At 48.4% G+C, this 216,580-nt stretch overlaps 7 protein-coding genes across 19 annotated transcripts; 3 read left to right on the plus strand and 4 right to left on the minus strand.

Annotated features, from left to right (window-relative positions):
• Window positions 1-5,987: 5,987 nt before the first annotated feature.
• ABCB9 (ATP binding cassette subfamily B member 9) lies at window positions 5,988-20,946 on the minus strand. Its single transcript, XM_050318728.1, has 12 exons — window positions 20,872-20,946; window positions 18,675-19,364; window positions 18,217-18,331; window positions 17,192-17,322; window positions 15,779-15,984; window positions 14,669-14,866; window positions 13,005-13,133; window positions 11,296-11,484; window positions 10,581-10,754; window positions 9,082-9,241; window positions 8,851-8,987; window positions 5,988-7,727 (listed from the first exon to the last, which is right to left on the minus strand). The coding sequence occupies exons 2-12, from the start codon at window positions 19,285-19,287 to the stop codon at window positions 7,404-7,406; spliced, it is 2,376 nt and encodes a 791-aa protein (XP_050174685.1). The 5' UTR covers window positions 19,288-19,364; window positions 20,872-20,946; the 3' UTR covers window positions 5,988-7,403.
• Window positions 20,947-28,308: 7,362 nt separating this feature from the next.
• On the plus strand, window positions 28,309-35,087 carry OGFOD2 (2-oxoglutarate and iron dependent oxygenase domain containing 2). Of its 2 annotated transcripts, XM_050318804.1 has the most exons (7): window positions 28,309-28,460; window positions 28,566-28,622; window positions 30,932-31,042; window positions 31,927-32,026; window positions 33,053-33,177; window positions 33,598-33,855; window positions 34,439-35,087. In XM_050318804.1, the coding sequence occupies exons 1-7, from the start codon at window positions 28,338-28,340 to the stop codon at window positions 34,712-34,714; spliced, it is 1,050 nt and encodes a 349-aa protein (XP_050174761.1). In that variant the 5' UTR covers window positions 28,309-28,337; the 3' UTR covers window positions 34,715-35,087. The 2 variants fall into 2 exon arrangements, with proteins under 2 accessions (XP_050174761.1, XP_050174762.1); XM_050318805.1 differs by lacking the exons at window positions 28,309-28,460; window positions 28,566-28,622; window positions 31,927-32,026 and having other exon boundaries at window positions 30,924-31,042.
• Window positions 35,088-35,765: 678 nt separating this feature from the next.
• ARL6IP4 (ADP ribosylation factor like GTPase 6 interacting protein 4) lies at window positions 35,766-41,174 on the plus strand. 3 transcript variants are annotated; one of them, XM_050318806.1, is made up of 6 exons: window positions 35,766-35,773; window positions 37,608-37,804; window positions 37,918-38,265; window positions 38,707-38,824; window positions 39,968-40,037; window positions 40,179-41,174. In XM_050318806.1, the coding sequence occupies exons 2-6, from the start codon at window positions 37,615-37,617 to the stop codon at window positions 40,233-40,235; spliced, it is 783 nt and encodes a 260-aa protein (XP_050174763.1). In that variant the 5' UTR covers window positions 35,766-35,773; window positions 37,608-37,614; the 3' UTR covers window positions 40,236-41,174. The 3 variants fall into 3 exon arrangements, with proteins under 3 accessions (XP_050174763.1, XP_050174765.1, XP_050174764.1); XM_050318808.1 differs by lacking the exon at window positions 35,766-35,773 and adding an exon at window positions 35,929-36,009; XM_050318807.1 differs by lacking the exon at window positions 35,766-35,773 and adding an exon at window positions 35,982-36,004.
• A 62-nt stretch (window positions 41,175-41,236) lies between these two features.
• Window positions 41,237-153,548, minus strand: PITPNM2 (phosphatidylinositol transfer protein membrane associated 2). Its single transcript, XM_050318802.1, is given in 27 exon segments — window positions 41,237-45,462; window positions 45,698-45,826; window positions 47,010-47,193; window positions 47,281-47,430; window positions 48,063-48,211; window positions 48,579-48,695; window positions 49,386-49,502; window positions 52,151-52,299; window positions 56,083-56,247; window positions 60,604-60,753; window positions 63,284-63,454; window positions 63,772-63,947; window positions 68,352-68,563; window positions 68,910-69,029; window positions 70,071-70,260; window positions 70,803-71,047; window positions 73,552-73,622; window positions 74,465-74,569; window positions 77,721-77,816; window positions 80,671-80,777; window positions 80,779-80,995; window positions 87,289-87,522; window positions 89,156-89,277; window positions 90,463-90,677; window positions 104,880-105,053; window positions 153,213-153,312; window positions 153,530-153,548. Coding segments are annotated over 25 exon segments (4,002 nt in total). The 5' UTR covers window positions 104,958-105,053; window positions 153,213-153,312; window positions 153,530-153,548; the 3' UTR covers window positions 41,237-45,129.
• A 16,699-nt stretch (window positions 153,549-170,247) lies between these two features.
• On the minus strand, window positions 170,248-194,040 carry MPHOSPH9 (M-phase phosphoprotein 9). Of its 7 annotated transcripts, none has more exons than XM_050318181.1 (24): window positions 193,902-194,040; window positions 191,478-191,604; window positions 190,544-190,694; window positions 189,355-189,444; window positions 186,072-186,562; window positions 185,697-185,820; window positions 184,943-185,033; window positions 183,719-183,825; window positions 183,160-183,285; window positions 182,014-182,438; window positions 180,982-181,140; window positions 180,267-180,357; window positions 179,241-179,456; window positions 178,639-178,686; window positions 178,224-178,288; window positions 177,670-177,771; window positions 175,979-176,116; window positions 175,567-175,742; window positions 174,641-174,799; window positions 174,221-174,341; window positions 173,353-173,456; window positions 172,327-172,538; window positions 171,891-171,959; window positions 170,248-171,236 (listed from the first exon to the last, which is right to left on the minus strand). In XM_050318181.1, exons 2-24 carry the CDS (start codon window positions 191,582-191,584, stop codon window positions 171,135-171,137), a joined length of 3,474 nt encoding a protein of 1,157 aa, XP_050174138.1. In that variant the 5' UTR covers window positions 191,585-191,604; window positions 193,902-194,040; the 3' UTR covers window positions 170,248-171,134. The 7 variants fall into 7 exon arrangements, 6 of the variants coding, with proteins under 6 accessions (XP_050174138.1, XP_050174139.1, XP_050174140.1 ...); XM_050318182.1 differs by lacking the exon at window positions 193,902-194,040 and adding an exon at window positions 192,786-193,555; XM_050318183.1 differs by lacking the exon at window positions 193,902-194,040 and adding an exon at window positions 192,782-193,555 and having other exon boundaries at window positions 180,267-180,354.
• Window positions 194,041-194,282: 242 nt separating this feature from the next.
• MTRFR (mitochondrial translation release factor in rescue) lies at window positions 194,283-197,408 on the plus strand. Of its 2 annotated transcripts, none has more exons than XM_050318190.1 (3): window positions 194,283-194,318; window positions 195,046-195,331; window positions 195,965-197,408. In XM_050318190.1, the coding sequence occupies exons 2-3, from the start codon at window positions 195,068-195,070 to the stop codon at window positions 196,175-196,177; spliced, it is 477 nt and encodes a 158-aa protein (XP_050174147.1). In that variant the 5' UTR covers window positions 194,283-194,318; window positions 195,046-195,067; the 3' UTR covers window positions 196,178-197,408. The 2 variants fall into 2 exon arrangements, with proteins under 2 accessions (XP_050174147.1, XP_050174146.1); XM_050318189.1 differs by lacking the exon at window positions 194,283-194,318 and having other exon boundaries at window positions 195,965-196,207; window positions 197,074-197,408.
• Window positions 197,337-211,895, minus strand: CDK2AP1 (cyclin dependent kinase 2 associated protein 1). Of its 3 annotated transcripts, none has more exons than XM_050318186.1 (4): window positions 211,557-211,895; window positions 201,464-201,570; window positions 200,882-201,008; window positions 197,337-198,229 (listed from the first exon to the last, which is right to left on the minus strand). In XM_050318186.1, exons 1-4 carry the CDS (start codon window positions 211,762-211,764, stop codon window positions 198,162-198,164), a joined length of 510 nt encoding a protein of 169 aa, XP_050174143.1. In that variant the 5' UTR covers window positions 211,765-211,895; the 3' UTR covers window positions 197,337-198,161. The 3 variants fall into 3 exon arrangements, with proteins under 3 accessions (XP_050174143.1, XP_050174145.1, XP_050174144.1); XM_050318188.1 differs by lacking the exon at window positions 211,557-211,895 and adding an exon at window positions 209,961-211,013; XM_050318187.1 differs by lacking the exon at window positions 211,557-211,895 and adding an exon at window positions 209,112-209,823.
• Between the last annotated feature and the right edge of the window lie 4,685 nt (window positions 211,896-216,580).

The following is a 216,580-nucleotide window of genomic DNA, read 5'->3' on the forward strand; positions in this document are numbered from 1 at the left end:
GGGTGAAGCCCCTGATGGGGGGCGCTGTGGGGTGCAGCCCTTGTGAGGGGTTCCTGGGGTGCAGCCCTTGTGAGGGGTTTCTGAAGCCGGGGGGCAAAGCCGGGCAGAGCCTCGCACAGAGCGAGCTTTGTGCGCCGCCTCATGTGATGATGGTGCCCTCGAGGTGCTTGGAGTCCCGAGGGATCGCAGGGTCACTGAACCCAGCCGGTTGGGATAGACCTCTAAGATCATCGAGTCCAACCTGTGAGCGATGCCCAATCTTGTCAACCAGACCATGGCACTAAGTGCCTTGTCCAGTCTTTCCACAAACACTTCCAGGGACAGTGACTCCACCACCTCCCCGGGCAGCCCATTCCATTACCTAATCACCCTTTCCATGAAGAAATTCCTCCTGATGTCCAACCTGAACTTTCCCTGGCACAGTTTGAGCCCGTTTCCTCTCATCCTGTTCCCTGGGAGCAGAGCCCAAACCCCCCATGTCCTCCCTCCTGTTGCAGAGTTGCAGAGCCAGAAGGTCCCCCCTGAGCCTCCTTTTCTCCAGGCTGAGCCTCCCCAGCTCCCTCAGCCATTCCTGGTGCTCCAGACCCTTCCCCAGCTCCATTCCCTTCTCTGGGCTTCCTCCAGCACCTCAATGTCCTTCCTGAAGTGAGTGGTCCAGAACAGGACACAGCACTCAAGGATGGCGGGTGCTGGGACAGCTGGGGGGTTGGACATCGCCATCCCCACCATTCCCAGTGCTCCTGCCTGGAAGTGTTGTAGGCACTCTCGTCCTCCTTTTGTTCAAAACTCCACAGCTGTAAATTCGGAAGGAAAATCAGTAGAATTATTTAACTCGCATTTCCTAACCCATTTGGGGCTTGGCTAGAGTAAATCTCAAAAGGGTGATTGCATTATTGTTCTCAAGCCTAGGCTGAATTGCTATTTAGGTTAAAAATAGCTAAAAGTCTTATATTGCCAAGCTTTGGTGCTAGGTCGTTTTGTCTGCATTAAGCACGTGCTTCTTCAAGAGTGAAGGTCAATAAATAATCTGTCAAAGATGTATTTCATGGTGAATTTGAATGCTTTTGAAATGTAATGTAGGAAAAACTGCATCAGTTAAAACACCATACATTTTGTTCTTCTGATTTATATCAGTCAAGTCACCAGCTCTGTAGTAGGCACTGTGTGATAACCCTGAGGAGCAGCAGCTCCCCAATTACCACTGCTGTTAGCAGAGCTGATAAAGACAATTATGCCTGGAAACAATTAATTGTGTTAACAGAGCCTAAGTTACATGCATCAGTGACAGGCACCACCTTCCTGGACTGCTTTTGTACCTGCGTGGGTGTGGGTGTGCTCGTTTCCGTGTGTGTAACACCACAGAGAGCCAGAACGGGAATATGAGCCAAGGGAACAGGGTAGGGAATGGATATTTGGAGTGGATATTTTGATCATACTAGAAAAAAAAAATCCATATAGTGTCTGAATCCATCACTGATGCAATGATGTTGCAGTCACATTCAGGAAGGGGCCCAGCAGTTCCTGGCAGGACAGAGCGATGATGTGGCAGCTTTATGGCTGTTCTTTTGTCCTATAACTAAACTGGGCTCCCCACACCTCTCCCCCCCCACCAGAAGCCCTCTTTGCCATTATTATCCACAGGTAACAACAGCCAACAAGGTGACCCTGCTAGAGGGAAGCCTTCCAGGCCTTCTGGCTGCTCACTCTACGGCCCTGATGCAAACTGAGTGTACTCAGACGGATATAAGAGCGCGGTGTTTGCGCAGCAGGAAGCTGAGCTGAGCTCGCTGCGGGTGGGGAGAAGGTGATTAGAGATACGGGCATGTGTCCACTCATCCACCTGGACACACCTGCCTGTTGCAGGTATGTGCTGTGCTCCAGGTGAGTCAGCAGCTGTGCCCCCTGGCAGTGGCACGGCTTTGCACAGTCACTACAGCCCGACCTGGTTATTTAAAACCGGTAGATAGTCACCCTGCCAACAGGACAGCGCATACCCTGTATTTGCACATGCCCAACGAGCAGAGAGAGTCACAGTCTTGTGTTAAACCTGTTGTAAATCTCTACATGCAAACACACGTTTAGATACATGCACAAACAGGGGAATTAGTCGAGGGATTAAAAGAAGCCCTTTCTTCCCAGGAACGCTGGTGATTTGAACTTCATACCATAGCTAAATAAACGGTTTGGGGGGAGTGTGGTTTAGAAGAGTCTGACTCAGCTCCATGTTGTTAATCTAGTTTTACCACTGCCTTGCTGTGTGATCCTGAGTGGAGCTCTCAGCTTCTCTCAACCCTGGTGCCTTTTGCTTAAAAAGAGGAATAATAACTGCTCAGTTTGAGGTGAGAGTGGAGAGGAAAAGTTCACACTGGATAACGCCCATAGAGGTGTTGTGAGTGAGACTCTCTGGTGGAGAGCACTACAACATGATAATAATTGTATTGTCAATATGCTGTTGGGAAAGGTGGTTTAGAGTCACCTAAGGAGCTTTTCTGTAGCTACCTAATTTTTGCTTATGTTGCATGGGGTTGGTGAAAGTTTACTGCTCTGGACATCGAGGACTGGATTATTTGAATTAGCCAGTGCTAATCTCTATTAAAATTAGAAGCTCCATAATGCAGAACAATGAAGTTCTCCCAAAATGCACTGGAAGAACAACTCATTTGTGCTCAAGTACAACATACATTGAAAATCCCACTTCTTCCTGTGTAGATAATTTGGGTTCTGGGGATTTTGGAGAGGAGTCTACATTAAAAACCTGGTCTGCTTTCAAGCACTTTGATCAGCACTCGCATGTGATTGAGTTCTCCAGTTGTTTAGAAAAGGAGCTGAGGTTGAGCCAAGATAGGGTTCAGCTGCTTTTGTATAATTATATTTTCTATTTGGACAGATAGGAGACTGCCTTCCCATTCCCCAGTCTTCATGAAACATAAAGGTTTTGTGACAGCACATCACTTGGACAGAATATGAAGGATTGCAGATTTAAAGCAGGATTTTGGACTGTAGGGATTATCAAATATTGCAGTGCTGCAGGCTGAGATTTATCATCTCCCCAGTCCTAGTTCCTATTTGCCTTTGCTGAAATTCTTTTGAAGGGTGACAGCATTCAAGAACATTAAAATTGTAAGCAGACCAAGTACAGAAGTCAAGATTTCTTATTACAGGAGAAATTGAACAAAAATATTGGGAAGATTACAGTGGAAACCATGTCATGGTGAATGAGGGCTCAGGCTTCAGTCTTGGGGAGAACTAGCATCCAGGCTAATTTAAATAGGATGTTAGATTTTTTTTTTCCTATTTAAACTTGCTCTTGGATTTCCTTCTGTTACCTCATATCCTTTTACGGTCAGTAGCACTGTACTCATGCATATTTATTAGATTCAGACATATTTTGCAAGTCACCTTCACAACTTATTTTCTTTTCCTGGAAAAACTGGTTGGTTACATACACACTCAATTTGCAAATCTAATCTTTGGGTGCATATTAACCCCTATTAGTCTGGTTGCTTAATGTGCAGATAAGTTTCCAGGCTTATTTGCAATTTAACTTCCTTCTATATAATAATGACAGCCCATAATTCTGTTTAGATTTCACAATCCAGGTTCCTTCCCGCATGGAAATGACCTGCATATTCAGCATTCCGGGGGAGAAACAGCCCTCCTGTTTTTGAGATCTGCTGTCTGAGAGAGAGCAGGAATTAAGTGTTTGTGCTGTACTCCTTCCTTTCAGGGAGCCACAGGTGGGAGGAGCAGGTTGATGTACCTGTACATATTTGCTTTGCCTTAAGCTCACAGTGAAGCTAGAGTAGAAGAGGCAGATCCTATTTTTCCACCCCAGACTAAGACACATCTCTGACCCTGAGCTAGAAACACTCTGTCTGTTTGCTTGTGGTATTTCCAGACCTGCTGAGGGCCTAGAAAGCTCAGCCACTGACACACACACACAGTTGCTTATTGAGGCAGAGGTTGGTGTGCCAGGGGACAAGTTGTTGGAATAAACACAGCTGTGTTTTTTCCATCACCGTGTTCTCATTTACAGTGTCAGTCAGCCACAGACCCTGTCTGTGCAAAGGTAAATACATATCCCAGGGGAATCCCTGGAACTGCAGGATCTGCTCTTGAATTTCATCTTGGACAGGGTTCTCCGATGTTTAAATCAAATAAAGCTGTGGTTGTACCTATTACAGGGAATGGTTAGAGCTTATTAATACTGGGGAAAACAACCTGCCATGGGATGTACAGTCAACCTTTTTGCCATCAATTGTTCTTTCAAATTGCTTGCAGTTCTGCCTTGACAGTCTTCTAATCTGTGACCCTAAACAGAGTTTCAGATGAACCTCCCCAAGTTCCCTGTGAAGACTTTTCCCTTCGAGGAGAAGAAACTTTTTATCTCCACCACTCTGAGAAGCTCTTGAACTGATTTTGTTCATGTTCCGCTGTAAATGTCAACTCTGGGCAAAGCCACAGCCCCAGAATACTACAGTTTAGGGTTTCAGAGGGAACAGTGGCTGTGTTTCCAGGAGAAGAGCCTCAAACACAGACTGCCCACAGGCAGCCAGGCCCAAGGGACTGGGCAGCTCCAGGAAGCAGCTCCCTGTTCCAGCACTGGAACAATTCCCACTGCTGCACTGGAGGAAGCACATCTTTACTGCCAGGCTTAGTCTCGCTAATGGGCATCTCTGACCCCGATTTTCACTTCAAAGAGAAGTCATAGTTGGAATGATTTAGAAAAGCAGGATTTTCTCTACAGTGGCAGGGTTTGTACGGGGCCAGCAGAAATATCTGCATTAGATTAGTGCTGCTGGATCCCCAGTGGCGTGTGGAGCTCCCGCCCATCTTCCAAAGCCATAGGAAAACCCTCATGGCTTTAGCACACAGGCAGATCCACTTGTCACACGCCAACAGCACAATGAAAAGGACCTGTTCGTGCCACCAGATGAGAGGCTCAATGGAAAAGCAGCCTTGAGCTATCTGGATGCAGAAGAAAGAATTCATCACCTGTGGCAATGAACAAAGTCAGGCCCTGTTATCAGCTTGGACTGGTGCCACCAGCAGAGACAATCTGCTGTTTCCAATGTGTCATTTCAGTTGTTGCTGGTTGGACCTGACCTGGGAATACAAAGCTGGGATCATCCTCACAACAGGCTTGGGAAGCAGGGTTCCCTTTCTGAAATTCACTGTAGTCTTCGCAATAAAACCAATCTGATTGTATGCTCCAGTTCCCTTTTTGCAGCACTGCCTGGGAGGGACACACAGGATACAATCAAATTCTCTTTCCTGGCATCTCCTCTACTAAGGAGCATTGTCCTGCCAGCACTTCCCAGGGTGACTTGGCTTCCCTAGTTCCCAGGTAATCAAATTTGTTTTTTCCTCCCAGTTTTTCAATTAAGCAGAAATTAATTCCACAATCCAGTGGCCACATTCTGCTCCCAGGTACTGATAAAAATGCAGAATTAATTACTTGCCTGCCAGCACTGGGTGGAACCCCCAACCTCCTCATACCCACAGTGCAAATTTTCATCAAGCAGGAACACATGGCCATTTACTGAAGGAGTGAATTGAGGAGTTCAGAGCAGCACAGAGATTTCCTAAGCGGAGGGAGAGAAGACAAAAAGACATCTTGTTCTTCCTCTGAGGACAGATTTTTATCATCTCACAAAAGCAAGCACATGAAAAGATTCTAGTCATGAAGCGCTGTGCTTTGAGAATGGGTTGGACTGCCTGTCCTTCCATGTGAGGCTGACTCCGAAGGGGATCTGGGATGAAAACGAGTTATTCAAGGGGTTATACCAACTGCTGGGCTCGCAGCCATTATCAGAGGCTGAAGTCTTTTACATACCTTGTTCTCTGCAGGTTCTTCTTGTCGTTCCCTGCAAGGGAGCCAGAACACGTGTGGGGTGCACCTGCATTCAGCCGTGGTCTCAGATGAATATCGTCACCTTGAGAATCCAGAATGCAAAAAACCACCCCCACACTACAGGAGCTCGACGTTGAGTGGCAGAGGTAGTATTTTATTTTTTGAGCATCCCTCCTCAAGGACACTAAATTTAGAGTTTGTAAAACATCACTAAATGAAAACAAAACATCGCCAACAACAAAAAATGCAAACCCGCTGAAAAGGAAAATGCAGCAGCATTCAAGTATCAGAAAACATGAGAGCTAAAGTGCTTGAGAGAACTTCTTAACTATGTATGCAGAGTCTGAAGTCAGTGTTCCCCTAGAAATGCTATTTTTTTTCAACAGTATCTGCCTGGCTGCATAGGATTTTTCACCAGTCTATAGCAGGGCAACACTACAAAGCCAGAGCCATTACCCCCAAAGGACTAGGAGTAACACATTTCTTTCTATCCCTCACACTAAAATAAACTATAGTCAAAGAAACACGTTATAAAGTTCAGGCAGCTGAAGTTGGACTTCAAGGAAAGTGACTGTACGGATTTCCCATGCAGTGAAGTCGCTAGCACGGCCTGAAGCTGAACAAAGCTTTGGTGGGATTTATAAAGTGCTGTTTTTTAGTGTTTTATGCCTGTCTTCAGTAATGTTTTTCTCAAACCAGCACCGGGGTTGTGAGTTAAAAAAATTCTGAGATAACAGACCAATTTTCAGTGGATGCTGGAGCCAGACAGACATTGCACAGTGCACACAAATTACATTAAAAAACAACAAACAAACCAAACCAAAAAAACCCCAAACCCCAAAACCTAACCCAGTTATGGTAAAACGTTTCATCCTTAAAAACAAACACCCACCAAGCACCAAGAGCAAATCTGAAAGTAACATCTGCCTCCGGTCCCCTGGCTTGTCCCAGCAAGGATGGATAATACATGATACAAGCTCAGCAGCAATGGTTGGGAGCCTGAGCCTGCAGGCACTCAGTGCAAAACTCTCCCGGCATTCAGCTCCATGGGAGTGATCCAGTTTTTTGCCAGAGCCAAAGGGAACTCCCTGCAGACTCCAGCCAACTTTGGATTAGCCCCATAGATTGATGGCGGGAGCAGGACCTTGTTTTACAGTCACCGTTTCTTCTATCCAGCCACAAAAGCCACCCCCTGAAATTCCTGAAGGGGTTTCCAACCTTCCCCTCCACGCATGCATTTAACATCCAGTACAGTTAATAGCAGTTACACATGCATATCAATGGGAGAAAAGTCCCAGTCAAGAGGAAATACTGGTAGTAAGAAAAGAAACCCAGTAGAAACGCTGAGAATTGCTAAAGACCCAACTCCCTCGCTTTTTCCCCGTTTTCCCAGCCGGCACAGACTGCGCTGCAGGAAGCTCTATGGTGTGTGGCTGGGTCTGTGGTGTGTGTTTGGGTGTGTGACACGTGGGGTGAGGGCACGGTGTGTTCTGCAGGGCACCAACCGCCTCCGTCTCAGCGTCCAGGGAGCGTCCGAGCCACCGGCCCCTCACTTGTGGGCCGTGCTGTTATAATCGTCCTGTGCCACGGCCGGCAGGGAATGGTCTATCCTGAACTCTTCCTCCTTGGAAGAATCCCCCCGGGCTGCAGGCGGGCGACCGTCCGTGCCGCCCCCCTCCAGCCCCAGGATCTGTCTCTGGACCAGCTTGGAATAAAGGCCTCCTTCTTCCATCAGCTCCTTGTGCGAGCCCTGCTGCACCACGCGGCCCTTGTCCAGCACAATGATGTTGTGTGCCCTCTCCACAGTGCTCAGCCTGTGAGCGATGACAAGCACCGTGTGGTTCTGCAAGTCGCCGTAAATGGCCTGCTGAATCTGCGGGGAGAAAAGGCGTTGTTAGTGCCTGAGCAGCACTGGCTCCGCTGCGGGAGAACAGCAGCTTTGTGGTCTGTGCTCAGAAACCTCCGGACAGGAGGTTTGCTCTGTGGCTACGCAGAGGACACAGAGCTCCCTGCAGCACTGCCAGCACCAGCACGTCCATCCCAGCTCCCCGTGCCAGTCCCGCCAGGTGTGGCGTCCACACAGGTCTGATCCTGCCAGCTGGGCCCTTGTTAGAACTGGGCCCCAAATTTGGAGGCCGTGTGGTGCTGGCATGGACTGCAGGAAGCTGATCCCTGGTAAATGCAGCTGTTCAGAGAAGTAAGGCTGTTTCCTCAGCGTATCAAGGCGAAGCAAGAGAGTTCTTTTCCAGCTTACACACAGTGGCACTGAAGTCTAAAGGCAGGCAGGTGGTCACTGGGCACATGTCACATTGACACCCCTGGGTAGCCAAAGAGCAGCCCTGGGCTGGCATCAGATACCATAGTCATGTCTGAGGACCTGAGAGCTGCTCCAGGTCAGATGCTCACGCTGCTCCACGCCGTGGGTCAGCAGCACGTGTCCTCCAGGACCGGGAGACACATCCTCAAACCCCAGCCTTGAACAGGCCATCCCTCGTGTCATTACATCAGTAACTGCTGCTGGTAGAGCTCTTTGGTTGTCACATCCCAGCCAGATAAACCAGCCCAATTCACAGTAAGCTCGGGGTCTTTCCCGCACATGTGGCTTCCTTGGTGCCTCGGCTGGGATTTGAGCTCAGGGAGTCCTACTCTCCTTGCTGCAACATCATTTTTTAGGGTCTTCCTCTGTATCCTGTTCTAAAAGGCTGCACAATCTCTGTATGCCAATTAACACTTTCCACATTTAAAAAATGAGCAGAAAATCCTGTATCTCATCAGGTTTGTCAGGCATTGGCTGCTGTGAGTATGGGATCATTCCCTTCTTGGTGGCTACAACAACATTGGAAGCAAATTCCTGCTAAGGAATTAGCACCTTATTCAACCCTCTGACTGCACCACGCCAAGACTAAGCTCGTCCACAGGCTGCAGATTGAAGCCAACAGTCTTTCCTCCAAACCCAGACTGTCTCTTTGGCCCAAACATCCCAGTCACCCACTCACCGCGTGTTCGCTCTCTGCATCCAGCGCGCTCGTGGCTTCATCCAGGATTAGGATGGGAGGGGCTCGGATCAAGGCCCTGGCAATTGCCACTCTCTGCTTCTGGCCCCCTGACAGCTGAGCCCCTTTCTCACCTGCCTCTGTTGGGTCAAGGGAGAGAGGAAGGGGTCAAAACAAAAACCCAGCTCAGCTGCCAGGCAGAGCGTGGGGATGGAGCTGTGGCGATGTCAGTACCTGTGTGGTAGCCGTCCTGGAGCTCCGTGATGAAGGTGTGTGCGTTGGCCTTCTGGGCAGCCTGAACCACTGACTCAAAGGAGGCTGAAGTTAAGCCATAGGAAATATTGTCTGCAATGGAGCGGGCGAACAGCACGGGCTCCTGGCTCACCAGGGAGATCTGCAGAAAGGGAGGGAAGAGCAGGGCGTCAGGAGCACGAGACGCACCGCGCGGCATCGGCGTTTCTGCCTGTTGAGTAAGGACCAAGATAAAGATATAGAAGTGCCATGAACCAAGATACAGAAGGGCCTCAATGTGAGGGTGCTAATGATGGAGTGCCCAGTTTGGGCTGGGAAGCCATTTTGCAGGGAAGGAACTTTGTGCAACGGTGGCACGTTGGCATCTGGGATGGGCTTCCCCCTCCAAGACCCTGCTGTGTTTTTGCTCCAGACCCGTCCTTTCTGTCACTGTTTGCTCTTTCCAAAACAGAAAACCAGTTGCTGAGACAAATCAGGCCGGAGAGATCCTCTCCCAGGCTCTTGCAGGCCAGTAATCCCTCTTGGGCCACGTGAATGAGCCCTCTTGCATTTTTTAATCCCAAATTAGCAAACTGGGGACATAACTGCTGCAATTCCTTAATTGCTTAGCAACAGCCTCCTTGTCCTACCTTACAGCTATTGCAGCTCACTCTCACATTCAGTCTGCTTTAGCAAACCCTTGATATTGGAACAAATCAAACCCTCCAAACTATTGCTCAGAACTGGGCAGGAAAAGAGCCAGGGGGACACGGTCATATTTTAATTGACTTCTCCCCGTGCCCCTAACACCACACCAGGCCTTCCAAACTGAAAGATTAGCTTGTCTTTTGATTTTCCCTCTGTACGGGCAGGGAATGTAAATTAGTCACACTGACTTTGGCTTTCCAGCCTGTCTCTGATCAATTGTTTTCAGGTTTTCCTGCTGACTGGTGAGGCCATTTGCTCTGGGGGCAAACAAAGGAGGCAGTTACTTGCAGAGATGAAGGCTGATCTGTGCTGACACACAGACCAGAGCTGAGGGGCCCAGACCCCTCTCCATGACAAACCACCCAGTCCCTCTGGTGCTCCAGCTGCTGCCAGGATCCCAAGAGGTTTAACTCCCCGTGAGCTGAGAATTGCTTTAAGATCTTAAAGGTAGAAAGAGCTGGAGGAATGCAAAAACTCTTTTCCCAAACCCAATTTAGATGATAATTAATCCAACAACCAAAACCACATTTCTACTGTCTCAGCCAAAAAATACAAAACAAACCATGTTTTTTGTTCCGTTTTTGGAAGGCTTCCCCCTCCCCATGAAACCATTCTCCATCCCTTTTGCTTCCACCCCCACAAATTATCTGAATTCACTTCCTGGACCACCTCTAGCCTCCAGCTTTCTGGACACCTCAGGAGTTGCCAGATCAAATCCAAAGCAACATGCAGCACTGCCATCCATCCCCTCTGAGCACGGAGGAAGCTAAAATACACGTATCAGTCGCTCGTACCACGGAGTGCAGGTACTTGTGATCGTACATGTTAATGGGATGCCCGTCCAGCAGCACCTGCCCGTCTTGCAGAGGGTAGAAGTTCTCCAGGATGTTGACACAGGAGCTCTTCCCGCTCCCCGAAGGACCCACCAGTGCCGTCACTTTGCCGGGGTGGAGGGTGAAGGACACGTTCTGCAACATGGATGGGAGAGCGCGCTCAGGTCTGGGCTCTTCCCAGGCTCCTGGGGCAGCAGTTTGGGCACCACACTAGAAAAGTAGCCAAAATCTGGCCACGGTGACCTTCTACCTTGGTGATGTGCCACATCAGCCATTTCTCCTGGCTCCGAGGAAGCAAAAAGCCTCCAAATTGCATCAAACTCGCCTGCTGATGCGGCAGGTCCTCTAAAATCTGCAAAGCAAACTAACCTCTTTGCTGCCTCCCCCTTCTCACGATCCCAGCTCCTCTCCCACGGAAACAGTCCGAGGCAGCTTGGCACCCAGCCCCGTACCACGCTGACATGTTTAATGCCTGAGCGGGGAACAAGGGCTTTATTGATACATCTCATTCCTTGTAAGGAAGGCCGGCCCTAAACACCCGCTGTTCCTTTTAAGCTGTTTTCCAGCATGTGTTGAGCCTGCCTGGACGTATCTCCATCGGGCAGCTGACGCTCCCCAAGGGGGCTGGGGATCAGCTCTGGCCGTGGTGGAGCAGCAGCGCGTGGCGGGAGCTCACCTGCAGGACCTGCGTCGCGGAGCGGGTGCGGTAGGAAAACGTCACGTTCCTGAACTCCACCTTCCCGTCCACGTGATCCGGGGCCAGGGACCCGTCGTGCACCATCGTGGGCTTGCGGTCGATGAACTCAAACACCTTCTCGGCAGCTCCCACCCCCTGCATCAGCCCGCTGTACACGGAGCCGATGGACTGCAAGGGAAGAGGCAACGGTGAGACCCACGGGATGGAGAAGTCAGTCGGTGCTACTGGCAAGGGGAAAGGCTGAAGCATTCCCAAGTCGGCTCACACCTCACATTGGCTGCAGTCATCAGACACAGGAAAGCAAAACTCTTCCCCCTCTGCAGGGTATGGAGAGGATATACGGGCAATCCAGGGAAAAGGGCACCTAAGGGGGTTTTGTGCATGGGCACACTGGGAGGGTAACAGAAGAAGGAAGCACATGGGTTGGGAAGAGAAGACGTGTGCTGGGAGATACGTGACCCAAACTTCCAACAAAATCCTCCCCTCATCTCTCTTTGCTCAAGACCAGCAGTTCCCCAGTGCAATGGCTGAACAGAGTTCACAAACCAGCCCCCAGAGGGACCTGCTCCTTCCCCAGCACACGTGTCCCAAGTGCAGAGCAGCTCCAGCCTGGGCCCTTCTAGACAAGTGCCTGGCAGCTGATAAGGCTGGAATATGGTCCTAGGGGATTTACCATCATTCTCTCCCAACTACAACTTCTGCATGCTGACACTGGCTTCCCTGGAATAAACCCCACACTGGAAATTTCAGCATTAAACCCAGAGCTGCAGAACAGTTTGTACTGCAACTGCCCCTCCCATCAGGAGGAGGGAAAAAAACCAGACCAAATGAAATCCACACCAAAACCACAGCCTGGAAGCACCTCCAGAGCCTGCAGGCATCCAAACAGATGGTGAGAGCTGGGTGAGCTGCCTCCAGCTCTGCTCTGCCCCTGCACAGAGGCTGAAGCACCACCAAAACCATGCTTGGCTCTGAGGAAACCTCGACTGGATCATTTCTGCCTGGATTAGCCAAGCTGACGCCTCTGCAAGGGGAAGGCAGCCCTGGGTGGGCTCTACCATCCCACCCACAGTCCCATCTTGCTAAAGCTCTGCCAACGCAGCAGCTTGCAGCCTATTCCAGGGACGGGGGAAAAAAAAGCAATATAATTAAGTTTTTTAATGAAGCCTGAAATGTAACAGGCAGCTTTGTAATCCCTGCATCCTTCATGCCAGGAAATGTGCTTGGGAGGCAGCCAGGACTCTGCCCTTCAGCAGGGCCAGCCTGACCCCCCTGCTCCCAGCTGCCTTTCTGGGGGACGAGCTGCTTCAGGAACATTAAGGTTGTGAGGCCACAGCAGGAGAGGAATGGGGAGCAGAGGTGAGAATGCCCACCCTGGTGATGCCAGAGCACCAAGGAAATGTGTCACACGTCTGGATCTAGATCTGCAACTGCCCTGAGACCTTCTGAGACAAACATCAGCTTGACGTGGAGTAGCCCAGAGGGTGGTGAGGCCCTGGCACAGGTTGCCCAGAGAAGCTGTGGCTGCCCCATCCCTGGAAGTGTCCAGGGCCAGGTTGGACAGGGTTTGGAGCAATGTGGTCTAGTAGAAGGTGTCCCTGCCCATGACAGGGGCACTGTAATTGGATGAGCTTTAAGATCTCTTCCAACCCAAACCATTCCATGATTCTGTGATAAAACAGACTCACCTCCATGCAATCTCCCAAGACAAACTCGTAAATGATGAAGGAAATCAGGTTTCCACTTGTCATTTGCCCCGAGATCACGAGGTGCCCGCCGTAGTAAAGGATGCTGACCTGGACCACCAGGAGGGTCAGCTGAAAGCAAGAAAACACCCCCAAATCAGCAGGGACAACTGATATTTTGGTGTGTTTGTAATTACTCACACAACAGCCCACAATTCACGTGCTGACATTTATTCTTTGAGCCCCGAGCTGAGGATCCCTGACAGCACAGCTGACAGCCCTGAGCAGTGAGCACGGATATGAGAAGGGAGAAACAACTCAAGTACATGGGCTGATTTAGGGAGCTGGGCTGGCATCTTTCAACAAAACAGAAGTCGAGAGGGACAACAGCCAAGGAGAGAGAATTTATCTGAAATAACAGAGCATCCCCATGAACTTCTCTCTTGGACTAAGCTCCTCAAGGATAATAATCTACGCTCAAATTATCCAAGGAATGCACTCACCTCACTGCTAAAATAAACCTTCTCTTATATGAGTGTGACACACTTTAATTTAGAACACAAAATCAAGCCAAGAGTTAATGCAGAGTATCCTCCTTGTGTGTACAAGTCCCTGAAGGATAACCTCAGCTTTTGTCTGAAATCAGTGGGGGGGTTCCACCTACTGCAGAAGGAAGACAGATGAGCTCTCATATGACAAATACCAGCCCCTGCTTTTATTCAGCTGGTTTTGTTCCATCTGCTTGGGTGCTCTGAAAAGCAGCGATGTCCTGGTGCCCTGTGTGACACTTGCAGCACAGGCCGTAAATTCACACAGATAAAAATACTGGGGGAAAAAAATTCCTTTCTCCATGAGGTGACCTTAGAATCCTGTGTTCCCTCCAAGAAAGATTTACCAGGGCTGTGCTAAATCCATCAGCTTCTTTCTGTGTGAGCCCTGCAGCAGCAGTTTTTGAGGGTTTTTGCCTTCTTAGCCTTGCCAGGATCTGTGCTGACCCAGTTCATGCTCTGGCTTCACCTGGAGCCCAGAAACAACGCTAATAACGCTCCAGTTTTGCTTCCAGACTTGGGAAGCCATAAAGCCTCCCACAGCTGCACGAGAGCACCATAACTCACAAACCCATCATCAGGGACTACTTCCATCCCTGAACGTGCAGAGATGAGGGCAGCCTCACACGGGGATTTTGCTCAGCCTTAGTTAACAGCCAACGCAGGAGAACTCCCAAACCATCTGCTCGTGAATGGTGAAAAAGCATTTTGCAGGGGAAAAAAAAAAAAAAAGCCCAAAGCCAAAGCCCAGCAGCCTCCCCCTGCCACCACCCACACGCAGAGAAGCTCCGTTCCCGAGCAGAAGCTCAACCAACGCTGTTCCCAGCCGGAGCCCCGGGGATGAGCTGGCACAGGAACGCAATGCAGCACCACCGAGCCACGGGCTCTTCCACGACCTTGAGCACTTATCAATTATGTTCCCACTTCCAGGAGGAAACAGGCAGGTCGGTGGAACGACGCAACGCTGCCCCGAGGCGGAAGGGGATACCATTTTTTGATGTGTGAAAATAATTGCTGCAAGTGGGTCCCTGACAGCGGAGGAGAACCACGTGCCACATGCATTTTGGGATCTGAAGCGACTCCCCTGCCCATCCCAAGCCCCGTGTAGGGAGCACCTACCCCGCTGGACCAGACGTAGTAGGTGTAAGCCAAGGCCTCCCTCTTGTTGAGCTTGTAAACCTGCTGCAGCTTCTGCCAGTACACGTTCGCCTCCGTCTCCTCGTTGGCAAAACTGCGGACGGTCTTCATGGCCGAGATGGTCTCCTCGGCCGTGTTGTTGGCCTTGGCCAGGGCGTTCTGAACATCCTTGGAGAGCTTCTGCAGGGAGCAGGGGGAGGCAGAGGGGGCTCAGCAGGTGCCAGGATGTCCGTGGCAAATCTCCCTGCTCGCCCCAGGCTCTGCTGGGCTCGGGAAAAGAAGGCACGGTGACATTTTTTCAAGGCCACGGGCAAGAAGGCTGAGCACTGGGATATATCCCACACTTCAGGACAACCTGGAATGTGTCAGGAAGAGAGCAGATTCGCTGTGCTCTCCCCAGGGCATCTGTGCTGCGGGAGGTGAAGTGCCATGTCCAGGGCCATTTAGGAAACCTGGCAGAGCTGCTGCTCCCAGTGCCTGAAGGACCCTGGCTAGGGAACTCTTCCAAGGAGTTTCCAAGTCAGGGATAGGTCTGGAGACCTCATCTCCACTCCTCCCTTGAGTGCCTGACCCACGGGAAGGGCCATGGCTGGGTAAGGCAGTACCTGAGGACTCTGTTTTGGCAGTACCTGTGCATAGTGGAAAGCACTGAGCCAACACAGGGAGCAGCAGTGCAGGACTCACATAGTCCATGGGATGTGGCACTGGGGGACAGTCCTTGGCCCACACCAGTCCCAGGCAGAGGGAGGGAGCTCAGCACTGCGTTTTAACTCCCACCAAGTCACTCCAAAGAGAAAGGAGAGGTTGCACAAGGACAGGCAGGTGCACACAGGACATCCCACAGCCAAGCCACCTCTCCTGTTGGACCTGAGATGCTTCCACTCCTGAGCACGAAGCAAGGTAAGAGCCCAGGCTATGCCTGTCTGCCCACACAGGTTTAATGCTGCCTTCCTGCTCCCACTGCCGGCAGCAAAGCACTCCAGCATCACTCCCACCAGCTCCAAATCCACCCACAGCCTCCGTGACAGCCTCAGAGCGCGGAACAGCCCAGCGTCGTGACACACCATGGCAATGCCAGCTGCTCCTGCCTACCTGGTAGTACTTGCCATAGACATCAGACACCAGCATGATGATGGGGAAGCCCATGAAGGTGACGAGCGAGAGCTTCCAGGAGAGGCTGAACATGAAGAAAATCACCCCCGTGGCCTTCACCACGTTGCGCAGGAAGATGTTGATGTTCTGGGACACCAGGTCGCTCACGATGGTCGTGTCCGACGTCAGGCGGGAGATGACGTCCCCTGCAGCAGCGAGGGGTTGGGGAAAGGGGAGAGAGGGGACATGTCATCACAGCAGGTCACTGCCTCACCGTGTCCCACGTCCCCTGCCAGGGGCCAGGTGGAGCTCCCCATTCAACCAGCTCCTCACTGTGGGTCTGAAGGGTGGGGTGGAAGGGGAACAACCCTCCACCACTGTGGATGTGAAGCAGAACAGAGGAGCTGCATGCATAAGGGACAGGAAATGCACCTGCAGGCACATTCCTGGGTCACCAAGGGTGGCTGCAGGACAGCAAAGGGGACTTTGGCAGCACCCTGTGCTGGAGGGCACCCTGTGGGCAGGCAGACAGCAGCAGGTCATCATCCTGGCCTCTTGGCAGGACCAGCCAGGGCCAGGCTCAGGGAGCCCTGTGGAGCATAATGGGGCTTTGGAGATGGCTGTTTGGGTTTAGCCATGTGCCCCACAGCCTGGAGCTGACGCAAGGGACCTGAGGACATGGTTCCAGCTACTAAGGAGTGAAGCTCTGGTGATGCCCTTTGGTGGAGCTGATGTGTTACAGCCAGCCTGAGTTCCTAAATACCTGGCCTGTGCTTGAGTCCAGCTGAATTCCCGTGCTTTTGTGTAAGTCCAGGGTTACTATATCCCACTTACAATAACATCTCTGCTGTCCTCAGCTACCAAGGCACTGTTCAGCCACTGCTAAATATGGCAACAGCCTCAAAACTAAAAATACCGCCAAAACAAAATTAAATGTGTGAAAGTTACAGCGGGCTGGGACCACACCAGAGTGGCATGGCCTGGGACAGCACTGAACTTGGAGCAGGGAAAGCAATAAGCACACCCAGCAAGCTTCACACATCCAAGGTTTTCGGTGCCTGGAGCAGGGGTGGAGAGTGGCTGACCAGGAGACACTGACTGAGGTACAGGAGGAGGAAAGAAGGTGTTTTGGGGATGACTGGAGATGAGCACGTCAGCCCCAGGACTGCTGGATGTCAGGCTGATCGTGGCAGTGGGACATCTCCAGGGTGCTGGGCAATCCTGTCCCAGCCTCACAGTGGGAAGCAACCAAAAGGGAAGAGCTTCCTGCCTCTATTTCTAAATGCCAGCACTCGGGTGCTGCCTCCGGCTGCCCAAAATCTGCCTGAGCGCGGGCTGGGCAAGCCAAGGGGAAAAATTCCAGGATGGGCTAGAGGGGTTAGAGCAAATCCAGGGGGGGAGAGAGGAACCAACCTGTGCGATTCTCATCAAAGAAACTCATCTCCTGAGACACCAGCGACCTGAAGAGGCAGTTGCGAAGGCGGATGTTCAGCCTTGCAAATATGAGCGTGAAAACGCCGCCCCGGATACCTGCGGCAAATGAGCTAATTGCAGATAAGAAACGTTATAGACCAGTGGACACGAGACCGCTCTCAGCAACACACACACCCCCACGCCGGGCCAAGGCCTTGGGCAGTGCTGTGCTGGCACCGCTTGGCACCCGGGGAAGCCACAGCTAAACCATCCCACACCCCTCCTGGGTACCACCAGCACAGCGATGGCTGGTCCTAACCCTGGGAGTGACGAGCTTTGGGAGGGGACACAGCGCTGCTGGGACAGCATTCCCCAGCGTGAAGTCAGATAGCACACAGGCACCCCTGAAACGCCAGGCAGTGGAAGGACTGTAGGAAAATTTATTTCCCAAGTGGAGAACACCGGACTTACAGAATGGTAATCATAATGGTGTTTCAAACACTGGGCCCTGGGGAAAGACATGATCCCTCTTCTTCTCAGGGCTTTTACCATCCCTGGCCCCCTCTCTGTGAGGCCTTCACACATGTCTGCAAAGACTTATCTTTTTCTCATACCAGAGAGAGTTTCTCTGGAATGCAGGAGGAGAAAACAGCTAAAACTGTCTCAGGGGAAAGATGCCTCTTCCAGGCAGAAAAGCTTTCTTAAGTGAAAAACCTTAATCTTCTCATAGTAAAATCTTCCAAAAGGGTCTTCTACCCTTAACACCCATGGAACCCATTCGCTGTTCTCTCTCTCTGTTCCTGCTCCCCCACCACCAGCAGATGGACAAGAAAGGCCACACAAAGGCCTTTGTGACTGTCACCATGGCCCCTCTGAGCCGTGACAGTGCAGAGACATCAAAGTGCACCCCTGGGGTCTGGCAGCAGCCTGGTGGAGTGGCTGCCTGTGCCCATCAGCACCACAAGCTCCTGTGGGAAAACCCCAGACTCCTCCTCCTCATGGCCAGCCCCAGCCCCTGCGATTACCTTCCTATGGCGAGCAGCGACATGACCAGCACTGCCGTGGAGAACCGGTCCATGCTCTTCTGCACCACGATGCCATCGATGGCCAGCCCCGTGTAGTAGGGCAGGAAGGTCTCTCCTGCCAGACAAGCACAGGACATGGAGGTTCAGCTCCAACGCAGCACAGGACCTGTATTCCCAAGTGTGAGAACCCCATCCCCACCATAGAGATATCACTCATCACATGTCTCAGGAGGTCCAGCCCTTAATGGCACGTGGGGATGTTGCACTCCCAGTGTATTTTATCCCCTACTGCACATTTTTTTTCCCACTGCATATTTTATCCAGCCCGTGCAGGACATGCCACCCAGCAGCCCCCAAAAATCAATCCTGGGGTGCTTCCCAGCCACACCACCATGGTTTCTTCCCTCCTGGTGAGCATGGGGAACACATCGTGGCCCCCCCTGGCTCCCTTCACTCACCCAGTGCGGCCACCAGGAGGAAGAAGGAGGCGACTCCCAGGAAGAAGGCATCCGGCTTGGTGTAGGACAGCAGTTTATGGATGGTGGGACCGGCTGCCTCCTCCCGCTTGTCCCTCGGGACGCCCCCATCACAGCTCTCCTCCACCTCGGCGCGGGACTCGGAGCCGGGCCCCAGCGCCTCGCGGGACGAGGTGACACAGGCCAGCAGCTGCCACAGCCCGAAGGTGGCCGCCAGCGCCACGTAGGTCCAGGCAAAGAGCCCCCAGAACCAGGGGTCCCGGATGGTCTTCCGCACCTCCGAGTAGAGCAGCAGCTTCACCATCATGTAGATGCCCATGAGGAGGCAGACAACGGCGATGAAGGTCCGCGATGCCTTGAGGCGCCGGGGGCCATAGGCCGTGTTGGTGGCCACGCCGATGGCGGCCCCCAGGAGCACGCAGCTGCGGTACAGGCAGCCCCCCCAGATGTCCAGCAGCGAGTTGAAGATGTTGAAGTGTCGCAGGTCCTGCAGGACGTTCCGGCCGCCCGGGCCGTGGGTGTAGAGCAGGGTGGTGACCGCCACGTCGGCCCCGCTGAGCGCCAGCGTGCTGGCCACCGCCTTCCAGGCACGCATCCTCGGCACCGGGATGGGGGACACCCGGGTGGGGGGGCAGCCCTAGCACAGGAAGGACGTGGGCATGTCGGCCTCCGCTGAGGGAGAGAATAGAGGGATGGGGTTGTTATTCACTCCAGGGAGGTGGTGAGGAGAGGGCAGCAGGATGGGGGACCGCCATGCCAGCTCCCCACCCGCCCATCCTGACCCCAGACACCTCTGTCTGTTCCTTCCTCCCCTCCCCTGCTGCAGGCACTCCAAGGTATTTCATAAAGTGAGCAGTACAGACCAAGACAAATTTCCCTCCCAGATGACTTCACCCATCCTGAATCCCAAAGCAGAAATCTGCGCTCCTCAGTGGGAATCTTTGTCCCTGTTTGCTGTGGTGGCTGCAGGGCCAGCCGGGTGGTCCCCAGCAGTCGGGTGCTGCCATGAGATCTGTGCAACCCACGTGTCCTGCGTTACGGAGCCGTGTAGGTGTTAAACTCGGATATTCACGATCCCAGAGTCCCTCCCCACCTTTCCCGGGACAAAGCTGAAAGTGAGCAATCAAAACCGCAGCAAAGCAGAAGGAAGAGCAGCTCAGCTTTGTAATGGATTCCCCAATCAAAACCAGAATAAACCACAGGTACAGCCGCTTGTCACACCTTCCAGTCCCCAGCCCTCTTGGATATTAACTCAGGGTAGCCCATGACACCCGCTGCGCAGCCCAGGTGCAGTTCAGTGACACAACAAAAATCCCAGGAGGAAATTAAAAAGGGGTTGGAATTCCACAGCTGCATCCTATGTGAGATAAAAGCTCTGGGGCGGGATGCTGCCTCTGCTGCCGCCCGGGGGGGTCTGCCCAGCAGCACCGATGGTGGGGCAGGGCCTGAACAGACACGGCAAAGGGCGAAAAGCTCGACTTGCTCTAAGCCGAGCGAGCTGCTCACCTGCTCCGGTGCCATGCCCAGAGGTGCCACGCGTTGGCACGAGGGAGGTACCTGATCCTCAGATTTGTGCTGGGTAAGCAGCTCATGACGGTGCACAGTGCGGAAGGCGCGGTACAGGCGGTGCCATGTGCCGGCCACGCTCTGCCCTGTGTGACCGCAGACCCCCCAAAAACCCAAACCTCGGGGAGAAGGGCAGCCCTTGGCGCTGGACGAGCGGCGCCCTTGGCCGAGAGCGGCTCGGGGGACGGGCAAGGGGGATGAAAAGCTAAAGAGTGGAGGAAAACGGGGCAGAGGCTGCAATCTGGGGGAAGCACGGGGGTTTGTGGGGTGGGTAGGGAAGGAGGGATGGAGGCGAAGCAGAGCAGCGATGCCAGGGAGGAGCAGGACACGCTTCCCAGGGTGCTCGCTGCTGCCATCCGCTGCAAAGCTGCGCGGATCCGGCCCGCTGGAGCAGGAGAAGGAGGAGAAGGAGGAGGCGGCCACTGCAGCTCCCCACCACCCGCAGCCGCGTCCCAAGATCCCGAGCTGGAGCCGCCCAAGGTCCCCGGCCGCACCCCGGCTTCCCCCCGCAGGAGATGCTCCCACGGGAGAGGGGGGACACGCCCGGGAAGGGCCATCCCACGGACACACACACACACACAGCTCGGCCCCGGCGCGGCCGGACGGCTCTTACCGGCGGCGGGATCAGTGGGATCAGCGGGATCAGCCCGGTCGGAGCCGGCGGCGCCGCGTCCCGGGAACAAGGTCGGTGGGGGGCGTGGCCTTGGCGGTGACCACGCCCATGAGGCCCCGCCCCCTCCTGCGGCGCAGCCCCGGCCCCGCCCACGGATCCACCGGGAAGGGAGAGCCCCAAAATTTGGGGATCGGGTCCTCCCACCACCGCCCTGCCCGGGTAAACCTTGCCCCGACGCAGCAAGGGCAACCCCAGAATTACCCCCACCCCCAGAGAAGGGTTTCTCTCCTCCCCCAAAAATATATACATTTTAAAATTTTTATATGATTTTATTGGTTTTATCTCGTTTCTGCAGCAGAGAGGGGAAAATAGAACACACGACCTGGCTTTAAAAGCAACCAGGACAAGGGATCAAGATCATGTTTTAAATTAATTCTTAAATAGGGGCTCAACTGGGGTTTAATTAACCCTTAAATAGATGCTCATCAGGGGTTTAATTAACCCCTAAATAGGGGTTTGACATGGGTTTAATTAACCCCTAACACAGAGGGATCCAGTTTCAAGAAACCCAGCTTATAAATTATTTCACAATTAAAATCAAGACATTCAGCTTGTAAATTATTTTTCCCCTTCACCTCCCACTGTAGCTCTGGAGGGATGGAAGTGCTGTTCCCTGGGCAGCAGCTGTGCGTCCAGGTGGGCTATACAGGTGACAGAGGGGCAGGGTGGTGTCATTATCCCAAACTCTCCCTGTGTTTTTAGAGTGCTGGGCTTAAAAATACCCCAATAACCTTCATTAGCACAGCAACAGACTTCAGGATTCCTGGAGTTCACTCCATTTCTGGAGAGAATGGAGTAACGAGGTGTCATGGGTTCAGGAAGCTAATAAGTGCTTAAAACCAAAAAAAAAAAAAGGCAGCTCACTTCACGCCCTTCCCACATCCCCTGGGAACACAGTCAGACCTGGAGTGACTCTTCCAGGCTGACAATGGGGACGACACTTTAAAGCTCTAGGAAACATTGTCCGTGGCTAAGCTGGGTCTGGTTTCTGATTCTCCTCCCACGTGCACCCAGATCATTCCCAGGCTTTGGTGCAATTACTCCCAAAGGGCAACTTCCAAGCCACAGTCAAGGTGGAGCTTTTTGGCAGGACCGAGTCTCTCCCTGCCAAACCTAAACGAGGACGGTGCCGCCTCCCTCCGTCGGAGGGATGGCTCAAGGGCAAACCTCGGGAAGGGACTGAACAGACACCCTTGTCTGAACCTTCCCCTTCCTCTCTCCCAGGACAGAGCAGGCACGTCTGCACCCTGCACTCCCAGGCAGCCACACACCTGGGGACAGTCCGTGCTGTCCCCGGCGCCGCAGGACCCCCGAAGAGTCCCTGGGACTAACTGGTTTTCTTCCCGCTGGACAAGCTCTGCTCGGGGGGCAGGACCGTCTCGATCTGGAACGACACAAACTGGCCCTTCTTCAGCTTCTTCAGGGAGCTGGCAGTGCTGCCCCCAAACACGTTGTCCTCCACTTTGAAGGCAAGAGAGGGCAGGCCCCGACTTTTCCTCTTTATGCTCTTCCGCTCCCGGTTGTAGGCCGTGGTCATGTTGGCGATCACCTGGAAAGAGGATTGCGCGGGTTGGGCTTTCAGGTGTCACCCAAAATCAGCTCAGCTCTGTCTCACACAGCTTGGTGAATAAAAGAATCACAGAGTTGGAAGGGACCTCTGGAGTTCATCCAGTCCAAGCCTCCCTGCCAAGGCAGGGTCACCTGCAGCAGGTGGCCCAGGAATGTGTCCAGGTTGGTTTGGGATGTCTCCAGAGGGGAGACTCCACAACCTCCCGGGTTAGTTCCAGTGCTCTGCCGCCCTCCATGGAAAGAAGTTCTTCCTCAGGTTGAGGTGGAACTTATGTTTTAGCTTATGGCCACTGCTCATTGTCCTGTCACTGGCACCACTGAAAAAATCTGGCACCATCCTCTGACACCCCTTGGAGATATTTGCATGGATTGATGAGATCCCCTCTCAGTCCTCTCTTCTCTACACTAAACAGGCCCAGCTCCCAGAGTCTCTCCTCATCAGAGATGCTCAGAGTGAGTGAGAGCCGGTGCAGAGCTGGGCTGGGCGAGCTGAGGCTGTGCCACAGCTGGATACACCCAGGGCCAAGGCAGGGACTAAGCAAGGGCTTTCCAGCCTCGTTCTTACCAACCCCAAACCAGCAGGAGCCCTCACGTTAAACAGCTGCAATTCCAGGGCAGTGCTCAGGTGAGCTGCTAGTTCTCCATCAGTAGAGGGCAGAAGGGGATCTAGGCTGGAGTGCCACAGAGCCACGGGGAACTTCATCACCTTCCCTTAGTTACAGCCCCAATCCCAGCCTGGCTGCAGGTGAGAATCACTGACCCCAACTGTCCCCTCATGGACAGGACAGAGCTCTCACTGCCCTGTGCCACAATGAGCATCTCCATTTCACAAGGGAGCCAAGCTAGTGAGCCTGAGCTGCCAAAGGGATCAGCTGGGAATGGATCCCACATACTCAGCTCCCAGGCCTCCTCCCTCCTGCTCCATATTAATCCTGTTATTCCCTGGCAAGAAGAATCACAGTCCAGGTGATTCACAGAGAGGACAACATAACCCTGCCTGAGTGTAAGAAATGACTGAGCAAACAAAGCACTTGAGCCCTGCCTGTGATTTTTTGGCACACAGCTCACCAAGCCCTTTACAGGGGACACTGAGGTCATTTCTTAAGTTATCAAACCAAGAAACAGAGACTAAACAAGCTGCCCAAGGTCACCCAGCACGTCAGAGACAGTCAGGAAGTGAATGGTGACCTTGTTTCCTCATTTCTCCCTGCCCACTGGCCCACTAGTCCTCATGGCAGCCCCAACCTCCTCCCATTTTGAGGCAGGGTTTCTTTTAACCTTTGTAATTACACAGCACGTCCCTGAAGGCTCCTTGTCCCTGCCTGAGGAGGGACTCCCTCAGCTGATTTGAGATGCAGATTACAAGGCAGAGAGCTGGGCAGGCTGGGACACAGCTCTCACCAGCCTGATGGGGAAAGCCAGTCCCTCGTCTTTCATCACCCACCTCTGAGCAGCAACACCACCCTGTGCTGCCACCTCAGAGGGTCCAGCTCTGCTCCTGCTGCCCTTGGACCACATCGAGGTGCCACCTGCCACCTCTCCTCTCAGGCCTGGCCTGCACTTGGCTGCAAAATGATTTCAAGGCACCACAAGACTTACAATTTCTTTCACCACGTTCTGCTGCTCCTGCACCGTGGCTGTGAAGGGCGGGAGGCCGTCGGCTTTACCAGTCCCTTGCTCTTTGGAGTCCTTGACAAAATCCACCTGCAAGGTACGGATGTGGGTGTTATTCTGTGACCACAGCAGTGACAAACCTCCCGCCAGACCCTCCTGGGCCGAGCAGTTACCTCTGAGGACAGGCACACGTATCTGTTGAACATGAGGAAGAAGGGGCTGTACTTGGTGGCCGAGTTGACCGAGGTGCGGAAATGGAAGAGCACGGGGTCCAGGTGGGCGTCCCACTCGCTGGGCTTCTCGTTCACCACGCTGCAGATGGAGGACCTGAGCACCTCAGCACTGGGATCATCCAGGCTGTCGGTGGGGTCTGCAGGGGTGAGGACCTGGGAGATGTTCCAGCGCTCGCACAGCTGCCGGCTGACCTGCAAAGGCGGGGCCACGTCAGCACCACGGCAGCCTCCACAGGTCCCACGGCGTGGGCCTGGCACCGCGCCCCCTCCCCACGCCAGGGCATGCTGCGCAGCACAAACGGCTCTCCAGAAAAGTCAGAGCCCGAGAAAAGGTTTTGCAACAACTGTTTCTACGCCTGAAGCTTTCCACAGCAGGGATTTCATGCACACGGTCTCACAGGACCTTTCCTTCTCAGCAGAGAGGCTGCAGGACTTGCACCACTGAACCACCGCCTTAAATCCCTGCCAGGGTGAAAATCACCTGGCAAATCACCTCCCACTCCCAGCAGGGCTGGGGCAGGGATAAGGCACCACCAGCTCCTCGCCCCCACTACACAGCACGGTGCAACTCTGCCCTCAGGACCTGCTGCAGGTCACGTGGCTCCTCCCCGAACCACCCAGCCCCTGACCCACCTCCTCACAGAACTCCCAGCTCTGACTGGTGTAAATGTTCTTGGACGCTCCAAACCTGAACAAGAAGAGGACACACAACTGGTTTTATTCCATCAGCTGAGGCAGAGCCAGAGGATTCTGCTGTTCATGGATGCAAATGGGATAGGAAAGGGACAGAGACCCTCCAGTGGGGCTGGTGCTAATGAGGCTGGTGGGACCTCACCTCCCCACAAGCAGAGAGGGGTCTGCTGGCTCCATCTGTTCCAAACCAGCCAAGCCTCTTTGCCTTTGAATGACAGGGCAGCAGGAGAAGCAAGAGAAGTTTCTTGCTCTGAATGCAAATCTCCGCTGGCCCCACGAGTTTTCCACAAGGACAATGTCACGTGGTGGCATGTGCCCTGTGAATGCAAAATGAACACTTTCCAGGAGGGATGAGGGAATGGCTTTAAAGCTCCTGCAGAGAACTGGGGCACAGCTCTCTGGGCCTCAGGGCTACTCAGAGAGCCACTTCTGCCTCTTTCTCCCCTCCCTGTAACAAGAGGGCTCTTCTATAAAGAGCAACTGAGAGGCACTGCATGGTCTCTCCTGTAGAAGGGAGAGTTCCTGCTGTCGTGGGGAAACATCTCAAGGACACTGAGTATTTTTTCAACACAGATCCCAGCACTCCCCTTCTCACTGCAGAGGTGCAATGTACCCAACAACAGAGGAGCCCACCTGTAAAAAATGGCAGCCAGGGCTTTAGCCACGGACACGGGATCTTTCTTCTGCAGTGGAGCAGCCTCCACCCACTTGGTGAAGTAGTCAGTCACAAGGAGGACGTGTGTGTTGCTCTGGCTCGTCTCGGGAAAAGGCCCTGTGCAAACAACCACCCAAAAAATCAATGTGATGCCGTAATAGCACCCAAATGGGCAAAGTAAAAACTCCAACCCAGCAAAACCGCTGCTGCAAAACCCACCACGACTCCCTCCTGCAATGTCATCTGGACAGAACATTTGGTGACCTTTGTCAGCAAAAAATACACCCATCAGAGCTTCAGCTCTGGGAAGTAACACACGCCCACAGCTCCCATTGTGTGTGGGGAGGGAGCCGAGCCAAGCGCAGGGATCAGGTTGCACCCTGGCCTCCTTGGCACTTCCCCACAGGCAGCTCTCGCTCCCTGCGTGTGGCAGCAGGTCTGCCACACTCCTGGAGCCCTGCAGAGCCAGTCAGCCACACACACTCACCGTGAATGTCTAATCCCAGCACTTCCCAGGGAGATTCCACCCTGACGGGCCGCGCTTTCCGCGACACGTTCTTGTTGTGCTCGGCGTTCTGGCAGGTCTCGCACATTTTGATCTGGAAAGGGAAAAGGCAGATCAAAAGGCTTGGGAATATGCTGATGGGTTCTGTCAGACTCAGACTGAAGGGGTGAGACAGACAGCAGGGCTGAGCAGCTTCCCTCTACCCAATGAAAACGGTGAGGCACAGGAAAAGGAGGACAAAACACAACAGGCTGACACATCTCACCTCTCCCAAAACTCACCTGACAGCTTCCTCTGACACAATAACCAATTTTCTCAACGTGGCCTACAGCTAAGCTATTTCTCACCCTGTTTCCAGGCAGATATTTATTGCATTTTAACCTCCTACTGCTGGTTAGAAAAATCATCAGCCCAAGGATGCCAGAGGAGCTCAGACCACATAATGCAACCACGCTTCTCCAAACCACACTGCTGCAGAGCCCTGCTGCAGGAGACTGTCAGCCACAGAACAGGTGAGGCCAAGCAGCTGAGCAGAGCCACTGGAAACACTGAGATCCTCCCCTTGCCATAGCTTAGGGAATTGAGCAGCTCTGGGAGCAACCAAAAGCTGGGCTCAGCAACTTGTCTGAAAAAAATCCCACGTTCCCATGCTGGCCAAAACTGCCCCTGCACCAGGAGATCCAAACTATCCAGCTGCCTCGGGGCATTCCAAGATTCACCTGCAGAGTCACTCAGTTTGTGGTTTTGAAGCAGCAGGTACTGGAGATGACATCACCCCTGCGCTCCTGGAGCTGCTTACTTAGGACTGCTGCCAGCACAGGGTGCCACCGACACGGTCAGCGCTCCCAACTCACCCAGTCCACCACATCCTTCACGATCCCCAGCCAGTAGTAGCGGCTCTGGATCCGGTGCACGGTCTTTTTCTGCCCCAGGTGGTTCCCGATTTCGGTGAAGTGGCTCTCCAGGAAGACCTGCCGTCTCCGCTCGGGATCCACGATCACCTCCCGCTTCTCCTCCTTCTTGGGCCCCACGTAGTAGAGGCAGCCACCTGTGAGCACCAGAGGTTTGTGTCCAACACCCCCCCTCTCACAGCCACTCCAGCTGCTCAGCCCCAGAGAAAGGCCCATTTTCCACAGTGGGAAACACGGGAGAGAAACACAACCCCGGTTTTTTTGCCTCGGGAGCACCTGCAGCGCCCCCGGAGAAGCTGCTGACCTGGAAACACCCCTAAACGAGCCCAGAGAGAGAGCTTTTCTGCAGCCAGGGCTGCGCCAAATCCTCTGCTACAACAAAACCACTGCGGTCCCCACGGGGCACCGCTGCCACCCGCGGTGACACCACCCCACCCTGCGCCACCAGAATGATGCCAAGGCACAGCAGGGGGGCGGCAGCGATGGTGGCAGCGATGGTGACAGCGATGGCGCATCCCACGGCTGCCAAGGAGCCACATCCCCTCCCCAGCCGCGGGTCCGGCGCATCCCTCCCACGGCATCCCCCCAGCCCGATCCCTAGGGGGGGGATGCCACGGCCGGGGCGCTCCCCCCATCCCCCCAGGGTCCCCACCGTCCACGACGAACTTCTGGGCGTAGCGCTTGAGGTTCTTCCTCTTGATGGAGCAGAAGCTGGGCGGGAAGCAGCCCTCGGCCAGCAGCCGGTAGATGTCCTCGAACTTGCTGCCGTGGCCGCAGGGCTCGGCCGCCACCACCACCTCCCGCTCGGCCTCGGGCAGCGCCGCGTCCATGGCCGGGCCGGGACCGGGATCAGGATCGGGATCGGGATCGGGATCGGGATCGGGGCCGCGCTGACCCCTCCGGGCGCGCCCCCGTGCGCGCCCCCGCCGGCCGGGGCGGGCGCTCCCAGGGACCGTCTGCAAACACCCCTTGGCGGCCCCGAGAGGGCCCGGCCCGGCTGCGGCGCCGCTGCGGGACCCGCCCGCGGTGACGTCACGGAAAGCGCAAATTAAAAACAAGAAAAAAAAAACAGGCACAAACCGGGAAAAAAAACCCAAACCCTGTGCGCGTTCCGCCTCTCCCCGTTTTCGGCCCCGGTTGGGAATTTGCCGACGCGCCCTCGCGCGGGGGAGGAAGCGGAGCCGCTCGGAGGGACGGGCCCCGCGCGCGCAGCGCCGGCGGGAAACATGTCCGGGGCGCGGCCGTTCCGGGCGTGCGGCTGCTTCCTCACCGACAACATCTTCGTGCCCCGCTACCGCCTCCACGTGCGCTACCGGGACCGGCGGCAGCTCCGCCGCGAACACGGCCGGGTACGGCCGGGGCAGGGCCGGGGGCGGGCGGGGCTGCCCCGGGAGCGCGGCCGGAGGGTGTCCCCGGTGCCGCTCCGGGTGACCGCGGTGTCCCGTGTGTTGCAGGCGCTGCAGGAGCGCGGCTGCCGGAGCGAGGAGCAGTTCCAGGCTGTGCTGAGGGAGGTGAGCGCGGGGATCCCCCAGTCACGCCTGCCGGGAGGGGGATTCGGGGCAAGGAAGGGTTTGGGTTGGAAGGGGCCTTAAAGGCCCTCGAGGTCCACCCCCTGCCATAGGTAGGGACACCTCCCACTATCCCAGGTTGCTCCAAGCCCCGTCCAGCCTGGCCTTGGACACTTCCAGGGACGGGGCAGCCACAGCTTCTCTGGACAACCTGTGCCAGGGCCTCACCACCCTCACAGGGAGGAATTTCTTTCCAATATCCCATCTAACCTAACTCTCTGTGAGTGTGAAGCCATTCCCCTTTGTCCTCAACTCCAGAGCCTTGTAAACAGTCTCTCTTCCTTTCTTGAAGCTCCTTCAGGTACAGAAAAGCCACAGTTAGGTCACCCCAGAGCTTCTCTGGGCTGAACAAGCCCAATTCTCTCAGCCTTTCCTCCCAGCAGAGCTGCTCCAGCCCTGTAATCGCCTTGGTGCCTCCTCTGGACTCTCTCCAACAGCTCCACGTCCTGCCAGTGCTGGGACCCCAGGGGCATTTCCACACCCCCGGGGGTCCCGGGGCCGGGGTCAACCCCAAAGGGAGTTTGGGACTTGCTGAAGCCACAAGCCCTGACAGAATCGGGGCACAGCTCCCCAGCACCTCATCCCGGTTGACCCCGGGGCTGGGACAGAGGCCAGAGGGAAGAATTCCCCCCAGGCACTGTTGGGGAGGTGTTTACACAGCCAACACCCTGGAATTAAACACTGTCACCCAACACTTTGTCCCAGTGGCCTCTGTGCTGCTCCCTCCTTGGATTTAGTCAGCTGGCTCCCAGCCCACTTCTGGTTTGTCTTTCCTCGTCCCTTCTTTTGCCAATTATTTTTAAAGGGTGCCCAGAGATGGGATCACCCAGGGGTCCTACAGGTTCACACTCCACCCCAGGACACCCTTTATTAAGGAATCTGTGCCCCTTCCCAGGCCAGGGACAGAGATCTGTCACACAACCAGCTCTGATTTCACCTGGAGGGCAGACAGGTTCCTTCAGGGATTCTTGGCAGGGTGATGATAGCAATAAATCAGACTTATAATTAAAGCTTTATGAACAGGATATTATGATTCATATAGCACAGAACTCAGGAGTAGGACAGCACATACAGCACAACAAGCAGAATTTAAAATACAACTTCTCTCAGGGTTCCTAGATCCTAACTTTAGTTGTAATTTATAATCACTTAGATCCTAATAACTCCCTAATCACCTGGACTCTCTGCAGAGATGCTGAGATCTTAACACAAAGGTTTGCTGTATCAATGTAAACATAATGTAGACTAAAAAAATAACATAAAAGAATAGGATTTACTCACTCAGCCCTCAGAGGAAGATGTCCCCTGCCATCAGAGGTGGCCCTGGCTGTGGGAGGTCACGGCTCTCACTGTCCAGCAGCTGTTCCAGTCCAAGTTTCCCACTTAGGACTTGTAAGTGCCTGATTTTATAGGCAGTGCTGAGGGCTGTTACAGTTCCCTGTTCCCTGTCAAGGTCACCAACAGCACTGGGGACCAGGGGACTGGGCCCTTCAAGGCCAGCAATGAAGGGAGTGATCAGCCTTGAGGCTGGGAGGGAGGAGGAGGAGAAGGAATCTGTTTTGTCTGCTTGCTTCACAAGACCTCCAGGGCCTGATAATGAGGGAAAGGGAATGAATAGATGACCAGAGAATGGCTGCTCACCTCATCAAATGCATTAGTGATGCTGACCAGGGGTCAGGAGGGGAACTGGTCACACCCTCCTTCCTTCTTCAGTGAGGAACGTTATAAATTAATCTCATGAGGGGGAATTAAAGAGGAAGAGCTGCCTGAATCAGCTGCTAAAACAGCTGTTTGCTCTGAAAGGACAGATTAGCCTGTCTCCTCCACACTTAGCAGTAATCCCTTCATGACAAGACTTGTCTCCCTCCCAGGAAGTGTCTTTATTTTGGACAATGCTTATATTGTCAGAACACAAGCCAAGGCTCTTAAAGCCTCCCCTGGCGATTCAGGAGGTGTCAGGATGCCTGAAAGGGCTGAAACCTCACAGCTCCACTTGGCACTTCCATGGAAAGACTTCAGTTATTTTTTTTTAAGCCATCTGTAAAGAGAAAGGGTCTCCAAACCCTCTCAGGCATTTGGCTTTTCAGATATTTATTCGACTTGCCTTGACTACAGAAAAACAAAGCACAGACTCCGCTTCCCAGGGGTGCCTGAAACAAAAATAAATGGTTTAAAACAATGAGCAAGTTCCTGGAATTGTGTTAGTTGTCCCTTTTGATTTTCTCACAATATGCCCTGTTGTTTATTTGCAGATTGAGGCAGAAGTGCAGAGGAGAAAACAGTTATTCCATCAGTCAGTGGAACGCAGAGCCATCATCTCCAAGTGCTACAAACCAAAACACCCAGAGGTGTACACTCTGCAGGTACACAGCGTGTTTGGAGTCTCTTTTGCCTCCAAGGAGATTACCTGAGAGTTTATTTTTTGCAGTCTGTTTTTCCCTCTTCTCCTCGGGATCATGCAGTGCTTAAGCTGGATGGAATTTAAACCCGTGTGTAGCGTATTAAAACTCTGAATTTAAAACTTTGACAGCACAGCATGTTCTCCAGGCAAGATTCCACCTGGTTTACATCCAGGAAGGGGTCATTCCATATGGAAGCTGCTCCAGCACCTGGTACTGGACTTGAAACACCATTAGTAATTTAAATATAAAGCATCACTGCAGCAAACAGGCTCGGTCAGGTCTAACGAGGCCACAGAAAACAGCCTTTATGGGGCTACTCTGCTTTGAATTTCCTCGTGCTTGCCAGACCCAAGACTTCCCAGCTGGGTAATTCCCACAGGTCAGCAGTAACACACAACCAAAGTTCACACAGATTTGCTGTGATCCTCCAGCAATAAGTTCTGCTGTTGTTTGCTGTCATCACTGTGGGGAAGTGCTCAAAGCAGAGCCCAGTCACTCCGTTGTGCTCGTTCCGTAACAAGAGGCTAAAATCCACTAGGAAAGATTTTGCACCTACCTGTTAAGAATCCATATTGTGAGCCAGGCTCTTTCCTGTCGTGCCTGTAATAAATCTGGCCAGTTTTATGCAGAAACCCTCAAACTCACCTAAACCCCCAAGTGAAGCACAGGAACGTTCTGCAGTTCCTGCCACAGAAGTAACCCCAGTGTGACTATCAGCCCTGTCCCTTCAGACTGCACATTTCCCTGTGGCTCCCTGGAAATCCATTTCTCTCTGGGGCTGTAAAAGGCTGTACTGGCTAACTGTGTTCCTGTGTGTTTTTTTCCCACCCTTCCCTCGACACCAGGATTCCTTCCTGGCCCCCAATTTCCTGGAGATCGTGCGGTACTGCACCTCGCCCGGAGCTCATCTCCAGGGCCTCCTGGGCTACCTCGAGTCCTTCTCAGGTAAAGGAAACAACACCTCAGTCACACAGATAACCCTGAGTGACGCTGCAGCTCCCCTGGTGACAGCTGTTCCCAAGCCTTGTCTTTGGTAGCTCGGATTTGACTCAGGCTGAGACAAACAGGATGTTATTCTCTGCCTGACAGGGGTCTCTGGAGGGGCAGTGCTGTGCAGCAGTTCTGCTCTGGAGCAGACACTCTTTTCTGCCTTCCCATCCCAGTCTGCTGATGTCTCACCAGAGGCTCCAGCTGCAGCAGGATTTGAGGTTTTGGTTGTGCCACCATGTCACCAGGGAGCCTGAAGGAACACTGTTAGCCTGGGGAGCTTGTTTTTCCCTCCCCAAGTGCTTTGCCATTTCAGACAATCCCTGTGGGTTAGTCTGGGCTGAAATAATTTCAGTCTTTTAAAAAAGAACTCTGGATTTTAAGCTTCCCTGGAGGCAGCCTTGAAGCTCTCTACATACCAGAAATGCTGACAAAATGTAGAGGGGAGGAGGCAAAGTCTCCTCCTTTTCTCAAGAGAGACCCAGATGAGCCTGTGCAGAGCCCCTGGATTTGTCCAAGGCACCATTTCCAGCCTTCTCCTGCTCTCTTCATCTCCCCTTCTGTATCTTCAGTCCTGAGCTCCCCTCACACAGACCTTAAGGGCTCTACCCCACAAGGCTGGCACCAGATGAGTGAGTCCCACAGCCCCTAAATGACCTTGAGTGTCCTTCCAGCCTGCCTGTGAGGAGTCGCTGATTCACCACCCTCCCTCCAGACTCAGAACGCTTCCTTGGCACAACATCTGGCATTTAAACCAGTGCCAGATCTCCTGACTGGATGGGTGAGCCTGGAAACGAGGGGCCAACATGAAAAATAACAAAGACATCCTGGGCAATGGTTCCAGCCCTTCGAGCAGCCTGAGCACAGAGTGAAGCACGTGGGTCCTGTGCTCTCACTGCCACCAGCACGGTGGAGCTGGACAGGCAGGCAGGAACACTCACCTGAGACCTTCCCCAGCTAATGGTGTCCCCCTTCTCCTGACAGATAAGAGGATCTATCGGCTCCCAGTGTTCACAGAGGAGTTCTGCCGGACCTTTGTGGATGAGCTGGAGAACTTTGAGCGGTCGGACATGCCCAAAGGCAGGCCCAACACCATGAACAACTACGGGGTAGGATTTGCCTCATGTGCTTCTTCAGGGGGAATATTCACTCTGTTCACCTCCAAAGTGTCATTTTACACAGAGCAGTTGGAGTTCCAGTACCCCTTGGAGGGAAAGGGTTGAGGGAATGTTACACAGACAAAAGGATATGGGAACACAAGGAAAGGGGGTGGGAGTTTTAGGCAGAGCAAAGAGCACCTGGTATTTTAAAGCAATACCCATTTAAATCAAGGAGTCAGTTTTCAAAGAGCACTCACCTTTTAATCTTGCTCTGTCTTTCTCCCATCCCTTGATCCTCTTCCTTTCTCCTGTAGCTGGAGCCTTTGCTCTGAAGTTCTTGCTCTGAGCCAGCAGCAGGGCTGGAGGAGGAGGAGGAGGACAGCTCTGATGATGTTGCTCAGCTGTCCCCACCTCCTCTCTTGGACCCAGGTTTTGCTGAGCGAGCTCGGGATGGACGAAGGGTTCCTGACCCCCCTGAGGGAGCAGTTCCTGCGGCCCATCACGGCCCTGCTGTACCCTGAGCTGGGGGGATCCTGCCTGGACAGCCACAGGGCCTTTGTGGTCAAGTACTCCCTGCACGAGGACCTGGATCTGAGCTCCCACTATGACAATGCAGAAGTCACCTTGAATGTCTCGCTGGGGAAGGACTTCACAGAAGGCAACTTGTACTTTGGGGATTTCTACCAGGTACTGAGCACATTCCTACTCTGGAACCCTGTTCCGTTCCCCTCTACCTCCTTTCAGCCCCCCCAGTTTCAAGGCATAAACTGTGTTCTAAAAACAATTACTTCTGACAGTCAAACCTGCTCTGTCCCTTCCCTCTTTTACATTGTTTTGGTTACACAGAAGCCTTTTCTGTTCCCATATTCAGGTTTCAAAGAGAGCACAGAGGCAGCTTGTGGGAGAAGGTTGGAGTAAACAAACCAGCCCATCTTTCCACAGCTGAAACAGTGAGCAGGGAGGTCCTGAGAGGGAAATTTATTTCCAATGAGACTTAAAGCTAAATCTGTAGCACCTGTTTCTAGGGCAAGAGAGGGTGAAAGCTCCCATGCACAGGTGAAACAGGTTGTTTGGCTGAAACTGGGAATGTCTTACTGGAAAACAGTTGTACCCATCTGCTGCCAAGCCACCACTGAAGGGGCTGCATTTCAGAGGTGCAGTTTGTCCTTTCCCTGTTGCTCCCTGGGGGAAGAGCTGATAAGTGCCAACTATTTGAGTGTTGTTCTGCCAAGGACTTTCTGGTGTAATTATGAATCCACCTCTGTTCCAGGATCCCAGTCCTGTGCCCAAGTACCTGGAGGTGGAACACGTGGGAGCCCAGGGGCTGCTCCACCGGGGAGGGCAGATCCATGGGGCGCTTCCCATCGGCTCCGGGGAGCGCTGGAACCTCATCCTGTGGATGAGATCATCCCTCATCCGAAACCAGCTCTGCCCCATGTGCAACAGCAAACCCCAGCTGGTGGAAGCAGAGGGGTTTGGGGATGGATTCACAGGAACCCTGGAAGAGGACGTGCCCGAGACTGTGGATGTCTGTGCCCTGTGGTAGGGGACGGGAAAACACGACTTCTCCAGACCACGTGGCCCAAAGCTCCTCTCTGACCTCTCAGACCGCACTAACAGGCTCTGATGGATGCAGGAGCCCTGTAAGAAGTAGCTCTCACCTTGGAAAGGGGATACAAAGCCAGCCCTGCCAGGGTTAGGGGGCTTGGAGAGCTGGAACTCAGCTCGCCAGGGCTCACACTGGGGACTGTTTGTAAGACAGAGGAAGCCCCAACACTTTGATGCACCAGAGAGACTCTGTAAATATTTCCAGGTGTACAGAGGAAACACACAAAGCTCCTTGGCCTCTGTGCCAACAGCAGCATCCCAGGTCCTGCTGGAAATGGGAAGGAATGGTGAATAAAACCCTGCACTTACCACTCTCTGCTGTTCTCAGTGGCCTCCTGTCCTCTCCCAGGGGAAGGGGAAGAGTGACAGAAATGAGATCCAGGTGATTTCACAGTAGGCTGCTGGGAATGGCAGGGAATTACTATCACTGGAGGCTTGCCTAACCCAGGCTCAGAAAAATCCATCAGGAGCAATATATAGGGAAAGCTGATCCCACAGCGTGGCTGAGAGGATTTCCACAGACTCCCAAAAGCTCTTCTGAGCACAAATTTTCCAGTGGGCAGAAAGAGAGACGAAGCTCTGTGAGCCACCTGCAGCGCAGCAAAACTTTACATTTAACCCCCTTTGCTTTAGTAATGTGAGCAAGTGAAAACACAAAATAACTCTCCCAGGCTGGGTGCATCAGGCAGACCTGGGGCTTCTTAATGTGGCACCAACATCCCCCAGCAGACGATGGATTAGGAGGGTCGAGTGCTTTCCCTGTCTTACTTCCAGCTGGCTGAAAACTTTGGGACTCCCGCTTGCAAAACAAATTAAAGAAGCCGAGTATGTTTTGATTTGGTGGCTGCGTTTGCCTCTGTAGCCAAATAATTGTATATATTTGGCACACACAGAGGCTGCTGCGTTTGTAAGGGGCTGTTTCACTCACCGGTTCCCTGCGGTATTTGCAGCACGAGGACAATCACATCGAGAACTGGGAAAGGCTGGACGTGAGCGGGTAGGGGGTGTTGTTTTAAGCCTTCGCAAGGGACCCGCCGGAATTTTGGCTGTTTGCGGCAGCGACCGCGAGCGCTCCCCCCGCCCTCCCGAATTCCCCAAAAAATTGAGCCGCAGCGGCCCCCGGAACCAAAGAGCGCGGCGCGGCTGCCGCCCGGCCCCGCAAACGGCGGACGGGAGCGGGGGGCGGCCGGCGCGGCCCTGGCGGCGGGAGCGGGACCGGCCCGGCCCGGCCTGGTGAGTCCCTCCCGCTCTCCCTCCTTCCTTCCTTCCCTCCTTCCCTCCCTGCCGCTCCTCGCACCTGTGCGGGGCTGCAGGTACCGGGCTGGGTGGGTGGGGTGGGCACAGCCCCGCGCGATGCGGCGGCACCCGGGGCCGGGGGGGGCCGATAAAGAGCCGCGCTCTTAAAGGGGCCGCACCGAGAGCGTTTAAATCCTTAAAGGGCCAGAGCGCCTCTTGCTGGGCTCGTAAAGAGCCAGCGCACCTTGCGCGGGGGCTTAAAGGGTCACCGCGGCTTGTGCGGAGCTCTTAAAGGGCCAGCGCACCTTGTGGAGAGCTCTTAAAGGGACAGCGCACCTCATGCTGAGCTCTTAAAGGGCCAGCGTTTCCCAGGCTCCCCGTGCCGGGGCGGGAGGGCAGGGGCAGAGCAGCAGCCGGGCCGGGCAGGAGGAGCCGCCCCAAAGTGCCCCCAGTCAGATGAGGGCACAGCTGGGCTGGGGTGCTGTGGGGTGGGTTTGGGATTCGTCCCCTCCCCGCAGCATCGCCCCGCACGTCCTGGGATGCTCCTGTCCATGGATCCGGGTGCTGGGGTTGGATAACGTGGGTCCTGCTGCCTCGAGCCCCAAACCCCGTCCTGCACAAGGCCCTGGTTGAGGGAATGGCTGCTGGGTCTGTGTCCATGAGGGATTCTCACCCTCTGGACCTTCCATACCTGCCCTTAATTGTTTTGGTTTGGTTTTTTTTTTTTTTTAGTTTTTTTTTTTTCCTGACTGAAATTTCCCTTTGGAAATCAATCAAAATCCTGATTCCCTTGGGAGCGAGTTGCTGCCTGGGAACATCAGGACAGTAAACAATCAATTAATTAGATGTGGTAGTTGGAAGGTGGCTGTGAGGAAGCATTTCCCAGCTCCTGCTCTGCCCACGGTGCCAGTTGTTTTTTTAAATTAATGGGAGCAGGGATCACTCTGGCTCTGGCCTGTGGCTGCCAGGAACCCTCGGGCTGACGGACAGGGGTGCCAGCTCGGTGCATAATCTGTTTTCTAAAAGCAAATTGGGATATTAAAAATTCATTGTTCCCCTTGGCTTGTGCCCGCTCTCAGCATTTTAAATAACGGAGTGACTGACTCCGTGTTCAGCCCGGGAGGATGTTTAGTCCTGCTGGCTGTAGCTGCAGCTTCCATCACCCCTTCCCAGAGCCTGGCTGTGCTGCAGCATCTTCCCAAGGGCTCCCTGGGCTGGGGGGTGACTGTGGGGCACAGCAGGGCCTGCAAACACCAACCCCGGGCCCCTCAGTGCCTGCCCACAGGATCAGGCAGGGATAAGCCTGATTCTCTAGGGATAAACAGGAAAAGTGGGGGGGAAAACCCAACGGAGGGTTTTCCTAGTGGAAAACCTGCTTGGGGACAGTTGTCTGAGGTGGAAAGGGCTGCCTGGGGACAGCAGTGCTGGCTCTACCCCGAGGGCTCCGTGCTGTGGATTGGTGGAATTCCACTTGGCTGTGGCTGCGTGAGGGGAGACCCTGACCCATCTCTCCACGTGGATACCCAAGGGAGGGAGTTTGACAGGAGCAGGGCTGGTTGGCTCAGAGGTGGCTCTGATGTCCCTGTCCCCTCCAGGCTGACCATGGCCCACAGCCAGTCCCGGAAGCGGTCGCGGAGCAGGAGCAAAAGCAGCTCTCGGAGCAGGCAGGAGAGGAAGGAGAAGAAAAGGAGGAAAAGCAGCAAGGACTCGCAGCAGGGCAGCAGCTCTCCTCCAAGGAAGAGGAACTCCGGGTCTCACGGACACAAGTCGAGCTCGGCAGCAGCCAGGGAAGGTGAGGAAGGCCCGTGACTCCGCGTTTTTCCTGGGGTGGGTGCACAGAGGGGCCCAGATGGGAGAAGAGAGTCCCTGCTTTTAGCTCAGTTGATGTCTGCTTATGTATTGCAGAGAAGAAGAAGAAGAAGGAAGGAAAGGACAAAAAGAAGAGGAAGGCCAGCACCTCCTCCTCTGGGACAGCATCTTCATCCACCAGCTCTTCCTCATCCTCTTCCTCCAGCCCCTCCTCTGATGACTCCAGTGACAGTGACTCCAAAGCAAAGAAGAGTCAACACGGCAAGAAAAAGAGAGTGAAACAGAAAGACAAGAAGAAAAAGAAGAAGAAGAAGAAGAAATTAAAAAAGAAATTAAAAAAGAAGGCAAAGGAAAAGGCTAAGGAGGAGAAAGCCAAGGGAGAAGAGGTGCCTGGCCCCTCGCTGGAGCAGTGGCAGAAGGAATCAGGGGAGGACCCTGGGCCAGGTAATGATGGTGTTTTCCTGCTGGAAGCCTGTGCACACAGGAGCTGTGCTGATCCCTTCCTGGGGCCCCGTGAGGTGTCTGAGGGAAGCAGGGCTGTGTGCAGGCAGGAGCCTCAGGCTCTCCTCCCTCCTACACACTGCGGCCACCTTTGAGCCACACCACGTAAATGTAAGAGCCACATCAGGTGTTCTTTTGTGAAGTGTTTAGATGCAGTTCATAGGTGTGGTGAGGAACAAAGACAGAAGGACAGATTGAGCAGTAACATCCTGGTAGAGCTGCTCCTGCCTTTGGGATGGGAAGTGACCCTTCTTTTGTGTGGTTCACCACTGAACCCTAAGTACCACCAGGAATCTGGCATGGGATGTGTCTGTTGGCTGCAGCCGCAGGGCTGTGCCTGCACTTGGCCCTGGGAGCTGGCTCTGACTGACCAGTGCACTCCAGTTTTGACAGATGAACAGAAATCCCGGATCCAGGCTATGAAGCCAATGACAAAGGAAGAATGGGATGCGAGGCAGAGCGTCATAAGGAGGGTCGTGGATCCCGAAACAGGGAGAACCAGGTACGATCCCCGGGGAGAAAGGAGGGGGCTTGTCCTTCCCTATCCACGCTGTGTGGGTGGGAGTCCTGGAGGATACCTGTCCATGGCACTGCAGTACCATGTGTGGGCCCAGGTCCCCTTGAGCAGCAAAGGCCTGAGCCGACCCCTCACAGGCCAGACCTGTCAGACCTGGTGTAACTTACCCAGAAAGTGACACCAAATTATCAAATTGTGCTGGGGCTTCACACAAGGGACACTGGGCTGTGTCCCAGCATCCCACTGCTGCATCCGCTCACCTTTCAGCTCCGGGTGCAAGTGAGGAGGGAGTGTATGCCCTGTGGGGTTACAGACAACAATCAAACCCAAGTTCATTTGGCTGCCAAATAGAAATGACCCAGTTTTTAATAAACTGCGTCCTCTCAGCCAGCAAAAAACATCACGCTGAAGAGAATTGGGTATGACAAGTCCAGTCTTAAAATAGAAGGCAGCCTGCAGGGCTCAGGGAGGTGTGGAACAAAGGTCGGTTCCCTGTAAGGCATGTAATGAAGACAATTAAATTTCTGTTCATGTTTGGAGGTGTGAGCTGCCTCCAACACTGCTTGGAGTTTGCTCAGCAAGATGCTCCCCAGTCTAGCTGATTTCAGGCCCAAACTGGCTCCTGTTTCTGAATGGCTCTGCAGTTTCCTGGGGCAGGCAGGACCACACCTGAACTGTCTGAAAAAAGGAAGAGGCTTTGCAGGGGTTGGGGGCACTGCTGTTGACAGGGAAGCCTGCAGATTTTGGGGTGGCAGGAGATGCTTTTATTATGTGTTTTCTCGGCAGTGTGACTGCACACAGCAGGCAGTGCCCACAGCCTGGGGCAGGGCTGGCTGGCCCATGCTGATTTCTTAGGGGACTGCACCTGTCCTTACTGCAGCGTGCTGACATTAATCCCATGGGAGCAGTGGAAAAGCCTGCTGTGCTATTTAAGCTTGATACAGCCAAAAAAAGTCACGTAATGCAATGTCAGGGGTAAGTCATCACTGGCCTTGCCTAGAGTGCATCAGCCCAGCACCTGGTCCTGGGCTCTGAGGGAGCTGGGGGCTCAGGGTAGGGTGGGGATCAGCACCTTCTGCAGCTGCAGGAACTCGCCAGGAGCTCTCAAGGCTTGTGCTTGTCTTCCAGGCTCATTAAGGGAGACGGAGAAGTCCTGGAAGAAATTGTCAGCAAGGAGAGACACAAGGAGATTAACAAGGTAGTGGGAACTGGCCACCAGCATGAGCTGCTGGGCACAGCTAAAGAGCTGCTGCACCCAGAGGTGGTGTGTGTTCACCCCGGGTGGTGCTGGTGGTCCTGCATCCTCAGACAATCTGTGATCACCTGTGTCCCTTTGCAGCAAGCCACGAGGGGGGACGGGCTGGCCTTCCAGGTGAGGACAGGGATGCTGCAGTGAGTGTGCAGACACCAGCCAGGCCAGGAGCCCATGCTGTTGCCAGTGCCAGCCCAGGTGGGAGCCTCTGTCTCTGGACCACGCAGACAGCACCGTGTCAACGTTCCCCAGGGGCACTTTGCAGCCTCTCTGTAAGTTACTGACTGGGAAGGAGAGTGACTTCAGTGGTTCATCTCCCACCAAACAGCATCTCCCCTCCCTCTCCCAGCTGAGGCCAGTGTGGCTGTAATGCACCTGAGCCCCCTGTGCCCTGATGCACCTTTGGATGCTGGAGGAGCTCAGCAGCACCCAGGGGACAGGCTTGAGGGTGTTGAGGACCTCAGAGTGCTGCTGCCCCTCAGCTCTGGGCTTTGGTTGGCAGGAACCAACACTGTGGCCAAAAATCCACAGCTGGCTGCCACTTCTTCCCTTCAGGGGCTGCTCGTGGCCCCTTCCTTGCTGGAGGTGGCTCATGGGGCCCTTCACACTCATCAACTGTCCTGCTCAGAGAGGAGCAGCCATGGCTCTGCTCAGGCTGCAGCTCTCCCTGCACCCTTCGGTGCCACCCTCCACCGTGCCCCGGGGCTTTCCTCAACTCTCCTGCAGCTTCATCTCCCGGGGTGGCACTGGGGAGCACTGAGCTGGCACGCTGCACCGGGATGTGTGCAGGTGTGCCTTGTGGAGGGGTGGCTTTACCTTTTGCTGTCTGCTCCTGCATGCAACTCCTGTCCCTGCCCCACAGCACAGGCCCTGGGCAGCCTTGGGGGTCCGGACCTCTCAGCCCATGGCTGCTCTGAAGCAAACAGAGAAGCCTTTCCCCCACAGCAAAGTCCATAAATCTACAAACTGTAAAAAAGAAATGGAGAAATGAGTTAAAGGACTAACAGGACTGATGTGCACGGAGGGTTTCCACGTTCTGTTCACCGCTGTAACCCCATTAAACTGGCGCCTGCTCACGTCTCGGGTTTTGCGACTTATCTCTCTTTAGTCTCCCCCCCCTCCCCCACAAAAAAGCAGACAGAGAAGAGCCTTCCCGTTTCTTTAATCTGTGTAACTCACAATGATACTGTACACAAAGCACACCAGGCATTGGAACGATGCACTAACAGCAAGGAGGAGAAGGAAGTTGTACAGAAGGTTTGCCACACACAAGCGGGTCGTCGGCACGGTGACTGTACACACAGGGTCGGGCATCCCCTCCGGTGGCTCCCCACGCAGGGCTGGTACCCCTAAAGCCATTTTTTATAAATAAAATATAACTAACATCGTCAGAATATAAAATTGACAGTCGAGGGTATCAACAGGCAGAGGGGAGGGGACCGTAAGGCTTCTAGAACTAATAGGAAATGCAGCAAACAGTGGCGATACCTGAAGAAGGGGCTGCTACAGCAAGCACGGCGGCTGCTGGGCGGGTGGGAGGGTGTTGGTGACCCTTTGGCTCGTTACTGCTCACGATCCAACACTGTAAACGGTTTTTGGTGTGAGAATTTCGCCTCATCTGACTTGAGTGATCTGAGCAAACCCAGGGAAACAGCTCGGAGGGAACGCACGGGCTCCTCTGACGGGCGTGAAAAGACTTTAAAGGGACAGCGTCAGGTAGAAAGTCTGGCCCGAGAGCGCAGGAATAGAAAAAGCTGCTTTTTTTATAAAAAATCTGAGCTCTGCAGCAGAGTTTGATTCCCATGGAAACGAAAAACCAACCCCAAAGCCCGAGGCAGCCTGTGTGGTGCAGGTTGTGTTGTGCTGTGTGCAGAACAGGACGTGGGCTGTGCCGGGGGCTGCCCGGACCACGGCCGAGGGAGGAGCACGAGGAACTTCATATTCTTCCATTTCAAAGCAAACAAGTTATTGGTAACAAAGATAAATTAGGTCTTTAACCTGACAGTGCCCCTTTAGTAAGGATGGAACATACATTCATCTTTTCCCCTCACCGCATCCCAACGGATCCTCTTCCATACATGTGGAAAGGCATCGGGTCACATGCATTGCTCCCCAAAACAGCTCGGAACAAACAGGTTATAAACACAGAGTTAAACTATTGCTATTGTTCTGAGTGAGTAGCACGTTGATCTTTGCTTCAGAAGGACGAGTGCCAGATGGGGGCGGCTGAGGACAGAGCGATGGAGACAGGGATGGACTGAAAAGGTGAAGAAAAACTTATTGGCATTTTTCCTGGTAACTACACCCACCTCCTCTGGTATTATTGCAGCAATAAAGGTCCTGCTCTACAATTGCTTCTCCGTGTTGGATCCGTACAATGGCAGCGGATGGGGGGGCCAGGGAAAGGACCCGGGCAAGGTTCAAGAAGCTCAACAAAGGATGAGGACGGAGGTGTTATATGATTGTCAGGCTAACTGGGTAGTAGCTGCTTAAAACATGAAGTGATGGAGAGGTGAGTATCATATTGCACTTCTGCATTCATTGACAGTTACATTAAACTTGGTCCATAAAATAATTGCTTTGTACATAATGCCTGAAACAAAAAGCTACATTTTTAAATATTAATAAACCCTGAAGGTTCCAGTCCCTCCAGACATTTTTTTTTTTCCCCATCTACATAAATAAATAACTTTCAGTTTTATATATCCACTTTTTATGTTGAACATTTACATTCGCCTCTGTTTTACACTATCTACACATAAGAAAATGTGAACATCTCATCAACACTGGAAAATGTACAGATCATGCCTTGGTTGTGGACTTGGAGGAAAAGGTGATGTTTGCAAAGGCCATATCCAAATTTGCAGAAATGATTAAGTGATGTGGTTTGGTGACTTCACAGGATGGATTGTGGCTTGGCTTCCTACTCGGATGGCATCTGTTTGATAGAACATTCGGCTAGCAAAAAGCTGGGACACTTCACATTGTTTTCGAGCCCAGTAAGCTCTGGATGTGCATTCGGAGAGAGCCAAGCTGAGCCGGCAGAAAAGGGAAGTCAGTTTTCGGTAACAAAAGTCATCAGGTACATTCTGTAACTGGATAATTATCAAAGAGAAGCGGTTACACATTTTGCAGTCGGGCTGCAAGACGTGGGGGACGCACTGGGCGGGCGGCAGTCGGGTTGGATCAGCACTGCCCTTCCTCTGCCTCCCTCGGACCCTCCAGCGCCACGAACACACGAGATCGACCTTGGGTGTCGGATGAGTTGGGATTTGCCTACCGTGGCCCAGAGCCAGTGAGCAGAGCAGTGTTCACAGTGCTGTGTATCTCAGTGCGGCCGTCCTGCACTTCTTATTGAAACAGGTAATAAAATGAAGCAGCCAGTCTAAAAAATTCTCTGTTATAAATAAGATCTTCATAAGTAGAAAGTGATATAAAGACAGGGAAGTGTGGTGGGGAAAAGCAGGGGTTACACATAGTCAGGTAGGACTATAAAATCTCCACGTGAAGAGGCTAACTGGAGTCTGTGGGGACCCCCTGGTGTGGGTGCCCCTCTGCCCCGGGAGCTGTGTGCGAGGAGGGAACCTTCACTGGCCCCAGGGGGGACAGGACTAAGGGGCTTTTTGGCAAGCCCTGGCTCTAGGCACTGTTCTCTGTCCCTGTCTCGGTGGCACCGGGTGCCAGCTGCCCTCAGCCACGCACCCCACCCGCCCGCTCCAGCAGCACAAAACCATCGCCTCAGGCACGTCCACTGAGAAACACACCGGGAAAATTAAGATATGGCCTTTTCTTAAGGTTGCCTGACATTGCTGGCACACTTCCTTATAGTCTCCTTACTGCTGGAAAAACTTCTGCACAGATTGTTTTTTTTAAATATATACATATATATATATATGTGTGTGTGTGCATATAGATATACACGCACACCCTGGCTTAGCAATATTTCATTGTCATGCACTACAAACACCGGTGTAGCTACATGAGATGGTAACAGGTTTCCATTCTAAAAATCATCAGTGCAAAAAACAATGAGGTTTGACAGTTCAGTAACTATAGGTAAAAGAAGCGAGTCTAGTTCCCATGAAAGCTGCTACTGAACTTGGAGAGAACCTGGGAAGAAGAAAACGTCTCAGAGGTGGGTGTTGAGAGAGTCAGACCCTGCATTTGGATGAGAAGAACTGCAATGCAATCTAGCTGAGTGCCTTCAGCTGCTTCCAAATATATGGTGGTTACTGTTGGAAACAATATACAGCGAGACTACTTGGAGACTTTTAACAGCAAATTAAGTGTCTGAGGTTTGTAACAGCTCAAACAAAGTAGCTTGTATTCCTCTTTTAATAGGTCACCACATTAAATTCCATCAGCTTCTCAAAGGTCTCTTTAAAAAATAACAGTAATAACAGTAACGACCCCGCTGTCTTGGGCACGAATCTGCCGACATTCTGCCTCTGCCAACAGCATCGACAGAGCTTTAGCTTTGCACTGCACCAACTCCTTGAGAAAGCGGCTGCCCTCGGAGCTCTTTGTACCGATAAAGCTCCCGGTCACCCTGCCTGGCACAGCCCACCATCGATCCTGTGTTATCGACCCCCAGCCTGCCCCGTGCTGGCAGAGCCCCTCAGTCTGACTCCTGGCACAGCCAAGGACAAGGTTGCCCAGCCCCACGCCCTGCTGTGTGGCTCTGAGGACAGCACTCGGTCGCGCGGATCGGAGCGATGGCTAACAAGGCGAGGAGGCACGTATTTACAGTCACTAAACCTGGATAAGAGAAGGAGGCAGGAGAGAGCGCCCTCTTGATCTGGAGACATCACCTCCCCGATTTCCAGCTGTTCCTTGGGCTCCTGCTGCACAAACCCGACGCTCTCGCTGCAAGGCCTGCACGTTCTGCGCGGGAAACATCCCGTCTCTTCCCAGAACACCACGATGTTATTGGAGTAGCACCATATTTACCCTTCCAGCCCGAAACGGCGACCTCGTCCCTCTTTCCTTTTGTTTTCTCCTCCGGTGGCTGCAGCTGTCAATCCTGGCTCTGGCCTGGCTACTTCTGCCCCAAGAGGCCAGACTCCAGCCGGGACGCGGCGCTCCGGCCCCAGCACCCCGTGGCGATGCTCATGCTCCGCTGGCTGCGCTCCCTGTCCCTGTCCTTGTCGCTGTCGGACTGGCTCTGGGTGCGCTCGGGGCGGTGGCCGCCGGCCGAAGGCTGGGAGGAGATGGTGCGGAGCAGGTGGTTCCTCTTGCGCAGGAACTCGGCCTGGCTGGGCAGCCCGAAGCTGCCCTTGCGCAGGGCCATGCGCGTGGTGTTCTTGGCGGGGCGCGCGCGGTGGTTGTACTCCAGCTGCGCCAGGTGGGCCGCGTAACCCTCCGTGATGAACTGCGGGGCGAGAGGGGCGAGGGCAGGGGTTAGAGGGATGGGACACGCTGCCCCGAGAGACACTGGCCACCAAGCATTGTTTGCTGTGCCAGGGTCTCTCAGTCCGAGGTGGTCCTGCTACGCGGGACAGCTCCCGTTCTCTCGGCCAACACAGCTCAGCCACCGGTCTTGAGATGACCAAATTCCCATCTCCCTCCCAGGGGAGGCCCTGGGGCTCAGACAAGCCCCCTCCTACCTGACACTGGCTCTGCAGCTTCTTGGTGGGCCTGCCAACGATGTAGATGTGCGTGGGCGGGAGGCCGATGGAGCTGTACACGGAGATGTCCTTCGTGGATCCGTACGCCGCGTGGATCCTCATGTGGAGCTGTGGGGAGGGAAAGCAACACGCAGTCAGAACACACAGGCACCCCGTGCTGCTCAGCAGGCAGGGCTCTGGGTTTCCGAGAGCATCTGTGGGAATCTCAGGTCACTGGAACTTATGTAAGTTCCCAGCTGGATAACGACCACTGAGCAAGCACTAATTAACGAGCTGGGGATGTTTACAGGCCAGAACAAGAGGAGTAACAGTGATACAAGATCTCCACTTGCTGATCCACAGCCTTGCCTTGAGGTCCGTGGGGGGCAAGGATGCCACACATTTTGCTGCCTGTTGTCACTGGGGTAAAGGAGCTGCAACCCTCCTGTACAGGAATCATTAGTGAGGAATGTTCCCCCAGAGAGCCACTGCTGGGATCTGCTGGGCAGGGATCTCTCTGCCTCCACTCTGAGCAGAGAGCAGCTCCTGGCCAACCCTTTCCTTGCTGGGCTTGGAACAGGGGCTGGCAGGGGAGTTGTGGACACTGGTGCTGCCACAGACTGGCCGGCTTTGTGCCTGAAGCTGAAGGTCACAGACTTGGAAAGGAAATTTCTGACCCTGGTCCCAAACTGATTCTTCTGGAGGACAAGGGAGCAAGTGAGCAAGGAGCTGCTCCCACCACCGCGACTCTGGCCAAAACAAGAGCCCAGGAGAGTTAAGGACAGGCTTTCCTTGCTAACCAAGGCAGGGCAAGTGCCTGGGACACTGGCAGCTCCTTCACTTGCCAGCCACAGAAAACTTTGTTCTATCTGAAGCTTCTCTGAGCCTCTGGGCTGAGTGACTTTTAGACCTCCCAGGGCTCAAAAGCTTGGAAGATTCTCTGTGGAGTCTCCCATGAAGGCTGTGTGATGCAAGGCCATTTCTGCAGCAGCTCCATCCCCTCTCAGACCTGCTGGCTGCACCACAGGCTGCCAGAAAGCCACCAAACACGAAAAAAAGTGCATGTGTGGGGAAGGGAGGATCTGATCAGCACCAAAGGCCTAATGGAAGAGGCAGCAGTCTCAGAGCAGAGGCGACAATTCAACAGCACAGACATTTTTGTAGAGCAATAAAAGGATGAAAATAAAATGAACAGATTAATCTTCCGCTGCAGGTCACATTGCTGCCAAGAGACTGGTGCTGACAGGGACAGTTGGACGAGGAGCAATCTAAAACCCGTGCCACGATCCTATTGCAGCACTGCCAGGCTTACGTCGGTGATGAGGGATTTCAGGAAGTTGGCCTTGTGCCGCAGCGGGTCGTGGACGAGCCCATCGCAGAAGGAGACGATCCCGTGGGGGAAGTTGTGCTGTGCTAACCATGCTACCACCCTCTGCTTCTGCATGTCAGGGCGGCCTGTGACATAGATAATGAGGTAGCCGAGGTCTTGCCAGTGCCTGGAAGGAAAGCCAAGAGTCAGTGGGTTGCAGACCCTGAGCAACACCAGTGTCAAAGAGAGCGGCTGCCACAGCCCCTGCCCTGACCTTACAACATCCACTGCTCCAGCCCGGACTTTGGGGTCGCTGCCCATGATGGACACGCTGGCTGCGAAGGAGCCGTCGATGCTGAACACCACGAACTCCGTCCCCTTGGGCAGGACCGTGATGTAGCTGTCTGCAAACGTGTGGTCACCCCTGGCGAGAGGGACGCAGGTATTTAGAGACAGTGAGATACTCAGAAGGCATCACCGAGTCCTGCAGAGCACCACGAGCCCAAAACAGCACCCAAATCTGGCCCAGAGGCTCCAACAGTGAAGACACCCTCGGTTACAGGCACTGTGTGAGGGTCTCTGGGTTAAAGTGGGGATGGAATAGTAATCTGGAGCCTTGGCATCAGTGACTCAAAGAAGTAACCTCAGAAAACCATTTCTGGGTTCACCACTGAGAAGATGCTCCTCTCCTCCCCTTTCCAGAGCCCAGCACCAGCAACTGGAGCTGAGCTGGAGCCCAGGGCTGTGAATCATCATGAGTACTAAGTTCTGTCCCTCAAGGACAAGTTTATGGTCTTTAAAATCTGCTCAGCTGTGCAGTTTTACAGATGACTGTGAGGTGCACCCTGTGGTGCAGAAGACCTGCCCCTGCAGTGGGAGCTCTGTTCCTGAGCCGGTGGTGATGCATGAGCCAGAATAAAACATGGATCTTCCTCTTACAAGCGGGCCCTACTGCTGGCAAACCAGGCTCTGATCCCACCCAACAGAGCTGCCCCACAAGGAGGGACCACATTCTACAGTCATCAAATTCCTCTTGCAAAGCCCAGGGTACCTCACCTAACCACCATCTTGACGGGGTACACGCCGATGCCCAGGCGCCGGTTCTCGGGGATGACGTAGGAAATCCTGCCACTGCTGTTGCTGATCTCTGTGTCAAAGTAAACCCACTCTCCCGAGGGCGGCTGGGTCATGATGTGAATGTCCACCTGGGGGGACAGAGGAGACACCACAGCATTAAAGACACAGACAAGTAGAACAGGCCAAGCACCAGGACATCCCACCCAAGCCCCTCTGCATGGCAGCAGGGTTGGGTCTTGCTCCCACCCTCTGCACCTCATGGATCTGAGCTGAGAGGCACCCAAACATCCGGGTGCCGGCGTGAAACCCGACCCCAGTGGTGAAGAATCCCGTAACAAATGCTGTTCCTGGTGGGAAGCACCCACAAGTCTGAGCAGGGCAACCTGGCCAAGACACAAGGGCAGCAAGCACTGTCAGTGACCAAGAGAGCACCAACCAGCACCACCTCTGTCCTTCTCACCACACGATGCACAACCCCCCGAGCACACAGGGTACCTTCTCTCCCGTGAGCGTGACCATGTCCAACGGGCCGTACATGAACCTCCCCGTCAGGGTCTGGGGCCCATCTTCGTTAGCGATGGTGTCGTTTATCCTGTGGTTGGCTGTGACGTTCTGCACGAGGCAGGAGGGAAAGATTTAAAAAAAAAAAGATATAAAGGAAAAAAGTCCGCAGCAATGGACAGCCTCGCAGGGAAATGCCAAATATAACCGGACAAACTGGAGCGTGGGTTTCTCTGTGTCGTTCCTCCACTCCACTCTGGGAAAGAATTTGACCTGTGGCAGAGGTGAGGCCCTGTGCCCTGCACTGATGGGTGGGTTGGAGTACACATGGCTGGAGAGCCAGTTTCCATGGCAGGCTGTTCGTGCAATCCTGATACTGTCTATTAACTCTTACACTTTGGAATTAAGAGGAAATACAAAGAGCTGCCAGAGAAATCTGCTGACACTGTTTCGGTTCTAGCACAGAATTGCCTTCTCAGGAACTGGAGACTTTAATGGGAGAGAAGAGCATTTATGGAGCAGAGAACTGGTATTATTGCACTTTGAGAGATGTTCCATTCTGGCTCCTTCTCTGACCCATAGCCAGCAGACTCAGGTTTTTGCAAGTGTCTTACAGACTCAAGGCCAAGAGGAGATTTTGCTGATGCAGATCTTTTGGGTTGCTCATAATTTCTGGGTAGGACATAATCACTAATACAGACCAACAATGCAATGTGACCCTCTACCCACGCTGTGCCCACGCCATCCACCCTGCAGCCCAAACTGAGCCCCCTCCACGTGACAGCCCCAAAACCCCCTCACCCGGAGCTTCACGTGTGTCCTCTTGCGGAGCCACTTCTCCCGGGGCTTGGAGGGGGTGAACACAGACACCTCCTTCCCATCCAGCTCCAGAACGCTCGAGTTCTCGTGTCTCATCACCTGTGGGAGGACAGATCCCACCAAGGCATCACCCCCTGTGTGGTGACCTCCCTCCTCCTGCCTACGCTGTTCCACATCTCCCGAGCCAGCGCTGAGGAAGGGCAATGCCTGGACAGAGGTCCCTGAGTTTGCTGCTGGGCAAGCCTGCAGGTTTTTCAGGGTAAGTGGCCTCTCCTGAACTAGCAAAGCCTGTGGCTGACCCTGACTTAATCCCAGCTGGGATGGAGGTTTTTTAGACCGTCTGGACTCAAACACAGCAGGACGAGCTCTGCACTTAAGATGCCTGCCCTTCCTCCAGGGATTCATTACTCCCTTCCCACAGTCTGCAAGGGACTGGTCTCCTCTGAACACCAGCCTTCTCCCATTCCACGACAGATCCAGCACCAGCCACATGCTGTTCCTTCACCTCATTTCTTATTCCTCCTGAAACACATCCCAGATTGCTCTTGTCCCATGGTTCTTGCTTCTCTCACTGATTTGACCCTGCTGGAGGGCTCTGGCTTGGCCGGGGGGCCTGTCCATCCTGGCCTCATCTCTAAGGCTGACAGAGCTCCAGCACTTTGTGGGATGTCACTGGCCAGCAAGAGGATCAGAGAGGGGGCAAGGTGATGCCCACCAGCCAGCTTTTGGGGCAATTTCTGTCTGTCAGCAGGGCACAAGGCAAGGATGGGAAGCAGGAACCTGGAGGAAGGAGGGTTAAATCCTACTTAGGTTGCCCTTAAGCTCTAGAAGGGAAAAGGAAGAATAACATCCAAAGGTGAGGAGACACCTCAAAGCCTGATGTAGGACTGGGAGGTGACCCTGCACACACAAAGAACTCCAAAACTGGCAGTGGTCCTTGGTGACCAAAAATTAACAAGTCTATTAAATGTGGGCTCTTTTACAAGGTCTTGAACATATTTTGTGAGGTCAGCAGCTCTCCAGCTGAGCTCGGCTGACACGGGCCAGCTCCATCTGCAGAGCTGAAGCTGATTTTCATCCAGGGAAATGGAAAAAGGACCCCAGGGAGGATGAGCCTGCTGGGGAGGGAGTTCATGGAAATCCAATGTAAACAAAATAACGAGTTTCACTGAAAATTATTTAAATCATGAATCTATTTTGAGTCCTATTTGGGCTTGTTTTAACAAGATTTAATCTTTGGAGGCTAAAACTATTCAACAGCTTCTTTTTACATTTTGCCCAGAGGTGACTGTCCAAGGCCATTAGAAACAAGTCCTTATTAGGGGAAGCAGTGGTGTCGTGCTCAGGAAAGACAGAGAGAAGAGAGGGATGAGAAAAACCCTGGTTTCAAGGCAGAGATGAGTGAGCAGAGACAGGCAGTGGGGGTGCCAGACCACCCAGGCTTAGAATGGATAGACAGGTACCGCCAGGTACTCAAGCCACAGGATTTGAAGCACCACACTGTGCTACAAACTCAAGATTCCAACTGAATCCTGAGTAATTGGCTGCTTCCTGAGTGGAACATTTTGTGTCCAAGGCTGTCATGACTGTTCTCCCTCATGCACAATTACAGCTCTCTCTTCTTTTCAGCCCTGTTAGGTTGAGTTTGATGTGGGACCATCCAGCGAGGGCTGTGCAAGCACACAGATGTCCCACTGGGCTGGACACAGCCCGGGAAGAAAGGGTCTCCCTGGATTATCACTGCTGCTCAGCTGCCACCAGCACTGACATCTCTGCTGTTTATGGTTCTCACACTATTTGGAAGATAACACCGAAAGAAAGTTTGCCAACAGAGTCATAAATAATTGAAAGCTGCAGCAGAGGAGGCTGGAAGGGAGTGGGGAGGGTTTAACAGCTGAGCTGACACAAAGCAAACCCAGCGCTGGAGTGGGCAACACAATCCACAAGAGTTGCTTTGAGTTTTGTTTTCTTCCAATTCCATGCTCTAAGTATCGTTCCCTGGGGAGTTCATACTTTGTAAGGCAAATAACTCCCCCTCATCCCCAAGGAATTGAAGGGAAAATATTTCTTTTAGGAAAAAATACATTTTAAACAGTAAATTTACATCTCAGGCCAAATATATGTTGATAAAATCTGAGGTGTCAGACTCCAGACACCAGCAATCTCCATTTTCCTGGCTCCAGAACTGCTTTCTGCTGCAGGAATGAGGACTAAATCCCAATGAGTTTCCAGAGGAAACCACAGTAACTTAGCAAGGCAAAATGGAGAACTGAAATTTGCCTATCAAATTTGTGTTAAATTAATATTAAACTTCTCCTTTGGTTTTATTGTACTTGATGCCATTTTTATTTGTACTTTGAGAAGTTTTCCCTTTCAGTCTTGAGATCCAACTTTGCACACACAGAGCACAGATCACTTCAAGAAACAAGTGCCACTGACCTTTGCCCCAGGCTCTCTCCGTGGATCTCTGGTGAGCCCAATCTGCAACCTGCTCTGATGTTAAAACCCAGACCCAAACCAACCAGGTGTGACAGCACATCCATGAAGTTTGCATGTGTGCAGCTCCACCACCACCACAGGTGAGGAACAAAAAGAAGGGGAAGAAAATGGATCGGGGGGGAGGGGAAAAGGGTATTTTTTCACCTCCACGCATCAACAACTGTTACGGAAGGTGCAGCAAAAAAATAACAAAGAGCCCAAAATATATTTCAGCCCAAGGGAGATCAAGGGAGGGAGGACAACCCTACCTGTCTGAGCAGGAAGGAGACGACGTCTGTGGACTCCCAGTAGCTTGCATGGAAGAGGTGAGGCAAGGCCACTGTTGGGAAAGCCGTCAGGGCGTCGGGGCAGTACAGGGCGTAGTCGATCCGTTTGGTTCCCCACCACTTGGCAGCAACTGGAAGTAAAAGACTTGTTCAGACACAGGAGGGTCACACGAACACACGGTCTCCATCCCAAACGGGATCTCAGGGTTCTGGCTCCTCACTCCAGGTACACCTGAGGCTGCTCCCTGGCTGGTCACACTGCTGAGAGGGAACAGCCAACCCAGGGCTCGGTGTTTGCTCAGACCAAGGGAGGAACACACACAGGCACCAGCACGTGAGGTCTCCTTTATTTCAGCAAATAGGAAGGCACTGGAGGGCAGGTATTAAGGGGTCCAAGGCTCATGTACAATAAGCCTGGGAAACGTGTCTCCCTGGAGCTGTGGGAGGAAGGATGTGTGTGCTTTGCTCACTACAGTACATGCCCAGGCCACCTCCACCCCTGCTTCCAACTCCTTTAGCCTTCACCAAGGAATAGCATCCGGGTTTTGGCCATGCTAAAGAGGATCTGAGTACTGGGAATCCATGTGAGATGCTAAAAGGCACCATAAGGTATATGGCACGTGCTGATGGGTAGTCCCCAACAAATTCTTGTTGCCCTCTTGGGCTACCATGTTGTAGGTGAGCGAGATGTCCAGCCCAGCCTTCCTGGGAGCACAGCCTCTGGAGTGGACAACCAGACAGGTACCTGGGAGCAGCGGGACTTCATTGCATGGGGGACTGAAAAATACACTGGGATCTGGAAGGGCAGGGTTACAAACACCACAGATGAGTTTCTCCCTCAGGGAGACACCAACTCACACCCAAGTGTCCAAACAGCTGCCGTTCACCCCTGGGACCCCCCCACACCTCAACGGCGCCCCAGACTCTGCCCATACACACATCCTGTCTGAATCCCTGGAAATGAGCAGGTCTCAGCCCAAAGCCTCAGACCCCAAAGCCATGGGCTGCTCTCTCAGCACTGAGGAGTCCTCAACGCCCGCGCACTCCGGCCTGGAAAAGCAGCCAAGGGAAGAGAAGATGGATCAGATCAAGAGAGCAGCAGGAAGAGCTGTGTTTGCATGCAGGATGCAAGCTGGGGCTTTGACAAGGGCTTCCTCAAGCTTTGTTTTCCTCTGTGACAATGTTCCCTTTCTAAGGACTTCCAGGAAAGCTGCCAGGTTTAAGGTATGATCCAACACACGCCTCTGTTATGGGAAATCTGGCTGGTGATGAGCAAAGATGCTGAACTGAAGAGATGGATCCACCAGCTCCTCATAGAGACCTGCACAAAGCTCCCACCCCAGCGACATGCAGAGGGATATGACATCAGCACATCCCTGTGACCCAGCCCTGGTTGTGCCAAGTGCCCAGGCCACCCTCACCCTGACGGTCCCTGCTTTTCTGAAGAGCCATGGGAAGGAGGAGGAGGGGTTGACAGATCAACATGGCTTTTCCAGAGCACACAGGCATCTCCTCGTGGCCTTTTCTGACTCCCTGTCTTCCAAACTGACAGCTCCTGCTCACGTCCCAATCTTTCTTTTCTCATGCAAGTCCCCAGCTTGGGTAATTTCAGATTCTTTGTAGGAAGCGGACAGGATTGACTCTTCCATGCTCAAAAGACAGCGGTGAGGCAGAAGCGTTGTCCCCACAGCTCTGCCCAGAAGAATTCCTGCTCCTGCCAAGTTGTTAGCCGTGTTATGACCGGTCTTCCGGAGCAAAGTGACAGAAATACTTGTTAAAATGCAATTAGACATTGCAAGTGCCTCAGTGAAAGTGCAGAGATTTGTTGAGAAGTTCTGTGGCTGTGGAATCAGAGAGGAAGTCGACTGGAGTGGATCTCCCCAGAATACCTGTCTTGATGTCCAGGTCGGGTATCCGAAGAGCACAGCCTGCAGCCCCACTCCGCGGCCCCTGGAGCTTTCTTCCCTTCGCAGGGATTTCATGTTTATGCTGCCTACGTCTCCTGAAGGAGGTTTGGGTGGGGGATTTGTGAGGGAGGGCAAGTTGGGACAGAAGGCTAAACCCTCTACAATGATTAAAGTGGTGTTTGGTTTCTAAAAGGAAAAATAAAATATAGGGAGAAAAAAAAAAGCAGAAATCGCACATTATTACGGCACACACCCATTTCGTCCTTCAGAAATTCACAGCGCAAGAGAAGCTGCACCCTAGGGAGGCTCCCTGGAGGGAGCCGTGGTTTTGTGGTGCCCCTGTGGACTTTCTCCGGCTCTCCCTGGGGATAAACACGGATTGCATCCAACCCTCAGTGCCACAGCTTCACGTTATCACCACACTAATGAGGTGGAGAGCACGAGCTGCAAAGGCCGAGCCGGGGCTCAGGGGACACGCCGGCACTCGGGGGCTGAGGGAAGGGGCCGTGACAGCCGTGAGGAGCCGGCACACCGGGACAGGGAGCACCTGCAGCCCCTGCTGCGGCCACGCTCGTCCTCCTTGAGCTCAGAAACAGGTTTTGACAGCTGTGAAATGCGTGGAGGAATAAATTACACAAAGCAGAAGCTACACGAGGAGGGGGGGAGCACGGGGAAAGCAGAGAGGCGAGCGCTGTGTGGGCCCGGCCCTGCCGCAGCTCTGGCAGGATCCCTCCATCGCGACACGGCGGCCTTGGGGCATCACCCCGGCAAGAACACCCCACCACAAACCAGCACAAAACAAGCACCTTCTCCCCCAGGAGCTTCTTCCCAAGCAGATTGATATTTAGCAAGCACCTGGCCAGATGTCTTACCAGGACAAGGACACGCTCTGGGAGTGCAGCATCGGCTCTCGGATGCGCTTTGGGAAGGAAAACCTTGTTCATCAGAGCCCAGGTACTTATTTTTTCCTGCTGCTGAGCGTTGCCTCAAACAGGGCAAGAGGTTACAGCAGCCCCTGAGTAGCACCCACAGACCTTCAGCAACTCACACCTGCCTCAGGGAGCCTTATTAACCTCAGCAATTAATTATGGACTGAGTAATTCACAGCCTGTGCCAGGAACATCTCTAAATTTTAGCCACCTTCTGGAAATAAAGTTTGGGTTGAAGATTTTTTCATATGGATTTGTTTGTTGTGTTTGTTTTTTTTTTTAATTTAAGTTTTCAGCCTTTTTGGGTCTGAATTATCAGAGGTCCCTGAGGGCACAGAGTGTTCATCTCACAGTTCAGCTGAAACAAAGAAGAACTGTTAACGAAGTCTGTTCTTCTCCACTGTATTAGCTGGGAAATCATACAGTCTTGGGGAAAAAATAACGAATAAAATCCCTTTCATTCCTCATTCGGCTCTGGGATATGGGTCATAACTGGCTGACTGTGAGCTGCCCTGCAGGCTACAAGAGATCTGAATTTCTAATGCAAAGTAATAAATGTTCTGTTCTGAACAAACCTATCCTTGCTCTCTTACAGAGGGGCTTACTCATCCCTGTTTTCCTGGGCCACAGTTGAGGGATCTGCATCAAGCTACATCCTGCATTACCAATCTGGAAGTGCTGATCCTGACCAGTTCTTCACAACTTATCACAGCAGCACAGAAACATCCCTTTGGATTAGCCCTCACCACACACAGCAGCCAAATGGTGCTCAGAATTAGCAATTATTCTATTTTTTTTTAACAATTTATCACCAGCACAGTCCAACATGCAAAACACAGCGGTGGTCCCTGCGTGACCATCAAATATATCACCTGTCCTTCCAGGGGGGATGTGATAACACACAGCACTGCCTGTGGCAAAACCGGGCGAAGGCAGACCAATTCCAACTTGTGGTGATTAATGGGAAGCACGGCCCCGGACAGACAGACAGACAGACAGAAGCTGTGTGGCTCGGCCCGGAGCGTGGTCGGAGAGCGGAGCGGCAGCGAGCGGGGTCTCGGAGGGGTGGAACACTTACTGTTGGCTATGTTGGAAGCAGTGTAACTGTCTGCCATTCCTGAGACCTGGCTGGCAATGCTGATCTCACTGGCTCTCCGGAAGCCCCTGAACTGAGGGGCTGAAATGGGGGTGGACAGGGACGCGTTTTCCACGAAGACGGCACCATGAGACTGAACAACATCTGCTACAAAGTTGAAACAGGGAAATCAAAATATTAGACCAACAGACAGAGGCTGGGCAAGGTGAACTCAGGGAAGAGGCAGGAGGCAAACAAAGCTGGGAGGTGCAAACACCTTTCAGAACGGATTGGAATGAAAAAAACAAAAACCACCATGTATCATCGGAGCTCTGGTTTGAAAAGAAAGCAAAGAGCGCAGCAGGCACAGACATGTGGCTGGAGGAGCAGTCTTTGATTGAGAGAAGCAAAATAAGTAGCTCAAAAATCAGATCCAAAGAAAAACCCAGGCAGGCTTATTCAAGCAGCAGTAACAAGCATGTGTCATACAAACAGATGTGAATATACACAATTTTATATATTCACATCAAGACAAAATAACCCAGGTAAGGAGAACAACAAAAAAAACAACCTTTGAAAGGGGATCTTTGTTTTCTTGAAATATTTAGATTTAAATTAACTTCATCAAGATAAAAACAGTAATGAAAAAAAAAATCAAGAAAACATCTTCATGCCTGGCAGGGACTAATTTGAACGTGTATTTTATTGCTAATGGATACAGCCAACACTCGTTAAACTGAAGTAAGATCTAGTGAAAGAGCCTGGTGCTCAGCACCTGCTTCTCCCATCAGAGCTGGCAGATCTGGGAATGCTCAGTCTCTGTGAAAACAGAGCTTTTCTGGTACAACGAGCATGTCTGAATGTTTAGATCCAAACCTGAGGTTTACCAAGTGTGGCCTAACCCCTTAGTACATAAATACAGAAAAGGAAGATTTAAAATCATGCTCACACGGACTTTATGTAAGGATTGGAGAGAAAAGGACCTCAAATGGCAAACTTGAGAGATGCTGAAAGTCATCACAAAATCTCTGCATTTCGGTTTTCTCTCTGTAACAGTGGAAGAACATTCACCCCTCTCTGTGGATGTTACGAGGCCCAGTTAAATGGGATTAATTAAATGCTCCTGCACTGCAGAGGTTTGTAATGCCAATACCAGGTGCTTCATAGCAGGCAGCACCAGCATGGCAGGAACATGCAAAAGCAAAGCCATTTACTTAATTTTTTAAGGTTTTAAGGTTGCCCATCTCTGCTGCACCTGAGGAGCAGCACCTGAACTTTACCCCCAGGTACCTGACCCACAGGTCTGTGCTCTCAGCCAGGCAGGAGGTGCCAGGGGAAACGTGAGTACCTCACTCCCACACACCAACACCCTTCACCTATTTCAGCCACTTCAGATATCCCTGGACTAATCCCAGTGTGCAGCTGACACAGGGCGTTGTTTTGGCAACTGGTTCATTTTAATATCGATCTTTTTTTTTTTGCTTGGGGCTACTGATTTTCTCCCTCCCATCTCTCAGTTCGCAGCAGCAGTGCCTGTGCCCACACAAATCTTGCTGCAGCCAAGAGAGAGGGAATGTATGAAGCTGAAAATGTGTGGCTACGTGTTGGTAAAAGAGTTCTGTTCTCTGCAGGGAAAATCAGGCCACAAGCTGCTCTGTGTAAAAGCTTTGTGGACTGCGAGATCTGAGCCTTGGCGGGAGCCTGACCCGATGATGAGCTGCACACACTGCCCACGTTGTGCCTGAAAGGCCATTAGCAGCATCACTTTCTCAGCATTTTCCCCCTCTCTTTTCACCTTGCCTCGAGCTGCTGCCTGTCAAGGCTGTGACCAGCATCCACAGCCCAGTGCTGTTTTCTGACTGTGCAAAGCACCAGCTCGAGCAAGAGGAGACAATTCAAGCAGAGAACAGGAGCTGCACTGAACCCCAGAAAGATCTGAAGTGTAAAGGGTCTCATTCCCATTGCTGCAGGACCTGGGACAACCCTCTCATCTCTTCCCTGCTTACCCCTCCCTCTCCTTTCTTAGCCAATCTCGCTTTCCTGGGCCTGATCAGGGATTTTGGAAGGCGATGAGTTTGCAAGAAAAACACCCAACCTGAACAGCCCTTCCAACCCCATCCTAGAGCCACCAGAGGAATAATTCTCACTCCTATAAAAACCTGAAGTGTTTTAGCATTACTGAACTGTTCAGTTCAGTGTCACCCACACTGCTGGCTGCTCTGCAGGGCACGAGGTGCCACCCAACAGCAGTGCTCCTGTGCTCCAGCCCACTCAGGTTGCTCTTGTGTTTCTCACTTTTCCCAAGCTACACACCCTCTGTCCCTGAAAAAAAAGGCAGTTTCTAAGAAAAACAAGGGCCAAGAACAGGCAGGGCAGGAAATGTGGAGAAAAACCTGTTTTATGCATTATTGCTCCCTGAGGCAAGCTTCCTCCACCCCAAAACTGTGACTTCCAAAGAAAATCCTGGGACCTGACTTGCAGAAAAAAACTCACCAAACATAACAATGTGTTTCCTAACTCTGTGTATTCTTTGCACCAAATCCCTTATGTAGCAATCCTGAAACTAAGGGGGCTTTCTTGGGGGCTGTAGTGACCAGGGTGGGATGTCACAGATGCTGCCATGCCCGCAGAGACTCCTAAAGGGAGCCATCTGAAGTCCCCTGCACTGCAGAAGTGCATCCCCAGCCACAACTCATCTCCTGACAACCACAGGGAGGTTTTCCAGCAAAGGCCAGGGTGAAGTCAGAAGGTCCAGCAGCAGCAAGACTTTGATCAAGATTAGCTGTTCCTTCATCACTAGATAAGGACAGAGGTGCCCTGGTTTACTGCACTGGCTGAAGTGCACTTTGTACTGTGGCTCAGGGCAGGCTTTATCAGAGGGAACACAAGGAGACCTGGCTGGAGCAGTGTCCTGAACACCCTCCCTGCCAGCAAAGCACCTGCTGGTGCTCAAACCACATGGCACAACCAGTGCCATAACCCGAGATTAAACTGCACTTCCATTACAGGGAACACAGGCAGCCAAATCACCTTTTTTTTTGGCCTACAATGCATCTTTAACACTTATTTCTGTGCTGTGCCCCATCATTTATGGACTCATTTGTCAGTGTTCTCACTGTTCCCCACAGAGTGAACAGCTCTGGGCCATCCTCTCAGGGAAGTCCTTGGGGTACCTGAGTGACAGATTTTGATACGTGCTATCTGCAGGGTGAGCTGTTGCAGCAAAGCAACAAAGAAATACTGAAAGCAATCAAAAAATATGTACAGTTCAATAAAAATAAAAAATTAAACCCAGAAAAGCCAGCCAGCTGCTCAGCACAGGCCAGACCCTGCCTGCACTGGAGTCACTGCTCAGTGCTGGGCACTCTGCAGTTGCTGCCCTGAGATCAAGAACTACAGATTTCTGTTGCCCATTTTTTTGTCATGATTCTGGAAATTTCCTGCAGTCTGGTGGCTGAACTGGGATTCAGCACTTGCCACAGTCAAGCCAAGCACTGCATTGGCCACACTGTGCTCTTGGCACACAAGTTAAACAGCAGAGAATCATCAAATCCTAGAATGGTTTGGGTTGGAAGGGACTTCAAAGATCATCTAATTCCAACCCCCCACCACAGGCAAGGGATGCTTCTAAAAGCTCTGTCCTGACCACAGGCAATATCAGCTGACAGCTAAATGGCATTTCATTAATGACCTCCAAAGTGATTAATTAATAGCACCAGATCCTTTCCCTCTGCTTTGTAACAGAACCTCACAGCACAGGCAACGTGACAAGTGCACTCCCAAAAATCATCTGCACCTTCCAGAGACAAAGGGAGAGACGATGCGGGATGGCCGGAAGTGTCACCATCCTGTATGACCACATAACATCCCACAGGATCAGCTTGTTAAAGACAACAGGGCAGCAAACCCAGCTCTCGATGCAAAACACCAAGAAAGGCATGAGAAGGGGCAAGTGAGACACACAGGGGAGAAGAAACCAAACCAAAGTCAAGTCTCATCAAAACTGAAGATGCAGCACCAGCCACAACCAGAATAAACGAGGCCATGCAGCGTTTGCAATGGAAGATAAGGCAAAACAAATGCATCAAACTTTGCTTTTAAGACAGAAGACGAGAAATTAATTTAAAAAAAGCCAACACACAGAGCCACCCTGGGATCCGAAAGCCTCGGTCGCTGTGTTGGGCAGAGCCACGAGGAGTGTCCAAACGTGAGAGACTCAAAGGGACAAAACCTGGTGTGACACAAGCATTCATTGGAGGTGACTGCTGACAACCCTTTCCCAAGGGATCTGCCCACGTGAATACCACACAGGCAGGGCCACCAGAACAGGACAGTCCGCAAACCCAACCTGCTGCTGCCATGGTGGGTCTCCCAGCCCCGAGCGTGATCCCAACTGGTGATTTCATGTGGTACGGCCCGAGACACAGCACGAGGATTTCAACCCCAGGAGGCAAGAGTATGATCTCCAAAAAAGCACCCCAAGAACCCAACACCACAGACAATACAAAAGTGTAGATTACACACACTCAGCAAAACCAGCACTTTTATTGGGAACATCTTGCCAATTCAGTACGGGAACGGGGATACTTGTTTCCATGAAGCTGTCCTGGTGCTGGAGAGCACCCAGAGGGCTACTTTCCATGAGGAGGATGGGATTGTTCTGGATTGTCTCAACTGGAAGCAGATGGGGAAGAAAAAAAAAAAAAACAAAACATAACAGAAGGACAAAGAACAACAGACGTGCGGCCACAAAGTGTTAAACGTACAAACAGTTACACCCCAGCACTTAACTATGAGCCTTCAATGAACAGACAACCTTCAAAGAGAGTAAAAGAAACAAAACAGGGGTGACTTTCCAAACAGACTCACATCAGAGATTAACTGGGAGCAGAGGAGAACACAACAATGGCATTTCAACAACAAAAGGGAGTCCTCTTAACCCGCTTCTCCAATGAGCCAAATCCATAAATACCCAGCAGATCCAGAGAAATCTTTTTACTAGGAGGGGAAAAAAACATGTAATGGGAGAATCAGACTCACAGCCTACATAGTGCAAAGCACAGGAGCAACCAGGGATGTGAGTTTGATTTTACTCTGCAAATTCATTGAAATGAAACGAATGAAGATGCGGGAAAAAAACCAGTCTAAGAAGATTTCTGAATTATGGACTTTAAAAAAAAAAGCTGCCTGCATGAGTAGATGTGCATGAGCAGTGTTACAGAAGGTTTGGTACAGAACTAATTACACCTGAATTTTATGTGATCAACAAAACATACAGCTTAATTACAGCAGCAATTAACTTTCCTGGAGCGCCCTACAGTGAACACAACTTCAGCAGTGGCTTGGTGAATCATGGTCAGTCCTTCTGGGTAATGTGCACATCACGCTGAAATTTGGACTCTGATGGGAAGGAATAGCCTGTTCCTTTATGATAAGCAAATGAAGAGGCCTTGTCTTACAGGAAATGAATTTAAAGTTGGTTTTTGTCACTTTTATTCATTAAGGTACAGCAGTGGCTCTTAAAATAACAAGGCTCAAACCTGGAGAAGGTTTTGCAATCACTCTGCCCCTCTCCTAAGTTGAGCCAATTGCTGTTTAACTCTTTTCCACCACATAACAAGCGTCTCTCCAAGCACTCTACTAAAATCCCTGCTGCTGCACAGAATGATAACCAGAACACAGGCTGTTTAGTGTCAGTGGGGCCTCTGTCTCTGGGTTCAGTGAGAACAGGGGCTTTGGAAGGTATTATTTAAGAAGAACAAAGTAAGATGTTCAGGCATAATTTTTTTAAGCAGCCCCCTGCAGCAGAATTCACCCAAAAAAGCAAATTGCTTTTCAAGTTGCTATAGATTCCCAGAGTGGTTGCAACTGGCCTGGGTACAAATGTAGTTGTGGGTGGATCCATTTTTGAGAAGTGTCGCAGCAAGATCTTTGCTAAATCTGACAAGTGAGTGGGGCCTGCAGAATGTGTTTTATTCGCTTTATTAAACGTGGGGTTTAGTTTGTGCCCATTTAACAAACCAGACCTCAGGATTCAGCAATTACAGCCTTTAAGGACACTGATACACAGAAGACCACTGCTTTTCATTTTCAATTTGAAAATGATGCATAGGATGACCAGAATTATTCAGCTCTAGACATAAGAGTCTTCTTCATTTAATCCTGCATGATTGAAGTATTAATCAAATGGAATGCTCCCCCCCAGAGCTTGGGGAAAAACAACCACCAAACCCCAATCTTTCCAGCTGGTGGCTTTGTTTTTCTCCTCTGGTTTGCTGGCAGGATTTCTTGTGTGTTTGAAGTCTAGTTTTATAGTAGGGACTCTTAGTTGCAATTTAATTTAATCAGTCACAGACTAAGAATCCCTAGCCAGGGGAAAAATTACGGTGAATTGTTCTTGCAATTGCCCCAAAGCCCTGGCCCTTGCAGGGAACTAAAGCTTTAGGTGAAGCAAAAAGGTCAAATTTAGTTCTGCACAATGTTGAGCTTCCTGAGAGCTCCTTGCAATGAGAGCCTGCACTTGAAATAGCAAGAGCCCATGAGAGTCCAGGCACAGGAGTGAGGTGGGGATGGCAGGAAATAGGATTTATTTTACTGGACCAACTGCAAGAGCACTGATGAAATGGGAGCTGAGGCAGGGCATGGTCAAGAAGGGCATGAACACAAGAGTTTTGGACTCTCTTACAGCTGTAATTGGGGCAGAGCAAGTGAGGAGGTCACAGACAGCAGAGGAGTTCTAGGTTTCCTAGGAAGACAAAGTGTCTCACTGGCAAGGTGGGAAGGGCAAGGCACTGTCCCCAGCTCACTGACCTGCAGGAGCCTGCCCTCTGAAAAAGCACAGGATGGAACCAAGGAAATCATCTCCTCATCTCACTGTTTTCTTGGTGCCTTCCAGTCTTCACTGGCCCTCCAAGCACTGAAAGCCTAAACTCTTCCAAGTTAATCCTGTTTCGTTCAGTCCCAGTCACAAGCACCAGTTTGGATGTAAAACAGGGACTTTCACAGGCAGGTCTCAGCAGCTGAAGGCCCTTGTGTGACAAACAAAGGGCAAGAGGGACACAAGGCACTGATATTGCTGGAAGAAAACTCCTTTTCTGGTAAACCAGGAACAAGGCTAATGCTACAGGAACAACTGCTTTGATAACTTCATGTAAAATGTGGAAACAGCCCTTTAAACAGCTGACGTGGCCCCAGAGTGACTTACCCAAAACAGCAGAATTGCCATCGCCCAGTGGGAACCTCTGGTACCGGGGAATATTAAAGGGGGGCAAAAGGTAGAACTTCTTCTCCAGAAGAGGCTCGAGGCGTGAAGCAGATGGGTCTGCAGGGTGGAACAGGTTATAGACCTGCTGACAAGCTGGTCTGAGCTGAAAGACTAAAAAGATGAAGAAGAGAAAAAAAAAAAAAAGCCAACTCAAGTATCAAAAGATTATTAGTTAGAATATTGTAAATATCTGTCTGTAAAAAGGACAACTGTTGGGTTAAAGAAAGTGCTAATCAGTGCTTATCATCTCCCTCATCTCACAGTTTGGTCAACTGAAACAATTTATTCAGTACTTATAGACTCAAGAATTGTCCAGTATTTTTAATGGTTGGAAATATTACAAATACTACAGAGAAATGTTTGGATTTAAGCAAATTCCTGCATTTGAGCCCCACCAAGGGAGCTCAGCAGTTTGCACCAGAACTTACTGTCAAGAGCAGGAATTACAGTTTTTCGCAGGGCAAGAACCAGGCCCAAGGGAGAACCAAAGAGGAAGAAGTCTGTGATCTCAAATTCGAACTTCCCAATATTTCCTCCATCCAACATTGTGGAACTACTCGATCGCCTGGAGCTGGGGTCGTTTCTCAGGACACTGGAATGTAAACTGGGACAAGAAAATAAAGTCAAAATTTTGTTCATGCTGTGTTTTCAAAAGTAAAGCCTGGATCAGTGATTGACAGGGAATATAATTTCTCTCTCTTCAGTGAGGGAACTGTGCTAATCAACCCACAGCGATCCCGTTCCACCGGCATCACTGTACAAATCCAAGCTTCAAGTGGGTTCTTTTACACACACTGTCCTCAAAATGTTTCTCTCCTCTGAGGAGTCCAAATCTTGGTTGCTGCTAGTAGGACACTTATTTGCAAGAGAAAATAACCAACAAGCTAAAATTACTAGTGTAGCAGGGAAAAAAGCGGGTTTGCAGCGATTCACTCCATGCCACATGTTACTGCTGTGCTTTCTGACTCTTCCTTCACCTCATTCTCAAATGTTATGGAAAGCTGTGCTCACCCCTTTCTTCCTCATGGAAGTAGTTGGACAAATGCTATTGGACTGAAAATAACAACAAAAAAATAAAAAAAAAGAAAGAAGGGGAAAGAGAAGAAGAAACATCAAATCTGCAGGAGGATTTCTGATACCTTCGTGCATCGAAGTTGCACCACAGATTCCATGTGTGTGGATGGCACTCACTGGGAATGGGAATTTGGGGTAATTCACTCAGTGGCCATGTGGTAAATCATATTTATCCTGCAACCAGGATTCTCCCACTTCTCTTCTGCCCACGAGGCCACATCTGCCAAGTTATAACCAAACTACCTCTCAAACTCAGCCCAACAACTCCAAGTAACTGAATTTAGAAACAATAACTACATAAAACATGTCCAGTTTCCCTTCCCCTCTCTCAGGTTTCAAATCTGTTGCAAAACTCCAACAGTATGTGATCCAGGCTGGGCAATAAGAGATTTAAATTCACATTTCCCTTAGACACTCAGAATAAGCACCAGGAGCTCTTAGATGGATGTGGGAATCCACCCCCACGTTAGGGAGAGTTGCTCCTTTGCAGTCTAGATGTGGAATTGGGAAATGCCAGATGTGTAACACCAATAACCTCGTTCACAAAGCAGTTTCTCAGACTCCTCTGTCACCACCCAAAAGCACTGAGCTGCGATTTCCTTCGCCCTCCAGGTTGTGCAGATTCTGACAGCAGCCAGGCTGGGTTAGCTCATTGTAATTAGAAGCAGAGAGTTGAAGACAAAGCAGCAGCAGTGCCTTAACGGGGAGTTTGCAAACACTTTAAAAAACCATCAGAACAGGTTCTGTAAAATATGTAGGGTAAATGGATATCACAACAGTTGTGCTGGATAAGAGGTTTACTGGCCTGGAATCAGGAACGACACAAATCCAACAGCCTCCTGCCAGCTCTGTGGCCCCAAGTCAAAGCCCCAGGTGGTGACCAGCACTTGCCACGTCCTCACATGCAACAGCCCTTGCTCATCAAGGCCATTGCTGAGGGCAGGGACACCCCAGCTCTGCTGGGCTCACCAGAACTGGGCTCTTCCCTCACCCTGGCACCGGAGCAGTTGCTCACACTCATCCTCTGGGACAGCCAGTCAGGCAATGAGCAGCTGGAAAAAGCTCACACTTTCGGGAAGAAGCGCAGGTTTCACCCAGACTTTGTTTTCCTGCTGTGGCAAATAACGCATCATCCCAGAGACAGCTCCTCTGCCGAACGCCGCTCCCAAGGGATGCCGAAGCGCCGTCTGCTCCTGCTGCGCTGTCACTGTATCCTCTGGAGCTGCACACAGGCACATGCTCGGCTCTCCCACTTCCCAACCACAGGGAGACCGATCAGCTCACTTATGCCAGACGCACGGATCACGGGAAGTCAAAACAGTGATGTCAAAAGCGAGAGGAACAGGGGGGGTTGCAGCAGCGACAGTGAAAATGAGCATGTTCCCGTTTCTGGGATGCAAATGAGCTTCCCTGAGACCGCTGTGCCGACATGCACAACGCTCAAACACGGCTGAAACAAACCACCTTCAGTGGAGCTTAAATTACTTTCGCTAACAAGACTGCAACGCAGCAAGTTTGCTGTGTGTGAGGAATGCAAAGTCACTCAGAACACGGTCAGGTTTGCAGAAGACAAGGCAACAGCACCAGGATTCCAACAGAGGCACAAAGGGAAGACTATTCCGATGGCAGGATGGGTACAAGGTGTCTTTGGTGTGTCCCACCTGGCTTCCCACAGCATGTCTTCGTGAGGAAGGGAAGAACGAGAGCACTTACAGCACTAAGCAATTTGGAGAGTTCTCTCCCTTTGCTGTGAACTTGATAGTCTTTTCAGCAATCAAAAGAAATGAGAGCCAAGGGGAACTCAGAATCTATCAAGCTCCAAACAACCTACAGTGCCCTGTTCTCCCTTTAAAAAGCAGCAGATGTACTGTGTGCATTAATTAAACAAGAGCTTATGGATTTCAGAAGCAAATCAACTCATTTACAATAATACAAGTACAGCACAGCCAGAAATAATGTAGTTGTGCAGAAGGACTGAATTTAAAAATAAATGTGTGATTGTAATCTCCAGATGCTGCTCTGGCTTGCTGGGCATTATCCCAGAGAAGTGGGTAGGTCTGATACATGAATAAAAATGAGTGTCTTTGGCACAGGCTGGAATCTGCAGTGGGTACGGACAGGAAGGTCCCTGTGTGCCAGGCTGCCCGTCTGCTGAGCCCATTAGGGAAGCTTGGCTCTGTTCTGCCAATCTCCTGCCCGAAGCCACGTCACATCAGGGCTTGGGTTTTGTACGGGAAAAATCATTCCCTGGTGACAGAGGCTGACAGGACACTCTGCTGAGGAAGGTGCTGCTCTGTACGGATGGCTGTGAGCACAAGGTCCAGGACTGGTGTGGGACACGCAGGAGGGGCTGAGGTGAATCTCTGCTCTCCCTTCGCTGCACCAGGGAGAGAGCTCACACAGCAGAGCTTCAACCTGCCCTTTTCCCTGAGGGAATCCTGCTCTTGAGCTCTGGGAAGAGACTAGTTTTTAACCCAAGGTCTAAAAGGAGATTTAAAAAGATTTAAATCTCTAAAGAAGGAAAAAGACACCAATCCATCAGCCCACCGAATACCGACAGCTCTTGCCAGGGACCCACAAGTACTTCATGTTGGGAGCAGGCACAACCCTTCAGAGGTGGAACACGAAGGATCAGCACAAAGCAATTTGGAAAATAAAACTGTGCAATCCATTATCCATGTCAGGCCCAGCACTTGTTCTAAAATAGGTGTAAAACTGCATCAAGACGCCAGCTCGCTTCCATTAACTGAGTCCGTGCCCCTGAGGTCAATAACAAGGAGGAGAATGAGCACATTTTTGCACGACTCATATTTTCTCCTGTAACACAGGAGGCTGTTTTGAGAAGGTAAGACCAAGAGCCTGATTGCCTCTCATTAACCTGCTGGAAATAGCCAGGAAGCTTATTGTGGGTTTTGTAAATGCAGCTGTCTCTCCGAATATCGTATCTCTGTGCACCAACAACATTCGCTTTGATACCTTCTCTCTCCTATAAATCATTTACAAAAGGCCCCTGACATGGCAGGACAACACAAATCCCTGTGCTGAAACAGTGGTTCCAAGTAGTGAAGGAGGGGAAAATGCAGGAGAAGCCTCCAGCTCAGCACAAGGAAAAAGGAGCAACCTTGAACAGCTGCAATGCAGGCAGTGTGTTTGCTGTGGGGGGACACTGCTTCCCAATTCCTGGGATGTGGGAGAGGAGGGATTAAGAGGATATTTACTGCAGTTCCTACAGGCCTGCTGGAGGAAAAAGTCTGGGCTGTCCAGTCCCACAGGTCGAAGGAGATGACTCAGTCAGAAAAATCCTCTGGGTTTACAGAAGTAATCCCTGAACAAGCGGTGGCCATGGAAAGGCTGCTATTAAAATTCCATCGGTTATGTTAAGGAATACATTTCTGAGGGTCCATTTGAGGAAGCTTAGGAATGTGATATCAGGGGCGTCAACAGCTGAGTAACAAATCTGAAACCCGTCCTTGGTGCAATGGAGCAGCCCTGGCAGGGGACAGAATAACTCAAAATCAGGCTTCAGAGACGCTTCAAAATCAATCCAGCGCTGGATTCCCAGTTCTGCTTCACCGACTCCGCTCGCACGATTTCTACATTTGCTTTATGACCTCCATCCCACACTCGCAGCATAGCAGAGAAGCAGCTCCCTGACAGCCTTGGCTGCCACACAACAGCATGAAGGGCTTCTTGCCATTGCACTATGGATGCAGTAAAGAGGCTGGATTCTCTCAGTGCCACTCAGCAAGAAAGCTGTTAATTTTTTTTTTTGCATATACAACCCACCAGAATCAATGCCCCTCTAATCTAAATTAAATGTTTTCCTCCACCTTGCTTATCTCAGGGTGACAGAGCAACACTCAGGCTTCACACATGCAGCAGCCTCAGCTCCAGAACACTGCTGGTTCTGTTCCTTCTGAGTCTTAAATCTTACCTTGAGAGAAAGGCTTGATGCTGCTTTATCGTGTCCAGTTCGTAGGTTGATGAATCACTCCTTTTCCGTGGCAGCTGCTTCTTTGGATCTTCTCCGTTGCTACGAGGAATGTCAATGTTGCTCCTGCTGAGGTGTCTGCTGGCTTCCAGATTAGAGCCACCGGAACAATAGCTGTTGTTCACCGTTATTCCAGGAGACAGAAGGTCCGTATCCTGGGATTTGAAATATACGGATCTGGCACTCTGAACAGCTGAATCAGGAATAGACTCACACTACAACCTTCTCCTTCCACCCTCCTTTCCCCATCTACCCCAAGATCCAGCTGAGGACAACACAGTACCTCAGGCTAAACCACCTTCTGTGGGTGTGGGTGCTGCTTCCCACCAGAGGGTGAAACATCCCCGTTCAGAGCCAGCGCACCCAAACTGTGACACGTTTGCCATTGGTAAGGAATCGAGTCTTTGTTTTTTTTGGGGGAAGATCCCTACTGAAAACAGGAGCCCTGGAGGTGCTGTGGCCAGCAGACCTGTCCCAGTAGCCACTGGGTGCCAGCATTACCTGGACACTCACAACGCTTCCTCGCCGGCTGCTGTTCTGGCTCTCGGACACGGTCTGATTGCTGTAGCATAAGGCATCAAATCCCAGGATTCCTCCAACACAGTCCCCTACCAAGCAGACCTGAGAAAGGCGACAAAAGCAGGAGAGGAGAGGGGGGAGAAATAAAAAGGAAATAAAAGAAAAGCACCCCTTGACTTCAGCTCCAAGCTGACAGGTACATGGATGCTGGATTACACCTACACAAGCTGGAGCAACAGAAAAGCCCAGTGCTTTCATTAGGAAAACTACTCATTCAATGAACATCCATCAGAGCCTGCAGACTCCCACTATCTCACACAGCTGATGTGTCCTGGCTGTCCCCACCAGCCAACTGGAACGAAGGGAGAGCAACACAGAGCCCTGATCCCAGGGCTTACTCCAGTCTCAGGAAACCAAAGCTGGATTCCTCCCTTCCCAGATGCCTGTGCTACTTCAGGGAAGCTTCCCTGTGCTTTTGCCCATTAGTATCCTGAGGGGTAACACTGTCCTGCTTCCAAGGGTACTGAGCAGACAGGCACAGTAAAGCACCACTGGGTAGCAGAGGGCTGGTTGGGAAGAAGCTCGGGGTGGATAAATCACACCACAGCAGAGCAATGTGACAGCCAGTTCAATGTCCCTGCCCTCGTGGGGCTGGAGAGTCCCTTTGCTCAGAGGTGGGAAGCTCAGTCATGGTCTTTTATGGGGTGCAGCAGCTACACAGCCTCAAAAAATACCCCCGCTGCTGTGACAGCTCCAGCACGAGCTGCTGAAGGTCCACTCAGGACAGGAATGCTTAAACAGCCTCGGTTTGCAAAGGAGAAGAGACCATGTGTTTGGTAACAAAAGCAGCATTCCTGCTTCAGAAAGGTGTGTCACGCTGAAAATTGATTAACTTCACAGCTTTGTAGCTCCATTTCTGAACACGAACTCAGACTTTGCTTTGAATCCCAAAGGTTTGAGACAGAACATAAGCAATAATCTCTCTCAGAGAGAAAGCAATGGAAAGCACGACACTTTCTTATTGCAGCTCAGCACTGTCATGTTTCCATCCCTCCTGAGAGATTAATGGCAAAGAAAGTTTCAGAAGGAAATTGCTTCTCCTGCTGCTCCCCTCACTGTGCTCACCAACAGCCCCTGGCTCACCTGGCCATTGAATGATGTGCCCTCCTGGGATCTGATGAACTCACTGTAGGCCTGGTTGGCTCTGACAATGACTGTGGCCACTGCTTCTTGGTACTGAGGGGAGGATGTTGCCAACAGAGGGAGTGCAGCGAGGGGAATGTGATCCTGGCTGTTGGACAGGCAGCCTTCATCATAACTGTACGGGCTGAGGCTGCAAAGGCCAAGAGACATTGGAAATACTCAGCCCATCATAAAAGGTGGGGAAAACAATTTGCAGACAGTACAGTCAGTGTTGTGGTTCATTAACAAAAAAAAAAAAAAGCCTCAAGACAGAAAGGCCATTTATTCCTCTGTCAGTGGGTGAGAGCTTAATAAATCTTTCCCTCCCATCAAACGTAAATCTTCAAGGACAACATACTTACACTGGCAGAACAACCCTCAGACAAGGAATTAAATCCTTAGTATTTATTGGATTAATTAGAATAAATCAATCTCAGAACTCGTGCCGCATGATTCCTGTATTCACTGCAGCACAGTATGAAATTGAGACTGAATGCCTCGCTGGTACATTAACAAGTGCATCCTCAAAGCATGGTCACAGCTTTCCATAACACATGCAGAAGACTTCAGGGAAATGAATAAAACAAAACAAACCTCCCCCCTCAAAACAAAAAACCACAAGAAAAAAAAAACCAAAAGCAAGAGTGAAATTGCAGATGTGTCACTCCATGCAACAAAGTAGCATCAGTTTACCTGGACACCAGGGAAAATGCTTCGGAGCAGATGGCCGGGCAGGGGACAAGCTTGATGGCAATGTGGCCAAGAGCAGCTGGGTAATGCACCCTCATCACTGTGTCAAACACTGTCGTGATGGTGTTGACATCCCCTTGCTTGGAGCTCTGGTCACCACTTCCTGAGTCCAGGATGTTCCCTCCGTGCAGCACCAAGAGGAGGACGTGGATTTTACTGGGTTGCATTAATGGCTGCACCGATTCATCCTGGGTGGCGATGGAAGAGACCACAGGGAAAGGCTCATTTCGCAAAGAGGTTTGACTTGTGCCTTATTTCTGGCAAAGGCCATTAAATACACCTGAATACAACCCCTGAGGACCTGACTACTCCTTCCAGGTCTCTTATCCTACCCATGCCCACCCACAAATCCACACACAGCCTCAGGGCAACTGATTGTCTCAAGCAGAAGGAATGCTGGAAGCTTAAAAAAAAAAAAGGCATAAAATTGTATCCAGGTAAAACACGGCAGGAGTGAAGAAATTACTTGTGTGCATCAGGGTGGAAAAATACAGAACTAAGAGATGGGTGTTGCTTTCTGTGGGGTGCTGAGCTCAGCTGCAGCCCTTGGCAGTGGCACACAAAATTAACAAATGAGATCGAACAGGTCAGCAAGTGGCAAGTTACTGAGAAAAGTTGTAGGAAGACCAGTCATGGCATGTTTGCCTGCAACAGAAGTTATAAATAAGACTTCATAGTTGCTTAAACTGGTGCAAAAGAGGAACTGGACAGGCTGCAGCTTGGGGGAAGGAGGGAACTGTATCCAAATTGGGTTCTCATTAAATGATCTGCCAGACCAGCTGTGAGCCCAATCCTGAAGCCCCAGGAGCAGGTATAAGAGCATCCATTTGACATATTACAGCACAGCAGAGCAGTAACTCTTTTTAATATCTATTTGCTGCCAGAGCTTTCAGTGTTTAGAGCTCCCATACAGACTCAAATCCTCCATCCCACACTGAGATATGTGCAAACACTCCTGTGCCTGAGCCCTGTGCTCAGAGACAACACCTGAGAACATCCTGAGCAACTCCCTGCTAAGGCAGAGAAACAGCCACTGGGAGGGGGTGTGGAAGGGGTGAAGGGCAGCTGTATTTCCATTTGGCAAATTCTTCTAATTTTAGCATTCTTAGTCCCTGGCTGTCCTTTGAGCAGTGATTGAGTCCCTCACAATCCCTGCTGGTGGGAGGAAAGCATGCCCAGGCACACATTAGCAACCTAACAACGAGCTTACATTTTTACCAGATAATGTTAAAGCATGTCTTAACACACAGCCCACCAGAAGGACTAAAATTCACATCCAAATCCGTAATAAAGATTTTCCAGACCTCCTGCATAAGAATGGTCATTAATTTCTCAGTGCCATTCCACTGTATTAATGCCTGCTCTTAAAACCTCCTCTGACTCCAGTTTCCAGTGCCTGCACAGTGAACTTTGTACCTGGCTGGAGGCACGGGTGGAGCTCTCCCAGCATCTCAGGCACCTCTTCTGCTTCCAGACAAACTGTTTTAAGTGCTCATTCTGAAAACAACATGAGTCACCAGGCTCAGGGCGTGCAGAACTTTATCAGCACCTTTCCCTTTCAGTTCATTAACCCCTGCCCTTGAAGGGAACAGGGGAACTGCTGATTACTTTACGGGTGGAGGTGACTATTTAGAACTTCCTTGTAAGATCTGGAGCCTCTTAAGATACCCTGAACCACCTTATGGTGAGGAAGCTCTCAACCTGAAAAATCACTGCAATGGTGGCATAGGAATTTCATACCATTTTAGCAGACAGCTTGTGAACAACTACAAATAACTGTCTTTTTCATCTCAGTTTGAAGCCTGTTCTTTTCCTAAAATGAAGGCAGAAACAGGAGGGGGTTGAGTTTGTGCAGCCCTCTGAGGAAGACAAGTTCTCCACACTACCTTGAGCTCCAAGAGAAATTTTAGGGCTGTGACTTGCTTATCTCGAGGCAGCCAGAGCCGCTGCCATCCCAGCCACCCACTCTCCCCGTGGCCCTTGAGCTCTCAGTCTATTATGGAAAAGTCAAATCACCATGAACTTCAAGTCTGGCACAGACAGTAATTTCAAAACCATGCTCATGGTCTTTGAGGGACCACTTAGACACAACGTAGGCACTCTGCAAAGCAGCAACACCACCTCTGCAGCACTGACAGGCAGATGCTTCACGGGCAGGACGACTACAGCTGCTCCTGGATGTCTCACCGATTCTGAATTACAGAAACCTAAATATGCAAGTCTAGAAAGCTGGGGTGGGAGTGTTGTTATTTATTATTTTACCCAAGCACTGACACAGGCTGTGCTGTAACTGGCTTCCAAACAAGACCCTGAGCAGCTCCACATCATCGTGGGCTGCAGCCGAGCGGTGTCCCCTGCCCCTTGGTGCTGCAGGAACATGTTCTCCCACTCCCATCACCAACCAGCATGACCTCTACCCAGCAGTGCCTCAGGCCACACTTATCCTCACAGGATTAGTAGTTTTTTCCAGCTGAAGCTGCCTGCAAACTACAGAGAATTTTCTACATGATGTTCAAAAGGTGGGTGAAATAGTCCCTTAAATCCGAAGCACGCGGGTGCCGGTGCAGCTCAGCAGCACACGGAGACAAAATGTCACTCACAGAAACGAGTCTTAAATGTTTACCCCCGTTTATCCCATACAGACATAACTCCAGCAACAAAGGATCTCACTCCAAGAAACCAAAGCACTTACTTCGATGATGCTGAGCCTCTCCACGCTGGAGCCAACGTGGTACTCTGCTGATGTCTCCTGGTACAAGTCACCTGCAAGCAGAGGTGTAAAATGTCAGCGCTGACACTCTTCCATAAAGACACTCTTTGTTCCAATGCCTCTCAGCCTCTTCTGCCTCACATCTCCTTCATTATTTCACCAAACTGCCCTCTCCCTCCCTCTTGCCTCCTTCCACCTGAGAAGCCTGGGCAACGCCGGGTCATTTATTTCCCAGCAATTTCTCCTAACCTCGGTAAGAGCTGAAGACATTAGCGAGCTCTTCTCTCATTACAGCGATCCGGTATCGCTGCTTTATTAAGGATGGCAACAATGGGAAATCCCTGCACAATTGTCAGAAATGACTGGCTTTTTGGAAAAGAAAAGGAATTGTTTGAGCTGTGCTGGGGAGCAGAGATTTGATGTGTTCCTACGTCTGTGCCTACACAGACTGACTTTGTACCAGTGTCATCTTCCACCGTGCTGCCACATGAATCGCTCTGGCTGAGGAGCTGCAGCTTCCTTTCACCATTTCATAATGATGAGCAGAAAATAAAACCCAGGCAGATGTGGTCAAGAACAAAGGATGGAGCAAAAGGAAAGAAGAGTCAGGAGAAATTCAAGTCATTTGAGACAGAGCTGGAATATTTCATCATTACAGGAGAGAATCCTGACTGTCACACAAAGGAGCCAACGAGGAAAATAAAAGAGAATCAAGAGCTATCCCAGCTCCCACTGAGCAATTCTTTTTCAGCAGCACTGGGCAGTCGTTTTTATGCTCTGTCTCCGCTTTTGTGATATGAGGATAACAAGTTTTACCTTGCTCAGGATGTGGCTGTAACAATCGCCGGGAAATACTGTAAAATAGCACATGCAGTTTGTACTTTAAAAAAATTACCCTGGACATCATCGCATTCGGGGGTTTCAATTTTATCCATCAGATCATTGGAACTCCATTTGGTTATTTCTTTCGGGAACATTTCCTCATTGTCAGACAAGTCCTCTTTAAAAAACAGATTTTTTGAGAGTCACACACACAAAAATATGTACACAGACAAAAATACAGAACAGAGTTTTAAATAAAACTAAGGCCCTATAGCTCTATGTTATCTATAAACATTTGGATGGCTTAAGTCATAATAAACCACAACACTTTACCAGCTTTTGTTACATAGAAACCAAGTAAACAAAATGTTTTAGTTGCATGTTTCTAACAAACAAAACTCCTAAAGCATGGACAAAATAACATGGGTTTTTAGTGCTACCACCTCGGGCACCAAGTTTGACCTTTCTTGTCATTCTTTCTGAGGGTGCTAAAGCAGCCACAATGCTCCTGTACAGGACAAAGCAAGGTTTGCCACTGGGATCCTCCCAGAGCTGTTTGAGAGCTCTGGGATGTCTTTGGGGGCAGCAGGGACAAAGATCACTGTTGTTAACAGGATCAAACACCTAAAAAGGCAGGAGCGATGAAGGAAATGTGAACTCCCCAGGCTGATTTGCTCAGGAGATGAGACTTGTTTGGTCACACTGAGTACACATATCTGCCATTTCCCTCCTACTTCAGGATCTTCTCAATCCCCTGGCTCAGTTCAACTGCAGCTGATAAAAAATAAGGGTCCTAAAAATATTATGTTCCCAGAAGTGTAATTAAAATGACCATGTAATACAAAGGAGACACTCTCTCTTTTCCTTTTATTCCACTGAGGATGTATCTCTTACTGTTACAAAGGTTAAGTGCTTTCTAATTTATTTATTGTTCTGTGCTTAGTATTTCTTTCCTGAAAATTCTGAGCTTGTAAATTTAATAAAGAGTTATAAATGTAATAACAGCAGTAATTACAGATGTCTTGCAGATCTAAAAGCTGTAATCTTCAGAGGCCCAGACTAGGATTTCCCCTTTCTTACTGCTCTACACTTAGTAAAATAATTAGTTGGAAAAATCCTACAATGGGGAACCAAAAGATTATGAAATATACTCATCTTTTCAGCAAATCTGAGTAATAGCTTAAAAACCAAATTATATGAAGGGGACTTAATGCAGATCCAAGCAAAGGCCGATTATTTTTAGGAGTTTCTATTTCAACTTTGACCATAAAAAGAGAGCAACCTGGAAATTTTGCATCAGCATGCCATTTCCTTTTTCAGCTATGGAAAAAAATCTGAGTAAATTCCAATTCCCCTGCACAAGGGAGCGTGGAGCTACCTGTCCAGAGCAACTGGAAAGCGAGTGCTTTCTCACGTGCTGGCAGAGAATGAAAAGGACAATTGTACTCAAAGCAACTTCATCTAAATATTAAACTTAATTCCTTGAGAGGTTTAATTACAGCCCTTACTGCTGCTCAAGTGATCCCTGAATGGGATATTACTCCCGTTATTAGCATTTATTACAGGATAGATATTCGATATTACTGCACTTGTCACTATCTTTACCAGAGCGCGCCAGTGAATGAGGATGAGTGGGAAGCTGGAGACAAGGAATCTTCTGGGGCTCGGGTTACGCCCACTGCACTGTGAGGAAATGTGTGTATGGGAAGCACTTCAGAGGAACCCTGCTCGGTGTTGACTCACATCCTGATCCGTGCCAGTTCCCATGGCACCGACCCCGCAGGATGAGCTGCAAGCGGAGCTTCATCCCTGTTCTCAGACCCGGAGCTGGGACGTGTCGTCTGCAGGCCAAAGGGGCACCAAGAGATCCCCCCCAGGGACAGGGCTGTGTTCAACTGCACACACATCAATAGCCTTTGACTCCTAAACCAAAATCCCACCAGATTTGGGCACAGTTTTCAACCCAACTGTGGGGACTGCAGAGGACAAACTGTACGTACCCCGAGACTCGCTGTTGCAGGAGAGGAGCTGCTTCTACTCTTACCAAGCTCCTAGAAGTATTGCAACAGAGGTGCAAGAGGCTCATTTTTGTTAATCCCCCCTCCCAGGCCTGTTAGGAGCATGCCAGGGATTCCCTGGGGCTCTGGATCCCAGGCCGAGCCATCTCCATCTCAGTTCTATTACTGAGTAATTAAAGAGGCAAAAAGCAGTGGATAGCAAGGATGCCGTTTCCATGACTCACTCCTCTTCTCCTGCACGTATATGGCTACCATAAACCCCTTACATACTTTGTGTGAATGCTACATAAGTTAATAAATAGAGACAGGTAAACTAAGTTGGCCCTTCTCCTTCCAGGCAAGAGACACACGTTCACCCCCTGACTTACACGTGTCCCAACCATTTCAGCTGCTGCTGTACAAGTCACTACACTAACATGCCACTTCCCACCCCAGAATTTGAGACCTGTGCCTCAATACTGATGGGAGAGCTCTTCTGGAACACAACGCTATCGATTTTTGGAGACTGAACTTTAGCTGAACACCAGCGAAATTGAGCTTTACAGAACTGGGGCGTCATCTTCTAACAACTGCACTTCACAGAAAGGTCACCAACTTCATCAGCGCATATTGCACATCTCACTTCCATCAGACAAGCTGGGAGAAGAGTCCATCTGTTGCCAGTAGAGATGGAGCCCTTCATGCTTAAATTTGCATTAAGTACAATACACGAGAAGAGTGCAGCAGAACAAAGCTCCTCCACACACACGTTACAGATTAAAAACAAATAACACAGCTTTCTCTTAATACAGATAATCAAAATCACTTTGAGGGTTCTGGTATCAACACTGATTAATTTTGGCACCTGAAGTACCTCGCTGCATTCACTATTGTATTTCTTGGAACGTGAGAATAAGGAGTTAATAAAGGCAAATTTGGGTTTCTTCAGGTCCAGACAGGCCGATTAATCATACCTCTTACTGATTAAAAAACAAATTAGAAAAATAATCAGTCTCAGTGAATCATTAGGACACACCCACAGCGCAGTTACTTTTTACCCACACTCATTTGCACAACATAAAATACAGCTCCAAAGGCTATGACTGTTCAAGATCCCTTCAAACACATCAGAATCTGAAATGTTGCTGTGTTAAATGTAAGAGTCTGCTGGGTGATGCTGGAAGAAGCTGCACCGTGTCGTGGTGAGAAAGGAAAAGACTTCAAAGCAGAAAAGTCTCGCTTCCTTCCCTGCTCACCCCCCACCCTCGTGCCTTCCGCTCCCTTACCCCACCATTTCAGGGGAGAAGCGACGGTGACTGAGGCTCCACGTACCATGTGCATCAAAGAATTCATCATCTGAGCTGTCATCTGAATCCCTGGCAATGCTCTGCATCCTCCACTCGGAGATACTATGGCGCGAGGGGCTTGCTGGAAAAAACAGGAAAGCCTGATGCGAAACGCTACAGCGGCAACGCGGAGAGTTCCCAACATGATCTTTGCTGGAGGGAGAATCGTGTGTTCTCTGTGAAAATTCCCTGCTGCAATATTAAAAACCCCAAACCCTGATGATGCTGGTGTGATGTCAGTGTGCCGCTTTACAGATCCTGTCTGTTTACTGTTGTTAGAACCTGCCAGCAAGATGCTACATTAAAGCAAGCTGCTGCTTGGATCACTCTTCTGCTATTTTGAATGGCAGCTATTTATAATTGTTAGTAGGACGTGCAAAATCAGCTGGGTTTTAAAGTTTGCAATTAGGGAAGGAAGCAGGCTGATTGGAGGCTTTCTCTGTGCCTCTCATCAGCACACAGACCGTGCCTCTGCTTCGCTAACTTTCGGGTGGGTAACTGAGCAGAGCAGCCTGGAGAGAAATAATCTGTTTTCTGGAAGGAAATTGCTTCCACACAAATTGGATTAGAGATCTATTTAAACTTTAAACTTGAATGATTTAAACAACATGCCATCCAACTACTTCATCGGGAGCTGTCGGAGCAGGGTCCTGACAGAGCAAGGAGAAACCCAACAGTCCATTGGGTGCTGTTTGCCCTCCTGTTCTCACACCTACCTGCTCCCTTTCACTCTCCCCTCCAGAGTTCCCTGTGCTAAATATAATCATGTTATTGCTTTTTTATTTTATTTTTTTTTCAGATATAATTTAGCAACAATCCAGCCTGAGCTCTTCTGGGCTGAACTTGTCATAGATCGGCCGCCTGCTGAAGGGAGCACCGTCCAGAGAACGATGGGAGAGAGGGTTTCTCCCCTCGTGCCTGTCAAACAGCGCACACAAAGCCCTTGCAGCAGCCACCTAACCCAGCAAAAACCTGAGGAGACTGACAAATTCTCATTTAGCATATTCAAGACGTGGAAAGGCTCCGGTGACTGTGACAGCTGCACGAGCCCTTTCACGCTATTGTTCCAACAGCGTTAAATATACAACCAAAATTCTTCTGATTTTTTTTTTGTCTGGTTGTCAGATGGAAAGAGGAGGGAGACCCTGTGCAGAGTCATCTAATTGCAGCTCAGCAGCCCCCAGCACCCAACCGCCCACCCCTCGGGGAGCAGCGAGGAGGAGGCTGGCAGAGCAGAGCTAATTCACGCCGGAGTGACGTCAAGGCACTCGCATAATGGTTGCTAAAAATAGAGCATATAATAACATATGGAATGGTGACAAGGGTCCTGCTATCAGAGGTCTCACTCGGGTGGTAGGGAAAGGACTGAGATCTTCGGGAGAAAAGGCATTTTTTTTTCAGCTGGAGGTGGCGGCACGTCGCGACAGCCCTCCTTGCTTCCATATGGTAATATAGTGCCAGCATGGAGGAGGATTAAAATATCTCCGTGACGTACTTCCCAGCACATCACAATTAATTTCTTTCATTACTTTTTCTTGTAAAAGCTGAGACATTCTGCAATTGAAAAAGAAATTCATGCTTTGCTCCCACTGAAAACCTACGAGTGAAATCTTGAGAGGTCTGAAAACTCCAGCTCCCAGTGAACATGGCAGCAGTGGAAAAGGGGGTTTGTACAAAGAGCATAATGGGAGATGGGTGCATCAATATCAAATCCTGGTGGAGGCAAAGTAGCCAGCATTTTTATCTTTATGCAGTGATTTATGAAGCATCTGGTAGGTTCTTCCCTGGGGCTCACTCGAGTGAGTCATCGCAAGGTAAAACTACTGCTCCTCTCTCATTCACCCCGTGATGAAATCAGTGATGGAGTGGGAAATAAAAATGGAGACTCAACTCACAATATTTAGTGCATATGAGAGATGGAGAAGCTTCACTCACCCAAATGTTCCCTTCCACCGTCACTGGAAGAAATTCTGCCCCTTGGGGCTTTCAGAAAAATCAAGACTTTTGTTTTTCCCTCTTGCAGGGAGAGCTGCTGTAACTCTGCTAACCAGTTGTGCTTGACTAAAAGGAGAGGGAATTGCTGAGGGTTCAAACCTTCTGGCTGTAACTCCCTGGGGATTCACCCCTTTGTACAGAACAGCCTGAGCAAGGGAAGAGTTCAGTACAGCAAAACAAGGTGACTGCCAAGGGAGAGGGGAGGGACAAAATCCAGGGCTCAAAGCTGAGTCCTTACAGGGCATCCACAGGGGAGCCTTAACATCAAAATCCTGAAATCTCCCTGAATGGTGTTTCAAAGGGAATATAACTGTGATCCATGGTCCCACCTAATCCCAGAGTGAGGTATCATCTCCAAACAGCTACTGCACATCATCACCAGAGGAAAGCAGCAGCCCCCACCCACCTTTTGGGGTTCCTGTCTCCATCTCCCCAGTAGCTGAAGAGGTGCTTTGCTGTGGGAGCTACACTGCAGCACCCACGGAGCCCAACATCCTTCTGAAGGGAACCAATAACCCCGGCCAAGGAGCACAGGTGCCTGCAGACAAGCAGATATCCAGGAGGGAGCACCACTGAAGGGCCTTGTGGCTCACAGGTAGCAAGAACTTTCTCCCTCTGTGCTGCTGGCTTGTCTTCTGACACTCCACGCTGCCAGCCAGCTCCTGCCTGCTCCTCTGTGGTGCTTTCATAGTTTCTCTGCTTTTGACATTGGCAAGAACTCTGCCACGTGACACTGAGTCACAGTTATGGGATGCCATTCTCAGACCCAAAACAAGCCACCTGAGAAGACTGAGCCTGTGACACCAGCAGAGAAGGTCCCTGAGTTATCAGCACCCACAGGAGAAATACCCATTGTCCCAAAGGTACCTGACACAGGGAGACACCGTCTGACTTCCCCAAAGCCCAACCTCCACGCAGTTCAGAAGAGCAAGTCACCTTACCTCCCCTCTTTGAAGACCGTGAGGACTTGGAAGAGGTTGACCACTGCTTGGTGAGCGACCTCCCAGAGGCTGGCTCGCTGTTGGCAGCAGAATCCTCAGTGTCAGCAGGATGAAACTGTGTTGGCTTCCACCTCCTTCTCCCCAGGGGTGTCCTTGACACCGTGCTGCTCGGGGTCACTTTCGCTGCAGAACTGGGCCATCTTCTGGGCCAGCATCAGCTGGGCCTCCTTCTCCAGCCGCCGGATGTCCTCGATGGTGAGCCCGTACCACTCGTCCTGCCAGCACCACGCCTGCCGGTGGGCTCGCACCATCACCTTCCGCAGGCCTGCAAAGCCAAACACCCCCGTCACCAGGGCTGCCAACTGCAGGGTTCAAGGTGTGCCCTTCCCAAAACCTCAGGATATTACAGTGACATCAAACCCACAGCGCTGCAGTGAAGGACCTTCCCACAGTCAGAGTGGCAAACCCGTCACTTTGTGTGCTTTTATCTCCTGAATTCTTGCTGACCAACCATGCACTGAGAAATCAGCCAAGTCTTCTGTGACTGTTTTTAACTAGGGAAGGGATTTCCTAATTCTGGATGGAGGACTTTGTCCTCCTGTGAGTGTCTGCTTCATCAAGCAGGAGCCACACACAGACCGTAATTGCAGCCCCCTGAATTTCTGGCAAGTTGTAACATTTAGATCCAACCTTTAAAGGCAAGTATGTTCCCAGGAAAAAAAAAAAAAAAAAAAAAAATGCCAACATCAACAACAAAAACCCACTGATTGTGTTGGTTTTTTTTAATCCAGAAGAGTTTCGAGTCATTCCTTGATGAACACTACCCAGCCCACTCCAATTGTTACATGACTGAAGCACATCCCACACCAGTAGTGCTAAGCCTAAAACCTTCTCTTTCCTTGGAAACCTGGTTTCTGCACCTGATTTCTACATATCAGTGAAACAGCATTACAAATATGAGCTTCTGAGATAATGGGATAGAAAGCAAAGTAAGGGAGAGAATAAAGATGCTTTATTTTGCAGATACCATCTGTCTTCTGAGAGAAACGGAGCGGCCAAAGCCAATTTAAAATATTTCAATGTATCGCATATCTGAAAGGAAGAAATGCCTCAGTATCAACACACAATGCACCAGGCAACAGATACTTTCCTCAAGACTCAGACTCACTGGTAAACATCATAATACCACTGAGACTTTTAAAACATTATAGTCACTTAGGATTTTCACCAATATTAGTCCCTAAAAGCTCACGACAGGTCAAAGCTCCAGACTGTTATTTACTGTAGCACACAGCAGTGATGGTGCTTTAAAAGCTTCTGTAAATACTGACCAATACTGACCATATTGATCTTCAGGAGCCCTTCTGAAAATAAATACTCAATTGGTATCGTTTCCCACTTTAATTACTGGGAAACTGAGGCAGAGATGGGCTGAAGGACATGCCAAAAGGAGCAGTGGGATTTGCTGTCAGTGGGATTATGGTACTACGATCACTTTGGGCTACCTTGAAACCATTTAGGTTTTGGGAGCTGCAGATCAAGCTCCCTAAGCACCACCATGAGGAAACACTTCCCTCTTAAGCCACCCTCCACCTCCAGGAGCATGGCCAAAGTGGGATGGTCCCACTTTGTGCAGGGTTTCTGAGGTGTTTCCAGCAACATCTGCTCCACTATTGTACAAAAAAACCTTAGATCTCATTACTGTCACAGTTTCTATGATGTTCAGCCTAAATACCCCTTTTGAGGTTTGTTTGTTTGTGTTCTTGTTTGGGTTTTTTGTTTGATTGATTTTTTAAACAAACAAGGAGTGTATTTTTGTATGTTTATCTCCTTCCAGATCTGAGCACTTCATCGTCTGCTCTGCTCTTTGGTCAGTTCTTAATGCCACCAGCCCTCCCAAGCCAAGCTATCAGGAGGAAATGGCTTCTGAGATCAGCACTAATGTCATGGACCAGCGAAACCCGAACTTCATTTGCACAGTAAGATTAAATTTATCAATATTTGATGCATTTCTCTGCCTGACTTTCAGAAGGGAGCTCCCTGTGGGAGAGGGAAGTACGAGCCGGCAGACTGCGACCTTCTAGGGGCAGAACAAGCAACTTAATTGTGTTCAGACTTAGTCGAGATTCAGAGTTATTTCCCATATCAGATTACTTTCTGCAGAACTACAGGAGGATGTTTCGGCCTCTTCACCTCCCGTTATGATTGGCAACCAGCAGAGCTTAACGACGAAGATTAAACTCCCATCACACCCACACCGAGAGCCAAGGAAACGTTTCTCTCCCTCTAATTCAGTCCCCAACACCACAACCATCCTTTGGATTTCCACATCCAAAATGTCCACTTCAGCCTTGCTTGGAACAGCTTGAAAACAGACTGTGATCAGACACAGAAGTGAACGACGTCCCCCTTGCTCTCATCCCAAGGTTTCCTCTGTTCAAGGGCTCAGCAGGATCCGCTCACGCTCCCGGATTCAGCCTTGATCTACCAGTGCACCAACTCCTCAGAAATTCTCTGTGTAGAGGCACAGATGCCACCGACCACATACCTGTGTTTTAATGGACTAACATCACAGGGAACATGAAAACCACTTGGGGGTAAAGAAAAAGTCTCTTGAAGTTCCCTCTCTGCCTCCTCAGATCTCAAAAAATTGCCTGGACTGCTTCCTGCCAACCCCCAGACCTCCCTGTGTGCCCTGCTCACACTGCTTTGATTAGACATCCCAAATCATCCCTCCTTAAAACCTCGTTCCTTTGAAAACAGGATGGCACTACAGGGTTTCACAGCGGTTGTGTCTCTACCCCTCCAGGTTAGTTATGAAGTCAAAAAGACAAGATTACTTTCCCAGCCTGTGGCCTTCAGTGGGATGGGCCATTTCTCTTCCCCAAACGCGGGGAGAAAACCTGGAGGAGAATGAGGTCGTGCAGGTAACAAAAGAAATGGAAAAATAAAAAGTCGTGGCTTGGAGAGAAAGTCTTCAGTGCTAGGGGAGAGAAGTTGAGCAGCTCCTCCGTGCACAGCAGTGAGAATATCACTGATTTCCCCGCTCAGCCTCAGCTTCCAGCAGGCAGGAGGGACACAGGAGGGACACTGAGGGCCCCACACAGCTATAGGAGTTCAGGAACCAGCTATTAATGACTGACCTAACTCGTCCAGACACTGCTTCCCTCCCTGTGCAATGGAAGAAATCAAGTCCTAGAGAATTTTTGCATTTTTGTAGCTTTTGTTTAAAAAAAAAAGAAAACCACCCAAACAAACAAGAAAAGCACACATGCACAAACATTCATATGCAGATTGATTTCAGAGTACCCGTCACTGTACATTGATTTAATTATAACATTTCCCACCGCTCTGTGGAGGAAGATCATCTGTGAAGAGTTGAGGAGGGTGCAAACATGTAAATCACTTGGCTTTCAGCTCACCACCTCAGAAGCTGGTTGCAAACATGAGGTGTTGACTCCTGTAAATGATTTGTGGCGTTGAACTTCATCATACGAAAGGAAGCTGCAAATGACCATGAGACAAGCCAGGATAGAGAGGAGTCTTCATCTGAATTTAAAAAGCTTTAGTCTGTAGTTCTGGGTTTGCTTTTCAACATGAAGTAAAAATAGTAAATGTAACAAAAACTCCATGCAAAAAAACCCTCAAATAAATCAGAAAACCCACTAACAAATCCTGCTCCAAACCACCTCGATATCCACATAAAGCAACTGTTCAGATATCCACTGATTCTGTACCCAGTGGCAACATCCCAAAGCGTTTTATAACACACTTTCGCAGTTTCCTGGCAGCAAATAAAGGATGCCTGATTCTCCCTGTGCGACATCATTTCCCTGACAGTCACAACAGATCCCATAACCTTGTCAGTAGGTTCTGGTTGTCCGAATGCACCCCATCAAAGGCCACCTGCAGTCACCTCTTTGCTTCCCTGCCCTCTCTTGCTCAGGCCCATCACAAAGAACAGCCTGTGGTCACATCCACATTATTCCAACTGCAACCTGCCTCCCCTTGGCAAGATAAAACTCTACCTTTGGGCTCCAACAGGCAGCGGGTGAACTTAGTCATTCGAGTGCTTCGGTGAAGCAAAAGTTCTGCAAAAGTGCTTTCTAAAACCACTTCACCACCGTGCAGCAATTTGGGCATATTTAGCCTAAGACACAGTGGCTTAGACAAAGCTCCAGTTACTGGGATGGAACACACTTTGCCACAGTATATAATTAATAACCCATACACAGTCAACACACTTGTTTAACAACAAAAGACTCAGAGCCCACGTGCACCATTAGGAAGCAAGTGGGAGCAGAACATTATGCAGTGTCAGTCCAATTAAACTTAAAATCTATGGGAAAGGAGTAAAAAAGCATACAAATATTACAGCCAAGTAGACTAATAGCCCACAATCACAATTTTAGTCTGTGTCTCAGGCTGTCAAAGCACTGAGTAACTGTCCAATTAGTCATGGGAAAGAATGGCTGTTGCACTCTGCGACTGAGAACGTTTCAACACCATCCCCCAGAGTTACTCCCTCTGTGCTCAGCAGCCTTTCCACATTGTACAATCCATCCATCACTTACCTCAGGCCCGTTCTTTTTTCAACCCATTCTCTAATTTTAGTTTGCACCACTCAGTACTGCTCCCCTCCTCGGGCAGAGTTTGGATCCTGCTGTTTGTTTCTGCCTCTGTTCTCTTGCCGGCTTGGTGGCCCCACACAGAGCTGGCTGATTCTCCAAGAAATAAATCTGCAGGGCTTGGGAACAGAGGAACCAGCAGGAAAATGCCAAGGAAGGAGGGGTTGACCCACCAGAACGTCTCTGGCTTCTGGGAGCTTGGTCCACCATCAGCTGTACAAGGCACAAATGTCTCCATCTGCTTTTGGTCACCAGCTGAAAGCCCCAAAAGGGATCAGCACCTAAGCCTGGTCAGTCCTGTTGTAGCCACATCCTTCCAACTCAAACATCCTCATACCTTGCTGGCTGTGCTACAAATGCTGTGGCACTTTGCCCACTCACTAATGGCTTCCCCACGGCTCTCCCAGGGCAGAGGAGGCCACGCAGCTCCCGTAGATACCCAAAGCTTTTGCTTTCACTTTTCACTCACTCTACTTTTGTCTTGCCTTAAAGGCTTTTCTGATTTTATGCATCTTAACCACTTTGAAAAACAGTATTTGCCATCATTATAACAGAGTGGAAAAGCTTTTGAAAGGCAGACAATGAGCTGGTTCGGCTCTCTGCAAAACCTCAATCAAGAGGGAAATGGCAGGCAATCTTTCACAGAATACAAAAGAAATGTTTCTAAGGGACCACAGTTTAATCTATGCCAAACACCTCTGAACAACTGGAAGAGTCACGTGCTGCTTCTCCATTTAACAGATACAATGGAGTTGTTATTCTGCCCCCGTGTTTTCCAGCATACACTAAATTAACCCGTGCCACCGAAACGCCCAGGGAGCTCATTGCAGAGAGGCACTTGTAATGCAGCCTTACAGCAGGTAAAACTCCCATCTGTGGGTAAAGGAAAAGCAAAGGAGCTTCAAGGAAACAACCTGTGAGCATTCAGAGAGAGGTGCTCACTATTCTGCACTGCTCTATCAATGTTTTCCACATTAGCTCTCAGGAGCACGGTACGACTGTAAAGAGCTGTAAAATTAACTTATGCTACGCTCAGGCACTTCATGGAAGATTTGCTTATCAGAAGGAGAGTTGTAGAGGTCAGGATTTACTGTGCACAGAAAGCAGGAGGATTTACTGTGCACAAAAAGCAGGTACCATCCTCTACACAGCCCTTCCTCGGCTTTCTCTTTGCCAGAGCACAGCCACAGCTCTGCCCTCTTTTTTTTTAATTTTTTTTTTTTCCCCCGAGATGGAAATGCTTCTTTAACACACTCTTTAGAAGGTTTTTCACCTGGCCAGGCTCAGAAACTGTATCAGCTGTGTTACAGATTTTCTGCAAAGAACAAATTACTGCCAGCACTGCCACCATTCAGTCACTACACAACCAATTCCTCCCTAAAAGCCCTGACCTAAGAATGATGGATCCTTCAAAGCAACACATTTACTCACATCTCAGAGCTCTCAGTGACCCAGCACAGGTAACAGCACAGTGATGTGCAGGGCCCTGAACATCCCAGAGATGTCTGGCCACATAGAGACCCCAGAGCCCTGTCACAAGGCAGGTAGAAATGAGGGATGCTCCAGGGAGAGGTTTTCTGGAACCACTCAGGTCTCAGGAGTGAAGCTTATTTCTTTAGGCAGCCCTTCAGGATGGATTTTGGTCACAACAAAGAAAACTGGCAGATTTTGAAAATGATCTGGCAAGTTTAACAGACAAATCCTTATCTAAAAAAAAAAAAAAAAAAAAAAGAAAGAATGCAAGATCTTGCCTACACAAAACTTGAAGCTCTTTCAGTGGGTACACGTGCTTTGGGTTTGTACATACCACGATTGAAAGGGATAGAATAACAGGGTTTTTTTCTGAGCTGACACACAGAGTCATCAGATCTGAGACTCTCACAGACATGTCTCAGGATATGATGCATTGCACACACCTCACCTCTGTGTTCTGATTCAGAAACAACATCAAGGAGCTGACAGTGAACCCTGAGGGACTACAAATGCTCACCAACATCGTGGATAAACCGCTCGATCTTTGACTGCATCCCCCAGTATCTGAACTCCACTTTACACAGTTTGTATGCACACATGATGGGGTATTTCCCAGGGTTGTTCTTGTACTCCTGAATCCAATCTTCTGAGAGGGGCCCTCTTTTAGTCTTCACTGATTTATACAGCTTTGGATCCTCCTCAGCTTTGTATTCATGTGGAGGGATGGGATCCTTAACAATATCAATAGGATCTGTAGAAAGAGAATGGAAACAGTAAGATGTTTTCTATTCCTCAAGAAAAGAAGAAAACATCATTTCTCATGAGTTATCTCTGTTTTACCAAGTCCCAGAAGCATTACAGCAATTTAGATTCTTTTTCCTTACACTTAAACAAGTGATATTTTAATTGTTTATACACTGCTGCTGGGCAGAGATCAGCTCTGCCAGAGGAACGAGCACACACAGTTCCTGCAAACAGAGGCTTTGCTCCAAATCGATGTTTCTGCCCACAGTGGCTGCAGATCCACTCTGGCAGCTCTGCACGCTCCGTCTTTCCAGCTCCATAAAGATCTGCTGCACATTCCATCTTTCAGCTTTTCTAGTATCACTCCCAGTGCTCCAGCTGCCTCATCCAAGGCAGTTAAATACACCTGCCCTGCTATGGAATAGGCACTACCCACGGAATATCCATCAAATGAGGGTGCTGGAAACTCCTCACCCGCTATTCTTAGACCAGATGTACCGAGGAAGGCAGAAAGTTTAAGTCCCAATTATCAACCTAACAATGGAAAAGTAGAAACTGGGAGTGCAGTGAATGAACACAGTTTAACGATCTGCAACCCCCACCCCAGAGCTCAGCAGAAGCATCTGAAGTTTGGATTGAAGGGCAGGATCGCACTTCCCAAGGAATGACAGCTCTGCTGACACCTCTCAGGGAGGCAGCATGACTCGAGCCTGTTTGTTCAGCACTGCAAGCCTGATCAGACAGGCTCTGGAATGGGGCCAGTCTACAAAACAAGGGGTTTAAATCATGTAACACTCCAATGAAACTGCTCAGGGTTATGGCCCTGTCCCACCACGGCTCCAGCAGCTCCACAGCCTCAGGATGTCCCTTCCCAGGGCTGCCAGGACTCAGCTCCAGCTTAACACTTCTCCAGCCTCAGCAGATCCAGAGCAAGGGATGTTTCAATCCCAGGGACACTCCAGTCCTGCGTGGCTGTCACTGCCAGCACTCTGTGTCACACAGCCCAGTCTCCAGGGGCATTGGACCAGGATGGAATGGCAGGACAGAGGAATTGCTACAACACTTGTCATTCTCTGCCTTTTTATGATGTTCATTTTTCCCTTTTCTCATAAAATCCTTACATTAACTCAATCTTCTAAAGCCAGCTCAGAAGCTGAGTAATAACCTGCATGAGGACAAGACTAAAAGGAGAGGGAGCAAAAATGAAATGCACCTTCCTGCTTCAAAAGTGCAGACAGGAATCATTTCCATATCCACAAGGGAGCCTCACAAGTATACAGCAATATTTTTACAATTATACAGCAATATTTTCCTCTTCTTTGGTTATTTCTACTTATTATCCCCAAATTTATTAGATGCCTTACTCTCTGGAGCTGCATAAATAAGATGAAAAATGCATCAGCTCCAATTTACAGACAGGGGATTCAAATTATTTCCATGGGATTTACATCAAGCCTAGAAGAGAACCCAGGTGTCCTCACTTTACTTGATGTAACCCTCCCCACAGTGACACCACAGGGGTGCAGGTTTGTGCTCAGCAGGATGGCAAGGCAGACAGGACACACCAAGCCAAAAACCAACCAAACAAACAAACAAAAAAGGCAGAATGAAAGAAAAAGTAAAGCAAAAAGGCTGTTCACCTAAAATAGTTTGCCTTTTTTCTGCAGGAGAAAGGTTGAACACGTTGCCGTGGTCTCCTGGATCGGTTTTGTAGTACGTCTCAATATCGATAGAGAACTTCTCCACGAAAGGACACGTGTACCTGAAAGCCAGAACAACAGCTCAGAGCAAATCAGCCTCAAATCCCAGCCAGCCTTCACTCATCTTTTACCTCAGATAGGCTTAAAATACCGACTGGACAGATTAAAGAGATTGTTCTTTAATAACTCCTTAAGACCGGAGCTCGCCGGTTTTCAGCGAGGAGATAAATTTTGGGCCCACTGTACTAAAAAGTGATGTTATGAAATACATACTAATACAAGGACACCCTGGAAATGCTCCTGTGCAAGGAGAAAAGCAGAGCTCCTGTCTGAAATCTATAGCAGAGTAAAATATGGGCTGGTTCTGTGCAGCACAGGTTTCCTGGTCAACTGATTGACTCATGAGCATTTCAAGGGAAGAGATAAAAACTGACTGGACGTGGACTTTAATCACTTGAAAGTCAGGCAGCTCCACTACATTCAGTCGCTGGCAATGGCCCAATGGCAAACACTGACTCCCCACCTTTCCCAGGACCGATGTCACTTGGAGAGACCAGCTAGAACAGAACTAGGAAACTTTTCCAGGTTTTTTGATCAAAAAATCCCTTAAAGCCCTTTTATTATAAAAAATGACAGCAATATCAGACTTGTAAATCTAGCAAAGTGCAAATGCTCTAAACCAGAGCAACTGGCATAAAGGCTGTTTAGTCCAGGGTATCTGAAGTCCTCCCAGACAAAATCAGCCCAGAGGGCTCCACAGAGGCTCTGGCTCTTTTCCCTCCTCAGGGTGAAAGCTGTAGGATGTAGGTTTCTTAGTTTCTAGTTAAATGACAGAAAGACAGTTCCCACAAAAGAAGCACCGGATTTATTTATATATTTATTAATGTTTTTTTTCTTTCCCTGTAGCACAAACGAATCCTGTCTTCCTTGACAGCGTTCAGCGTGACATCTGTCCCAGCACCGGCTACATTTATAACTTCCCCGAGCCAGCAGACATCTGCAATGTTGAGCAGAACACGCAGTGCAGGATGCAAGACTAAATAAAAACCATTCAAGGTTTCCCACGCTTTGATGGACAAAACAGCTCAACATTTCAGAGCAACGAGCCACAAATTCTCCGGCAACGTCCGCAGCCAGCCCAGGCGATGCTGGCGCTCCCGAGACGAAGCACCGCTGAAGAATTTCAGGACTCCACCCCAGTTTTTCTAAAGGATATTACTGAGGAGGGAGGAGTGGCACAGTTTTACCTGGTCCTTGTGTAAGGATAAGCATTCCACGACTCCTCTTCGACTCGCAGAGCCGCCTTGGGCAGGATGGAGCGGAACCAGCTGGGGATGTGCATGCCGATGTGATACACCTTGTGAGTGTACTGCCCGTTGCCTCCTGGCCCGTCCACGTAGGGCCTGTTCTCCAGGATCTCCACCCCGCTGCCTTCCCCACATGTCTCCTCTCTGCTCTTTTTCTGGAAGGGAAAAGTCTCACACGGTTAATCTTTCCAGGTTGTTGTAACTGCCCGACTCTCAACGCGCACGGACCCTGGGGATGGTTTCTAGGAGTCCTCTGAAACAGAGAGCTGTAGCAGCACCCTGGCACTAAGGTTACCAAACCTAGAGATTATAAAGGAAAAATTTAGAGACTCGTCTGGCCAACAAAAAACCAGAGAACTGATTTATTAGAAATCCAGTGAAAAAATTCTGATTTGGATACTAAGTTTGAATGGAGATCTACTGACACCTCAGTTCCTGCTCCTGTAACAGGTTTACACATCACACCCCAAAACCTGGCTCCAGCTGTGAATCACCCAGCAGCACAAAAATCTTTTACATCAGCAGATGGCACAGCAAAAGGGAGTTTGTTCAGCCTGGCACGTTGCTGTGGTGGTGTACCAGCACGAAGAATCACACACACACCTGGCACAGCATCATCTCAGGCCGGACACGAGGAGGAACTTCTTTACTCAAAGGGTGGTCAGACATTGGGAGGGGCTGCCCAGGGAGGTGGTGGAGTCCCCATCCCTGCAGGTGTTCAAGAAAGGGCTGGATGTGGCACTTCAGTGCTCTGGATCTGGTTGACAAGGGGGTGATCGGTCACAGGTTGGACTCGATGACCTTGGAGGTCTTTCCCAACCTAAAGGACTGGATGATCACAGAGCTAAAGACCACTCTATGACCTAATCCTACAGGATTTGGGGGCTTTTTGCATGAAATCTGGCCTGGCAGCAGCTCTCCAAGAAGAGACTATGCTCTGCTAATTAAGATATTTAGAAGAAACAACCCAAGTTTGCCAGAATGCACACTGCATCCCTTGGCAGCCCCCGGATTTTGGCTTATTTGTGGGATTGTCCTTCACTGAGAAACCTGGCAAAAATTCCTTCAATTAAAAAAAACCCAACCAATTTCAGTGCTTCTAAGAAGAGCTAGAGGCAAACCAAATATTTATTGATGCCTAACACACTTCAGCAGACTGGATGATGTATAACCTGCATCATTTCCAAACAACAGATTCATCCTGTTAGCATTTTTGAGTTCATTGTTTGTATTCGAGAGCACAGCACTTTGAAAATTAAGGGGGGAAAAAAGGAATTTTACACCAAGAATCAACCGTGAAACGTAACACAATAACAGCTTCTCATTTCTGGCACACAAACAATTCAAAGGATAACACAATTTAACAGAAAATTATTAATCAGATGCAAGAGATCAGCTTCTCATCTTTTGAGAACAAGATGATAAGCCAACAGAGCTATTTAGAAGTAAATAGCTCTGTTTTTAAAGAGCTTTCAAGTGATATAAAATTTAAATAGCCATAACCAAGAAACCTAAACAACCGACAATCTAAAGATTAAGTTTTTTCTCAGTCTCCAAACTGCAATAGAAAAAAATAGAAAAACAGAAAAGTACTTTTTTTACAGTTTGTTTCTAACACTCAGCTGGCAGTTCATTAAAGCACACATCCTCTTCAAACAAATTACTGACTTTCAGTTCTTATATAAGCACTGACCAAGTCCTGTACAAATATTTATGACAATAACATTAAATAATCTTGATGACCCCAAAATCTAGTTAATTCAAAGGTCTTGGAAAAGGCAGTAGCCCAGCCAGCACAGTGAATGTGTCAGAATAACAGTGCAGCATCTGCTCTGAACAGTTCATACAAATTATGGAGATCTAGAGTTTTATTATGTGGCAGAGGCTCACGGAAATCGTAAGCAAAGGGAAGATGGGTTTTCTTCGTGCCAACTTATCACAGTAGAATTGGACATCAGATGGATTTAAAACTCCATTCTAGAGCCCAGTCTATTCTGCAAGTCCTCATTTGGGACCAAAACATCCACACTCAGAGCCAGCACTGACATTCTCCACCTGGCTCTTCGCTACTCAGCCGGTTTTAACAAAAATCGCTCTGCATGAGGATGAGCTGCCTGGTTCTCATCCTACAGCTGGAACGCTGCTGACCTGCCATACCAGCCAGTTTGTTTGGTTTTTTTTTATGTGAACACTTCCATAAGGAGCTTTTCCACACTGAGGTTCTCAGCCAGAGCTGCCTGATGATGGGAGATGGGAGGGTGGCACCGTGTTGAGACAGAGAAGGCAAAAACGCAAGTCCACTGAAACTCTTTGTGAAAGTCAATGCACATCTCACTTCTGATTCCTGATTTTATTTACTTCTATGCACCTGCAACAGACTGCAAACCCTATTCTGAGAGCAGGGCGTGCTTCCTCCTTCAGCTTTTCCAGGTGACCACCTCCAGCCCACAGCCTCTGTCACCCAGTTCCAAACCTTAAGCAAATTTTGGCCCTACACATTCCTCCTACTTGTCACTTTATCCACATAAGATATGACAAGGGCAGCAAGAACATTTTCTTAGATGAATGTGAAATAAGAGCTGCAGCTCTGCTGACAAAAAAATACAAAAAAAAAATCAAAGATTATAACCCAAACTATCTTTAGAGCCAGGACTTTTGAGTCAGGCCAAATTTATACTCAAAACACAACACATTGCTGGGAAGGATAGTACGATCACAGAGAAACTCCACACAATAAACCCACACAAAAAGCTGCTTCCCAGCCCTTCACACCCTCATATTTACCAGCTGGCTCGTTGAGGAGGCAACAAGTGAGGTAAGGAAGAGCCAAAAGGGTCAGGGTCAGTACAGTCACTGACCAGTCACTAAAAGATCTCTTTCCCATATGATAAAAATAAAGACATCAGCCACATGCACTTGAGAGACCAGGATGATACTCTGGGTGTAAGTGGTGCTGTGAAAGTGAAGCACTTCTGGGAGTGAAGAGCAATTTGCTCTTCAGCCATAAAGCCTTTTCATGCCTATTGTGACTGAGCCACAGCCTGGAGGGGGCTTGTTACAAGAAGTGGTCTGTAAACAACAATTAAAAAATAACCATTGATTAGGAAAACACTGGGTGTGAGGAGTGTCTGGCAAAGCCTCCCCAGAGAATATCTTCTGAGGGGGGCAGATGTGCAGGCATTTTAGGGTCAGTCTCCCAGGTTTCAGCCTCATAGACCCATGTCCCTGTGAGAAGTAGAGACTTTATTTAGCAGCTTACCTGTGTCATTTCTACTCACCATTAACTGACACAGCATCTTCCCCCTATCAGTATCTGAGGAATGCTCCCCAACGAAATCAAAGAGTAGCTGACAGCCTAAATATGCAGGTTATCTAAGCCATAATCACAGTAAACCATCTTATATTGTATTACAACAGGAAATCCAGTCATCCCTTTAGAAGTCCCTCTCTTGTGCTGATGACACTCCATGTTCTGCACGGCCCCATCAGTAGCTTTTCAGGACAGATGGTGACACAGATCCCTTCTAGCTAAAGTAATAGCATTAAATTACTCATAACAGGGAACCCAGGGAAGCAGATGCACCATGATTAGCAAGAATGCCAGTTACTTAAAGGTTTCTATTAAAATAAATCTCTTGGCACAGCAGCATAGCATGGGACACAGCACATGACCTCAGCACAGCAATCACAGATGAATAATTCCCATGAATGTCACTTAACCACTGGGCAAACCTAACCCCATTTATCATCTGCCCTTCACAACAGGAGAAAAGCAGCTGGGAACAAAGCCTTCCACGAGCAAAGGCAGGTTGGACAGTTCTCAGATCTTCCACCTCCTTTCCCAGTCAGAAATGTGCCTCCCCACCAGTTCCCATCCTGCAAAGCTGAGTGGCACCAGGTGACTCGATGCAACTTGGATATTGTTCTAGTGGGACACAGCTCCCTAAAGGAATGATGATGGATGGCAAGAGAAACCCACACAACCTCAGGAATCTCACCACAGCTGGAGGAACAGCACTGACACCAGAATGCCCAATGCTGGATGAAACAGTCAGGACGTGGCTTACTGGATCAGCTGGAGAAATAGAGAAGTTAGCCTGGGTAAGCTAAGCTTGGCTTGCAGTGTTTTGATTTTGGGGAATTAGAAGAAAGAGCAGCCCCACAAACCAACTCAGAAGAACACCAAGAAGAACATTATCCTAAACTAGAATCCTTCTCCTTGTGTTCCAGCCCAGGCTGCAGATGGGCTCAGGTGCATAAGCAGGGAACCTCTGCAAAGCCAACAGCAGCACTGCAAACAGCTCAGGGGTTTAGTTTCTCCTCCAGTTGTCTTTTTTTATTGGAACTTACTCCTTCGAGCACTGCAGTGATACTGCAGAGAACAGTAAAGGTTTCCCAGTGGTAATGAGTGATCCAGGCATTGTTCTAGCTTTCAAAAACAGATTATAGCAATAATCCTACCTTGTTTACCACTGATTATTGTTTACAGTACAACCTCTCAATCTGAATAAGTGAGACAGTGGTTACAAAAGGCTGAGATGCTTTAGTTTCCCCCCGAAGTTCTTCCATCCCCACAGCAATGCAGTCACACAGCGGCCGACTCTGAGGGCCCACCAGAGTTTTGATTTGAGATTACTCCAATTATGGAGACTGACAGCACTTGACAGACCTATCATCCGCAGATAATGAAGACACAAATCACTGTCTGGAAACAATACCCAGAAGATTTTTTTCTGAGGTGTTTTATCCTCCAGCTCCCGGTTGGAAACAGGGTATTTTGACAGTCCAGACAAATTCTTTTGGGAGAATGCATTAAAATAACACTGAACTCTTGGGATTTTTTTAGCCCACTTAGACACAGATATGGACACAAGAAGTTCCCAGCCAGCTGATGGTTTCACTTAACAATGACAGCAATGACATCTATGTAACCACAGAACAAGAACATGACAGCAAATATCCCCAGAGGATCCCTAACATACTTGCTCATACTGTGGCAAGGGAGGCTGAGAAAACATTCCCTCTAACCAATTACTATTTTTTTTTGTCATTGTTTTGGATGCTAAGGCTACCACAAATCCCGATTAAGTGTCCAGAAACAGATCTGTCCTTTGGGAAGCAAAGCCTGAAGCCTCACAAAATGCACTGGACAACAGGGATGTCTGAAGCTGCTTCTTAGGAAGGAGGACTCCTGCCATCCCTGGACAGCTTGGAAGGCCTGGTTTCACTAATCACACCTGTTCTGTTCAGTTTTTGAAATAAAATATAAAGTCACTTAAGGTATAAAGGATTGAGTAACAAAATTTGGGCTGGGAGAGGAACAAGCTCCTTGTTTTCAGTCGCTTCCCTATGCCAAGGGGAAAATACTTCCAGCTATCTCCAGCTGGACATTATTTAGGCTGAGGGATAATTCACTCTGATTTTCCAAAGTGTTGCCTTCTTCCCATCACCCACAGCCTTCCTCGATGTGCACCTAAAACCAGAAAGCCAATGACAGAGACACTGGGAAACACCAAAAGGTCCTGGAATTAATATAATATAATATAATATATACCTGATATATTCTTACCCCTCTTTCCCAGCACAGCATTTCTGCACATGGGTAACGTGTCCAGTGAGGATGTCCATGCTCATGGGTGCATCTGCCCTGCCCTCAGCTGCCTCTTGCTGTGTTATGACTCAGCTCTGGGTTCTGTTAACCACTCCTTTCTGAGCATTTGAGCCGACATCTAATTCATTACGAGCAATCTGCTTTCACCACCACCAACCTTCTGCCTGCTGATGTGGATATCTGATAGAGCAGGCCCCACTCATGGGCAGGACTTACTGCAGGTCATCAAAAACCAGGTCTTTGACTATGAAAACAAAGATGTTGGTTTACACTAAAAGTACAGTAGGGTCATAATTCCCAAGTTGGTTTTTGTTGTTTGTTTGTTTCTTTGTTTTCCTTTTCAAAACTTGTGTCAAAGACCTGAAACACTCAATAAAAACCAGATCACCAAAGCCAGAGTGATACCTACACAAAACCTGCTGATCAGAGTGAACAAAGGGAACAAGAAGATGGTACTGTTCCACTCTTACAGAAGCCAAGATGCAGAACTTCCCATCACATCAAAACCAACAGAGTTTTACCAGTGCACAGCACATTCTAAGAGCAAACAGGAAGTGACATGAACTCAATTAAAAATAAAAATCACCCTTACTGTTATTAATGCAGGAGAGTGCTGTAGTGGAACAGCACACACAACTTCTTGCTGTCAAAGGTTTTTGTGCCCCAGTCAGAACAGCTGAGTCCTCTCACATTAAAGTTGATGGAATCAACATGAGAGCACCATTTTGAAGGAGGAGAGAATAACCTTAAGACACAAAGCTGCTGGCAGGGCTACAATCTAGCAACCAGATCTTTCAAACCCCATTTCAGCATCCTAACCATGATGCAAGTCTTTTTCACTGGACTTGAGTAGGGACCTTTACCAAAATCCAGGAGGACAGTCCTCAAACAGGGAAGCTTCTCTGCTCCTGTTTTGCAGTAGTCAAGCACAGCCTTAATGGTTATACTGGAAAGACAATCTTAAGGGTAGGCAGGAGCTTACCTTTAATAATGGGAACACTGCTGCCCCAGGAATGGGTTTAATTAGTACTTTTGAGCCTGCAAATCAGAAACAATCAGAAACAATCCACACCAAGTCAGACTGACAGTCCTTCCACAACAGGAGAAAAGCAAGGGACTTGAGTTTTGCTCTTCTTACTCAAAGCCAGGCTTGCTCTACCTCACTGTGCACAGTTAAGCTCATGGGAAACCAACTCCAAGCCCTCCCACCAGCAAGGCTACTCCTGCCCTTTCAGCAGTTGTGGCCACCACAGGACCACGTGTCTGTTCCCACCACGTTATGCGTGCAGGCAACATCTGTTTCCATGGCAATGGGGCTGCATCAGCCACCCCCAGGTTTAGTTCAGGCCATCCTCACCCAGGCTCCAGCTCTGCACACCAGTGATGTCACCAGTATCCATGGTGCCCACAGCTGAGCCGTCCCTGTGCCCTTTGCGCTCTCACATCCTTCATGGGTGACAACTACTTCAACCCAATTACTGCTGTTAAAAAAAAATAAAATAAAATACATGAGGGGCCAGTGTCAATACTTATTTAGGGAAGGAAGGTTAGTTTGAGTCAACAAGATAATGATCAGAACACGAGGTTTTACAGTAGCACTTTGACTCCGGGGCTCATCGCATCGAACACATAGGAATGACCCGACACTCCGGGGAAAGAGGAAAGAAATCTGTTCCTCTTCAATGGCTTCATTAATAAAGGGGAAAGAGCAGCTGTTTGAAACATCTCCCTTCTAGGTTTGATCAGTGGCTGGGCAATGTGCAGTGCTTCATTCCACGCAGGCACTCTCCTGTCCCCCGAACGCTGATGCTTCAGCAGCTGAACACCCTTCTGACAGTAACCATAAAGGAATTATCCTCTGTCTTCACACAGCACTCAGCAGCTGCAATTTCCAGGAAATTTCCCCTTTGGTTCCTTCCCAGCCCCTTAGGGAGCTGCCATCTGATCACTCCAGCCTGCAGCAGGGATATATCATGGAGGGGGATCTTCCCTCAAGTTTACCAAGCAAGAATTGGGATTATCACCCAGGAACTGCCAGCCTGTTGTCCCGTGCTTCAGCAAATACAAAACACTGCCTCCAAGGAGAAATGAGGAACACGAGGAGAAGAGAATGTCACCAGGAGGCTCTTCTTGCCAGAGAGAGGCACATGCAGAGCTGCAGAAGCAAAGCTGGGTGTGCAGAAGACCCTGCAGAAGGAACCACTCTCACCCCAGAAAGTGCACGTGACCTGTGCTGCATCTGCAGCTCCATCACTCTTGGCTGCTTTGCCTGCAATGTGAAATGTATTTCATTTTAAAAAGCCCAAAAAGTTAAAGGCAGGACAGGCTGCCTGCAGCAGAGCCCCACAAGATGGAGCAGAAACACACACAGCATCCATTTGTAGCAGTGTTGTAGGAACTGCATTATTTAGAATCGGGGCCAGATATTAATGAAGCTGCTCATACAAAAACAGGATATTTTGGGGACAATCAATTGTGCAGGACCATAAATAATTTACAGCATTAAGAGAACCGTTCTCATCGCCACTCATTAATCACTTCACCTTCCAAAGATGCCCAGTCACACTCCTTCAGAGTCAGGGCTGGATGTGCCAGAGGCACATGAATTAGGAATCACTTGATTATGGAGATACCTCAAACTTGTTTATGCCATATGCTCAATCTTTCAAAATGTCTTCCACACTTCCAGCTCAGTATTTCATCTACTTTAAGTATTTCCTCCTGTGTCTTTAAACTGATTTTTCACTGTATTAACTGTTCCACAGACACTGTGAATTACTGGGCCTGCTTTAGAGGGAGGCAAAGCGAGCTGCCCATTAGCGTATTGTGAGTCAGAGACAGAATTTCAACTCGGGGTGTTTTGGATCAATTCTAATCCCCTGACTACATCCCTTAGATTTTAGGAACACAGTGCAATTGTTCATTAACAATAGGTTGTATCCTAAAGCACCAGAGGACTGGCTTAAAGAAATCCCCATAGTTTTCTTAACACTTAATTCATTACTTGCCTTTGGGTATTTCAAAAAGTGAGAACCTCATCTCAGTCAACAGTCAAAATTTCGTCCACACATCAGAAGCCTTCTTTCATAAGAGTAAAAAAAAAAATAAAGAAGGAAAAAGGATTTTTGACAGCCAACAAGCTCAGTAGGATTAGCAGGGCTGCATCCTGTATTAAAACCAGTGCAAATCTGAAGTTTAAAATAAGGTTTGTGTTATAAACCTTATCTCAGCTTCACTCCATTTTGTTAAGAGAAAGAGAGCACATGGGAACTGTCAAGGTAACAGAAAGTTCACTGCCTTAAAATCATCTTTTTTGAATGTAGAAAAGGTGTTCTTTATTTTCTGTATGTTTTCCCCTTAATAAAAACTTCTGTGGGTGTCACTGCCACCTGTGCAAATGAGACCCCACATCTGGTACCACTGAATGTACCTGTACCTACCACCTTTGTTCTCAAAGCTGAACATCTGCAAGTGTGTTATTCTCCTCTTCCAGAAGGATGCAAGTCTCATGACCACAAGGAAAAGCTTATGAAAACCAGAAGAAGAAGAAAAAAACCCACAGAAGCCGCAAGTTTTTTAATGCTGCAGCACAGAAATTGGGAGGAAAGCTTCAAACCAGGCTTTGCTTTTAGACTTGTGAGTCTCCCAGGTTCTCTGGGGCTGTCAGCAGTGTCACCTGCTTTAAAATTAAAGCATCTACGTGTCTGTCCAGATGGCCAAGGCATCTGCATGTGAAAGAAAAATAATCAGCCACCCACTTCCTCAGTGTCCAGAGACGAAGGGTTAGTTTGCTCTCCCCCACTCAATCAATCCTTCACCATCTGCTGAGTCTGCCCGTGGCTGCCAAGCGGAGCTGAGGGTTTAAGGGACACGACTGCTGCACCTGGGTGTCAGGACAGGGCCTCTGGGGTTACCACCACCAAGCAGGTTTTTAAAGTCTGTTCTCAAAGGTGCTTCCAGAGAGCTGCAAGGAAATGAAGGAGAAAACAGGACAGTGCAGGGGTGTGAGAGCGAGATGATGGACAAACCATGATCTTTTGGAAAGGAGGAAAGCGATGGAAATCAGGATTCTCCATCAGCAGTGAGGACAGGTGAGTACAGTACACTGCAGATGCTTGGAATGCACTCGGATTTTTCAGGGAAGGCAATAAATGCAAAGCCCTGGAGGACTGTACAAGAAAACTCATGTTAACAGATGAGAGGAGCCCTCAACTCCCAGGATCCTGCCTGAGTCCAGCAGGCAGGAACAGATGGGTTATCTTCCATGGATTGCCTCAAACAGGGGCCAGAGGCTTTCCCCACTCACAGACCCTCAAACTGATGAACAACAAAGCATTAACTTCATTAACTGAGAAGAGTGACACCACATCCTAAAATAAATCCCATCCTCAAAAGGTAATCACTGAGTCCAGAAGAATATTTTTAAAGCACACTTTGGAAGAAGGTCACAAATACTCAGAGAAATGGACAAAATGAGGAGCAGAGTTATTTACAGCAGACAAGTAAGCTATGCACACTGATATAAAAATAAGTTTTAATAACAAGAGCAATTCTCTTGTCTTATGAAAGGGTCAGAAGGCAATGGTCTCTCGGAATCTCACGGCATATGGAACCACAGTAACGAACGTTATTAAGGTGATAAATGGCCTGACCTTTGGCTAATAAGAGCTTGATCTTTCTGACAAATGCATTCAGATCTCCTATTCCAGGCTTTTATGAAACAGAGACTTAACGTGTGCATTGTTTCTGGAGCGAGGGGGAGGTGCACAGAAAGGCAGGTCCCCTGAACACACAAGAAAAGGATGCCAGCGTTCCAGGACAGGATAGCTGCTGACACCAAAATATGCAGGCCTCTCAGAAGAGGAAGAATGAAGAGATCCTTTAATAAGATCTCCCTGGTGTGTAACACAGATGATCCTGCCCCTTTGTGCCCAACAGGCTTCACCTCCCAGAGACTGAAACAGCCCATGCACCTTTGAGGTGATGAGTCTGAGAAAACACCCAGGACAGGGTCCCTGGCTCAAAACTTCTGCAGGAAGCAAGAAATCCCTACAGGTGGTTACAGCTGTCCCCTCCATAAATGGTTTGTGCTTCATGAAACTCATTCCAGTGCTCAACTCCAGTTCCTCTCTGCTGAAGGACAGGAGGCTGCAGCTTCACCACACCAAACCACAGCTCTCCCAGTCCCAAGAACAACTCACCAGGTCAGGTTTATCAAGAATTATCTCACCCTTGGAAGCAGGACAGGCTTTTAAATGTGCATAGGAAAAAGATACATCAAAAGAGGTACAAAGAGTGATTTCACTGTTTTGAAATATTTTGCCTGTTTTTTGCACAAGAATAAAAAGCCAGGTCACAGTAGGAAGGAAGATCACTGGTTCTGAGCTCAGGTATAAAAATTATTATGTTTTAATTTGGACACCAAAAGAGACAAAAATGCAGGGATGATGCAAGGAGGCCCTTGTGCCTGTGGAAAAGCTAAAACCCAACTGCTCTGCAGCCAACACAGCAAGGGCTCCCAACCTGGAGACGCTGCCAACGGTGTGCGAGAGGGGGATATTGAGAGTCTAAAATTTAATAGAGGAAAACAATTCAGTTCAGATCTGCTAGGCTTCAAGCAAGTCAAGGGTACATTAAGCCCTTGCTGTAATGTAAAATTAACTTATTTAGGGAAGAATTTAAGTGCTGCTTAAAGTACTGAAACCACCGGCTCTGTAGATAATATTTCAGAAGCCAGCAGAAAGCAACTTATGAGACTTTTTGCTCTCTGAACTCAATCAACAACAACAAAAAAAGAAATTAAAAAGTAAAACAGCAGGGCACTCACCTCAGTTTTCACAGCTTTATACACCAGCCTGGAGAATTTGAGGAATAAGAGGAATTACAGAGCAACACAGGCACACACACAGTGATTTATTGCACGTCTCCCCTGCCCGGTGGTGCAGAGAACCCAGAGAGATGCTGGGTTATCCACTGCACAATTTTAATTCTCCCATCCAGTAAACACAGCAAATATGAGTACAGCCTGTTCCCATTTAATGGAAGAATCCTTTGCTGCTCAGGAGTGATGCTGCTCAACATCAAATCTGGTAGAAATTTTTGTTAAGACTTTAAGAAGGAGGAGGGATTATTCTCTCATGAAAGGAGATGACAGACCCTTCCACTGCAAAGCAAACCCCTTCATGAACATGCCTTTGAAAAGTGAGCACAGCTTGAGTGTGAACATCCTTGCCCACGTGGCTTTGAGGCACCACTTCCACCAGAAGGGCTCAGGTGAGAAGGGCCTTTTGGAAAACTTCTATTTGGACGATGCTGAAATCCAGGAAAATTTACACCTGGACCAAAAAAAAACTAGGGAGCTTTATACCAAGAGGTTTGGAGTTTAATGGGAATCTTCACTCGTGAGCTCAGGGTTAAACAAGTGATCAACCTCAAATATGTGCTTGAGGCTCCCCAAAACCCTTGAGGAGTAACTGGGACATCTTTTCCACTGCTGGAGAAGTGCTCCTTCCAGGAGCAGGCTGCCTGGTGTCTCCAGCAATAACACCCCCAATCCTGTACACAACAAATGTCTTTGAAATGAACCTTTTGCTTTTAAGAACTGCTCCTCTCCCCAGGAACTACCTTAAATCATTCTGTTCTACATTTCAGCCAAAGGTTTTTAAGAAATGCCTCTTCGCTGCTGCTTTATACAGATATTTCAGCTTGTTCCCCTAAGGGGGTTCAACAAACAGAACTTCCTTCTCCTGTGGCCTCTTCAGGCATTTCAGAGGAAAAATAAAGAGACAGACACAAAGCATTTTCTCATCCTCTGAAAGGGATGGAAGCCCCACTCCCCACTGCTCCCTCCCCAGTGCCTGTCTCAGAGACAAACCCTCCACTTTCAAATCACACTGAAGGAAAAGGACATTTGACATCCTGGTCTAGGAAAAGCTCCCTTTGAGACCAGCAGGAATCTTTCCACCCATTTCAGGAACAACTGAAGCAAATTGCTACCGAACTCCAAACTCTGCCCTAAGAGGGCTTTCTGGTTTTGTTACTGCTTTTTGTTTCTTCCAAATTCGAGCTGAAATCAGTGTTCTCCAGGAAAAGCACAGCTGACTCTTCCTCTTGTACCACTTATATGAGTAACACAGTAAAGTCACTTGCTTGTCATGCACTTCTCCAGCTCCACTGGACCTTTGGCTCCAGACAGTTTTTCCAGCTCAGCTCCCTCCTCCAGGTAAGTGGGAGGAGATCAGAGGTCTGCCTTGCACCAGAAGTTGCACCTGATCTAAGAGCAAACCTTATTTTGCTGCTTATCATTGCAGCAGAAAATCAGAGCAGGGCTGGATGGCAATTTGGAGCTGTAGTTTCTCAAGTGTTTTCCTGGGCTGGTGAACTTTCCCTTGCATGAATGGCTTATTATCACGTCCTTCAGACATTCAGATATGGCCAAAATCACTGTCAAGTAACAGAGCAGAACCCAGTGTTCTGCTTTAATGAAATAAAACCAAGCAATTTAACTCCTGAAATCAAAAAAGCAAATTCATCACCCCAGAGACACTCCCCAGTTAAGGATTCATCCTCTGTTAAATCAGATGGGCGGCTCCTCCCTAATCAAATCACTTTCCCCTCGCTCCACTGCTCCTGACAAGTTCTGCACAGCCAACACTGCTGCCATCCACCAGCTCTTCATTCAAAGCAGCTGAGCCAGGTTAGGAAGACAAAGTTGTTAACAAATTAATTACACTGATATTCAAAGCAGCTACAGCGTCAGAAAAATGAAGCCACCTAAGAGAAGTGTTTACCTGCTTATGCCAACGTTTAACATTTGGGTTAAACACACCAAGACGAGCAATTTGTGTCAGAAAAAGGAATTTGACCATTATGACCAGAAAACACACAACATGCATTGTTGTAACAGTCAAGTCCAAGTGCATGAATCCTTAGGGAACACAGTTGGACGGCTGAGAGAGAAATAGGGGACTTGTGCTTTTGCTTTGGGGTTTGCTTTTTTCCTTAACTCATTTCAGGTTTTAAGCCAAAGCAGTTTGGTTTTTTTTAGCATCGCTTCAAAAAGCAGAGTTCTCCTGCAAACTCAATATTTAGATGTGTTCTCTGCTGGATGAGCAAAATTAAATTTTATTTAAAGCGTGGGACAATGAAATAACATTTCAGATTCATTTCCTTTTAAAACTGCTCCTGGTTGGATTTCAAACACTGGGAGAATATGGGCACAGAGGATTTCAGTTACAACCCCCCCAACATTTTAATTAACTGCTTTATTGAGGAGAGGGAATTCAACAAAAATTCCCCTCAGTATTCAGAAGCCTGTTAAAAATAATCTACATTTTGTGCCTAAACTGATTAGTATCTGTTTCACGGGGGTATGTAAGCACAGAAATACCACATCTAGATTTTTCCCACTCTACATTCAAACCCATGCCTTTGGTTTTACTCTCTCAAATCTATATCAGACTGTTCCCTCCCAAGAAAAGAACACAATCCTTCGGTTTGCAGCTGGAATTGGCACGACCAGTAACCAGAGCCCGCCTGGGAAGCTGTGGCTGCTTCCACAGGGTCAAACAAAGGTTCTCTGATTTCAGAGGAAGCAACTCATGAACTGAAGTTTAGGGCTTTCCCCACTTCTCCTTCATGAGCACACGGCAAACCTCAAATTTCAAACGAGGAATTCTGCAGCGAGGCTTCCCCGTTCCACACGTGGGGCCCCACGTCAGCCTCTGCTCCCCAAAATGCCACTGACCTGGATCATGTAGAGCTGGGCGATCCGATATTCCTCCACGCTCATCGGGAGAGGGATCCGATATTCCTTTATGAGCATTTTGGACACCGAAACCTTCCGTCCCCTCAGAAACACAATCCAGAAGATTTTAGTGAAGGCTCCCTAAATAATGGCAGGGAAATGCATCGAGGATCCCTGAAACAGAGAGAGAGAGAAGGGGATAAAAGAAGAGAGAAGTGGTTATTTTCCATTTTTAGTGCAGAATATCCTCTTAGGAAAAACCACAAAAAACACACTAGAGACAAACATTAATTTTAGTAATAGCTGTGAGCCTATCAGCAGAGAGAAGAATCCCTGGAGTGCTACCAGACCCTTGGTATCAAATTGAACAGAATCTTTGAGAAGAATTTTGATTTGCTTCAGGGGATACCATCAAAGCTATTACCCTCCTGACCTTTGCCACTGCATCAATCAGACTTTCATATGCAGCAGCACCTCCCTGGAAGAGAGGTGACAAAGGCTCCAAATGAATAGCCAGACCTTCTGCTGCCAGACAATAAAGTCTCTCTCCAGTGTCAGCAACACACCTGAGATGCATCCACTCAAAGGCATCAGGTTTTATCCTCTGGATTCTTTTAGCAGCAAGAAAAGGCAATAATTAGACTTGCTCAGGCCTCAGTAGCACCACGACGAAGGAAGTCATTTGGGTTCTAACAATAGAGACACCAGAAATGTACTTTTCTTCCCTGCTTTACTCTGAATTACTGTCTTGGAAGACAGTAATTCTTCTCCTGCATCTCCAAACCCAGGCAAGATCCTCCTGCCACTGGTGTCAACGCCAGGCTGGTTTTTACACTCCCCACTGCAGGAGAATACAGTCAAACTGCAACACAGAATAATCCCATCACACCCCACCTCAAGGCAATTGAACAGAATTATTGCTGAACAATTCAGGGAATACAGCATTTACTACACCACGGAGCAAAGCAGGATCTTCTCAAATATTCTCAGGACTCTCTATGGGCTGTGGATAAAGACAATAACATCATGGAAGGAAGAGGTGGGGGAGGTAAAGGATGACTGGTGAGGAAAAGTGGACACCAGAAGCAAAGTGTCTGTTATCAGGCCCAGTCAACCCCAGCAGGATCTGGTGACTCACAGCACACAAAGCATTTGCTTGGTTCCTTCTCATCACCAAAATCCACCTTTCTGCTGTGCCTGCTTAGTGGAAGTCTTCAGACAGAGCTCCTGGAGCAAAACCAGCCCCAAACTCTACAGCTGGTGAAAAAACCCAACAGAATAAACTCAACCAATTGATCCAGTGGATTAAACCGTGACATGGGAACCAGGAAACCACGGCACCATCAACAGCCCTTAGTGCCAGTCTGTGTTTGCACAACACTTCACCAGCCATTTACGAGGTTTGGAGAGGTTGAGATGCATGCCCACGGTCACAGGGCAAGTGGGGACAAACCCCAGTGTTTGTAACCCAGGTTTCCTGGGTGTCCCTGGTGGGGACACGTGGGGACACTGCCCACAGCATCCCAGGCAAGGCTCCCTGACCCAGGCCTTGCCACGGTGCTCCCAGCTCGCTCCCCTTTGATTGCCACAGTTCTCATTTGGCACTAAAACAAATCCACCCCGCCCTGACTCTTCTGGTGCTGCGTCATCGAAACAATTTACTCTCAAATTCAATTCTCTGTTGCATTTCAGTGCTGTCTGAGCAATCTGTGCATGTGGAGGGGGGGCACAAAATACTCTTTGCTGTGGCAAACCCTGAAGAGAATAATTCTGGGGAGACTGTGCTTCCCAACGTTGCTGTGCCTATGTGCATCCACAGGCACGTGCAGGATTTCCTCCATCGAACTAATCCTCTAGAACAGGTGGAGATAATCTCATTAAGTGGGTTTTAATTAGTGTCATGGCAAAGAACAACAGTTACCACCAGAGGAGGGATCTAAAGCGCCAGCTCTGCAATGGGACAACAGAAAAATCCCAACTTTTTTGAGCTAATGGCACTGGGAGACTCAGCTACATGTCTGGAGCAGTTTGTTATGCTTTAGAGATCTTTGAAAATTAGATTTAAAAGCTTCTCCCCCTGTTCCCCAAATGCTCTGAGAGTGATTCTGCTCCACCATCAGGACATCAGTCACGTCTGCCTCTGCTGCTTGCTAAAAACAGGATATTTCTATCGATTGGAAGAGATGAATAAAACAAAAAAATAGAACCTAAAAAGCAATAAAATGGCAGGAAACCAGTACCAAGATGGAAAAAATGTGTTTATAATGAAGTGCCAGTCAGGTAATAATTCAGATGGCTGAGACACAGGAAGGTTTATTTTATTACAGACTAAATTCCCAACGTTTTGGCCCCAAGCAGGCACAGCAGCAGCCTCACAGTGCCCAGCGTGTCTGGTCACAGCAGTGGCTCCTGCTCAGCTTTTCCAGGAGCTGAGGATTTGCTGAGATCTTCCCCTGCAGGTTTATTCCCTCTGATTGATGATTAAAAGTAGAATCTGGGCTCAGCCCCCAGGGCTCTGAGCAGCAGCAGGTCCTGCTGATGTGCCCATTAGAAAGGTCATGCTCCCAAAAACCTCCTCCAGCAGCTGCCCACTCCAGGGGCTGCAACCAATCCCCTGAAGCTGGGTGGAAAACAACCCTGGAAACACTGAGCAAGGACAAAATCCCAGCCTCAAACCAAGAGGGCCAGCAGGGAAAGGCTGGGAGCAGCAGCCTGACCCTAAAGGAAGCACAGAGAACAAACCTGACTTGTCTGGTTTTTGGTTAGACTGGTAAAAAAAAAAAAATCAGAGTAAGTTCACAGTTTGGGCTGCCTTTGAGCTGAAAATAATCTGTCCTAACCCTTCCAAGAGCAGTGGAGTCCTGCTGGCAAACCACAAAGACAAACACAGGTTTTCACCAGGTTCAGCCTGGGGGAACACAACTCCAAGTGGGACAGAAGTGACAAAATCACCCTGAGGACAAAAACCTCCTTCCAAAGTCTTGGGACTTCATCGACAATCAGAGTTGACCAAGACCAAACGAAACACAGACTGCAGACAGGACAGAGAAAAGAGAAAGCCAGGGAGCCACCACAGCCTGGGAAGACGGGTGTCAAAGCCCCAGCTGTGTCCCTGGCACTTCCCCACAGCCAGGACATTGCCACGAGCAGCCAGAGGTGTTGGAGATGCTCCACGCGCTGGGATGAGCAAGCAGCCAGTGTTTCACCCCTGCATTTTGGCTGCCCAGATGCAGGACTTTCCATGGGTTTGCCAAACAACTGGGACCAGTGGCATCCCGAGGCTGTTTGCAAACCTCAGGCAGCTTCCCAGCAAAGAGGAAAAGCAGCAGTGACGCAGGACATTTCCAGACCGGCTGCTGTTCCTGCTATAGCCAAGTGGCACATTTGTACAGCCCGTTATTCAATTTATACCCAGAGCTGTAGTAACTGTGAGAACCAGGCACATCATTTTATACCTCAATTATTTGAAAATCAGGTTCTCAAAGCATCATAATTACGCTGCAGAGTCAATATCCTGCTGCGATGAGTCAGGTCCACCTCGGAGCCGCCGCTCCAGGCTGTCGGAAGGCTCAGCACAGCCTGCTGCACTCACTGCCAATTTTAACATTTACCTCAAAACAGCAAACTGCCCAAAAAAGGGCCCTTGCTTTAAAAGCAGAGGAGAACTATCAGGATCTGCAGAAGCTGAACAGACCAAGAGAATCTCTCCATTTAGCCCATGAACTTGGTGTTCACTCTGGGAGCATTAGGGTAGCCTCCCTGGTACTAAAGGAGGGAGCAGAGGACTGATGACAACTGACAGCTTGTAATTAAGGAGTAAGAATCAGTGTGTGAGGGGTGGTTAAACTGTGCTCCTGGAGTGCCGGAGGCCAAACCCCAGCCAGGCTTCCCAGGCTGGCCCTGAGGGGATGGATACCGAGTATGACAGCAGAAATCCCAGCTCCAGGGCAGGAGAACCACTCACAGTGTGGGTTCAGGCTACAAAAGGGCTGTCACAGCTCTCCCAGCTGTCACCTCAATGACTGATTTTTGAGCAGCTCACGTTTTCTGTGCCCAGGTTGCTGAGCACAGGCTTTTCAGGGCTGCAGTGAGGAGCAGGACCCACCCCGCACCATGACTGTCATAGCCCATTTCCAACAGAGAAAAAAAAGCCTGAGATGCAGAGAGCAACTATAATGAGCTTTTTCCAGCCTCATGCAGGAGGTTCATTTTACACTGTTATAAAGTTAAAATGAAAGCCCATCATGGAGGGTCACACAGCAGCCAGGAGCAGAGGCAGGTACCAGCCTCAGGTCTCAGGTTCTGATCACACACTGCCTGCAGAAGTGGAGAAATACCTGCCAGATGAAAGAACAAACTCCTGAGCTAAGGATCAATACCCCTGACTCAGCTACTGAACAATTTTTCTGGCAATACTGTCCCATAACTGAGAAATGAAAGATAATTAATAACCAACCATAAGAAAACCAAGCCGAACACTTTGTGGCAAAAGGATGAGCAAAGGCATTACCTGGAGACCTCACCTGCCTCCCTAAAGACCTTCCTTAAGTTCTCAACATCCCTCTGTCCCCCAAGAAGATGCCTCCTTGAAGAAAGGGATATCAAAGAGATGTTAGCTATTGGTCCCAAGGTCCACTTGGACTTTGGGAAGCAACACCGGGCTTAGAAACCCAGCCACCTTCCCTCTCCTGCAGAGTTCCCTGGAGGAGGATGCAGTGCCCTCCCACGACTGCCAGTGCTGCATCCATCCTGCACTTGCATTTATTCATGCCTGTAGAGGCAGCAGCATAAATGTGAAACAGATTCCTGGGGCCCCAGTCAGCAGTTTTGAACAGCAGCCTCACCTCTCACACCGTGATTAATGCGGCAGTTTCGCTCCTGGCCCACAGCACTCTGGCTCAGCTTCATCTACCCACAGCAGCTCTGCTGCAAAGACCATTTCCTTTACTTGTCACTCTGATCCTGTTTGTCCACAGCATCCCTGCCTCTCAGGAGTTTTCCATCAGTATCTACAGAACATGGTTGTCAAACCCTGCTCAGCCCTTGCTCCAGCACGTGCAGCCTGGGATCCCTCACTTGGACCCATAACCATCCTGCCCATGTCCCGCTGCCATCTCACTGGGAAGGACCACAGGACAGGGAGGAACTCCTTGGTTTGTGAATGCCTGACCATTAGCACGAGATCACAAACAGACCACAACTGTCTCCATGAGTCCCTCATGAATGACCACCAAAGAGAAAACACAATTCACGAGGGTTTTCCAAGACGAAATACGAGCACTCGCTATTCCTCATCCCCTTCTCTCCATTCTTCTCCCAGCCCTGCTGAAGGGATCTTTCCAGTGGGACTGTTTTAAGCCATGTTTACATTGAAAGGTTAAAAAGCCCCAACATTTCTACTTAGCAGCTCTGTGGCCACCATTATTTGCCATAACACACTCATCACTACACTCAAAACTGTCTCACACACACACGCACGTGCGATAAACTGATGAGACAGAAGAGCTTCTTAGAATTAGCAGTTCTCAGTTTTCATAGTGTGGGTCGTACTTACTAACTGACAGCTAAGCAGATTTAAAAACCCATCAGGCCTTGGGGGGGAAAAAAAAATAGATCAAAAGTTAAATCTCCTTAAAAGTGCACAGTTCACACGCTCAGGGCTCCAAGGCCACTGTGTCAGTAAGAGATGTTCTGGTGCAGTGGTAGATCCTAATCACACATCTCATCTGTCACAGCTCCTTCAGAGAGACATTTCCATGCAGATGCTTACACAGCTGAGTTTCACGACTGAGCTCAGATCCCATCTGACAGCGAATCAGCAGCTCGCGAACGTGTGACCCATCGCAGAACCCCAACAATCCTCCCAGCGCCGCAGCAGCTGGAGCTGGGCAGCTCCCATTCCTGCTGCCACGGGCTGGCCACTGCCACACAGCCAGGGAAAAAGGAAAACACAAGTGGAAATCAGCCTTCTTCGGGTGTAAAGCTCAGGGCAAGCTCCAAAGCTCTCGAAGGGAGCTGAGGGGCTGAGGATAAACACCGCGTGGTGAGACAGGGCCAACAAGTCGCATTTACAGTTACTTGGCCTTTTCTCCATTATTAGATACAATTTGACGTCACTTACAGAATTTCAGAGCTCATTGTAAAGCAGACGTTTATTCCAAGTGAAGGATGGAAGCAGTCCAAATGCAATACAGCGACACTGGAGCTATTAAATCTTGTTAGAGTTCACTGGGCAGCCAAACACTGGCTCGAAGCAACGGGAGGGAGAGGGGAGGGGGGGAAGTAACACCACAGCAAAGCGTGCACACACCCACCACCTTTTCTCCTTAAATATTCTAGGGCAGTGTAACTGTTTCTTTGTACTTTCCATTCCTATTACTCCTTTAAGGTCTGGGAGTGGAAAGCTTGGCTGCCTCCCTTCTGTTTTGTAAGTGATGCTGTGCACAGCCAGCCAAGCCCTTTCCACGCACACACCAAGGGGATCAGGTGAAGTCCATCAGCTGAACTTTGGTTGGAAAATTAACATTTCAAGTCCTGCCATGCCTGGAGGTTACACAGTAATGAACTAATAAAGAAGCCATTAAAAGAACTAATAAGCACACTCAAGTCACAGATGAGTTCGGAGGGAAAGACAAACCAGCCTCTAATCCTTTTGCTGACACTGGGGATAAAGATGAATATTAAAAAGCATCTGACATGAAAGGTTAAACGTTTCCAAGTCCTCTGCATGAAGAGAGCAGCCATAAAGCCCAAAGTCCCACAGCCTCACTGCAGAGCCAGAAAACCTAAAGCAACTGTGCTTTTAATGGGGTTGCTCTTAGTCCGAGTCTCTCAGCATCACAGCCTGAAGACAAGCAACAATTACACACACACATATAAAAATAGATGTGTAATGTATATACATAGACAAATATATATAAGCATACATATATATATATACACACACACAGGGAAACAAAAATAAAAGCAGCACTGAACGTGGCGAGTGCAGCTTGGTGGTCGAAAACAGACTGAAAATTGCCGGCAGCTCTTTAAATTACTGTAAAGAAAAATCTATGCAATGCCACAGGCAAAGAGCACGGACAGGATTTTCCTTTCGCTGGTGGCACATCCTTTAGCTCAGGGGCCACTGTCACGCAGGAGCAGCACACTGTGGGCAGCAGTGGCAGGGAGGTGGGAGGCTGGCCAAGTTGAAAAAACAAAATAAACAGATCTAATTTCCAAGGTAGCCTCCCTGGGAGGTTATTGCATTTACACTTCCCAGCTCCGGGTGCTACAATCCCTCTCCCTGACGGAACTCGGGAGAGGGAGCAGAAGGGAGCTTGGTGCAGTTCCCACAGGTTGGGCAATGCTTCACTTCTATTAAGCAGTAAAAAGCCAGCAACAAATCCAAGCAGGCTCTTAATGTCCATGCCCAGACCTCCCCTGCTCCTTCTTTCTCTCTGTCAGTTGCTGCACTGGAAATTACACTTTTTTATTACAATGACAAGAGCAGAAAGTCACGAAAACTCCCATCCTTTCATCTTGCCAGTCACTGAGCATGAAAATAAGAAAGTGAGAGCAGCGAGGCTGAAGTCCAAAAGGACTCTCCTACAAAGGGCTGGTGACCAGCTCACCCAGAGGGTCCCCAGGTACCCAGCAGAGCACAAACCCTGCCCAGACCCAGAAGACAAATGGCCTTACAGCTAAAAATCATCAGGAAACAGGACTATTTATTTTTTAAAAAAGAAAACACTATGAATGAAGAAAAACACTTCAAGCTGCAGAAACAAGGAATGTCTCCAGATTGTTTACAGTCATAAAAGGCTTCTGCTGTCTAACTTCAGTTATCCTCACTACAGTTCAAGCCCCTCCCCTGTCCTGACCTCAGGAGAGCCAGCAAATGGTCCATTAACTGTGTTCTTCCTCAGTTCCTCATTTTCATGTTCAAAGACACGTGTGATCCCTCTTTTCCTTGTCTGTCTACAACCCTTCTCCCCTCAATCCACACGTGGAAGACTGCTGTGAGCCACAGCATTCCTAAGGAACGAGCAGGATAACTCCAAGTCTTCCCTCTGACTCTTGTTCACACCCCTCTGCACGGTGTTTGCCAACAGCAGAAGGCAGTTGAGGCCACTCACTCAGCCCTAAACCCACTGCAGCCACAATCTCCCCTCCCACAGAACAGCAACCACACAACTCATTCCCCATTTTATACAGCTTAATCATGGCCCTTCACACTCATCTTTTCCAACTTACAGCCTGTTTCAGACTATTTCTCAAGGGTTAATTTGAATTTTTATCTCCAAATACTCGCAGATGCACTGAACTTGCTTTTGAGCCACAAAAACGCAATTTTAGGATTTGAGTCGAGATGGGACAGACCCCGGATTGCTTCCTCAGTAACTCCCTCCTCAAACCGAAAAGGACATCAACAGCTACTCCACTTTTTCAGTAGTTACAGTCCTGGCAGAAATAACATCATTTCTCGCTTCTGCAAATATCACGTGGAAAAGGAAATGAGCATCCAAAGCTGCTTCAGGAAGACAATTTCGCCGAGGAAAACACTGTGTGATTGCCAAGGCAGTGTGAGAGCACCGTAATACTTCACACTGCTCTCATTAGGCTGAGATTTGCCTTGCCCGAGGGCAAAGTAGGGACGGAGGAAATAAGTCCCACTCCATCAGAAGAAACTTGGAATGACACCTAAAATTCTTACATGGAAAGAGAGAGACAGACACGGCAGCGAGGGCCATGAAAAATGGTGCAATTGAGAGGCCATTTTGCACAGGAGCAGTAAATGTTTAATGTCTCTGTTGCGTCTTTCATCCATAACACCAACAGATTAACAAGGTTTCTGCGGCTGGGTAATTTCTTTGGAGTTTTGATCTCGGAAATAATTACACTAAATATTTCATAAGCGCCTCCGAAAGTTTGGTTTTCTTTTTTAATAAAGGAGAAAGGCTCGGGCTGCAGCAGGGTAATGGAAGTGCACAGCTAATCAATAACCACTCTCTGTTCATTATTCAGCACATTTTGGGCTGGGGTTGTTTCTTCCCCTCTATCATTTCACATCCCACATACGGAGCGGTGGCACGTTTTTAAACCATCAGATATTACTGTTTTTGCAAGTTATCCTTTATGTTTAACCACAACATGGAGCATCCAGCCTCTGAATTACCACCTCCACCATTCACAGGGTTCCAGGGTGTTTTCAGCTGAGCCAGCCAAGGCAGAGGAGGTCAAAGTGAATAACGTGCCAGACCAGTTCAGTTTCTCCTTTAGTCTGGTGACAAATTGCTTGCAATTTCTGTCCCTCGTGCCTTTTGAAGAAGTCTAAAGAAGGGTGAAGTTGTTGTTTCAAGTCACTTGGACAGTCCCAGCTCCAGGCTCCTCCCTGGGGAGCTGGTGCTGCTGCTGGGCCCAGACCCTTCGCTTTGCCCCAGCTCCACATCCTCAACACCCAGCACCTTTGCAGATGCTGCCAAACCAGGATGCAATGGCCACTTCAGGCAGTGAGAACTGCCAGTGTTATAAATTCTCACCCCTCTGGGAAACCCATTCACTCCCCACTACTACCCCCCTCTCCAAAAAAAACTCCACCCAAAGGACACACTGTGATCACTTAAAGTACAAACTGAATCAAAGACTCAGGAAGGAGAAAGGCACGTGGATGAATCCATCAGACCACTCTCACTTTCCATGAGCATAAGCAGAGGAGAAGCAGCCACCACGAGAGACAGTTCTGCCTTGAAGGAAATCAAACCCTTAAGATGAGAGTGGAGTTAAAGTGGAAATCTGCCCGAGACATCAAAGTGCCCACTGTAACCCCCAAATCCCATAAGGCCTTGATTTATTAGTTTAGCTGGAGACTTGGAAAAAACCTCCCTATTTATTGGTGCCTTTGTTTTTTTCTAAATAACCAAGTTTTCATGGCCAAGAAACAGGGGTGGACAGTCTGTTACACACACACAGTGCAGGAGGCAAAGTGAACGTGCACTCTGCAGCTGGACACAGGCTGGAGTGACAAAAGGCAAGATATAGGATACCCTGCCATATGGTACTGGAAGGAAAAAGAAAAGTCAAATTATATCTATACCTTCAATGAAAAACCCCTGGAAATGGAAGTTTTCAAAGCATCCACAACAGATACCTGCAAAGCATTTAAAGCCCTTTCAAAAAAACCAAGCACACACATTTGGTTTCAGCTGCTTGCTATTTTTTTTTTTCCTTTTATAATCACCTCTTCCATTCCTTCTCAGAACATACCAACCACCTTCTGTACCACCCCAGCCATCGATCTTCAGAATTCCCACAACCCAGAGAAGAAACCTCGGGCGCCTCAAGGCAGAGGGACACCTGGAGTGAAGTCAATCCTAATAAAACCCCTGGGGAGCGAGACAGACTCAGGCTGGAGGAGGCTGATTACAGAGCCCAGAGTGCCACTGTCACCCCCAGAGGGAACCTCCTGCACCTCTGGATGTTCAACTTCTGTTCAAGCCTCCCCGAACACAAAGCCCGGCGTGTTTCTGCATAATATTTCTAACCCCTTCCCTAGATTAAACTCGGGGCCAGCTGTGCACTCTGGCGTTTGTTTGGTTTTCTTGACGTGCATTTTAATTATTTCCAACATTTTGCAGGCTCAGTGATATAACAGGGACAGGAGATGGCACCTTGAAAGGAACACAAACTCCCCCAGCCAGCCTGGACACCCCCAGCTGAACATCCACAAATCCCATCAGGGCAGGCTCAAAAAAAAAAAAAAAAAAAAAGGTAATAAATGATGAATTCGCCACAAGCCAAGGACAGGAGCAGTGCCTAAGAGAGAAATGCGGGTACTGGTGGCAAGAAAAGATGAAACAGCACTGTCTGACTGAGTCAGCCAGCCTGAGCAAGCACACAAACCCAGGAGCAGGAGGGCCTGGCTGGGCTCTCCTTGCAGCAGCTCCCAGTGCTGGAGAGATGCATTAAAGCTCTGCCCCGGCCTCGGGGACAACCATCATTATCCCTCATTTGGGGGAAATTAAGATCCAGAGAAAAAATTACCTGGTCCAACATCCAAGAGAGAATCAGTGACAGAGCAGATTCAAGGGGTTCTAAGTCCAATTTCTGCCACAAAGTATTTTTTTTTACAAATAGAGGAAGGAGTGGAGTAGCTCAAGTAAATTCAGTTGCCCTGGTAATCAGCCCCATTCTGCAAGAAAAAGAGGTGAAATTTCTTTTTTCATCTACCTCTCAGGCTATCAGTAATTTCTGCAGAAAATAAAATAATTCATGAAAATACCGAATTTCCCTGAGAGCCCAGAGGTTCTCTGCACAAATCCCACCCCACCTCCTGTCCCTCACAGACACACCCTTTTTCTTCTGGAAAGCACTTGGCAGCTTCAAGAACTTTTCTGGTTTTTTTGAAGTCTGGGTAGATCCAGGTTTGATTGATGCAGCAAACTGAATAAAGACTGGCAGAGATGTCACCATGTGTGGCTTCGTGATGCTCCATGGCTTCAATCAAACATTCACCCCTCCCTCTTCTAGAAGAGCTACAGATCTTCTGTTTCCACAGCTGACAAGGAAAGGAACTACTCAAGATCAAAAGATGCTCAAACCCTCACAACAGCATCCTCCAAACCTCAGGCAAACAATCCTTGCTGGGGATAACATAAAATTACAAATTAAGTTGTGCTCTGAACCCAATATTTGCATTAATATCTTGGGAATCGTGAACCAAACTCACTTTTCAGCTGTAAAATCCACAAGACAAAAGTGAAACAAAACCTTTGGCCTTTTATTCTGATCCATTTTGCTCCAGAATCCCTCCCGTGGCCTCTCCCACTGCCACTGGTTTCGGAAAGCCACGATCCGGCTCCACTGAGACTCCTCTCCAGGAAACAATTCTCTTTCCTACAGAAGATTTCTGCATGTAACAAAGCATTTAACAGCCATAGAGTACATATTGTGGTTTCAGCCCAACAAGGCAAGCAGAGAGCTTTCCCAAGGGCAGATTTCTCATCTTCCTTGAGGACTCGTGGTTTTATTCCTCAAATTAAATGGGATTCCAGCTGCCTTCTCCAACTACAAATTCAACTTTACAAGTCAATAAGGGTGTCCTGAAACAAGGACCATGTCATTCTGCATATATGGGTCAAAAGAAAGCAATTTAATGTAAATCAAAACAAAAGAAACAAAATCTGCTTCCTGAGGCCTGTTCAAATAAACTTTTTTCCTCCATTCCCCAACAAACACCTGAATAGTTTTGGGGGTGTTCTTTTTTGAAGCGTCCCTTACAAGGAAGTGTTACAAAAGCAAGTTCACGAGGGGTTATGGCACAACATTTTTATTTCTTTGGATGCACTATAGGATGGAAACCTTGTTCCAGCCTGGCAGCAGCTGAGGGAGCAAAGCCCAGAGCGGAGAGTGTCAAACTCCACCTGTTTGGATTTCAGGGACTGAGTGGAGCAGTTCCCTGGCTTGGCTTTCCAGTCCTCATTATGGGCCTGACCAGTTGTTTCCCACCTTGGGAATTCCTCCATCCCCACTGCTCCAGCTCTGCCTGTCAGCTGTTGGATGGCAGGAGCTCTGCAGAGCCCCACATGCCCTTCACTAAAGGGCATTAGAGCTGTATTTATATCTGCCACAAATCTGCTTTGTAAACACTGACCTGATTCGGGACCGGGACTGGCTTAGACGGCCACAGAGCGCACGTGTCCGATGGCCCTGCCCCAACAGCACCAGCCCTGCCTGACCACCAGAGCAGATGCTGCTCTCAAAGCCTCTGGAGCTGGCAGGTGGAAAAGTCAAAGCCACCAAAAGCTGGAGGTTTTGGCACATCCACAAAGCCCAACAGTGCCTTGCAGCCAAAGGGCTCCGAGACTTCAACTTGATCACGACACGGCACGAAGAAAAGGAGAATTAGTCTGGGCAATAAAAGTTACCTGCAGTCTACAAGCAAAGCAAGTGCCTGAGGGACAGTAAAGTCTGGAGAGCTCAGTCCAAAATTCGCTGCAAATTCTGGCTCAAAGTCAAAACAATCAGTAGCTGAACAGAAAATAATATCCCAGTTCTCACTCTGCAGGCACCAGAGCCTGTTTTCTCATCTCGTTTCTATTCTTCTATTTGCTGCCAATTCAAAGCATGAGGACAAAAAAAAAAGTAAAAAAATCAGCCAATTAGACTTGTTCTTAGAAGTATTAAGCTCTTCTATATGAAGTTAGTGCTATCCACTGAGCCCATAAATTGCTGCTAAAATACATAGGAAGCAGTCATGACATAACCCCAATTAATTCTGAACCAGGTCACTACCAGTCAAAGAAGTGTTTTTCAAAATGTTAATTAATTTTTAAAAGAATGGATTAGAGGGGGTTCTCAATTAAAAGAAGACTTTGAGGAGACAAGCTAGAGGAGGATTGTCCATTTTATTAAAACAGCAATTTAACAGCTATTCAACATGTAATAACTTCTCATTAAAAATCAACCCTCCCCCTTTTCCAGCAGATTAGCCACCCATTTGTCAGACACAATACAGCTTCATTAGCCTAAAACTTCCAATTTCTGCTCTTCAACAGATTCGCTTTTATTTTGCTTCTGTCAGTAAACGAAAATCCTGACTGACAGCAAAGTCCAGAAATCAATAACACAAATAGTGCCTCGGTCTTTCACGAGTTCCAGGCGGTATTTTGATGCAGCATTCCCAGCAATTCCAGCTGTGACAGCACAGTGAGCCAACTGCTGCCAAGAGCCAGGTAGGAAACCCTGGGATCTACCTGAACAACACTGCCCAAAGCCACGGCAAAGGCTCAGCCACAAGCTGAGCCTTGCCTGGAGCATCCCCCAAACTGTGCCTTTTGCCACCCCAGGACTATCCAGCAGCACCTGGATAGCACTCCAAGGATTAGATGGCCCACATGGAAGTGCAGAGCGTTGTTGAAAAGATGATATACAGCAATTTCCACTTCTACCAGGAGGTTCCCAGTGCAACCTTGAGTTTTCAGTTTAAGCTTTGTCACCATGAGTAGACACCTTGTTCTGGGTGGAGATGTTCAACCTGCACTGAGGCTCCACAGACCTGACCAGGAGCAGGTGGGGGCTCGGGCAGGACAGAAGGGACAGGTCCTGGGGCTGGGCACCAGCAATGTGCAACCCTCAACACCTCTGAGTAAACGCACACCCCATCTGATGGACACAGACAGCAGAGATGCTGAAGCTCCTGAAAGGGCAACCCTAAAATAAGTAGATAAACAAAATAAGGAGAGCCCTACGACTCCAGCAGGGAAGTTTGAGCACTGCTGAGTGGGGAAGGCACCACAGGAGAGCAGAAAGACAGCTCCGTGTTTGCCTCAGTGCTGCAACCTCAGAGCTCATCCCACATTGGCTCTGCATGGATTTCACTGCAGGATCAGAGCTCTAGGAAGTCCTTACTGAAAGCTAACAGAAGCTGAAAGAGGTTACAGCTAAGGCTAACACCACCCAAAATCTACAGCAAACAAAAACATTGGTCTGCAAGGACCGTTCAAGCTCCTCCCAAGCCACATGCACAGGCTGCAAGAAAAAGGGACACCTTTCCTCCAGCTCCTGCAATCTTGGGGAATGACTCCAGGCATCAGCAGAAGGGGAAGTTCAGGATACACAGCACTGGTTTCCAAGAGGATATCTATCATGTCACGTGAGACCAATGTTTTTAGCCCAATTGGGAGAAAATAGACAAGCTGCAAAGCTGCCCTAAAAATACCAGTCATGATAATTACAAGGGAGAAATGCAGAGCATAAGCAATGGCAGCATTAACAATCCGTGCTTTTAGTGACAACCTGCTTTTTTTTTTTTTTTTTTAATTACACAGACCACTTCTAGAAGGTCATCTCAGTTGTTCAGGTGTGCAATTTATGTGTTTTTTTAAAAAAAGGCACCAGTTATGTAAATCCAGGGGTTTATCCTCTCTGTTCTCCCAGTAAAACACAAGCTTTTGCCAGGACCAGCTGTCCCTCCTTCCTCAGGACAGCACTACACAGCTTCAGCATTGTTAATAAAACTGATAAAGATCAAAGCCACGTGCTGGTGACAGCGGCTCTTCCCAAGGCACGAGCCAGAACATCGACCAGCTCCAGCTCGATGAGTAACTGCAGGGCTTGCAGGAGTCAACAGTTGTAACAGAAAACTTATTTTTGTCACCAAAATCAGCGAGGGTGACTCACAACAGGCTCGGGGAGCCTCGTTGATGAGTTTCATTGTTATTCAGTCACTTTTCACCCTTAATTTTCAAAAATACCCAGAGTGACAATGATGGCAACAGAGTATAATGGCCATAATTAGCTAAAGGGAGAGAAAACTTCCAAGTTCCAAACTAAGCAGAGTTGCTGCTTCTGAAACTGCAGCAGACAATGAGGGATGCAGTCGATCCCTGTTGCTGACTGAAATTAGAAGAGTCTATGGAAATTGGCCATTCTCTTCTGCAGATTCAGCAACAACATCCAGACAGCCCCATCAGGAGAAAGAACATGAGCAAGGGCTGTTCAGAGCCTTGGCTTGGAGGATGATTTACTGCTAAATACATCAGAAGCATCTCCCACTGACAAAACAAATAAGCCTGACTCTATCAAAACCAAGCAAATTGTTGCCTTCTCAAACACAGGTTAACGCATTTTTTCCCCAGCGATGATAAAGAGGACAAAAGGACGATGGCAAGCTTTGAAAATGAGCTGCCAACTAAGTGGTCGCTCAATAATTACATTTTGGAAAGTCTTCCTTGCATTTTACACCACTGAAGCCACTCCCAAAGCCCCAGCAACGCCGAGAAGTCAACCTGAAACTCGCTGTGTTGACCTGGTCGATGCAAGGAGCGATGCAGAGGAGTGAACCTGTTAAGCCAGAGGTCAAATTTAGGACAGCCACGACTGCTCTTCAAAACACCAAAGTTGGCTGAAGTCTTTATTTAGGACTAATGTCCAGCAGCTTTCCTCTGAACAGGGGATCACATGGAAGCTATTTTCTTTGTGGAGTTTATTTTGAGCTGGAAATATTTTCCACTTCCACAGACAGGCAGGATTGTAACTACACCACGTTAGAGAATAATGAGTGAATTTTTGAAGCCTGTCACAGGGGAAAGGAGAGAAGGCTGCAGTTTCCTCCTTGGAGTGTTTATTCCTGCAGAAGTTTACTCTCTCAAATTAAGGTCATGTGCTCCTTTAGCACAAAAGGACCCAACTAAGCAGAGCACAGGTCCTGTCCCATCCATCAGCCCAGGCAAGGGGAGATAATCAGATTAGCCAAGCAGTTACAAACTGGTCATATCTGAAGGAGAAGGAAGTAATTTTCTCATATTCCTCTCCCTGGCAATCATCCCCAAGATTTTCAGAAGAGCAGTGTCAGCCTCCCAAACACTTCCCAGTACTGAGTTCCTCTGGGATTCAGAGACAAACTTCTCTGGAAGCCCTGGGTTAGCTTGTCACATTTATTGGAGAAAATGGTTTGCTGAGAGGATGTGGTAAAAGCTTGCATTAATACCTGCAGCTTTATCCACACCTCCAGCCATGTTCTCCAAGAGCATTCGTGGGATTGGGTACAAAAACTCTCCTGGGAGAAGCTCTTCCACTCTCTTCACCCAAAGAGACCTGGGACCAAAGCCTAAGTTATCACTTAAATTCTAAAAGTGGAAGAGGATTAGTTAACTAAATTCCTTTATACCTTCAGAGTTCAGTTGTTACACCCAAAGACACTCTCACCATCTGCACTGGACAGTTTTTGGAAGAAGCTCCCTGAGCCAGTAGAGCAGATGAACACAAAGTTATGGTGACAGCAAGCACAACCCTCTTACAGCTCCTCAGTTGTGAAGGTGATTGACAGTATTTCCAGATCAAAAGCCTTGTTCAACACAGAACCACCAGCCAGGCAACACTTTTGCCATGAATGGTAAATTGCTGTTTGCAGAAACACAAGGTGCCTCTTTCTCCTGCCTAAGACACCACTAATCCTGAATGCAGGGCTAAAATATCTCTGCTGCCCAGCCTGGCACCGCCAGTGTTGAGAAATACTGGAAACCAGAGTGCTCTGATTCACACTAAGGACAGCTGAAAGAAGTGTCAGCAGTTTTTATTTTTAAATGCATGGAGCTCTGTGACCAGGGCCAGGAACATTCCCAATTCCCTTTGATGCTTTAGCACTTTAGTAGGATTATTCTGAGAAAAGTGGGAGAGACAAACTTTCACTCAATAGTGCCCTTCTTGGGGTCAGTCACAGAAGCCCCTCTACTCCTTCAGTCCCCAAACCAACTTTCCCATCCCTGGGATCGCTCCCATCTTGCATCACATCCCAGGGGACTGGTGATGGTAAGGTCATCCTGAAGCCTGCCTGGAAACACCGCTTTCTGCAGCTTTTTGGTTCAGTCTTCTCACCTTCAGAGGATGGAGAAGTCACCCCTGGTTGCCATTCCTGTAAGTGGCACCTCAGCTGATGTCAAACACCCTCTGCCCTGTCCTGAGGCACAAAATTAGCACAAGTTAAGCAATACAGGGAGTGACTGTCAGGAGGGTCACACACACCAACCAACCCCATGACATTCCCACAGAAACCACAGCGGGAAAGACAAAAGCCTCAAAGAGCTGACAAGGTAAAATACAAATGGTGAACCAAGTAATTCTGCTGAAAAATAAACTTCCATGGGCAAGTTCCTCCCCAGCTCTGCAGCAGCTCAGGGGTAACACAAGTAACACCAAACTGACCCCAATAAAGCTTTTTTTTTTTCCCAGATCCCTCAGGCTGCCTGATGGGAATAACCACACTTTCCCAGTGGTGATATTTCAGAAAACAAAGCTGTAGGACACTACAAGTAACTCTCTTCTCTGCTTCCTTACAGAGGTGTTCTGATGGTTTCTGCCACTAAACACTAAGCAACTTTTCCTTTGAGTGGGTAAAGCCTTTAGAACGTACATTTTCCTCCTTAGAAGGATCAATTAAGCAAATAAATACTGGAATGTGCAAGAAAAGCAATTTATTCTTTCAGTTTAACAAACCTTCCTGTGTTTTTCCCTTTGGAAAACCACCACCATCACCTTTCGTGAGGAGCACGTGACTTTCTGCTTAGGGGGGAAAAAAAAACACCCACGTGATTGTTTTTCAGGTCTTGAAAAATACTTTAGTCTGATGGATGTTTTCTTCTGGAATTAGTTTCTAAATTTAAACTCCACCTACCACGCCATCAAAAGCAGAGCTAATGACACTAGCAAGTCAATACATTAAATGGTTTATCTTGTTAGTGGTTTTACAGCTACTTAATAATGAGTTCTGGTAACTGTATATGTTTATTATTGTAAAGAGTCTTTAAAAAAATACAATCTGTAACAGCACAACCTTTCCCTTCAGCTGCATAAAAACCTCTGTGCTCCAATCAACAGCAGCAGGAGCAAGAAACTAAAAAAAGATCAGCAGAAGCCACAAAACACAGTAAATCACATTCTGAAAACAGCTCTACTGCCACCATATTTTATAGAAATCCTATTTAAAATTCACAGGTGGAAAAAAAATATTAGATATACACCAAAAAAAAAAAAGCAAATCTGGACGGGACGTAGAGCAAATGAGTTGTGTTCTCTGAGACAAGCGGGATAAGAAAAGCAGAGTGGTAGACTAGAATCTGACCTTTAAGGGTCAGTCACATTTTCCATGTGCTGCTAAATATCTCTTGCAAAAGGGGGGGGTGGGGAGGAGGGGGCAGAGAGAGAATCAGTTCATTAAAAAAAACCACCGTCAGCGTTTACATGAAATAACCAGCGAGAAATTCTTAATTTTACAGAACAGAGCAAATCTCCCACTGCTCATCTGGACAAAGAGGAAAGTTTAGCCTCCCTCTCCCAATATTTTGGTGTTTGGAGGTTTTACACATCTCAAGAGCCTGAAAACAGACAGGCACTTCCATCCCACCAAATAACAAGCATTCCTCCCTCTCCCAGTCCAGAGGCACTGAAGGGCATCCCAGCTCGCAGAGCACCAGAGGAGCGCAAGCATCTCTTGAGCCAATAAAAACAAAATGCAGAACAAAGCTACAAATATAAACTCAACCTGCCCCGGGAGCCCAGTGCTCAGGGAACGAGTTATTTGCTCTTAAGCGTCACTGATCTTCCTGAACAAAGAGTCATTAGCAGATGCTGACACATGGAATCAAAGTTGCTGCCACCTTAATACCTGGATGCAGGAGCCACAGGTTTATTCCACAGAGCCCCCTCCCCCTCCTGCATCTCCACCCAGTAAGGAACTCAAAATTTATTAAGAATATGTGGTCATTAGGATTCTACATTAAACCAATTGAAAAAAAAAAATTAGATAAATTTACTACAGCTTAGAAAAAAAAATTAAAAAAAGGAACAAACCCCTCTGCTTTTCCTGCTGCACCTTTCACAAAAGCTTGGAACCTCTGCAGGAACTGCCTCACCAACATCCCAGGGCTTACTTACTGTTTATTCCCAGGCAAATTTCAAGCCACCACCCTTTTCCAGAGCTGCCTGAGAAGGTGACCCTGTGCCTGCCCACCTTCAGCTGCGTTCCCAAGCAATCCCAAGTGTTCCCAGGCTCCAGGTCCTGTGAAAGGTGCCAGTCACCAGCCCTCCTCCTCCACAAATGCTGCTTATCTCACCTACAGCAAAGATTTCCTTCTTTTCTGATCTAAGCCTACTTCCAATCAGAGGCAGGAAGATGAAAGGAAAGCAGATCCAGCAGCATGGTTGGAAGGAGAAGTAATTAGGATGTTGGAAACCAAATCAAAACAGAAGGTCCAGCTTTTAAGGAGTCCCCCTCTATTAATCTCAGCCTGAGAGGGTGATAAAAATGTTTCTATTCCAACCATGATCTTTGAAGAAAAAGAACTCAGTATTTGGTATAGGGAAAAAAAATGACTCTCAAACTGAACAACTAAGCAGCACTCCCATTTATTCCCGTTTCCTCAGCTATGCCAGGTGAGATTACCTCCACTGCATGTTTCCCTGCACAGCTCAAGAATCAGAAATATCCCTCATCTAAATCTGAAAGAGGGATCTGAGACACCGCAGCCAAGTGGTGCTCCCCGTGAAGAGCAAATACAGCAACACTGTCATTCCCTTTGAAAAGTTGTCAGTTTAGAGCTGGTTTTTTTTCCAGGGCTTTTTATTTGATTTTTTATTTATTTTTTTTCTTTTTACCTTTCTGCCAGCTTCCCTGGAAGAAAACAAAACAAGCCTCTATGACTAATCCTTAGCTTTGCCAGCTGACAAGAACCGCTGCACTACCACAGCACGTTTCAAATCAAAAGAAAACTGCAATTTCTCTTGGAGGGAGGGGAAGACGCGAAGCCCTCGCTGGTCCTGCCCCTCATCCCTGAGGCATCGCCCCGCTCCCACCTCCCCAACGATCCACGGCTGGGGCTGCTCCCTTCGCTTCAGGGAGGCCTCTACGGTTTGGTGAGGCGCTGATGGGGCAGAAAAAACGCATCAGGACAGAGGGAGAAGCGTCTCTGCCACACAGAACCGGCGGGAGAAGTTGCCATGGAGAAAAGGGAGCTTGAGGTACCCGGTGCCGAGAGACGCCACGGCAAAGCCAGAGGGAACACGGAAAGCAAACGGATTTAAGTGCTCCCACAAACCTGAAGCTTCCAGACAAGAAATTACCAGTAATTACTAATAATATAATTTTCATGCAGCATGAACCAGGTCTGTCCTCACAACAAAGAGGAACAACAAAAGCCACAAACAGTTACTGAATTAGCTTATTAAGATCTCTGGGATTTTTTTTTTTTTTTTTTTTTGAACCTTCATAACCATCAAAATTGGTCTGAATGTACAAACATGATTACAACAAAAAGGTCCAGATGTTTTCTGGACACAGTAGTATCACAGTGCAGAGAGCACGCTCCGAGGAAGCTCTTCCAAGGGAATGAAGGCAGCTCCCTTGGAGTCACTGCCTGTCCTGCAACGCTGCCCCTTTGCAGGAAGGACCACTGTGCAGGAGGAATTTTGGAAGCTGTCAAACATGCTTCTCTTTAAAAGAGCACCCACTTACCAAACAGCAGGGGTGGTTCAGCAGACTGTCCAGATCACAGCTCAGAAAAAAAAAAAACCAACAAAAACTCAAAAAATTAACACAGTTAAGAGGTGCCAACTGAGAGCCCAAAGGCTGCAGCTAATTTTCCTCCTGTGCCTGCCTCTATTCCCATCAAATTACAGCCCTGTAAGGCAGAAATCCCAACCACCACAACCAGATGTTCTCCTTGTTAAGAGCCAGGCAGAGGCAACACCACCTATGGACCAAAGCAGACCAAAAATTTAACCTCCAGGATGGAAGACCAGAAGGTCTCCACTGATGGGGAAGGTGGTCCTGAAGAGAAGAGAGGTGCAGCAAGACAGAGGAGACTTCATCCAGCTCTGCAGAGCCCTTCCCACTGCATCTTGCCAGGAGTTGGGGCACCAGGCCAGGCCAGGAGCCCTTTGGAGGCCGCTGTCCCAGCCGGCGGGAGCAGAGCCAGACCAGGACCTGGCTCATTCCACAGACATTTCCAGCAGGGAGAAGGGAAGAGCACGGTGGCCACCCCGTATCACTGCACCCACTCAGCTCCCAGGACTTCCAGCTCCATAATGACACAGTTCCTGGAAGAGCACTCCTAACTCCATTAGAGGACATCTCGGGAGCACGCCCTTGGCAGCACGAGGCCCGTGATGTGCAAAGACTCCTGACTGCACCATCCAGGCCCTCCCTAATTCATTTACATGCCCTTTTCAGCAGAGGTGAGAGGTAGGTGTTTTAAAAGCACCCTGCTCTTCAATTTGTTCTGTGTTTGAGGAGGTTTTTTTATTTTGTTTTTCTTTGTTCCTCCCTCATTTCCTTTAAATAAGACAACAAATGGCTGTTCTTTCTCTTGGACCAATATTGGTTGTGCTGCTGAGAAAGCTCTCGTAGCAGAGCAATACCCAACTCAATTAAAGATGAAGCATGGACTTGGTTTTCTTTTGAGCATGAAGGACAGAGACTCTCAAGAAGCTTCACCTTCCACTAACCAGGTTTGGCATTGCCCAGACACGCCTGCTTAAGGAATTTTTATGCAGCAGAAGAAGAGATTTTCTACAGCGACAAATACTTTATACAGTTGTCCAAACTAAAATACCCATTCGACAGGAGATTCGGCCCATCCTTGGAATCATTCATGCTCTGAACCGTGCCCTTAAAAGGAGAGTCAGTTATCCTTTTGCATTAAAAAAAAAAAAGCTGTGTTAAAATGTTTGTTTCTGATGGAACAGGGAGACAGACACCAGGAGGAAACAAGCTGTGTCTGAAGAGCAGAATTCCTGGCAGATGGGTCAAGAGCAGCAGCTGTGCTCAGAGAAAACACACACGTCTTTACATACTTGGGGCTGCCATGTGGAAAACATCACAGGAGACACTTCACAGCAAAGGGAAAAGGGACCGTTTTTGACAGGCAGGTGCCAGGATACAGCTCTCCCGAACCTCTGCAGAGGATGCTGCGGATGGATGTCTCATCGGGCAGGGAAAAGGTCAACGTTAATAATGAAGCTGTGCCAGTTCGTGACAGTCCCAGAAATCTCATGTAGAGATGCTTATCTTTACTGCAGCATGATCAGCACATGTGTGAGAACAGCCCTCACCTGCCTGAGACCACGCTGAGCCCCCACTGCTCCCAGCTCCCGTGGCTGCCCCGTGTCCCTGTGCACATTCCTCCCATCACCTACACGAGGGATGAGAACCAAACAGCAACGTGTTCTGGCTTTTATCTTTGATACAAAGCAGGTGCCCGGCACAGGGATGACCAAGGAAGACTAAACCTGAGCAGCCAGAGCCCAACAAGACTGAAATCAGAGTTCACGCTTCGTGTACAAACGACGTGGTTTTGCAGCACTCATCACACGCCACTTTGTGCAGCAAAGTCAAAAAAGCAGCTCCACAGCTCTTCTCTGCAAGTCAGCCAGGAAAAGGGCTGCTGGATTTACTAAACTGTGTCACGGAAAGAGCCACAGATGCCTTATCAATCGCTGAAATGTTACAGAGATAAGGGCTGCGTGTCGGCCGCCTCCTGGAAACGCAGCTAAGGGCACTTTTATGCTTATTGTGCACTGAAAGCAGTGTATTAAATCTTTTATGCTAACAGAAGTTCCAGACACCAAGTAGAAAATGGGCATCAACATTACCACCACACACTTTGAACTGCCCTGGCCTCAGCAGCCTCTCCTTTCAAGATGTTGTAAGCGGATTATTTTCCCCACATTGGGTCGGGGAGACACTGAAATTGTTACAAGCAGAACAAGTAATGAGTTCACCAAATCCCTTATGCCAGTTTCACTTAAAATGCAGCCCCAAACACGCCAGGTAGTAACAGTAATTAAATAAGCAACAACATTTGCTGCCAGCATTTTCCCATTGAAGGGCTGGAAAGCACTTGAAGCCTTTGCGAGGCAACCGTGTAGGTGCAGCTTTGCTCTCTCCTCCTGGTGAGGATGGGATGAGATAGGCAGTTCTCCATTTCCACAGGAGCACTCCACAGGTTAACAAGCCCTCTGGTTTCCTCCCTTATAGCTCAGGGATACAGGGGAACATGAAGTGTGATGGGAACATCTGGTGAACACACACAGGAGGGCTGCAACAAGAGGAGGAAGAGCATCAGAGATAATTGTGTCAAAGGCAGAGCCAGTCCTACCAGCGTTCTGCAAATGAGTGCACCAAGCATTACCCTGAAAAATCAGCCTGTTGTAGAGAAGAAAGTACAGCAGCAGTAGCAGAATAACTCAGTCAGCAGCACTGAATAGGTTGTCCAGAGAAATTGTGGATGCCCCATCCCTGGAGGTGTTCCAGGCCAGGCTGTATGGGGTTTGGAGCAACCTGGTCTAGTGGAAGGTGTCAAGGGGGCTGGAACTGGATGATCTCTAAGGTCCCTTGTAACCCAGGCCATTCTATGATTCTGGGATTGTAAAGGAAAATAAATCATTGTTTCTATTGCAGATGACCTCAGCACCATTTCAAAAAACTACCCTACTGAAAGCACCTCTTCAGCCTGGTAAGAGTCAGCAGAATTTGGGAGGAGATCATCTCTGGGTGCCCAGCTGAACTTGACTGCAATAAAAATACACCCTTACCCCTCAGTGGGGCCAGCAATCAAAGGGCTGACAAGCAGGAAAGCTGTTCCCTTCATGACATATTCAACAGGGTCATCTCTTCCTGATTGTTATTCCAAGGACTCGGTCCCTCAACCCTCTGCTATTTATGCACATTGTTAATCTGAGCACTCCTTGTACTTGTGAGCATTCCCGAGCCTGCAGATAGGACTATTCAGAAATAGCAGAGCTCCAACAGGGAAAGATCCCAGTGTCAGCCAGAGCTATTGAGAGAAGGGAAATCAGACAGCAGGTACAGGGAGAAAACCTGAGTGTGTGTGTGTTACATATTTAAATGACACCCACGTTTCCTCAAAGCCTCATTGGGTTTTGCATAGTCTGGGGGGCTCCTTGGGGTTTTTTTCATTTGAAGGTTGCAGTTGCAAAGGTAAAATTCTTACAAAAAAACATCAAGCAGCTGTTTCTGTCACAGTGGGAGTGAAAGAGGGTAGGGAGAGGATGAATACCAGATGATTAATATCCAAACTTACTGTGGAACAACAAGAAAGTCTAGGGCTAAAAGGAGAAGGAAAGTCAAACTAGGGGGAAAAAACCCACAGAACCACACACACACAATCCACAGAGTTTAGATACTTTACATATTGTCACAGAGGACACATTGCCCAGAAGAAAGTCCCCAGAGCTGAGGAGGAACCTGTGCAGGGTGTGATGTGCTCACACCGAGGAGTGATGCCCCAAGAGAAACGTGAGGGGGTTCATGCTTCCCCCACACCTGCTCCTGGCTGGAGGCTGGAAAACACATGGCTCCTGCTAATAAATCCCCTAATTTATTAAGATAACTTCTCAGCATAGGGAAAAAACCAAAAAGCCATACCCACTGGAAACCACACTCAGTGAACTCAGCAACTAATAAATACAAAGACAACTCAAGGCATTTATGTTAATTTCTTCCCTCATTAACTGAACTATAAACCAGCATGTTTTTCCTCTTCCCCTCCCCATAACTGACATACTGCATTACAGCTTCACTGCTGTTATTTCTCCCCCACCTCAGACCAAGAATTAACTCATCCCTTTAAGCCCCAACATGTGAAACCACGCAGAGACAGAGCTTTCCTGAACTTGAGGTCACAAATTCTAGGTAGGCAGCACAATCCTGTTTTGTGCTGCTTCAGGAGAAAAAACAAGAGTGAAAACCAAACACCAAAACTTTAGAGAAACCTTTTTTTTTTTTTTGTTTCATCAACCACTTGGACTAAAATCAGCTTTGCACAGCCAGGCTTTGGCAATCCCCCCTCTCTTGGTGAAAGCCAACTGATCCACCTGCACTGCACCACTTTTCTTCCAAAGGCACCCACTCCCCACTTTTATTCTCTGCTGTACAGGGCCATGACAACCTCTCTTCAGGCTAAAAAAAAAATGCATAAAATAGTTACAGGTTGAAGAACGTGCAGTAACAGCAAAATAAAACTAGCATTTCTGACATTATTGTGCTGGTGAGTCATCAATTAATTCTTGTTTGTCAGCTCCTATAAGGGCCAAGATCCTCAAAGGCAGCCGAGGCCAGCTGAGATGGCAGCCAGGTTTGGGCCCAGATGCCCAGAGCCAAAATGCCTTTTCCCCCTTTAACTTCTGGCTGCCAACAAAAGCACGAAGGGATCAGAGAGGAACTTTAAGTGACAACCTCCTCCCCCCCCAGCCTCTCTCCCAGCTGCAAACGCCAGCAACATTTTAGCCAAGCCCAACTGTGCCCAGCAGTTCTGTCCCTCCAGGGAAGTGGCTCTTCCATCATGAAAACCCAAGGTTTAGTTTCTGCCCCTGGTGCAGTTTTACTCCAGGCTCCAGCCAGGAGCCCTCTCTGCAGGTGGCAGGTCTGACAGATGCCCAGACCTCAGCAGTGGATCAAAAAGCATCATCCCACCGACACAGCACACACCAGGGATACAGAACGTGCCTTGCTTCAAGCTGAGGCAGAAAACGTTCAGGGAATTTGTTTGCATGGTTTGTCCTTCATTAAGATCCTGTTGGCTGGGATGCAGAGGGGGAAATCAGGGATGTATTTGTACTAATAATGGCAGGGACCTCATAACAATTTGCAGCCTCTAAGCCCGAGGCTCACAGGTATCAAAAACTTGCTTTATTTCCTTTATTCTTGTCAGTTTTTCTTTCTTATGGCAACCCACCGTGCCTTTCATACACTTTCACCTTCTCCCCTAGCACGAGCTCTGTTTGAACAAGGTTTTGCAGAACAGAAAAGATCTGTCCCCTGCTGGAACCAGCCAGACCTGACTTTTTGCCTAAGGAAACAACCCTCAGATATAACAGTGACCCTCCACAGCTCAGAGCTGGTGATCGATAACACCAAAAAAATTACCCCAAGTCAGCAGGGACCAAGAGTCAAGTTTCTAATCCCTAAAAACAGCTTCCACAAACCCCTGTTGCTCTGCAAATTTAGATCAGCTAAAAAAGAAGCACTGCAAGGGGAACAGAGTTTGTTCAGGGGCCAAGCCAGCTTTCTCCAAGTGGGAACAGAGGTGAAGGGTACAGAGGTCCCAGTAAGGAAGTAGCAGCCCTCTGATGTTTAAAGTGCCTTAATGCTTTCAGAAAAGCTTGAGCGCATTGGTGATCCAATATTCTACACAAAAATTGGGTTTCTGGTGCTTCAAATCCTGTGATTCGAGGAAAATTCAAGCCACGGGATAGACTTGGAGCAGTAAAACCTCACGCTGAGCAGCTTGAGTTTTCCTCTGCTAATTATCAAAAGCCACTGTTGGCAAGGGATATTACATGCTTATCCAATGGATCCCATAAAAAACTGCTCACTTGTGCACATTTTGAAAGGGCAACCCCTTCTGCCTCGCCTCTCTTTCGCTGTTATATTTAAATACATTAATATTTTAATCTCCTGAAAGAACAAGCAATTTATCTCTTCTTTAAAAATAAATAAGGTGGGGAATGTGATCATATTTAGAAAGCAGTACCTAGAGAAACATTTTAATGGAGATAGAAACATATTTCAATCCCCCTAAAGCATACAGAAGGTCAATCCAAAGTCACAAGGGAACAGCAATTTTGGATGCCCAAAGCGACACCCTCTTTTGAAAGGAACAGTTTTAAGAGATAAGCCTCCAACCACTGACTAATCTAAAGAGAGAGGAGCAAACAGACTTCCATCACTTCAGAGAAATATTTCCTTCCATGTTTGACAATAAAAAAGATAAATAACAATAATGATAATTAAAAAAAAAAAAAAAGAGGCAGAAGGAGACAGACAGACATCTGGGTTATGTTCTAAATGTAATTAGAAGCCTGACAACAGGACAGAATAATGTCAAACAAATTACCAGCAATGTGTTTTCATTCACAGGGTGACAAGTCAACAGGCACTCAGTTAATTTCAAGACTGATTATGTACCAACTCCTCAAATAAAACAAACGCGCTCACCTCCACGGAAAGCAACGGGGAGCCCAAACACAGCATCGATTTCCCTCTGGGCAGGGCTGAACAGCTCAGTTGTGTCTGAGAAATGAAGAGCCTGAGTTTTGGGGTTTTTTTAGGAGGGTTGGTTTGTTTGACAAGCTGCTGCCACTGCTCTGTGGGTGCCCAAGCCATCGTGCCCTGGATCCCAGTCATGGAGCTGTGGAGCATCCTCAGCAGTCACTGGCACAGACACGGATAAATGCACATCTACAGTGACACCACAGAGCACAACTCCCACTCGTGGTCCTTGCCTGAGGGGATCACCTTTGGAAGGAAAAGCTGTGTGGTCCTAACAAACGTTTTTGAGGTCAGCACCTTCACACCACGCCAGATGAGTTCTCTCCCGGGTTCTCCAGCACTCCAGGACACCACAGCGTGCAGGCAGGGAAGGGTTCAGGTCTAACTTCCAGGGGCTGACTGGCCTTCCCACTCAGGGTCTCTCAGGTATCTTGTTTGGGGTTTTTGGACAAACTGTGGTGTGTTCTCACAGGAAAGCAGTGCTTTCCTCCTCACCTTGCCCAGGCAGCTCCTGCCTGACAGCAGCTTTCCCATTGCACCCCTGCTCCAAGGGACCAACTGTGCCTCCCACATCAGCCCCTGCAGGGCCCAATTCACACAAAGCTTCAACTTTCCCCTTCCGGGGCACTCGAGAAACAAACCAAACCACGCCAAAAATCTCCATCTACCGAGCAGCAGAGGGGAGAAGATGTGCAGTCGCAGAGGGCAGCTCTTCATTTCCCTGCAGCAATAAGAACTACCTATTTGTTTGAATGATGGTGGCTTCAGGAGAACACCAGAGCAGAGCCAACCGACGACAGCTCTGACGTAAATAGAGGGGAAAAAGCAAACAGAGCCAGTGCAAAGCTCTAAGGCAGCGATGGGCCACGGTGGTGGAGACGCCAGGCTGGGAGGAGAACACGCAGCAAGGCAGGATGACAGATGAAAAAAAAAAAATAAAAAAAGGTTACAAAAGCAGAACAGACTAGAAAGGCATTTATAGGATAATAATCCTTGCCTGTGCTTCTAATTATATCTGTAATAGTTAAAAGCTGAAAGGATTTTAGAAGGCAAATATACTTTTTTTGTCCTCTGTGCCATTTTCTGGCGGCGTTTGCCCCAAATGCCTGAAGAGGAATGGGTGGTTTCAGTACCTATGGATGTGGGGGAGCGTAGCTGGGGTCAAACACTTCCCAGAAACTCTGCAAAGGCCAGAGCTGAACTGGTTAAAACCCCCTCCCTGGGCAGGGACAAGCTGAGCAGACACAGACCTGCCCTCAACCCTGCCAGTGGAAACGCGGATCCAGCAACACCAGGCACCTTCTGGGGAACATTTTAACAAACCAAAACCAGTGAAACAGCACCAGGCTGCAAGGTAGACATCGACAGCAAATCCTCTGAACAAAGAAATACACACACAGCTTTGGAAGGGCTGTGCTGAAGGCTGTGAGAGCAGCTGGAACGATGACAACCTGACAGAACCGTGCCTGGGCAGACACGGAGAGCGGGGGAGTCATCCCGTTAAATTTCTCTGGACTCACCAAGCGGTTCTTTAGAGCTCCACTTTATGCCATTAACACATCTACAAGCTCACAGCTGTGAACAACTTCACTGCAATCAGACCTCTGGAGCATGAACTGGCCCAAACTACTCAAATTTGAAACAAAGAGGAAATAATAGCTATTAGACTAAGCAAGTAAAGATATATCAATTTTAATTGTAGAGTTATTCAGTGTAGAGCACTCTGGAGAGGAAAAAATACTCAGCCTATCTCCTTGGGAGTAGTAGTGCTTAGGTTTAATCTCAAGTGTTGTCACTCCACAGAGCACTCCAAGAATTTTTCCGCCGTATGTCAGACTTCAAGAAGTCAACCCAAATTTCAGAGCAGCAGAGCCTCTAACAACAGTCAATCAGGGCAAACATCATCACTGGAAGCATTTTGAGCTTGGAAATACACAAACATGATGACAAGTGCAGCAGCACTACCAGTGCACTCTGAGAATTAATGCTGCCATCTGAAGGGACGGGGGACGTCTCAGCGCTCGCTCTCCACTGCCTGGAACATCTGCTGGCACCTGAATCGCCCTAATTAGTGTCTTCTACCCCAGAAATAAAGGGAAGGGAAAGAGTTTTGGAGAAGAAGAACTACGCCAGAGATGTTGTTATAACAGTTCTGACTATTTCCAGTAATGCTTCAGATGCTGCAGTGAGAGATCTTACCCAACAGCTTTGGGAAACAAGGCAGGAATATTTATCATCATCACCTTCCCCAGCTCAGCATGCTGAAAGCACAGGGAGAAAAAAAATCAACAGCCTTGGAATAGTTAAGTGTTGGGGATGGAGGCAGTTGGGAGGGTTTGTGGGGTTTTGGCTGGGTTTGTTTTTTTTTTTTAAATTACTCAAAACTGAATCAAACCAGAAAAACAGTCCAAGAGCACAGCCCTCCCTGACCAGGCTGGACAGCAAAGATAAACACACGTTTGCAAAGGGAAAAAGCTGCTCTAACATTCTGAGCAGACATTCTTGACATCTCCAGTTATCTTTTTGAGTGGCAACTGAAGAGGCTGAATCCCAGACTGGGCGTGAACAACACGGCTCAGACACCCCGAAACGCCGGACGTGGAGGCCATAATTTGATGCACTGAGGATATACATCCCTGTTCTTGAGAAAGGCTCTTTCAAACGGTGTTTTCTTTGCCAAAAGCTCACAAACAACAAGCCACGCTGCCCTCTAGAATCACTGAATGCTTTGGGTTGGAAGGGACCTTAAAGCTCATCCAGTTCCAACCCCTGCCACTGACACCTTCCACCAGCCCAGGTTGCTCCAAGCCCCGTCCGACCTGGCCTTGGACACTTCCAGGGATGGGGCAGCCACAGTTTCTCTGGGTAACCTTTGCCAAGGGACAGCCAAGAGTCAGAGCCCAAAGTGAGGCCAATGAGAGGCACTTTGGAGCCCTCTGAAGTGGCCAGAGGCAGCCACAGCTGCTGGAAAAGGATCGGTGCTACCGTGTTGCACCTGTGATTATTTTAAGCAATCAGCTCTGGAAAAACACTAAATAATGTTCATTCCTCCTTTCTCACAACAGTACAACTTGTACTTAACCTTCCTGTCACTAAAGAAATATTCCATTTAAGAAAGTAGCACAGAATCAGTTTAACAACTGAGCAAACAATGCCTTTGTGTAACTATGCCTGTTAACCTTTGATTTACAACTCCGTTTGTCACTTTTGGTTTTGAAATTAGGATGCTTATACGCTGAAGGGGAACAAAGTTCAGGCTTTTAAATTAACATCTGCTATAAATAATGTGCTACCCGAGTCAAAGAACATCTACAAAGCACTAAAAACAGGTACGTGAGCACTGAACAGCCTTTCTCTGAATAACTTAGAACATAAAAAGATAACAAACACCTGAAAACAAAACTCTTTGCACACATTTTTGGTAGAAGAATAGTCAGCTCTAAATAATTTGCTTTTTGTGGCTGTCAGGAGAGACCTGAGTGAGACAGCTCAGGCTCTTGCTGTGCTGAGGAGCAGCTGATGTGGAAAGCAAAGGCTTCCAGGGACAGACAATTTGCTGACCCCATCTGTAGGTTATTATAACACTGACTGATCTCCCAAAGCAATTTTCATTAATAAAAAGTTTCCAAGACCAGCTTTTCTCCTTCCCTAGCCCCAGAGGAAGATTTGCACAAGATTCTTGGAGACCAATCCCGCCCCCTCTCCCCGTTTTTTAATTTTTTTTTCCTCTTACAATGGGAGAATCAAGTTGAGTAATTTCTCCTGCCACCTGGGCATGGCTAGCAGGAGAAAACCATCAGCAGGTCGTATGGCATCACTTCCCTGTATGAATTCCCAGTGTATGCTCCATGTAAAGGTTGTGGGGGGTTTTATTTCCACGAATCCACGGAGCTCACTGCTATCACAGTCACTGCTGCACCATTTTGAAAAGGCAAAGGAAATAAAAGGCATAAATTACCTCCTAAAACAAGCACTTTTTCGGTGCCGAAGTCTTCAGCGAAGAAATATAAAACACAATTGCAACAAGAGCTCAAATTGCTGCTTTAGACTCTAATGGCTTCATAACAGTAATTAAGGCTTCTTCCTGACTTCATAACTATGCCATAATGCATTTATCAAAAGCACATTACCACAATGGACACATTCACTCTTTCTGCAATGTTTCGACAGCTCCCTTTGGACACTATCAGTAAATAAAATCTTATGTGGGCCAATTAAAGAAAGCATAAATCCAAATTCTCTGTGGCTATCTCGCCTTGAACGCGCTGCTCTTTCAATTTCTTTTTAATGGAAAACGGGTAAGTGCTTTGAATCCAGCAAAAAACTTCCTCCCCGGAGCAACTCCGGGATGCAGAGTCCTTCTTAAGAGCCACAGGAAGGAAGGAGAGGAATAATTCTTGGAGCTTTGTTTTTATCAGAGGAGGAGGAGAGGTTTTGACAGCAGAGGGACTGTTGTCAATCACATTTGGACTCACATCAAGTCTCTGCCTGGACAAATTGGACTGGGAGCCCTTTCCCAGCGAAGGTGCCCAACAGGCACTGCAGAGCCATTTCTCCACTTCACTGAAGAGCAGAAGGGAATGACAGAGCCCTCTCCCCCTTCCTCCCATCCAACTGCCTGCAACAAGCCCGGCACAGCACCCTCCTCCTCCTCCTCCCAGCCCCTTCCCCACGCGAAGCCCGCTATTTTCCTGTGGGAATACAAATTCCGTGCCAGCGGAGCCGCGGGAGGAGCGGCACATGTGAGGAGCTCACACTGTGTAATGAGCGCTACCCAAAGTGCAAATGCAAGTGGGTGAGCATTGGCATGAACCCTGCAGAGTGCAGCTAAAATTAGGGCTTGCAAGATGGAAATCTGTAATATCCTCTGCACCTGCGTAGCTCAGTGCACTCCAGCCCAAATGTGCTTTAACCGGAGGGAGGGGAACAGGGGGAAGATGGAAAATACACATGACCTTCCCCTCACCATTTTGATCACTTTTGCATCAGACATTCTGCAGCAACAGCTAAAAAGATTTTTACAGGGGAGACAATTAGGAACACATTCCCCTTTCTTTTGATCCCATGGAAGATGAGTTTAAACCGAACAGGTACTCTGCTCCCGCAACCAGCCGCAATCTTTGCCACACGCTTCTCCCTCCCATCTCTCAACTGCTGCCACGGGGAAAATCTGGCAGGTTGTTTAAATAAAGGATTAGTATGAGGTCAGCATTCAAGCCAGAAGTAACAAATCCCACTCCACATAAAGGATGCAGAGTGCTCAGCATCCCTCACCAGTTAATCCGGGTTGTTTACTCCCTGGGTGGGGAAGGTTTCACACTGATGAGTTCTGACTGCTCCTTAGTACAGGCAGAGCTGGGGGCAGTAACCTGAGCAGGACTCTCTAGAGCACAGTTCTTCCCCTCCCACCCCCTCCAATTTTAGTATCCTTTACAAAAGTCCCAGAATTTCTCTAACAGCATCCCAGAGTGAGGCAAAGCAGCCAGGAGCTCCTGGGTTTTTCTCTCTGGGTGGCAGGGGGTGAGGGGGAAGATTTGTCAAGAAACCTTCTAGAAACCCTGGAGAGAGGGGGGGGAAAGGAGAGGATGGGAATTGGCTATGGGAAATGAAAAGCATAATTCAAATGCTGACATGTTCTTCACAAAGCTGTTCCTTCAACTACATGGGAAGGAACTGCACCAACCTCAATTTAAAGCAGAAAAAAAGGAGAAAAGCAAAAAAAAAAGCTTAGGTACAGTATTATGCAGGAGCTGTTCCCAAGGCTTCCATCCAGAAACAGACTCCCAAGCTTTCATTCAATAAGGTACTGCTACAACAAAATTACCTCCTGGGCACTAATGGTCTCTTAGTTATAAACAACCTCTTTAAATAAGGGGGGAAAAAATGCATTATAAAGGAATTTGCCACACATTTCTTTCAATAAATCTTTCCTCCATTCAGTGCTTCCCAACAGGAGCTGGTCTACCAACTATCATCACCAGTAATTCTCTCCCACCAGGGGGAAAGTAAAATAAAAAATTCAGGCTATAAAAATATCTTTTTTATCATAGGAGAAAGTTATTATGAGCCTTCATTGCTGCCTGTGCCTACAGATGGTTCCCTCTTTCTCCATTAATTGCTTGCAGAGGGAGAAAGGAACAAATGCTGACCGTGTGAGGTGCATCCAGAGACTCAAGGTAATCATTCTCACTCAGTTTTATTTATAGTAACAGGTATTTTATTTATTTGATTTTATTTACACCAAGAAGAACAGGTTCAAAGGTTCCTGGCAAAAGCATCCTCACAGGGCAGCTGGGTATGCTGCCATCATCCTGTGCCAGGTATTCCCCTTCTGAACCACCCACTCCTGGCATATGCCTGAAAAATGAAAAAAAAAAAAAAAAAAGACCATTTCCCCTCTAATTTCCCAGAGCTCCTGACAGTTCCTACCTGCTTGGTTTGTCCTCTGCCAGCTCCACGTCACTGACAGCTCCAGATTGCTTGGCCAGGGCCCTGCTCTGGAGAAAGTCTCCCTTTGGAGCAGCCAATTCCCTTCCCAGCCGAGTCCGAGCAGAAGCAGCTGCCGAGACCCGGGAGGAACCACGGGGGACACCCTGCAAGGAGTGCTGTGACCCAGAGCTCCAAACTGCTGCAAACACCCTCGATTCCCAGACTTTCCCAGCACAGCACACACGCCAGAGATAAGAGAGGATGTGCCAGCTCCCTCCAGGATTGCCCACACGTTCCAAGCCCAGGTAGGGACAGAGCAGGGACGCCCATCTCAGAGCTCAGCACTGCACGCAAAGCAAAGCCTGCCAGCTGTGACCCCACTGCCAGCAGAGCCCCCAGGCACAGGGATGAGCCCAAGGGAACAAGCTCTGCCCACCCACTGTCCCTTTTGCAGGGCTCTTGCACCACACTCCCAAAGAGGGAACGGCAGGAGAACAAACGGATCTGGAGAGAAGAGGCTTGGACTAAGCTGGACTGGTCAAATCAGCCTCCACAAGGAATGGGGCAACAGCCCTGGAGCTGGGGTGGCAAAAAGGCACATTTTCCTTAAGCAAAGCCCAGCAATGAGCAATTTTATCCTCCAAAGACATAAACTCATTGCTCACAAAAAGTTTACCTTGAGCGGAGGAACCGACACTAATAAAGTTTTATCGCTCCCTGTACCCAGTTCCCAGCAGAGCTTCGTGGGCAGCCACAAGAGCCTGGGATAGTGTTGCACCCCATCTGAAGGGGAAAAGCAAATCCTGCTGGCAATCAAAAGCATCAAGCAGATATTCAGGATATATTCAGCCCCAAACCAGAAAAGAAAAAGAAAAAAAAAAAGTTCACCCACGCTCGTAAGCTGGTCACACCTTTAAGCTCTCCAGAGAAGTTTTACAGCTTGTAAAACCCTCATGATTCATTTGGAAAGAAACCACAGTCTGTGCTGCAGCCACAGCAGGGTAAGGTTTCACTGGGAGGAAGGGATGCTTCAACCAACTGGACTTGAGGGGATACCTAAGGAGCACTAGGACACGTCAGGGCCCAGCTACAAATGCAAAAGAGGGGGAAACAGAAGAGTTTGTGTCCCATATCCACAAGGTATTTATGCCAAGAAAAGCAGGTTATTTATACAGGAGCTTTCTTTTCAGCATGCACCACTCAGCTATCCATTATCAGCCCCAAAACAACAAGGCACAGGAGACTAATGAACAGCAGGAGAAGGAAATGCAGAGATGTGAAGCAAGATTTAAAGCACAAACGGTTCAGGCACTCTTGTATTTTACAGAAGGTCATTCCCTGGGCCTTTATACTTCATTTATCAAATTAGATCTGAATTGGTGCAGTCATCCCGATTCAAGAAACCATCACGCATCTTTTCCCTTCAAAAGGGGAAATAAAAGACTTTATCTGCAAAGCAGTTTGCATCAGAGGATCTCCGAGTCCTTCCCTGGCACTTTGCCTCCCAAAGCCAGCCAGGCAGACAACTGCCCACCCTACACGTGGCCTTCAGAGGTGCAAAGAACTCCAATGTTTTGCCTGGAAGGGCTCGGGCCAGATCTCAGCTCCACCCTCACCTCCTCCTCCCCCCAAAGCTGCACCTGACCGAGCCAATTCCCCGCCCTGCTGCCCTTAACGAGTGGGATTTTACAGCCTCTATTTTTCCAGCGCTTTCCCCTGTCATCATAAACATCCCCGTGTTTGCTCACAAATTGTTCCATTAAGAACAAATATGCTGCCACTCCACGGCTGTGGAATTTGCTGCAGAAAATCATCAAGAGAACAGCGCTGCCTTGCCAGCCACCTGCACCACCTCCCCCTTCCACTCCAACCCAGAGGCATGTTGCAATTGCATTATTCCGACTAAATAAAATTATTTTCCCCTGTTCCAAGACATAAAACAACCACATTATTATGGTCATTGCCACTGTGATTTAATAATTTAAACAAAAGACACACGCACACACACACACAATGATAGGAACACAGTAAGTAGCACAGCACTTCATTACAGCTGGAACCACTATTTATGACCCCCGAAAGCAAAGATGGTCTTGAGAATTATACGCCCAAACGCGTCACTTCAAAATTACAACTTAATCATATAAGGCTCAGCACACAGCTTTCAAACACACTGATCATCTTTTGTGGGCTTTTTTTTTTTTTTCCAGGGTGAGGAAAAGCTCTGAGAGATAATAAATCATTTAACGGATCGGTGGGAGAGGGTTACTCACGGAACGGGATTTGCAATGCAAAAAGTGAATCATGAGGCATCACCTTCACACCCTTCACCCTTCCCCAGGCACTGCTAGTGAACACTCTCTCCAACTCACCCACTGCCTCCTCTGGAGCAGGTCAGGGACAGGGAAAATCACCCACTTCTGCAGGAGAAGGTTCATGTGCTCTTGGAGCCGCGCGAGGAACGAGCTGAGATGCAAAGCAGCGACCCGAGAGCTGCCAGTGCTCTGAAAGCTCCAGACCACGAAGTTAATCTGGTAAAAATGCTTTGGACGTGTAGCCACAGCCCAAATGCAGTTCTTTGCCAAGACTGAGGACAATATGTTATTAACTAAAGTTTAATTATATCCACAAAGACACATTCCTAGCTGAGGCTTACAACCACGTCTCTGTAGGTTTGTTTGTTCTTCTAGTGGGCCCATTAAGAAATGAGTTTTGTGATCACTTTCGTAGCCCAGAACGCACATTTATCTGGTTTTATCCTGTTCTGTTTCCACAGGAATTTTACTGGTCCCATGTTAATTAATTAATGTCAGAAACAGACAACACTTCACAAAGGACCCTCTAATCAGTGGCTAATAAGGGTGGGCTGCACTATGGTGTTTATGTAACACTGGTAAGAGTATTTTCAAAAGACAAAGCCCAGTTTCTAAGAACAAGCTATTGTCTCCTCACCAAATGAGTATGGAAATTAAATAGAACTTAATTATTACATTTGCTGTGCTTTGGATTAGGCAAGATCGATTTCCAGCAAGTATCACTCCCTGCAGAAAGAAGAATCTGGCTACTTGTAGCATAATATAGACAGGGTTTAGGGTTTTGAAGAGAAATTTTGCAGGAAGAATGAGTCAGCAGCACACAAACAGCCAGGTTTCTACAGCCAACCACAGCGTGGGCTTCAGTGGGGAAACCCTCCCACTCCCAAAGACCCAAGGACAGGCAGTTCCATGGAACGGCTGCCCAGTCTCCCCAGGAACCCGACTGGCACAGAAGCCACACAAGTAGCTCTGAATATTCTCTCTCTTCACATGCTCTTCCCAGTGCATCAAGCAACAAGCACATGCTCCATCCTAATGGAGAAGCCAAAACTCAGTTAATGACACCAATCTCTGAGAGCCAGCAGAGGCTGCACAGTCGGGAAATTTTTCCTTCCGAGAGCTTCCATGAACTGCAATAATGCAACTATTGCAGGTGCTTATTTATTAATACAGAGATTTATTTATGAGAGGTCTGCAATCAGCTTAACCCCTGGAAGTGCAGCTTGATGGAGCTTAGCCCCTGCCCGGAGCTTCTTATCCGCTTTCACATCAGGAAGCAGCACCTGAGAGCTCAGGGGTGAGTTGGGAACAGCCCAGGTGACACCTCACAAACCCCGCTGGCAGCAGTGCCCCAAGCTCCACTTCCATGCCAGGCTTGGCTGAGGGAGAGAGGCAGATTCCAGTGGCAAGGAAAGCTGGTGAGTGGAACAGTCAGGGTGTGTACGGTGATGAGCGAAAGGAGATGGAGAATTGACACTTCCTCTTAAATTACCATGGCAGGGAGAATGATGAAAGGTTGTTAATAGGTAGTGTGAGTTACCAAATCCTGCATTTCTGCAACGTGGCACGGAAGATGCAACATCAGCACATCACCATGTCTCTGCTGGGCAGAACACCACCTTTAGCTATCAGACCTGGCAACACTGGAGCCACTTGATTAAAAGTAACTCTATTATTAAGTTAACATATTTATTAGTAATGCAGACCAGCTTATATTTAAAAGAAAGGGAATGGCACAGGGAGCTATTTCAATAAGAAGCAGCTATTAAATCAGCGCTAAAATGTGGGGAGAGGAAGCTTTCCCAGTGGTTTTGCTACATTCTTACATCATGATTTCACAAAGCCCAAGGAGTCAATAAAAGCACATTTTAGGTCTTCAAGGGAGACTGTAACTGCCTTGACTCTCTGCTACAAGAGACAAACCCAAATCTAAGTTTACCCAGCTCCCAAGTATGAGTATCCTGCTCCTCTTCAGTTTGTCCTTCATCAGTAGTGAACATTCAAGGTGATAACAACAGAAGTACAGCTCTCTAGAGAAACAGCAGGTACTGCCCTGAACACCCCATGAAATTAAACACAAACTTCACCAATGCAGAGGCAGAGCAGATTTAAAAGCAAGGGCTGCTCTTCCACCAGCAGTAGCTCGGGATCATGAAACTGCTTCCTGCCGTCCCACCTCCCGAACTTCCTGCCATCCTGTCCAGGGAATACGCCTTTGTCCCTGACCGTGACCTGCAGAAAACAGCCATCTGCCCAGCCATGAGCATTAAGAAATCCCCTCAGCCAAGTCCCAGTGCTGGGACAGTCCCTTCCCTGCAGGTCATCGGAAGTTCAGCAGTGCTGGACTCACCATGACCTTGAGAAGGGACACCCCCCCTGCCCCGCTGCTTCTGCCTCCTCAGCACACAAATCACTGGGACCAGGCCAAAACTGAGCCTCTCAGAACACAGGCAGGGAGAGAACTGCTCATCTCTGACACAGCACAGGTGATGTTTTGCATATGAAGCACACGTGGAAACACAAATTTGAGCTGTTAACATTTGTTAACGAGCCCCAGGGAACACAGCGGGGTCCTCAAAGCAGTGGCAACCACAGACCAAAAGGGTGATGAGAAATGAGACAAAGAGCTCAAGGAGTTTGTTTCATATGCAGAGGAAATCCCCAGAAGGGAAAGGAAATAGTATTTTAAAGCCTAAGAGACAGTCAGGTGCCAGCTGTTGGTATCACAAGACTTGTACTGGTTCTGCTCAGGTGCTGCACGTTCTTATCCACGAGTCTCCCACTCTGGGCGGGTGCTCTTGGGCACCCACCTCCACCATCCATGCAACTGACCCTCCACTAAACACGTCCTCAGTTCCACAAACCACAGGGACACCACCCTTGTCTGCTGCTGACACAGCTACAAAAGGGACAAGAGTGCTCCAGAGGTGAATACCTGTGGGTATTCACCCTCCTGGGGTGCTGGGGAGCCCCTAAATCACTCAGACAGGAGCATCTCTGCCCATATCCTCTGTTTCCATTTCATGTGATAGTTCCTCGCTGGCACAGCTGCTGATTAAAGCCTGCACTGACATCTGAAGACTCAAAGGCAAATTAAAATAACCCTACATTTCTTAATCCGATTCATACTTTTTGAATGACTGGAGTTCCTGTGATGTGGAAAGCATCTCTTGCAGGATCCTGCTTTGACCACTGCTGTTCATAAACGTAAAAAGACCTGCTAATGCTCTCTAAACTTCCCACAGAAGTATTTATATCGGCACCCCTCTATTTTTTTTTTTTTTGCCCAACAATAATCTAATTCATGTGACTCTTATCTTAGCTATGAAACAGCACAGTTAAATCCAGGATCACAGCTCGTTTAGATAAATGGAATTGGGCACATCCAGCGAGTCATTCCTGCTGTGACATTTCCACTATTGACAGAGTTATTTCCAGGCCCAGCGTGGGCAGGGAGCTGGGAGGACTCACACCCTGGGGCACGGTCACTGCCCCTCACTGAGGGTGCCCAGCACAGCCACAGTTTCTAAAGGGACTCTACCTGGCTCTAGTCACGTGTTAATAAAACATTCTGGCAGCATTTCCCAGAAATAACCTTCAGCAGTTACCTAGAAACATAATCCATCAAAATAAACCTCAAAATAGTAAGAAACTAAAGGAACTTTCATTGGTTGCTTGCGTTCTAGCTACGTACAGAAGAGGTAGTGGCCAAACCAGAGCCATTGATCAAGCTCAAATTAATTTCAAGGTTATTCCCTTAATTCTTTTATAAACACAAGTAGTGCTGTTAGAAAGTTCCCATTTCCTCCTTCCTTGCTACTCTGTGAGCTCTGAAGAAGCAGCTCAACCTTAGAGACCTCTACAGGACTCGAGAGCACCCCGTGGAACCCAAGCACTCAGCAGGTGATGAGCTGGAGTGAGTCTGCTGCTCTAGAGCTTAACAGTTAAATCATCCAGCAGAGATTAAAATTTCCCATCAAATAAATTGAAAGTTCTCCTTCAGCACTGAACAGTTCCCCTGTTCTCTAGGGCTCCATCCCCACATTACTTTTTAATCTTAATAAATACAGATGGTATTTGCATCCCTCTCTTTTTTTTTCCTCCCTTTTTTTTTTTCCTTTTTAATGAACTGCTGACACGGTGCAGAAACACACAGTGGAAGGATTTTCTGTAGATACTCAGAGCACTCCTGATCTGCATATTGATTTCAACTCCTAACTCTTCATAAACAAAATGGATCCACGAGGGTCTGTCAATCCATCTGCTGGTGAATCCCCCTCTCTGCTCACAGCCAGAGCCCGTGCACAGGGATTGACACACACCTGTGCTGCAGAACACGCTGCCTCCAGGAGAACTGGGAGCTGTTGGAGTTCCCACACCAGGCTGGAAAGCTGGGATGCATCAGAAACACCCTCTGAGTGCTGGGGCTGAGCTTGGGTTATCTCCCTGATAACCCCCCCACCCTGGGGACTGTTCAGTGTGACACCCACGTGCTGCTGTTCCAGAGGACACAACCCAAAGCTTGGCTCTAGCACAGCATTTCCCAGCCCTGCCCGAGTGCTGCTTGCTCAGCCTGTGGAAAGGAAGCTGGATTTGATTTCCAGGGATGTATGTGCTCTGTGCAAGTGCATCCATAACCCTGCGCTGCTGCCTATTTACAACTTTCCACCCTGCTGAAAAATTGTATTTTCAACCAGAAGACACACTTCTGATTATTAAGAAAGATCTCTCTATACCCCAGAAATTAATCATTCCTGGAGTCTGCTAAGACCCATGACAATGTAGCCTTGGCTCTGGAAAATTAACTGCTACAGGTCAGTCAGAGACATGCAATTGTAAATTTTCTTACATTCTCTTAGGTAGAATCTTCTCTTCAACCCTTCCCTCCAACCATCAAGCTTTTATTGGATCTGGCATAAATATTCAACCCATGCTGCTCATCAGCCTGGTGGGGACTCATCTGCAGTTCTAGGGCTGGTTCTCTTCACCCCTATAAAGTTTTGCTTTTGGCCTCAGTGGAAGCAGGACTAGACCCTAAATAGGTCCACCACATGGACACAGGGGGGCTTGAAAGGGATGAAGGAAGACAATACCAGGAAAGAGAACCTCAAAATAAGACAGTTTCATCAGAGAAGGGCGTGTTCTGTGCAATAAAAGAAGATAATCACCCTTATCTGCATTACATCAAATACCTTTGGCTTCCAAAAGCCCTTAAGGCTGCAGTTCTTGGTTACCTTTTCCCTCCCCATTTCCTCCAGGATTGATACTCTTCCTTAGAAGTCTGCTGCCAGCTGCTGCATGGTCTCCCTGGATATCAGGAATTCTTGGGTTTTCTGACTTTTTCCACCGTTAGAAGGACATTTATCAGGTTAAGCCCAGATTTCTCTCCCTGTCTCACCAGCAGAGTTTTGGATGACTAATCAAACGACTGAATATATTCTAAAGATTTAATTCTCCCTTCACTATTTATACTAGGCAATGTCACTTTGACACTATTCTGGCTTTCCACACTGCAAAAAACTTTCCAACTTAAATTCCCTTCAAGTGAACACGCTCTGAGCAGCAGACAGGGCTGGTATTGGCTCCATCCTGCCCTCCCCCAAGTCAGCTTCAGCTGTCACCAAAAACACAGTAAGCATTTTCCTCCTTGGGAACTCTGTGTTCCTGCAGTTATATTCAGTGGACCAGAAGAGTCTGGCATCAGAAGAAGAACTATCTGATTTCCTGGACTCGCTGCAAGAGAACCTGTCTTGGCCAGATACAGTCATCACCACCAAGAACTCGGTTAAATTAAAGCTGCCCTGGGCAAGGAATATTGGCTGTACAAACAGGGATCAAGCATTGACACCCCTCAGATGCAGCTTTGGGGCTCTGACTGCTCTGTAAAGGGTGTTTCTTCCTGCTCTTATCAATAACAGCGAGCAAAACACTCGCTTTGTACGTTGAAGATTTTCAGAGCTGCCGTCCATGAATCGCTACTACTATTTTAGTAAATGGAAAGGAGTCAACAGCTCTTGAGAACCTCTCACGTTTGTCTCTCTTTTCAGCATGTTCAGATCTGAAAGTGCGTTTTTCAGCTTAATTCAGACCGAGCATTTAAGTCAAGGTCAAATCTGCTATTTTCACCCAGGATCTGCATTGCCCTCTTCCCCCTCCATTACCTGGAATTTCCATTCCTATGCACAGTCTTAAGGAGGGAAACATGCCCTGTGAAAGCAGCTGCACCTCAGATCTACTCAGGATACTGAACCTGGAAGTGCCCCTTTTTGGCAGGGAAGGGAGAGCTGCCCTGTTCAGGTGGCAGATCCTTGTGTGGCAACACTTGGGTGTCACAGAAAACCTCTGGGCAGCAGTGAGAGAAGAGCACAAAAATACAAACCAGACCCAAACCATCTGCCAGAAAACCTACTCAAAGCAAGTTTTTCCATGGATCCTTTCTACCACGGTTCCCATCTTTTGGCTCCCCAGTGCAAGCCCAGAGACACCTCTGACAACTTCCAAGCAACTGAAGTCTCCACCCGGATCTGCCTCTGCTTTAAGGTGCCCTCCTCTCACCTCAGTAACCACCCCTTTCCACCCCACTATTAAGCAGGTCTGCAGCACATCTGCAGCTTTCTGTCCCCTCCAGGAAGGGTCCCACCTCCATTTCCCTGGATTGGCACCAGTGGGAATGTTAGTGAATGTCACAGTGAGTCACATCACATCTGCTCTATGCTGTGCTCAGGACAACCTTCTCCACGGAGCTTTTCCACGAGGGGTTGTTCATCGGGTCTTATTTTTAAAGAATCTGGGCCAAGTCATCCCTGCTGTAGCTTTAATGACGTCAATGAGCTACAGCAGGGGTGAAATTGGGCCGTTATTTTTTATGTCCATATGTCCTGTGCCCATTAAAGAAAAAAAAAAAAAGCAAAAGAAGATCAAGGAAGAAAAGAAAAGTTATTGAATCAAAAGACTGGCCTGTGCAGAGATTAGTATCTAGATGTGGAATGTTTCTCTTTTGCTCCTGCTGTACATTTATATTTATAACAGTTTATGGAAAAAGAAATACTTCTGTCAAGGTACAACACGACTTCTGCGGTGACAAATTATATTTCCTTTTTGTATCCTGTTCTGATAAAAAACTAACAAAAAAAAAACACTTTACCAGGAAAAAGTCTCTTCAGAACTCAACAAAAGGGAGGGACACAGTTGCCAGTTCGTGTTAGTTCCTCCCCTCCACACTCAGCACTTCACCACCCAGCAGCAAAGCTCAGTGGACCTCGTCCTGAGCTCCTTTCTCAGCAAATCCAAAACACGATGGTACAAATATCAAAAGGCAAAATATCGTGTATGAGGCTAAGCCTGAGCAGCATTTTCCGTGAGCATTCAAAGCCCCAAACACCAACATGAAAAGGGACGCAGCTGAGGAGACCAAGCCTGCAGATGTAGGACACCAGCTGTGAACAGCAGCAGCAGCAGCAACAGCCACGATCCTGTGGTGATTTTCAGAAGGCTGAACTGCACATTTACTCAAGAGAAACAGCACAAACACCTTTTCCAACCCCCGTGCCCAGACCAAGGGGCGCTGCGAGCGGTGACTCTGGGTCACCCAACCACAAAACGCGCCCCAGCCAGCGACACCTAAACCACAACTCCTCAGCTCCACCTTTAAAAGCCCCCTTAACTGACATTTCAGCCCCTGAGTAACCACATTCATAGGAACCCAGGTGAAATTACTCACCAAGAGGCCTCCAGAGTGACGCCAAAACACCTTTAAAGCCACGCGGCAACTGCCCGGCGACAGCAGCAGAGCACAGGAGCTCACGTTCAGGGCCTGACTTTGTAGGTCATTTTTATTTCAAAGCTTTATGGAAGAGTCCTTTGAAATCTTTGACCCTAATTATCCCAGTCTCAGCTGCAGTCAAAGACCGAGTCCTTCTTTCCAACTGCTTTCCCTTTGCATTAACGAGCTCTTTTTCCCACAACAAGCCACGACAGTCGGAGGTTTTGTTTTTGTTTTTATTTTTATTCCTCTCCTCCCCTCCCATTCCAGCGCTGGAATCAAAATAACTTGAGATGGAAAACGTGTGACCTCCCAAGCCTTTATTTACAGTATCACAAACCACAAGGGAAGGATCTGTCCAAGTTTTCCAGCTGGAATGGGAACAGCGGGGGAAAAAAAGTGCCCTCATTTTTGCAGCTGTGATATTTAACACATCACAGGGGAGAAGACTGGGAAGGAGGCAGGAGAGTTCGAAGCCAGTAATGATGCCATGAAAATACTGGATGAAGAGCTTGAGCCACACAAGTAGGTTCACATGATTACATCCTTTCTCCCCAGAAATAAACTGTGCATGCAAATGTAACTGCAAAACCAGTCTGACACACATTTAATGGGGTTACTTCTTGACTTCTACATCAAACCAGACTGTAAAACACAGGAAAACCTTCTGGACTTCACCTGATTTTGTATTAGTGCTGTAATGATAATAATCACCACAATCTCCCCAGATTACTACAACAAAGACTTCCATCAAAAAATAGAAGCCTCAAAGCAGTGGAATCTTCCTCAGATATTTAAACAGCACAGAAAAACAAACACAAACGAAGCAGGTTTAGATCTAGAGAAAGTTTCTTGCAGCAGGAAACTGTCAGTTAAGTCTGTGGTTACAACCACACCAGCGTCACAGCTCTTTCCTCCCAGTTAAATATGTGTATCCAAACAGTTCCTCATGTCTGGTGCTCCTATTGTAAAAGGAGGAAAACCACCAAAAGACAAACTCAGCCATGTTTCCACCAGAAATTTCACAGTGCCAGACTATACAGGAGACTACAAAGACCCCTTCTTTTGAAAAGGGGTCCTTCTGTACCTTTCCAAATATTTATGTCCTAGTCTATCAGGTCTAACTCAGTTTACCTGGAACTATCTCCCACCTTTAAAAGATCCCATTCCCCCTCCTTTCCCTATCAGCAGTTCCCTCTTATCCCAGCCTGGCACAGTAAGAAATGCCACACCAACCCACCACCTCTACACACTCAGACAGGGAATGTCACAACTGTGCTGCCAAACAGGGCTCCTCTCCCTGCCATCACCCAGCTCTCTGGAGTGTTATCACCTCCATCTAACTCCTTCCAGTGGGTTTAGTGATGTAGTTGAAGAAGGATCCAACACGAGGACAGATTTCTCTGCATTCAGTTGGTTTCCACGAGCTCACCCTTTACAAGGGGTTCAATTCTCAGGTCATGGATCCCACAGGAACTCCCCTGCTAAGCACAGGATGCAAAAAAAGTAAGATTCAGCCCCAATTTGTGTCCATATAAAAGGACATGAGGCTCTGGAAGGAGAAAAGCTGGTCACATCACACAGCCAGGGGTGGAAAATCACAGCCCAGCAGGGCACAGGCAGAGACAGGTGCTGCAGGCAAGGCAGGGGGGCCTGGAAGGGCATTAGAAGGACCCAACTGCAAAGCAAACCTGGGCTGTTTTTTGACAGGACACCACACACTCCTCGTGTGTTTGTACAAACTGCTTGGAGGGGACATCACTTCTCCAATTGCACCTGCCCCCACCTGCCTCACATCTTCTCAGGCTAAGGCACCCTGTGATTCCACCTCATTTACTTTCCCCTCTCCTATGTGTTATCCTCCTGCCCAACATCAGCCCCTGCTTCTTACAGAAAGAAATTCCTCATCCCGTCCAGGATCCTGCAGCTGGAAACACACTGGATTCTCCAGTGGAAACACAAAAAGGCAGCACAGTGCCCCTGGACAGCTGGAAGAGAGGATGCAGAGCTGCAGGTACCTCCTCACTCTGCACCAGCATCCTCCATCTCCCCATCCCACTGCTTCCCCCACCAGCTCCTTGCCCAGGTCCCACAACTTCCAGAACCACCAGCACTTAGGGCTTGCATAGGCACACACATCCCAGGGATTGAGGACACTTCCCTAGAGACTCTGGAGTTATTCCATGTAAAATACTCCCAGGTATAACTTGCAGAGAAGCCTCCTCCCAACATTTCAGCTCTGTCCAGCAGTTTGGATTCAAAGCCTCCAGGTTTGGAAAAACAAAGGGCTGCTGGCAGGACAGAGGGGAAAATTACCCAGTGCCTACAGCATTTTCCTGGACACTGCTATTTGGCTTCTTGTCTCCACGAACACTGCACTCCCTGACGAGGCTTAAAACCCATTTTTCTCCCTACATTCCCTACCTGCCAATCCACAGCCGTTCCTGGCTCCCTGCTGACGCACACAGCCTGGATTCATTTCGCTGTGAACACCATTCCAAAGGCAGTTTCCCCTCACCTGCCTGGGAAATTAATGACCACTTGGGCACCTCATCAGCCCTGTTAAAATCCTCCAGGCAAGTGAAACGAGCAGAGCCTCAACCTCGGGGCAAAGCAAAGCCCGAGCACTGCTAAGGATTGCATTTCTTCTTTGCTGTTACCGCTAATTCCCAGAAAAACACTCCCCTCTACAACAGCCCGAGGGGGATTTCGTGACCTAACTAGAGGAGGGAAAGCTCTTGGGATACAGATGTTCCTCCTCAGCGCAGGAGCACAAATTCACATGGCAATTAATGCCTGCAAGAGCATAAACTCCTCTGTTAAAGCTGCTGACGGCAGCTCATGCTCCCAGAGAAACCCATCCACAGTTCCTTCAGCGAGGGCAGGAGGAGCTGCCAGGCTCTCTCCCAAGGAAATCAGGTATTCCTGAGGGATGAGACAAAGCACTGGGAACAGCCTGGCTCTGCTAATCCCAAAGAGAGGCTCCAGGAAGGGAATCGACACGGAGAATGGCAGTGAATTCACCGGGAGCCAATTCCCCGACAGGAGATAATTAAGGTATTCAAATCACCCTCAGTTTTCACCAAAGGTATTTCATGTTAACACAGGGCTGCTCTCACTGTGGTCTCAGTGGAACTGCTGAGACCCTGAGGGATAAACCCACAGAAAATGAAATCACTTTTCAGTCTGGGAAGTGAACAGTCTCGGATCCAAACTCATTTATTCTTTCTCTTCTTCCCAGCAATTCGCTGCTCTGGAAGCAAAACCCACCAATTTTGGGGGTTTAGCAACCAGCAGCAAAAATGCAAAGTTGCTGTACCACAGTATCACCCCAAAGAGACATTTGGGGGAGTTGAAAAAACACCCTTTCTGATAAGGGAAAAGAAAAAAAAAAAGCTTAGTGCTGAGGAATGTACTGGAGGAAAATAAGAAGATGCAAAACTATGCAGTCAGTCTAAAGAATGACACTCCATCTATCGAGAACCTCCTCTTCAGCCACTAATTTTGTAGGGAGAACTTCACACTATGATCTACATTCCCAGAACTCACACAAAAGAGCTTTGGTGGGAGCCAGAAACACACAGTGAACCCCCCCAAAAAAAACATTCATTAAAAAACACAACCTCTTCACATTTACTTGTTAAAAACCACCCCAGGGTTGCTGCTTCCCCTCCTACACTCTTTATTGGGAAGTGCTGCATCTCAATCCTCTTGGCAACGTAAAACAAATTTAAAGTTCAGAGGGCAAAAAAAAAAAAGGTAGGAACAACAATTTGATGGCAGTACCAGAGGCTGCACAACTGTTTATTTCAACACTAATAAAATCAACACGGAGGGGAGGGAAACTCAGACAAGATTTAAACATCCATTAAAAATGATGTTAATTGCACATCCTGTGCAGCCATTCTCCCCTTGAATGAATTTATTTCTAAGATTTTAAAGGAACAAATCTGCTGACTAAGAGAAAGGCAGGGAGCTTTCTTTAGAAGAGGTTTATCACCAGTGCACACATCTATGCAATTTAAGCCAACCATGTCCTGGGAGTGCCAAGCCCTTCCCAAAGAGCTCGTGCAGCCATTCTTCCAGACTCCATTTAAGCACATTTTCCCCCAGCATCTATTCAGGTGGAACCCAAGCTCAGGTTAATCCCCTCTCACCAGCAGCGAGGTAGTAACCCTCAGATTAATTACCATTCTCCCTAGTAACATCTAAACGGGGTTTTTTTTTTTCCTAATCCAGAAGCAAAAGAACAGCCACCCAGCTGAAATGTCAGCACCTACCTTCTGCAAAATATCTCTCTAGATGCTTCTGAATGCAGGAGGGAGTAAAGACAGCATTGCTGGAAAAGGATGTCACTGTTGGTCCACATGTGTCAACATCCTAGAGGAAGACAAAACACAGTTGCTTAACTGCCATGCCCATGGGAAATCAGGAGCAGGAATAAAGCTGCATCCTTTTCCCAGTCACTCCATGCTAACGGCTCCTATGCAAACAACACAAAGCTACAACATTTTCTAATTGCACATCAGAGTTTCTGTGCAGACATCCCTCCGGTATGGCAGAAATTCAATACGTGATAGTAGGCGGCAATGAGCACCTCGGGGATTTAAAGTGCCTTCCAAGCCATGAGTCATCGTCATCTCGAACTCATGGAAATTAAGAAGGAAAAAGAGAGAGAGAGAGGAGAAAACACACAGGCGCATTGCACTGACCACCCTCACGTGCTCCCTCTGTGAAACACTTCCCTTTAAAGCATCTCCCTTCTAATTTGGGTGCTGAACGACTTCCACGGAGACAAATCATCATCCTGGCACAGCACAGCGTTCCTCCCAACAGCCCCCCAGGGGCTGGGCAGGATCCCACGTTCAGGGGTGGAAGCAGAGCTGGAGCTGCCTGGGTAACCCCCCCGAATCCTTCCACCCCTGGAAGAAGGAGGAGAAGAAGGAGGAGAAGGAGAAGGCAGCTCCCCTGGCTGCTGCAGGGATGGAGCAGCCAGGCCCAAACCAACAGCACCCAGGAGGGCAGATCCAGCTCCCTTCCCACACAACCCCAGGCAGCCCATTCCCACTCCTATCCCAGCCACCTGCTCTCCCCCAAGGCTGATTTTTGCCAGGAGAGCCGAGAGCCAGAAGGAACCTGTAACCACTCCCTGCTGAGCAGGTTACGTGGTTTGCTTCCTTATTCCAAGCAGCCCCTCGTCTTTCTAAGGGATTCCTTCAGGCAGAGTCTCATCTTTACCTCCAAACCCTGCTTTTCATTATGCTTTCAGAGCAGCTGGGTTGCACTTCAGGGCACGCACATGTGCTGCCCACTACCAGCCATCATCCCCCCAAAGGATATTCAAGTTTCTTTAGGTCTTATCCTGGTTTCTCTGCCCTGCTGTTCTCCAATCATCAACCAGAGCATCAACCAGCCAGGGTTCTCCACAGCACACGGTCTGCCAGGGGGATGGAGCAGGGAAGGTTGTCCTTCCCTGTGCTTTGCATCAGAACATGCAAATCTGGGGCCACAACCCCCCAAATAAAAGCTCATCTCCTTGATTAGAACCTGCCTCCAAGCCTTAGGACCGGCACCCAAAAAACGAAGGGTTACACACAAAAATAACTAAAACACCAACATACTCTGCTCCCTGCACTAAAGAACCTGAAATGCTTGGAGAAAACACTGCTGCCTTTAGCTGCAAAGGCTGCTTCAGTTAACAGGCAGATTGATGTCTCACCAAGAGTTTAAAAAAACACTAACTGCTCTCTCCTCTTGTACCTTCTTGCACAGCAATTTAAAAAATGTAACAGTGCTTGCACGGGTCAGATCGGTCCTGGAGGAAGAGCAAACGTGAGGAACATCGAAGGCCCATTAATCTCCGAAATCTCAGCGAGAGCAGCAGCCAGACAGCTTAAAAATATATTTAGTCCACAAATGCTTATTAATGTCATTTGCTGATTCACAGCTGAGCCAGGCACACAGAGCCCAAATGCCACTTCTGCTTTCCCAGGCTGGGTTTAAAATAATATTAATGAAAAAAATAGTATAAAGTGCCAGGCATCAAGTTGCTTCACCTATCTCAAACCCTTCTGTGGTGCCACTAATAAATGTGGCTTTATCTGTGGTGGAAACTTCAGTCCAGTCTGTGGTGCTGTGGTTTAGGATCTGATCTGAGTTTATCTGAAACTGAATCTGAGTTTTCTTCTCTTTTACCGACTATTGATCTCGTTGCCAACGTTAACACAGTCAAGACCAGCTCGTAAATAAAATTGATCCTTCAGGCTCACAACACAATTAAACACTGAAAATCATCACCACTTTTAAAATTACATCTGTACAGCCGAAGAGAAAATATTTGATGAGTTGACAGACACAAACCTGTGTCAAGAATTTCTCTGTGTACTTTGGGGCAGAATTAAGCCACCAAAATCTTAAAGAATCCTTTAAGAAAAAATTCTTCTCGTGAAAGCAAATTTCAAATGTTTCTTCCCCACTGTTACACACAATGCAACGATTCAAAGCCCAAAGGATTTTCTCTCTAAAGCAACTATTCAAATGTGCACGATGGAAACGTATTTAAATACAACATTTTAATCTTGCTTTGCCTTTGAATTTTTAAACACTTCTTCAGAAAAGCGAGTATCTCATTAGTCCTTTCAGCCATTCTACCACTCTGATTTGCAAGTAAACAAGAATCCTCACATTACCTTTCTTTTTCGTGAGGGTTTATTATGGATACATAGTTTTTAACTCAATACACATCTGGTCTGTCTGAGTCTTACCACGTTTTACACGTGATACAACAATTCCCTCCTCAGGCACGTTGGGATTTGTCCACATCCTTCCTTTCTACATTTTCCACGAGCCAGGCACTTTTCTCTAGACCTGGATACGCCAGACAACACCCTCCCCAAAGAACCATCCACCACAACCTACATTTTAGTAAAGAAATTGTAAAAATCCCACTCAACCCAGGCCCTGCTCTGTCTCCCTGGTCCTGTGGAGCAAAGTTCTCCAAATCAGCAGGACCTGGACCCAGGGGTTCAGAGTTTCAGTCTTGGGGTGAGGGCAATTCCAAAAGCCCCCCCCAGGTAAGCTACAAACCTTGAAGGGCCTCCTCAATCTAAGGAAATCAATCTTCCCACCTGCTTTATTCTTTCTTATTTTAGGACTGGGTTTTGGTGGGGTTTTTTTCCCCCTGGGTTGTAGACTGGGGAAGGATGACAGAAGTTCTCATTTTCGGTGACCTTAAAGTCTGTAACAATTGCTGCAAACAGAAAGCCAGCTCTCTGCGCCCCTGCTAATGGCACCGAAATCGAAAGTGATTAAAAGCAAAACCATCTGAGCGCAACAGAAACTGAAAGTATTGCCTCTGGGAAAGCAGAAACACCGTCAGCAAACCTCCAAAAGTAATAGATAATTAATGGAGCCTAGGAAATCATGACATCTTTCTAAAACTTGTTTTCTGGAATAATCATAAACAATTCACCTTGACTGTATTCCCAAGTCATCACTTTTTAAAGTCACTGCAGTTTGCAGAGGCCTTGCTGCTGCTGTTCTTAATTTACTTATTTTTAGGTGCGAGAACAGATTACCGAGGCAAAATTGAAACTTAAAATTGGTCAGGTTTTAAGCCTCTTGTAGATTTACAGTCATTAGCTCTGGCTGCATTTCAGAAGCACTTTGTGCTGTGTGGAACTCAGATCCACAGTGAAAACTGCTCCTGCCTCAAAATTCAACTGCTCAAGCGGGGGAGGCTCCAGCGCTGTTAAACAAGGGGCAGGTTGTCCAAAGCACCGGGAAAAAGCCACCCAAGAAAACCAGAGAAAGGTGAGTCGATGCAAGGGCTCCCAAAAGGCAATAAAAACAGTTTTCTGATGGGTGATTTGCAAAGGGGAACGTTTCAAACTCCCTCCCTTCCTCGAAAGGCTTCCAGGGAAGCATCTCCCCGAGGAAGTCTCTGGGCATCAGAGGGGACTCAGAGCCAAATCAAAGCCCAGTTTGTTCTGGAGCAGCAGCACAACAGCCCATCCCACAGGTGCAGGAAAGCAGACCCCAGCTATTGACAGGCACATTCACAGGGAGTTCTGCAAGGAGGCAGAGGTGCCACACGGCTCGTTTTTATCCCAAATGCTGCACACACCACACTGCACTAACAGAGCTGACATTTACCTTGCCATGTTGGATGATTAATTAATTAGAAGATGCCTTCTGCTGGCTTCTGAAGGCTTCTCTGCCGAACTGCTGGTGCTGCACTTCACCTTCCAGCCCTTCCCCGAGAGAGGCACCACTAAAACCCCTTGATGTCGGTGGGATGGGCAGAGCTCCCACAGCCACACCTGGTGACCACCACAAGTGGCCTCACACCCAAAACCAGCGTCCTGCCAAGCACTGGCAATAAAAAAGCAAGACTCACACGGTGTTTCTGCACAGCCAGAGCCCCTGGGAGCACCGTCTAACAGGGAGAAATGAAGCAGCAAAACTCTCCCTCCCCAACACCGCAGCTGGTTCAGCTCACCTCAATCTGCATTAATAAATACTAAGCCCTACCAAGTGTCAGCTGTGGTCAAACCCCACATGGCCACGGTTTGGAAGCATCAGTTTGAGAGCACGGAGAGCCTCCAGAGCCCTTTCTCCTCAGAGGAGGTGGTTTCTGCTCTCCTCTAAGTCACCCTAAAAAAAATAAGGGGATATGAGCGAGCGACTGAAAATCAACAAACCAGAGCGGGGAAAAAAAAAATTCCAAATCTTGAAGAACTCTGATTGTAGGGACAGGCTGCAGGACGTGCCAGGAAATCAATCAACACGCAGGATAAATGCAGCAGTTAACTGGAAAACACGAACAGCTTGGAAAGGCACCCAGGCCGTTTTCCCCTCTCTGATGTTTGTAGCATCTGGACCCTCCAAAATGCCCTGGAGTTTTGTTCCCAAGGGAGCACGAGGTCCTGGCCTCGCTGCAAGCAGCCAGACCCCAGGGGAAGGGAGAGAAAACAAACAGCAAAATGTTTCCAGAAGCTGGACCCTGCTGTAGCTGTAATGACCTTTTCATTCCTAAAGCCCTCTCCCTCCTTTCTTAAAAGTCATTATTCCTTCCTTAAAAGTCATTATTCCTTCCTTAAAAGTCATTATTCCCTCATATTAAATGGGAGAATTGGAGGGGAAAGTATTACAACACGTTGCTCTGATCAGACTGCAAGAATAAAAGATATTAAAAAATACCCCTGCACTCGAGATTTTTAGGAACAGCACATCAGCCTGTGTAAAATAGGAAGGGTCACATTTAATAGCAAATATCCATCCCAAACAGAGGGGACCTCCTGCTTCCATGGTGGGATCCCAGGAGCCACCACCAGCAGCACCTGCTCTCCCCTGCCACGGAACTGCTTTGAGGTGGGCAGAGCTTAAAAAGCAGCTTTTAAAAGCATCTATTTAGAGCCAAGCTTCAAACTCCCCTCCGAGAGCAGTAAAACCTACAGGATTTGTTTCTTCCAAGAGCACAAAAAGTGGTGGAGGAGGAAAAATTAAAAATAAATAATTAAAAAAAAAGAAAAAAAGACAAAGCCTCAGGGTGGGTTCAGCACCTGTGTATGCCAAAGGCACTCCATGTTTTATGGATGACAATGCCATCACCCCTGTGAAGATTTCTAAGTGAATCAGCCACACAGGGTCTCTCCAGCTTGTTTTCAGGAAGATTTTTTTCCCCCAAAAAAATGATTTTAATTCAACTCTTTGATTTATATTATTCTCCAGTCATTTCTAGCCAGGAATATTTCAAACAGAGAGCTCGACATCAGCTTCCACCTTGCCCCTTTCCCATACAAATGTGGCAATTAGCACAGAAAAATTAGTCAGCTCTGCAGTATTTCACCTTAAATAAAGCAGCTCAAGAAATAAAACACCCTTTAGTTGGGAGCTGACAGCCAGGGAAGAAACAGTGGCTCAGTAACATCCTTAAAGAGGGTCTGAAATCCATTCCCAGCCCCTGATGGAAGCCTGTCCTGGTCAACAAAACCCACGATCCATAATAGTGCTCGGTATTGTGCTTTTATCCTCTGTTTTATCAGAGCTCATCTGCTGATCAATGAGGAGTCCCCGGGAATAACACTCTGAATTTCAATGTCAACACAGCAGTACTGTGGTAATGATCGAAAATATTTACATATTGCCTCATTGATCGTGGGGTGTTCTCTTCCAACCATCTGGCTACTGGGCACTCACTTTTTTTTTTTTATTCTTTTATTTTATTTTTTTAAGGGCTTCACAACTGTTCCAAGCAGGTTATTTGGCCACCTCTACAGCCAACATCCAACATTCCACCTGAAAATCAGGTTTTCCTGTTATTTTTAACCCAGACCATTAGGGAAAGCATTCATCAACTTCATCCCATCGCAGGGAAGGGCGAAATAATTTTCTTTACAAGGACAAAACCCAAAGGAAAAAACAAACAAACAAACAAACAACCAGCAAACACCTGCTCTGTGATGTGCCAGTTCAGCTCCAAGGGCTCCTTTTTACCGGGACTCAAGGGTGTCACCACTTTGAGGAGGGATGAGTCAAATGGAAATGTGTCACTCACTCTGCTCCCCGTGCCAGCCTCGAGTAAAGAAAGGCTGCAAGGGCTGCTTCTCCCACCTCCAGATGGAATTCCTTCTGATCCCTGCAAGGTGGAGCCCTGGGGGGGGGTGCCTGTGTTGATGCTGCCTGGAGTTCTCGAGGTGGTTCAGGCCACAGAGGCTGCAGGAAGGAAGCTTGAAAAGCACCTCTGGGTCTCCCTTCCCTCCTCCCAACCTCAACCTGGGCATTCCCAGACCCCTCAGCCCAACCCCAAGTGCCACCCACGGTGCTGCTGGGCTGGATTTGCCTCAACTGGCTGCACCCTGCAGGTCCAGAGACACCCAGCTGGGCTACACAGCCAGAAACTCTGGGGAGAAATTGAGATTTAACCTCCAAAAAAAAAACCCCAAACAAAAGCAAAAAGAACAGCCCGTTTAACTCTCGTCTTGCTGACTCCAGGTTTCCATGTAAAACTGAATTTTTTAAAAAGCTTTGAGAAGCTTATCTCTGTGCATTCCTCCAGGAAGCTTAAGAGCAGCTTCAATAAAATATGCAGCAAAGACTGACATCTACAAGATCTACAAGTTTGCAGCGAGAGACCTCGGCAGGGAACTCGATGGGAATATTAAAAAGATGGTTCTCAAACAGTTGTCAAACTGATTTCAAGGAGTTTTTTAGTGGCTCCAAACCTGTTTCTAATCAGAAGCTGACACTCCCAGCTGCTGGTACCATAAACTTGATTTAGGAAGAACGGGAGGTCTAAAAGCCAAATTACATTCAGCCTTTAAACCAGGAATTAAAATACACTCTCAACAGGGCTTAGCTGATGGTTTTGGTAACAATGTTCAAGATAAGACATCACCTCTTCGCTTTTCGGTTCTACTTTGACAACAAGGAAGAAAACACAAGTTCTGTCAGCAAAAATGACACACAGAGAACAAAACACAGAGCAGGGGAGGGGAAAGTGCTCTGACGTATCTGCCTTTGATAATTCAGATGCTCCACTAGACAATGAAATCTCCCCTTTCTGGCAAGCTCCTTTTTCTGCTGGGACAGCTGCAGGAAGAAATGGGCAGGAGGAGGACAAAAGGTCTTTCCTCGCTATCCTCTCTGCCCAGGTGTTTTGCATTCATGATGCAGAAGATCTGACCTGGTGGTACCAAAGTGCCCACCCTCAGCAACCACCTCTTCTAAACAAAGGCATAAATGGAATCTGGGAAGCCAGAGCAACACACAGAAGCTGGACTAAAACTGTTAATCCTTCCAGCAGGCTTGCCCAAATACGCTCTTCCCTCTCACACAGGCAGCACGTTAAAGGTGCCCTGTGGAAAAATTTATTTACAGGCATTAAATGTAAGCAAAAGACAGCACTGGAATTACTCCACAGTCCCAAAAGAAACAAAGGACACACTGGGCCCGTGCTAAACACATTTCTGAGGATATTTGATGGAAGATGTTTACTGTTTGTTGAAGTTAAAGCCTAGCACAATGTTTTACAATCCAGATACAGGTTAGACAAACAATGGGTCCTGAGAGTCTGGATAAATTATGTTTAAAAACAAGGGAGAGAGGGAAAACAAAACAGGCTACGTGCTCTTCTTCTCCACCAGTTGGCTTTGGTGCACCAGAAGCCAAAAAGCCCCATGTTAAGGCTGCTCAGAATTACAACAGCCCGCCTGGAAACGAGGAAAACAAAGCAAAACCGGAGACAGAAATGTGGGATTTCACTGTCTCCTCTGCTGAACTCTGCCCTCCAACACTCCATGGGTGTGCTTCTGTTTTACCCTCGTTTAGAACAGAAGTGATCCTCCACCTCTGCCTGTTCCTGAGGAGATGGGGCTGGCAGGGAAACAGCAAGCAGAGGCCTCCCTCCCCCTCTGCTCTTCCCCACCCAAGATCTGCGAGTTATTTACATCCCAGATCCTGAACTCCCCCTCCACTTTCACAGCTTGCAGCTAACTCTGCATCCTGCTGGAGATAACACATGTTTAGCTTTCAGCATGTTTAGGCTGGAACCCCCTCTGAACGTGAGGCAGGGTCAGCAAACCCACAGAGGGGAGGATTTCCAGCTGCAGAGACTGCCTGGGAAATAACACACCAAAACAGGAGGCTCCATCTCTCTCCACCACCCTGGAGAAATCAACCTACTCAGTGAAGGAGACAACTAAACAGCTTGGCAACGCCTACAGCTGGTGCTCAACCTCAGATCCAGTGAAAAGATGTAAATATTTAGATTTCAATTTCATCTGATATGATAAATATAAAATCTCTATTTCCTGCTTAGGAAAAAAAAAAAAGAAAAAGAAAGCAGCATTAAAATAGGTAAGCCACCCACACAGAGAACAGGATTCTGCTGTATTTCCACCTTCAGGAGGAGCCTATTTAACTTATGGTATTGATCTTGAAACAAATTATAACCACAAGTGAAATTATTCCCATTGAATAGTCTTCTGACGTATATAAAACATAATTACCCCACATTTATATACAAATACATACATGAAAGTGTTCTGCTGTTCATTCCAAACACGCAGTGGCTGATGGCAGCCCGTTCTTTTTTTCACCTCTTACAAAATGCACACGCAGAGGTAACTCTGACCCCAACCCAAACATCTGAAAAGAGCCCCATGTCCCAAAGCAGACCCCGAATGAGTCTGAGCTGAACTGCTGTTTACCAGGGCTGTCCTACAAAAACCTGCAGTCCTTCCATAACCTTTCAAAGCACATAATGGAATTAAGGCCCCACCACAAGTCCAGAGTCAGGTCACGCACATTCCAAACTTCTTTGGAGCCGGAGATAACGCGGCCTCGCCCCTGAAGATCCAACACAGCCCTCAAGGTGCTGATGTGATTACACCCCCCCCCCACCCTCCAAACTGGTTATGGTGCTGGTGCAGAGAAATGCCTCCTCGGGTCACTGCTCTGGGGGTTAAGTCAGCTAATGTGCCTGAATTAGTGTCCCCAAGCTCCACGGTCCTTATGTAAGTGCCGGCAATCCAAACAAATCAGAGTGAACTTCCCTGCCCATTCCAGGAATCCCCGTTGCCTACGAAACTCTCAGCAGTTCTTTCACTGTTTTCCTCCTCACGGTTCACTTCCATGCCCAGATGTGCCTTCCCAGCTCACATCAAACCAACTCTTGCTCCTTAACTGGGTTGTCCAGACCTCTGTCCCCTCCCCCTGCCATGACAAGGCTATGGAAACTGGTGGAAAACCCAGGGAGAAAGAAATCCCAGGATCTGGTCTCTGACAGGAGACCGAACTGTTTAAAAAGGTCCAGAAAAGGATGAGTGGCAAATCACTTTTCCTCATCCCATCAAAGGAGTCTCCCCAATTTACCCAATCCCAACAGTTTTCCCACCAAGGAGAGTTCTAAAATTCCTGCTCCCAGCGTCACAGCACTCACCAACCTCAGCTGACCAAAGACATCGAGTCAGGACTGTCAAACCTGTGCTGAGTCCTCGCTGTCCAAGACACTCACTGCTCAGGCTTGGGGATCTTTTAGTGGGAAAACTCAATCTCCACAAGGACACAGACTTCTGGATGTTGTAGATCTTCAAATCTGTCTGATTTGGAGTTCTCAAGCACCACCCTCGGACAGGAGAAGCCAAGGATCAGCCTTTGCCACGGGAGGCTTTGGGAAGCTCCAGGCACTGCTGTGGGTGCCACCCTCCTGCCTGGAAAGCCTCGTCCTGCCCAGCACTCCTGACTCACCCAAGGTGTTTGCTTTCTGTCCCTGCCCTCCTGTGTGCTGGCATGTGCATCCTGCCAGGCTCCAGCCCTGGCAACACCGGAGCAATGACCCCGGAACCGTCACTCCTGCACTCCAGAGCCATGCCAGGCTCACGGCTGGGCCTTTCCACACCCTTTCCACACCTTTTCCACACCCCTGACCTTGGCTGCCTCAACCACCAAACCCCAGATCCCCGTTATCCTCGTTCCCATGCCCTGCACGTGGAAGCCCACATGCAGCAGATGCTGTTTTCCCTCTTTTCTCCCCCTGGATGGTCTCTCTGGCATCGACTCCGATGTGCCCCAGCTCTCCAGGGCAGGTTTTAGCTCTGTGCTGACTGCATTTCTCCCCTGCACCCACATTTGCTCCATAACAATTTACCTACCTCCACTTGCCTGAGCAACCTCTCATTTCTTCTCACCTCTGAAGCCCAGCCCTGTGTCAGACTCACTCAGGAAGGGCTGCAGGAGTGGGAAGCAGCTCCATCTCCAGATCCTGCTGTCTCTCAGAAGGTCCCCTGAACCCCCCCTCAACCCTTCAAAATTAAAGACGCTTTTTTCCCAACCGGTTTTTAAGTTGCCAGTGGGATTTACTGAAACATTTTGCTGTGAGCTTCTAAGAATTTTCTTTTTTAATTAAAAAAAAAATAAAAATCACCATCAAAGACAGTCACACCAGCAAAGCCCCTTCCCTATGGAAAATGAACCAGCCTGACTTCAGGAGCTCTGTGTGCTCACTCGGCACTGTGCTGATTAAAACTCCCCGTAGTGTCAGGATCTGGGTCAGCCCCAGGCTAAATTGCTTTCTTCCTCTTACATTAAGAACATCCAAATATCATTCATTGCTTTGTTCATTTCAAATTTCGTAGGACTCTTGGCATGGGCGCCATGACCAGAGAAGCCACGTTCCCTCTCAGTCCGTGGGTGAGCTCAGACAGACTCTGCCCCGGCGCAATCTTGTGGCATTTGGATTTCCTCCAACACCCAGGAAACAAAGTTATAAATAAAAGGGGTTTATTTATTCCCTCCCCCCCACATTAATTACTCCGTTTCCATTCACACTCAGTACTACAGAACGCTGTGATTTCTGAGATGTTTTCAGGCTCAAAGTTGAATTTAGACATATTTTACTGATTGGGGGGGGGATAATCAGAAATATTAATTGCATCACACCCCACGTCAGCTGGCTTTGAAATTAAATGAGGAGGCATCTTCACCATTTAGAGAAACTGCTTTTTCCTCCTAAGAAAATAAAGAGATGAGAAATATTGAAGTCTGGTTTTTCTCCCCTCTCTCAAATAAGAGGAGGTCTAAAGGAAAAACACTTTAAAAAAAAAGAAGCCAAAAGTGTTTCTAGAGGGATCCTACTGGTCCTGGAACAGGACATTACGGTGAATATGCATGAGAGGCATGAGTCAAACTGCACTGGAGAGAGAGCATCAGCTTTCACTTGCCATTTTCCAAAGCCTTCCACTCAGGCTGCCAAGACAGCAACTGAATGACAAGATTTTTCATTTCAACATCGAGGGGAGATTAAAGCTCTTTAGGACTAATTGGAGGAACCTTCTGTAAGTCAGCTCACTTGAAGGATGTTCTCTACGCGGCCGACTCGCAGAAACAGGAACAAATTGTGAATAAAACCAGACTAATTATTTCAATTCAAATGCCTTTTAGCCCCACTGTCAGTTCTAAGTTTTTGAGAATTTCTATTAAAACTAAAAAAAAAAAATCAGGGCAAGGTCTTTCCAAACTGGTTGCTGTCAAGCAAAATGAGAAGTTAGATCAAACTCCCCCGTGCCAGCTGGTAAATCACAATAAATGCCCGGGCTGTCAGATGCACAACAAGCGACAAACGCGCTGCCACACACCAGCAAACCCAAAATAGACGGGGTATTTTAATAAGGAGTTATCATTTGGGGGAAGGATCCTCAGTAAGCTCATCAGAATCAAAAGTCACACACCGAGGAATACTTATTTTCCTCTCATCAGCTGAGGAACAATCACCAACGAGCTGAGTTCCGTGAGGCTCAGGGTGACTGTCAGCCTTGCAGTTCACTATTTAGACACCACTTAAAACCCTTTCTGCCAAGTTCCTTTAAAAAAAAAATACCGTTAAAGGATACCAGGGAATTGTTTACTCAAAGCAGCATTGTTTCCTGAACACAGATGCAAGAAAAAGTTTTATTAAGAAGATAAACAGCTGCTACTGTACACGGATTAGATGGTAACAAAAGCATCTAAGGGCCATAAAGGGAATAGGAAGGGAATTAAAAAGCATTTTTATGCAGGAAGATGGCTAACATCTGTACGTTCATTAAAGTGGTATCAACTAGGCTTTTAATTAAAAGTTAGTGACAGGAACTTAAACGTGATTAATGGACCCAGCAGCCCACCAGAACTCTGCTCCATCAAAGGCAAGCGGCACAAGCGGCGTTCCAGCCCTCGCTGCTCATCTCTCTTTCCCTCCCAGAGACGCTGCCACAACCAGAACACGCTGCAAGGACCACGAAGCAGAATTCCTGAGAAAAACAGCAAGCCAGGACAAGTCTGCAGTGGTGCTTTCACGCCTGGCCCTTCTTTATTTTGTACATCCCGAGCAGGCGTTTCAATCAGCAAGTTACCTGTCAGAACAGCCAGGCTCTCCATCCATCCACCACCTCGAGCCACGGGGGCTGCCGAGGGAAAAAAGAAAGAGGGAAAAAGGCTGCCCTACAAACAGCAAGTCTCCTATTGACCAGTGGAAAACAAGCCTCCCAGGAGCCAGCGCTGAACTCTGTAACACAGTCAGGCGTCTTGTGTTACTCGGGAGCGCGGCGCAGTCACAGCCCCGACAAAAATAAACCGCGGGATAAAAATACGGCGCCAGCAGAAAGGTGTGGGCAGGGAGCAGGATCGGGGAGCCATCGGAGGATAAGGAGCCCCCAGAGCCACAGGTATTCGTTCAAGTCCTGATGTCCACAAGGACTGATCCGCTGCCGCTGTCCCGCTGGACCGCTGGCATGTGCAGGGCTGAGCACACACAGGTTGTGTCCTCACGGGCTGAAGGCGCTCCCTGACATCGCAGTGCCCACCAAGCAGCTTCCAGACGCACAGGGCACCCAGGAGATGGAAGTTCTCCCTTTAGAGCAGGTACTAACACAGGAAGGAACTTTTTTTTTCCTTAAATAATTCAAATAAACTTTGCCTCTGTCACGGCATTTTAACACAAAAGGGCATAGTGCTGACTTGTGTGGCTGACCGAGCAGGGCACTGCTCTGAGGAGCTCCCTAAGGATGCTCCAGCCCCAGGCTGAGCACCTCTGTGCACTCTGTGCTTCAGCTCCTTCAGTGGAGTGAGAGAGCCTGGGGAAGAGGAGAAGGAAGGGATTTAACCCTCCCACAGCTGGACAAAACGCTGGAGTTGTCCACGCTGTAGCCACGAGGCATCAGCGCTCTCCAGGATGGAGCCCAGGGTTGTTTGGGAGCATCAGGCAGGACCCCTTCTGTCAAGGGATGGGGAGGCCGGGAGAAGGGACTGCCGGGCCCAGCAAAGAGAATCCCCTCTCATAGCCCATCATCCAGCTACGGAACGGGCATCCTGCTCTTTCCAAAGGGAAAAAACCTCTTCCTCCCACCCTCCCAGGGGGAGGCACCGCCTCAGGAGCACGGCCGGTTTCCAGTGAGGAACCAGAACCACCCAGCAGTTCCCTGAGCTCAGGGGCATCTCGAGCCCCAAAGCCCACGAGGTTCTCCCTCAGTCGTAATGAGTCAAAGCTGTTTCTCTGCGATGCTGCTGTGGGTCTCACCCTTTTCTCCCACCACAGGGACGGGGAGGTCACCTCGGGCAGCACCTTCACCGCTCCCCACGGCCCGAACTCGCCCGGGGGGCTCTCGGGGCGACCGCACGACAAACCCATCCCCAGAGCCTCTGCCAGAGCCCAGCTCGGGGACATCAACCCCGGCAGATGCGGTACCGAGGCAGGAGGAGGCCGGGCCGGCGGCTCTGCCGGGGACGGGCTGGTCTGGCCTCGACCGACCCCAAATGCTCCCAGCGCCGTCACCCGGTGCGGAGGGTCCCCATCTGTCCGTCCGTCCGTCCGTCTGTCCGTCCCCGCGGGCACAGCGCGGTGTCCGCTGCCACAGCCCGCCGGCGCAGCGAGCACCGAGCGCGGGGGTGTCCCCGCCGGACCCGCACAGCGCGGGGCTGCGGGTGCCGCCGTGCGGGACCGGGGCGCTGCCACGGCCGCGGGGCCCTCCCGCCCACCGGCCGCTCCACCGGGAAACTTTTACCGCCGCATCGCATCCCGGGAGGGGACGGACCGCCCGGCCGCGCTCAGGCCGCGGCAGCCCCGAGGCAGCGGCGGGGGACCCTCCGCGGCCCGCGGGGGCCGTTCCGCCGCCGCCTTCCCGGGGAGGGGCCCCCGCGCCGCACCGGCCCTCGGCGGAGCCGCCGCCCCGCAGGCCCGGCCGCCCCCACAAACCCCCGCGCTGCCCTCGGGCCCGCCGCGGTTCCCGCCCCCGCCGAGGCACCGCCAGGTGCCGGGGCTCGCCCCGCCGCCCCCCGCCACGCACCGGCTGCTCCCGGCGCGGCTCCCGCTGCTGCTCCCGCTGCTGCTCCGCTGCCGGTGCCGCCGCGGCTCGGCGCCTGCCGTTGCCTACGGGTCGCTGCCTCTGCCCGCCGACATCGCCCGCGCGCCGCTCGCATAATCCCGGCGCGGGCGGGCCGGGCGCGGGCAGCAGCAGCTCTCGCCCGCCGGCGCTGCGGGGACGGCGGAGGCGGAGGATGGGGGGGAGGGAGGAGAGGCGAGGCGGGCGGGCCGCCGCAGCTGCGGGGGAGGGGGGAGCGGGCACGGCGAGGAGCGCTGCCCCGGCACGGCGGCCCCGCGGCTTTCTCCGCCCGCCGCGCCGAGCCGAGCCCCGCGCCCCGGGAGCGCCGGGAGCCGCCACTTCCTTCCCCGCGCCCCCGGCGCTCCCGCAGCCGCGCGGGCGGGGCGGCGGCGCCGCCTGGCGGGCGCGGCGGGGAGTGCGGGGGCCGTGCGGGGCTGCCCCGGGCCCGGCCCGCCCTGCCCCGCTCGCCGCAGTTCGGGGTCGGCGGGTCCCGACCCCCAGCACGGTCCCTGCGCTCACCTGCACCCCTCATTCCCCTCCGCCAGCTTCACTCCCCGCAAAGACTGGAGGAGAAAAAAAAAATATCTCAAAGTTTAGCGATCGCTTTCTTCAGAAACCACAGGAGAAATTTGCCGTGGTCTTTGGAACCTTCGTTTGTTTCTTGCAGTTGGTTCCTGGTTTGTTTGTTTCTGTTTCTTTTTTCCAGGGTTTATCCTTCCAGCGCTTCCGTCCCCCTCCGCAAATGCAAAACACTCCCAGTTTGTTTTGTAAACGTTCCCTGCATTGCTACAGCAAATTCTAGTTCACATCACAGTTCTTTTTAGGGACAAAGTTCCCCGGTGCAAGGTAGATTACACCCAAACCTACCCCTGCTACGAGACACCTTTTTTTTTTTTTTTTTTTTAATTTGCTTTCTAGAAATGTGAACAAATGGAAATTTTATTTTCCAAAGGTTAAATCTCAGAGCTGAAGGTGTTGTAATGTTTATTATCACAGAGAAAACTATGCATGGGAGTGTCTTGCAAGGGCAGTGTGAGGCAGAGGAGAGCCTGGGGCTCCGGGCAGGACCAAGGAGATCTGGCAAGGCATTAAATGCCAGCATAGCTGGGAGGTGTCAGGTGAGAACACAAGAGGAAGATGATTAAAGTCCTTCACAGAGGAGGCATCAGCTCTTCTCCTTCTCTGGAAGTCCTTCTTTATCCCCAAATAGGGAACAAGCCAATTTTCTCATGTTAAGGGGAAGTTTAAAAGGGGATTTAAAAAAAAAAAAAAAAAGGACAGTGTCTAGCAAAGGGCACGGCCAGCCCAGTCCCGGTTCCCACAGTAAACACTCTCCCCGTGTCCCAGTTTTTGGTGCTTCGGGTGTGATTTTCAGGAGCACTGAGCATTCAGGCCTCCCACTGCTTCCATGTGGAACTGCAGAGCCTCTGCCAAAGGCACCGCACCGAGCAGGTCACGCCGTGTCACGCAGGTACTTCAGAAGGTTGTCCTACAAGTTTACCAAAAGCAACACTTTTTTTTTTTTCCCTCTCCCCCTTCAGTGTTATAATAGAACAGAAATAGCCCTAAAAGAGCTCCAACAGATGGAGGAGGACTTTTGATTAAAAAATAAATTCTGACTCACGATTCAGGTTTCTGGATGTAATAAAAAAAGAGTCCATGAATATGAATAGTGCTGGAAAGAATGGAGTGGAGATGAAGGGAGGCGAGAGGGAAAGGCACTGAAAGAGCTGAGCTGATTTACCTGCCTGCCTCTAATGTCTGTCAGGAAAATTCTTCGGGTTTGCTGTAGCACTGATGAAAGAAAACAAGGCCAGCAGTGGACTCAGGAAATTTTCCTGTGATGGATTCCTTGGAAAAATCCTGCTGGCTGAGTGGTACTTCTGAAGAATGCTTTCAAATTGTGCCTGTTAGTAACAAAATGCTGGGAAACCTTTGGCTAAATAGAGCTGAGCAGGGAAGTCAAGGGTTCTTTTTCCTCTCTCCCCCCCACTTTTAAGTAAAAATTACCAGGAAGAACATGGAATGACATAAAAACGGTGCACCTCTTTGTGGAGACTGGAAATACATTTAAGGAAGTCATGTCCATTCACTCAGACCCAATTTCTCCATTTTAGAAAAAAGGGGAAATGAGTAACTAAAACATCCCTGACACCTCCCCAGCTCTGGTTTTGTACTGACAGGACCCACGGGGCACAAAGGGGTTGCAAAAACCACCAGATTTTCAAGACTCTGCATGGGTAGGGACAGTTCTTCGTGAAAAATGTGAAACCACAGCACTCTAATTTTAGAATCAGACCTTCTCGAGCTTCCTTTGTGACAGCTCTGCTGGCCCTGTAATCACATCACTGGTGGCCAAACATCTTGAACAAGGACAGATTTCGAGCCCCACAATGTGATTAAAACCTACATTATGGCTGACGTAACATCCCAGAACCTATTACCGTACTCGAGGCGGGAGGAAAGAATCTAATTAAACATTTATTTAATATTAAAATACAAACCAAAGTCAACTGGCAAATCTGGATTTTTCAACAAGGAAAAATGCATTTCTGTTCACAGACACACGAAATGGCCACGGGAATGGGAACACTGGCACAGGGATCCAGGAACTTCAGGGAAAGGAGCTCCAAGTCCTGGAGAGTCAGCTGGAGCTGAGCTGTTCGCTGGGAGACAGGGAGGCTGCTGGCAGGTGGGTCCTGGTGCTCACAGGATCAAACCCTGCTCACTGCTGGAGATCAGGGAGTTCAGAGCAGAGTTTTCCCTGCCACAGCCACACTGCAAGTGTTGCTCCCAGTTCTGCCACGAGGAAAAACGTCCATGTTGAAGGGTTCAGTTGGAAGGATTTCCCCTAGAACAGCAGTTCTCTTGAACACGGGTAGCTCACGTTGCTTTTTTCTGTATTAAAGTTCAAAATCTCCTCTTGGCTAATATTTACATCACAGCCTTCGATATTTATAAAATGGTGGAGGAAAACCAAGTGCAAAAGGGCAACACTATCATTTTCTGAAAACAAGCTGCCTTTTAGGTTCTTATTCTTATTATAAATTCAGTATCACTATTTAAAAATAATTAATATTTCTAAAAATATTACAATACAGGATAAACGTCGATTTCTCAGGTGTAAGAAAAATATGTTTAAAATAGAGGTGGCTGTCCCAAGTACAAAATATTGCTGTTTGTAAAGGGTAACATGGTTGTAAAACTACTTTGGAGGGCTTATAAAAATACAAAACAATTTGCATTTACCGAGTGCATAATTATATATTAGTGCAAAAAAAAAAAAAACAACACCAAAAAAAACAACCAAAAAAAGAAAAGAGCATATTTGCAGTCAGGAGAGAATTGTCAGAGATTGGCAGAGGTCCGTAAAACATGGAATCTTTTCAGAGTCATTCTTATCAAGCCCAAATCCCTGTTAATTCTTTCCAAGCGATCTTCCAAGGCTTCCTAAAAGGAAGAGTTAAAGATAAGAAAGAAAAAAAAAATTAGTAATATAAAAAATGTCAATGATCCTTCTAAAAATTAAGAAACTCCTGTTGAGTGGCAGTATTGATGTTCTAATTTCAAACTGATTAACTGCTAACAAAGATTAGAATTTAAGAAATGCTGAAGTTGGGAGGCTTCACAGAGACCTTTAAGACACAACTTTGAGACACTTGTTTCTATTAAAAGAGTCTGCAGAGCTTCCCAAAGGAGGCACCTTCCTGTATTCCTCCTACACTATTTATTTTTACCTTCTTATTTATACTTACAAGGAGACAAAAAACAACCAAACAAAACCTAAACTTTGCAATTTCTCCTACAGCACAACGTCCTGTCCACAGTTTCAGGGATCTATTCCATAGGAACTGCAAGCTGTTAATTTATGGCCTTTATCTCTCAGTGTTATCACAAGAGCAGACTATTCTTGCAGCAATTTGGCAAAATGCATCCTATGTACAAAAAATATATATAAACAATATAAAACAATAACATACAACCCAAAACCTACATAAAAACTGCCACAGAAATCACACCACCCAGCAGAACTTTCCTCTGTGTACTCCCAAATTTTGTGGAAGAGCAATTTAACAGGACAGTCAGATGCAGGAGCTTTTTCACCTGATTCAGTCTTGCTTGCAAGGTCATTCTTCCCCCAGAACAAGGAACTCGACTCAGTGCAGCCTCAATCTAATAACAGAAAACACTTCAGCTGTAAATGAGAGTCTCAAGAGCCAATCTGAGCCTTCCCAACTCCTCTTACAGGAGGAGAGCTGAGGTGCAGGGATTACTGATACAGGCACAGTTTTGTCCTTTAACACTCACTTCTGTGACCATAATAAAGTGCCAATCCCCACTCACACTGTGTTTGCATTCCAGTGAGTGTCCTTTAATGAAATGAGGGACAGAGAAGGTCTGGAAGTGGAGCAGGGAGGGATAACGGCCCATTCCCAGCGTGACCCTCAAACTGGGCACTGCGTGGACATCCAGCTCCCTCCCTCCCCTCTCGTCCAACAACCGTGTTTTCTCACAACTGGAAAACAAAAACAATCTTTGCCTGTTGCTTTTCTTGAGTCAGCTCATCAAAAAGCCTCTCAGTTTCGGCCAGAGTCGTGATCCTCGCCGTGTATTTGAAATCCTCCTCGCCGGGCGACGCCGCCCGCTCGTGGTTGGGAGCTGAGCTCCCCTCGTCCCGAAGCGCCGCCTTCCTCGCCCCGCTGCTGACGGGCTCAGCACAGGAGCTGTGCCTGCCACCTGAGTGCTGCCTTCCTGCCAACAAAGCAGGGGGGTTTTCACATCGTTACCTGTCCGGGAAATGATTACACGGGGCAGAGAAAGGAAGCAGTAACAGCACAAGCGGCGTGATGGTGGTGGTGCGTGAAGCAAGGACAGCGAAGCAAAGCCTCAGTCCCTCGCCTTAAACAACTTCCCAGAAGAATGCAAAACATTTGCAGGGGTCATCTTTCAAGTGATCTTCGTAGCACAGCATATTTTTTTGGCTAGCAAACAGATTCCTCTGTTGTGCTAATTAGGAATTACTTCCACTGGTGCATTTCTAAATATCAGCGAGCAGAGCAGCTGTCAGGCAAACACCAGGCTAAATAAATGCACCAATAAATAAAAACAAGAGCATAACGTTGTGACAAGGATTAGGAAAGCCAGAAAAGATTTGGTTCAATCAATCATTTAAAAAATCTGACAGAGCTGGTTTTATTACTCGTTGCTATCTGTGATGTTTAGGAACAGGATTTTATCAGTGTGACTCAGGTACAGCTCGATTCAGACCCCCCTTAGATATGCACTGGATAACTGAGTTTAGCCCAGGGATATGTGTTGTCCTTCTTCTTCAATTTAATTATTATTCTTGTTCTGCTGTGTTTGTGCACACACACACACACATATCAAAATAAAATACTGTATGGATGGTGAATCTCTGGCTCCAGGGACAAGACAAGAGTTTTAAAAGGGGATTTTTAAAAGTTGGACTTGGTCGAGTCAATGGGTCAGCTTTGCAGTTAAGCAGCTGTGGAAGGAACTGTGGTACAAAGACACAGAAGAGTTTCCCCCCACTTTGACAGATTACCTTCTGCATCATCCAGTGAGAGAAACTGGAGCCTCTTCCTTGGATTATTGTGCTGTAAAGTAGAGGTAGCACCAGCTTCCAGGTCATCGAGGAGTATATCAAATCTACAGAGCAGCAACCACACAGCAATGACTTGTTAGAAACCAGGGGTCAGGCAACACAGCATTTTCTACTTTTTCACCTTCTGGTTAAATAATCAATTTGTTTTATAAAACTATTTATATCCCACAGGCACTGCAAGTCCTCTGATTCCTGTTCATAGCACCATATCCCAATGTTCTCCTATTTGCACACACCAAAACACCTCATTGGTGTGGCTTTCTCTCAGAGCCAGACCAAGCTGTTGCTCCTGAACACCCTGAGCTCCTCTTTCATCATCCACAGGAACTCTCAGAGTGGTGTTGGACATTTCTTATCCCTCACACACACACTTTCATCTCACAGCAAAGTGTGTTCCTAAAGTCTGTAAGCTTTGCCAAGCAAAGATTTTTACAGAAAACACAGTATTTAGGAAGTCAGCAGAAAGGTGAGTTTATGTATATTTTAACCTGCTTGTAAGTACCAGGACAAGCAGATAGGTCCTACTTTCAACTTTTATTTACATCTGATCTGCATCTACTCCACAGAACAATTCAGTGATCAGTGCTGTGTCTCTAACAAACCCCACATCCCTTCTTGCTGCAAGCCAAGGACAGGAAACCACTCCACATTTTCCTTGCCAGATTTTAAAAAGTAAAACTTCGCTTCGTGTTCAGAAATCTTCACATGCCTCATTTTCCAGACCAGAACCAGCAGCATTAAGCCTCTATAAAACAATAATAACAATCTAATAACCATCAGAACCCAGCTGTATTCCCCACACTCGCACCTTGTCACTGTGTTTTCATTCCTGCCGAGCAAGTGGCTGAACCCAGGGGAGAGGTTTTCTTTGGGAGATCGTTTTGGGCTGTACGTCACAGCCACTGGTGCCAGCATTATCTCTCTTCTTGCTGCAAAAGACAAATCATGTTCATCTCCCTTCAACCTCCCTGTGCAGAACCTCCCCCCTCGTGTGCTTACAGCTTAAAGGAACGCTTTCCAAAGCTGTCTCCATGTTTATTTAAATTTGATGGCAAGTGCATCACAACACAGACAAATGGAAAATAAACTCAGAGCTGCTGGGATTCCAGGCAGTCCCTTTCTCAGGTTGTCAGTGATGCAGCAATCCTGCCCCTAATTTTGCTCCCTCCTGTCATTGTCTGCTTCTACTTTTCCAGCAACACAAAGCAAAGTTGAGGAAGGCACTGACTTGGAGTGTTGGCTTTCCTGGTGGAAGGAGGAAGGGACGATGATCTCTGGCCTGAAGGGGAGCTGAACCTTTTGGGTCTGTGCTGCTCCTTCCCTTTCTCTGGGGTGGCAGCTAAAGAAGCTTCAACAAACCCAACGGTTTGACGTCGGTGTGATGTTTCTGGTTAAAAACAAACAAACAAACAAGAGGTGTTGTATTAACCCCTCTTTTTCAATACGAGAGCTCACAAATATTCTCCTGAACAACAAATGACAAAGGCTGCACTTCAGCCTCCCTCACATCAACATCTTTGTGCTGTCTGTTCAAGCCTCTCTTCTGCTCACAGAATAGACAGTTTAACTTCTGGAAAAGGATCTTTGCAGTGTGAGGGCCTCTCTTTCCTTTTTTTTTTTATTTTAAAGGAAACAGTGGAAATCAGACAAAAGCATCTTTTGAGAAAGGAGGTTGGAGTACCTGCCTGAGCCAAGAGTACAAGCACTGAAGACAGACTGGATGTTTCCTCAGGACAAGGCTCCTAAATCCCTGTTGCTACAAGAGCTCAGTGCATCCCACACATCCCAGCTTCCTTAAGGACATTCCAATCCCCCACCACAAGAACACAACTCCAGTGGATGAACAGCCAGAGCTTTCTCAGGGCTCCAGTAACTGCTTGGAAATACTGAGATATTCTTAGGAAAGAGGACATGAATGAGTCCCCACCTCGAGACCCAACAGCAACCTTTGCCTTCCCTCTGCTCTAAACAAGCCACTGAACTCTCTAATTTTGAATTTCCTTAGGAAAGCTCCAGGAGTTTGCATGTGAACACTGTTTTTAGCCCTTCACTGAAGCCTGATGGACCTGAATGCTGAGAATACCAAACCCAAAAAGACATGTAAACAAAGAAAAGCCAATAAAACACACTCAGAAATACAAAAATAAGAGTTACTGGCTGGTGGATCTTCTTTCTCTGTCTGTGTCCCCCAGTCTTTAAATACTTTTCCTTCTTCGAGTTCTTTAAAGGCTTTTATAATTGGTGCTTCTGACATCTCATTTTCTTTCTTCTCTGTTGTGTTTGTGGAAGAGTCTTCTTGGGAAGAATCTTTTTCAGGAGGAGAGTGATACCTTAGAGGATGTGAGGCAGTGGAGGGGAAAAAATGGTCAAATTTTCAGTGGGGTGGGGTTTTTTTAAGGAATTGTACAGCACTTACAACACTGAGATTTTTTTTTTTCTCCATTTAACAAGTACAAAATCTAGAAATATAAATCCAGTCAATAAAAGTTTTTATAAGTGTTCTACTTTATTCATTTCAGAAGTGTTTCACCTTTCCTCCTGCTAGGTGCTGAAGGAAACAACTCACCTGGCAGGAATATAAACTTCCTCTAATCTGTTATCTTTGGGGCTTTGCTGGCCTTCCAAAGGCTGCCCAGTGAAGATGGAATATTCAGCTCCTGGTATCAGCCACTTCCTCCTGCTGACATCAGGAGTTCCCAACTTGCTGTGGGAATGAAAAGCTTCAAAATTACTGAAGGCTTTGGAGTTGTTTCTTTTTTTTTTTTTTTTCCTTAAAGAAAAAGCTGCTGTTTATTCCAGTAAACAGAAAGAAATACACAGTAAAGTTGTAAATACCGTGGGGAAAAAACAACTGCTTTTTAAAACACGTTTGTAAAGTAAAAGTAAAATTTTTTTTTTTTTAAAAAGTCCCATGTTGAGGTTTCAGCCTAAATTCCACAATATGCTCAGGATGCAAAGCTCCCCAACGATCCTCCTGTCATTTAATGCTGCTTACTCAGCCCAAGGTTTGGGTAACTGCAGTTCCCAACCACTGACACGACAACATTTGGTGGAGATTATTGCAGCAGTCCAGAGCATCTGATCCCAGCTGGCCTTTGCACACCAAACATTAGAAAAAGAATAAAACAAAACCCAAGAAAAAGCCACCACTGATGAAGTGAGAGTGATAAATATTGACTAATAAGCATCTGTGGGTAAATTCTTATCTTGATTCCGCAAAACAATGTGAGTTTTTACACACAGTAAAATAGATAATTAGAAAAAAAAATAAAGGGTCTTGTTTCCCCAAGCTCTGAACCATAAGCACTATTGTGTAAATTTATCCTGCTGGGCATTCAATTGGAATGAGGCTTTCCTTGAGCCTCTGAGATCAGTTAGGGACAGATTAACTTCTAAATCTGTATTGGCTCTTCCTCTGCCCTGCCCAGGGCTTCCTTTTTTCTGGTCAGTGGGGAGGGATCTGGTTCAGAAATATTAAAAGAGCTCTAAACAGAAATGTTGTCGCTCTAATATATTAATGCATCAATTACTTGTGTCTTTATAATCATCAAAAAATCAGAGCTCCCAAAATTAATACACGTGGACATCCATAAATCCCAATTATTATCCTTTTGAGCTTCCCAGCATCAGTGCTGAGTGGGACAGGCACTGAAGAAACCACAACTGAGTAATAAAAAACAAAGGAGGATAAAGTTTTTTAGATCTTTAAAACATTAAAAAAAAACCCTCAAACAAAAAAACCTAACAAAGAAACAAATGAACAAAAGAAGAACCCAGATAAATTTTAATTCTCTTAAAATAAATTCCCAGTTCAAACTAGAGTGTGGATTGTCACTGAACTCCCACCCTGCTCTCAGGACACCTGCACAAACTGCATTCAGAGCCATAAAAAGTTGTAATCAGCCTTTCAAACCAACGACACACGTGGGAAACCTCCAATGTGCCAGCAGATTTAGATTTATTTGTATTATTTATTCAGTTTTATTCCCCAAATCCTCTGTTGAGCTTGGGAACCCCTATTCAGCTGAGCAACTGAGCCCCATCTACCACTGCTCTGGGAAGATCAGAGACACTGCCGAGTGTTGATTTGCCTTCCAGAATTTCCTGGGAATTGAAGTCTCCAGATTTATGTTCCACGTGTTTAATCCACTTTAGCCCATGGACTGACCTCATCTGGACCCACTTTTAGCCAAAACACGTTAAAAAGCACCCCAAACCCCTGCCCTGTTTTTTCCCAGTGCTGGGACGTTCCCTCACCTGGCACAGGAGGTCCTCACCCGGTTCTCGGTGATGTGGCGAAGCTTCAAGGTGTTTTCGTGTTCCACCTGCTTGAGCTGAGCCTCCAGTTTTCCAATTGTCCTAAGGGGGAAGCAGAAAAGATGCATCATGAGGTGGTTTCAATGACACAGAAGATACATTTATTTTTTTTATTTATTTTTTTAATTTACTCATTTTTATTCGGATGCCCCGGACGAAGCAGGAGGACAAGAGCAAGTGCTACAATTCTGTGTATCTCTATCTAAATGTAAGTAAAAATATGGATTGGAATTCCAAGTTAAATAAATCAAGTAACCTGGCTAGAAAGACAAGACCAGGAGATTGATGCTGTGGCAGCAGCAGAAGTAGAAAAAAAACCACACATCCTAAAATAACAAGATTTTTAGTGTGTAGAAGTAACATAAACCAACAAGAAATGCTTCATAAAATGTAATTAAACTGGCAAGATCTACAGCCTCGATGATCTGGGAGCAGATGTTCAGGCCACAGCCTGTATTTCACATTGGTAAAACAGCAATGAGTTTCACAGTTACCTTTTTAAATCAGCAATCTGCGTGTTCGCATCGAGCAATCTGTTTTCAGTTGTATTTAATGTATCCTACAAGGACACAGAGAAAAGGGTGAAAAGCCCAGGAGTGCAGGAAAAGAAAAACAAGGAACTCCACATTAATGGAGATACACCTGGACCCATTTCAAAGGGTCCATTCAATCCCTCTGGCTTTGATTTTGCAGGATTTTTGCTGCCCGTGACTGGAAAATAAAAACATCCCAAATTCCCCCTTTTCCCTCCAGGGCTCTGCAGGTGGAGCAGGAAGCTCTCAGTAAAAAGAAACAGGGATCTTTCCACGGGAGTTTTTTTGCAAAATGCTTCAGTTAATTCAGCCACTTCCACGGCCCATTATCCCCCAGTTTGCCTGTTTGGTTTTTAATGAACTGCAGGGCACCCACCTTGACTCTTTCATGTTCTTTTCCAAGGGACTCGTATTCTCCTAAAAGCTACAAAACAAAACAAAAGGGCACGAAAACTCACTCTGAGACCATCCACAATTAACAGACTGCCAGGAAATCATCCCAACTGCTTGTCTGCCACATGCAGAAGCACTACAGGGGACCCAAAATGTCCTTTAATGGTATTTGTTCAGTTCTCCTTATCATCTTCTAAGTGGAAGAGAAAGTTACAGATGGGCCAAGAGGAGACAGAGCTACTTGCAGAATGTATTTCTAATTTTCAAATCATTTCTCTCTAAAGAAACTGAATGAATGACCCAGGAAAACTCCTCTAAAACTGACTTTGTATTTTGAAATCTCAATTGTAAATAAGAAATGAAAGCATGAAGTAGCTTTTCCAAGCTAATACCCATTTGGCCAATCCATTTAAACACTCCATAAAGCTGCTCCTGAAGAACCAGAGGAACAATTCCTTTGATTCAGCCTAAAATCACACACAATGAACAGCTTTATCAAAGCTGTGATGAGGTATCAGAAATTAAGTTCATTGGAGATGGACTAAAGAGAGGAAAAAAATAACTGCCCAAAATAACCTCACTTACATTCTGAAACATTTTGTTTTCTTCCTTCAGCCTGCTGTTTTTGTTGTCAGATAACTTGTAGGCCTTCTCAAAAGCTTCCTCCAGCTCCCTGAGCCTGGACTGCAGGCGGCTGATGGTGTTGTCCTTCTCCTTGTGGCTCGTCCTCATCTCCTCCAGCCGCTCCTGCAGAGCCTTGGAAGTGCTGCTGAGGGCCTGGAAACGCTCCCTCCACTCTGCCTGGAGGAGAGAAAACATCCTTTAAACATCCTTCCCTGGGAGATGATTTCTTTCAGGGCAAAAATAAATTATTATTTATTGTAATCATCCAAACGGAAACCGAGGGTGAATTCAACGGGATTTTTTTTTGCTCATTTCTGTGATGCTTCAAGAATGGAAGTGAAGACTGGAAACCCCAAAGAGGCATTTATTTTATAGGGGTTATGATATCTAGAGGTGAGGGCTCTGATCTCTGAGGATTGATTTGATTCCCAGCACGGAAAAATGTGGGAATTGGTCTCTGCAGGTGTCCAGCTGACAGGACAAAGTGTCCTGTGATTTGACATTTATTTATGTCAAATTTATTATTTATGCACAACTAAAGAGGTCTGGCCTGGCCAAAAACATCATGTAAATATAACTTATATAAGTATCTATACTGTATAATTTATACTTATTTCTGCCCCAGCACAGGTGAGATTTGCTTTTGTCACAGCTCGAATAAGAAAGTAATTTAAAAAAAAAAAATTCAATAAATTAGGAAAATTTAGAGAGAAACATGATAGATACATCACAAGGTTTCACTCATGAACTCTTTGCTGATCTGGAAAAAAGTTCATGAGTGAAAGTGCTGAGGATTCAGGTAGAGAGTCCTAAGAAACTCAGCTGGGAAAATCAGTGGTGTAACATGCTGGCTGATGTCACATTTTAAGAGAAAAGGTTGAAAATAAAAAGACAAAAGCACAGGAACACAGGTCAGCTCAATAGTGAACAAGCTTTTCTCGTGCTCTTTTACTAAAAATGCAACTTGATTGAAGAACACACACTTACCACTTGCTTTTCCAGCAGATTATTCTTATTTTCCAGGGCTTTTATGCGAGCACTGGCTTCGTTCAGAGCTGCATCCAGCTGCTCACACCTACTGAGAACACACAGATGACACAAATCTTCAGATAATAAACCTGCATTTCACAGCCTTCTTTCCTTCCTCGAGCCTCCCCAGGAATTCAAGCTCCAGTGGAATACACAGGTGGGGCACACAAAGCCACCGGTGACCTCAGCACCAGTCCTGCATCATCTGCAGTTCTGGCATGAAGGGTGAAGGAGGACAACACAGATCATTCCCATCAGATTGCTTTGGATCCCCCTGCCTGCCAGCCATTCCCAAGGAAAGCTCGTACTTGGTGCTCCAAACTGATCTTCACAGAATCCTGGGATGGTTTGGGTGGGAAGGGACCTTGAAGATCACCTCGTTCCAAACCCCTGCCCTGGGCAGGGACACCTTCCACTAGTACAGGTTGCTCCAAGCCCCGTCCAACCTGGCCTTGGACACTTCCAGGGCTGGGGCAGCCCCAGCTTAAACAGCTGCATTAAATAATGCACAATTTACATTTAATGGGGCAATATCAATAACCCAGATCCACGAAACCTCCAGAACTGAAGAGCGACACAAACTTTTCCAAACATTCCAACACCAAGATACCCAGATTTTAAAGTGTAAACACACCAAGAAAAGAGGGAGCCAGCGAGGAAGGACAAACAGCACCTGTCAGCAAGGCTTTGGTTGATTTTCCTCAGGTCCTGAGCAGAAGGAATTCTCTGCTTTGCCTCCAGCTGCTGCTTCAAGCTCTGGATCTCGGAGTCGTAGTAAGCTCGCAGGTCAGCGACGTGGCGAGCGTGCTTCTCCCTCAGGTTCTGCCTAATCCTGGTTGGAAAATTCAGGATAAAAAGATTAAAAAAAAAAATAAAAAAATCCAGCTATCCACACGTAATCATTTGGGTTTCTCACTCAGAATGAACTCTGCATACAAATCTCTCTTACAGAACTTTTTTTCCGTTCAGATTAAAGCAAAGGATGTTTTGTCATTTATTAATGCAAAGGTTTCTCTGCCTTAGAAATAGAAATTATGGTTATTATACACAAATAGCACATAAAACCACAATGCAAAGCTTTGTTTTCCACAAGCTCTCCCACATGGAATGTGTGCCCTGTCTGCCTGTCCATGTGCAAAGCATGAGAGCTTCAACAGTGAGGATTTATTTTTCCCAAATCCAGGAATTCTGTGCTTCTCCCACCCTTTGATTTTAAAAAGGAAAACAGACACCCCAACCCCGAAATTTGAAATTCTCTGCCTAAATGAACCCCCTCCCGCAGCCCGTGAAGGAAGGATGTGTTTTTATTTTTATGTATAAAGAGAAATAACCAAATAAAACCTAGAAAATTGTTTTGCCTTCCAGTTAAGGCTTTGACGTCCAAGGAGGACAAAACACAAATACTGTACCTTGGAATAAATAGCACGGTCTAAAGAAGACTAAATATTGTAGGATAAAGAAAATTAATAGGATGGCTAAAGAAAGACAACTGTAAGAAGTGGAAAATGATTGTTCTATTTGTACCCCAGCTGTATTTTAAGGGGGGAAAAGAGAATTAAAAATGAGAGAAGAAAGCTGGAATGTCCAGCTCTGTTCTAAGCAAAAAGAATTTACATGTTTCTTTTGGTTCGCTGCTATTTTTGTTTCGTTTTTTCCATGAAAGTAACAACTCTGAATTTTAAAAAACCAAGGAAAAATTACTTACTGTGACATTACCACGGGGTCTTCAACAGGTGCTACTGCAAGGCTATAATCTGGCCAAGTGCTGTCAGCACCCTGAGCCCCAGAGGATGGAGTTAAAGTTGGGGTTTGCTCCTCCTCGGTGCTGATTGAGCCGTCAGGATCAGCCTTTGGGAAGGGGGAGCTGCTCCTGCTTTCCCCTTGGGAAGGGGGATTTCTCCAGAGGGGCAGGGACACAGCTCTGCTGCTGCCAGGGTGGGGGGGACAATCACCTAACTGAGAAGAACGACTGGTCTGTGAGAAAGAGTCTGTGTCACAATGGCTGGGAAATCCTGGCTCTGCCATGGAGTCTGGAGAAAAGGGGGTGATCTCCTCGGGAATGTGGAAAAAACAGCGTGCCCGGCTCTGCTGGGCTGGCTTCATGTGCAGGGTTGGGTCCAACGTCAGGATCTAGGAGAGAAGTCACAACGCTAAAAAAATATTGTGATTTCACTTCTGTGCCTGGAAATGGAGCTGATCTGAAGACACCAGTAAATAATATAACCCTGCAGGCATTACACTGAATATTGCTGCAAATCATTTGGCAGTGACAAGTAAGAAGGTGCCTGTAACACTTAAATGACAATACACATTCCCAAATTTCTAAGCTTCCATTAATAAAGGACATATCCAGACAGCCTTTGAAACTTCCCTTATGCAAACAGAAGGTCTATGATCTGTCTGTGTGTTGAAACAATAACTGTGTAGGTTAGAAAAGCACTTCATGAATTATCTAAACAACACAGTCCCACATCACCCATCGTGACTGGATCATGCACAGGACTGAGAGCTGGGTAAAAAAAAGAGAGATGGTAAAGAATCATTTGCACAACCTGTGCTGTTTCATGGGAAGCACTAAGGAAACCCTGCCTGTGCCCCTGCAGTTCCAGGGCATTCCAGGAGCATTCCCAGCACCTGCCCCATCCTCAGGGCTGTGCTGCAAAGGTTCCTCTTCCCTCGGGCTGTTCCCAGAGGTTCCTCTCTCAGCTGGATCCTTTCCCGGGCTGGTTCATCCCTCAAAGTGCTGTTCCAGCCGAGCACTGGAGGTGGCAGCAGGGGCCGGTTGATGGGAAACCAGCCCTGGATTCAACAGATCCTCAACTGAGCCGGGAAGTAAAGAAATTGGTGTTACCTCTGGTGGGTGACTCGACTGGGAAGAAGGCAAAACATTCTGGTCTGGCATCTGCTTGTTTTCCCTTTGTCTTTTATGATAAATATCCTTCAGGGATGACAACTTCCTTTCCTCAGCAGGAGACAACTTCAACAGGCAAAATTGCTGCGTTACTTTTTGGGAACACAATCCTCCATCCCCCAAATAAATAATAATAATAAAAACAAAAGCAGCTTTGGGGTGGGTTTAGCTAATAAAGCAGTTCAGGATAGAAGGCAGCTTCATTTAATGCACCCAGGTTAAAAAAGGGTCTTTAAGGAGGCACCTTTAACACACAAATGAGTCACTTTTCATGTCCTACACAGTTTCTTCAGAATAACAAAAGAAGGACAGTAAATTCCAAGTGAGGTTAGTGGGGGTACAGGAATAATGAAGGAGCAGAGGAGGAGAGACTGAGCTAACAAAAGAGTTCTCACAGAGAAGTTAAATTCTGGAGGGCTGCTTCTTTGCAGCACAGGAAAAAAAAAAGCAAAGATGACAAGGAATTACACGACAACTTTTAACCCCATCCCAAGTTTACCTGATCTGCTGATACTTTCGTGGAGAAAACATCAGCAAACTCACTTCTGAAATTCTCTGGTAGAGTGTGATACAGCTCCTTTTCATCTGACTTCCAGTATGAAAGTCCTGACAAAGAAGAAACATCAAAAGGGAAAAAAAAAAAAAAAAAAAGATAAATTTCAAGCTCAGGGCTACAGAACAGGAGTCCCAAAATCCATCAGTGGAATGTTATTTTGTCTTCCACGAGAATGCTGTGTTAGTTCTTTGCATCTACTGCTTAAGGATCTTATTAGAGCATTGGGTACCAGGAGGGACAAAAATCTCAGTGCAAGGCACAGGCAAGAGAAGCAGCATGACATCACATCACATCACACAGCAGCACAGGCACTGATTTTGAGGGGGTAAATCCTCAATTAGCACAGCTTTTTGTATTTCTAATGATTCCAGTGTAGCCCTTAAAGCTGGTGTCACCCAGGGGATGATCCCAGGCAGCCACTGGATACTCCAGACTCCTCGTTTTGGTGTTGGGCAGCACTGTGGGACGTGCAGGACACACTGCCAGGGCTCAGGGGGGCACAAGAGGAACACACACAGACACCCAACCCCACTCCAATGCCTTAAATGTGGCCCTCTCTCAGTGGCTTGTGAAGCAGCAATAATTTACACAGTTTGCAGGGCTGCATCCCTGTGCCCCTGTTTGGTACTGACAGGAATCCACCCTGTTATGATCAAAATATGGGAATTAGTTGTTTGGATTTCATCCTCCACAACCCCCAAACTGTGCAAAACCCACCAGCAACCACCCCTCCCATCCAGCCCCCAGAGCAACAAAGCCAAACCACGACCACAAAAAAGCAATTTAAGAATCCCCAACGTTAGCAGGTCAATGATGCTTGTATTTGAAGCGTCATTTGATAGCAGGCCGTGATTTTAATGGTGATTATGTTATGAAACAGTTTTAAACACAAAGCTCAGCTTTGAATCTTGGGAAATTTGGGGAAAAAAAAAAACCAACAAAAAAACCAACTGCTGCATGTCCTACATCTGCCAGCAGCGATACAAAGGAGCTGCAGCAGTTTGAAAACAGGAGCAGGAAAAGCAGAATTATGCTAAATCAAAGCCTGGCAGTGCTCAAATCCTCCTCACCTCCCTGCACATATTGGAGATGCATTCCAGTCAGAGCACTGAAAAAAATGAGAATTCCAAAGAAAAGGAAACACAAGTGCAATAAAATGAACTCTACCTGAAGCTTCAGACACCAAGGAATTGGGACTTTCCTTCGGTTGGTTGAGGTAAAAAGTGAAAGGTGGCAAAGCAGCATCAGTAAGGTTTGTCTGAAATGACAATGGGAGAACAAATTTATAAGGAAAGTCACAAGGTAAGGGGAAAAAAAAAAAGAAATCAAGGGTGTAATATTTTTTAAATTGCACATAAATGTTACTGCTCTTTTTAAGCCAAGAGATTAAATGTGATTGTACAGCATGACCCAAACCTACATAATTTATGTTGAGAGCAATCACAGTTGAAAGGGGAACTAAGCTATGCCTCATAACTTAAAAATGTTTATATTTTTATACATATTTATACAGATATATATTTATATTTTTTATATATAGATATTTATTTCTATTTTCTATAAAAAGGAGGCATCACCAGCTGACAGATCCTTCAAAAGATCCCTCAGAAAATGACAGGGCACAATAAATTGTCACGACCCGAAGCACCAGTTGAGAATGTGGCCATTATGTCCATGAGGAAACAACATGGGCCACTCAGGGAGGTGTGAGACAAAGATGAATAAAATAAGCCAAAATCACTGTGTGCCTGGGTATGGAACGATGCAAGAAGTCAACTTTGCCCACATGAACTTTAAATACATGAATGGGAATTGCTAAATATGAAAGGATGTGCTGGATGAGAACACGCTGGAACTCTGCGAAAGTCCCAGTGACAAGAATGGCATCAGAAAAAGCAGAATAGAATAAAAAGAGGCTTACATTCTCGAGTGGTGGCTTCTTCACTTTCTCATTTTCTTGCATAGAGTTCTCACACACTTCATCTGCAGTTACCCTTTTTGGTTGGTTTTGTTTCAGCTTCTGTGCCCACGACGTTAGAGATTTACTGGATGGGAAGAAACACACACATGTAAGGTATTTCCCCCAACAAATCTGCAACAAATAAACACTGCAGGTGCAAACCTGCATCACACAGGGACATCAGGCTAAACAAATATATTTAGCTATCAAGCAGCAAAGCTTTTTGATGATCCAGAGGTTCCATTCAATTCTGGCACGTTCCCAGTGACCAAGAGCTGTTTACTCCATGGGAACTGCCTGCAAGAAATTAACACACTTGGAAAGTTTATCACTTACCTGGCTTTCTTCCCACACGGAGCTTCATCAACTTCATGCTCAAATTCAGCAGGAAAAACCAAGATATTGCTCCTTCCCGGTGAACAATTTCCCCCTGCTCTTTTTGGTGAAAGTTCCGCTTTATTTTGAACTCTGGCCACGACTGCGCCGCTCTGCGACCCCGCTCCGTGTCCTTGGGAAGGCTCCTCCATGGAATCCGTGGCCGTGCCGGGGTTGGGCTCGGATGTGGAGAGGGTTCCGTAGCCGCTGTTGGTGGAGGCGTCGCTGGCTCCGCATTCCTGCTGCAGGTGGGCCGTGCCGGGCCGGCTCTCGGCGTCGCCGGATCGCAGGTGATGGGCGATGCTCTCGTGTTCCTCGCACAGCTCGGAGCGCATCCCCATCGGAGCTGCCGGGAAAGGGGCTGGCAGCGCGGCAGGCACAGCCCGGCTCTTCCCGGCTCCCCAGGCGACGCTCCCAAACTTCACCAGCTGCCGGATCTCAGCCTGAATCAGCTGCACGGAGGGAAAGGCGGAATTCCCGTGAGGCAGCGGCACCGATCCCACCGATCCGTGTCGATGCTTCGGTGCGATCGGTGACGGAATCGGAGCTCCGAGATGGGTACACACCTCATGCATGGAGGAGAGCGGCACGCACTGCGTGGAACAGGACAATGCCCATGGGAACGACCCTTCGGTCCATGCAGGGAATTCCAGGCCTCGGGAGTCATTAATTCACATCAAAAACATGCATGAATGTATTCCCTGCCTGACTGCCTTCAGAACCACAGCTGGAGAAAGACAAACTACCCACAAACGTGTTCTGCTAAATTTGGGTCTAAACCGGTTTTTAACTTGGATGTTGTGTATTTTTAAGGATTGCAAGGATGCCTCACTGGAAGGATTAACCATTCCTCTGTTATGCCAATAGGAATAATGCACCTCTGTAAGATGATTTGCACAAAACTTGACTTTAAAACACCCAGTTTAGATGTTATGGGATAACACGAAGATCTACCTTTGGATTGCTCTGGTGTCTGATGGGATGGAACAATCCTCTGACTGGATCACCCCATTTACCAGGTTACTTAAGCTGCAATGTCTGCAAAGAGTTATTTCAGTGTCCAAGGAGGTTTTTTTCCAAGTTTTCCAGTTGTGCACTGGAAGTCCTGGAACAGCTCTGAGAAACGAGTGATGCCTTTGCCAAGGGCTGTGCAAAGATTGCCCAGCAGTGCCCATGGAAAGCACTTCCCCAGAGTTATCCTGGGATTACTGAACTGCAGGAGCACACAACTCCTCTCACACATGACAAGAGCAGCCTAGAGAGCTGCTCTCAATCACATATTTCAAATTAATTCCCTCAGGAAAGGTAAAAAGAAAAAAAGACCTTGCAATAATTTTGAGGACAGGACTACAGGATGTCCCTCCCTGAACAGCTGTAGAAAGCACAAGTTGAACAAAAATCATTTGTTCTCTTAAAGCAAGAAATAAAAAAACAAGACAATTTCAGAGGAATCTACGTGTAACTCTAGTCAGGACCAAGCCTCAGATGTTTTATTGAACAACTGAATTTCAGCTCGGTCTTTCTATGCCCAAAGCAACAAACAAACAAAAAGCTCGGGGTGAAGTTTTCTTCCATAACAAAGTTTTTTGTTCTATTAATGATTTCAGTTGTGAGTGCAGCAATTGTTTGCACTTTAATTCCGTGCCTGAACTCTGGCAGAAAGGCAGGGAAGGGAGAACAAAAGGGAAACACCAGAACTGGGGGGTGAGGAGGGAGATCAGATTCCCTGCTGACATTTCATCTTTGGCATCAATACCCTGGCTTGGAAAAGTGAAAGGCTACAATTCCAACCAAACTGCATTTTAACTTCTCTTTGCATGGTCACAAAGAATTGCAAGGGATGGAAAAACCTGGGGAAAATAAATTAAGGTTTCTAAAGTTTGGGGATTGCAGGAAAATTTGGTTTTAAATCCTCTTCACTAATGAAGTCTGATCTTAGGATGACCCACAGGTGGTGACAGCTCATCTCCTATTGTACAGCTCACACAAGGCAAGGACTGACCCCACTGACTCCAAAAAGAACTCAAGGTCTTTTGATCCCTATTTTCACGTGGATGAAGATGTATTTTTATAAGCACAGCTGGTCTTGAAAGCCAGCCCAGAGCAAACCTGCTCTCAGGCCTGGCAATGCTGATGCAGCACCTCGCTTTTCTACCCCAAACAGGTTATTCTTTCTGCCTTTTCATTATTCTCAGTAGAATGTGTTGAGTTGCTGGGTTTTCACAGGTCACTGGGTCACCATTTAAAGTTTGGAACAGCTCCATTTACTTTATCTAATGCACCCACAAACTAAGTTGCAGCTGTTGATTTAGTAAATTTAGTAAATTTACTATCTGTTGAGTTAGTAAATCCCTGCTGGCACCACATCCTCAGCTCTTCCAGAGGCAGCCTTTCCCACTAAAAACAAGGACAACAACCAGCCAAGCCAACACAATGGATTAGTAAAGACCACGATCAGCAACAAGTGAATCAAACCACTGCAGTCAGAGGAAGGAAATAACACAGGTAACAAAACACTGGTGGGAGGAAAATGCCAAGATGGGAGGCACAGGGAGGGGGGGGGAATGCAGGAGAAAGAGGATAAAAGGACAGTACCTCTCGTTAATTCAGCTCAGGAACTGCTGATTACTACTAGTGTGGAGGGCACCAGGAAAGGGAAGGGAAAAACAGCAACCAAAATGATGAGGATATTAAGCATTGGATATTTACAGTATTACTGTGTCTTATACATACAAAGACATTGCCCCTGTTCTAAAGGATAAAAATGTGGATCAGCAAAAGTGGGAACCTTCCCAGGGGTCATTTTTCACTGTTAGAGAGGAGATTGTTCAACTGAAGGGTGAAATAAGTGTTCAGCTCTTACAGGGATGGTTTTCCTATGCTGTGCTGTCTGCATGAGGGGATGACAAGCAGCACAACATTTTCTAGTGAAAATAAATCTACAGTGGCTCAAAAGCAGAAATTAAACAGCCTAACAGTCAATAAAAACCTACAAAATCCAGTTATCCCGTGGGCATTCTGAACCACACATTTGTGAAAACAAAATAGCTGAAAAGAAAGAACCAACAAACCTCTCCTGAAATGGTTCCTACCAGTGACTCTGTCTCAAATAAAGCATCCAGTAAACAGCATTCCAGTCATCCACTTTCATGACCTGCCTCTCTGAATTGTTTTGGAGGGAGGAAAGAAACATTTCAGCCTCATCTACCTGCGTGGCCAAACCATTACTGAAATCATCACTTACCTGGATCTGATGGTGGAACTGCTCCTGCTGGGCAACTATTTGCTGCTGACATTGTTTTTCCACCAGTCTCAGCAGCTGCAGCCACCTTGTCTATTAAATCAGAGAGTAAAACAATTAAAAATACAGTCATATTGCATCTCTTAAGCTCTTCCTGCAGTTACAAATAGCTTTGGAATCCTCTATTTAATGCAAAGCTGAGTAACAGCCCCGTGGTTTGCCCCCCCCCCCCATCCCTGCAGCCCCCCACGTGTCACTCAGGGCACACTGAAAGAAGAAACAGCTGGCAGGAAAGCCCCAGGCAGATTTTGGAGAGGCTGATCCGGATCAATTAATTAATTCAATTAATTAAAGGCAGTTTTAAAATCGAGAATTAAACATCCCTCTGTCCAGGGAACCGTTCACTTCACTAAGAATATCTGCAGCGATCCAGCTAAAGGCCATGATGCACAAATATGCAATGAAAATAATAATAAAAAAAATTATTTAAAAAAAATCAGATGTATATCTTCCTAAAACATGACAAAATGTGGTGTTGAAACAGTATTTGATGCCAATGTTTATGGAGCCTGGTGCTGGAAGCACAGGACACACACATCAATATTCTGTTCCTGGAGGTGTTAGAGAGAACCTAAATTAAGCATCTGTCAGGAGACTCTGTGATGGATCACAGCCAGAAAGCTCCAAAATCCTGCAGGAACAAGCCCGTGGTGTGGCAAACTAATGCTCCTTATGATGACTAAAAATATTGATGATCTATAAAATAAAAAGGGCAAAAAACATTGGGAAAAGCGTTGGGGAGAATTAGTTCATCCAAACTCCATCATTGTTCTCGTGCTGCTTTAAATCTGGAAGCAAACTCATCACCTCCACATCTTTACAAATGGAACGTGTAAATAAATCAAGCAAAACAGAACCATTTTTAGAAAGAAAAACTCTTTTTCCTAGGATCACTTCAGCTTGAAGTGCTACAGTTTCAAAGGTTTAAATTTTTCAGTTCAAAAGCTGAAAATTGCAATGAAGTCCAGCCAGGTGATTCGTTCACACGTGTAAATGGATCTGCCTCATCAAGAAGAATAAACACATATATGTGTATAGAAACCCACATACTACATCCTTAGATTGTCTTCCAAAATGCAAAGAAAATCCATTAAATGCAACTTTCTTCAAAATAAAGCTGAAGATCAGTTACCTCACAGGTCTTCACAATTTCCGTGTCAGCATTCCCGATGTCCTGGATGTCTTGCATAAAGGAGGCAAAGAGCTCAACAGAGCCAGGCTTTAATGAGGGCCTGGAATTCCCTGAGTAACCAGAAACTCCATTGGGATTGGAGGAAGGACTTCTGATGAAACAGGAGAAAAAACAGCTCCATTATTTATCGTGCCACTTGTGCAACACAGTGGCCAAAACAACACACTGCATATGCTGGGCAGCCAGGAAAGGAGTGATCCTCTTAATTTACACCCTGAGACTCTCAGCATCTTGGAATAAAAACGATACATTCAGGAGGGGGTTCTTCAAGCCAGTGTCGAGGAATTCACTCTCATCCCACACACTGGGAAAATGCAGCAGCTTTCCAAGGAGAGAGGCAGGATAATCAGCACAGATATTGCTAAACAGATAAACACCAACAAAGAGTGGTTTGGGAAGTGCAGGACTGAGGCCTCTTGCAGGAGTGACGTGGGCAGGAGTGATTTGTCTCAACAGGGCAGTCAAGAAGCACCTGTCACTTGGGCCATCAGGCCATTCTTGCATTTCTTATTCCCTGGGAATACCTCAGGCATTAAACAACTCAGTTTTCCTAAGCTGCTGCTCTCCAAAAATGACTTCACACAAGGCAGGAGCTTCCCAAAAAATGATCTCTTACAGTTTGGCCAGGACGGGTTCCCTCCCTCCTCCCCCATTCCAAGAGACATGAGGCAATGGAATTTAACTAAGAATTTAAGGAAGAGCTCACAGTTCTTTCAGTAAGGCTTTCCTCTAAAAAGAAAGTTAAAAGAACCCTGAAATACATTGCAATGTTACACATTATTTCACCTTAATAACAATATTACTGTAAAAACATTCGAACTAAGCAAACCCAAAATAATAAAAATATTTGTTGGGAATTCCTTCAGCACATTACCTGTTACAGTTCGAGTTACAGACAGAGCTGGGGGTGTTTCTGACATCAGAGTCAGCAGAAGATGAAGGGATTTCCTGTACAGGATTCACCACATCCCAGTTTTCCATATCTTGATCCCAATCTTACCCTGAGAACAGACAGAAATAAGAATCAACTTGTTACCTTAAAAAAACCATCTGACTTTTTTGTTTGAAGGCACAGAATTAAAGAGACGGTTGTTTTGGTTAAAACACACCCCAGAAAGTGCAAATATTCCACAAGCAGCCCCTCTCCCTTCTCCTGGGCTGCATCTGCACACAGGAGCTCCTCATTTCACTTGGTGCCTGTTGGGACTCCTGCAGGTCAAAGACATTCCCAATTGTTCAGCACAGCTCTGGAATGCACTGCAAAGGCTGGCAGTGCAGAATGGTCCAGGTAAAAACAACCTTGCTGGGGTTTGCTTGGTTGTTTTTTATTTTAATCTGAAGCTCCCCAGAGCATTTTCAAGCTTTCTGTGAGAACACCTTTCAAATGTGACTGAGCATCTGCAGCTTCGCTGGGAGAAACACACCCACCCAAAAACTACAAACACAGGGAGTTAAACAAACTGCACTTGACCAGCTTTGCCCTTTCTGTGTCCAATATCTGCCTTTCTTCGTTGTTATTATATAACATTAATGCAGAAAGCTTTGAAACTGTTGCGAGTTGCATCTCTCGGAGATGAATAAAACAACAAAAAAAAAAGCAGTCAGACAGGAGTCCCACAGCAGTTCAAACCAGCAGCTGGTTAACTGAAAGCACCATAAATAAATAAACACACAACACTCGTAGTCTTACAGCTCTCAAAGCAGGGTGGCTGTAGAGAGACTAAAAGATTCTTTTATTTTCACTAAGAAAACACTCGAAATGGATTAATTAATCAGTCCTTATATAGTGCTTATTTCAGCACGTTCTCCACCCTGGTGAATTCAGCTCTTGTTCTAACCCTGAAGAAAAACCTTATGATCATTTCACGGATGGAGAGTGAAAAGAGACATGAGGAAATATCCTGTGATAATGCCAAGAATAAATTCCTGCTGCCTTAAAGGAGCACAACACCTCTAAAGCACAACCCTTCCTCTTCACAGGCCTCACAAAGACTGATGGGTTTTACAGACTCACGTTCTCCTCATTTTTAAGTGCACAGAGACATCTCTCTAACAGATAGTTTTGGAAATTTAAAATACTCCCACCAGAAGGAAGCTGATGGAGAGCTGTCTGATTTTCCCCTGTTTTCTTGGAGCCTGTTTGGCTCAGCAGAAATGTGGTTTTTTTTGGGTACTCACTCACACCGTCTCCTCTGGGAAGGGAGTTACCAGAGACACACATATCCCTTTGGCAGAGCTTCTTGGGATACAGAAGAAGAAGAAATAAATAAAAAAGAGCCTTTCTTCTTTTTCTAGCGGTCAGAAGCCTGGAAAACTCGGAGGTTATCAGAGCTGGCAGCTAAAGCTGATGATGCTGGGAGTGTCTGTGGAGCAGCTGGATGTGGGATCAGTCGCCCCCAGCACGGGCGGCCTATCTGAGCAGCACAGCGATGGGTGGGACTTAGCTGTGACACGGGCTCGTTTCATAACCCCGTTACAATAAAAAAAAATATTTCGCGAGCTGTAAGGGGGCTGCGGGAGCGCCGAGCCGCCATCCCCCGACCCCGCAGCACAGCACGCTCCTTATACGGCCACGGCGCTGCAGAAAGGGACAGGCTCGGGAAAAAATAAAATAAAATAAAAAACCCAACAACAACCCGCGAGGTTTTTTTAACTCTGAATTATCAGCGCCGGTTTCGCCGCAAGCGCCGGAGCGGGCACAGCCCCCGAGCCCGGGGGGTTCCGCATCGCCCCCCGGGCCAGACCCGCTTCTTCGAGATCCCTCGCAGGTCCCTCAGGGCTCCCGGGGAGCCTCGGTGCCCCCTCGCCGCCAGGCCCCGCGTCCCCAAGGAGCTCCTGCGGGACCCCGCGGGGGGACAGCGAGCCTGGGGCTGCAGCGCCGCGGTGTCCTCAGGAACGGCCCCAAGGGCTCGGCCCCCGAGGAGACCCCTCTCGACACGTCTGCGCCCCAGGGGCCGCCTCCTTCCAGCCCTTGCCCCCTCCCCGGCCCCGGGCGGGCCCCCTGCCCTCCCAAGCGCCGCGTCCCTCCCGCGGAGCCCCCGCGCCCCTCCCGGGTCACCCCCGCTCCCCTCACGGTCCCTTCCACAGCGCCCCCGACCCGGGCCAGGCCCCGCCCCCGCGCTCCCATTGGGCGGCCGCCCCTCGCGCTCCGCGATGTTGACAGCGAGGCCGCCTCTGATTGGCTGGCGGGCCCGCCACTCTGCGGGCGAAGGGGCGGGGCGGCGGGGGCGGCTCGGCGGCTCCGGGACGCGGCGCTGGGACGGGGCCAAACCCGCCGCAGGCCCGCCCGGTTCCTTACCCGCATCGCTGGGAGCCCGCGGCGCCCGGCCAGCCGCGTGTCGCCGCGGCCGTGAGGCGATGGGAGGCGCGGGCCCTGCGGCGCCCGCCCGGCGATCGGCGGCGCCGAGTTTCGAACGGCGGGCAGGGCGGAGGGCGCTCCGGGCCGAGCGCCGCGGCGCTGATTGGCCGCCTCGAGCGCGCGCCGGCCCGCGCCTCCCGCGCTGATTCGCTGCGCGCCGGAGCCCGCGCGCCGCCGCGCGAAGATTGGCGCGCGCGGCTTCCCGAGGAGCCCCATTGGCGGCGAAGGGGACGGGGCGCGTAAAGCCCGCCTCCCGCGCGCTGCGATTGGCTGATTCACCTGTCAATCAGCGCTGTGGCACCGCCCCTCCCTGGCGCCGTGCGCATGCGCAGCGCGGGCGCGGCGGGGCCGGCGGAGGTGAGTGAATTGTCCGGGATTTGTTTCCTCTTTTTTGGGGTCGAACGGCGGGAACAGCCCGAGGGAACGTGGGGTTCTAACCCTGTCCGTGAAGAGTTGTCAGTCCTGCTTTCGAAGCGGGCAGAGCCGTGTGACACCTGCTAAATAAAGGCTTGCTCCAGGTTTTTCTGCGTGTATTTTTCGTTAAAAAATTACTGACTTCTTCAGTGGGTGCCAGTAAGAGTTTGGTTAAAAATACTTTCAATGATTTTCATTATTATTTAATTATTTCAAGTTATGTTCAACTTGTTTTGGATATTTATTCACACGCTGAAGTATTTTCTTCTCCTTTAAGCCTAACAGGGTGTATTGTTTTAACTGATTATTGCAGTGACATTTGACAGCAGGTCAGACTCCAAGGTAGAAATAACCCCTTTTCCCTCTCTTTTTTAAATATTTGATATCTTCAGTGTTTCCCAAGTGTTTATTAGGAGTGCTTATTGCCTTGCTGTTTTCCAGATCCCTTTCAAAAATCATAATCCCAACTATTTTAACAAAGCTAATTACACTAAGAACCGAAATCCCATTCAGAATGGTAAATATTCCAGGGCAAATGCCAATGAAAACAGTTCAGATATCCCTGAAAACAAACCTGATCACGCAAATATCGCCTAGGATGTGCAGCCAGAGTGGATCATGTGAACACAAGGATTCTCCCAGTAAACTCCTCTCTCCACTTCCACTCCAGGTTCCATCCCGCAGAAGCCTGGATGAACGTTGCAGCTTTCTCTCATTTTCCGTTCCTCCTGAGGGAATTCCCGGCATGGACAGCGTGGGTTCTGAGGAAGCAGCAGCTCTCCCTGGCCAGCATTCCCGTGCTCCAGGCAGCCAAGAACTCCCGGGATCTCCTTGGACTCTCCGAGGCAGAACTGGAAGAGCAGTTTGTGAGAGGGGACGGCCCAGGGGGTCAGGCCACAAATAAAACCAACAACTGTGTTGTCCTGAAGCACATTCCATCTGGGATCGTGGTGAAGGTAACTGGGCTCTGCTTTATTTAGGCACAAGTTGCATCCAAACTTCCAAGACTTTTCCAGAGTAAAGCACAACCACAGGGAGAGGTTTGTGTTTCTGGGGAAGAATCTGTCAGCAGATAAGTAAGCTGGGCTCAGAGCTGATCTGCCTGGCTTTGCCAGGAATTAATTTCCAGGCTTGTAGTTTTCAGGGAAATGAATCTTCATTGTAGCTGTCACGTTCCTGCCCCCCATGGGAGGGAGAGTCTCTTCCTTACCGAGTTGCTCTCACTCTGCAGATCCTTTTTCAGCATTTCCCTTCCCCACTTCTTGTGAATTAATACCCTGGAATTAATCTGTGCTTCCTGTCACAAGGGGAAGGCACAGTTAAGTTCAGCTCGAGCAGCTTTCCAAGTTGATATAAAAACATTAAAGATTAATGCAAAAGCCACTCTGACAAGTGCAGTGGCAACTAATTTTTAAAATATATCATCTGGATGTAAAAGTTCCAGCTGTTGTTGGTAGGAGGATGCTCTTGGCTTTGGGAGGAGGGGAATTTCTTTGCTGTAATGGCAGGAATGTACAGACTGAGGGGGGGAAAGCTGAAGAATAAACAGGTTAAAGTTGCACTAAAAATGTCCTGTTGTATTTCTTCAGTGTCACCAGACAAGGTCACTGGAGAAGAACAGAAAGATTGCCAGAGAAATCCTGCAGGAAAAGGTTGATCTCTTCTACAAAGGTGAAGAGAGTGATGTTTATAAAGAGAAAAAAGCAGCAGAGAAGAAGAAGCGGGAGAAAAAGAGGAGAGCAAAGGAAAACCTGGAAAGGAAAAAGCTTTTTAAAGAGATGCAAGAGTTGGATAAGAAATAAACACGTGAAATACTGAGCTGCCCTAGTGGGGTAAGGGAAGTGTTTGTCATGACACCTCTCAGACTAACAGATGATCAGCTGTTCTGCCAAGTTCAGGAGACAAAAGAATCCTTGGTAAAAAAGGGACTGTAAACTTTCCACCCTTGTTAAGGGAGGCCGAAAAAAATTCAGTAGATTTTCTTCTGCCCAGAAGGAAATCCCACCTTGGGATGCTTTGTAGGAGCTCCTGTAGGGGAGGAAAACAGCACTAAAGGTTCTCACTTCCCATCCTTACTCAGGCAATGCCTTCAGTGACATAAATCCTTTATGAACCAGGGTTAGGTACTGCTTGTGCTGATGGAAGAGACAGCAGTCACTGGCTGCCTCCTGCAGATGTGTCAGCTGAACAAGTGCTCTGTCCTGCTCAGCTCTGAGGGAAGTTCCAACAGCAGCTTCACAGGGTGCAGGAAGGAGGGTCCCTCCTCAAGTGAGGGCTGAGCAGTCATTTCTTCCAGTTTCAGAGGTAAAATTAGGTCATTACAGATAAGGAACAACATGTGTTGGAAGCTGCCTCCCAAGGCAACAGAGTCCAGCTCATGCAAGCTGTGAATTAATTAATTCTTCTTCAAGTTTGCCTCTTAACACTGTATTTTGTTCAGGTATCCATAGGTCTGTATGTGTTAGCCATCCCATTTTCCTTAGGATTCAGGGGTTTTTTTGATTTTATAATAGTGAATTAGCCATTTATTATGTTGATGCTGTGCTGCAGTTAAATTTGGGCATGTTGGCATCTTCAAATGCAGTTGTGTTCCCTTTCTCACCTGCTCTGAAGTCACTACTGAGGTACAACTTGCTGGTTTTACCCTGTTAACAACTCCCACCTGCTTACCCAGAACTTCTCTCTCATTTTGGGACAGCACCCTCAGCAGCTGCCACCAAGTTCTGGCTTTCACCAAAGACCCAAAGCCAGAGTGTGGATTCTGAAGACAGCAGAGATGGAGAATTCCAGCTCCTTTTCCCAGAGACTTCAGTGTATCCCAAGGGTGCCACGGATGGAAACTCAGCAGCAAAGCAGCCCCTTCCCCTGCCCTTTCCTCAACTCCTGCCTGAAGGTTCAGTTTTTATCTCCTTGACAGTTCTTGTTGGTGGAGCGTGAATTGATTAAAGTGACTGTCTGTAGTTTTAATACAAACTGTTAATGAAAATAAGCTTTATTACGTCAAGTAATAAATACATACAAAGATGCAAATAACAGTTTTAGTCATTTATCCAGAATTTTCCTTTTTTTTTTTTTTTTTTTTTTTTGGCAAACTTTAAACTGAAATCTCCAGCCTTTATGTAGGAATTAGCTTTCCAGGACCTTGTTATTATTTAATAGGTTTCCCTATTTTCCATATAGCTCATGCACTTTAAATGGACTTCAAAGCACTAACAGTCATGCAAATGTTTATGCAAAATGAACAAAAAAAAGGGAAAATAAGAGAAAGGGGAGGTTATTTCTAAGCAGGGTCTATGCTGTATGACAAATTGTGACGTAGCAGACTACTAGGTACAGCATGCTATTCTGCATTGATTAAAAAAATCCTTAGAGCTTCTGCCAAACTTTGAAAGATTGACAGTTTGGGGATAAGTGAATACAGCTGAAGGAAAAAAAAAACAGAATGAGGCTGTGGCTGGATAAGAAGAGAACTGAAATATAGCCCGGGAGAGAGAGAGCATTCCTCTGCATGCACTTCAGTTTCCATGTTTTAGAAACATCTCAGGGAGTTTCAACATCTTTACAAAATGCAAACCCTCGGTAAGTTGAAAAATCCTTGGTTGGTTTTCTTTTTGTTTGTTTTTTTTTTTTGCCCATTCTTAACTATACATTTTTGCAAGGGCAAAATGAGAAAGGCAAAACATTCAAAAGAAAGGAATTTGTGTGAACCTTTCAAGAGTCAAAAGGAATAAGTGTTCCTTTTTCTTCGGGAAGAGAGATGGAAGATCTCGCAGCTGAATCGGCGGGCTAAGACCTCGCGTTTCGCTCCGTCTCGGCCAGGCATTCCCGAACTAACCCTCTGGCATGGATGATGCCTGCAAAACAATTGACCATGGTTGAAATCACCCCATTCAGGTCACACAGCCCACAGCAAGGTTGATGTGTTTCTGTCCCAAGTTGCCAAGGCTACCAGAGCAGGCCTCGTGCCCCAAACATCAGCTGCTCCTGACCAGGTTTGCCCTCCCGACCTGGCATCGTAAATTGAAAAGGGACTAAAGCAGAGCACAGGAAGATCTGTAGGTCTGCAGTGACAGGTACATCTTCATGTGCAGTGTGGACCTACTTAAAATCAAAGACTTAAAGGGAAAAAAAAAAAAAAGTCTTGCCTCCTAGCGAGTTATTTTGCTACAGTGGAGTGACACAAATTACAAAGTTATTTGGGGAGTCATTGTAGCAAGCTCTGAAAGTCTTAGTGCTTTGGGATAATTCTCCTTGAGGATGCATCAAAATCCAAGCCATCATAATGCTGCTTAAAGATAAGTTGTGTCTCTTGTAAAAATAAGAGATTTTTTTTTTAGGTGCGTGCAAAAAGTTACCTCCTAACATTGGCTCAGCTCCCAGTGGAAATCATCACCACAATTTACATCTACTCTCATCTGAAAGACAGAATGTGGAATTTTCCGCTACAAGTCCTGTTGCCTTGAAGTTCCAGCAATCTGGACCTTGATTCTGGACCTAAATGTAGATTTGTGTTCAGGGAGCTGCTGAGAGAACAGAGCTTGAGATAGATTTTAAAATGAGAGATGGGCAGATTTGTCTACAACAAAGGAGGTTATATTTTGCTGACAGGGCAAGATAGAAGGTGATTTCTCTGCTCAGTCATGCTCCTTAAATAGGTGGAGAAAGGGCAGTGAGGCAATAGCTGGGGTTTCATCTCTGGAGATGATGGCTCCTGTTTCTAGAAGGCTGCTAGCCCAGCTCACAGCAACTGCCTCTGCACCAAGGAGGACTCCCTGGGGTTGGGGAGTGCAGGCTCTGCAGAGGTTCAACTGCCCTGGGCATTCAAGCTGCAGCTGGGGGATCCAGAAGCTCCTGCTCCCAGCAGGGTGTCAGACCTGCCTGTGGTGGCAGCACGCCCAGTTTATGCAGCAGAACCACTCTGAATAATGTAGAACACTGGGAATTCGGCCAATTTTGGAGGTCAGTAGGAGCGGGTGGAGCTGGGGACAAGGGACTTGATTCAGGAATAACCTCCCTGGCCATGGAGGCAGCAGTCACGTGCTTCCCCTCAGTCACTTTTGCTCTCACACTTGCACATGCTCCTTCAGCCATCAGGCTCCCAAAATGGAAAGAGAGGTACGTTTGTGACCAAAAGATGGCAGCAGAAAGTATTTATTTGGGATTCTTTGCAACACAGGCAAGTCACGGTGGCAGCATCGAATCTTAAACCTACATTAACCAACAAATGAGATACTGGCTTCAAGAAGCAGCAAAACAACTTTTCCTCCCCAAACTGAACCATCCAGCTCAGAGAGGGTCTGCATCTCCCCTGGTCTCTCTCCAGCTGTCCCCATTAGCCTATTGCCATTCATGATCTATTAATACTGACTCAGGCAATGCAATAAAGAGAGACTCCAGCGACATTGATTTTAGCTGGGCCAGATTCCACTTCCCACTCATCAGCAGACTTTATTGCATCCTTTCCCAGAACAGCTACTAGTCATTTTATTGCATGTCAAGGCAGATATATTACTCTCCCATAATGGTTGAGCCTTAAATAAAGCTTTGGAGTCTTGGGTAAATGTAAAGGATTTGCAAGGTGCTGAAGTTACTCTGTTCCAATAACATTCCCATTCCGGGTCAAAGGCAGGAGCCAATCTCAGCACAAGGACCATGGGAAGGGAGGAAAAGGTAACCTGTTATGCTGGCAAAGGACTGAACTGGCAGCACAACTGTTGTCAGGGCCTTTCAGGGTCATTTCAGGAGCTGGAGCAGTGGAATGTGCCACTGCTCCTTCAGAAATATCCCTGCCTGTCCCCTGCACAGGACAATGTCAGGCTGATGTCACCAGTGGGGCACGCGGGGGTTCTTTTACACTGCAAGGAAAGGGCATTTATGACCCCTTTTAGCTGACAAAGCAAAGCCACAGAGACTCATCAGCCAGCCCTAAAAGCTTCTCTGGCCCTTTCTAGTGGACTCTTAATGACACCACAACCACTTGACAGCAGGTAACAGAAGGTTTATGTTTGACATCTCGGTCTGAACAGCCTTCCCTGACACCTTCCCTCCACCAGCCCCTGGGAATTTCCACAAGGTTGGATTTCTTTAGGCAAAATGCACTTCAGTGGAGATTCCTGGGCCAAGCAGGTGGGAGATGTGTGTGAGAAGAAGCAAACAATGCTTGGCTGTGTATTTTGGAGACTGGGGAGAAAAGGGAATTGAAGGGACAAGTAAGTCAGCAGGAGCCTGAAAGAATGTATCCATTAAGGGTTCTACAGTAGGGTTTGAATTATTAACTGGAACTCTCTGTGTGCACGTGAAACACATTTTGTCACTGTTTATCTATCAAATGCAGCACAGCCAGAGCATCCCAAGGTTTCAGCTGCTGGTTACTACTCCCAGTTCCACGAGGAGCTCAGGCTGTCTCCTTTCCAAGGGCACAGTTGTCATGCAGTCGGACACACAAGCAGTCAGTGCACAAAGTGTAGGGGGCACGATGATTGTTTTAAAATAAGTTGAAAAGTTACCTCTTTTTAGCCTCTCCATCGCACTTTTGCTCCCAGCATATGTGGGTCTAATCTCTTTTCCTAATTCTTCTATGATAGCTAGAAGCTCTGCATATTTGCTCTGTGGGACTTGACTGCTGCTGGTACCCTGTGGTTGAAAGGAGATTAATCTCAATCAAATACTGTGAAAACAGAACAATCACAACAAACAGCAACTGGTAACCCCCTTTTTCAGTGTTGAGGTGTGTATTTTGGGGAGAAGTTAGCTGGGCAGGGAGGGCGAGAAGAAAACTGTACAGAAATATTTATTTTTTAACAAAAAACTTTAAATTATGTGAAGAGCCCTCACTAACATAATTCAAGACATGTTTCTCCGTGACTCACACAGGATGGGACTAACAGTTAATTAGTAACAACCTCCCTCAGCACTCTGCTTAGTCTAATTTGATCCCCAGTCATGTGTGAGGAAGCAGTGCTGCCACTTGGGTTTGATTTCAGCCCTTGGTGGGAGGGAGGAACACCTCAGATTACAGCCCACAGTCCCTGCTCCTGTGCAAACGTGGGGGCAGTGATCTGACTGAAGGCAAAGAAGCAGAGCTGTACCTGCATCCCCTGTGTATAGCCTAGAGATGGGGGGCCATAGTCATTTAGGAGCTGTCTGTACTGTGCAGTCGTTGCCATACTCGTGGAGGGAGAGTGAACACCCCCAGCTGTAGAGAGAAAAGAGAGAACAAAATCTATTATTATCTAAAGATCAATCAGTCTGTTACACTGGGCCACGTTTTAATCACTTGTTTCTAAAGCTGTGACCTCTCACCTTTGTGTGGGATCACTAATGCCATTTCTGAGTGGCACTGCGAGGAAGAGAATGGTTAAATTGACGCCCCTCTCAGGTTTGCTGCACGCTGGGAAACAGCACAGCCTGCAACACTATCAGTGCAAACTGTTTGCCTAAAAGTGAAGCCGAGTGTAGCGTGACAGGTTGTTCTGCCCAGACAAACTGTAAATATTAAGGAGCCCTATTTTTGCATATATACATTCCACACAGATGAGTCTGATGTACTGGGCTATTTTTACTTTTTCGGTGCAAGTTATCTGAAAGTAATTTTGCAACTCAAAGTGTCATCACATGGTCAAAGCAAGTTACCCTCAGTACTATTTTCAGCCAGTGCCAGAGCCATTCCTAGGGAACAGTCAGTTGAGGGGGATCAGATCTGCTGCTCATGGTGTGACATCAGAGCCGAGCAGTGCTGCCATTACTCCTCTTTGTGTGATAGCAAGCGTTTTTAGCCAGGCAAATCAAAGGAAAAACAACATCACTTTGGGTTACTTTTCCTAAAGTTATAAAACATTCTATTCACATCTCGTGAATTTTGAATCAGGAGTTCCAGAACCAGACTCATGTGTTCATTGACAAACTGCTTCAGAAACCTAACACTTCCTGCCCTTTGCCATGCCATGGGAAGAATTTGGGTCTGAAAAACAACTTTAAGGTTTTTCTTAGGGGGGTTAATTATGCTGCTCATATCCCAACTGTGCTGCACTTCCACTCAGGAGCAAGGGAGCATCACAGCACTGAACTCCTTCCCTCCTGCAGCTGCCGTGCCCTTGCATCCAGGGATGCTGCTGCCTTTGCCTGTAGGCACAGACACAGACTGCCTGCTGTCTGGAAAAATCTCCCCCCCTCCCCTCACAAACTCCTCTGTTGAAAATTCCCAACTGCCTTTCATAAGAGGAACGGATCTCATTTACCAGCCTTCATTTAAATCTAAATTAAACTGATGCTAAAAGTCACTGGGGCTCAGTGCTATGTAAATCTCTAGCTTTGTTTTAAAGTTGCAAGTGATTTCATTCCTGTTTTCCTCTCACTACAAAAAGAAAGGGCAGTTTCTCTGTAGAGAGCTCTGATCACAATGGAATAGACTCTTGTCCTCAGCTGGGAAGTCTCCTTCCATTTAAGAATTACCACAGGATATCACTGGGGTGTTTTCTTCATTACAAGAAAAGAGTGTGTTCTTAATTTTTACTTGTTAACCAGACATGAAATCCCCCCAAAAAGGCAAATGGGGCTGGTCACTAGGTCACCTTAAAGAAGCAAGGTTCCTCTGCCTTTAACTGAGCTGCTAAATTTTATGGCAATTCCAGACCTGCATTTTCGTTGCTGAGGTTTCACATGGAGCTAATTTTGCTTGAGCACAGTAAAAGCCCCAAAAAACTAAACACCACACCCACAGAGCAGGGCACTGGGAAGGAACAGCACAGTTGTCAGCTACTCTCTCAGTCAGTTCTTCACATTATCAGCTCAAAATACACACACCAGTGTAAGATTTCTGTGCGTGCAACTCAGAATTTCAAGTCCAGATGACTGAATTTGAACAGTTCCCAAACATGGCACAACAACAAACCGCGTCTTTTTTCTCCTAGGACTTCAAAATGCTTCAAAAAAACACATTAATGAGCCCCTGGTGCTGCAAGGTAAGAAGGTTTAATTACCTCAATTAAGCAGAGAAAGGCTTAAGCGATTTTTCCTCACCTACAATAAAGCAAAAGACCCATCCTGCAAAGACTTGTTCCCAAAGTGCTGTTGGAAGCAGTCACATCCAAGACCTGGGAGCTCCAACTGACAGGAATTGTGCTCTGCTCACCCAGCAAAGCTGAGCTGCAGGCCAGGCAAAACAAAGAGCAAGTGATGGATCCCATATTGGTTAATGATAACACGTTGATGGATGGCATCAGGAAAAGGTTCTTCCCCCAGAGGGTGGCTGGCACTGAACAGGGGCAGTGTCACAGCACCAAGGCTGGCTGAGCTCAGGAAGCTCAGACATTTGGACAGGGCTCTCAGGCACAGGGTGGGGTTGTTGGGGTGAGTTGTGTCACTGCTCCTGGTTTTCCTTTGCTGCCTGTGAGAGGGGGTGGCAGCTGAGCTGTGCAGATGTCTGTGCAGGGCCAGGATTTGGACTCAATGATCCTGATGGATCCAGCTCAGCCTATTCTATGATTTTATGACAATACAGTCCAGTTAATTTAGTGACTGTTTCAGGTTCCATTTAAGCAACGGCACGAGCTTGGTCTGTAGGAAATAACACAGCAGGGTATGCCTGGGTTAGAGAGAAACCCTGTTAGAAACGTGGTGTGCCAGGACAAAGCCGTGAGCGGATCCAGGGGCCGAGCAAGAAAGTTCCCCAGATCCGGGGCTGACCGAGGAAGTTTCCCAGCTGTGGAAGGCGGGACAGCGCCAGGCTGGTGTCGGCACGGGGAGCGCGAATGCAGCGGGGAGTCACACAACACCGAGGGGCAAAAACTACCAGGAATTGCCGAGGCTGAGCGAGGAGCTGCGGCCGGGCCGGCCGTGTCTCCCTGCGGGAAGGAGAGCGCAGGAGCCGGGGCTGTGCCCGGCGCTGCAGAGCTGTGCTGCAGACACTAGAGGCCATCGCGGAGTGCGCCGTGCCCTGCCAAGTGACAGAGCGTGGTAACCATGGTGAGTTTACCCGTTTCTTTGCAGTCTGCATCAAAAATGTAATAAGACATAATGCCATGCGCCGACCACTTTATCAGCAGCAGCAGCAGGCCCTGAGAACAAAGGAAAGGATTTGGCTTGGCCGCAGCGCCAGCCTCTCCGCGCGGCCGTGGCAGAAGTTGTGCCAGTCAAACTCGGCCGGAGGAGGGGGGGAAAGGCAAAATCCTTGATTTCACCTCAATTTAAGATGATGCAATCACGAAAATGAAATTAATTGGGGGGGGGGGTATTAGTATCTCGCAGGGCAACAGACCCTGAGCTTTCTGACCTGTCACTTTGTATGTTAATCTCGAGGAGAAGCCCTGGGTCTTGGCTGACTACTACTCAATTAACCCAAAATTCAGCGGCGTGTCTGAACAGCCTGTATTTCTCGGCTTAAAAAAAAAAAATAAATCACCAGATATTGCTATTATAGCTAGAAAGAAAAATTAGGCCAGGAAGTCTGACAGTCAATACCCAGTCAAAAATCAGTGTGATGATTAGGTATTCACTGGAGAGAAAAAAAGGAGGGGGGATCTAAATCGAGGTTTGCTCTCTCACGTTAAAATGACAATGGAGACAGTTAAGAACTGACAGAATCGAAAAGGGAGTGTGCTTGGTACTGAATTTCACTGACACCCTCTATCACATCCCAAATTGTCTTAGTGCTTGCTGTTGTTTAAAACCTAAATTAATACACACACTTTCCTCCCTCCACTTTCCTAATTAAATGTACACAAAACCTTGTAGATCCCCATTTATTTTTGTCCCAACAATGTCTTTTATTTCTGTATTCAAGCAGAAGACTGCCACAAGCACTTTTCCCACAAAAATATAGTGATTTTCTTGTTAATCAATATTACTCTTTATTAACTGAGGGGAGATACAGCAAATAGAAATGAGATTTTGGTATCCAAATCTCTCCCTTCCAGCGCTCTCTCTGAGCCCAAATTAATACTCTGAGAGACAAAGGATCTCAAATCAATCCTTGTTTGCCTAAACTCCCACTGACCAGGAATCTTGTCATTAATTCCTGATAGGTTTGTAGGGATCCCTTCAGCTCCTTCGCTACTATCTCCAAGCCTAAACAATGATGATCAATTTGCTGATCCAAGTTTTAATTCTTAATTCTCTTACTGCTGCTTGCTGGAAGAATAACTGGGAAGGCAGCTTGCTGAGCACCCTGCAAGGAAGCAGCAGGAGCAGGAACACCAGGACAACACTCACCTGATCCACTTCCATCAGATGCATCTACACCCCTCAGCTGCCACCCTGTTTCACAGAGAGCAAAGGAAAACCAGGAACAGTGACACAACTCACCGAGTTACTCATGGAGAACTGACTGAGACAAGCCAAGGGCCAATCCCACTGGATGGTGTTTCTCTACCCCGTGCTTTGTAAGGTCCTGTAGAACTGCGGCAAACTGCCATTTCACAGACTCGTTCCCCACACGAACATGACAGCGTGGAAGAAGAGACATACCCGTACCTGGAGCTTCTCCGAGGTAGCTGGCACAGCCTGGGGAATCTCAGCACTTCCCCCTGTGTTTCACAGACCCTTCAAGCTGAGGCTGTTTGCAACCCCGAGGCTGTTGCCATTCGTGGTCATACGTGGCCTGTACAGCCCTGCATAGCCCAGTGCTGGAGGTCACTGCCACTGCCACACCTGGGGCACTTCATCTGCTTCGGCTGATGGATTCCTGACCCTGTGGGGGCTGGAATAGTTTAACTGAGAGGATATAAATTGATCTGTCCTAAACCGCACAACTTTCCGAGAAAACACACGAGAAACGTTCCCGTGACCTGCTCTGACAGGGCACACTGTGAGGCATCCTGGAGCAGCAGGGCAGAGGTGAGAGCCTCCCCCAGCAGAGCCGTGCCTGCAGTGCAGATCTCAGCACAGCTGGAGTGCTCTGCCTGACTGCAGCAATATTTGATTCCCGAGCCCTCCACGCACTTTGGTGTAAGTTCAACAAGAACTCCTTGCCATCCGTGGACACCACACGTCTGCACAAGTAGATCCACTGCACAGCCAAGCCACACACCGAATTCTAACAGGAGTTGCCAACCCAGAGTGCAAACACACAGCCCCCATTTCCCCTGCCTTCTCGTAAATTTTTTAATTTAAAATAATGGACCCTGTTCTCATTTGCACAAAACATTCCTTATAGCACTAGCTGTGAAAATTTTATTTTCACCCACTTTAGGCAGCCCTTCTGGAAAAAACAGACTTTTCTTTGAATAAAACTCCTTCCTTTTAAAAAAGCGCAGTGCGCAGACATAAATGTGTTCTGGAGAACTGGGACATTCTTTATCAGAACAGCCAGAGGCCTTGCTCTTTTGATCTGTCACACTCTGGGCCTTTCCTCGAGTACTCTTGTGCTATTTAATCTTTCCACGTGGATAATGGTCATGGTTTATGTCTCCTCTTCCTACCCCCCTGTCTTCTTTTTTTATCAAAAAACAAAAGCCGGTCCCTTGGACTCCCCATCGTTCTTCTTTTCCAGCTGAAGCTGTTTCCACACGAGCAAGTTATTTGGCACAACAAGGAACAGATCAAAAGATGAAAGCATTTGGTACATGTACACCACATGGAGTTGGCCTGAGGGGGTATGACTTCAGGTTAGATTTTAGTCTGCTCCCCCAGACTGGGAGGATGTGGTTCCAAGCTGTGAAATCTTTGGGTTGGGATCCTTGTGTCCCCATTAAAGGGGATGCAGCATCAGCACTGCACAACTGGAGCAGAGCTCCTGGATCACTTTAATCCAAAAGGAATCAAGTTAGCACGGACCAAAACCACTCTGCAACTCGACCAGCATGGGATGGGTGGGGACCACGGGAGGATTTGCTGACTGTGAAAACCACACCGTTGCTCTGAAGTGAAACACTCAGGTAGACAGAGCCAAAAATCCCAGTTTTCTAAATGCCCTAACAAGTCCACCTGAAAATTACTAATTCTGAAACATGTTTAGCAAGCTTCTTTTCAGACCATTTTTAACTTCCCATGGACTTGCAAGAGATGAGGGATCCAGCAAATTTCAGTTTGAACGAGAGGGGGGGAGTATATTTCCTAGAAATGATCCCCTCTGCTCAGGCACGAACACTTTGCTCTCTGTTCTGCCTACAAAGACTATTCTTTCCAGTACTCCCACTCCAAAAACAACCTCTCAATATGGACAACAATATCAAACAGAAGCTGTCTCTGGAAAGGGCGACAAGCAAGCCACGTGCTGGTGCCAGCCTGCACTGCAGTGGAATGACACAAGGAGCGGCCTCGTGTGCTGCCATCGTCTCTCAGGAGTGAATGGCCCTGGGCTCTCCAGCTGGAACCCATGGCCCCAGCCAGGGAAATTCTTGTGTTCCACCCCTCAGGGAGAGCTTGCACTTTTCCCAGGAAGCTGCTGGTTGCTGGGAGGTGGGGCAGGTGCACCCACAGCCCTGCCGGTCCCCAGCTCCAGCAGGACCCATTGGACAGGTCACCACTCGCTCCTGTGGAGCCAAGACACAGCTCCTTCCCTGCTCACAGGGATTCCTGCTGGAATCTGTGCTTCCAGATGCTACACACAACAGTTTTTAGCCTTTATTACACAAACAGGATTTCTGTCTCAAAACCTGACGTTTCTTGCAAGAATGACAATAAAACTAAAGGAAAATCCCAAGTAGTTTCTGCTACTGCAGCTTCTGGATCTTCACACTCCTTTTCCCTGACCTGTGCATACTCTGAACGAAATAGGAATGCTGGATATCCACTGAGCCAGAAAACACATGGAAACAGGGGGAAAAACAAACTACAGATCAGTTCACAGCTGGTGTAAATGTCTCTATTCCACTTAAGTCAATGGAGATGCTCTACTTCACCTCAGCTCAGCAGCTGGTCCCCTATAGAGAAACAGTCAAACAATATGAAACACAAGACAGATGAGGAGGAAGCAGCACTTCCTAGGATTCAGTAGGATAAGGAAGAAAATAGAAACAAATCAAACCATGGTTATTAGAAAAGGTGACAAAGGTTCCCCTGGGATATGCAGGGTCAGGTGAAGGTAGAGCCACGGCACTGCAGGTCCCTACCAGAACAACCTTTTACAGCCCAGATAGAGAAGGTGCTTGTGCAGGAGATGAAATGGGGCTCCCCCAGCACAGGCAGCTTGGATCTGACAGCCTGGGATGCTACAGCCAGGGCCCAATTCCCCGAGCACAGCCCCTCCAGGAAGGTGTCTGGTAACTCAGACTAAACACTGTAAGCCCAGTGCAGCCACCCTGGGCCAAGTGTCAGCACTGACCTGGGCAGTCGGGAAGAGGAACAGGCATCAAATTCTGCTGTGACAACACTCTCTCATTCCCTCAGCCTGGTGCAAGGCAGAGGAGTCAGCACCCGGATGCTTCCAGCATCCTGAGTCACTTGTGGAGCAGCTGCATTTTCCTCACCCACAGTCATCCCCAGATCTGCCGACAACCCACGGAGGCTTCCTCCCCAAATTTCCTCCCACACAAAGCTCCTCTCTCTCTGGACTTCAGTCCAGGATTGGATTCCCAAAACATGCTCCCGTGCAAGAACAGAGCCCAGTCACCCCCCAGCCACAACTGCTTCATCTCACTGCTGTGCAGTTCAAACAGAATTTTGCAGAGTGGCCGCTCTCAGCCTAAACTTGAAAGGAGTTTGCTCTGCAGCAAGGACGCAGCTCCGGGAGCTGAGTCGACACTGCCTTCCCAAATACTCCTGCACCAGAAGCCCTGCACTGCAGGGAAGCAGCATTACCTCCCAGAGGAAAATCCCTGTGAGATCCACAGCTGCCCAGAGCCCTCCGTCGGCCGAGACCAAAATATTCAGCATTCATACAGAGAGGCTTCTGCAGGGCTGATTTCAGGCCAAAAGGGACAGATTTCCTGTTTTCCTCTCCTCTGCAGGACGGGGCGGGGGGGTCCTTCACCCCAGGTTTGGAAGCAGACCTAGGATTTATCCTCCTGGTTGGGGGGGGACATTTAATTTAAGCACAATAGAGAAGCAGCCTCCTCCAAATCAGAATTAAGCTCCAGAAAGGAGGGGGCCATTTGCAGTCATATCACTCTGAATGCGATATGTGCAACTGCAAGGACTGCTTTGTCTAAGTCCCTTGGCCTTAGGCCACGGTGCTGGCAATACCACCAGCTAGAGGAAGAGCTGGTGCGTGAGGATAATGGCAGAAGACAGGGAGGGAAGAGAGAGCCCATTTTGGATTCAGAGGAGGACGTTCTTTCATTGAAAAGATTCTGGGGGTGTTGAGGATGATCCGAACTCAGAAGAGAGGACAACTTAGACAGGAATAGTTCCAGCATGACAGCGAACTGCTGCTAACTTGCCGTTACGAGGCAAAAAGGAGGGCTGGGGGGGAAGGGGAAGATAAAACTGCGCGAAAGAATGTAAAGCCCAGCTCGCAGCCGGAGCGTCGGAAAGCACCGACACGGCAGCGGAGAGGGCTGGAGACAGAAACTTCCCCGCTCGGCTCGCATTGTGCGCGGCGTGTCTGAGCCGGGATTTCGCAGTCCCCGCTCGCAGAGCAGCCAGACTCGGATCCCCCCCACAGCATGACCTAATCCCCACCCCTCACCCACCATCGCAAAATACCACCTTTGTTTTCCCTGCAATTTTACGGCTGTTCCGGAGAACGAGGCACAGGTTCTCGTGGGAGCCGACAGGAGAACGGTTTCCCTTGCTGCGCTTTGTTTCTTTTTTTTTTTTTTTTTTTCCTCCGGTGACACTTCTGCTTTTTGTCAAAAATCCTCGGCACATCCCCAGCTCCCTGACCCCTCCGCAGAGCAGCGCCGGGGCCCACGGCACTCCCCACACACGACCCCGGCACACGGAGCCTTGCCACGCTCACAGCCCCACCGAGCTCAGCTCCACGCAGGATCAAAGTGTCTGAGGCACCGGCACCTCGGCTCATCCACCAGCTGGCGACGATTCCTTGCAGTAAAATAAGATTGTTGCTCTCCTGGCAGCCAGAACAGAGGTGCATCTCGGTGATCCCTTTCGTTCATCAGCCTCCCGGGATTACAACCACTAACGGTGCTGTAAAAATCACCCAGGCTGATTTGCCTCCCTCCGAAACCCAACTCCAAAACTTTTTATCGGGGGAGAAAGAAAAAAATTTAAATCAGCCTGATCTGTGGCTGAGGATGGTCCGATGCCAGCCCTGCAGGCATCGGGGATGGGAGACAGGAATACGGGTCTTTTTAAGTCAGAACAACTTCTCCATTTTCGTGCTGTTTAATTCGAGCCAACGCGCAGAGATTAGCGAGATCCCCTCCAAATATCCCACAGCGAAGCAATTGCTGCTGCGGCTTTGTTCAGGCTGCACCGACTCGCACACGGGGACCCGAGGTACGACAACACCTCGGCACCGGCAAAAACCCCCGGCCGGTGCCTTCGGAAACCGCGGAGGGAAGGGAGAAACGCGGGGATGGAGCCAAAAAAAAAATAATAAAGACAAAAAGTTAACGCTGTCAAGGAAACTTTTTAGAGAGTAGAGTTGTAATAGCTCCCGTACAGATCCAAGGATGAGGGAGTGATTTTGAAAAAGGAGTTTTTTAAGAAACAGTGCGATTCCCGTGTGCACCACATCCCCCCTCCTTCCCCATCCCCAAATCTCCAGCGAGCGGACAGGGGCTTCTCCGCCCGGGATGAGGGGGAGACTCCGAGCGGGGAGCGGGGCCGGGGGTCTCCCCGAGGCAGTGCCGGTGCCTCCGGCGGAGCTCCGCGGTCCGCGGCGACCCCTCGGCCCTGCGGAGCGCAGCCCCGGGGCGGCCCCGGCGCTGAGGAGGCGTGAGGCGAGGCTGAGGCGCGGGGAGAGCGGCCGCACTTGCGGCGTCCCGCCAGCAGCGGTCCTCGCTGAGGCGCCGCCGGAATATTCCTGATCCAGATCAATCAGCCGCCCCGGGGAGCCGAGCATGGAGGAAACCCGGCGGCCGGAGCCCCGGAGCGGCGGCGGTGGCGGCGGCGCGGGGCCGGGCGGGCGCGGTGCCCGGCGCGGGGGCGGGCGCGGTGCGGGGCTGGCGGCGCCGGCCGGCGGGGCGGGCGGGCGCGGGTAATGGCGGCGCGGAGGAGCCGCTGCCCCGCCATACCGGACTGGGCACAAACTCGAGTCCGGGGCTTCCCCCAGGTGCCGGTGCGGCACCCGCCGCTCGCCTCCCCAAACTTGCCACCCAGTTGCCGCCGCGGACTTACCCGGGTTGAGGGGAGTCCCGGGGATGTGGGCGTTCAAGTTGGGCTTGTAAGACATTCCCAGAGACATGGCCAGCGGGAGGAGGAGAAGCGTCCTGAAATTCAGCGAAGCGTCTCCGTGTCTCCCAGACACTTTGGGTTGTTTACAGCAGTAGCAGCACCGGCAAATATGGCCGTCAGTTATATTGACACCCACAATGCAATATATCATCCATACATCATGAGGAGACGCGGATCCAAAAACTTTGGGGAGAGCCGGCAGCCACCCCGCCGCGGCCGCCCGGCGCCCCGCGCACGGCGGCGCGGAGGGCGGGGGCGCGGCGGGCGGGGGCGCGGCGGGGGTGCGCGGCCATCCTCACAGACAATGGAGCTCCCTCAGGAGCCGCCGGGAGGGAGCGGGGCGGGCGGGCGGGCGGGCGGCGGCGGAGCCCCGGCGGCGGCGGCGGCGCGGGGGGGCTGTTTTAATTAACTTCGGAAAGTTTTGGCACAAGTTCGCTTTTTTTCTTTTTTTCCACCGGGCTGTGCCCGCGGCGGGCGGCGGCCCTCCTCGCCAGCCCGGAGCGCCCCGGCCGTCCCTCAGGGCGGCCCGCGCGCCGCCGCCTTCCCGCCTCCCCCTCACCTCACACCGGGCGTTCGCTCGCCTTCGTTATTCCCCCTCTCCCCCCGCGAATTTCGATGGAAAATACCTGTTGATAATTTTAGAATAAAAGATTTTTTTTTCCTTTCCCTTACATGCCGCCAAGGAAAAATTCTCCTTTTTTTTTTTTTTTCTTTGCTCCTATTTTTTTTTTTCCAAACCACTGTTTCTCTCCACTCGAAGGTGGAAGGTTAATGTAGATTGCAGCTTCTGAGGGGTCAGAAAATAAATAAGGGTCTCGTTGATAACTGACACATTTTCTGCTTGCAAGCAGCAGTAAAACTTCCCCACCAAAAAAAAAAAAATAAATAAAAAAAAAATATAAAAAATTTAAAATAATTAAACCATATTAATTTTTGAGGTTAAATGATGACACTTTCCAGCATGCATCTTCCACTTCAGAACTCACCGTTTTCACTGCAAGATACTCGGTTTTTCTCCTTCTGTCAATTAATCTCAAATACACTCTACAATTGTTAAATTACTGCAGATTTATACCAATAAAACTGCTTGGGAGCTGGACAAGCTCTCCAAAGGTGCACAGCTTATCCTGAGACCCACAAGATCAGACACACGCACACATTTTACCAGAGGCCACTCTGAGATCTGGGAATGTTACTGCATGTGTTAATTGAAGTCTGTCCAAGGCTTTATATTGCTCTTAAGCCTGATCCTGCTCCTTGGAAATGAGGGGCACATTCCTTTTAAGTGACACTGACTGAGGCCCAGAGTGGATGGCTCTGCAGAGGGAAGCAGGTGAGATCTCCATCACAGGGACACGGAAACAGTCACGGAGCAATCAGAGGATTTCTTCCAAATAAAGGAGAATTGAGGGGGAATGGGAAAAGCGAGGCAGCCTTTGAGCCCCTGGCTCGTGCCCCAGTGACTGCACGCTGCATGGAAGGAACATCTGAAAATTGTCACCAGTACCAGATGAAACGCAGTTGTATTTTATCTCTGGGCCAAGTGTATGACTGCAGCGATCCTACTAAGCCCTGAGTGCTACAGAGTTTTCCTTACAACTGATTCACACTCTGGTCTGTTAGAGAGGGGTCCTGAGCCCCATGCACAGAATTACACGCTCAGTGACAATATTTTCACACTGGTGCTTGCGACTATAACTGTGTAATTCTTCTTAGAGTCCTGAAAGCTTGCACTGGTAAACCCTCCTGTCCAGCACCGTGTGAGTGAGAACTTTGCATCCCTAAAGCTTCGCTTCCAGATTTATAAATAACAGCCTTTCTGCTGAATCCCTGGAAGGCCAGTGAAGTCCTTCATGCTGCTCTGGGATTTTCCATCGCTCTGTGGTTGTTTACAGTCACACCAAGTGAGTGCGAAATGGGAGCGTTCCGTGTTTTTCACGGCTTTGCACCAACTCTACAGAGCTGCTCCCAGAGCAACACTCCGAAGAACAAGATCCCCTGTGTTTTGCTCAGGTTTTATAATGACTTCAAAATACAGAATATTCCAGGAGGGAAGGGGGATCGAGGAAGGAGTCCTGTAAAGATTATCCTTTCTTCAGCAAAAGGCACTGGTGAGCTTTGAAGCAAACTGTAGGGTTCAGGCTTGATGAGGTGGTCAGGCTTATAGGGTGAGATTATTTTTTGACATTGGCTCTGCAGTTCTCTGGGCACAGGGAGCAGTGGTGGCATGGGACACTAGACTCTGTGACAACCTCACTGCTTGGCCTCAGACACAGTTTAAGCTTCAACTGACTTTACTCTTGGGTTGTTGTTTTTTTTGCAAACACTGCAGGAGTTGGCTTGGGTAAGAAGTACCTGCAAATTCTTCCCATCTGCCATGTGCTCGGAGGGTTCACTTCAGTTGTTCTCAACCAGGTGTGGCCACAAGAACAAAACCACCACTGTGCTGGGGCCCTGGGCTGACTTGTTCAGCGGGGTGACCACAGAGTGAGTTCCCTCAGAGGGGGCTGCCTGTGGTTTCACCTTGTTTGATGTCCCAGGCAGTGCTGGAGTTGTGCTCTGCACATGCAAACCCCACCCTGAGTGCAGCAGCTCCATCTCCCAGAGCCCACATGCCCCAGGGTGCTTGCAGGTCCCTGCTCTGCAGGCTCAGGGCTCTGTCGTGTTCACTGACATCAAAAGCAGCTCTTCAGCATCAAGTGGCCAAGTCATAGAGCAGGAAATACAGCAGAGCCATTTTATCACACAGGTGACATTTTCAAGTCCTCTCCACACTAAGAGGTAATTTGAAAATGAACGTGTGTGCTTGTTTTTCTCAAAGGAGGATGGACAGGAAGAGCTCAGTGGTTAGAGCACGGTTCTAAGAACACCTAGGTTGTTATTTGATCCCTGTATGGGCCATGCACTTAAAGAGCTGGACTTGATGATCCTTGTGGGTCCCTTCCAACTCAGAATATTCTGTGAAGTTTTGATTCTGTGAAATCATGCTCTTCAGTCACTGCAAGCACCACTGATGTACTTTCCAGGTACAGCTGCCTCTTCTCAGTCGTGTGAGATCTCCAACGCTAACCCTGTCCCCCTCCTCTTTCTTTTCTTGGCATTTTCTCTTCTCTCTGCTGGTTTGACTTCCTCACCTCTGCTCCTCCCAAACCACTGGGAATACTCAGCAGCCAGTGTTTCCACAGAGTTTGCCTCCAGCCCCTGCTTAGCCAGAGCTCCGACTGATCTGCAGGAGGTTTTCCCTTCCCAAAGCTCTGCCGGGTCCCTGCCGTGCCCCTCAGGCCAGGGTGTGAGGAGCACACATGCAAAGTGGGATGTTGGAAGGTGCTGGCAGCTGCTTGTAGGGTGGCTCTGCCATAGAGCCAGGGGCCTTGGGCCAAGCTTTAAAACAAACTTGTTTGTCCCCTTTGATCTGGAAACAAAGTGAATTAGTCACTGCAGAGCTGCAACACTCGCGGGGACCTGCAAATGGAGAGCCCAAACTAGGCTGGTTCCTTATCGTCTTGGGTTAAATCAACAATGAAAACAATTAAAGATGGCTCAGCAAGACCCTCTCTTTTGCTGGCATGTCTCTGACATGTGTAAAACATTACATTTGCGCATTAATTTCAATGTAATTAATTGTTGTCAGGCTTAATGAATTGAGTGACTGGGGAGGTTCTGCCCTTTACCCACCGCAGAGACTTGTGTGGCAGCAAGAAGTTTTTTTTTCTCCTTTTCCTGGAGGGAGTTTATATTCAAATGCTTCTCCCCACATTTCTGGGGAGCCAGCATCATGCATAAAATAATCACAGATGCTCCTACAAGTTTCTGAGCACTAATTTAATCTGCAAGTCTCCAAACTGCTCTTCTGCTAAAACTGAGATGATCAACCAAAATGAAGTGAAAAGTCTCTGCTAGGCCTAGGCTGAAAACTGAGCTTTTTAAGTCTTGAATGAAGGCAGGTTTAACCTCTAGGAAGAGCACAAGTGGTAGAGGCAAGTGGCTCTAACAAAGAGCATCTTCAAAGACGCTTTACAGAGCAGAGTGCCTTCCTCACTGGGATTGTAAAGAGCCAGCACCTCCTGGTGCAGAACCCCTCCTTCCCCAGGCCCTGCTCCAAGGACACCTTGTACGCTCCAGGGGCAGTGTGGGACACTGGCACAGAGGGAAAATTGTGCATTTCATGCTTTTTGGCATCACTATTGCTCTTTTCTTATCGCCTTGATGCAGCTCCTTACATTGCCGTCTCTGTTCCCCACAACTGCTTCCTGCTGATGCTGCGACGTTTCCCTCCTGCTCTTTTTGTTCCCAAATCTGACAGCCCTCGGTGTCCCTCCTCTGTGATCTAATTTTTGGCTGATGTTTGCTGCCTATTGCCCCATCCTCACCAAAATGCAAGAGAAACACCCAATCCTGAATAAAAACACAGATTCTGCAGCTCCACCCTGCTGCCTTTTCTTCTCACACCTCAAGATCCCTCTGGAAGCTCTGCACTGCTCCCCCCTCCACGGGAAAGAGCCCTCTGAGACCCTCTGTGAGTGCCAGGAATCCTCTCCCAGCTCCTGGCCCACATCTCCAGACAGCCTCGCAACCATTCCGGACAAACTTTCCCTGTCTAGCCGTGCTCCCCACCTCAAGATGGTTCCTCCCAGGCCAGCTGCCATATTATCTGGAGCGACTTTCCCTCCCAGCCTTGTTTTTCCTCCTGCTCCTGAGTCCTTTGTCTGGCTGCCAAGAGGAGCAGCCCTGCCAGGCCGACAGCTGCTCCGCATCGCACGGGCGCTGCCCCGCGGGCTCCGCAGCCCATTCCAGGCCCATTCCAGGCCCGTTCCATCTCCGAGGGGGACGCTCTGCCCTAGGGATGTCGAGTACCAGGAGGAGAAAAAGCAAACAGCACCTGTGAAGCTGTCGGAGGAGACTGGGAATGTTGAAGATAAAGAGGCCTTTGTGCTACTCTGGGGTTTACCTTTGAGACAGTGTGAGTA

Source organism: Myiozetetes cayanensis, unplaced genomic scaffold (assembly GCF_022539395.1).
Source record: "Myiozetetes cayanensis isolate MyiCay16 unplaced genomic scaffold, myiCay2020 scf21, whole genome shotgun sequence".
In the NCBI taxonomy this organism is placed as follows: domain Eukaryota; kingdom Metazoa; phylum Chordata; class Aves; order Passeriformes; family Tyrannidae; genus Myiozetetes; species Myiozetetes cayanensis.

What these genes read in the sequence shown, in the direction of transcription:
- MPHOSPH9 (XM_050318181.1), bottom strand. Translation starts at nt 191,584, where the DNA reads ATGGAAAACTGGGATGTGGTGAATCCTGTACAGGAAATCCCTTCATCT. An exon ending in AGTTCCACCATCAGATCCAG is followed by an intron (nt 186,563 to 189,354) that starts GTAAGTGATGAT and finishes CCCTCCGTGCAG; the next exon opens with CTGATTCAGGCTGAGATCCG. An exon ending in CTCACTGGATGATGCAGAAG is followed by an intron (nt 172,539 to 173,352) that starts GTAATCTGTCAA and finishes CTTTGTTGGCAG; the next exon opens with GAAGGCAGCACTCAGGTGGC.
- OGFOD2 (XM_050318804.1), top strand. Translation starts at nt 28,338, where the DNA reads ATGTCCGGGGCGCGGCCGTTCCGGGCGTGCGGCTGCTTCCTCACCGAC. An exon ending in TCCAGGCTGTGCTGAGGGAG is followed by an intron (nt 28,623 to 30,931) that starts GTGAGCGCGGGG and finishes GTTTATTTGCAG; the next exon opens with ATTGAGGCAGAAGTGCAGAG. An exon ending in ACACCATGAACAACTACGGG is followed by an intron (nt 33,178 to 33,597) that starts GTAGGATTTGCC and finishes TCTTGGACCCAG; the next exon opens with GTTTTGCTGAGCGAGCTCGG.
- MTRFR (XM_050318190.1), top strand. Translation starts at nt 195,068, where the DNA reads ATGAACGTTGCAGCTTTCTCTCATTTTCCGTTCCTCCTGAGGGAATTC. An exon ending in CATCTGGGATCGTGGTGAAG is followed by an intron (nt 195,332 to 195,964) that starts GTAACTGGGCTC and finishes GTATTTCTTCAG; the next exon opens with TGTCACCAGACAAGGTCACT.
- ABCB9 (XM_050318728.1), bottom strand. Translation starts at nt 19,287, where the DNA reads ATGCGTGCCTGGAAGGCGGTGGCCAGCACGCTGGCGCTCAGCGGGGCC. An exon ending in CTTTGATGAGAATCGCACAG is followed by an intron (nt 15,985 to 17,191) that starts GTTGGTTCCTCT and finishes TCGCTGCTGCAG; the next exon opens with GGGACGTCATCTCCCGCCTG. An exon ending in ACTACGTCTGGTCCAGCGGG is followed by an intron (nt 13,134 to 14,668) that starts GTAGGTGCTCCC and finishes TCTTGCTTTCAG; the next exon opens with CTGACCCTCCTGGTGGTCCA.
- ARL6IP4 (XM_050318806.1), top strand. Translation starts at nt 37,615, where the DNA reads ATGGCCCACAGCCAGTCCCGGAAGCGGTCGCGGAGCAGGAGCAAAAGC. An exon ending in AGGGGAGGACCCTGGGCCAG is followed by an intron (nt 38,266 to 38,706) that starts GTAATGATGGTG and finishes AGTGCACTCCAG; the next exon opens with TTTTGACAGATGAACAGAAA. An exon ending in CCCGAAACAGGGAGAACCAG is followed by an intron (nt 38,825 to 39,967) that starts GTACGATCCCCG and finishes CTTGTCTTCCAG; the next exon opens with GCTCATTAAGGGAGACGGAG.
- CDK2AP1 (XM_050318186.1), bottom strand. Translation starts at nt 211,764, where the DNA reads ATGATATATTGCATTGTGGGTGTCAATATAACTGACGGCCATATTTGC. An exon ending in CGGGACTCCCCTCAACCCGG is followed by an intron (nt 201,571 to 211,556) that starts GTAAGTCCGCGG and finishes TTCTCTCTACAG; the next exon opens with CTGGGGGTGTTCACTCTCCC. An exon ending in GCTATACACAGGGGATGCAG is followed by an intron (nt 201,009 to 201,463) that starts GTACAGCTCTGC and finishes TTTCAACCACAG; the next exon opens with GGTACCAGCAGCAGTCAAGT.